This window comes from Carassius auratus, unplaced genomic scaffold (genome assembly GCF_003368295.1).
Source record: "Carassius auratus strain Wakin unplaced genomic scaffold, ASM336829v1 scaf_tig00214714_1_2670353, whole genome shotgun sequence".
NCBI classification, from domain to species: Eukaryota; Metazoa; Chordata; class Actinopteri; order Cypriniformes; family Cyprinidae; genus Carassius; species Carassius auratus.
Window position 1 is genome coordinate 943,991 of NW_020527778.1, and position 288,358 is coordinate 1,232,348.

General features: G+C 35.4%; 20 protein-coding genes and 1 long non-coding RNA gene across 38 annotated transcripts; 9 read left to right on the forward strand and 12 right to left on the reverse strand.

Annotated features, from left to right (window-relative positions):
* Positions 1-2,332: 2,332 nt before the first annotated feature.
* Positions 2,333-23,947, reverse strand: LOC113092809 (rhomboid-related protein 1). Of its 3 annotated transcripts, XM_026258558.1 has the most exons (11): positions 23,354-23,947; positions 22,324-22,377; positions 22,003-22,081; positions 19,054-19,682; positions 13,946-14,104; positions 9,925-10,149; positions 9,378-9,526; positions 8,904-9,016; positions 5,899-5,999; positions 5,075-5,135; positions 2,333-4,401 (listed from the first exon to the last, which is right to left on the reverse strand). In XM_026258558.1, the coding sequence occupies exons 4-11, from the start codon at positions 19,090-19,092 to the stop codon at positions 4,130-4,132; spliced, it is 1,119 nt and encodes a 372-aa protein (XP_026114343.1). In that variant the 5' UTR covers positions 19,093-19,682; positions 22,003-22,081; positions 22,324-22,377; positions 23,354-23,947; the 3' UTR covers positions 2,333-4,129. The 3 variants fall into 3 exon arrangements, with proteins under 3 accessions (XP_026114343.1, XP_026114344.1, XP_026114341.1); XM_026258559.1 differs by lacking the exons at positions 13,946-14,104; positions 23,354-23,947 and having other exon boundaries at positions 22,324-22,832; XM_026258556.1 differs by lacking the exons at positions 19,054-19,682; positions 22,003-22,081; positions 22,324-22,377; positions 23,354-23,947 and having other exon boundaries at positions 13,946-14,467.
* Positions 23,948-24,111: 164 nt separating this feature from the next.
* On the forward strand, positions 24,112-25,388 carry LOC113092810 (histone H1.0-like). Its single transcript, XM_026258560.1, has one exon. It carries the CDS (start codon positions 24,291-24,293, stop codon positions 24,891-24,893), a length of 603 nt encoding a protein of 200 aa, XP_026114345.1. The 5' UTR covers positions 24,112-24,290; the 3' UTR covers positions 24,894-25,388.
* Positions 25,389-30,096: 4,708 nt separating this feature from the next.
* On the reverse strand, positions 30,097-42,866 carry LOC113092822 (mitochondrial Rho GTPase 2-like). Of its 2 annotated transcripts, none has more exons than XM_026258583.1 (19): positions 42,723-42,866; positions 41,203-41,261; positions 41,039-41,120; positions 40,924-40,967; positions 40,479-40,532; positions 40,350-40,402; positions 40,156-40,264; positions 39,802-39,903; positions 39,301-39,399; positions 38,309-38,417; positions 38,085-38,205; positions 37,927-38,011; positions 37,709-37,854; positions 36,349-36,449; positions 35,882-36,012; positions 34,471-34,551; positions 34,274-34,396; positions 33,498-33,694; positions 30,097-32,077 (listed from the first exon to the last, which is right to left on the reverse strand). In XM_026258583.1, exons 1-19 carry the CDS (start codon positions 42,757-42,759, stop codon positions 31,960-31,962), a joined length of 1,851 nt encoding a protein of 616 aa, XP_026114368.1. In that variant the 5' UTR covers positions 42,760-42,866; the 3' UTR covers positions 30,097-31,959. The 2 variants fall into 2 exon arrangements, with proteins under 2 accessions (XP_026114368.1, XP_026114366.1); XM_026258581.1 differs by having other exon boundaries at positions 33,498-33,697.
* A 3,165-nt stretch (positions 42,867-46,031) lies between these two features.
* LOC113092821 (NLR family CARD domain-containing protein 3-like) lies at positions 46,032-55,059 on the reverse strand. 2 transcript variants are annotated; one of them, XM_026258580.1, is made up of 18 exons: positions 54,923-55,059; positions 53,886-54,146; positions 52,013-53,801; positions 51,831-51,917; positions 51,432-51,515; positions 51,169-51,252; positions 50,706-50,789; positions 50,529-50,612; positions 50,362-50,445; positions 50,190-50,273; positions 50,013-50,096; positions 49,031-49,114; positions 48,702-48,785; positions 47,761-47,844; positions 47,603-47,686; positions 46,975-47,058; positions 46,465-46,548; positions 46,032-46,216 (listed from the first exon to the last, which is right to left on the reverse strand). In XM_026258580.1, the coding sequence occupies exons 1-18, from the start codon at positions 55,017-55,019 to the stop codon at positions 46,126-46,128; spliced, it is 3,417 nt and encodes a 1,138-aa protein (XP_026114365.1). In that variant the 5' UTR covers positions 55,020-55,059; the 3' UTR covers positions 46,032-46,125. The 2 variants fall into 2 exon arrangements, with proteins under 2 accessions (XP_026114365.1, XP_026114364.1); XM_026258579.1 differs by having other exon boundaries at positions 54,917-55,054.
* A 6,549-nt stretch (positions 55,060-61,608) lies between these two features.
* On the reverse strand, positions 61,609-77,781 carry LOC113092648 (uncharacterized). The gene is made up of 13 exons (XM_026258322.1): positions 77,566-77,781; positions 72,646-73,511; positions 70,576-70,756; positions 70,354-70,493; positions 69,729-69,976; positions 68,845-69,147; positions 67,654-67,930; positions 66,412-66,592; positions 66,149-66,309; positions 64,054-64,128; positions 63,819-63,965; positions 63,638-63,734; positions 61,609-62,567 (listed from the first exon to the last, which is right to left on the reverse strand). Exons 2-13 carry the CDS (start codon positions 73,457-73,459, stop codon positions 62,504-62,506), a joined length of 2,688 nt encoding a protein of 895 aa, XP_026114107.1. The 5' UTR covers positions 73,460-73,511; positions 77,566-77,781; the 3' UTR covers positions 61,609-62,503.
* Positions 77,782-94,242: 16,461 nt separating this feature from the next.
* Positions 94,243-102,630, reverse strand: LOC113092769 (serine/threonine-protein kinase SBK1-like). Its single transcript, XM_026258502.1, has 5 exons — positions 101,276-102,630; positions 100,875-100,992; positions 98,277-98,449; positions 97,101-97,303; positions 94,243-95,856 (listed from the first exon to the last, which is right to left on the reverse strand). The coding sequence occupies exons 2-5, from the start codon at positions 100,913-100,915 to the stop codon at positions 95,083-95,085; spliced, it is 1,191 nt and encodes a 396-aa protein (XP_026114287.1). The 5' UTR covers positions 100,916-100,992; positions 101,276-102,630; the 3' UTR covers positions 94,243-95,082.
* Positions 102,631-105,456: 2,826 nt separating this feature from the next.
* gnptg (N-acetylglucosamine-1-phosphate transferase subunit gamma) lies at positions 105,457-109,228 on the reverse strand. Its single transcript, XM_026258513.1, has 10 exons — positions 109,063-109,228; positions 108,831-108,885; positions 108,612-108,734; positions 107,507-107,590; positions 107,326-107,419; positions 107,088-107,202; positions 106,928-107,010; positions 106,729-106,851; positions 105,824-105,905; positions 105,457-105,683 (listed from the first exon to the last, which is right to left on the reverse strand). Exons 1-10 carry the CDS (start codon positions 109,109-109,111, stop codon positions 105,601-105,603), a joined length of 891 nt encoding a protein of 296 aa, XP_026114298.1. The 5' UTR covers positions 109,112-109,228; the 3' UTR covers positions 105,457-105,600.
* A 435-nt stretch (positions 109,229-109,663) lies between these two features.
* On the forward strand, positions 109,664-112,878 carry tsr3 (TSR3 ribosome maturation factor). Its single transcript, XM_026258514.1, has 6 exons — positions 109,664-110,026; positions 110,238-110,445; positions 111,034-111,227; positions 112,025-112,192; positions 112,292-112,346; positions 112,444-112,878. Exons 1-6 carry the CDS (start codon positions 109,906-109,908, stop codon positions 112,547-112,549), a joined length of 852 nt encoding a protein of 283 aa, XP_026114299.1. The 5' UTR covers positions 109,664-109,905; the 3' UTR covers positions 112,550-112,878.
* A 2,468-nt stretch (positions 112,879-115,346) lies between these two features.
* Positions 115,347-128,373, forward strand: pdpk1b (3-phosphoinositide dependent protein kinase 1b). 2 transcript variants are annotated; one of them, XM_026258485.1, is made up of 14 exons: positions 115,347-115,491; positions 118,778-118,972; positions 119,065-119,107; positions 119,226-119,363; positions 120,095-120,239; positions 120,324-120,421; positions 120,537-120,612; positions 120,787-120,855; positions 125,170-125,266; positions 125,349-125,522; positions 125,598-125,827; positions 125,915-125,972; positions 126,660-126,812; positions 126,896-128,373. In XM_026258485.1, the coding sequence occupies exons 1-14, from the start codon at positions 115,468-115,470 to the stop codon at positions 127,007-127,009; spliced, it is 1,614 nt and encodes a 537-aa protein (XP_026114270.1). In that variant the 5' UTR covers positions 115,347-115,467; the 3' UTR covers positions 127,010-128,373. The 2 variants fall into 2 exon arrangements, with proteins under 2 accessions (XP_026114270.1, XP_026114271.1); XM_026258486.1 differs by lacking the exon at positions 115,347-115,491 and adding an exon at positions 115,625-115,911.
* Positions 128,374-129,692: 1,319 nt separating this feature from the next.
* Positions 129,693-137,809, forward strand: LOC113092773 (BTB/POZ domain-containing protein KCTD5-like). Of its 2 annotated transcripts, XM_026258509.1 has the most exons (7): positions 129,693-130,135; positions 132,744-132,852; positions 132,945-133,036; positions 134,136-134,231; positions 134,361-134,471; positions 135,832-135,957; positions 136,892-137,809. In XM_026258509.1, exons 1-7 carry the CDS (start codon positions 129,794-129,796, stop codon positions 136,919-136,921), a joined length of 906 nt encoding a protein of 301 aa, XP_026114294.1. In that variant the 5' UTR covers positions 129,693-129,793; the 3' UTR covers positions 136,922-137,809. The 2 variants fall into 2 exon arrangements, with proteins under 2 accessions (XP_026114294.1, XP_026114295.1); XM_026258510.1 differs by lacking the exon at positions 134,361-134,471 and having other exon boundaries at positions 129,696-130,135.
* Positions 137,810-138,882: 1,073 nt separating this feature from the next.
* Positions 138,883-148,800, forward strand: LOC113092781 (SUMO-conjugating enzyme UBC9-B-like). Of its 2 annotated transcripts, none has more exons than XM_026258521.1 (7): positions 138,883-139,034; positions 145,295-145,371; positions 145,557-145,640; positions 145,718-145,790; positions 145,865-145,974; positions 146,067-146,146; positions 148,054-148,800. In XM_026258521.1, exons 2-7 carry the CDS (start codon positions 145,306-145,308, stop codon positions 148,115-148,117), a joined length of 477 nt encoding a protein of 158 aa, XP_026114306.1. In that variant the 5' UTR covers positions 138,883-139,034; positions 145,295-145,305; the 3' UTR covers positions 148,118-148,800. The 2 variants fall into 2 exon arrangements, with proteins under 2 accessions (XP_026114306.1, XP_026114307.1); XM_026258522.1 differs by lacking the exon at positions 138,883-139,034 and adding an exon at positions 139,516-139,536.
* Positions 148,801-149,676: 876 nt separating this feature from the next.
* LOC113092770 (interleukin-9 receptor-like) lies at positions 149,677-154,606 on the reverse strand. Of its 2 annotated transcripts, none has more exons than XM_026258505.1 (10): positions 154,505-154,606; positions 153,507-153,799; positions 152,986-153,067; positions 152,672-152,792; positions 152,420-152,595; positions 152,198-152,337; positions 151,162-151,330; positions 150,977-151,067; positions 150,822-150,888; positions 149,677-150,131 (listed from the first exon to the last, which is right to left on the reverse strand). In XM_026258505.1, the coding sequence occupies exons 3-10, from the start codon at positions 153,053-153,055 to the stop codon at positions 149,841-149,843; spliced, it is 1,125 nt and encodes a 374-aa protein (XP_026114290.1). In that variant the 5' UTR covers positions 153,056-153,067; positions 153,507-153,799; positions 154,505-154,606; the 3' UTR covers positions 149,677-149,840. The 2 variants fall into 2 exon arrangements, with proteins under 2 accessions (XP_026114290.1, XP_026114288.1); XM_026258503.1 differs by having other exon boundaries at positions 150,977-151,070.
* Positions 154,607-157,296: 2,690 nt separating this feature from the next.
* On the forward strand, positions 157,297-167,619 carry LOC113092750 (conserved oligomeric Golgi complex subunit 7-like). 2 transcript variants are annotated; one of them, XM_026258468.1, is made up of 18 exons: positions 157,297-157,516; positions 157,618-157,802; positions 159,825-159,973; positions 160,084-160,200; positions 160,615-160,783; positions 161,340-161,422; positions 161,836-161,958; positions 162,046-162,244; positions 163,315-163,442; positions 163,857-164,011; positions 164,122-164,238; positions 164,339-164,404; positions 164,882-165,062; positions 165,142-165,282; positions 165,367-165,450; positions 165,625-165,739; positions 165,823-165,966; positions 166,962-167,619. In XM_026258468.1, the coding sequence occupies exons 2-18, from the start codon at positions 157,637-157,639 to the stop codon at positions 167,126-167,128; spliced, it is 2,304 nt and encodes a 767-aa protein (XP_026114253.1). In that variant the 5' UTR covers positions 157,297-157,516; positions 157,618-157,636; the 3' UTR covers positions 167,129-167,619. The 2 variants fall into 2 exon arrangements, with proteins under 2 accessions (XP_026114253.1, XP_026114254.1); XM_026258469.1 differs by lacking the exon at positions 157,297-157,516 and having other exon boundaries at positions 157,523-157,802.
* A 386-nt stretch (positions 167,620-168,005) lies between these two features.
* On the reverse strand, positions 168,006-219,795 carry kcnc3b (potassium voltage-gated channel, Shaw-related subfamily, member 3b). Of its 4 annotated transcripts, XM_026258476.1 has the most exons (6): positions 219,359-219,795; positions 208,283-208,951; positions 190,203-191,184; positions 188,370-188,558; positions 180,401-180,441; positions 168,006-172,534 (listed from the first exon to the last, which is right to left on the reverse strand). In XM_026258476.1, the coding sequence occupies exons 2-5, from the start codon at positions 208,898-208,900 to the stop codon at positions 180,407-180,409; spliced, it is 1,824 nt and encodes a 607-aa protein (XP_026114261.1). In that variant the 5' UTR covers positions 208,901-208,951; positions 219,359-219,795; the 3' UTR covers positions 168,006-172,534; positions 180,401-180,406. The 4 variants fall into 4 exon arrangements, with proteins under 4 accessions (XP_026114261.1, XP_026114262.1, XP_026114258.1 ...); XM_026258477.1 differs by lacking the exon at positions 180,401-180,441; XM_026258473.1 differs by lacking the exons at positions 168,006-172,534; positions 180,401-180,441 and adding an exon at positions 175,249-176,871.
* LOC113092785 (uncharacterized) lies at positions 210,286-219,862 on the forward strand. Its single transcript, XR_003287619.1, has 3 exons — positions 210,286-211,035; positions 213,101-213,227; positions 219,795-219,862. It is a non-coding gene; the product is annotated as an uncharacterized LOC113092785 (long non-coding RNA).
* A 5,669-nt stretch (positions 219,863-225,531) lies between these two features.
* LOC113092771 (matrix remodeling-associated protein 8-like) lies at positions 225,532-229,863 on the reverse strand. Its single transcript, XM_026258506.1, has 7 exons — positions 229,782-229,863; positions 228,427-228,505; positions 227,978-228,307; positions 227,249-227,578; positions 226,413-226,628; positions 226,160-226,247; positions 225,532-225,961 (listed from the first exon to the last, which is right to left on the reverse strand). Exons 2-7 carry the CDS (start codon positions 228,461-228,463, stop codon positions 225,919-225,921), a joined length of 1,044 nt encoding a protein of 347 aa, XP_026114291.1. The 5' UTR covers positions 228,464-228,505; positions 229,782-229,863; the 3' UTR covers positions 225,532-225,918.
* Positions 229,864-237,598: 7,735 nt separating this feature from the next.
* LOC113092762 (uncharacterized) lies at positions 237,599-242,967 on the reverse strand. Its single transcript, XM_026258493.1, has 9 exons — positions 242,874-242,967; positions 242,020-242,089; positions 241,571-241,900; positions 240,685-241,014; positions 240,141-240,299; positions 239,997-240,044; positions 239,628-239,723; positions 239,126-239,281; positions 237,599-238,822 (listed from the first exon to the last, which is right to left on the reverse strand). Exons 2-9 carry the CDS (start codon positions 242,054-242,056, stop codon positions 238,512-238,514), a joined length of 1,467 nt encoding a protein of 488 aa, XP_026114278.1. The 5' UTR covers positions 242,057-242,089; positions 242,874-242,967; the 3' UTR covers positions 237,599-238,511.
* Positions 242,968-243,015: 48 nt separating this feature from the next.
* Positions 243,016-248,393, reverse strand: LOC113092767 (butyrophilin-like protein 2). 3 transcript variants are annotated; one of them, XM_026258500.1, is made up of 9 exons: positions 248,254-248,393; positions 247,571-247,649; positions 247,112-247,441; positions 246,103-246,438; positions 245,762-245,881; positions 245,259-245,306; positions 244,599-244,649; positions 244,137-244,157; positions 243,016-243,970 (listed from the first exon to the last, which is right to left on the reverse strand). In XM_026258500.1, exons 2-9 carry the CDS (start codon positions 247,605-247,607, stop codon positions 243,681-243,683), a joined length of 1,233 nt encoding a protein of 410 aa, XP_026114285.1. In that variant the 5' UTR covers positions 247,608-247,649; positions 248,254-248,393; the 3' UTR covers positions 243,016-243,680. The 3 variants fall into 3 exon arrangements, with proteins under 3 accessions (XP_026114285.1, XP_026114284.1, XP_026114286.1); XM_026258499.1 differs by having other exon boundaries at positions 244,113-244,157; XM_026258501.1 differs by lacking the exon at positions 244,137-244,157.
* A 423-nt stretch (positions 248,394-248,816) lies between these two features.
* On the forward strand, positions 248,817-253,941 carry dnaaf3l (dynein axonemal assembly factor 3 like). Of its 2 annotated transcripts, none has more exons than XM_026258495.1 (12): positions 248,817-248,865; positions 249,154-249,236; positions 249,328-249,440; positions 249,515-249,608; positions 249,775-249,935; positions 250,031-250,207; positions 250,468-250,590; positions 250,680-250,802; positions 250,944-251,163; positions 251,323-251,437; positions 251,539-251,613; positions 251,712-253,941. In XM_026258495.1, the coding sequence occupies exons 2-12, from the start codon at positions 249,155-249,157 to the stop codon at positions 251,848-251,850; spliced, it is 1,422 nt and encodes a 473-aa protein (XP_026114280.1). In that variant the 5' UTR covers positions 248,817-248,865; position 249,154; the 3' UTR covers positions 251,851-253,941. The 2 variants fall into 2 exon arrangements, with proteins under 2 accessions (XP_026114280.1, XP_026114279.1); XM_026258494.1 differs by having other exon boundaries at positions 248,824-248,969.
* On the reverse strand, positions 251,913-269,962 carry LOC113092749 (carnitine O-palmitoyltransferase 1, liver isoform-like). Of its 3 annotated transcripts, none has more exons than XM_026258466.1 (20): positions 269,875-269,962; positions 269,712-269,773; positions 267,409-267,551; positions 266,095-266,234; positions 264,763-264,934; positions 263,982-264,083; positions 263,758-263,895; positions 262,571-262,648; positions 262,345-262,452; positions 261,634-261,721; positions 260,458-260,653; positions 259,751-259,939; positions 259,492-259,597; positions 258,533-258,649; positions 258,285-258,449; positions 256,723-256,851; positions 256,275-256,430; positions 255,890-256,003; positions 255,707-255,799; positions 254,699-254,827 (listed from the first exon to the last, which is right to left on the reverse strand). In XM_026258466.1, exons 3-20 carry the CDS (start codon positions 267,547-267,549, stop codon positions 254,699-254,701), a joined length of 2,361 nt encoding a protein of 786 aa, XP_026114251.1. In that variant the 5' UTR covers positions 267,550-267,551; positions 269,712-269,773; positions 269,875-269,962. The 3 variants fall into 3 exon arrangements, with proteins under 3 accessions (XP_026114250.1, XP_026114251.1, XP_026114252.1); XM_026258467.1 differs by having other exon boundaries at positions 269,712-269,770; positions 269,875-269,952; XM_026258465.1 differs by lacking the exon at positions 269,875-269,962 and having other exon boundaries at positions 251,913-254,827; positions 269,712-269,868.
* A 2,681-nt stretch (positions 269,963-272,643) lies between these two features.
* fam171a2b (family with sequence similarity 171 member A2b) lies at positions 272,644-278,698 on the forward strand. The gene is made up of 8 exons (XM_026258463.1): positions 272,644-272,857; positions 273,465-273,692; positions 274,622-274,714; positions 275,189-275,341; positions 275,473-275,652; positions 275,836-275,949; positions 276,055-276,181; positions 276,440-278,698. The coding sequence occupies exons 1-8, from the start codon at positions 272,761-272,763 to the stop codon at positions 278,004-278,006; spliced, it is 2,559 nt and encodes an 852-aa protein (XP_026114248.1). The 5' UTR covers positions 272,644-272,760; the 3' UTR covers positions 278,007-278,698.
* The last annotated feature ends 9,660 nt before the right edge of the window (positions 278,699-288,358 follow it).

The following is a 288,358-nucleotide window of genomic DNA, read 5'->3' on the forward strand; positions in this document are numbered from 1 at the left end:
GATTGGACAGCTACTGAACTTAAGCATGATATTCAAGAGCAGCTATTGGCTGGGAAGTAAAGTGGGCGGGATTAAGGGGGAACTACTTGTTTCCAGTTGAAAGAGGATTAGAGAGTATACTTCTGCACCCAGGGTGTGTTTGGAGTGGCATACTACTCGTACTAGTTTTGCAGTATACATACTGGCACATTATGCAAACGTTAAGTATAAATAGCATTTGGATGACAGCACATTATGCAAAAAATTTATCCCATGACGCAATGCACTCAACATTGCATTTTGAAACTGGTGTTATTTACTAAAACTATTAGCATTTTTAGTAAATTGAAATAAATCTAAAATATAAAAAATGCAAATATTAGACGAGAAACCTAAACTTGCTCAGCTGAACTGCTAAAACGAAGGAAAGAAACTGGGGAAAAAATTAAGCTATATAGAAATATTTATATGAAAAAGACCAACTTAATGTACGACTAGAACGAACTTAAAAGTAAATTAAAAAGGTGGCCTTGTCAACTAATTGAATAAAAGTGAGAATATAATAAAATAAGTTAAAAGAAATGATATATGCGGAAGTACTAAAATTACTAAAGCTAAAACTGAAATCGAAAAAATACAAAATAATAATAAAAATGACAAAAGAACATCGAAAAACTCAAACGTTGAAGTGCTAAGATGACTAGGGCTAAACTGAAATAAAAAATATTTATAACAAAAATTATATAGAAAAAATTTAAAGTTGAAGTACTAAAACTGTGGCTAGAACTGAAAGAAAAAACTAAATAAATATATATAAAAACAAATAAAATGACAAAGACTATAAATAACAAATAATTAAATAGAGCTTAAAATTAAAGCTGCAAATATAAAAATTAAAGCTATTTCAAAATATTAACAAATACTATATTTAAAATATATAACTAATATTAAAATAACAGTTCTGAAAATAAATTAACCACATGATTATCTTTTAACCTTTAGTTTGTCGTATTATTTGATCAGAATCCTAAAAGAATCAAAATTTGATAAAAATTGAATTAACCATTTCAAATATGCTAAATAGATGTCATTGGCTGAATTAATCAATGGTGTCACATGACCATCTTGTATACTATAGTTAGAAATGTATTCCACTCCGAACACAACCCAACAGTTTCAGAGCGAGGTCGAGTGTTTCTTAAACTCACGTACAGACGACAGTATGTGTGTTATAACAGTCTGAAACCAACAATGGTCTCAGAGCACGTTAAAGCATGTTTAACACACACACACACACACACACTTCCAGCATCCATTTGACGAGTGTTCAACAACATAAAAAAATGAATCCATCATTCTCTATTTTCCTTCATTTTATCAGCTATTTCCCCCGTCTTTCTCATCTCATTTTCTGCCATCACATATCCCAAAACAGCTTTTAGCTTTTTTTATACCATTTCCCTCCGTCTTTCTCGCTGTTTATATGCGTGTCTGATAAATATTCATCAGCGTTTCATTTTTCACCTGTCTAAAAGTGCCAGCCAGATGGATATTACAGGAACTCAATAAATTCAGCTTCTTTTAGATGCTGGATCAGAATATTTATTTCAAGTCAAGTTGGAGCCAAAATTGATGTTTTTTTTACTTTATTACTACTGAAATGTCTTCAGCAAGCCACTGTTTTTTGCCAGCTCTCCTCAAATATCCTTTTTACCTTCAAAATACATCACATTGTGGCAGAAAAACAGGCTGCGAGTGAATTTAAAATATTCAAATAGATCACATGTTCCTGGAAAGCATTAATGTGTTGTTACATAAGTGTGACCTTCGGGCACAGCTTAATTCATTCATTAAACATTTTGTATTGTTAATATTCTTCCGGTTTGTGTGGGTGTAAATGCATTTAATTTTGACTCTTGTGTCACCATCATCATCATCACATCCCTCAGTTTAAGACGATCTTTACAGAGACGCCACTCTGAATAAATATGAATAAAGGCATAAAAAATCCACAACATTAAACAGACACACGATCGAGCTTTCTGAAAATGAAATCAACTCAGACCAGCAATCTTGTACACATCTTTCCTGTAGCGATTTAATTAATTCCCTTTAATTATCCTTTAGCAGCTTAGCGAATGAAAACTTGGCACTACTGAATATTTTAATTATGCCCTCGGTCTTACAAGTTAAGGGTCGTAAAAGACTAAATTTTCTCATCTTTTGCAGTCTCGTCTTTTTTTTCATTAATCAAGTATATCTTCATAATCATAATCACCATTATCATTAACCCGACCTTCGCTGAAATTGTTTGCAGACACGATTGAGGTTGCAAAACATTCAGTATTAGTGGTTGATGTCGAAAGCATCTTTAATGATGTTAGTGCAGTTACCGTAATAACTGTAATCTGCACAGCAATACTGAAGATATCATTAGTGTACGGCACAGAGATATTGACTCTCTCACTAGCTTGTGTTATTAGATATATTATCAAAGGTCAAGGGTCAGACATTCACTCTGTTCCATACCAAGTGCGCTCTCTTGTTGTTCACCAGCAGAGTTTGGGTATAACACGTTACTGTACTCAAATTACACTTACATAACGCAGCAATATAATGCATTACATTTTGAATTGATGTAATTTGATTACAGTAGCTATTGTCAATAAAATGATGTTACTTAAATTACAAATGCAGTGTTAAGAAAGAAATATGAGTAAAATGCATTGAAATCATGCTTTGTGCATCATTATGCCCTTTATTAAATCAGCGGAGAATGAAAGATTGCCTGGTCTCTGGGGTATATTTGTAGCCAAAATTTCCAAAAATCATTAGGATATTAAGTGAAGATTATGTTCCATGAAGATATTTTAGAAATTTCCTACCGTAAATAAATATAAAAAAATTTTTTTTATTTGTAATATGCATAGCTGAGAATTTCATTTGGACACTTTAAAGGTGATTTTCTCAATATTTGCACTTTTTTGTTGTAACTTGACCAAATATTGTCTGATCCTAAAAAACCGTACATAAATGGGAAGTTTATTTATTTGTTTATGACACTTAAGACTGGTTTTGTGGTCCAATGCTGCACTTGATTTCAAATACTTTAGTCCGGCATTATAGGTAACTAGTAAAATGAAGTTAAATTAAAACTGCTCAGAAAAAATGCATTAGATTGATGAAAAATAATTGTAAAATAATTTAAAAAGTTGAATAAATGCGGTTTTCTATCCATGAAAAATCTTGATTAAAAAACTGTATGATGGTTTCCAGAGAAATAATAGGCTGCAAAAAGTGTTTACAACATTGCTAATAATCAGAAATGTTTCTTGAGCAGCAAATCATCATATTAGAATGAAAATTCAGCTGTGCATCAAGGGAATAAATTACATTTTAAAATATATTCAAATAGAAAATAGTTTTTTTAAATTGTAATAATATTTAATATTTTACTATATTTTTATCAAATAAGATGCAACCAAAACCTTTTGAACAGGGTGTATATTAATTTCTTTTTTAGATCTTTATGGATTTCTTTTTTTTTTTTTTTTTATGAAAATTCACATTTAGCAAAAAGTAGTTATCTTAGAAGGCAACATAACGCACGCCTATAACATGCTGCTTTCACAGAAAGCCCACTATGATTTGGAACAGAGCTAATGTTTCTGTGAACAAAATACAGCAAGAAACAGCTTCAGAAACATCCTTTTGAAACAAGTTTTACCTCATTTCACCAAATCCGTAATTATCCAAAAACAAACAGCTTCCAAAGCTATCTGTAATGAATAACAGGCGTAGATGAGGCTGCCAAGTCAAAACAATACAGAAAGGCATCATGAGCGAGCCTCGGGCTGAAATACACAACGAATCTGATGTACATGTGTGTATGTGTGTGTACATGTTTCTAGTTTCTAGGTGGTCTGTACACATAAGCACGCCTCCGAGCGTTTGTTAAAAACACCACGGTGTTTATGTTCGCTGCTTCTATATGGAATGTGAGTATGTGTTATCGTTTCCCACCGCTGAAATCCTTCCTTACGGTTTTTATGTCCGTTTCTCTGCTGCTGGTCGAGCAGAGACGATTGAGGTCGGACCTGTGTCGGACAGGGGGGCGTGGCTTCTTGGTGCCACCACAGGGGGCGTGTCATCAGGGAGGGGGCGGGATCTGTACCCCCAGCAGCTCGTAAGCGAAAATGTTCCAGAAGATGGCGAAGAGGAGGAAGGTGATGAAGGAGAAGATGAGGACCCACCAGGAGCACTGTTTATGCAGAGACTCCTCATAGCTCCGCAGGATCAGAAGCCCCATGCTGATGCCCACCACTGCGCCCGACAGATGAGCCATGAAACTGGGCTGCGGTCCGGAGGAGGGGAGGGGCGGGGAGAAGCGCAGCCATACGGCACGGCCCACCTCTGAACTCACTGCCAGACACAGAGATTGGTTTGGAACAGCATACTAGTCTACTACTGCAATGTGCCATTTGTATTTACTATATCTACAATTTTTTCCTATTTTTAATTAAACATTTAATACAAAAAAATTAATAAAATGTTTCAAATATTAACATTTTTAACATCTATTTTGATCAGGAAAAAGTAGTAAAAAAAAAAAAAAAAGTAAAAAAAAAAAAAAAAAATTTAAATGTTTTTTTTTTTTCAAATATTACAATTTTTAACATCTATTTTGATCAGGATAAAAAAAACGTAAAAAAAATAAATAAAATAAAATATATTTTTTAAAATACATTTTAAATAAAAATAATAAATCCAAAAAAAAAATTGTGTTAATTTTTCAAATATATATTTTTTTTTTACATCTATTTTAATCAGGAAAAAAAGTTTAAAAAAATGACAAAGACAAACACATTGAATTAAAAATTGGTAATACATGTAATGAGTTAGAGTAATAATGTAGCATGTAATCGATTCAAGTCATTGCATAATGCATTGCACATACAGTAGAACACATTTAAAATAGTATACAGTATCTAGTGTATACTACACAGTCTTATATTCTGAATATAGCAAATGAAAAATGTGTGCTATTGTAAATTCATTTACTAAAGTATGAGAACTATAATAACTATTTACTTACTGCAAACAAGTGCAAGAACCATACGTAACAATTTGTATGGACACTTCATACCGGCCCAGTTCTGAAACACAAACATATACATGTTAAACATATTATGAAGACTTTTACAAAGTCGGGAATAATGAAAATGTACTATTTTGTCTATTTTGTAAATGCATGATTTTACTGAGAACTACTCATCCATGCATACTATTTTTTTATATATATATTTTTTTGCCGTTAAATGTTTAATAAAAAGTAAACATAAAAAAAATTACTCTGACAGACTTCTTTCTGGAGATCAGTGCTGTTATTGTTCACAAAAACTCTAAATAAAATAATAAAATAAAATAGAATATTGAATGAAACTTAAACTTAGATTTGAAATTTCTAAAACTGAAATAAAGATGAATTAAAGCTATAGAAAAATATTAATAAAAAAAATAATAAAAAGGCATTTAAAATTACTAAACTTAAAATCCATCTCTTTAAAGGTGGATTTTTGCTTGAGGAACCAATCAAAATGATTTCCTGTGGTGATGTCACTGATGACATCATAGAATCCAGAACATTCCTTAAATTCCACTCACACAAAAGGCTGAAAGGCACTTATTTTCCCAGAACAACGTGCGTATGAGGGAAGAGACGCTGAGTTGAGACGCATCCATCAGCTGAAGAGACTTTCTGACTCTCCGAGGTCTGTGTGCGAGTGATTAGAAACTCTTTGATCTTTAGGGAAGCCGAAAGTATAAAGCATCCCGAGACATTGATCATTCTGCGTTTCTCTATTCTCTATTTCATTCATTCTGACAGAAGTCACCATGGCAGGAGTTAGTTTTGGTTACCATTACAACGTTGGCGAGATGTGCTGAGCAGAGCGCATAGACCCCGCCGGACCCGCCCACCACCGGAGCACGCATATCTGTGATGGACACCGTCAGAGAACCTGAGGAGACACGCAAAGACACGCGCTTAACACAGACAGTGGGACTGTTTGATATAGCTTGTCCTACTCAAATGATACTTACATAACGCAGCAATATAATGCATTACATTTTGAATTGATGTAATTTGATTACAGTAGCTATTGTCAATAAAATTATGTTACTTAAATTACAAATCCAGTGTTAAGAAAGAAATATGAGTAAAATGCATTGAAATCATGCTTTGTGCATCATTATGGCCTTTAATAAATCACCGGAGAATGAAAGATTGCCTGGTCTCTGGGGTATATTTGCCAACAATACATTCTCTTACATTTTCTGATTTCCAAAAATCATTAGGAAATTAAGTGAAGATCATGTTCCATGAAGATATTTTAGAAATTTCCTACCGTAAATAAATATAAACAAATATTTTTTTTTATTTGTAATATGCATGCCTAAGAATTTCATTTGGACACTTTAAAGGTGATTTTCTCAAAAAAAAATTTTGCACTTTTTTTTGTTGTTGTTGTAACTTGACCAAATATTGTCTGATCCTAAAAAACCGTACATAAATGGGAAGTTTATTTATATGTTTATGACACTTAAGACTGGTTTTATATCCACAAAAAATCTTGTTAAAAAAACGTATCATTGTTATATCAGCGATATAGCTTGTCCTGCAAAAGCCCCGCCCACAAATAGTGACTCCATGCAGAATTATGACATCATGTGAATCGATACATTTGAATTTCTAGCATGTGATACATTGTTTTCTGAAAATCTCATTCTGTGTAAAGACCTTTGTGTAAAATTAAAAAGCTTGCTTGTGTACTAACTGTATGTTTGTTGATTTCAGAAAGCCTCTTTTTTTATTGAGTAAAACTGCTCTCGATAGGCAAATTTAATCCTAATATAATTGGCTTATAATGACATGAGGGGGTCCCCAAATAGGGACCTGTACACCACTGATGCCTGCTTTTTTTTTTTCGGATTATTTGAAGTTTAATAGAGAGTGTCTAACCGTCTTACTTGCCTTAAAAAACAATTTAATAAAATCTCATTAATTAAATTTCAATTTTAATTTGAATGTATTATGTTTAATTTAATACATTATTTATTTTATTTAATGCAGGTGCCATAATAAGGAATAAATAACAAGGAATATAATAAAGGTAATTAATAGTTCATGTAATTACAGGATGCTGCAGTCTATGCATGTACTATAGAAATTGCTTCCGTTATGTCAGGGCACTCTGAGTGGTTAGTAGGACATTGCTATGTGGTTGCTAAAGTTTTCTTGGTGGTTGTCAGGTTGCTATCCCTAAGTGGAAATTAATTTATTGCAGTACATTCAAACCAACAGTGGCACAAAACACATCGAGTACAGTTCTTAACCAAAAGCTCATAGGAAAGCCAGCATGCATGCAGTCCAGCAGAAGCAGGTGAGATGACTAATTATTGGCAAATCCTCTGTGTGTGTGACAGATCGTATATACGGTGTGTTACACACTGAGATGTGCTGCGCTCAGCACTCTTACTCCACCACCATCTTCATCATTCTGCTCTTTTTTATGTTAGGTTTTATCAATAGCATGCCTCCACCCTCTCACTCTATTTCTCACGTTTTCCTTGTATTTCCATTTTTCTCACATATAGACTCATTTTCTCTTATCTGTTCTTGCATGCTCTATTCTCTCCTTCCTTTTCATTTCCATCTCACGTTCCGTCCTCAGCATGGATGCTTATAATATACCAAAACACTGACGTGGCAACATGTATGTAGTATGTTTTGAGTAAATATGAAGTGTTTTCATCATACTTCAATACATGTCATTTGCAACAGTTAAGCTGTTTGTACATCACGTCTATTTGATTCTGTTCTTGGACTGAAGGGCCACGTCCTGCAGGGTTTTGCATGAACTCTTATTAAACAGACCTGAATCAGCTAATCAAGGTCTTCAGGATTATTTAATAATTACAGGCAAGCGTGTTTGATTAAGCTCTGAATTATGCAAAATGTAGTTCAAATTTAACTGCACTGTATATCACCAGTATAACTCCTATTTTACACACACAGAAAATGTAATGTAGGGAAATGGCATGAAAATAATAAACTGATATAATATATATATATATACACACACACACACACACACACACACATATATATATATAAATATAAAACTTATTATAATACATTTTTATTTTAATATGTAATAAAATATGTAACAATTCTTATATACATTACAGATTTTACATTCAGGTCAGGATATTTAATTTATTTTTCTTGATTTTATTTTTAATAAAATTTCCACATAGTATAATATTTTTTTTATAAATGAAAATAATAAATAAATAAATGTATAATAATAAATTAATAAATAAACCATTAACAAAACCATTTTAACTGAATAAGAATTTAACTTATTGAATGTATATTTTATTCTATAACAAAATATGTAACATTATAATTTTTTTTAATTATTTAAGGAATTTACATTCAGGTCAGAATTATGTTTAGATTTGTATTTGTATTTGTATTTTTATTTATGTTTGTTATTGTGAATTATTTTTATGTTTATTTTAGATTTTTGTTAAATTAGTGAGAAATTAAAATTAAAGTTATTAAAAATGCATTTAATTTAATAAGGATTATATATATATATATATATATATATATATATATATATATATATATAATTCTATTAAACAATACACGGCACCACTTTGTGTTGTGTGTATGTGATGAGAGAGAAGGGGTGTGTGTGTGTGTGTGTGTGTTTGTGTGTGTGTGTGTTTGTGTGAATAATTCAGAGATTATTGATCAGGTCTTTGGCCTCTGGTGACATGTCCATCATAAATATGAGCACATTCTCCTGATGAACTAGTCCCAGTGCAAGGACGGCCAGACGTATCCAACTCACCAGCGATGACTCCTGCCATATACAGCAGACTGATCCTCAGGATCCCATGAACCATCTCCAGAGGAACTCCAATCATCAGCTGGAGAAGAGCGTTGAAACCCAACTGCTCTAACCTACACACACACACACACATTCACATTCAGTGTGTAAAACATCAGCTGTGGCTGCAGGTCTGTACGGCTAAAGTTAGACAGAGCAAAGTCATTTCAGAGGTGGAGTATTTTATTGCATTTTGATAAAAGTTGATGAAGACCAAATGTTCCTTTCAAATTTATGAATCATGCTCAATGAGGTCAGGAACATGCATCAAGAAATAAGTTCGCATTTGACATTAAAGCTTGTAAAACTCATTTCACTTTATTTGAAGAACAGTTGCTAGTTGCATATTTAACCAAGTGCACTACAGCTGATGCTCACTTATTTATAACAGCAGATCTAAACAAGAGTTTAGGAGGAGCTTGTTTAAGTTCTCACCCAACATGCATGAACATATAGCTGAAGAACCTCCAGATTTGTGCACGGTGTCCGGGATGATACACCAGCGGGCTCTTCATGAAATCCGGCTGGTAGGTTTGCAACACCCATTTATTGAGCATCACGCCGTAACACATAAACACTATGATCTGGGACACACACACAAACACAGTCTTAACCCTGTAAAGCCTGACATATCAAGCAACAGTCAGGAACATCTAATGGAAGTTTGGAAGTAAAAGTTATACTTGTTTACAGCAAAAAGACACGTGAACGTTTGTGCAGTTATTCTACAAGTTTTAGTTGTTAAGAAGTAGATTTTGTGCAACATGTTTTTTTTTAGCAACGTTTTGATTATATTGATCATTTAGAGGTCTTAGAAATGTGTGTATCTAATATATAGTAGACTTTATAGGGTTATATATAAACAACCAAACATTTTGCCAAAAAATGTTTGTTCTAGTTTCTGGTGTTTTAAGGATTATAGAACCAATAGAACTGATCTGAAGAACCCATAAAGCACCATACAGAGCTCGGTGAGCTGTACCTGTACAACGGTGAGGATGGCCATGAAGACGGGAGGAGGGCAGAGTTTGGTCTGATGGAAGTACCAGCGGCGGTCCGTCTCACATGGCAGGATCTCATAGGCCACGTAGCGCACGAAGCGCTTGTACACGCCCAGCCCCGTCTCATCCAATAGGATCTCTCGCTGCAGAGTGCGACGCCCATTTGCAATGGCTCGGCGGAAACTACTGGAACGTTTACTGTTCAGCTGAGAGAGAGAGAGAGAGAGAGAGAGAGAGATACATCTCATTAGCTGCTGATACACTGAGAAGTTGTTTAATTTAACATAAGAGAACCTGGACCACAAAACTAGTCTTAAAGGTACAGGTTGTAGGACCTGCCACTAGAGGGCGCACTACCAAAACAATCACGTGGCTTGATGACGCTAAGAAGGAGCGTGGGATTTGTTGTCTTCTACCCAACCGCTGATGGATTTAATCATGGATTTAACGCGAGTTCAACCATTTGAAGTAGAATACATACAAAGTCAATGCAAAGACGCGATTAGACTATGGATCAGACGTGTCTTTGCGCGGTTTCTGTAAAGATATGAATGAAAACAACTCAGCTGTCGAGTAAAACACAAGCGAGATCGGCATCTCTTTCTAGTTGAAGTTTGTCGCGAAGCTATTTTCGCATTTGTCCACGACACTGTTGTCATGTGGTTTCTACGTCAGTAAAGGAGGTAACAAAGGGTAACTAACGTCATTGACAGTCGACAGCACTGCCCCGTGTCACTGTTTAGAATGGGGATTTTCTCTTGATTTACAAGTAGTTGAAAACATTAGAGATATTGTTAGTAATCAGCTGGACAAAATATATAACACTAGCCTAGTGTTTTTTTTTATTTTTACTGCAAATATCTTACAAATTGTACCTTTAAGTGTCAATGTCAATATTTGTCTGAGATGCAACTATTTGAAAATCTGGAATCTGAGGGTGCAAAAAAATCTAAATATTGAGAAAATCACCTTTAAATTTGTCCAAATGAATTCTTTGCAATGCATATTACTAATCAAAAATTAAGTTTTGATATATTTACGGTAGGAAATTTGCTAAATATCTTCATGGAACATGATCTTTACTTAATATCCTAATGATTTTTGTCATAAAAGAAAAAACAATAATTTTGACCCATACAATGTATTTTTTGGCTGTTGCTACAAATATACTCCAGAGACTTCAGACTGTTTGTGTGCTCCAGGGTCATGTATGAACATCTGTGTTTCATGACCTTTTAACAGTTCATAACCATCCATGTATCATTAAATGATGATGATGTTAATACACCAACAAACTCTGATCCACAATAACCTGCTCAGTACAAAACTATTAACACAGTAGACCACACGCTGATTTACAGTTCATCAATGTGGCATTCCCAGCAAAAATCTAAGAATATAAGTGAAATTACCTGAAACGAGCTGCCACTTATGTTCCAGAGCGATATAATGCAATTAATGTCAAGCATGCAAAACATGCACAGTCTCACTTTAAATAAATTTGTTTAGACTTGGAGTTTATAATAGATGTTTGCTATGAAGGTTATGATTTAAGTTTGTTTTATACTTATATTTTTCATTCCTGTTGAAAAATGTGTGAAGTGAGAGGAATTACTGTATATGTACATTATTTTTACATTATTGATTATTGTAATAATAAGATGCGACTTTAAATCATTGCAATATTTCTTTTCAATAATGTGATTTCTGAGCCTTTTTTCCTGAAAAATATGGTAGATGTGCGCAGTGTTATACAAAGACAAAACAAAACACTAAAATAATGCAATGAACTATGTAGCATAAAATGTACTGGAATGCTCTGGGTGTGTGCTCACAGTGTGTGTGTGTGTGTGTGTGTGTTCACTGCTCTGTGTGTGTGCATTTCGGATGGGTTAAATGCAGAGCACAAATTCTGAGTATGGGTCACCATACTTGGCTGAATGTCACTTCACTTTCTTTCTTTCTTCACTTTAACAAAAAAAAAAGAAATGTTTTTTTTTAATAATACATCAATATAATAAATTGCACCTTTACATAAAGTATAAGGTGGCAAATCAAATATTTTCATATATTATATTTTATATATGAAAAATATAAAATATATTTTCAAATATAAATGCAATTAATTTAAATATAAAAATGAATATAATTAATAAATTTTATTTAAAATATAAAATACCATAATAATTTAAAACAAACATATACAATTTTTGATCATTTGAAATTATAATTTGTAATTGTTAATATTTAATTAATGAATTATTATTTAAATATTTTATTTTATAGCTAAAACATTGTTTCACCAATAACTGACTATGACATGTAATGTTTTTAAAATATATAATTTTCAACATAACTGAAACAATAACTCGCAGTTAATTATTTAACTTTAGTATTTTAAAATGAATTAACATTCTTTAGTGTATTTGCATGTGGTTTGTGTACAGTATATAGACTCTTTAACAGACCTCATAATATTCACACACACACACACACAATCATAGACAGAAACACACACAATCACACACACACACACACACACACACACACACACAAAATCCCAGACACAAACAAACACAATCACACACACACAATCACACACACACACACACATCCATACACACCCACACACACAATACCAGACACACACACACACACACACACACACACACACACAGGCCAGTTAAATACTGTGATTTTCTTACAGATTACTCAATGTATGCAGGATTTCTCACACTCCCTTCTTTCTTTTTCCCTGTTTCTTCCATCCTCCTCATGCCCCAGATTTACACTTCACCCAAATCCTTTTAAATTCATATCTTTCTCTCTGCCTTTGCCCGAGTCTCTCTTCCTGTAGAACATGGTTTTAAATCGTTGCGTGTCTTGAATTCCAGTCACATAAAGTGTACAGCATCTGTGTGTGTGCATCAGGGTTTGATTACATGAGGGTTTTATCACATCTCTGAATGAGTCCACACAGAGCGCCGCAGTCATGTGTGTGTGTGTGTGTGTGTGTGTGTATTAAAAGAGCCTGCGGCAAAATTGATTCAACTGTCTGTGCCAGAGTGAAAACACTTACGCTCCCTCGTATCAAGTGTGAGAGAGTGAAGAAGAGGAACACGGCTGGATTTGTAAAGAAAGCACATGGAGGTTTAGAAATGACAGAACTGAGTCTGGCAGCTTTTCATTCATGAACACACACACACAAACACACACACTACCAGCATTCATCTGCTCCAGGTCTCGCAGAAATAACATGACAATCCAGTGTCACACTCAGTATTTGTGCACCAAGGGATCGATACGGTTGCATGCACACAATCACACAAAATAACATTATAACATAAACACTACGTTTATTGTTATTTCCATTTTTAATAAATCCAGTTCTTTTGAACTTTCTATTAATCAAAGTATCCTGAAAAAACTGCATCACAATTTCCACAAAAATATGAAGCAGCATATTTTCAACATGGATAATAATCAGAAATGTTTCTCGAGCAGCAAATCAGCATATTATCATGATTTCTGAAGATCATGTGACACTGAAGACCGGAGGAATGATGCTGAAAATACAGCTGCGCATCACATTTGAAAATATTTAAATAGAAAACTTTTTAAATATTAAATTTTTAAATACATGCGGCCTTTGCGAAAATAAGAACCAAATCTTACTACTGAACCTTCACTTTTGAGTGCAGCTCAGACTCGAGTATATTTGGGACTATTGCATGACTCCAAATAAACGCAAACCATCTCAGATCTCATATTCATATAAATTCACATACATTTGGGCATTACCGGTTTCACACAGCTACACTCGGATGCAGTTTAAGCACATATTGACACATTTGTAACTAGCACTGAAGTCTTGTAACTAGTGAGTAGTCAGCACACACTTAACACATTGTTTAGAGGTAGATGTAAGTGACTAGTTTGTGCAATCTTCCTGAAAAGTGCCAATGTTTTCAGCATTGTAACTGGTGAATGCATGCAGCTCACCAGTTCTATGAGCTCCTGGTAGCAGACGTCTCCGTGTTCGTTGCTCTGGACCAGCGCCAGCAGCATCTCCAGTTTACTGGGGTCCAGCTGTAACTCATGGTGCTCCGCTAGACTGGTGAAGTTCTCCACTGCTATGAAACCAGTCTGCTCTGGGTCCAGCTGAACACCAACAGAAGGAGAGAACCAGCCAGTCTTCAGAGCAAATGATTCACGTACAGTAAACATTACGTAAAAACATGCATTTATTACACACACAGCACACTAAATAAATGCAACATGCTACATGTGCTTTGCATTTGCTTGTATATTTGTTCTACAAACACAAAACCTTTTCACTGTACATGGGTGAATCTGTTCTCGACAGAATAGCAGCAAGATATCTTTATCGTAAGCCTACATCAAGCTGTTTGAGCCAGAAAAAAAAACATTTTCCATGATATGACTCTATTAACATGGACACACACGTGGATAGTCATTCTGCACAATTCATCTGTCTGCCACACACACACACACACACACACACACACACACACACACACACACAAGGGAACGAGATAGGGAGGAAGGAAATTAAAAGAAAGAAAGCAATCTAGCAAATTAAATGAAAGGGAAGGAAGAAAAGGAAATTTAGAGGAAAGGAAAAGATACTGAAGGAAGGAAAAATGAAATAAGGGAAGGGAAATGAGCAGAAATTATAGGAAAGGGAAGGAAGAAAGAATAGTGTAAATGAGGAAAGAATGAAAGGAGAGGGTAAAGATGTGAGAAACAAATTGGGAAAGAAATGAGAGGAAAGGAATGGGGAGGAAGAAAAAACAGAAGGAAGGAAAAAAATGGAAATTAAATGAAGGGAAACAGAAGGAAGAAAAAGACAGAAAGGAAATGATGGAAGGAAGGAAGAGAGAGAGAGGGGAAATCAGAAGTAATAAAAGAAAGGAAAGTAAGAAGAACAGGAAAGGAGATGAAAGGATGGAAAGCATCTGTAATGATGCAGAAACAGACCTGAGGAAGAGGAAGAGGAACGGGTGAACGTGAGAGCTCTGTGTAATGAGCGGAGGATGAAGGATGGAGGGATGAGAACAGCACACACATGTGGAGAGAAGGATGGAAGTGAAAGAATCAGTCAGTGATGAAGATTCAACACAGAGGAGAGCTGCTGCTGTGTCACCATGATTACAAATGACCAGCGTGACACCCCGAGAAAGACTGACCCTGTGTGTGTGTGTGTGTGTGTGTGTGTGTGTTCTGTCACCTCGCACCACATGATCATGTACACAAATCACCAGACACAAAACAGATCTGTCGTGTGAACAGCACGGCGTTATCATCGAAGAGTTTCTCAGTCCAGCTGTGCTGAAACATCAGTCTAGTCTGTGTGTGTCAGTCTGAATGCAGCTGATGGGCTGTTCACTGAGTACACGAGCAGGAACAAAGCTGTTTCCCTGCGATGCTAAAGTGTGCTGAAAACAGAGCCTTACTGTTGCTATGTTCTCTGAAAATACACACCAGAAACATCTGAGCAATGATATGGTGTTAGTAGTCCAATATGTCACCTTTCAAACCATTCAAAGCAGCACTGGGGAAGTGCAGTGGTACAATGATGGTCTCAGAGTACTTTGATAAATATCAAGGTATTTGATTAGCATCCAATGATTCATACACACAACTTTGAAAGTTTAGGGCTGGTAAGATTTATTATTTATTTTCTTATTCTCATGAAAGCTGCATTTATTTGATCAAAAATACAGTAAAAAATACTGAAATATTATTCAAATTTAAAATAGATGCTTTCGATTTGAATTTATTTTAAAATATAATTTATTCCTGTGACGTAAAGCTGTATTTTCTGCAGTGTCACTCCAGTCTTCAATGTCACATGATCTTCAGAAATCATTCTGAAATCAGAAACATTTCTGTTTATCAATGTAATACGATTCTCTAGGAGAACAGTGATCATCTGAAACAGGAATCTTTTGTAATATTATATACGTCTTTTCTGTCACTTCTTATCAATTCAATGCATTCTTTCTTTGTGCAAAAGTTGTAGTCAAGATGATATAGTTTTGTGGGTTTTCGGTGATATGCTGCTGCTTATAATACTGCATTGTGTTTTTCACCTAGTTATTTTATTTAGTACTATTAATAAAAATAAAAAACTAATTAAATCACACATATTTCTGAAACTAATCCCAATTAACCATTATTAATTCCACCTAACATTTAACTTTTTAGAAAATACTTTTATATTGTGATCTTCAAATTAATGTAAAAGTTACATAAAGACAGTATAATTGTAATATTTTTATCATGTTAGCTAACAAGTGTGTAGTACAGGAACTATTTTCCATACAAACATGCACAGAAATACCAAAAGACACAAAGAAATATCATCTGATGTTATTCTGAAGCTAAATATGGCATTAATTACAATGCATTAATTATAATGATGGTCAATGTTTATTTGAAATGAAATTAAAACTGATTATGTTATGTAATTGTTTTCCATTAATAATAAACAACAAATAGAATTAAATATTTTTAAAAAGGGTGGCTTTCATATCTATATATATATATATATATATATATATATATATATATATATATATATATAAATGCTTTAATTGCTCATTTAATCCTCAGAAGAAAAAAAACATTGATATGATAGTTCTTGTTATCAGAAAGAAAAGAAAATATCTATTTTCTAGATATGGTTTAAATCCCAAGTCTTGGGGATTTTCAAAGTTTCTTACTTTAAATTAGTGATTCAAACCAGTGCTGTTTTGGCATTATTAATATACTTTTATAGTTTTGTTAATATTTGTAATTATATTTTATCTTTATATTTTCATTTTTTTCTTTTAACTTGGTTTAAAATGTATATTTATATTTTATTCTTTTTTTTTGTTGAACAATGAGCAATGTTGCTTTGCCAACTAGCTGACTTGAAATAAGTGTTTTTTTTTTATTCATTTAATGTTTATTTTATTTTCAAGTAATGAAAACTTTTTTCATATTTTTAGTTTATTATAATAACTATGAAAAACCTGAACAAACCTTTAACACTGACTATAAGAAATAGTGATCCTTACTTTCACCAATAAGTAAACTTAACAGCTGGTGAGAAGAGACACTGGATAATTCTGTCATTTAGACCTGTCTTCCATTAATTCAGTTTATCACACAGAGCATTGAACATGTGTGTGTGTGTGTGTGTGTGTGTGTGTGTGTTTGCACAGGTGAACTGTGTGCGTGTGCATTACAGCCAGAAATAGTCCGAGCTCAGCACTGCTTCCTACAGCAGAAAAAAAAATCATAATAAACTGAAAGGTTAAGCATCTTGCCTTTACACACTGCAGCACATTCACACCATACGTACACTAACACACACACACACACACCCACACACACAACAAAACCATCAGGCACCGCTTCCGTCTGACGACACACTTACTGTACAAGCAAACTCAGAAGCACAGCGCCTGGGAAAACATGAATCACACACACACACACACACACTCAACCGATGACTCAGATAAGTAATCAGTCTAAAACACTGAAGTATTAAATAACCAACACAAACCATCTATAAACCGAGTCCAGAAAGCGTGACCTTCATTAAAGCATTTTTTTTAATCTGAATTTTGTGTCTGCTTTTGCTTCAAGAATGAAACTAATTAGCATATAGTCATGCATATGTATTAAAACCAAGCAGTTGTAGAAGCAGAGCATCTCAATGTTAACACCTCCTTGAAATGATGCTGTTCAAACAGCACTGAAATAGTTCTCACTGACCTCCTTCTGTTTCTACTTCTGTACGTAGAGAACGAGTCAGACTGACGGTATAAATAAGTCACGCTTTTGCAGTGTTTGCACACAAACCTGCCAGCTGTAGAAGAAAAAACACAACACTGTGCTGTAAACATTTCATGACTAAACATATTTTGGTGTCTGTTGCTTTCACTGCATCTCTTGAAGCGCGCCGCTCATTTCTGACCAATGATGACTTCTTTCGAGTATTTTTGGGTGTCTCTTACCAATGTTTGGAGATTTTCCTGTTTCCAGTCATCCAGCGGTTTGACTGGAGCTTTGTGAATGAAGCAACTCAGAATCAAATGGTGTTGTTAAAACTACAATTGAAGCTGAACTGAAATATCCATATTAAAATTACTCATGAAGCTGAATTGAACTGAACAGAATTGAGCTTTAACTGAAATGAAATAACCATTTAATTTATCTATATATAGTCAACAGCATGTTTAACTGAACTGATCTTAATAGAATCCGATTGATCTGAACTGAACAGTCTTTACTGTTAAAAGTGGAAACAAGTCAACCTGACTTAAGTGAACTGAATTGAATTCATCTGATCTGAAACTGAATTGAAGCCACAAACACCCAAAGGGCTGCATTGATACTTTCTTGGATTTTACATCTACCATTCACTGTTAAAATAAGAAAATATATGATATTGAAATATAAACACATCTGTTGAAAAGTTTGAGGTCATTAAGATTTTTTTTGTATTTTTATCCTGCAAGGATGCAATAAATTTATCAAAAGCGACAGTAAACATATTTTAAATTACAAATAAATGATGTTCTTTTAACTTTCTATTAATCAAACCAAATTTACATGAATTTATTAAGCAGCAAAATAATCTGATAATAATCAGAAATGTTTCTTGAGCAGCGGATCATTATATTAACATAGAAAACCATTTAAATTGAAATAATATTTCACAATATTTCTAATTAATTTTTGATCAAATAAATGCAGCCTTGCTAAGCAAAAAAAATACTTGGTTCAAAAACAACCTTTTAAACATTACTGCCTGTTTAAATATGATGTATGGTAATAAAATGCATGTAAGTGTATATATCCACATATTTTCATATATTAGCATACACAACCAGGCATGTGTTGAGCATCAGTGCAGTGTACAACTACAGCCACTGACTGAACATCAGCACCTTTCAAACACACACACACACACCAGTACTCATTCACTCTGACTGTCCATCTTGCTCCATATCAGCCCTGACACACACACACACACGTCGATGCACAGGAGGATGCAGTAACGATAGCAACCTGCTGCTGCTGCTGCTTACCTGCTCTTGTATGAGCTGAAACAGAGAGCTTCTATCCATATACTGGGCCCTGGTGTGCACACAGCCACAAAAAGAAGGACATAGGGGGAAATGGCACGCAGAGACACGTACACACACACACGCCAGCGGTCCGTCCGTCCGTCTGCGTGGCACACCTCCCCAACGGGGAGAGGGACCCCTCGCAGGCGCGCTAGTGAAGGCCAGTAGTGTATCCGCAGGACGTCCTCCAGCGAGGGAAGACAGCAGAGCCGTCAGTCCAGGGTTTGGATGATTCCAGCTGGGTAAAAACCAAAAGTCCCACTCGCCGTCCAGAATCCACAGACCCTTATGGCACTTTCTCACCCGCTTCTATCCACCTCAAAATCACCATTAGCTTGCAGTCGGTCCACTTTTTGTCTCTTTTTCCCTCGCCCCGTCTGTCCCTCTCCGCTCGCCCGTCTTGTTAAGCTTGTATCGCCTTTACCACTGTAAATCTCTCCCTCTCGCCCTCTCTCGCCCCTCTGTCCTCCACAAAGACTGTACTACCTGAATACCAATGAAAGAGGGGAAGGAGGCAGCAGTCTGCAGCCAATCAGAGGCGAGGGGGGCGTGTCCAAAGAGCTGCAGCTCTCCATCTACCCTGCAGGAGTCTTAAAGAGAGAATAAACACACAACCACACATTCACTGCAGTGCACACACACACACACACACACACACACGGTACACAGGCGCACTTGGGTTTCCTAAATCAGACATTTATCACACGCAGTGGATACTACGGACCCTAAAACACATTCTCATGGTGTTTAATCACTGGTTGTGCTTGGAATATGCTGATAATCATTTATATACTGGAACTGACTAATAAATGGAGTCATTTGGCTTAGTTATTGTTTCTGAGGACTGGTTAACTGTGGCAATAAATGTGAAGACGAATCTCTGAAGTACAACATTTCTCTGTGTCATTCACGATATTAATAAAGTAAAGTAATATAGCTGATGTTAATGGAAGCAATGTTTTCTGGAACCTTTCGAGAATCATTTTTATGATAAAGGTGGTAAAAGTGAAAGTAAAAATCTCACCATATTTTCACCTGAGGCTAAACAGACTGTGCAGATGTTCTCAGACACAAGACTTTATGACAATTCATTCTAATTGTTGTTGCTTAGATTGATTTTGATTTCAGATATCATTCAATCCCACAGAAAAATAAATAAATAAAATAAAATAAAAATATACAAATACAAATAATAATCTACACTGTTACTATTATTTTTTTGAAGATTAACAAAGATTATAGTAGCATGTTTTTACAATAAAATACTACGTTTTCTTTTATTTATTCATTCATTTCTTTCTAATTGTTTGTGAAATTCACTAGCATTTTCTGAGTGAAAATTGTTTCAAAACCAATTTTTTTTTTTCAATATATTGTGAATAGATTCTTTAAACATATTTACATCTTATTTACATTTATTCATACATTTTGGCTTTTTTGTATATATGCAAATGACTTTATTTATAATGTTTGAAGGATATTTTTACAAATAATTTGCATTTACCATAAAATGTATTATACATTTGGAAATGTATTGCCTTGCACATTTAGCTAATTTAATTTCTTGCATGCTATATTTAATATTTTAAGGATAAAATGAACAATATTTTCCATTTTAAAAAATATATTTCCTTAAACCACACTGTGTACAACATACATTTAAAATGTTTTTTTATATATATATATATATATATATGCTGTATTATTTTCTGTATGTTTCTGTGTTTCACGGAGTAGGGATGTTTAATGCTTAGCTTCGGGGTTTCTTCAAATCTCTAACCCTAATTACGACCAATGCTGTGATGCAAGCCTCAGCAAACACCACTAACATTCGTGAAAGATGAAGATACATGGATTGTGCAGATTTTCTTTCTGGACGAAAGTGTTTATGATAACATGCTATAAGTGGTGATGAATTTACAGTTCACATCATGGATATAAAAACAATCCATCAATCCATCCTCACTGCCTCATGCTTATGAACTCCATGACCTTTCTACTCTGGTTAGCATAATATAAAATATTACTGATATTGATCAATGAGCTGAAAACCCAAGAAATCAGTTTTTCCCAGTCAGCAATCAATATCATTATTCAGTTATATGTGCAATCAGGAGTGGAATATACATCAGCAAAATAACCAGGTGTTACATTAATAATGTCATTATTTTGTAAGTACACTTATTAAAGAGAAAGAACACATTTATGATTTTATTAAATATCCTATATAATGACTACAGTCTAGTTTAAGCACAATAAAGTGCTGCCCTCTACTGGGCAAACATATGTAAGTCATTCTCTACACACTTACAGGGACACATACTGACTCTTAATCCACACTTGCATGCACACACATCTCTCATTTGACATTTTGAACACTTACAAGTATTAAGTTAATTATATAAAAACGTTTACATTTAAAATTAGGCTTAAAGAAACAGTGCACCCAAAAATAAAAATCTGCTGAAAATGTATTCACCCTCAGGCCATCCAAATTAGTTTTTTTAAAGTTAAAATGCCTTGATTTGTTTCTTAAAAACACACAGTTTTCTGCTTCACAAGATGTTAACTGATGGACTGGAGTGGTGTGGATTATTGAGATTTTTAACATCTGTTTAGACTCTCTCTGACGGCACCCATTCAGTGCAGAGGATCTATTGCTGAGACACTGATGCAATGCTACATATCTCTGTTCTGATAAAGAAACAAACCCACCTATATCCTGGATTCAATTTCAGCTCATTTTCATTTTGGGTAAACTATCCCTTTAACAAACCTATATAGATATTATTTTGTGCTTTATGTGCAGTAGCATTGCATATAATGCAAATGACAAAAGAAAGCACACAACCTTATATCTTTATAGAAAACATTTTTATGTTTAGTCAAGTAAATATGCATAACACATACCGTATTTAACAGGTAGCATGTAAGAGCGACTCCACCTTAAAGTCTGACGTCATGCATAGGTGTAAAAAAAAAAAGTATTCTAGACAGAAAAACCACAAACATGAGAAAAATGTTAATTCCTGCATATTAAATAGCAAAATAAATGATACTGACTTTATGTGGACGTTTTTACTGTTCAGTACACTGGATTAGTGCTGTTACATGAGTCATAAGCTTACTAATGATACACATGCATGTAATTATTTCCTTGAGCAGTTTACATTGTTATTTTCAGCCCTACTGCAATTATGACAATGTATGTGCAATATGGATGTTACTCACAACGTCCAGGACAATCAATCTGCTATTCTGTATTTTTCGCATCTCAGCAGCAGCCTAGAATGAAGTATGTTATAAAGTAAGTTATTTTCAGTTAAAAATACAAACCTTAGTTAACTTTCTTGGTCTCTACATTTGTAAAATTATTGCATTTAAATAATGCATTGCATCGTGTGCCCACAAACTACTTTCTATAGTGTTCAGAAATATTACCGAACCCCACTTTCAAAAAGAAAGGTACAAAACCTGTCACTAGGGCAGCACCTTTTCACCTTGTTTACCTCTAAAGGGTACATTTTATTACCTTAAAGTGCATGCTAATACCTAAAGTGTATACATTGGTATATATTCGTTCCTTATGAAAGGGTACTGCCCCAGTGACAGCTTTTGTACCTTTTTTTTTTTTTGTTGTTGAGTGCATGATGCCTGATTGGAATTGAAATAGAACTATGTATCTTATTAACATGAGCACTAGACACTTGCAGACACTTTACACTTCACAAAGAGGAGCTGTATGTACTAGATGCATGCAAACACACACACACAGTGTGAGACTGTCATCACAGAAAGAGTGTGAGATGTGCATTGTGCTTACATGCATTGCTAACTAAAATAAAAAAGGTTAATAATCTGCTTTATCAACTTCATTTTAATTGCAAATATCCAGTAGGCTAATTAAAAGTTCTGTAAAGGGAGCTTGCAGTGGATGTGAATAGTGAAGAGATTCAAGATGGCGTTCTGACTGAAACACCATCAAGCCTGAAAATGTGAAGAACAGAACAAGCCAGAGCGATAGAAATAACTGTGCACCAGCCCGATACCAGCCTGAACTAAACTGGTGAATTTATAAGTGCAAACGGTGCAAAAAATTAGGTGAAAATAATCCACCCTTATACGAGTTTCCCTGCCAACGGAGAGATAACAAAAGAACGCACGAGCGTTTAAAGCATCAGCCCAGACTTAATATCTCAAGCGCATTCATAACGCACAAACCACCGGGAATGCATGCACTGATCGATATGCTGAACCTCACCACGGTAGCGGTGGGTTCTGGTCGGTAAAACTGGACTTTGGGTCGTTGGCAACTTTCCTAACATCCGAGCTCTTCTCTCAGATCTCTCAGCATAGGAGCTGCTGGTTAATTACTCTAACGTTTTACTCGTTTAGATCTATAGCTCATGCATGACACCAACACGTCTTGAAATGTGTGAATATGACCCGCAATATAAAAGCCACTTTATTTCGTGCACATTTAGTTTATAGAAGGTTTAACAATAAATAATCGCAGAAACGTCACGCGGACTCGGTGGCCGGAGTGTGTTAGTTCGTCAGCTACTTCAGCTTATTAAAAACGAAAACTACGTTTTGCATGAATCAAACCAGTGGTGTCCTCGAGTGTGTTGATGGGGCTTTCATAAACATTCGGTGTTTTCCAGCTCGTTGTCGTTGTTTTGTGCTAATTTTAGGCGAATTCTGCAAAATACATCACCGCGCTCGTCGGTTTGGGATGATTTTCGGGGAAAAAAAGTTCATGGCGCAATGAATTCAGGATAAAACGACACACGCACGCCTAGCCCAAAGCCTCCCCTCTCGGACCGAGGCGTTGGGAGGATCGCTACCGAACGAGTCTAGCTAAATTCGGCCTCAGTTCGAGGAGGAAGAAACACAAACCAGCCCGCGCAGGTTTCATGGAAGCCCGCTTGATCAGCTGCTGGCAGTTGGTGTTCTCAATCACGTCCGCGTGGAGGCTTCATACAGTGTACAGGCGCACTTCGGCGAATAATAATACGCACTTTCCGCATCTCATTGCTTAATACATATTTTAATTGGAGCCTGAACAAAGACGAAGGTGCTAATAAAGACGAAGGTGTCGATCATTTTCAAGAGCGTTTAAAAAATTAATTTATTTTTCAAATAACGTTAACTTTTTTTCCGTGAGAGTTTTTGTTTGACATCCTTCAGGACCGAGCATGGCTGAGACTGCAGCTGCTCCCGCATCCAAGCCCAAGAAGACGAAAGGCTCAAAGAAAGCGACGTCTCATCCCAAATACTCCGAGATGATCAAAGCGGCGATCGCAGGCGACAGGAGCCGCGGCGGCGCGTCGCGTCAGTCCATCCAGAAGTACGTGAAGAACCACTACAAGGTGGGAGACAACGCCGACTCCCAGATCAAACTCGCCCTGAAGCGCCTGGTGGCCAGCGGGCTTCTGCGTCACACAAAGGGCATCGGAGCCTCGGGCTCCTTCAAACTGGCCAAAGCCGAGGACGCCAAGAAGCCAGAGAAACCCAAACCAGCACCCGTGAAAGCCAAGAAGCCAGCCAAAGCCGCAGCCAAGCCCAAGAAAGCCCCCAAGCCCAAGAAAGTGGCGAAATCTCCCGCGAAACCTAAGAAAGCCGCCGAGAAGAAAGTGAAGAAGGCTGCGGAGAAGAAGAAGAAATCGCCTGTCAAAGCCAAGAAAGTTGTGAAGAAGGCGAAGGCGACCAAACCTGCCAAGACGAGCAAAGCCAAGAAGGTGAAAACGGCGAAACCCAAACCCAAAACAGCAGCCAGGAGGACGGGCAAAAAGAAGTGAAATCAAATCGATCGAACTGATTCAGTGTAAATACACTTTTTTCGAAGCAGACGTTTTTGGTATATTGCTATTTTTGTATGTGCGCGGACTTTAATCCCACATTTCTACAAGCGTGTTTCTCCAGAAACTTTTTTTGTGTGCGCATTTGCGATTCTATAAAGAATATCCCATGCATTTATTTATATGATTTATTTCTGGACGTTTTTTTTCTTCACTTCTTTCTTTAAGGTGAACTGCATTGCACACTTTCATCATCATTCAGACACTCTAATTAATTTGCCAATGAGATATGTCTCTAGAAGATACATTCCTCCTGTAGGTCATTCTAGGAATGTGAAGAACAATAATAAAATGTAATTTTATGAAGAACGGTGTCCAGAATCATCTTGTGACGTGGATCGTTGTTGTCTAGTTCCACTGCTGTCCATTTAATACTGTCATTGCGCGTTATTCGCATTACTGTGCATCAATAAACTTTTCTAATTGCAAACATTACTTTGTCTAGTGGTTTACTGCAGCACAATGGAGAGCTCAGATAGATAACACGAGTTTAAACGGGAACCATAGCAGTGGTCCCGTGTGAGGTGGGGGTCTTTGAGAGCAAAAGGTGAAGCGCATCTTTGGATTTGAGGGGCGTTTTGACTCACTGCTGCCCCCGGTGTATGATCTGAGATCTGCAGCTGTCTCATTATGTTTTTGTTTTTTTTTTTTTGCACAGAATTACACAATCCATACAGTAACAATATCAATACAAAATAATAATAATAATTCTAGGGGGAGATGTAAATAAAATAATAGGAGTACATTAAAAAGTGTACATTCTTGCAAAATTAGATTAGCTTTTTTGTTTCTTCACTGGTAATATAGATTCAATATAGTATTTCACCTCATTTTTAAATGCTATAAAACGTGCTATTTTTACCTGCAAATTTACATTTATGGATATGAAATTTAGCCATTAAAATAAAAAAATATATAAAATAAATACAGGTCTGTTTATCTTTGGAGTTAAAAGAACATCTTTCCACTCTAAAATAAAATCTACATCAACATATCCAACAATAAAATCAAGTACATTTTACCAGAAGAAAGACACAAAAGGGCAGTGCCAAAATAAATGAACAGCTGTCTCTGGCTTCTGCTTGCAAAAGCTACAGTTAACATCAATATATTTTTTTAAATTTAATTAAATAATGTTTAGCAGGGTATATTCTGTGGAGAAGTTTAAAGGATACTTCTTTCACCTTATTTGTTAAAAGATATCGATTGGGCAGAAGCCAGACTTTTCTCCAGTCAACATCACTCACAAAATTACTCCAATATGCAATTCCACTTGGTTTAGAAACAACATCCTTCTGGAAAAGAGCTCTTATCGAGCTATTATAATTATTACAGGAGAAACATATTTTACCTATGTGGTTTGGTGAAAGGCATGGACGTTGCTCATAATTAAATCTTTTTGTTTATATAAGATGTCCTTATTATTTCAAATAATGTAATGGTGTGGTGAAAAGTTGTGATGCAAAGCTTAGTTCAGATGACGTGTCAGGCGGTGTGACGTCGAAAAATGAAAGCAATTTCAGAACCAAAACAATTAAGACTAAATAAAAACCCACATTACTTTTACCTTGATACACACCATTCAAAATGTGAAGCCCTTGCCTCCATTAAATAATATACAAAATAGTTTGTTACATTTGCCAGATACTTCTTTAAAAAAAAAAAAAACTACATCTACTAAAACCCAATCAAAACTATAACACCAATTTAATCATTTTTATTTTTGGTTTAGCAAACAAAAAGGGGTCAAAATGAAAACGAAACGGGCATAAAACAAAAACCTAAACTATAATCCTGCAAGATAGACTTACTTTAAAACTATTTCAAATATAAAATCTTCATAAAACATTAACTAAATAGTGAACTATGACTATTCAAGTGAGCAAAATGTGAAAATTTAATAGTGACTCATTTTAGCACCTAAAATACACACGACTTCATTAAACACCTGAGACTTTTTGGAAATAATTTAGAGACATAAAAATTGTATTACATGGAAATATTTTTAATCGAATGTGGCTCAAGATGCTCTTAAAGCTGCGGTAGGTAACTTTTGACGCTCTAGCGGTTAATAAACAGAACTGCTTGCGTCTTGCGGAAGAACATCGTTGCCGGAACTACTTCTCTCTGTTTATGTCTATGAAGAATCACAAAGGTACTGGGTTACTCCGCCGCGGTACCCCCGAGGCAATCTAAAATAGTCCGAATATAAACATTTATTATAGGTGCACCCTAGTGATTCAGGACAAGCTAAAAACACGGTTTGGAAAATGGATTAATGGTGTACTCGCTTATTATATACATTTTTCTACATTTTGAACACAAACAAAGTTACGGACCGCAGCTCCGTTTGGTTGTTTCTTACCGGGAGCCATGTATTTCTGCAAATGGCAATAGGACCACTGGGAGGAGCCAGAGGAGCTTGATTTTTTCACAGATTATCTGTCTCATTTTCTACTGTCAGGACATAATTACAGGTTTAACAAATATGTAAAAAAAATATATTTTTTACAAAAGTTACCTACTGCAGCTTTAAGAACATCAAATCATGCCTGGATCCGTGCCTGATGAATCTCGAGGTAACCACAACTATGTTGAAGGGGTTTTATATACAGCAGTCAGTGTTGGGTATAGTTACTTTGGAAAGTAGTTAGTTAAGTTACAACGTTACTATCAATTAAAAGTAATCAGTTATGATACAGCGTTACCCATTCATAAAAGTAACGCGTTAGAGTACTCATGCGTTACCAAAAATTAAAAGCCGTTTGCAGTGGCTCACACATGACAGACACAGCCCCCGGCCCCTTTAAATGCACCTAGAAGTCGTGAATCCCGACAATGAATAACGTCATTCATCCGACTAAATTAACACTGCAGGATAACAATAACAGGAAAGACAGTCAGCAATCGGCTATTCCACATGGCGTTTTATTTATTTATTATCACAGAACATATTATTAATCAAAATTCGCACCTAACGTTACCCAGCCCGGGTAGCCTAGGCTACTGTATATTATGAGCACCACAAGATAACTCCTGATTTTTCTTTAACTTTAAATATTGCAGTTATCAAAGTACAAGTATGCTTACTTGTAAACACAACATTAAACAGGCTTGCAGATTTAAATCCATTTAGAAATGATGAACAACCAGCCAGCCAATGATCTAACAGAAATTAACAGCTGCCTGTCAAACAAAAATGATAACAAACCGAATTAAATCCTTCACTGCCACACAGGCAAATGACAAATCGCTTAATAGGCGAACTAATTATTATTAAAATGTCACTCACAGTCACAAGCCTAAATTCGCTGTAACACAGTCCTCTTACATTTACTCTTCAAAGTAGTGATTAAAACGTAGCAGAAGCAGATTTTCGAAACGTTTGTCCGACAGTCGATTTCTTTTTCGTTGACAAATTGAAAATAATGTGCGTACTTGTACTTCCATAAACCAAACGCTGTCCTCTCTGCCATCTTTCCGGGAGTTCGAAAAAAAAAAAAAACACACACACACAGGGTCAGGCGCAGGGCACAGACGTATCACAGCCATTGACTTTACGATCACAGAGCTTCGGCTCCGCTGATACATCCGCAGGTGGCACAGTAGACCTAAGCATACTGTTTGACAAAAAGCAGGCTGCAGTCGGGATTTTCCTTTCCTTAAAATAACGGATTACTTTAAAAAAAAAATAACGAAGTTACTGATTACTTACGCACGAAACTAACGCGTTAAGTTACACATTTCAGGAAAAAAGTAATTAGAGTACTCTAACGCGTTACTTTGTAACGCTTACCCACAACACTGACAGCAGTCAACATATAAATCCTTTTATTCGTTTGTGGATTTGCTTGAGCAGAAAAGAACTACTGAACATAAATAAAATGTGCAAAAGCATTTTGAAAAAATACCCTTTAGAAAGAGCTACTGCATTACTTCGTTCAAACTTCCAAACTGACTCAAATGATTCGCGAACCCGCTACGAACTCCCGAACTGATTCAAATGATTCGCGAACACGCTACGAACTCCCGAACTGACTCAAATGATTCGCGAACCCGCTACGAACTCTCGAATTGATTCAAATGATCCGCAAAGCCGCTCCGAACTCCCAAACTGACTCAAATGATTTGCGATCCCCAAACTGTTTCAAATGATTCGCGAACCCGCTACGAACTCCCGAACTGACTCAAGTGATTCGCGAACCCGCTACGAACTCCCGAACTGACTCAAATGATTCGCGTTCCCCGAACTGACTCAAATGATTCGCGAACCCGCTACGAACTCCCGAACTGACTCAAATGATTCGCGTTCCCCGAACTGACTCAAATGATTCGCGAACCCGCTACGAACTCCCGAACTGACTCAAATGATTCGCGTTCCCCGAACTGACTCAAATGATTCGCGAACCCGCTACGAACTCCCGAACTGACTCAAATGATTCGCGAACCCGCTACGAACTCCCGAACTGATTCAAATGATTCGCATTCCCTGAACTGACTCAAATGATTCGCGAACCCGCTACGAACTCCCGAACTGACTCAAATGATTCGCGAACCCGCTACGAACTCTCGAATTGATTCAAATGATCCGCAAAGCCGCTCCAAACTCCCAAACTAACTCAAATGATTTGCGATCCCCAAACTGTTTCAAATGATTCGAGCTCCATACTCCGAACTAGAAAGAATTAGGAAGCGTGCATTGTGAAGGGCGCTCTGAAAAGCGGCAGCACAGGCAAAGGATTAAAACCTCTATTAAAACAGCTGTCCAAAGGAACATACCAGTACGCTAAAAGCACGTTCTGGGCGCACGGAGAGGTGGCAGTACGTTCAAGAGCTATATTTGGAAGTGCTGGTACTGAGTATGGTGCATACAGGCCCACTTAAAGCACTGAGTCTGCACAGTAATGGGATACATACAGGTTCACTGATACAAACCTCCAAGACACATTCAACAACTCTGTTTATATTACAGAAATATATGAATTGGCTGAATAATGTGATAATCTAACAGAATAACCATAAGCACAATGTGTATTGCATGATCTCTCAATAGATGATAAGCTGCTAAAGTCATGTGATCATACAAATTGCACTACTTTTTCAGCATGCTGATGTCATAGAGTAAACGAAATCACCAGAAAAATAAATAAAAATCGTTTATTGCAAATTATTTCTATTAGAACATACTGGCTTCATTCCAAGCATCTCATCTGATGTCGAAGCTGAAAGACCAATGCCGATGAGACACAAGTCTGGCGGATTTTTAGGTTAAGTTAATAATACTGAACTAAATATTTAAACTAGTAGAATTAAACCAATAAAGCAGGACTGCCACAGTTCTTTATTTGAAGAAATAACTTCACATGCAAATTCACAGAAGGACCTTCAGCTGACCCAATCTGGCTTTTGAGTTGCTGGGAGACTGTTTTTAGGCTGAATGAGACCCAAATAAATGGTAACAATGGTTTCAAGATAAATCCAGTTTGGACATCCTCACCATTTCCATCCATTATAATGGTTGAAGTAACTGCATTCACACTGGTTATCGGGTTTTTGTTCTACAAAGGATCAGAGCATTCAATCTTCCTAAAATATCTTCAACTTATTAACACCATGCATCCATACTGCAATTTTTTACATAATAAGAAATCATCCACCCCTACAATGGCAAACAGAAAAGCAAGGTTTTTCAGCCCAGTTTATATTCTCAAAATCATCATTGGATTTCGCCTCGGCTGTCTTAAAAAAATACTACATCCCCACATTTGTCAGTCATGGTCCATATATCCGAGGAATATGAAATGGAAACGAATGGGGACTGATGATTATTTCCCTTTAATTCGGCCAGTTTAGAAAATTACACTTAGATTAGTTAAATACAACTTTAAAAATCTGTAAATTAAAAGCTTAAAAGCTTATTCTCTGCTCACATCTGTAGCATTTAAATAAAGTTTAAAGGAATAGTTCACCCAAAATGCTGAAAATGTACTTAGCCTCATGCCACATATGGATAACTTTCTTATCAGAAACTAGATTTAGAGAAATGTAGCATTGCATCAGTGGCTCACCAACGCATGCTTTGCAGTGAATGGGTGCCGTCAGAATGAGAGTCCAAACATCTGATAAAAACATCACAATAATCCACAAGTGATGCAAGTAATCCACTAGCTGTATATCTATAATAAACTAATCTTTCAAACCACTTTTTTCAGCTAAAATAGGAGTCCTCTTTCCATAATATTGCTTCAATAAAAAAAAAAAAAGTAATCTGGTCTGAATCAGGGGTGAAATCTGCACAGATCAAGCATCGTTTACAAGCCAATTGACATTTTGACTTTTGTGTTATTATGAATTATTGACTCATATTTTAGCCAGAGGTGATGTTTAAACAATCATATGTTATTTGATGGACTGGAGTGCTGTGGATTATTGTGATTCTTTTATCAGCTGTTTGGACTCTCATTCCGACGGCACCCATTCACTGCAGAGGATCCATTGGTGAGACACTGATGATGCTAAATCTCTACTTAACCCAGAACCTCCTTCAGCTTCTCAAACATTATGAGAGGGTGAATTATGAATTAAGTGCATTTCCTGAACTGAATAACTGACCCCAACATTGAGATTTGTTTGAAACAACACTTCAGAAACACAATACGAATTCCCATGGAATATTTTCATGATCCATATTGATTTGCCAAGCTATTAAATACATTACAAACCCTGTACAATTCAACACATAACCTTTTCAATCATATCTTGATATCGTTCCTCTCAAAACAAGATGAAAAAACGTCTCTTGGGGCCGACCGGTGTCAGTCAAACAGTAAGATCGAGAACTTTTTGTAATAAAAGCAAAGTATGTGTACAATATTTTAGTCCAGCTGAAAAAACACAAACCTTTGTTTCATTGTGTTGTTGTCACAGTAAGGCCAAGACAGAGCGCAATATATGAGGGAGTGTGTGTTTCTCTGCATATATTGTGTGAGAACGATCAGTTTTTTCATCATTTGTGTCGGCTAACAGCTCTGTACAGAGCAAAGCCTAGCATGGCGGCTATTGTGGCGCCCAGAGTCACACGCAGCCAGAAAGACGTGCTGCTCATGTCTGATCCGTTCAGGTGCCTGCAGACAGGAAGTGACATAGATAGAGAGAGATTTAAATACACATGCATCCAGCCAACCAGGATCATTTTAATTTTAATCTTTGAAGTCATGAGGCAATGTTTGTAACCCCATTTATTCCACATAAATATGTATTCAATGAAAAAAAGTAGGCAATTTTATTAAACAAGAATTGACTGGATTGTGAAAAGTGAGTGTAAGAATAAAAGGGCTTGGCGACATCATCCCGAAAAACAAAGACGTTTGAAAGTCAGAGTGAGCGTTACTTTTAGATTTTCATGAAAATATATATATTTTTTTTAGTTCTTTAAAAGTGGTTTAATTTAAATTTAGCAGTTTAAAACTTAAACTTGTCTTGATCTAATTCTTAAATATACAGTTCAATATTTTTAGTTCTTTGAAGTGGTTTAATTTAAAAAAAAAAGCTTAAATATAATAGCAAAAAAAAAAAAATTATATTATTAAATATAAATTAAAATTGAATTAAAATTAAAAAAGCTTATTCTCTGCTCACATCTGCAGCATTTAAATAAAGTTTAAAGGAATAGTTCACCCAAAATGCTGAAAATGTACTTAGCCTCATGCCATATATGAATAACTTTCTTATCAGAAACTAGATTTAGAGAAATGTAGCTTTGCATCAGTTGCTCACCAACGCATGCTTTGCAGTGAATGGGTGCCGTCAGAATGAGAGTCCCAACATCTGATAAAAACATCACAATTATCCACAAGTGATGCAAGTAATCCACTAGTTGTAGATCTATAATAAACTAATCCTTCAAACCACTGTTTTCAGCTAAAATAGGAGTCCTCTTTCCATAACATTGCTTCAATAAAAAAAATGAGTCATCTGGTCTGAATCAGGGGTGAAATCTGCACAGATCAAGCATCGTTTACAAGCCAATTGACATTTTGACTTTTGTGTTATTATGAATTATTGACTCATATTTTAGCCAGAAGTGATGTTTAAACAATCATATGTTATTTGATGGACTGGAGTGGTGTGGATTATTGTGATTCTTTTATCAGCTGTTTGGACTCTCATTCCGACGGCACCCATTCACTGCAGAGGATCCATTGCTGAGACACTGATGATGCTAAATCTCGCCAAAATATTTCTTTAACCTCTACTTAACCCAGAACCTCCTTTAGCTTCTCAAACATTATGAGAGGGTGAATTATGAATTTAAGTGCATTTCCTGCATTTTTGCATTTTTTTATTATATACTATTTATATATATATATATATATTATTAAAATAATCTATTAATACAAAAATAATTTAATTAAGTATAAATTAAAATTATATATTAGAATTATATATCATATATTATTAAAATAATTTATTAATATTAAAATAATTTAATTAAGTATAAAAAAACTAAAAATAAATAAAAAACGAAGACATGTATGTACTTACGGGTACATGGCAGCCCAGGTGAGCTTGCTGTAAATGTGTGTGTGAGTGTGTGTGAGCAGCGTGGAGAAACGGAGAGGTGGAGGCAGCCGATGTTTGTAACAAAACTCAGACGGGCTCATCCCATGATGCTGTTTGACTTCTATCAGATCAGCTTTGGAGCCCACAACCACACACAGGATGCCACTGTCCATGTAGTGCTGCTAAATGCATAATATAATACACAAATATACTGCAAAAGCCAGTGAAACAGTATGTCTTGACAAATCTACTACTTTTGCTACTGAAGTGGCTGCGTTTATTTGATTAAAACATACAGTAACACTGTTAAATATGATTACAATTTAAATTACATAAATGTAATTTATCCCAATGATGGCAAAGCTGAATTCTCAGTAGCCATTACATCAGTGTGCAGTGTCACATGATCTTTCACAAATGTCATGTGTGATGCATTTGATTAATTTAATGCATCCTTGTTGAATAAAATCAGTAATATTATTAAAAAACTACTTGAACAGTAGTGCATGTCATTTGTTTACTAAATTAAGTAAAAGCACAATTGATATCAATTGATTTCCTTGAGTTGAATTAATAGTGTAAATAGAAGTGCATGTTAAAACATGCATGAGAAATAAATATCAGGTTGTGCAACATCATTATGGGTTATTAAATCATGTGGATGATGTGATTTTAATGTGGTTAATTAAAACGAGTGAGGCATGTGTCCCACATTACTCCAGAGCTAAAGCATCTCATGCATGTGAGGTCGTCTGTACCTTATAAATGCTAGCGCAGTAGTTAAACGAGTCCGGGTCGCTGACATCATACATGAGACACGCCACATCACACGCTGCGTCTGCTGCTTTTAGAAACTCTGTTTCCACATCCACCTCCTCCAGCTGTGAGAAATAACACACGCGTCAGCTACGTGCCAATAAACTACAGAGCGTGCACAGCATGAGACGGCACTTACGATGAGGTACTTGTCCTGATTGGCTACTGAGACGGTGTTGATGGCGTATACTGAGGGAGGACCGGGGTCACGCTCGTTTCTCTGAACATAGACCAAATATACCTTCATCATCAACTTCGCAAATATTTGGTAGATCTAACCAAGACTATTGGGAGTCACAAAAACCTTGAATATTTCCTAGACAGACTATAAACTGTGGTTAGATACCAGAAGTAAAGCATGAAAACCTCTTTCTAGATTAAACATATTTTGTAACCATCTATTAATGCTATTGTTTTAGTGTAAAAAAAACTTGATCGTAGCATGTATTTTCATTGTACAATGGGAAAAAATAAGCATCAAAAGAGAAACCATTTGCTTAATAAAAACATTTTTTTTGTTTAATCATAAAAAAAACATTTAATTATAAAAAAAAACGATCAACATTAAATATGTTCTGATTGGCTCTGTTTTAACTGCAGGTTTGATTTTTTAAATTTTTTTATTGTGTTTCTAAAAATCTAATCGGTGTATAAAATATGACTTTACAAAATAAATACAAAATAAAAATAAAAAAATATTTAACATTAAATATGTTCTGATTGACTGCAATTTTCATTTTTTTATTTATTGTGTTCATAAAAATTCACTGATTTATAATATACTAAATATGACTAAAGTTTAAATTTTTTTATTATGTTCATAAAAATCTCATTGGTATATAGAAATATATACTAAAAATATATAGAAATATATTTAAACCATTACACGTTTTGTTTGACTGCAGATTTAATTTTTTTATTTGTTATGTTCATAATCTCATTGGTATATAATATACTAAATATAATATAAATAAAGTTTTTATTTTTTTATTTATTGTGGTCATAAAAAATCCATTGGTATACAAAAATATGTACAAAAAATATATAGAAATATATTAAAAACATTAAATATGTTCTGAGTGACTGCAGTTTTTTTAAGTTCACAAAAATCTCGTTATATAGAATATTTTAATATTTTATTTATTTATTGTTGTTATAAAAATCTAATTTGAATATAAAAATATATATTAAAAAAATTAAATATGTTTTTTTTTATTATGTTCATTAAAATCTAATTGGTAAATAATATACTAAATATAATACAACTAACGTTTTTTATAAATAATCTAAAAATATAAAAATCTCATTGGTTTATAACAATATATATACTTAAAAATATATAGAAATATATTACACATTAAATATGTTCTGAACGGTTCTGTCTTGACTGCAGTTTAAAACAATTTCATTTATTGGGGTCACAGTAATCTCATGGGTATACATATATATCAAACATTTCATATGTTCTGATTGGCTCTTATTTGGCTTCATTCAGTATTTTGTAAAGTAAGATTACAAACAAAAGTTTTGCCTTCAAGTCATTCTCTGACCTCAGTGCTTCGCTGCAGAAAAGCTTGGAGGAAGTCAGTCTTTCCCGTTCCATGTGGACCGATCACTTTGCAGAGGAACACAGTGCGCTGGGTTTGTCTCTTCTCAAGGTCTAAGGCCTTTTCTCTTGTTACTAACACACACACACAGAAAAAGAAAGAAATACTCTTCAGTGTCCGTTAGATCAGGTTCGGTGTCTGTTTGATCAACACACTGAAGTAGAGAGGAGCGCACTACGAATTGTTCTTCACATGCACAGTAACTGAAGATATATTACACAACGTTTCTATGTGGAGCACTGCACACCGTGACTCTGCGTTGCTTCAAGTGCATCAGAAGTGCTGCTGTGTATTAGAGCCCTTCATAATATAATACTTTTGCACAGTGAAAGATTATTAATATCTTTTCTTGTTCTGTCCTATCTATCATATGTTGCTGGCTCATTAGGACGGTATTGGTGCATCCCCACCTGTGATAGCGGAGGTCTGGGACTCTTGCTCCATTAGAATTGGATAGCCGAGGTAACCAAAATGCTCCAAACACCGGTGGACGTCCAAATAAGCAGACAACCTGCAGTTTATTCAATAACTATCAATAATATTACAATTATCTTCTTAAAACCCCCAAATCCTTTACGCTATGCTAGTTTCCTGCACAAATAAATGACTCTCACGAACTGGTTCTTTTAAAGGAACAATATGTAAGATATTCGTAATAAAATATCCAAAAACCACTTGCACATTTTTATATATTTCATGCAGTTGTGCACTTACATAACATGTTTTTACAGTGTTGCAGGTTATAACCAATCTGAAACGAGTCTGTTGAGTTTATACTGCGCCTTTAAGTGAATCATAAACGTACAGCATAACACGTGTAGCATGATTCACAAATGAATCATATACTGTTTATTTTTTTAGTGAATCAGAATTATAAAGCTCAGATATATGTAGAATTTGCTTATGAGCTGTTTTTTTAGTGAACAATTAACATACGGCACAACAAGTGAAGTCTGATTCACGAAAAAATTACTCTTACGAATCAATACTTTTTAGTGAATCATAAATATTGTGCATTCACTGAATACAACCTGATTCACAAGCAAAAGTCTCTTTTGAACTGATTCTTTTTAGTGATTCATAAACATTCAGCACAGCCAGTGTAGTCTGATTCATGACAAAATGACTCTTATGATCCAGTGCTTTTTAGTGAATCAAAAACATACAGTACAACCACTGTAGCCTGAATCCCAAACAAATGACTCTTATGAACTGGTTCTTTTAAGCCAATCATAATCACAAACAGCATGGTCTGATTCACTCTTATTAACAGGTTTTAAGTGAATCATAAATTACATTGCAACCACTGTAGTCTGATTCCCAATAAGATGACTCTTTTTTTGAGTGTCTGATTCTCAAACAAATGACTCTTTCGGTCAGGTCCTTTAAATGAATCATTTTAAAATTCGATTAAAATTCGAGTTGGAGTATGATTTAATCTGATGATTTAATGAATTAATTGGCCAGAGCACTACTTCAAGTGATGTAATATTTTAAACAAATCAAATCAGAACTGAATCAAAAAAAGAAAATTTCTATTAAAACCACTAAAACTCTGTGGACCCGTATACGGGTCCAAAATCACGTTAAAAAGTTTATGCTTCATTTACATAGCCTTCCTTATATGGTATCAGCCCATATATAGGTTCATTTGAAAGCTTAGAGTCTCTTCTTTACAAAAGAACACCATAACTTTTGGTTTTATCATGCATAACCTACCAGAAAATAATCGATTTAAATGTGCAATGCACTTTTCAAACATTGACTCACATCCACTGGCAGAAGAACCCGTGCTGTGAGATGTAGTTGTTGTCTGATAAGGGGACGTTACTGTACACCTCTGGGCCCCAGGGCATGTAGGGTAAAATGCTAAACAGATTCTTCAGCTCTGCGGGAGAGAGCGCTGAATCCTTATCCTGCAAGAGGAGAGACGCAATCAACATCCCGACGAACCTCTAATCACGCAAAGATCAGATGTGAGAGCTCACCTCGTCGTACTTATCAAACAGCTTCTGGAGGAACTGATGACCCAGATGATTCAGCTCCGTCGTGCAACCCACAGATACTCGTAATCTATTAACACACAAAGTCACTCAGTACTGGTTTTTGTTCATGCAATCACAACTTCTCTCATGCACAGACGTACAGTGGGTAGAGGTAGTCATCGGTCAACTCGAGCGTGTCATCGTAGCCGAATTTACGCAGGATGGTCCAGGTGGTCTCATGACGTCCCCTCTGGATAAAGAGAGTGTTTAAAAACAAGAAACCTAGGGAAAACACACAAACACACATGTAACAGTGTGTAATTATAATTAATGTACTAATGAGAGTGGGTCTAAGGAATATAAATATATGTGTTTGGCGTGTTACCGTTGAGAGTGAGTGCGTTGTCCTGGACTCCATCACTGGTGTTCTTCCACACGACGGTCTTCAGGTCCTCTAGAGCCTGAGGAGCCAGTGGGTTCCCGAAACACAGTTTCTACACACACACACACACACACACACACACAAATTCCCATTCAAATCAACAGAGATTTTTTGGTATATTATTTCAAAAAATATTTTTAGTGTAAATGTTTAGTTAATATTCACTACTTACAAAGTAATTACGCCACACTACACAGGACAATTGGTTTGGAGAATGAATGAAATAAATTAACTACAATTTATGCATTTGGTAATTAAGGGTGGGGGGAGCAGATTTAAGTTGGTATTATGTATATATATATATATATATAAATATATATATAAACAATTTACATATACCTACATAAATACACACACACACACATTTATAAAAACAAATTACAAATGTTACCTTATCAATTAATTGAAATAAAATAAGTTTAGATTGAAACAATAAAACAAAAACATCTTAGCTAAATAGAAATATTACAAAAAAGCAATAAAAATGAAAAATAGAACTAAAAGTGTAAACTGTACTTAAAATGAATCTAAAAATAAAAGCTAATTCAAAATAATGATAACTACTAAAATTGTACATAAAACATAAATGTCACTTAAAGAAAAAAAAAATCATTTAACCCATTTAAAATCCTTAATAAAGGCATCAAAGCAACCACACATAATTGATCTAAATAAAAATATGGAATATTTATTAGAAATATAATTTTTAATAAACTTTAACCTAACTTTGACCTAAATATGTACCTTTTAAACATCTTCTCTTTGGCTGACAGATAGACGGCGAAAATATGTTGAATAAGCTTTAAATGGTTGATACGATCAAATTATGATGAAAATCTCTCCTTACATTATTTTTCTGCTGAATAATCCTTTTCACTCCCAAATCGGCCTCATTAAGGAAGTGAATTAAATAAGTAAAAAATTTCGTTTTTCACCTGAAAGCAGTTGAGTTCGTCGTCACTGAGGATGTGATCATTATCCTGATCAGAGATGCTGAAGATCCGACTCAGAGCTCGAACACACAGCAGTTTCAGCTTCACACACACAAACATTCAGAAGATGAAGCCGAGCAGAGATGTAGCAGTGTGTGTGTGTGTGTGTGTATCTGTGGGCATGTTTTTGTGACATATCAGGACACATCTCTGTATAATGACATGGGTATGACACAGGTATTAGAAGGAGAGGGTGACTAATGAGGACATAACCCATGTCCCCATTTTTCAAAACACTTATAAATCATACAGAATGAGTTTTTTTGAGAAAGTAAAAATGCACAAAGTTTCCTGTTAGGGTTAGGGTTAGGGGTGGTGTAAGGCCATAGAATATACAGTTTGTACAGTATAAAAACCATTACACCTATGGGATGAACACACTTTTCACAAAAACAAACGTGTGTGTGTGTGTGTGTGTGTGTGTGTGTGTGTGTGTGTGTGTACCTGTTTGTCTTCAGGGTCGTAGAGCGGAGCAGTCGGGTGAAGAACGGCCTTCTGGGCGTAATAAAAGAGCTCTGAAATATTCTTCAGATTCTTAGCGGAGCACTGCACACACAAATGCATCATCATATAATCATATATAATACATTCATAATCAACAGCCACCTTAAAAGGCTAAAAAGATGCCATCTAGGTAGAATGAAGCCATTACTAGGTTTTAAGAAAGATCAATTGCATTTTCAATATCCGGTACTTCATCAGTAATCAAAAACACTTTAAATTGTTAACAAAACAGCTCGAGTTTCAATATGCTGAAGATTCATTTGAGTGTGTGTGTGTGTGGTCAGCGGTTCGAACCTCTACACAGGTCTCAATCTCTGAAAACTGGTTCATGATTGGCAGGATGCTTTCCATGGAGCTGCCAGAGCGCAGGTCAGACTTGTTGCCCACGAGGATGATGGGAATCCTACGGCGACAAAGAGAGCCATTTTTCTATGGAACAACAAAAAAATGCTGATGCACTTACATGAGAACGGAATCCATAAACATACTTGCTTCCTTTTTCAGCTCCACCGTTCACCAGAGGAATCCATTTAGTCCTGATCTGAGTGAAAAACACGGATAAAATCAGTTCAGGGAAAAAAGAAGACAGAAATATTGTGATGATGCTTAATTGATACCTTGTCAATGGTTTCCTCTTGTGTGACATCATAAACCACACACACAACATTGGCCTACAAATAAGAAAACAATCATAGAAAATTTATATAATAAGCACATACATTTTTACACACACACACACACACACACACATTTCAAATAAATGCTGTTCTTTCCAACATTGATAATCAGAAATGTTTCTTGAGCAGCAAATCATCCTATCAGAATGATTTCTGAAGATCATGTGACACTGAAGACTGGAGGAATGATGCTGAAAATACAGCTGTGCATCACAGAAATAAATTACATTTTAAAATATATTCGAATAGAAAGCAGTGATTTTGAATTATACAAATATTTTACTTTTTTTTAACTGCATTTTATCAAATGAATGCAGTTGTGATTGCAGCAGATTAGGACAAAAACTAAACTTGATGCGATTTATGTGCTCAGGAAAATTCTCACCTTTACGATTTCCTCCCTCAACACTTCATCAGACTGTTCGCTTTCTGTAGAGACACACTAAATATCAATAAAACACTACAGGGTAAATATTATGTCATTAAACACACACACACACCTGAATAGTCGACTATATGTGTAGGCACTTTCTCTGGCGTGACGTCGGCTGGTATGGTGATCTCCTCCGCCCGCAGAGGAACCTGACGGCACAAACACATGAGCTTCCTCTTACTGCACCAGTCAAACACACACCACACCAGAGAGGCTCATGGGTAAACTCACCCGCTCGGGAAACTCCTCTCCGACCAGAGACATGATGAGAGAGGTCTTTCCCACTTTGGCTGCAGGAAAACAAAGGACGGAATAACACTGAATACCAATAAACACATTCCCACAGTTCATTTGATTTGTGAAAGGTCACATGATCAACGGTTGCACCGCAATCACAAACGCTTCTTCAGTGATTTCCTTTGCAAATCAGTGTGGCGTCAGTTTGATTTCCAGCGTTATTACAATGTTTCCACTCCTTCATCATCAGTGTTGAATCTTATATGTGGTGCATCACGGTAAAATTGTAGCTGTTCTTTTATAACTTTATATTTAAAAAAAGCACACTTCAAAAGAACTGGACACTCCTAACAGTTTATAAGGTCTGTGAAGAGAAAAAACTAGTACAACATGACTTGAGTTCAGTGTATATTGAATAAATTTAACACTAATGCAGAAATAAAACATGTGTGCTTACGAATTGACACTTCAGATATTTATGCGCTATATCTAATTCAAGACACTGATATGCTCACCATGGCTGTATTTATTGGATTAAAAATACATTAAAAACAGTAATATTGTGAAATATTATCACAATTTAAAATAACTATATTCTATGTCAATATATTTACAATTTTTATTTATTTCTGTGATGCAAAGCTGAATTTTCAGCATCATTACTCCAGTATTCATTGTAATGTGATCTTTTCTCTTTTTTTCTAAAGAAATCAGTACTTTTATTCAGCATGGTTGCATTAAATTGATCAAAAATGACATTAAAGAAATGTATAATATTGTAACAAAATATTTCTACATAATAAATATTGCTTAATTTTTCCTGAGAAAAAATAAATAAATCATAGTTTCCACAAAAACATGAAGCAGCACAACTATTTACAACAATAATAAGAAGAAAAGTTTCTTGAGCAGCAAATCAGCATATTAAAATGATTTCTTAAGAATATATCTACATCCACAGCATTATCAGAAAGGTTGACATTTCTCTATGAATACGTACAGTATAACAATAATTTTTTTTAATTAAAATTATAAATAAATACACACACACACACATATACATACATATATATATATATATATATATATATATATAAAACTGTCAGGATGAGCAAAACTACTCTCCTTAAAACCAGCATGCAAAACAAAAATCAAAGTGTCAAAACAAATCAAAATAAACAAACATATATTACTATCTAACAAATACAACACAGAAGAAAAAAATTTTATAAGTCAAAATGCCAAATCTGGATATCTATCATATACAAATCATATCTACTAAACAATGCAGGTTTTTAATAAACTGATATTGAATGAAAAAAAGTTCATTTTTGTGTGTTTAGAATTTGCATGATTGCACAAAAACTACTTAAACAAACTCAAGAATGCAGTGCGTTAACTGCAGATAATTTCTGAAGGAGCTCAAGGTTGAGGTTAGCGCTCTCTAATCAAGCTAACTTCCATCAAACTCTCACATTTAATCCCCTTGATATTTAAAAGAAATAATATCTTACGTTCCCCCAACAACAGTATCCGGACATCGCGTTTCATTTCACTCCGCTCTCTACAGATTGCTCCGACTAGCGGCTATCTTTCCAAAAACTTCAAATTCAATTCAAAGCACAGTGCTAGTTTCTGGTTTTCCCCATTCCATCCAAAGAAACTGTCACCGCTGCAGACTTCCGGTTGGAGCCCAAATGGAGCGCCCTCTACCGTGCATTTCCGTCGTTTTTATGTTCGTTTCACTATTTTATGTATTTGTTTGTTTGCTGTTTATGTGTATACTACTTGAATGTGTACTTTTTCTACTATAAGTACATTATACATGAATAATTATGCTAAAAAAGTTTTTTGCCTGAATTAATAAATAAATGGGGATTAAATAATATAATTACCTTGAGTTTATTGGACAGTACTTTTTCCAGTAATTTACAGAAAATACTTTACAATACAATTAAAAGCATTAAAACACGAATAATTAAAAATGATAATATATTTAAAGCATTGTAATACAAGTTTTATGTTTTTTAATAAAATTATTTAAAAAGATATATAGGTGATATTTAATTTGTATGAGCTAAAGGTTTTAGGCATTATATATAGCTTTTTAATTACATTACAAACAAACAATTACAAACAATTTCAGGGTATTATTTACTAGCAAAATATTTTTAAACAATGTGAAAAGTCCAAAGCTGAAAGCATTGTGTGTGTGTGTGTGTGGGGGGGGGGGGGCGTCAATTTCAAGCTGACGATGCGTCTGCCGTGAGATGTTTGGCATGACATTTAATGACACCATGTCAAAAAAAAAATATATAATACTGAAGGTGAGGTACAATTCATTTAATCTTTATTAAATAACTTACTAAGTAGTTTGAAAACTTTCTGTGAGATGCAATTTCACAAACAGTGTGAAATTTACAAACATACTCTCAAAATGTAGAAATTACTTCAAATCAACACATTCTGTCTGCACTGTAAGCGAGCTTCGTGCTTCACAGTTGACAGGAATTGTCACTTGCACAATCAAGACAGTGTCACATCGTCACTGAAGTTTAAAACTTGCATTTCCTTTTAAGTCTTGCCAGTGTTTAAAGCATAAACACATAAGCGCACACACATAAGGCCAAATCAGGCTTGTGCTGAAAGTAAGCTATTGTGCAACTATTGCCCCATTGTAAAAACAAAAATGCACGGCATGATCAAATATTTAAGTGCGATAATTGTGTTTTTGAAAAATGCTAGATTCAATTAAACCCCCCCCCCCCCCTCTCCACAAGTGTCACCTAAGAGGGGAATTCCTCCCATTTTTTTAAATTTAATTCAGGCCCTGAATTAATGTCTGTAAAAATCTTGATTGGAGCATCACTATAAATAATTCTACATTATAAAAACTAGGCTTCAAAAATATCTGCATCCTTCCTGTGATCGAAAATCAGTGATCTGCTCCAAAAATCCTGAGGGAGCACACTTCATTGTAATTTTATGAGAAAGGAATGTGTTTGAAGATGTTCATGTAGAGCTGATGGAGAGCTCAAGGCAGAACCAATCACTGCTGTATGTTGATTTTAGATACACCCCACTCTGCATGTGTGCTGTTATATAGTTAAATGCACTGAGATTAGAAAAATGTCAAAATAACTAAATAATAAATAGCAAAAAATAAATTTAAACTAAATTAAAAAGAAGATTAAATATTAAAACAGTGAGTAGGAAAAAAATTACATTTCATAAACATAAATAGACATAAAATATGTGAAATCGTGTACATTTTCACAAAAGTCCACAATAGTAATGCAAAGATAATTTTTGCTGTTGTTTTATTATGTCTCGTAAAAAAAAAAAAAGTTAAAAAAAAAAAAGAAAAAAAAAAGTTACATTCTAGATGTTGTTTGAATATTTTATCAATATTCTAGAAATATCTGGAATAAAAAAAAGTTACATTCGTACATTCCATTTGATAAATGTAGACATCATTGTTACTACTACTGAATAACTGGGCACTTTATAATAATGCCCTTGACTTTATAGGATTTTCTTAATTTCCATGACATTTCCAGGTCTAGAAATCACATTTTTTTTAAATCCCCTCTTAAATAAATACATTTTAAATAACCAGAATTATGCATTTATTTTATCCTTACTTATACTGCATTCAGGCCATTATTTTTTTCTTTTTCCATCTAACATGTGTTCCCTGGGAATCGAACCCACTACCTTTTGCACAATGCTCTACCACTGAGCCACAGGAACAATATATCAAGGTTGCCCAAGAACATGAAAATGCTGCTCCTTAAATACAAAAATCACAGTAGTTGAGGAAATGAATTACATAATAAATACAATGTCCGTTTATTATCTTGATGTGTATGTTTTCACTGATTTTAATGCTTTTGTTTTGTTGTATACATAACTCACCTTGAGGCCCCGTTAAACTGAAAGAACCGCCTCTTCTGAGAAATATCCTTAGGAAATTCAGCCCTAAATGCTGCAGAAATGTTCTTTATGAGAGTCTCTGGAGGGCTACAAGAACCTAAAGTTGCGTTCTGTTTCAGGTTAGCTCTGGAGAAGGATGACTTTAGTGCATTCAGCAAGGCAAGATTTTTAATTTTTGTTTTTGTATTTCAGCTTCATTTCAATTACAGTGAAATTCGTTTTAGAATTAGATCAACACGCTAACACATCAACATATTTTCTTAATTTCTTCAGAGATATTCTTCAGAGTTCTCATATTATTAAGCCAGTATTGGATTCCTAGGCTTCCTTTCTTCATGTTTTTCCTCCAGGACCGTGTCTAACTTTATCTACAGTGACTGTGCTTTCGTTTTCTTTTCTCAGTATATATGCTACCAGCTCTCATTTCTTTCACTCCATCTCTTTTTCTCTTGCTCTGCACTCGTTCTTCTCGAGGACTGGAGAGGTGTGGATTATTGTGATGTTTTTAATCAGCTGTTTGGACTCACATTCTGACGGCACCCATCCACTGCAGAGCATCCATTGATGAGCAAGTGATGCAATCCTACATTTCTCCAAATCTGATCGGATGAAGAAACAAACTCATCTACATCTTTGATAGCCAGAGGATGAGTACATTTTCATCTACGTTTCAATTTTGGGTGAACTATTCCTTTAAATATTCATGCATTTGCTTTCAAGAAAGGTTAATAGACTTCAGTTCACATGTAAATACTAAATACTTTCTCACATGTATTCAAGTGTAGAAGCCGGTTTAATTGCCTTTACAGTTATTTGAATTCATCTGAATGAAATTTCAGCAAAATTGTTGTATGATGTGTTTTATAAAGACGACATCTTTGTCAGTTCTGTTTTATAAAATAGTTTATTATTACACAACTTTATGAATATTTACATGGATAAGGCTCTAAATAGACGTGTTGTGGAGAGTTTGTGCGTGTGCTAGATATCCACCACACAATCTGGTGCACCAGCTTTGATGGCGTCGGAGACGACCTTTGCCCCCGACTCCCCGATGCCGTTACCCTGCAGACTGAAGCAGAAATAGGAAATCATAGCACACTTTGACACACATCGCACTGGACTAATCACGCCGAGGTGAAAAGTGACAGTGACTGCAAATTTAATATAATCAATGTTCAGAATCACACCCACAGCCAGTGCAAAAAAATTCACCACATGTGCCAAGCAACCGTGACACACTGTGATTGAACCTCTCACAGACAGACGGCGGTTCACACATAGACCCACACACACACACACACACACACACACACTGACTTGATGTAGGTGAGCTGATGGTTTCCTCTCAGCGCAGTAGCGATGAAGATCGCTCCGTCCATCCCCAGAGCATTCTCCTGTAAACTACACAAACACACTGTTTCAACATTCATGATCTGTTTTGAATACAGAAATGCTCTTAGTTCCAGAAACATATTAACAGCACGGCTGTTTTCAACATTGATATTAATCAGAAATGTTTCTTGAGAAGCAGATCAGCATATTATCATGATTTCTGAAGATCATGTGACACTGAAGACTGGAGGAATGGTGCTGAAAATACAGCGGAGCATCACAGAAATAAATTACAGTTTACAATTTAATATATTCACATAGAAAATTCCTTCTTTCTTTTTTTTTTACATTGTACATTTTGCAAATGTTCAAAACTGATTACTATTCTGGATCCCAGCTCATTTTGCGGTGAAAACTGCTTCAATAACATCTCTCAAATATGCTTTGATAGGTTACAGGAAGGTTTAGTGAAAATAATGTGGTCTGTAGACATACTTCAGACTTCTCAAGCTCCTGTTGTTCTTCAGAGCGCTGGAAAACGCCTTCGCTCCTTCCATCCCAATGGAGTTTCCACGCAGACTAAACAAAAATGATCAATATTGAGTTTTTAAAGAGAGTTTATCATACACTGTGTCAAGTTTTTTCTTATCTCTTTTGTTCTAGTTGTATGCAGAAATTATGTTTCTGTTTAAAGGTTTGGGGTCAGTAAGAAATTCGTTTTAAAAAAAAAAAACAAATTATTTAGAGAAGATGCATTAAATTGACTAAAAGTGACTTACAGAAGATTTCGATTTCAAATAAATGCTGTTCTTTTTAACATTTTATTAATCAAAGATTCATGGAAAATACTGTAGATGTATTATGGTTTGCATAACAATATGAAGCAGCTCAACTGTTTTCAACATTAATTATAATCCGAAATGTTTCTTGAATCATAAGAATGATTTCTGAAGATCATGTGACACTGAAGCCTTCTGAAAATTCAGCTGTGCATCACAGGAATAAATTACATTTTAAAACATATTACAAAAGAAAACAGGTATTTAACATTGTAAAAATATTTCAAGATTTTACTGTATTTTTGACCGTATAAATACAGCCTGGGTGAGCAGAAGAGACTTACTCGAGTGTATGAAGGCTTTCGTTGACCACCAGAGCATCCGCTAGTGCAACGGCCCCTGATTTCCCAGCTGATACACCCTGAAGACTTCACAACACACATGTGCAAGGTCAGACACAGACACAGTCATGAGATAATGAAGAAAACTGAGTGAGACTCACTAGAGCACGCTGAGAGAAGAGTTTGACCTCAGAGCACAGGCCAGAGCAATGACGCCGCTGTCACCGAGAGCGTTCTCCTGCAGACTGACAGAGAGACACTACACATATCACTATCCTACAATCAACCTGAGACATGCACTTTTTCAAACTAAATGTTCATTCCGATAAGAACCTGTCATTCGGGTGAAGTAGAGAGCCAAAATGTTACACCAAGAGCTTTTCATTCTCTAGTTCTTTAGTGAACCTTCTATGTTTTAGAGCTTTGAAGGACACATAAACCAAAAGGCAGATCTGAAGAACCTGTACATTCCTAAAAATAAAGGTTTGAATGTTTTCACGGCAATAATAACCATTTTAGGTTCCCCAAAGAATATTTCAGTGAGCAATTCCTAAAAGAAAAAAAGATCTTAGTGTGAAGAGTATTTTAAAAATGTAAAGACATTTTTTTTTTTACTTTAAAGAACCTTTTGTGGAATGGAAAGGTTCCATGGATGTAAAAAAATTCTTCATGTAACAATAGATTCCAATAAAACACACTCTTAAAAGAAAAGGTTCTTTACTGGCATCTATGGTTCCAGAAAGAACATTTAACATCCATGGAACCTTTCCAGTCCACAAAAGGTTTTTTATTGTGTAAAAAAAAAGTTATTTAGACTTAAAATAAAAAAATAAAAAAAATAAAAAAAAATAAATAAATAAAAAAAAAGTTCTTTGAAACTTTTAAATGGTTCTTTTAAGAACTGTTCGCTGTTACATTGTTAAAACCCCTTTTGGAACCTTTATTTTTAAGAGTGGAAGGAACGATCCAGAACCAGAAGTGCTTCAAAGCAGCTTTACAGAACAGCTTTAGTTTTTTTCAATATGGTGTCTGAGAAATCAACAACATGGCAGTGATCTGAGGAGAGTTTGATGCATGAGGATGGAGATGGAGATGTTCTTACTCCAGCAGCTGAACGCAGGTGTTGCTCATGAGAGACTGTGCTAAAGCTTTAGCGGCTCCGGTCTTTATGAAGTTCCACTGGAGACTGAAACAAACACAGAGGCGCATTTATGACTACATAAGTCATTTAAATGTCAAGCAGATTTCTAAAGTCAAATCCTGCATGACCTTGGATGACCTCAGTGATGTCATTACCTGACCAAGAGTCATCTCAATAGTACATCTCCTTTTATCTTAAATGTATTTGTAGGTTCATTTAAAAGTGTTTGTGTGTTTGATGTTTCTGATGGTTCCATGAGTGTGTGTGTGAGAATGTGTGTGTTCTCTCACTGTAAGGAGGTGATGGCTCGGTTGACCCTCATGGCTTCAGCGATGGCCGTCACTCCATCATCATGAAGAAGATTAGCGGTCAGACTTAAACACACACACACACACACACACACACACACAGATAAATGATTTGTAATACATTCAGGTTGTGAAGATATGCTACATACATTTTTACATGACTTTGTGAAAGAAAATGCTTTAGTTTTGTATATATCATATTTTAATTTGATCGTTGAACAGCACATAAACTTCTATTTTACTAAACTCTCAAAAATATAATAAATCTGATTATATCGCTTCAAAACTAAAAATGATTATATAATGAATATACATTTGTGAGTTAATAATAATAATAAATGTATTCAAAAAATTATTATAAAATTAGTATTATTTAATAAAAAAAAAAAAAAAAAAAAAATATATATATATATATATATATATATATATATATATATATATAATTGTTATAATTTTTTTTCTTTTTTATAGGAAATAAAAAAAATAAAGTATTATTTCTTGCATAAAATTTCAAATTTGTAGTCTGTTTAATAATTAGTTTTTTAGCTTTATTATATATACAAATAATATATATATATATATATATATATATATATATATATATATATATATATATATATATATATATATATATATATATATATATAAATATAAATAGCTTTATTTTATATATATATATATATATATATATATATATATATATATATTAAGAAAATATATATAATTAAGCTAATTATATTTACTAAAGATGGAAACATATTTTATTTTAACTAATAAATATTTATAATAATTTACAATATTTATAATAGTAAAATATTTATAGTATTTATAGTATATATTATATTATGTGAAAAAAAACATGTACATTATTTTAAGTTTTAAAGTAGCTTTATACCAAAAACAGTAAATGACAACGGTATGTGCTGATTTTGACTAAGTAAGCATGTATGTTGTGTGTACTTACTCGAGTTCTCTAAGACAAGTGTTGACTTTTAAGGCTTTGGCGATGTCTTTGGCTCCAGTGACTCCTATCGAATTCTCCCTTAGACTGCCATCAAATAGACATACAAAGTCAGTAATATTTTTTAGCCAGAACATATGTTTGAATAGTTTAATACTGTGGTGTTTGGCATTGACATACTTCAGACAGCTGAGACCGTGGTTTGACTGAAGAGCGTGTGAGAGAGCTTTAATGCCTCTGTCACTCACTGAGTTACTCTGAAGACTGAACAAGAGAGGGAGTCCGATCAGACGTTCGTTCACCTTCATCGACTGCATATTTGTAATTAAATCACTGATTCAGTATGTTTTACCTGAGCCTGCGGAGTATGTCGTTGACCATAAGAGCCTGAGCCAGAGCTACTGTTCCCAAATCACCCAAATGATTGCTGGAGACACTGCATTAACATTCATACGGACACAATTATTTTCAGTAGTGTTGAATGAGATTCGATTTGGTGCTGACGCTTCAGATTCTTACTTGAGATCTTGTAGAGTTTGATTCTTTTTAAGGGCTTCTCCGATTTTTTTCACTCCTTCTGGCCCGATGCCATTTTTCTGAATGCTGCAATGCATGGAGATTAGCGTTTATGATGCTTTGTTGAAACACACACACACACACACACACACACACACACACACACACACACAGACTCACTTCAGTGTGGTGAGTTTTCGGTTTGATTGAAGCACCTCTGCCAGTGCACGTGCTCCTTCATCTTCTATGTGGTTATTCTGCAGACTACATGAATAAACACACATATGCTCATTTATATGTGCACAAGCATGTATTGCTTTAATGTATTCAATTTGAAATATATAAAAAAACATTTCATTTTATAAGTAAATAAAATAAATACATAAATTTTATAAATTAAATATACAATATTTAAAATTTCAGATGTAACAATTTTATTATGTTATATTTATTATGATGCATTCACTTTATTATTATAAATAGTTTTACATTAGATAATTGGACAATTTAAATTCTATGTAAAAGTATTAATTGGAAAAAAATATATATATTTAATTTTAGAAATAAAATGTTATGCATTTTAAATATTATAGTATAAAAAATTTGTTAAGTGTAACAATTCTTAAATGGTTTATCAACCTACTTGACTGACACAAGGACCTGGTTCATTTTAAGGGCCTCACACAACGTCTTTGCTCCCTTGGCGCCAATGTTGTTGCCACGAAGACTAAGACGAAAAAGATCAATTTTATTTAACATCCTTAATTTCTCTCGGCAATTCAGATTATAAGGATCAAAGGCACAGAAACATATATCAGATTAGTTTGCATTATATTATTCAATGACCTTGTAACTGCAAGTGAAAATACAAAAAAGTTATTAAATTAATAAAAAAAAGTCACTGACTCCAGGGTTGTGAGAGTTCGGTTGACGAGTAGAGCCCGACTGAGCGGTTTAATGCCTTTACTGCTTATGGAGTTATCAGCCAGACTACAAAAGAGAAAGAAAGAGAGTTAAACAAGTTAAAGGCTCCAAAAGTGCAAAAGTGCAAAAGTGTAGTGTCTGCAAGTCTCTTCTGCTCACCGAGGCTGCTTTTACTTCACCAAAACTACAGTAAAAACTAAAACATTTTGAAATATTATTACAATTTAAAATAACTGTTATATATTTTAAATTGTAATTTATTCTTGTGATCAAAGCAGTATTTTCAGCATCATTCCCCCAGTCTTCAGTGTCCCATGATCCTTCAGAAATCATTCTAATATGCTGATTTTCAGCTCAACAAACATTAATGTGTGTCTCTACCTGAGCATCTGAATATGGCACTCTTTGGCACTCAGCAGACTTCCCAACAGTTCCATGGTGCCTTCCTTAAATTCATTGTTTTCCATTCTGCATTACACACATACATATGTAAGGATACACAAGAGATTAACAATGAAAAATAACTTTATTTTAACAAATCTGTATAAACATGCATGTTTTACCTCAGCTTACTGCAGTAGAGCAGCTGTGGGAGGAGCCTCTTCAAGGAGGAGGAGTCTAGGCAGTTGGACAGTTGCGTCTCTTCAGTACATGCGTCTGATACTTGCAACAAGTATGCGAGAACAGCACAAACTCCGCCCTTTAGCTTCCCCCGCAGGCTGCAGTTAATGAGATCGTCCTCTACGGATCGTAGCCACTCCCCTTGCTGCAGCTCCGCTAGACACGTTACCATCGTGACGCTGCGCATGCTAACGGCGTCGCCTGCTGTCCCGGTCACCGTGTTCTGAAGCAAAGTTGTCGCTGTTGTGCGCTGTGTCACCTGCTCTTCGTGCCCAACGCCCAATGAACTTCCTAGCAAAGTGCCAGCTGCCGGAGACATCAGCCCTGACAGGAAGCGCATGAAGAGGTCGAGGTTGCCTTGAGGCGCGGTGTCCGATTGGTTGGTTTTCTGCAGCGCAGCACGGTAGTGACTGTGGAATCCAATGCGAGGCCAGGAAACGGCACTTTCAGAGAACAGATCGAACATCCCGCGCCTCAACGAAACGTAGTAAAAGAGCGCCCCCATGAACTCCTGCACGGATGTGTGCGTGAACTGCCACGCAATGCTATCGGACAACCAGCTTTGCCTGCGTTGGAGGATGCGACAGGCGAGAGTCCCGCCTTGAGGTGGTACATCGACGCCGTAAGTTCGTAATTCAGCCTCGCTGAATGTATACCGTCGACGCAAGAGGCTATAAAAAGCAAGACGACCCAGAGTGCCAAGTGGCTTTCTGATGCCGCCACTGGGTGCTTCTGATCCTGAGAGGTGTGGCCAACAGTAGTGGGCGTAGACTTCTGTTAATATTCTAGGAAGGGGTGTGGCTTCTGACTCTAACTTTAGAAGGCGCGACAGCGTAGTTATGATAATGTGGCAAACCGCCGGCACAGAAGACAAAATAAGCAATGGTTTCTGGAAATTCAAGTAAGTCCAAACTTTGGATGAGATGTCCTCGGGTGTGTTCGTTTGACACGGTGAGCTCTCTTGCGATAACGAATACACATCTAGTTTGTTGGTAACACAGTGATTAATATAATTCTGTATTTGTGTTCTGGAAAGAGGCGGGGCTTCCGTCACGCGATCGACCAATCCCGCCGGAACTTTCGCCCCAGTGCCAGGCTTTGACAAAAGCCAGAGCGTCGCCCCTGGCAATAGGTTACCTCGGACAATGTTTGCAATAAGGTCCGACACAGGAATTTCGCGACGAGGGTCACTAGTGGGCGGGGCATCTGCGAAATCCAGCGACTGGCGAAATTCTTCCAATCCGTCCAAAATGAGCAACACTTTGCAGGATTCGTTAAATATAATTACGTCCACATTATCATACGGAACATACAATCGCAGTAAGCGCTCGACCGATAGCCGATCGAAATTGCTCAATTCCCAGCATGCAATGGGGATTGCGAGACTCAGCTCTGGATAGATCTGACTGGCGCTCCATTGCTGGATAAAACGACTGACAATTTGGCTCTTCCCACTGCCGGCCACACCAATTGTCAGTGTCACGCGAGGGGCGGTGCTAACTCTCGTCAAAGGAGTGATCAGCTGGTCCAATCCCAGCGCTCGACCATGAAGAGGCCCCGCCCCTCTGTTGACTGACACCTGTACAAGGTCGTGTTCTCGCTGCTGAAGGTCAGATACGCACTCTATGAGGAGTAAAGTGGAATTGGAGTTATCAGCAACTTGCAATGATGAATTTTCATGTTCTTTTAGTCGCTGAAGGAGAGCATCTTTATAAGGTCGAACCACAGAGTCTGGGGAGGGAAAGAGAGAAGTAATCAACTCTGGAAAAAAAAAAAAAAGCAGAAAATAATAATAAATTAATCACACACACTTACCATGTACAGTGATAAGATTGAACTCAGTCAGGTGTGAACTTTGAAGATAAGCCTGAAGGGAGGCGCCATGTGGATCAGTGACAGACAGACACTCAACCAATAATTGCACTTTATCCTTCAAAGACCCCGTTTCCTGGATAAGCCCCGCCTCCTGTGCACTAAGCAAGTCTGCCATTCTCATGTGACGGACCACATTTACCAAAATGGAGGAGGATAAGAACCGTTGCAATAATGTCTGGTGTCTGCATAACCACCCGGGATCTGAGGAACAAACACATACACAAACATATCATTCAGTGTAAGAAATGCATACGGTTTTAAAATAAGGGATACACAGATACTGAATTTCTGGCCCGTATTGATAAATATTTTTATTAATCATAATTATTTAAAATTATGAATATATATTTTTATATTTATGCATTTTCATATTTACAGTAATATTAATAGATGAAAACCGAGAAAAAAAGGACAGTATTATAAATATATAATACGATTTATATTTAAAAATGCAATAATTTTAAATACAAATATAAATAAAAAATTAAAACACTAAAAACTAAAGTACATGCTTTAATGGCATTTTTATGCACAAACACACATAGATTTGCTGAGGCTGCATGCATATTTTAACATTTAATATTAATAGTTGACAACCAAGAAATTATTAGTATTATAAATCAATATTTCTTTGTCATGTAAATATATTAAACACCACATATATTTATAAAAATAAAAAATTTTAAACAAACAAATTTTAAACATTAAACATTTGAGTTTATTTGTAATTTTTATGCACTGTCACAAGTATTTGTTGCATATATACTTTAATATTTAATATTAGTGACTGATATGGCTGATTACTGAGAAAATAATAATAAATACATATACATCATAATAAACAAAAATGTGTGTATTATTACAATAATAATGAATTATTACTAATTAATAATAATAAATCTATACTGCGTCACTATATAAAAAATATAAATTAAAATATAAATTAAATGTGATGTGTTTGGGCTTTGTACCTGTACCTTCCATCTTTTTGCTAGTCTCTTGTTTTTGAGTATTGGACTTCAGATCCAGGTAGCAGTACTCCTCCTGCCATGGGATATGGGAATGTCTATCCATCCCAGAGCACTAAGAAACCGTGTCCAGCTGTGTGTGTGTGTGTGTGTGTCAGACCCTCAGTGTCATTCAGTAGGATCCATATGCCTGTAACCGATAGACAACGCAAGCATCAGCAGCACACATCGATCAAACAGATCCGTTCACCATCATAACGCACAGACAAACATTGTTACTTTTTTCCTAGATGTATATTTTGCACTTTATGAAATGTGGACATGCTTTCTAACACTTATCACAGAGTGATTTAAGATATGTAGAGAAAGGGCCAGAGGAGCACATGTCAGTTCTCTGGAAACCAAGTCTGAACCTCATTACCCACATGCATCAATAAACACTGCGTTACCATCGTTACAGCATGACAGCCATCCCAAACAGATGTGAGGTACAGTTTACAAGCCTGTGGCAAACAAGACAAATATGAAAAAAAGCATATGCCACAATAACCCTTATTTCTATTGACAAAACAACCTGCATATCATTAAAGAGCTAGCAGTATATATGCATTCATATTCATAAGAATGTAATAATCAAATATAGCTTTCAGCTAATTTGAAAAGGAGGCTATAGTCATTGAATGAATTAATTCATGGAAAAGGTTTGTTTGTTTGTGTGTGTATATAAGAGATTATTATTCTAAATTATTAATAAATTACTTAAAAATATATATTTCGCTTTTGAAGGTCTCACCAAGGCTGCATTTATTCGATATATATACGATGAAAACAGTAATATTGTAAAATATTATTTCAATTTAAAATAACTGTTTTCGATGTGAATGTATTTTAAAATGTACATTCAAAAGCTGAATTTTAAGCATCTTTACTCAGTGTCACATGATCCTTCACAAATCATTCTGATTTCATATGCTGATTTGTTGCTCAAGAAACATTTCAGATTATTATCAATGTTGAAAACAGTGCTTCATATGTTTGTGGAAACTGTGATGCATTTTTTCAGGATTCTTTGATGAATAAAAAGTTCAAAATACGGCTTTACGGTAAATGCACTTTTGATCAATTTCATGCATCCTTCCTGAATAAAAAAAAAAAGTATATATATACATAAGTTTTTAAATCAAACTGTCCTAAAAAAATTAACGATCATAATCAGTGTAAGATGTAAATGTTCACATACTGCAAGATAAGAAAGTAACAGAGATGCAAAAAAAAAAAAACAAGAAAAGTAAAAAAAAAAAAAACTGCAGTGTCAATATCATGTTATATTTAAAACCTCATCTAACTACAGTGTGTCACTTCCTTCATGCTATTTTAATAACAAATATAAAAATATTTCCCATGGTTGGGTTAGAGTAGATATGATACAGTATGTCTCTATATAAAAGGATCTAAACTGATTTACTGCACCCTTAGAAATAGCTACCATGATAATTATAGACAATTTCAAAGAATCAGTTACTTTTAAATATAGAGAACCAGAATACACTAGCAACCATCCTCTATCGTAGTAGCCAATCAGATTACACTAGCAACCATTCTTTAACTTAGTAACCACTAAGAATACACTAGCAACCATTCTTTAACTTAGTAACCACTAAGAACACATTAGAAACCGTCCTCTATCCTAGTAACTACTCAGAATATACTAGCAACTGTCCTTTAACTTAGTAACCACTCAGAATACACTAGCAACTGTCCTTTAACTTAGTAACCACTCAGAATATACTAGCAACTGTCCTTTAATTTCGTTACCACTCAGAATACACTAGCAACCACCCTTTAACTTAGTAACCACTCAGAATACACTAGCAACCATCCTTTGACTTAGCAACCATTCAGAATACATTAGCAACCACCCTTTGACTTAGCAACCATTCAGAATACACTTGCAACCATCCTTTAACTTAGTAACCACTCAGAATACTCTAGCAACCGTCCTCTATCCTAGTAACCACTCAGAATACACTAACAACCATCCTTTAACTTAGTAACCACTCAGAATACACTAGCAACCACCCTTTAACTTAGTAACCACTCAGAATACACTAGCAACCATCCTTTGACTTAGCAACCATTCAGAATACACTTGCAACCATCCTTTAATTTAGTAACCACTCAGAATACACTAGCAACCACCCTTTAACTTAGTAACCACTCAGAATACACTAGCAACCATCCTTTGACTTAGCAACCATTCAGAATACATTAGCAACCACCCTTTAATTTAGTAACCACTCAGAATACACTAGCAACCACCCTTTAACTTAGTAACCACTCAGAATACACTAGCAACTGTCCTTTAACTTAGTAACCACTCAGAATACACTAGCAACCGTCCTTTAATTTCGTTACCACTCAGAATACACTAGCAACCGTCCTCTATCCTAGTAACCACTCAGAATACACTAGCAACCATCCTTTGACTTAGCAACCATTCAGAATACATTAGCAACCACCCTTTAATTTAGTAACCACTCAGAATACACTAGCAACCACCCTTTAACTTAGTAACCACTCAGAATACACTAGCAACCATCCTTTGACTTAGCAACCATTCAGAATACACTTGCAACCATCCTTTAACTTAGTAACCACTCAGAATACACTAGCAACCACCCTTTAATTTAGTAACCACTCAGAATACACTAGCAACCATCCTTTGACTTAGCAACCATTCAGAATACATTAGCAACCACCCTTTAATTTAGTAACCACTCAGAATACACTAGCAACCACCCTTTAACTTAGTAACCACTCAGAACACACTAGCAACCGTCCCCTATCCTAGTAACCACTCAGAATACACTAGCAACCGTCCTTTAACGTAGTAACCACTCAGAATACACTAGCAACCATCCTTTAACTTAGTAACAACTCAGAATACACTAGCAACCATCCTTTAACTTAGTAACCACTCAGAATACACTAGCAACCGTCCTCTATCCTAGTAACCACTCAGAATACACTAGCAACTGTCCTTTAACTTAGTAACCACTCAGAATACACTAGCAACCGTCCTCTATCCTAGTAACCACTCAGAATACACTAACAACCACCCTTTAACTTAGTAACCACTCAGAATACACTAGCAACCACCCTTTAACTTAGTAACCATTCAGAATACACTAGCAACCGTCCTCTATCCTAGTAACCACTCAGAATACACTAACAACCACCCTTTAACTTAGTAACCACTCAGAATACACTAACAACCACCCTTTAACTTAGTAACCACTCAGAATACACTAACAACCACCCTTTAACTTAGTAACCACTCAGAATACACCAACAACCATCCTCTATCCTAGTAACCACTCAGAATACACTAGCAACCACCCTTTAACTTAGTAACTACTCAGAATACACTAGCAACCGTCCCCTATCCTAGTAACCACTCAGAATACACTAGCAACCATCATTTAACTTAGTAACAACTCAGAATACACTAGCAACCATCATTTAACTTAGTAACAACTCAGAATACACTAGCAACCGTCCTTTAACTTAGTAACAACTCAGAATACACTAGCAACCATCCTTTAACTTAGTAACAACTCAGAATACACTAGCAAAAGTCCTTTAATTTAGTATCCACTCAGAATACACTAGCAACCATCCTTTAACTTAGTAACAACTCAGAATACACTAGCAACCATCCTTTAACTTAGTAACAACTCAGAATACACTAGCAAAAGTCCTTTAATTTAGTATCCACTCAGAATACACTAGCAACCGTCCTCTATCCTGGTAACCACTCAGAATACACTAGCAACCGTCCTTTAACTTAGTAACCACTCAGAATACACTAGCAACCGTCCTTTAACTTAGTAACCACTCAGAATACACTAGCAACCATCCTTTAACTTAGTAACCACTCAGAATACACTAGCAACCGTCCTTTAACTTAGTAACCACTCAGAATACACTAGCAACTGTCCTTTAACTTAGTAACCACTCAGAATACACTAGCAACCATCCTTTAACTTAGTAACCACTCAGAATACACTAGCAACCGTCCTTTAACTTAGTAACCACTCAGAATACACTAGCAACCATCCTTTAACTTAGTAACCACTCAGAATACACTAGCAACCATCCTTTAACTTAGTAACCACTCAGAATACACTAGCAACCGTCCTTTAACTTAGTAACCACTCAGAATACACTAGCAACCATCCTTTAACTTAGTAACCACTCAGAATACACTAGCAACCATCCTTTAACTTAGTAACCACTCAGAATACACTAGCAACCGTCCTTTAACTTAGTAACCACTCAGAATACACTAGCAACCGTCCTTTATCCTAGTAACCACTCAGAATACACTAGCAACCGTCCTCTATCCTAGTAACCACTCAGAATACACTAGCAACCATCCTTTAACTTAGTAACCACTCAGAATACACTAGCAACCGTCCTCTATCCTGGTAACCACTCAGAATACACTAGCAACCGTCCTCTATCCTAGTAACCACTCAGAATACACTAGCAACCGTCCTTTAACTTAGTAACAACTCAGAATACACTAGCAACCATCCTTTAACTTAGTAACCACTCAGAATACACTAGCAACCGTCCTTTAACTTAGTAACCACTCAGAATACACTAGCAACCGTCCTTTATCCTAGTAACCACTCAGAATACACTAGCAACCGTCCTCTATCCTAGTAACCACTCAGAATACACTAACAACCATCCTTTAACTTAGTAACCACTAAGAATACACTAACAACCACCCTTTAACTTAGTAACCACTCAGAATACTCTAGCAACCGTCCTCTATCCTAGTAACCACTCAGAATACACTAACAACCATCCTTTAACTTAGTAACCACTAAGAATACACTAGCAACCATCCTTTAACTTAGTAACCACTCAGAATACACTAGCAACCATCCTTTAATTTAGTAACCACTCAGAATACACTAGCAATCATCCTAAATACCATACCATAGTAACCACTCAGAACACCACAGAACAGAACACCGAGATATATGCAGCAGACGCAGCACATAAAAAAACTTCTTCAGAAACAATGCACAAATTATATTATGATTTTACAGCAGTAATATTATTAGTAAATGTAACAATGTTTACCATGGTAAAATGTTTGTAAGATTGTTTTTTCAAGAAAACAAGACTTTCTTCAGCAATGAACTCCATACGGCTAATGTTTAAAGACAAACACCTTATAATATATATATATATATAATATAAAAGTATAGCTAAACGTTTGATGATGAAAGCGATACTCACTGTTAACAGAGTCACGCTGATCTCATTGGTCTTCAGATTTGGAGTCTCCAAACACACAAACAAAGGAGCATCATGTGTGTTTCTGAGCACAGGAAGTCTCACTAGCATCTGTTCACCTTCGCTCTCACTACTCTACTTCTCTCAGACCTCATTGACATCCTCCATTCGGCGCTTTCTCTGTTTGAGTGTCTCTGTCACGCACGTCTGTCTTTTTCTTTCCCTCTCTTTCTATCCTTCCTGTCGCACCTCCTTCTCTTCCTGTGCAGCAGGCCACAGATGCACTTTTGACGTGTAGAATCGTCTGACATGCTGTCTTTCTGTGCACAAAACCACATCTATACACAAGCACACGCTTCCACACGCTCGCTTCACACAGAGCACTGGACTGTGCAAATATTCACAACACAAAAACACATATTTTCACACATGAGTACAGCTGTGTGAAATTAACAAAACAGACAGCTTAAAGTCACGCATGTGTACAAAAAAAAGTATATGCAATACAGGAAAAATAAAACAATAAAAGTCAATTTAGGTTGTTATATGTGTGCCTTTGCCTTAAGAAGATGCATCTGATACAGACAGGACAGGAAGTGCTGATTAAAAAACAGGAAGAGAAAAGAGAGAATCAGACTGACAAATGAGACACAATGATACAGACCTCTAAAAATAAATAAATACGTAAATATGGGGTTAGTTTGTGGCCAAGGATGCATTAAATTGAACAAAAGTGACGGTAAAGACATTTATAAGGTTACAAAAGATTTATATTTCAGATAAATGCTGTTCTTTGAACCTTCTATTCATCTAAGAATCCTGAAAAAACTAAATCTAAATTCATGAATTCCACAAAATTATGAAGAAGCTCAACAGTTTTCAACACCGATAATAATAAGAATAAAGATATTAGAATGATTTCTGAAGATCATGTGACCTTGAAGACTGGAGTAATGATGCTAAAAATTCAGCTTTGCATCATAGAAATAAATTACATTTTACAATACATTCAAATAGAAAACTGTTATTTTACATTGTAATAATATTTCATAATATTTATGTTTTTACTGTATTTTTGTTCAAATAAATGCATCCCTGGTGAGCAATAAAGACTTGCACAATCTTTAAAAAACCATTTAAACCCCAACATTTGAATGGTAATGCATATGTTATAAATAAATAAATACATAAATACATCAAATTAAATAAACACACATATTCAATATTAACAAAAAGAATCATTTATTGTGATTGAATTATTTGAGAAATTTTCCTCTGCAAAATGTACATAAGATCAACAAAATCAATGATGAAAGACTCAATCAATAACCAGAATTTGCAAAATTGCCAAATTGTATTTAAGTTTAGCAAACTCACAAAATATGAAAAAAAACAAAAACAAAAATTAAAAAGTCATCTTCTCAACCCTTTATTTCCTGTGAGGGTATTTCCAGCTCTACATCTTTAATAAGCCTAGAGGACTGTCTGACCGGTCCTTAAAATTTAGAGTCAAGAGCAATCCTAGGATAACAATTAAGTGTCAGAACACTAATATCTAATTAACAGGCTGTTAAGATCAATTACCAACTGAGAATGGAAATGAATTGCACGAACAGTGAACTTTAAGTAATGTGTTTTGCTCTGTATTACCATAAATGCACACTAGTTCCACACACAGAAAAGCTCTTTACTGCAGACAAACACTGATGCGATGACCCTGAGAACGACTCATAATACTGTGCAGACGCATAAAAGAAAATCTGTAAACACAACACCTGCAGAAAGACTCATGAAAGAGGAAAGATTCTCTACTGCTGATGAAGCTGCTATGCCAAGATTTTAAATCTCTTGAACTTTACTGCGAAATGAATCGTTATTTTGGAAAATTATGATTTGAAATGATTAAAACCAACAACAATTTTTACCTTGAGACTTGACATGATGTGATACATGTGATGCAATTGTAATATTCGTTGATTTCTATTATTGTGTTTATACAGTCTTTACTGCTCACTGATGGGTGTGTACATAAAAAGTCACATTATGAATCAAAAATACACTTGAATTCAATAAAACAATGGTTTTTGGAAAATTTGATACACACTAAAGAAATGAAACACAAAATAAAATCTTCGGACTATCAACATTGCATAATTAAAGAGGTTTTTGTAAAACTGTGAGCCTGCATTCATCTAAAGTAAAAACACATTCAGATTTATAATAAACTAACAAGTGAAATTCATCCACACACACATGCACGCTCATACAGACACACTAGATTTCGAGCGGCGTCTCGGCCTGTTCGCTCAGCTGCATGGAGAGGTAGTCAGAAGGACGCCTGCCAAAAGAGTACGTACACATAATGAGTCCAAACATGTTTTCATTTAATGAGTTTTGGGGGTTTTTCAAATGCTAAAGATGCACAAGGACACGTTCATCCTACAAATGGGCTGATCCCAAAACAGAGACTGTGAATGCATTATAAATTACTCTTAGAAAAGTGTAATAGCATGCCATTTGAGATGGTTCTTTATTTTATACCACGGTACAGAATGATGTCCATATTCATGGTAGCACAGTATTTACAATATTACTCCAAAGAATGATGTGGTTTTACTGCATTAATCATTTGAAAGACTACAGCTCTATTTTGTCTTAAAAGTGTAAAAAGTTCTCAAATGTGCAATTTTTCAAGTATTCTGTGTTAAGAGGAGAATGGTCAATTCGTGTAATTAACAAAGATTAGTTTAGTATATATATATATATATATATATATATATATATTTTTTTTTTTACATATAACTACTTTTAAACAGCATACTGATATTAATTAAATTAATTATTTCTTTATTGGCATGTATAAAACTGATTTAATATTTTAATATAAAATAAGTTAAACTATTACTAAATTATACTGATATTATTTTGCATTAATTGGAATAAACAAAATAAGATCATATTTTGATGTTAATTCAATTCATTAATTGGGATGAATACAAATTATTATTATTTTTAAGTTAAAAAACATTAACAGTATATTGATATCAATTCATCAGTTTGCATAAATGAACATTTTAATATTTACAAATAAAATAAGATATATATTTTTAATTTTATTATTTAGAATAAATTAAAATTAATTAATATTTTAAAATTAAATGTAATATTTTTATTTTCAAAATAAAATAAGGAAGCTGAAATGCTTTTAAACATTGATTAAATTTATTAAATGAAATGAAAACATTTGATACTTAAAAGTAAATCTGTATCTTGCTATTAAATTATTTATTAATTGCCACATAATTTAATTTATTGGATTTTTTTATGAATCTACAGACAGCCCAAACCTACAGGAATCACAACAGAGAGTTTATTGCAAAACACACGCACAAACTGATCTGTCCTCACCTTTTTTTGTACAAATAGACAAACAGTGCAGCACCCAGTGCAAACAGCAGGAGCGCTGCGAACACAAGCCCGACCTGCAGCGCGACCGATGACCCCGCTGCACACACAAACACACGCTTACTTCAGAACAAAATAAACCCTGAGCTTCCATAAGACCATTACATAAAGGTGTGTGCTGTACCTCCATGAACTTGTTGGCCGTGTTCAGCTGGACAGGAGAGCTTGTTGTGGTTCAGTATCTCAATGATTCGCTCCCTCTGTTGGTCAGAAACAGCAAGAACAGACCCCTGCGTGTACAACCGACCCGCCTCACAAGACGCATTCACACCTCAAACGGGGAAAAAGACCAGAAAAAAACTGTCATTACCAGACAATTTAATTTGATCACCATTAATGTGTGTTTTCAGGTGGCTTACCTTTAACATGCAAGCTTGAGATCCCACATTTACACAACTGCTCTAATAAAACAGCAAACTCCTCCTGGGTGCAATCTGAGGGGGAGAAATACTCTTATTTTAATGGATGCATTTTACATTAAGTGCTTTTTAAAAAGAGAAAAAGGCAGAACGTGAGATCATTTTAAAGCAGGTTACACGACTTCAAAACTGAGAGCTTCTATGCAATAAAAATAGTAATATTGTGAAATATGATTATATTTCCAAATAACTAAATTCTATTCTATATGTTTTTAAATGTAATTTATTCCTGTGATGCGCAGCTGTATTTTCAGCATCAATCCTCCAGTCTTCAGTTTAGCATGATTCTTAAGAAATCATTTTAATATACTGCTCAAGAAACATTTCTGATTATTATCGATGTTGAAAATCTTAATATTTTTGTGGAGACCATGCTACTTTTTTTTTCATGATTCTTGGATGAACGGAATGTTTGAAAGAGCAGGATTTATTTGAAATTTAAATCTTTTGTAACATCATAAATGTCTTTAGAGTCGCAATTTAATGCATCCTTGATTTAAGAAATAAAAGAAAAATCATACTGACCCAAAACCTTTGAATTCCAGCATATATTTCCACTTTTCTGACTTTATACGATTGTTTTGATTACTGTAATGGCATAAAAATCAAGATTCAGGACTGTGGGAACCCTGTCATCTCACACCCAGTGAAAAGTGTTAAAAACATGAATCATCTAAGCTCCATGAGTCATCTGTCATTCCAGCAGATTTCATTCTCCGGGTGTGTTCCTCATGTTTGTGCACGCATCATGGGTTTCCATAAACAGAATTCTTTAAACTTTCTTCATGAACTGTTATGCAAAAACTGAACTGGCCCCTCTGGGTTTTTTGTAGAATCCGTACTATATTTTCTAGATTATGATCTGGATTATATGCTCTGCACTTGAAGAAAAAAGCAGTCGCTCGGGAAGTAACCTTTTAAAAGACACTAATACGTTATTTAGGTATTAATAAGTACACTTAATAATATGCATGAATTACATTATTATATGACTTGTATTTAACCACTGACTATTCAGCATTACAGTATACTTGAGGGCTATTAATTTTAATATTTATTAGACTTCAACAAAAAAATCAACAAAACTCATTATAATAAATGTCATATTTACCTGTGCTCTTCAGCAAGTAGGAAATATACAGAAATCAAACACTAAATTCTAGATTAAATCTAGATGAATTCTTAATTCTTTATTTCATGTTCTTAAATCTGACTCATATTTGTGACCCTGGACCACAAAACTAAGTCTTAAGTGAATTAAGTTTTGATATAATTATGGTAAGAAATGTACTAAATATCTTCATGGAACATGATTTTTACTTAATATCCTAATGATTTTTGGCATAAAAGAAAAATCTATCATTTTGACCCATACAGTGTATTTTTGGCTGTTGATACAAATATACCCCAGAGACTCAAGACTGATTTTGTGCTCCAGGGTCACATATAACAAATACTTACATGCACAGCCTGAGTGCAGCTTTAAATCACTTTTTTGATAACTTTATGACATAATTACAACATTGCATACCCTTAGTTTCTTATGCGCTTTAATATGAAATTATATTCAATGCGTGCAACCACTTTTGTGTGTGCATTTTAAAAGCACACGCTACGAGCACAGTATAACAAATAAAAAAACATAATTGCATGCGTTAAACTGTTAATTATATATATATATATATATATATATATATATATATATATATATATAGGTGTGTATGTGTTGGTCAATGACGATTTCTCCGAGAGAGAGATCATTTTTAATAATCTTCAATCTTACTTTGTAAAGAAAAAATGTAATAAATTGTACATGTTGGAAAGTTTTCATTGACGCTTTTGAAATCAGCATCATCAAAATAAGTAGCAGTTCTCGTTTGGAAACCAGCATCATTTTTTCCTAACAAGCAGGACTGTGTTATATTTTCCGCTGTGCAAGGATTTTCCAAAATAATTTGTGTTAGATGGAAAGACATGAGACATAAGGGTGAATAAATGCCAATATTCATCAACCATCCCTTTAAAAAACACTTACTTCCTGATCCGCTCTGCCAGTTATTATTTTCCGGCTGCAGGCATAGATCCGCGGAGCTGGAAAAGGTGGGATTCGGGCAGAGGTTCGGCTTTCGTGGAGTCGGCGGGGATGAGATCCAGAGAACAGGTCCATCTGATGCACATCGAGATAAAGAATCCCCACTAACCACAGACAAACACAAGACAGTTACGTGCATGGTGTACTAAACTGCTGACACCAGCAACAACACACTGCATTCACATTCAGAAAGCTCCCCAACAAACCTGTTGAAGAGTTTGTTCACGAAGCGCGTCATGTTGTGCGGCAGAACTCGCTTTAACTTCGGGTCGTTGGAAAAAACTATCCAGTCCAAATGATGCGAGTCGCTCCCACACAATCCTGATCCTGACGGCTCAAAACACAACAGCACTGCACCCAAATGACCCAGAGCTGGCAAACCCTGATCTGCACAAACACAAAGATGAAAGAGCAAACTAATTCAGTTCTCTGCTAATTAACTGAAATCACTGATTGCCTTAGAGAACAACAGACTGAAGGAATAATCCAAGTCATAGAGAAATGTTACATATATGTATTACATGTTATTTGAGGTTGACAGTTTATGGGTTAATTTCATTTTAGAAAAATCATGGTTAATCAGTCAAATTTTTAGCAGTAAAAAAAAAAATTAAAATAAAATAAAATGAAAAATATATAATTTATCAAATACAAAAAGTAATAAAAATACTCAAAAAAATAAAAATAAATACATAAAACAATTAAAATAATTAAAATAAAATAAAAATACAAATAAAATGTCAACCTTGATAGAGTATCAACAATCCTCAAGAAAAAGAAACACTTTTATATTCCCAAACTACTATTTTGTATCTAATTGAATATTTACCAATACATTCAAATAGTAATATATATATATATATATATTTAAGACCAGCAATCAACATTATTTCATATGACATCAATAATATTTCATGTGAGAAGTAGTTTATTCACTAATAAAATTTAATTTTGCTTTAAATCAATGTATCAATTTAAATTGTGATTTTTCTCAAAGCCGGTTGGACTTCACTGAAGAATTTTCTACAAGTGTCTAAAGATGATCTGTATACCATATTTTCCGGACTATAAGTCGCACTTTTTTCATATTTTGGCTGGTCCTGCGATTTACAGTCAGGTGCGACTTATTTATCAAAATTAATTTGACATGAACCGAGAGAAATGAACCAAGAGAAAACATTACCGTCTCCAGCCTTGAGAGGGCGCTCTATGCTGCTCAGTTCTCCTGTAGTCTACACTGAAAACATAGAGCGCCCTCTCGCGGCTGGAGATGGTAATGTTTTCTCTTGGTGCTTGGTTCTAAATAAATGCGACTTATTTATGGACTGATGCGAGTTATACTCAGGTGCGACTTATAGTCCAAAAAATACGGTATCAAGACTCATCATCCTCTTTCTATCCGAACAAATCAAGCTGTGCCTCACAATTTCCAGATCAAACACACGAACCTGCGCGAGAATCATTGGCGATCAGATAAAACCCGTCACTTCCTGTGCTGCCAGTGATCGGGACGCTCAATTCTGTAGCGTTTTCCCCGAAAAACAGCAAAACAAGTCCATTCAGTGGAGTCAACGGGGGACCAGTCAGCTCCATAAATATACTCTTCTGTGATTGGTTTACCCCGGACATCTCACTCCATTCATTGATGATGAGACCCTCAGGAGGCGAGGGTAGAGTGGGTTTTGGGGGACAGTTATTTTTCTTCCCTGGTGTGGGAGAAGTGACCTGTGGACACATGGAGGGTTAATGTGACATGTGATGGACATTCAGTTCTAAGAAAGTAGGATTGCAAAATAAACCCTGTGACTGGTTTGAAATGTACTCTTTTTGCAGTAAGTGTACTCTGCACAGGAAGTTAATGTTACGCACGCATTAATTACACAGACGACCCACTTCCTTGGTCAAATGTGTGGTTTGTACCAGCACACAATGGGTGGAGGATTGTATACAATGCAATTTGCTCTACCTCTGTTACTGCTGATTTTGAACATCTTTAACTTGATTATTACATAATTAGACTGCCAAAAATTGTATTCTTTTTTTTTTACTCAACTGAAATACATTTTTTTAATTTCTTATAAAATTAGACTGCCAATTTTTTTCTCAATTAAATTATTAGAAAAAAAGAAATTCCTGGCAATTGTTTCGCTCTTGATTTTGACTATATGTTTACAATCATTCTGTAAAGTACTGTCATTTTTGTTTCTTATTTCTTTCTTTCTTTCTTTCTTTCTTTCATAAAACTTAATTTTAAATTTTTATAAAAAATAATAACAAAATTAATAATGTTTAATTATAATTTGCTGCAATAATGCTAGAAAAATGTATTCTGCATACAGTTAAAAAAAATTATAAAAATTATTTTAAATAAAACCGTAGTCATTATAAATAAATTATTTAAAATAAAATAAATTACACACACACACACACACAGATAAATGAATAAATAAAAACAAAGGAATTATGAATTCACAAATTCTACAAAAAAAAAAAAAAAAAAATTATATATATATATATATATATATATATATATATATATATATATATATATATATATATATATATAAATAAAAGGAATTATAAATTCTTCAATGAGGATTCTGTCTGAAGCTCCCATGAGCAGAAACTCTAGATCTCACCCTGAAAGCGTTGAGGTTGAGTCTCTCGGTTCCACAGCGACTGAGGGTCTCGTCGGCGGGTAACGCGTTGATGTCCTCCAGCAGAGGGAGCTGTCCTGGAGTCAGCACTTCTGTTAGCGCGGAAACCTTTTTATCAGACCCACGAGAGCGATAAACCACCGCGTCCAGCAAACCCTTTCTGGGGATATTTGGACCCTCTTCAGAGGGCGGAGACTTGCTGCGATATAACGCGATGGCATCCGGTCCGTTCTGAATAACGTTCATTGGGATTCTAATGTCAGGGCTGAACTTTGAACTACCAATCTGGAAGAACCGATTCAGAAAGATCATCAGATGTAACATTACGTTTATTCATTCAACCTTTTAGTTAAGAAATTAAAACTCTGATTAAGCAATGATGCATTACAAATAAAAAAAAAGCGCATTTATAATGTTGCAAAAGTGCTGTTTTTTACACTTTCTATTTATCAAAGAATCATTACACAGCATTGAAAAAGATAACAAACGCTTCTTAGAAGCAGATCAGCGTATTAGAATGATTTCTGAAGAATCATGTGACACTGAAGACCTGAGTAAAAAATACAGCTTTGCTCACAGGAATAAATTCCATTTTAAAATATATTCAAATAGAAAACGAATATTTGAAATAGGAATTATATTTCATAATATTCCTGTTTTTACTGTATTTTTAATAAAATAAATACAACCTTAGTAAACATAAAAGACTACTTTCAAAAATCATCCCAACCCCAAACTTTTAAACACTAGTGTACAGTACATAAAGTGTTAACAGCCTTTTCTTTTACAGCTGACACATACTTCTAATCGGAATTCAATCGTATGACTCATCTGTGCCACAAGTGTCCAAATACGCATAAGCTCACCAGGAAGTATCCGTCATCATCTGTGTAATATCCATTCAGCTCCAGCTCATAGTACACTATTCCAGATTGTCCATTGATCATCACCAGCCAGATGAAATCCAGCTGCATACGGAAGCCAGACGGATGCCACAACTCTATGAACTCCTCGTCCTCGAATGCTCCTGGCGAGTCAGTGTTGATCTCATTAAGCAGGAAATCAACATCTCTATGAATCGGGGGCTGGGTCCGTCCTGACTCCGTGAAAGAGGCTGAAACGACAAGTCGGATTAAATTAAAAGCATGAAAGGCCATCTAAAACGTGTCTTTAAAGGTATAGTACACATTTAATCACCCTCGAGTTGTTCCCAACCTGTTTGAAGAATGTTGGTAACCAAACACTTGCTGGTAGCCACTGACTTCCATGTATTGGAAAAAAATATTATGGAAGTCAATGGGTGCCGTCAACAATTTGGTTACTTACATTCTTTACAACGTCATCTTTTGTGTTCAACAGCTGCAGGAAACTCATACAGGATCGAAACAACATTACAATGAGCAAAAGATGACCGAATTTAAATTTAGGCATGAATTCTCGCTGTAACTTGGTAGAAAAAGTAGTATCTGCTACATGAATCGATAAACCTACTCATGTTAAGCGGGCAGGACTGAAACCAAATGCAGTCATTGGGTTTTCCGGGACTCTTGGGCCTTGCTACAAACAGTCCTGGATCTCTCGTCCATTCAGCAACACCACAGCGGCTGGCATGAAGACCTGCTGTGAGAAAACTGCAGCATGCAGACATGGATTATTACAGCACATACTATAATACACAAAGGCCACAATAAAGCATTCTGCACTGTATCGCACCTGTCTGTGAGGATGAAGGTTTTCCTCCCAGGTATGAGTGTCTCTGTGAGGTTGTCACTGGGAATGTGCGCAGAGTCGCCGTAAACAAAGGCATCGATTGGCTGTTCGTGCCTGAGGGGGCCGTCCTTAGGGAAGTCTGATGCCGGGCCTTTATACAACGCCAATGCTGCACTTAGTGGCACTGAAAGATCAAATATTACATTGAAAAACTGTTTTAGTTTGAAGTAAGTTTGTGTACAATTCGTATTTCACCACTAAACCAAAAGATAAAAAGTTAATTCTATTAAAAAAAAAAAAAACATATTTAAGACCACTTATATTATGACATTAGAGAAAAAAAAGCATATATATAAAAGACACTTCAAGCACATTTGAACCGTAAAGCACATTAATAATGTACAGTTGTAAATATAAATCAAAGTAGTATGTGCTGCACAACATTTAATTTCTGATTAATAAAAATAGTATTTAATCATGATAGGGTTGTTTTCATTAGCTTATCACAGTTTTTATTTCTTGGCATTATACTACTAAGACTTTAGGGAGGAATATCTGTCATGAAAATAACAGTTAAAAAAAATTTTTTTTACAAAATTAGTTTAAAATGGTATTAAAAATGAGCTTCATTCACTTTATGCAAAATATAATTAATATTTTTTTTTTTTCCTTTGATTTGGAAGTAATACATGACCTGGACATTTCTAAGATTTAACTCAACAACATAGGAGTTGAAAAAAAAACTAAATAGTTTGGAACAGTGTTGTTATTGTTTATTAAAACTAAAACTATAAAAAAGTTATTAATTGTAATAAAGCTGAAATAAAAGAAAAAATACATTTTAGATGAATATATATATATTAGGGGTGTAACGGTTCACAAAATTCACGGTTCGGTTCGATACGATACACTGATGTCACGGTTCGGTTCGGTTCGATACGTTTTAGATACAGCAAAATGCAAAAACATCTCAACTTTTCAGAATGCCGCAAGCGCACCGCAGGTCATGTGACAAGAACCAACCAATCAGCTTCATCCTTTCCCGTAACAAGGTTGAGAGCTCAGCCAAGATGAAGGAACAGCTGATCATAGTTGTATATGGATTGCAATTTTGAAATAAATTTAGTAGCAGAGCTACTGCAAGCGATTTTTAGAGCTGCAAATCCATTTATCCTTCGCTGAAATTTCCGTGTCTCATGGTGAGAGCACGTCATTGTTGCTTAGCAAAGACAGACGCCTCATGAGCGCTTCTGCCCGAGCGCTTTGGAAAGGAGGAGAAAGACGCGCTTAGCGTTTTCCATGCGTTTTTAGGCACGATATGTGAACCAGACCTGTTGGTTATTGGAGGATCTTCTCATTTCTAGTCTGTTCAACGCATTGGCTATTTTGCAACGAGCCTGCAGCGCGTACTGAGTGAGCGAGCGCCTGCTGAGTAGCCTAACATAAACATATAAGATGGTGTTTTTTTCTTCTTCGGGAGTGTCAGGGGCGTTGCCTGTTACGTTGTTTGGGTTATTGGGCTACCTTGTTGAATATATTATATTATATTTCTCTCTCTCTCTCTCTTTTTTTTTTTTCAAATATAATTAATTACTCCAACGAACCGTTCGGTATACATAATGCGTACCGCGTACCGAACCGAAAGCGTCGTACCGAACGGTTCAATACGAATACGCGTATCGTTACACCCCTAATATATATATATATATATATATATATATATATATATATATATATATATATATATATATATATATATATATATATATATATATATATATATTTATTATTATTATTACCCTAAAAACTTAGAAAAATTTAGAAATGTTAAATTACTAAAACTAATACAGAATTGAAGCTAAATTAAATAAATTAAACTTAATTAGAAAAGTATAAAATAACTAATATGATAAAACGGCTAAAACACATTTTCTCAAATTTAACAAAAATTACAATTAAAACTACATTTAAATATAAATTCAAAATATAAAAAAATACTATAAATAAATAATAATAAAAAATCGGAATTGTCTGCTTAAATGAGTTTATCAACAAGTATCCAATCAACACTACCTGACAAACTCGCAGTGTTCACTGGTACAGCTAATATTCCAGACTCTTTTGCAATGAACTCCACACTCATGCTAATCAGATCCGTAGTAACATCATAAAGCACCAAAGAATATGTTCCGGTCGCCATCCCAACACTGAGTTCCACATTGCCCCGTCGGTCCGGCCCACTGAGGTCGACTTCATTGATCCAAACCCCTGCAGGGGTTGGTGGCGGGCAGTGATTGACCCACGCAGGGGTCGGTGGACCGGTGTAGAACGACCACAGGTTTTCTGACTGCCAGCAGCGCTGAATGGACTCGTCCCCCTCCAGAGCCGCCTCATCCTCCACGTACGTGACCGAGCCGGGAGTCAGAACAGACGCAAGGCCGTCGGCGCCATCTACAGATTTACGTGAAGTGTACACAATGGCGTCCAGCAACCCCACTGCTGAAACAGGTCCCCTTTCGACAACTGGTGCCCAGTTGGAGCCGTAGAGCGCGATGGCATCGGGCCCGTTCTGAACAGAGTTGGGTGGAAGAGAGATGGCAGGACGGGGATTCAGTTCGGAAGAGCCAACCACGAAAAAACCTTGATGATCCGTGTGGTGTCCACTCAGATCAATGACCCGGTAGGCGGTGTCCACTTTGCCATTGTAGAACACAAGTGTGTATCCATCAAGAGAAGTAGGATTCGTACCTTCATAGTACAGCTCCACAAATTCCTTAGTGTCAAATTTGGGATTGTCACAGTTGACCTCGCTGATCATTAAACAGGATCTTGTCTGTTTGAAAACGCACATTAACACCACACACACTAAGCTCAGCTCCACACGCATGGCTAAAAACTCTGTGCATACAATAATAACCAAGGACTGATGGGAAAAGGACCTGTGGAAGGAAAACAGAAGGTTCATTCCAGATGAATGCAATCACTTTCAAAACATACTAAGTTTCATTTCCACAAAATCTAGACAATGCTTCTATAGCAGTTGAGATGTCGGGAATCTCAAAGACTATCTATGAACTGGAAGGTATCAAAACAACCAAAACGTCAAAACATTCATTTGACATTACCCTAGGGATCATGACAAAGTACATTCCACTCAAAACCAGGGCAAGCACTAGGAAAACAGCCCATGCAACAGTATAACACCATATACGAAAAACTGAACTCATATGTCATTCGCCTGGAACTGCTTCTGTTTACAACAGGGAGCGTAAGCTTGATTAAAGTGATTATTATGTTTTGAATATGGATATTTTTCTTACAGAAAAGCATCGATTCCCCACAGGACGCCTTTGTTCAGCCCCCGGACCCGTGCTTTTTATGGATGGGTGCTTTTTATTTAACTTCTTTTGGTCTGATGCATGTATATTTTTATATACATATATTTATACAATTATATATTTTGACTATAACTCCGACTGGATTCGTTCCCTTGTTTAAATTAAAATTTCCCCCTCGGCTCGGTTTTAAAAAGACTTCTGAAATCTGAAAATCTGAAAATTTTAATTAAAAACTGAAAAAAAAAGAAAAAAAAAATTCTTGGCAACTAACGGGAAAAAAAACAAATACTAAAATTACAAAATTACGAGAAAACACAATTAAATTAAAGCCAAATAGAAAGTAAAAAATATATATATATATAAAGACAAAAGCACATAACTATGGAAGTCCTTGGAGGCAACGGATTATAAATTTTTTGTCATTTTTTCATTATCGCGACTTAATTTTCTCATTATCTCGACATAATGAAAGTTGTTTTCTCATTATTGCAAATTAATTTTCTCATTATCTCGACATAACGATAGTTGTTTTCTTGTTATCGCAACTTAACTTTCTCATGATCTCGACATAATGAAAGTTGGTTTCTCATTATTGCAAAGTAATTTTCTCATGATCTCGACATAACGAAAGTTTTCTCGTTATCACAACTTAATTTTCTCATGATCTCGACATAACGTAAGATGTTTTCTCATTATCGTGACAACGATAGTTGTTTTCTTGTTATCGCAACTTAACTTTCTCATGATCTCGACATAATGAAAGTTGGTTTCTCGTTATTGCAAAGTAATTTTCTCATGATCTTGACATAACGAAAGTTTTCTCGTTATCACAACTTAATTTTCTCATGATCTCGACATAACGTAAGTTGTTTTCTCATTATCGTGACAACGATAGTTGTTTTCTTGTTATCGCAACTTAACTTTCTCATGATCTCGACGTAATGAAAATTGTTTTCTCGTTATTGCAAAGTAATTTTCTAATGCTCTCGACAAAATGAAAGTAGTTTTCTCATTATCGCGACTTAATTTTCTAATGCTCTCGACATAATGATAGTTGTTTCAGGATAGTTGTTACAGGCTTTACTGACGAGATGCGCGTGAAAAACGCATTCGATTTTTTGCCCAGCCCTATCTCAACATAACAAAAGTTACACAACTGCACCAGCAGGTGGCACTATAGACCTGAATATAACTGATGGGGTGTTGTATACTGTATATCCACTTTACTGTACACAATTGGGACAGAATAAGGACCTTCTTCGTGATTGCTATAATTTTTGCAGTATTGATTATTATTGACATTTAATCATTCATAAAGCAACACCACAAAACACAGGCCTTTCCGAAGGATGCAGAGAAATATTCTAAAATCTTTTAGAGCTGCTTGGATTCAACTCACTTTATTTTGCTTTTATTTTAAATAATATTATATATAATATGTCATTTTTAGTAATCATAAAGGACATGCTGTGACTGAAATCATGTGCGTTACAAGCTTGAAATGCTGTTTGAAAAGTGTATGTAGGAAAGATTACAACACAATACAACATTACTTGAATAAATTAGCCTAAAGGCTACACTTTACATATATTGATCACATTTCTTATCGATATACATTTAATGATTAACAGTAAAGATAAAATAAGGAAAAGATGCACATTACAAATACATTGTTGAATCACGTCCTAGATAAACACAACACCCTGCTTATTAACTAACAATCACGTAGGCCTACTTAAAAGATGCACAAATGAAGATATAGGTGCAAACAGAATTATAATATAATCAGATAATGAAATAATTAAGTTGTGATCAACAGAAAACAACTTTTATGTCGAGATCACAAGATAATTAAGTCATTATCACGACAAAACCAGGAAGAACATTTTTTTTTATTAATCCATGACCTCTTAGGACTTCCATACATAACTAGCCTAAACATGACTAAAACTTGAACAAAAAATGAGAAGATAAAAATAAAAGCTAATTCAAAATATTACTAAATACTATAATGCTATATAAATAATTCTAAAATAAAACTAGTTCGCAATAGTGTCCTTGATTGAGTCTGCAAGTGTAAGTATACAATTATCACTAGCTGGCATAAGATTTCAGCCATACAGAAGTTTATAAAAGATATACTTTTGTGGTGTAAACTATTAAGTATACCATATTCTTAGCAGCTATGAGGAAGTGTGGTTCTTCAGCATCAGCAAAGTGTGAACTATGGCACACAAAAACACACAAGCACTTACGCAACAGTAGCTATATGAGCCATCATCAGCTGACAACATACTCCATTAATCAGAAATGTGTATGGAGCTTATAATATGAAAAAAATTATTGAATTTAAATTGTGTAAATTTGAATTATTATTACTGATATTCCACTATTCTGAATATTAAACATTTGAAATTTAACACAACTGAATATTTTTTATTGAAGAGTTTTAAAGACATGTATTTTCAAACAGCAAATTTTTTGTTCTGAAATCTTAAGACTGCAAATATCCAGTTTTGAAAATTACAGATTCAAGTTTTCAAGATGAAGAGGAAATTTGGATCAAATTTAATATTCTAAAATTCAACATAAGTTAAAATTTGAGATCGTATAGAAAGTAGGTCAGAGGTAATCCAAAAAGCATTTTGATCAATTAAATTCCACTATTAAACATGATTATTTAAAAAAAATAAGTTGAAATAATGCTGGCAGATGGCTTTAACAACAGCATATTCCATCAATTAACAACCTCGCAACATACAGCAGATCTATCTTTAATAGTTCATAAGTTACTGTTAAAAATAAATTCCCCAATGGAGAAAATGAATGGGATTTCTACTTCCAGAAGCTGAATGTCACACTTTATAGTCTAAATTGGCAAATAACAGACTAGACCCTTCTCTTGTTGCTATGACAATGAAGAACTAGATCTTAAACATCTACTGGATTTTGAGAGGAAGACAATGTCTGTTTAGAAAAGCATGCTACTTTTAATATTTTTTGCAGCTATAATATATGTAAACTGCATGTGCACAGCATACATTTTTCTATAGACCAGTTCAAAAATCAGAACACATTTGCATGAGCAGTGCACAACAGATCGCAATGCAATGTGTTTGAGTTGATAAATGCATTTACTAATGAATATTTTGTTGAGATATATTTTAAATAAACTTGTATATGAACAACTACAAACCTACTATTTTCGAGTTGATAACACGAGTGGCTGAATTAAACATCCATGTTACTCAGGTGCATACTACATCTTCATATTTGCACACTGCATATTGTTTTTAAGCCAATGTAAACTGCACAGTATGTAGTAATATATACAAACAACAGTTTCGTCGTGACGTCACAAGATGTATTTAAATTATTTTTTAGAGGTTTTTTGGACATCTTTACGCAGTTCTATGCATCTAACCTCACAAGATCTACAGAAATCATAGTTTATTACTGAGAAAAAGCATTGCATTTAGCCTACTTAGAATGCACAGTGGATTTCGCAATAGTAAGAAGTTTAAACTCCAGCAGACTCGGTCTCTCTCAAAAACAATTTGGTGAGAAAACGAGAAAGAAGACGAGAGAGAGCGAGAAGAAGAACCGCAGCGAGATCTTCGCAGATTGTGCGGTTTAATGGAGAAGCGTTGCTTACCGTGACGCCCGACGCCCGGTTGAACGGGTTTAAAGTGTTCTGTGAAGTTTCAGTAACTTTTGGTGTGTGGAGGAACCGATCTGCTCCAGTCAGCCTCTTCCACGCGCGCGTGGGCGGTGAATCTGGATGAATACACGCACATTCCCGGAGACATAAACAGTGCTTCCCAGAAAGATGCCTCCGTCCTTTGTCTGCACTGCTACGCTGCGCACTTTTCCTACACTTTTTGCTTCACAGATGCGTCATAGCCTTAAGTCCCCAAATCTATTTTGACATTTCAGTAACATTTAAAAATGAATGTAATTGCTTAGGTACAAAATAACAAAAGTGTTTACTCATCTGATTAAAATAGATTTAATATTTGAATTCTATAAATATCACATTAAAAACCCTGTTTTGAAAACCCTGACCATGTTCTTCTTTTTTTTTTTTTTTTTTTTTTTTGAGGATCAATACCAGAGATGGGACCAAGTCACACATGTGCAAGTCTCAAGTAAGTCTCAAGTCTTAACCTTTAAGTCTCAAGTAAGTCCCAAGTATTTTTTTCTTGGGCAAGTCAAGTCAAGTCACAAGCTATGTCAAGTCAAGTCCAAGTCAAGTCACCTTAATATTGTTATTTGACCTGCAGAATATGATCTTAATAAAGTTAAAAGACAAGATATAAGTAACTGTCAGTAAATTAAAATAATTTGGATTTGCATTGTAAATACTCATGTTCAGTAAAATACATCATGGAATCAAACAAAATTGTAACTTCCTAAAATTATCAATTTTTCACTTCCGCCAACAGTGTTTGAAATGTTTTACATTTTCAACATTGAGTCCATAAAACTAAACATCCAACAGACTCCTCTCTGAACACCTCTCTCTCTCTCTCTCTCTCTCTCTCTCTCAAACACAGTTTACATACAACATTAAACTTTGTTACATTTCTCCTCTCTCTCTCTCTCTCTCTCTCTCTCACACACACACACACACACACACACTCTCTCTCTCTCTCTCTCTCTCTCTCTCAGAGTATAGAATATAAATATGACGTATTTTCAGTTGTTTCATACTTTTTTGTTATGTACAGTACAGACCAAAAGTTTGGACACACCTTCTCATTCAAAGAGTTTTCTTTATTTTCATGACTATGAAAATTGTAGATTCACACTGAAGACATCAAAACTATGAATTAACACATGTGGAATTATATATGGAATTATATACATAACAAAAAAGTGTGAAACAACCGAAAATATGTCATATGGCTTTGATTACTGCTTTGCACACTCTTGGCATTCTCTTGATGAGCTTCAAGAGGTAGTCACCTGAAATGGTCTTCCAACAGTCTTGAAGGAGTTCTCCGAGAGATGCTTAGCACTTGTTGGATCTTTTGCCTTCTGTCTGGGTCCAGCTCACCCCTAAACCATCTCGATTGGGTTCAGGTCCGGTGACTGTGGAGGACAGGTCACCTGGCGCAGCACCCCATCACTCTCCTTCTTGCTCAAATAGCCCTTGATGTCTTCAGTGTGACTCTACAATTTACATATGCACTTCTCATGATTGGGTAATCGCGGCAGCTACATTTGTTTTTCTGATTAATTGTTTTGCTCTATGAGAAGGACAAGGTAACAAAATATTCGGGCTTATGCCCCCTTAGCCCAGCCCTAGCGCCGCCCCTGGAATGCGTTTTTTGACGGCCTGCTAGCGGATCATTAGGGGCCGTTCACATCACGTCTTTTGCACGCGCAAGTTCTTTATTTCCAATGTAGGCGCATCGAGTTAAAAACATCTAAACTTTTCAGAATGCCGCAAGCGCACCGCAGGTCATGTGACAATAACTAACCAATCAGCTTCATTCTTTCCCGTATCAACGTTGAAAGCTCAGCTAACATGAAGGAACAGCTGTTCATAGCTGTATATGGATTGCCATTTTGAAATGAATTTAGTAGCAGAGCTACTGCGAGCGATTTTTAGTCCTGCAAATCCATTTATCCTTTGCTGAAATTTCCGCGTCTTCATTGAGAGAGAGCGTGTCATGGATGCTTAGCAACGACAGACGCCCCAGGAGCACTTCTGCCCGACCGCTTTGGAAAGAAGGAGAAAGCGGCGCGACTAGCGTCTTCCACGCGTTTTTAGGCGCGAACTATTGAAGACAAAAGCGATGACCCTCGGTACCTCTCAGGCTGACATGTTGATGTGATGTGATATCTGATTTAAGTGGGCGTGGTGTGTGTAAGGTAGAGAGGGCATGACTGATGATAGTGTCCTGATCCAGTCACGACGCTATTCTCAGCCTGCGCTCCAGCTGAGTAATCAACTTTATTTTTAAAAATAATTTATATATTTTATATTCAAACTTAAAACATGATGTGATTAACACTCAAGTCATTCAAGTCATCTTGTCTCAAGTCAAGTCAAGTCCTATTTTTCAAAATACTGTACAGTAGTTCCTCTATATACCCCGCCTCTATCAAACGCGTTGTTTCTAAAGAGTCCCTCCTTCTGACAAACGCAGTCTGCTCTGATTGGCCAACTGACCCACTGCACTGTGATTGGCCGAATACCACAAGCACTCGTTGAAAATGTAACGCCCCTTTCCATAATCTTTCAAAATAAATGTAAAGACAGTTAATAATGCCCTTAGTTTTACCACCATTTCAATCATTGATTGAATTAAAACTTACAAAATACTTTCAAAATTACAACTGCATAAATAATCTGTTATAAATAATCTTATTTTTGTTAATATACAAAAATAAAATGTTGAAAAAAAGCAAGCTATCTATAAACTGCCAGTAGGTGGCAGCAAGTCACTTCATTAATGAGTGATTCATTGAGTCATCAGCCCATTAGCAGACACTTCAATTTTTTTGCCTCAATCACTTCAAAGGGTCCACCCTCCAGAGTGAGAGCTTCGAAGAGATGAATGTTGTAGGGGTCAAAAATACAAATTATTTTTTGGTATGCATTTCTGCGTGACCTTAACGACCCCCAATATCTTTTAAGTTAAATAAAGTGGGTCAGTGGTGTTTTGATTGAGAGTTTGCTCGCAAATGCAAATTAAAAGGTAGCTGTAAAGTATTTTTGTTGAAGTACAATGTCGTTTTGACCATAATGATGTACCCAGTTTAACTTTAAATATTACAGTAGTATAGAAAAATACAATGCATACATTGATCGGTGAAGTCGAACTCTGTGACGCCAAACAACTTCCCTGTGCATAGTGTGCAAAGGATCATGGGGGACTGAAGTGTCCATCAGTTTTGTGGCCAGTTTTGAGTAAATAAATTCAATATGTGTTATGAGAAAATTAGAAAAGTCTTACAACAGTTTTTTCACTATTAAATTTGATAAAAAATGTAGCTGTTTAATAAGGACAAAACATAAGTGAAGAGGTGAAAAATGAAACGTCATGTGTGAAGAAAACCAAAGAAATAAAAAGGTCTATTCAAGTCAAATCTCATATATTCATCCATAAATTCTCACTTGCAACACCAGAGGTCGCTGTCTTCACAATATTAGATAACGTTGCATTGAGAATAGCATACTTCCATAGGCTATACACTTATTATATAGTATGTATATTGTCCACAGATTGTGAAGTTTCCAGGACGTATGCATATGCAACCAAACATGCAGACAGTAGGTTATATGACAAATTGTCGTCATATGTCTCATGTTGTGTTATTTTGTGTGTTTAATTGTGTTTAAAAATCATATTACTTCTGGTTCATTCATCACACTGAAAATGAAAGTGAAGATATAGTAGCAAATATAACAGCCAACCAGGTTTTCCTGCACTTTATATTATATAAATTATAGCTGCTAGTAGTTTAGTAACTAGCTTACTTATCTAACACTTCCTTTTCAGTAAACTGAAGTGTGTGCTAATGAGCTGATGAGTTGAATCATGTGTGCTGGATGAGAGCGACCCGCTCTGCATCTCTCTGTATCTGTATCACTTGCCTCTTCTATGTATAATTCCTGCACTCTTGCCAGTTCCTCATGTCCTCAAAGCTGTTTTTGGCAGACGCGTGCACCCAAAAAAGCCTACACATAGCCACAAGTAAATACTGCACATGTTTTTGTGGTACAGTCAATTGCACAGAGGTTTTTTAAGGTCTTGCATGACATGTGAGCTGTAATTATCGCTGCCGCTGGAACTGTTATTGTGAAGTGGAGTAGAGATGTTGAATCTGTTTATATCTTGTTGACCAAATTAAAGGAATAATCATTGAAGTGAAAACATTTGTTCACCCCAAAATGAACATTTGCTTACCCTCATGTCATCCAAGATGCTGAGGAGTTTGTTTCTTCATTGGAACAGATTTGGAGAAATGTAGCACTGCATCACGTGCCCACCAATGGATGCTCTAGTGAATGGGTGCCGTCAGAATGAGAGTCCAAACAGCTGATAAAAACACCATAATAATCCACACCTCTCCAGTCAATTAATATCTTGTGAAGCCCAAAGCTGTGTGTTTGTGTGAAACAAACCCAGACAAATCCATCATTAAATCTAATCTTTATTTGTTTTGGATGCATTTTAGTATCTTATTATTAGTTGCATTTCTATTGCATTTGCATTTTGCAGATATGAAGGCCAAAGAAATATAATTATATAAAAATATTACTAATAATACATTTTAAGCTAAATTACAAAAAGCTAACCCTAGCATACATTTATTTTAATATTAAATAATATATTTGAATATATATGACTGCATAGTAAATGTCATTTTGGCATTAATAATATTTGACAATTAAAGAGAAAAAGCTAACCTAAACTTAACTTAACTTAGAAAGCTATTGATTATTGATTATAAAAACAACCCACAGCATTCAATTATATTAATATTGAAACACACACACACACACACACACACACACACACACACATATATCAATATTCCTGCCTTTATAAAAGACTCTGCAATGTCATTTTCATGCCAGGCAAAATTATAACAAAGCATCTGCATTTTATAAGGACAAAACTGTTTGCAGCATGGCTCACAGTCATGAGGTGTTTTCAGAAGTGATGTAGAGAAAGAATAAGATGGTTTAGAGAGAATAAAGATGGCCCAATTTTTCCTCTTCATTCATCTCGCTGTGTTAAATCATCCTTGCCGGATTACAGATCATATCGGAATGGGTTTGAGCTCCATTTAACTCTTATTTGCTCTCTCTTTACCTCTAACACAGGTTTTGATGGCAGTTTGAGAGCTGAATGCAGGGCATCTGGACTCTTATGAGCTGTTGATCCACGTTTGAGGAATCAGACTCTCTCTCTCTGTGTTTCTCCATATGGTTTCTGCAGGTAAGCTGGGATCACCTGGGGAGTGTTTGACAGGCTGATTAAAAGAAAGTGTTGTCATGAATGGAGAGGCTTTGAGGCATCAGCAGGGTATTTCAGGATGTGTTTGGCTCATTCCTCAGCGTATGCGTATGCAAGCATCTGTTCATTTATTTGTGAATGAGATGTTGACTCACTCTGGCTGACAGGATGTTTGAATCATCGACTTGTAACACATTACAGACTCATGCAGTGATACATGCACACGCAACGCTCTGCAAACTGTAGTTGCACATGCATGCACATGAAATAATTGAAAAAACCTGCTTTAATTATATATTTATATATATATATACATGTTTAGTCATGGAAAACAATAAACAAAAACAACATAGAAAATCCTTATTTTTGACCAGTGATTAAACACTTCAAAATAAGTATTAAACTTGTTGATATTTGACCACTAAATATAATTATTGACCAGTCTGTAATTAAATCGCTGTGTGATCTTGTTTTGATTTTATTTGTAAAAGACCTTTCATGCTAATTCTGACGCTTCTGATCTGAAAAAAAACAAACCATGAATGACAATAAAACATAAAATGAATTCAAGAGAAAAGGAGGATGTGAGAACATAAAATGCAATAATATTTAAATTATTAAGATTCATGACAATGTAAACAAAAAACTTATTTAACTTAAAAATAATAAAAAGCTAGCATAAACACACACACACACACACACACACACACACACACACAAGCTAAAATAAAATATATTATAATATAAACAAAAAAAATTAAATTATATATTTTATAAAGTTAGCATTATATATTATATAAATACTACAAATATAATTGTAATATATATAATTTTGTATTTTAATTATTAAATTAATAATAAGCGAACTTAAAAGTATATTCATATATTACACAAAAAATTAATTATAGATAAAATATATCTATTTACGATAAATCTATCATAAAATGATTTTAATAATAAATGATATAATTTAAATATGTCATTTCACTATGAAAAATATTTGTAATTTTAAATAGGAAAGGCTGAGCTAAAATACATTATTATGAAAACCTAACCTATAGAATATTACATTTTATATTAAAATTATTAATGTATTATTAATTATAATATCATATATTACAAAAGCTAGCTTGTATAACAAACTAAAAGACTTTGTAATTAAACTCTAGATACTTTTTGAGATGTGTGGGTACTATAATAAAACCGAACAGTTGTACTCTTTGTGTAAAACACATGAAGCTGTGCTTTTGTGCCAGAATTGGCTCATGTCTGGGCAGACAGCTAAATTTAATGTGTTTGATGGGTCTATTTTTAGTCAGAACTAAGAATGCAAGACTGTATCAAACACACACATGTATGTATGTGTGTGTGTGTGTGTGTGTGTGTGTGTGCGTTTAGAAGATGCTCTTTGGGTGTTTGTATTCAAACTCAACATATGTAGGTCAGGTGCTGCATGGGCTGTTGTTACCGTGGAAACTAGGAGTCAACCATGACTGCAGTCTCATCACTGTGATGCTTTGGGATCATAAATACATGTAGGGGACTTTTTTGTCATGACTATTAATAAATCTGTATGAGTTGATAATATCTTCTTCTTTCTGCAGCTAGTGCAGATTTGTCAGGACACAGCTGGAGCGCTTCTCCACTTTACCTGCACTCCTCTTCCTCTTCTGGGCATCATGCCATCTAAAATAACCAGGCTTTTCTGCTCTATCCATCATTCAGATACCAGCTCGAGTAATAAATCTTCTGTCTGGCCCAGGAGGCTCATGGGAAGACTGTTCTATTTTACTAGAAATAAAAAGTAGAGCGGTGGAAATAAGGCTATGTCAGGTGTAGGTCTATCTATCTATCTATCTATCTATCTATCTATCTATCCATCTATCCATCTATCCATCTATCCATCTATCCATCCATCTATCCATCTATCCATCTATCCATCTATCCATCTATCCATCTATCCATCTATCCATCAATCTATCTATCTATCTATCTATCTATCTATCTATCTATCTATCTATCTATCTATCTATCTATCCATCCATCTATCTATCTATCTATCTATCTATCCACCTATCCACCTATCCACCTATCCATCTATCCATCTATCCATCTATCCATCTATCCATCTATCCATCTATCCATCCATCTATCCATCTATCCATCTATCCATCTATCCATCTATCCATCTATCCATCTATCCATCTATCCATCTATCCATCTAACTATCTATCCATCTATCCATCTATCCATCTATCCATCTATCCATCTAACTATCTATCTATCTATCTATCTATCTATCTATCTATCTATCTATCTATCTATCTATCTATCCATCTATCCATCTATCTATCTATCTATCAATCTATCTATCTATCTATCTATCTATCTATCTATCTGTCTATCTATCTATCTATCTATCTATGAATACAAACTAAAAATATATAAATATTAAATAAACTTAAAAAGTTATAGATAATAAATTGCTGACTATAACATACAAATTATTTATATTTAATAATGTATTTGTAATATTTATTATTTCATGGTAATATGCAATTTTCAATTTCAAAAATATATTTTTATATCAAATATAAAAAGCTAACTTCATAATCATATTTAAAGCTAACTTAAAATCATATAATAATATAACTTAAAATATATTAATATTAAATAAAAACTTATAAATAATACAAATATATCATTTATTATATTAATCATAAATTATATATTTTAAAGATATAATTTCAGTACTAAAAATGATTTTTATATTAAATAGAAAAGGCTAACCTAGAATATATTATTAGAAAAAAACAAGCATAAAAGCCCTAACATGAAAGTATATTCATTAAAAAGACTTTATAAAACTAACCCTAGCATAAAAGGATATTAGTGTTAAATAAAATTGTTTAATATATTTTATTTTAGAGTACTGTATATGCAATTTCAATTTTACAAATATTTTATTATTAAGAGAAAAGGCTTACTTAAAATAAAGTAAAAGACTACTTAAAATATAGTAATAATATTAAAATATATTAATATTAAATAAAAAATATATATTTATAGAATATAAAAAATATCATATAATTGTCTTAATAACACCCTTAAAATGATAAAATTAATATGAATTTTTTTACTTAATATTAATATCTTGTTACTGTAAGTTTACTTACAAATGAATAACATTTTTCAAACGTAATTTAAAGAAATATTTGACTTGAAATTACATTTCTGTCATCATTCACTCTCCCTCAACTTTTGAGCTCCGAAAATGATAAATAAATAAAAAAATCACCATAAATGTTCTGGATTCATGTCACTGATTCCCTAGGTTGATATCAGACTTGTGTGGCATATTTAAATGTGCACAAATGTGAATGTGGTTTGGAAGGTGGAGTGAATGGAGACCGAATGGTTATTTTAGTGTGAACTATTCTTTGAAGTAAACATTTTCCAGTGTGTCAGTCTAACAGAATCGATTTGGAACTGATGTACTTCTTTTGGTGTGGAAAATAAAGTGGAAACAATGATGAATTGATGATTTGTCACATCTTGAGAGCTAAGATATCGATTGCACTACACTATTACTAGCTCAGTGAACACCAAACACATTTACAGACTGACTACTTGAAAATCAGTATTAAATGCCAAGACCTGCATGCTGACATTATACTGAGATTCTATACATTATTGATTGTTACATATACAAAGAAATAAGCCAGATATTTCCTGGGAGCACAGGGACGTGTTTACAGATTGCATGTTAAAGTGACGTTCACACCTTCAGTGTGTGTGTAAAGAAGAACATACTGATGGGTTGGGGATCTAAAAACAGCCTGAATATCTGGAGTAACCCACTTTAGGGAAAATGCTAAATTTGTGCTTGTGTGATTACTAGATACTGTATAAGATGATCAAAAACGCTTCATAGGAAGCAAGAACATTTAGTACATTCAGTATTAAGTTGTAGAAATAAGTCTCTATTGCTTTTTAAGGCTGCATTTATTTGAGCAAATATACAGTAAAATTGTGGAATATTTTAACATTTTAATATGGCTGTTTTCAATGGGAATATATAATAAAATGTAATTTATTCCTGTGATTTAAAGCTGAATTTTCAGCATCAGTCCTCCAGTCTTCAGTGTAACACAATCCTTCAGAAATCAGTTTAATATGCAGATATACTTCACATTGATGATTTTTTTAGGATTGTTTGATGGATGGAAAGTTCAAAAAGTAGGCCTACAGCATTTGTTTAATATCTTTTGTAACATTATAAATGTCTCTACTGTCATTCAGTACTGAAAAAAAAATTCTTTCAAAAAATACAAACATTATCTGAAATTTCTCATTATTTTACATCTTAACGCTGATTTATTTAACATTTTTCAAACCCCAAGACTTTAATATTCCCATATTTTTTAGGTTGTATCTAGACTTTTGCCATTAAAGCACACAACGAACGCTCCAGCTTTGAAAAACACACTTACTCCCCTCCACCTGGTTATTTAGGAAACACAGATACGGAGCCATTTAAAATATCTGACATGTTCTTTTCCAAGAGTTTCCTGATAAAGTAAACGGTCTTTGATAACCGTATGCAATTTCAAATGAATTAAAGGGAATCTTGAAAAACGACAGTGAAAGGAAGCAGAACAAATGCGCTCAAAGTCTCTCTCTCTCTCTCTCTCATCCCCTGAGGTCTCACTAACTCTAGCCTTGCCTCAGTTTCTTAAAGGATGCAAAATAACAATGCTGAAGCTAAGTGAGAGAGAGATAAGAGGAAATAGAGAGAAAAGAAATGGGAAAAGGGAAGCAGAAGCATTCAGCACGCTGTGACGGAAGAGACTTTCTCACACAACGCTTTCACAGTCTTCAGCCGATCAAAACGTCAATGTTTTTGGTTTATGTTATTGCTCATCAGATGACAATTATAAATGTAATGGCTGGAAAACATTATAGCTGATCTCTTCTGATCAAACCTCAAGATTCGAGCTCTAGAGTGTGTTCGGTTTAACAGTGTGAGCTTCCAAAACACCTGAACTAAACGATGCAGAAATATTTCTCGGCTGAATGTGCCAGGGTGTTTGGATTTGTGATGTGCCATGTGTAAAGGTTCATTACGGTTCACTGTGACAGTAACAGGACTGCTCAGTCCAGCACCGGAGAAAACTGCAAGAGAATGAGAACGAATGGAGACGGGAAAGAGAGATTATTATTAAATAAAACCAAAACTGGTGAAAGTCTGCAGTGGTTGCCATGGAGTCACTCCATGAGTGTGTGCGTGTGTGTGTGTGTGAGTCTGTGTGTGTGTGTGTATGTTTGTGTGTGCGTGTGTGTGTTTGTGTGTGTGTGCGTGTGTGAGTGCGTGTGTGCGTGCGTGTGTGTGTGTCTGTGTGTGTGTGTTTGTGTGTGTGTGCGTGTGTGTGTTTGTGTGTGTGTGTGCGTGTGTGAGTGCGTGTGTGTGTGCGTGTGTCTGTGTGTGTGTGTATGTGTGTGCGTGTGTGTGTTTGTGTGTGCGTGTTTGTGTTTGTGTGTGCGTGTGTGTGTGTGTGTCTGTTTGTGTGTGTGTGTGTGTGTGTGTGTGTGTGTGCATGCGTGCGTGCGTGCGTGTGTGTGTGGTCGCCTGTATGTGTGTGTGTGTGTGGTCGCCTGTGTGTGTGTGTGTGTGTGTATGTGGTCGCCTGTATGTGTGTGTCTGTGTGTTCGTTTGTGTGTATGTGTGTGTGTGTCTGTGTGTGTGTGTTTGTGCGTGTGCATGTGTGTGTGTGTGTGTGTGTGTGCTTGCGTGCGTGCGAGCATGTGTGTGTGTGTATATGGTCGCCTGTATGTGTGTGTGTGTATGTGGTCGCCTGTGTGTGTGTGTGTATGTGTGTTTGTGTGTTCGTGTATCTGTATGTGTGTGTGTGTCTGTTTGTGTGTTCGTGTGTGTGTGTGTGTGTGTATGTGGTCGCCTGTATGTGTGTGTGCGTGTTTGTGTGTGTGTGGTCGCCTGTATGTGTGCACATTATATTAAATGCAACTTTATTGCATTAAAATAACCGTTTATAAACAAGCGTACACTTACAAATTTTGTTGGTGCTATTGTTCAGTGTACTATGGTATCAGCTGCTAAAACATTGTTTAGATATGTTCTTCTTGCCGAGAGATAATCCATGAACATTAGGCCTGTTTCTATATGTCTGTCAACAGTCGATTTGTGTGTGAAAGAGCAACTTGTGAGCATTAGCATCATCCTCTGTGTTAGCAAGCAAGCAGAGCACTGCAGGAGTTTGATTCAGTTTGAGTTTGATTCAGACTCTCGTTTAATAGACTTGCTGGTGAGGTAAAATACCACATTACTTGCCTGTTAAAGACACGAAAGTGAGATAAACAAAACCTTTTCCATGAGCAGACTCATGATTAGTGTATTTACGTGCATTTGTGTATCAGCTCCGGTCTCTAGCGGATCCAGCTTCAGCTGAAATCATCAGCAGAGTTTTAATTACTTTCATAAAGCTGCATGAATCTTTGTGTACGTCTGTGTTGGGCTGGAAAGTTAATTATGCACACAGATAGCTTTGAGTGATGGAGAGCAAAAGAAGTCATATTAAAACTTCAGAGGGGTCACACAAAGGTTGTATGATTGCTTATGTTTACGTGTAAGAACCAATAGAGAATTTGCAACCAATCAATATTTTCTCAAGTGGGTGAGAATGAAATTATGTCTTTGATTAACATTGATTAACCTGATTCATACAAACATTAAACTTTCATATTAAACAGTTTGATAAGTAGTTAAAATACAAAACTGTGGCTTCACAGTGTGAACAAAGAGACTTTCAGGATGTCTCAGCTAAAATATTGTCATAAACCCGATAGAATGTTTTTTCAAGTAAGAAAAATACTGTTTAACATTATATTTTAAATACAACTTTATATTTTAAAGTATAAATATTTTATATGCAATAATTACATATTTATTATAAATATATATAATACATATTTAAACTGATGTATTTAAGAATAATACATTTTTAAGCATTACAATGTATCTGTTTTTATTTTACTTGAACACATTTCCCACCAAATTTGTATTATCATCATGCAAAATGATTTAATTTCAATAATAATTGTACAGTAGATTTTTACTGTGAGAATGTGTTGTATAAAATAATATTCTTAATGCAGAAAACCGTGGCTTGATTGTCTTTATGTAATTACTCTTTGTAAATAATGGCAAATAGAGAGCAAAGAAAGACATTTCAGTTTACAATGGACATCATCAGGACAAAACAGTTTGAACGGACAGAACATACACTGTAAATTGTTCCCACTGCTTCAAGAAAACCCCCCAGAGAGATGAAAAACTCCCTGCTGCTTTATTCCTCATTTGCATGCGTTTCACTACTGAGGGATATTTGAAGGATTGTAAATGAGGTCCTTTGCCCTTGGAATCTGCATTTTGTGCTCTTTTTTTATTCACTTCCCTCTTTTTTCTTCATCCTTTTTTTCTCTTGAACTCCCTTGTGACTGAATCTGAACACCCCTTATCACCACAACTTAATGAGCTCCCAAGCATTAACGCCATCACACACACACACACACACACACACTTGGCTGTTAGTGTCTCTGTCTACTTAGTTTTATAGTTCACCACAGTTTAATTGTGCATTTATTCTTTTACTATTTGAAACAACTCATTAGTATTTTTTAACAGAGAGAGAGAGAGAGAGAGAGAGAGAGAGCGGGTGAGAGAGAGAGAGAGAGACAGAGATAGAGTGAGAGAGAGAGAGACCTAGTTTTAATGACCTTCAGATAAGCAGCAAAAGATGGTGCAAAGCAAAGTAGGATAAAGAGATGAATTAAGAAATGGGGAGAAAAGGCCAGAGAGTTTAATTCTATTTATGGCTACAGTATCCAGTGAACAATTGTGTCTTCATTAGTTTTGGCTTTGAGCCCTGCCATTGAGGCAATTTTTATCCAAAACAGACAGGAATGAAAAAAAGCCCTGAAGCATTGTAAATATTTGCATTACCTCACTGTAACGCTGTAAAGATTTACATTACCTCACTGTAACACTGTAAATATTTACATTACCTCAATGTAACGCTGTAAAGATTTACATTACCTCAATGTAACACTGTAAATATTTGCATTATCTCACTTTAACACTGTAAATATTTACATTACCTCACTGTAACACTGTAAAGTGTTACATTACCTCATTGTAACAGTGTAAAGATTTACATTACCTCACTGTAACAGTGTAAAGATTTACATTACCTCACTGTAACACTGTAAATATTTACATTACCTTAATGTAACGCTGTTAAGATTTACATTACCTCACTGTAACACTGTAAAGTGTTACATTACCTCATTGTAACGCTGTAAAGTGTTACATTACCTCACTGTAACACTGTAAATATTTACATTACCTCACTGTAACGCTGTAAAGTGTTACATTACCTAATTGTAACGCTTTAAAGTGTTACATTACCTCATTGTAACGCTGTAAAGTGTTACATTACCTCACTGTAACACTGTAAATATTTACATTACCTCACTGTAACGCTGTAAAGTGTTACATTACCTAATTGTAACGCTGTAAAGTGTTACATTACCTCACTGTAACACTGTAAATATTTACATTACCTCACTGTAACACTGTAAATATTTGCATTATCTCACTTTAACACTGTAAATATTTACATTGCCTCACTGTAACACTGTAAAGAAAATTACATTTTAAAATTAAAATTATAACAGAAAATGTAAGATAAAAGCTAATTCAAAATATTAATAAATACTGTATTCTGTAAATATTTATCTTATTCAATTCTAATGCTGTAAAATTTCACATTACCTCTCTGTAAAGGTGTATTATTTTTTATGATATCTAAATTCACATTATAATGTTTTTAATATTCCCATAATCTCATTAACAGTCTGCACTATAAATATGTTACATTCTCTGTAATATTCCATAATGTTGGCTCACAAAAAAAAGAAAAGAAAAAAGAATTGAGTTCACATCAATCTTTTTGAGTTATGACAACTTCTGATGAAATTATGTTCAAGCAACAAACCGCATTTAGTTAATAATTTGTGGCTAGGTGTTCATCTTCAGTTCTCTCTTCACAGCAGTTCAGTCAGATTACTGTTTGAACTCAGAGGGGGTGTCAGCCACATTAAAAAAGTTAACAGCTTAAGTCATTTGTGGATTAATGCGAATTGGAGATGCAAACCGTTTTAAATGATTCAGTTCGATTTGGTGAACTGGTTCAGAAAGATCCGGTTACATCGAATGATTCGTTCACGAACCGGATATCACAAACTGCTTTGTTTTGAACTCTCTCACAACAGACAAGCAAGAGAACACAATGCTGAATGAAGTCGTAGTTTTTGCTATTTTTGGACCAAAATGTATCTTCGATGCTTCAAAATATTCTAACTGACCCTCTAAAGTCACATGGATTACTTTGATGATGTTTTTCTTACCTTTCTGGACTTGGACAGTATACCGTACACACAGCTTCAATGGAGGGACTGAGAGCTCTCGGACTAAATCTAAAATATCTTAAACTGTGTTCCGAGGTCTCACGGGTTTGGAACGACATTAAGGTGAGACATCATTTTAATTTTTCGGTGAACTAACCCTTTAAGTTGTGGCTATAGGTCCTCTTGAATTTGTTAAAGTTTTAAATTGCAAATGAAAAATACAAAACAGATAACGGCAATTTGATGTGCATTTAATCTGTTTATCATTCAGAACAATCTACGACTGTATGACAATCCTTAAAGCAGCTAAATAACATCAAACCAACTACTGTAGATCAAATTTCCAAGATCATTTGAATAACCCATTAATGAACATGAAAAAGAGCTAAATGTATTGGTATTTATTTTTATCTGTACTTGAGTTTGTTTTTGAATAATTACTTGTGCTCATTTGCAACATACATACCTCAAACAGTAAGACTTGAACTGCTCTATACCACCTAAATCAATATCGAATGCATCCTATGGAAAGAAACACTTTAATCTAAGACTAAAAAGAGTTTCTGTAGAGGTTAGTTAATTGATTGTTTGTTCTCTGATACAAAAGAAGCTATGAATTAGCACTACCTGACGAAACACAGTCACAACGTACTAGAGAGCAGATGCTCTCATGTTTTTACCTAATTGACCCATTATACGAGAAAAATGATTGGCCTCAATTTCGCTGTTAAGATATCACTGTTTATCTAAAACCTCCTGATGCATCTCTTCAAAAGATCTGTTTGAATGCACACTTTGAATCCAAAGAGAAATAATAAAGTCCCAGTGATCTACGGAGACTGTTACTCAGGAGAGGAAGCTTTGAAGACTGATTAAAATGTCTTTTGGGAAGTCCATCCAGTCAGTCTCCAGGTCATCATGACATCCGGTCGTCTCGTAAAACTTAAAAAAAATCCAGTATAAAATCGTATATCTTATTCTTCGATTGGTGCACGTGTATGATTCTGTCATAGGCTGGTTTGAAAGTCACATGATGATCCACCAAGAAAAGGTAGCGTTCAATCTTCATATCTTCATATCTTAATAAGCTTAATAGTTCACTATAGGAAAATTAAGTGCTTATGAAAAAAAAGGAATCGACTAGGCCTGTGCGATTTGGGGGGAAAATAAAAAAATTATTATTTTTTTTTTCTGATTAAATTTGTGTTTTGGTCAAAAATTTTAATTGGGCCAGAGAATTCGTCCTAAAATTGTTGTGATATATATGAAAATAATTAGTATTTTTCTGGTATGATTATATTTATTACTAAATAAAAAAAACTAAAATTGTATAATATTATTAGATGTTATTTCACTGTAAAATTTTAAATATTTTAAAATAATAATTTATAATTTTACGTTTTAATTAAAAGTATTTATTTAAAAACAAAATAACAATTGTATTTTATTTTTGGTTCTATTTAATTTTATTTAAACTGTGTCCTTTAAAAGTTGATTATCGCACTAAGCCATATCACAATTATGAATTTATTTTGATTGATCGCGCAGCCCTAGAAGCCTCTTTATATTAAAGGTTTAGTTCACTCTACATTATTTACTCTGTCATGTCATTTAAAAATAAAACCATAAAAAATTCCTTAAATGAATATATATATAAACTTAAGCTTATTTTATTTCAGCTAGTTGTCAAAGTCATTTTCATTTACTTTAAGTTGAAGTACTTAAATAGCTAAAACTAATATAATATAGACACACACAGCAAAATTACTGAAAATATTAACTCAATTCAAAACCATAAAGAATCTAAAAATAAAATCCTATTCAAAATACCAACAAAAAACTATAATAGTATATCAATGATACTAAAATAGCACTTGCTTCAAGAAAGACAAAAAAGCACTATAAAAGTAGTTTATACGACTCATAAAATATATTCTAAGTCTTGTAAAACCACATGATGATCAGCTTTAAGTGAGAAACAGACCACAAAAAATAGTATCTCTCAAATATAATTCAATTCGAAATGAAAACATCGAGATACATTAGAACTGATGTCAATGACCAGACACAATGCAGGAAAAAAATGCACAAATTGTACCTTAGGTGAATAAATGCCACTAAATTTACCTACATTGGTGCATATTAATAAATTATAGTACACTATGGTACTGATATGCACCTTTTAGGGGTAAATAAGGTACAAATCTGTCTAAATTTAAGTTTACTTACCCAGCTGCTGTACTCCTACAAGTACAATTTTTGCCATTTTTGGTCAATAATGACTTAAATTTTGGACTTTTTCTCACATAAATCTATGATGGCTTTAGAGGACTCAGAATATGGTGCTTTTATGTCATTTCAGGATCCATTATGGAGCATCGTGCAGTATTTCTTTATTCATGATCACCGGAAGAAGAAAATCCTATGGGTTTGGAATGACATGAGGTAAACGATGACAAAATTTCCATTTCTTTTTGGAGTGAACTATTCCTTTAAAATGAAAGCAGTTTTAATGAATTCAGTATGTTTACCTAGTGAAACAGATTCGTTTCTAGTGCTAAAGTGACCTGTCTTTTACTCTAAATCAACCAGGTTTCATAGTTTTGCTAGACCTACATTTATGGCAGTTCTATTAACTTTCATAACTGTTCCTGTGTAGTTCTGAAGTAATATTGCTACCTTTTTTGCGGCTATATCTAGTTTGGGCTTCATACACAAATCTCAATGGGAGTGGTCATCATCACTTTGCTCTTGTCTTGACGGTTGGGAGACGGGCTTTTGGAGGACTCCTCCCTAGAAGAATGCGGTTCGGACAGGATGCTACGTTTGAGGGGGGTGGGGCGTAGACAGGAAGTGCCTGAAGGCGGAGAAGGCTCTGCGTGTCTGTGGGCGGAGCAATGTGTGGAACCGCCCCTAGGCGCCCTACAGGAAGCTCTGCGGCGGTGATGATTGAGCAGATCGTATTTAAGGAAGTAGAAGACCTCTTTAACCCCACAGCGCCGCTCCGGCTCCAACGCCAACAGCCGGCCAAACATGCGCAAAGCATCATCTGAAAACCGCCGCCATTGTGAGGGAACAACGCCGGGAGGAAACGCCCCCCGCTGCCATCGCTGAAATTCCGAAAAGAATGCGTCGTTAGGCAATGCAGCTTCCCAGGGAAAGTTTCCAGTCAGCATGCAGAACAGCAGAACTCCGAAAGCCCACACGTCCTGGGTCGTCGCCACCACGATTCCCTCCGATACCGAGGCCTGGCACACCTCGGCGGCGGTGTATGGGATGGTGCCACTGATCCTCTTGATCCGGCTGCCTGCCCGCCGTGTCATTCCCAAATCTGCCAATTTCACGCGTCGACACTCGCGGTCGAAAAGCAGAACATTTTCTGGCTTCACGTCCCGATGGACGAGACTCTTGCTGTGCATGAAGTCCAGAGCCAAACCCAGCTGCTGAACGCAGCGCTTGACCATCTCCTCCGGCAAACCGGCCTGGACAGAGACACAAACACAAATGCACAGTCGAGAGAGGACATAGAGAGAGAAATACAGTACAGGCTCTTAATCTGTGAGGGAAAAAGCAGTTGACCTTGATCCAACTAGTTTGCCATAATCAAAATCAGCAGGATCTCATGCAATTTGTGCCTGGTGAGCGCCACAGATGTCTGCAGAATCCAGATACCAAGCATTCATAAAGTTATGAAAATTCCCAGGGCTTTTTTATCACTTGGTGCAAAACTATGCATATTTTCATATCAAATGAAAAATGTGAGGAAAAAGTGCACAGATTCTGTGCAAGACTGGTTAAAGTTTGCAGCTGGGTTTCTACATTATGCAAAAAAGATTAAATGCATACTTATATATTCAGTTAAATAAATCAAAAAGATATAGATATGAGATGTTCTTATTATTCTACTTGTTTCTTATTACTGTAATTCAGCTCTTTAATGAAATCAGCATAAAGCAATTGTAAACTAATACTAGAACGATGTATAAATATTTAATATTTAATTAATTTAAATTTAAATTAAAGTTTTTCATTTCAATTGCTTTTATTTTTTCTTTATTTTCAATTAATTTAAATTGTATTTATTATTATTATTTATTAATTTATGTATAAATAATTGCATCAGTTGAATTTGTGGTTAGACAGGCTGTGTGTTAAACCTACAAATGCATGATTAAAGCTGCAGTAGGTATCTTTTGTAAAAATATATTTTTTTACATATTTGTTAAACCTGTCATTATGTCCTGACAGTAGAATATGAGACAGATAATCTGTGAAAAAAATCAAGCTCCTCTGGCTCCTCCCAGTGTCCTATTGCCATTTGCAGAAATACATCGCTCCCGTTAAGAAACAACCAATCAGAGCTGCGGTCCGTAACTTTGTTTGTGTTCAAAATGTAGAAAAATGTATATAATAAGCGAGTACACCATGAATCCATTTTCCAAACCGTGTTTTTAGCTTGTCCTGAATCACTAGGGTGCACCTATAATAAGTGTTTATATTCGGACTATTTTAGATTGCTTCGGGGATACCGCGGCGGAGTAACCCAGTACCTTTGTGATTCTTCATAGACATAAACAGAGAGAAGTAGTTCCGGCTACGATGTTCTTCCGCAACACGCAAGCAGTTCTGTTTATTAACCGCTAGAGCGTCAAAAGTTACCTACAGCAGCTTTAAGTGTGATTTGCAATGGTTCCCCTTCAGTGTTAATAATGAGGTGCTGTGGTACCTGAGGTGGGATGATGTCGAACAGATCCCCTGCAGGTGCGTACTCCTGTCCGAACACATAGCTGTCCTCCGTCTCAAACAGCGTGTTCAGGACCTTGATGATGAACGGGCTGCAGCCCAGCGCGGCCGTCAAACTGTACTCACGCAGAAAACTACGCAACTTTGTCTTGTTCTTACTCACGTACTTCAGAGCCAGTTTAGTACCTGCAAATACACGAAATAGTGGTGAATTAAATATGATGCATCAAGATATTTGAATGCACACAAATCTCAAAACTAATGGTTCCAAAAGTGGTTTTCAAAGTGATGCCACAGAAGTTTTAGGTTCCCCAAAAAAAACATTTTGGTGAATAGTTCTCAATCATAAGAACATTTTAATAATCTAAAGAAACTGTTTCTACTATAAAGAACCTTCTGTGGAATTAAAAAGGGTCTAAAGGTGTTAAATCTTCTTCATAGATTTTACTTTTGAGAGTGAATTGCTGTGTTGTTTTAGAATCATTGATATACTATTTTAAGTAAAAAATTATTAGCTTTTATTTTAATATTTTACATTTGTATTGAAATATGTCAAATTTGTATACATTTTTATTTCAGATTTAGTTACTAGTACTTCAAGTCCAAATTTCTTCAAAAAAAAATTCACATTTCACATCAAGTAAAGCTCAAAATATTTATGAATATTTTGAATTGTTTTTATTTTTATATTTTTCCATTTTTGTTTTCAGGCATTTCTTGTGTTTTAGTATTTTTTCTTATAATTTTATTTATTTATTGGTTTATTTATTTGTCAGTTATTTAGTTATTTAAGCACTTTAAGTTCAACTAAATAACAATTAATAATATTGCCTTCGCAAATATTTTTACTATTTTAATGTGTTTTTTTATTTAAATTTATTTCAAGTAAAACTTTTTTTTGTATGTATTTTAATTAACCCTGCACAAGGGTAAATGAGATTTAATAGCTACAGTTTAAAATGACTAATTACTAATAGTTACATTGAAATATGACATGCATTCTAGTTTCATGGTTCATTTTTGCCGCTCGACAGCTTCCATCTCCATTCACTTCCCTTGCATGGCGAGGAGCAGCCAGGACATTTATCAAAACATTTATTTTGGTTCCACAGGAGGAAATAAAAAAAGAAAATCAGGTCTTATTTTCATACAGACTCACCCTGTGTCCGATGCACTACCAAGTCGACTTTGCCGTAGGTGCCCTTTCCTAAAGGACTGATCAGCTCATACTGCTGTTCCAGCTCCGAGGTGGAGAGAGACGTGATTGACAGCGCCTGCATGTCCTCGACCGGAGCGCTGCCCCGACCCTCTGGGAGAACCCCCACCTGGGCACTGAGAAACACACACAAACATGAACACAAACTCATTTCAAGAAGAACTGCATTCTGGGAAATAACTCTCTCCTGGTATAATAGAGCTCCTTGATGGTGTCATTTGTCTTTCTCTGTTCATTTCTCTCTCCAATGTCTGCGTCCTCTTTTCTTTCCTCTTGTCAGCATCCTACCTACACTCCATTTCCCGAGCCGTGTACCTGACTTGATGCTCTCAGATGAAGCAGTCAAATCTTTCTGAATATTTCTACAACAGCAAAGGGCACTAACTGAGTCACGCTCCTCGCGGGAATAAAGCAGTGACCTAGAATGAAGTCTCAAATTATCAGCATCATGCATAGTGACAGCACGCCGAAACAAGACCCTCCACCGCGGATCAGCATCACACAAACACAACAACTGATGCAGACACCGGGGCGACCTTGAGATGACCTACCAGAACCCACTTAACCCCTGACTGAGAAAGTGATTCAGGATCATTCTGGTTTTGTCTAGAGGTCATTGCCAACCTTGGACCTGAGCAAATACCAGAATTTAGAAATGGTCTTAGTTTCAAGTTGCAATTTAAAATTGATTAGGCAGGAACATACTGGATATTGAATCGGGACGAAAGGAAAAGGAATACAAAGAATTTTACATTAATAAATTAATCCAACAAAACAAACAAAATGGGCAGAATTAGAATAGAAACTTTCTATCTTGTAGAACTGCTTAAAGGGTTAGTTCACCCAAAAATGAAATCGGCCTGTGTTTAACTCCGCCTCAAAGCATCGTGGGTGTATGTGACTTGCTTCTTTCACACGAATCCAGTCGAAAGTTGTTTGAAAACGGTGGATGACGTTGCATGGTTAGTGACGAATGCGGAAACGAAACAAAACACCAGTCACGAATAAGAAATATTAAATGAGGATTTGTACAGAAAAATGAAAGAGGAGACTGGTTTTCCTTTGCTAAAGTAAGGAAGGCACATGCGAGACATACGTCCTGCATCATCCATCTGCATGACTTTGTATGATGGAGGCGCACACTTTACTTCACGTCTTCTGAACAGTTGACATCAAACACCTGCTTACCCCCACTGAAAGGCTTCGAAGAGCAAGGACAGTTTTTATATAACTCCGACTGGATCACCTACACCTAAGATGCTTCGAGGATGAGTAAAACACAGACCAATTTACATTTTTGGATGAACAAATCCTTTAATGCCAGTTAGCTGCATTTTGATGACTTTGGGGTAAATTAGAGCATTCTGGGAAATAAAGTGTTTTGCAATTAAAATTATATATATATATATATATATATATATATATATATATATATATATATATATATATATATATATATCTTTACTATATACATATATATATATATATACAAAAAATATAATACATTTATTATTATATTATTTTTTTTATTTTTTTATTATTTATTAGTATTATATATTTTAATTTATTATTAATATTATATAGAAATTAATTTTCATTGTAGTGGAAAAACACTTAATTTATACAATAATATTATTTCAGTCTATTTGAATATATAATATACATATATATAATTTTTCATGGAAAAACACTTTATTTCCCAGAATGCTCTAATTTACCCCAAAGTCAACAAAATGCAAAATGTGTGGAATTTAAATGTAGGAAGTTAATTGCAACTTAAAATGCATTTTAAATTCAGTTCTGAATATAATGATGAAATAACAACACTACGGTCATTGGTTTGATTCTGTGGGAATGAGCAATAAAACTATTTGCTATATTAATAAATATGAATTTAAAATATACATTTAGTCTCACACTGAGGGTGAGTTTGCTTTCTCTATATAGATGTATCTTAAAAGCTCTCTATTATAGTAATCATAACAGCCTCCCTTAATACATAGAACACCTGAAGATGACCTTTGACCTGACCTCCCTAACGGATCACACACAGTGTTCAAACATTCAAACTCATGTTTACACTCGAACACCATGTATACAAACGCTAAATGCGTCAGCATGACATAAAAAACTGCTTTAAAATGATTCTAATTGTTAAATAAATTCTCATTACATTTTTATTATTTTTAATGCATACATTTAAATATTAACCATTTTTACCTCTCTTTCTCTATCCTTAATTTTTTTTCACCTAATTTTTTTTAGTCTCTTTCTGTACTTCATATGCTTTGGCGATATTATGAATGTTACCAATCATGCCTACAGTGTCCGACTCTGAAAACATCAACAACAACAACAAAAATGCATGAATACTTGATGTGCCTCCAGCAGCGCAAAACAAACAATACAGCACAGCAAGTGCCCTTTCCCTCAGCAGCAGGTACAAGCGAAGCATCTCCAAACAAAAGAAATCAATAGACAAGTCAGGCTTCAATTTCACACAGTGATGAGCTGGATGAATGAGAACTCTCTTGAACTCACCTGCTGGTGCCCTGCTGTCTCTCTTCCTCATGTTCCTGCATCCAAACGCCGCGTCCTGATCTCAACCCGGCTAGAAATTCATCCCTCGTCTGCTGAGCATCCAAAAATGCATGACGTTCTATCACAAAAAAAAGAGTTTCCTCAGCGCTTTGTTTAACAAAATGCACTGTAAGTTGCTCTACATCCTGCACTCATGTTGAAAAAGCACAGTCTGTTTGTGCTGCCCAGCTGACTGTTTTCTGCTTTCTTTGTGTGCTCCTGAAAGAAGCCGCTGGAGCGCGGGGAGCGAGGAGCTGGTGTGTGTGTTCAGTCATCAGTGATGTACAGTGTGTGTGCATGAGAGACAGAGAGAGATGGAGGGGAGGGGTGCATGCATGTGTATCTATGCATGAATGACCTACTTCATTGCGTTTCCGCTCTCAGAGGTTGGAGGAACAGCGCTGGTGCTCGGCGCGTCTGTGTCTCGCAGCATCCAGGGTCCCTTTAGGGATGTCAGATGTGCAAGCCAGTCTCTTGTTCCCATGTTCACATGATCACAGAGCCCCTCGAGCCAGCATTGTCCCGTCAATCAGGCTTCATTTTCACCCCCAATTTAATGCAGAACATGGAAGTTATTTTTAGATCTGCTTTGCATTCTGACATTCAAGCACATTTTTCATTCAAGTTCTCATTCCAGTGTTATTATGCATCCAGTGTTATAAGAATACCTGTATTAGTTTAATGTTAATTTAGTTGTTTTTGTCATCTTTTTTATATATGTCCATAGTTTTTATCATTTTTACTTTGGTTTTAGTCATTTTAGTAGTATGTCTAACTAAATGAAAATGAGAAATAATGTCTCGATCTCCTGCTGGAGTGCCTTTGAACTCCACCAGAGGGCACTCCACCTCTGACTCTTGACACTCTATCCCAGACTACATTTCCCATAATCCTTTGCCGGACTCATCAACTCTAAATGCATTCACTTGTGTCTTGATTCCTCATCAGTTTCACCCTGTTTATAGCCTGGTTTTACACTCACTCATTGCTAGTATTGTTAGCCTTTAGCATTCGGTTCCTGTGTTTTCTTGTTCTTTGTCTTGTTTTTTAACCCTGGACTGTTTTCTGGTTTTGTGATCATTTGCTGCCTGCCCTGACCATTGCTCCTTTATTGGATTACTCTTTTGTCTGCCCTGGATTATACATGTTTATTGCTGTTTTGACCACTCTTGCAATAAAGCCTGCATTTAGATCCTCAGCTCCACTGTCACACCTCCCGCGTTACAAATACTGTCTAGACAACAAGTCGAAATGAAAAAGTGTAAGTTTTTTTTTTTAATTATTAAAAAAAAAAAATAATAATAATAAGCAGCATTTCAAAAATATAACAAATGTTGCTGTAAAGTCTGTATTTTGGTTAAACTTTATATTTGTATATTTTCTGTATTGTTGTTGTGTTTTGACAGGCGTCTGAAAGCCCAAATACATAATAATCTCACCTCTGCATTGTGTTACGCCTCTGTTTCTCCTTTCATTACATTTTCTCTCATCCTCTGCCTCACACTTTTTGTCCTAGTTTAAGTTGCTGTCTCCTTACTTTATCCAGGTCGACATGTTTTTTTTTTTTTTTTTCAAGAAACATGAGGTCTTATAAAATATGGGCCTGAATGCACAGGTACAAAACTTCTACTAATATCTAACCAGTGAGCCCACATCTACTGCACATTAATTATTTAATTGTACCTAAACAACTTCATCATCCAATAATAATAATAGTAATTATTATTATTGTTATAAAGGTGGCACATGGTAACAATTAGTATAAAAATAAAAATTAAATAAATATCATTAATTATTTATTATTATATTATTAGAAATATAATTATAAAAAAATGTATGATGTTATTATTATTGTTATTATAGTGTTATTATTGTAAAGGTTGCACATAATAGTAAAAATAATAAATTATAATTAATGCAAATCATCAAAATTATTAAAAACATTATGTATTGTATTATTATAAATAAAATAGAATTAATAATAATTATTATAATTTTATTATTAAAAATGTAGTTAGTATTTAATAAAGCACATAATAATAATGATAAATATAACAATAAAGATAATAAATTATTATTCTTTTACAAATTAAAACAATACAAAATTATACATTTATTTTAATTATAATAAATATAATATTTATATCACTATTGCATTACTATTATTATAAAAGTAGCTCCTAATAATAATAACACAATCGATATTAATACAAAAATTATGTATTTGCAATATGATATAATGTATTATTATTGTCATTACTATTAATATTGTTATTATTTAAAATTTTTAAATACTAATTATTACGGTTGTTGTTTTTGTTATTATGTGCCATTAATAATAATAATATTAATCATTACTATTTTTAATCTGAAATCATTATTTAAAATTACAGTATATTATTTTTATTAAAGTGGAACTATTATTATTATATAGAAATAATCTTATGTAAATAAAATAATTTTTTTGTTCAAGGATTCAGGTTCCAGTCTGCTGAACTGTATGATGCACACAGCTTCTGTTTTGAATGCCATGCATGTGTGTTAGAGGACCGTAACATCACGTGAGGTTCTCCACAGAGGCCCGTTTGTCTCGCTCTAATGCTCTTCCTATCGTCCTTCCTTAAAATACATCTGAACATATGAAGGAAAGTGTCTGGTTTATAAGAACTGAGCAACATCTAAGACTCTCAGCTGTGCTCAGCAGGTCTTTGAGGATCTTCCCAGTCTTATAATCGCTGAATATCCGTGATCTGAAGCCCTTGACTGCCTTCCGAGTGTATTCAGCAGGTCGCGGGTCTCTGGAGAACAAAAAATGCCTCCAGCTCGTTTGTTGCCTTCTCCATCTCCTGTGTGAGAAGAGCTGTCATGAAATGAACAGAAGACAACTGAGAAGCTCAGGGATTTTATGCACAATGTTATAGTAGCATATTTTGCTGTTGTGATTTAATTCGATGAATGCCTTAATTCCCCTCCTAGGGTTTGATTGACAGGTGCTGAAGCTGCATCTGTCATGAAGGGAGCAGGGAAGTCAGCGCTGACCTTTCTGTGGTCCAGACCTACATGTATTTGTCAACTTTAAAGGTTTGTGTAGAAGGAAACGTGCATGTTTGATTGCTAAACACCCGTTCAGAGCAGTCCGATATTAACTAGGGAGTTTTATGAGTCATCTGCAATTCTGAGGAGACTGATGATCCACATAACCCTTAAATATCTCAGACTGCTTTCTTTCACCCTTTCAGTGCGTCATCGTGAGGCAACGGATGTCCTGCAGGCAGAAGTTACATCTTTGTAAAAAGGTCACTTGCTCGGTCTCTTCTGCAGTTTTGTAGATCAGGAATGACTCCAATTCATCTTCTTGATGGTAATTAAACAGATCTTAAATCCACCAGGCCATCAACATGTTTTATATGATGTTCCGGGTCAGTTTATCCCGCATTACATTTTTGAGTTGACAGCAATACTAGTTAAGCTAAGATGGTTTTCTTGAAATGTTGTATTTTTGGATCGTGAACGTGCCTGGAAAGTGTTGTGGAATGTGCATACAAAATTTAGATTACGTCTGTTATGTCCCATTTTGTAAATACACACTTCACAATGTTCTGAAAATAACATTATTACATATATATAAAAAATGTAACATTATTAAATCATTATAAATCCACAACATGTATCTTTTTGTCTCTGAACTACATTTTGACATATATTTTGGTATTTGAAGGTGGAAAACAAAAATCTTTTCAAAAATATATTTCACTGAGCTTGACTCATTACAACATACGTATATTCATCATATATTTACTATATATTTTTGCATTAAAAAATTAAATTGCTGCATGAGATTAGTGGGTAAATTTGATTTGATTTAATATATATAGAGCATATATGTATATATATAAAGTGTTATGTATTTTATGTCAGTTTCTCCACCCTCTGAGGGAATACAGATTTACATTTATGCATTTGACTGAAAGCTTTATTCAAGAAATATCCTTTTTATCAGCTCATGCATTTGAATTGTTTGGGGACGTGAATGATTTAATAATTTCTAGTGCTATGCTCTACTGTTTGAGCTTAAAAAAAAAAATAATAATAATAAATAAAAAATGAAATATAAAGATTTTCATTAAAAAAGGCCTATATTAAAAATACTATTTAGAATATGAATTTCTACGTATAACATATGTCCTAATTTTGCTCTTTTGTAATGTGTGAGAAGTATTAATGTTGAAGGTTTACCCGAATGTTACAACCAAAGAGAAACTGCAGGCCTGACACAGATGGGTTGAGGGTTTTGTCAGTGGATGTGGGCTGTTTGTTCTGCTAATACTGTCTTGTGATGGCCAGAGGAAAGAGAGAATTGGACAGGAGAAAATACAAGCCTGGAGTGTGAGAGAAGGGTATTTCTGTGTAAATGTCAGAGATGCTTGGATTGTACTCAAAGCAGAAAACTGGGCTGGAATGTGTACAAGACTAGAGATTTGGATGCTGCCATCTAGTGGTTCAAATCTCAAGTTACAGGCTTGTTTGATACAACGACGCATTTTTTCTTAATACATAAATGCTTTATTTTTCATAACACATTGTCAAGTCAAATCAAATTTAAAAAAAATCACTAAATACCATTATCTCACAGTAGCATTAATTTCCTGAATGATTAGCCGAGGGTTTTGTGATCCTGATGGCCATCTCAGTGTAGATCAGGGATAAAGCCGGTGTCACCGCGGAGGTGTTGGTCCTGGACGGGTGAGGGACCCTGATACCGTGTACTGCCTGAAAGACGGGGAAGAATTTAACTGCTGCACTTAACCTGTTTGAGCACCAGTAATGCATCTTAAAGGGATAGCTCACCCAAAACGATCACTTTAGGTCATCAATAAACTATGATGAGCTGAAGTGCACACGTGTCTCACCTGTTGTCGTCTGGTAGGAGATGTTATGTTGTGTTAGGAGCGATTGCAGCTGCTCTATCTCCGCTCTCTGCTTTTCAAAATCCTGTTAAAATAAACACACATGCTAAAAACATGTGCAAAAACTGAATCCCAGCACAGAGCACATGTCCTGCACGAAATAATTTAAGATTTATGCATTTTGCATTTGTATTACACTAATAAACATACTGTTCACACGTCAATGAAACAGGTACGATTTCAATATTAGTAATAGTATAAGCTGAATGCGTTTAAATAAGCAGTAAACAGGTTGTATATATTTATTATAATTAAATCCAATTGGTTTCAAACAACTCGTGCATTTTAACTGGATATCGCTTGTTCCACGGTTAGCCATAATTTAACCATGTTTATACTTTTAAGCTGAATATTTGTGACCCTGGAGCACAAAACCAGCCTTAAGTTCCTTGGTTATATTTATATTAGCAATAGCCAAAAAAAAAAAAAAAAATGGTATGGGTCGAAATTATTGATTTTTCTTTTATGCCGAAAATCATTAGGATATTAAGTAAAGATCATGTTCCATGAAGATATTTAGTAAATTTCCTACCTTAAATATATCAAAACTTAATTTTTGATTAGTAATATGCATTGCTAAGAATTCACTTGGACAACTTTAAAGACGATTTTCTCAATATTTCTCAAATTTTAAAAATAGTTTTATCTCGGCCAAATATTATTCGATCCTAATAAAACCATACATCAAAGGAAAGCTTATTAATTCAGTTTCCAGATGATGTATAAATCTCAATTTAAGACTGGGTTTTGTGGTCCAGGTTCACAAATTACATTCTTTTTACAAAGAACTGATTCTAAGCAATGTGAATAAATGCAATTTTATTATTAAAATAAATAACATGTGTGACCTGTGTGCACTGCTCCAGACTCTGATGTGTGAGAGACGTCGCGCTCTTCTCTGCTTTCGGCTGTTGAGCTTTTCTCAGGAGACCAGCTTCTTCAAACAGCTCCTTCAGCAGCTTATTATATCCCTAAACACACACAAACAACTGTTACTGTGATGTTCTCAAGATGCATGGAGACTGAAACACTGTGTCTGTTTGTCACCTGTTCTGTGATGAGATCTTCATATCGAGCTTGAGCAACTTCATCCCACTCCTTCTGCAACGCCTCGCTCAGAACCGGATACACTGAAACCCAAGCGAACAATCAGACATTGCTAGGTTTTAAACTAACTAGTGAAGAAGTCACATGACACTTAACTCACCTAAGAGGGAGTGTGAATGGCAAACAAGTGGCGTCTCAAACGTCAGAGAATAAACACACGTCTGTGGCTCTGAAACACTCACTAGTTTGCTGCTATTCCCACAGACCAGGAGAACCTTGAATATAGACATAACATCCGTCACACGTCACCATTTACTGGCTTCCAGATACATCTACATTCAAAGGTTTCCATAATCTCAAATTACAATGAACACATAGAGTGCACATGCAATAAAAACCTTGGTCTGTCTGTTCTTGTTTCCGCATGAATCTCCTTCTCGCATCCACATGCCAGTAAATGTGTTATTCTCAATCTCCCATTCCTGCCAGATACTACACACAGCACAGAGATTTCACATAATACAGCTTATATTTAGTCAGCTAAACTAACTAGAACAAAGTTTTTATAAAGATCCTTACCCCAGGATACCGCTGTATGCGTTCCATCTGAAACTCTGCTCATGCTGAGTCACGTTGTGAAATGGACAAAACACGTATTTGTACCTAAAAAGAAATAAATAAGAATTGATTAATTTTAATAGCACATAATTACTTACTTGTTTCCGCCATGGACTTAACAAAAAAAAGTTAACTGTCATTTTTTTTTTTTATGTTACTTACATCCCGCAATTATAGTTGCACTGTATTTTATGTCAAATCATTTTAAATAAGTAAAACAAATTTTTTACATTTTAAAAGTTTTTAAATTGCTTGTTTTATTCTTTTATGTAAAGCACTTTGAATTACCATTGTGTACGAAATTTGCTACATAAATAAACTTGCCTTGTCTTGCCTTATAAAATTGATATCTTGCCAATCAGAATTGTGAAATTAAGAAGTCACAATTATCTTTTTTTTTTTTTTTTGTGGAAGAAGTGTGTCATTTTAATGTGGGTTTATTGATTACACATGTTGGCCAGTGGATTAAGTGTTTATTTTTATTTTTTTTATATGAAAAAATAATATTTTATATTTAAATTTTAGTTAGAACAAATTTCACAAAAATTATAAGAATTTAAAAAATATATTTATATATTTTTTTTTTAACCAGGACTAGGTGTTTTTTTTTTATAAATCACGACTGGAAACAATTTGTAACATGAATTTGATGTACAGTTTTATGGTAATGCAATGTTTGAATTTAAAATGTGTTTCAAATGTTGAATTTTGAGATTTTATGTTTTCAAGTGATATATAATTTCTGAAGTGTGACAGAGAAAAAAGCACCAAAGAAGACTATTTTTAACAAAGGACGGAACTCCTGTTATGATGTAGGTTTTTGGGGTGAAGTTTTATAAATTAATAAATAATTAATAAAAATTTAATTTATTACTTTCCCTACATATTTTTTTAACAAAAATGAATGGTTAAATATCTATTAAGGAGTCTTAGACCTTTCCAATGATACATGATTAGATTAGTATTTAATTGTAATGTAGTGAAGTAAACATAGGCAGCCCACAGAGGGGCTCAGTGGCAGTTAATAGGTTAAATACAGCTTTACAATAGTGTTAATGTGACTGACGTGGCTTCAATGTAGTTGTAACATTTCCCTGCCAGTCTGTGCAGATGTGGAGGTCCAGATACTGGAGATGGGCTGATCTTCGCCTGCAGACGACTATACTGAGACACAAGCTGATTATTCAGCCTGAAAAATCAAAGTGAGGAGAATATGAAGAGTCTGTTGTATGAATGCATCTTATATTGCATCTGAAAATTGTACAGGGTTTGCTGGAAATCTCACCCAAATGTATTAGGTTCCTCCACTATCTTCATCTTTCCTCCTGATGTGACAGCCACTGAAAAAAAAACTGTATTATTATCAACTAAGCACTTTACAAAAACTGTATGTAAAGCAAATGAAGATGCTTTTGTGAATAAACACATTGTACAGTTTCAGTTCCGCGTTCAACAACAATGTTTTGATCAAATAATCCAATCATGCATTAAAACAAGACTCAATCTATAACACTCACCCAGTGCTGTCAGATACAACAGACGCAATTTTAAACATACAGACTCCATAACTCTTCAAATCGTGGGTTTCTGAGTATTTACATCTCTGTTTTTATCTCTCCTCTGTCTGTTCATGTGACAGAACTGGAGAGCTTACCGAAGGGAAGAGTTTAGCTGCAGAAGATGATGTTGTGTTTTATGAACATGTTACTTGTAAAACGCAGCGATTGTCGATAAAAGACATACTAATTAATAGTTTTAACAGATACGGTGATATACTTATATTTAACTGAAATAAATGCGTCCCTTTTGTTGCTTATATATGAAACACACATATAATATAAAATATATAAAAAAAACGTTCGTGATTGTAAAAATGTCGGGCGATGGCCGTCAACCAAAAAATTTTATTCGATATTTCCGGAATGAAATTCTGCTCAGATAAAAGTCCTCTTCGGTTTTTACTTAATCGATTATTATGTGTCTATTTTGTGTAACTCGTTTATAGTATTAAATTTTAAATTTGTATTTGTATTGTATAGCCGTAATTAAATCAATATATTGTATTTGTATTGGTGTCATTTCAATGAAGGTGCGTATTTTGTGCTTTGTTACAGTAACAGCCATGTTTCATTACGTCACCGTGTTATGGCCTCGAGAAACAGCCTGTCGGAATAAATTTTTGGGATTTGCTCTAAAACCTCGTAAATTTAAATGTATGCCATTCGTGCCATGGTTTAGCGTAAAGTAGATGATTTATTGGTTTGTTGTAGGCTGTAAGGTGGTTCAGTAGGTTATACCGTCAAACACGCGTGTGAAAGTTAAAGTTATTGCTAAAATCAAAAGTGAGGTGGATTTCAGGCATGGGACGTAAAAAACAGGGTAAATCTGATCGACCCGTTCACAAGGGCAAAGACACACGCCACAGGATGAAGGGGAAATCATTAGAAACTTTCACCGAGGAGATGCATGAGGCTCTGCAAGGTCTGTGATAGAACACACATGCACACATGTGATAGAACCATAGACTGTATGGATAGAACACATATGGATGGATGTTAACGAAGTGCAAGCAATTTTGACCTCTTTATGAAACATATGAACTTAGATTCATGTAATGAAGTGAATTACTCAGTTTAATTTTATGTAATAAAGCTTGACATACATGACATTTAATTATGTTTCTGTGTTTCAGCCAGTGAGGATGCGGATTCAGAGGCGGCAGGAGGTGTGAAGTTGCCCTGTCAGTTGGCCATGTGGGATCTGGGTCACTGTGACCCAAAACGGTGTACAGGACGAAAGCTGGCCAGGAAAGGTTTAGTGCGCTGCCTGCGACTCAACCAGCGCTTCAATGGACTAATACTCAGCCCAATGGGAATCAAATACGTTACACCTGCAGACAGGTGGGCCACGGGAAACATTTTCACAAAATCGTAGTTTGCCTAAGAAAAAAACCTTTTTTTAAGATTAAATTTTTATTCTTACTACTTTTAATCAGCAAAGATGTATTAAATTCACCATAAGTGACAGAAAAGTTACAATTTCAAGTTTTACATTGAAATTGTAAACATCAACATTTTAATGTAATAATGAAACCTGTTCTTTTAAACTTTCTATTCATCAAAGAATCGGATTACAACAGTAATAATAATCAGAAATGTTTCTTTAGCAGTAAATCAGCATATAAGAATGATTTCTGAAGATCATGTGACATTGAAGACTGGAGGAATGATGCTGAAAAATTAAGTTTCATCAAAGGAATAAATCACATTTTAAAATCTGTTCAAATAGAAAACAGTAATTTGAAATTGAAATAATATTTCGAAAATTTTTATAGCGTTTTTGATCAAATTAATACTGCCTGGTAAACATAAGAGACTTAAGAAATCTCATCGACCCTAAACTTTCTAATGGTAGTGTAGATAAAAAAATAAAAAAACAACAACAAACATTTATCTCAGTTTTTAACCTATAATATTCTTCATTTCCAGGGAGATTGTGGCACAGGGTGGTCTAGCTGTGATTGACTGTTCATGGGCACGACTCGAAGACACGCCTTTCAGCAAAATGATTGGTTCACATCCGAGGCTTTTGCCATTCTTGGTCGCAGCAAATCCTGTAAACTATGGAAAGCCATGCAAGCTGTCCTGTGTCGAGGCTTATGCTGCCACCTTCTGTATTGTGGGTAAGCAGATCTTAGCTATTGGTTTCTATGTTGCTGTTATTGTGTGTGGGCTTTGTATGTCTGTATGCTATATTTTAAACTATCTATTCATCAAAGAATCCTGAAAATCCAAAGAATTTTTGCACTGATAATAATACTAATAAATGTTTCTTGTACAGCAGATCAGTATAATAGAATGATTTCTGAAGGATCATGTAACACTGAAGTAATGATGCTGAAAATTCAGTTTTGCGTCACAAGATTAAATTACATTTTAAAATAGAAAATTTTAATTCTAATGGAATGGTTTTCTACAATATTACTGTTTTACTCTATTTTGGTTCCAATAAATACATTCTTGGGGAGCAGAAGACTTCTTTAAAAACATACAAAATCTTAAACTTTTGGACAAGTGAATATTGTTTTGCAACTACAGTATTCTGACAAAGTATCATTATGGTAATAAAACACTTGATACCTTTATAAACACCTCATACTTTGACAAAGGCTACTTTTTTTGCTGAAACTAATAAACAGTGTTTACATGAGTGTGCAGTTATATTTTTTATTTATTGAATTTATTGAATAAAACATTTTACAACATGGTTTAATTTGGTAATGTTACTGTTTTTTCTGTCTTTATGATCAAATAAATGCAGCCTTGGTGAGCATAAGAGGCTTCTTTTCAAAACATTCAAAAAATCATATTAATCCCAAATTTTTAAACAGGAGTACAGTTTAATAACAGCAGCTGAGATTAAATTGTGCACATTTGGTAGATGTTAACGTGTATGTGTGTCTATGTGATCATGCATCAGGATTTCGTGACCTTGCTGTGCTCCTGCTGAAGAAGTTTAAGTGGGGTTTGGGATTTTTGGAGCTGAATAAGACTCTTCTAGAGCGTTATGCATCCAGCCAGTCAGAAGAGGAACTACTGGCTGTGGAGAAAGAGTTTCTCAGTGCCGCCCCTCAAGAAGAGGATATAGGTACAGTTAATTCAATGATTTAATATAGTCACATTTACTGTAAATGTTTTACTAACTTTGATGTTTTTGTGTGTGTGTGTTTATTCAAAAATTTCCCAGATCCTTTTGATGTGGACTCAGGAAGAGACTTTGTAAATCTCAACAGACCAGTCCAGTGAGACCGTTTTCCTCATTCTTTTATAAACTTTTTTAAAATATTTAATTTCAAATTGAAGTAGGTTGAAGTGACCCATGTGGGTTTTTACACTCAGGGCTGAGGATGATGACAGTGATGAGACATCAGAGGAAGAAGATAATGGTGAAGAGGAAGAACAGAAGAGTAAAGAGGAAGATGATGAAAGTGATGTGGCGTCTTGAGTTGTGTAATCTTAAAATGAAACATTTGGGAAAGAAGGAGGTTCAGTGACTGATTTACTAACATTGACCTTCACTTGACATTAGCAAACTTATGTTTTCTCAGTGTTTGCAGATGGTTGCAGATATGGAACTAGTAAGTTAACAAAACCAGCGTTATCAGTTTTCAAGATTTCAGTAAGCAATTTCCCAAAATACTTTTTATAATGTGGAAAAATGTACTATTTGTTCACGAGAAGAATCTTCTCAAACTGTAATAATGTTTATTATTGCGAAAAATGTTGCCTTGTTTATAAGTAGACTGAAATGTTTAAATAAATATTTAAATGGTATTTGCTTTTTTAGTATAGGTTACTAGGTGTTTGACTGATTTTACACAGCCTGTGTAAAAAACAAAAAAACAAAAAAAAAACAGATTGATCCTGGAGAATTAGTAAATTACAGACCGATCTCAAATCTACCTATTCTGTCAGAGTTACTAGAAAATGTATACTACTCACAGTTGTTCTTTCTTAGAGAGAAATGGTAAATCAATTCATAACAATGAATGAAGAAGTATCAAATCATTCACAAATGCAGTATGGAGTACCACAAGGCTCGGTACTAGGACCATTGCGTTTCATGCTTAACATATCATCAGGAAACATGGTGTTAGTTTTATGCTGATGATACTCAGCTCTATATTAATTTGTGGCCTGATAAAACATAAAACTGCATATCTGATATAAAGAAAACAGGATGCCTAGTAATTTTCTACTGCTAAATTATGAAAAAATAGAGGTTTTATTTATCAGACCAAAATCCTTTGCATGTAATAATCTAAAATACTGTCTAACACTTGATGGCTGTGCTGTAAATTCTTCTTCATCAGTTAGAAACCTAGGTGTGCTATTTGATAGCAACCTTTCCTTTGAAAGTCATGTTTCTATCATTTGTAAAACAGCATTTTTCCATCTTAAAAATATATAAGAATTATGACCTATGCTCTCAATGTCAAATTCAGAAACATTAAATAATGCATTCATGACCTCAAGTTTAGATTATTGTAATGCTTTAATACACTGCAGTCTTAATAAACAAATTCCATTTAGTCAAAAATGCAGCAGCTAGATTCTTACTAGTACTAGGAAGTATGATCATATTAGCCCGGTTCTGTCAACACTGCACTAGCTCCCTATTAAACACTGGATACATTTTAAAATCTTACTAATTACTAAAGCTCTGAATGGTTTAGTTCCAAAGTACTTGATCAAGCTCAAATCGTATTATAGTCCTTGACGTCCGATCTCAAAACTCTGGCCATTTGATAATATCTAAAATATCAAAATCAACTATGGGCGACAGATCCTTTTCCTATTTAGCCCCAAACTCTACTTAGCATTGTTCGGGAGTCAGATCTCTTTAACCATAACACACAATCTCATCTCTGTAGTTCAAATCCATTAAAGGTTTGTTAGGCTGCATTAATTAGGTTAACGGGAAGCAGTACCACTTCCCATAACACCCAATGTACTTCTAACATCATAAGAAGAATGGCATCCACAGGGATCAGCTCCTCTGACTTCTACAGCCTTGAATGTCAGCGGAGACCATGTCAACTAGACAAACCCTAGAGACAGATCCCCTGTGAAAACCTCATCTGCCATCGGTACAAGACCATGAGAAGCAGACGTGTCCACACCAATGCTGATTTCATCTGGCCATAAAAGAACTGACCCCCGCAAATGAGCCTGGTTTCTCCCAGGGTTTTTTTCCCCTCCGTTACTGTCATAGATTAAGTTATGAAACCGTTTATTTGACTGCACAGACACTATTTAAAGGGAACTGAGCTGAGCTGGACGATGAAATCACTGAATCAACAATGAACTGACTTTAACTGAGAAACTATTTTCTCTTTGTTTTCTAATGTTGTTCTCTTGCATTATCAGAGCACATTTTTTCAGTTTAACACTTTAATGCTGCTTTGACACAATTTGTATTGTATATGAATAAAGGTGCCTTGTCTTGACATGACTTGTAATTTTATTAACTTACATGTAACTCTATTGGGGCCTATTACCACGTGCATGCATTATTGTATATACTACTTTAAAGCAAGGGTTTTCAGTATTTTAGATGCCACGGATCCTCAAGAATGACCCCATCCTAAAATATAAAAGACATGTAAACTATATATTGTTGTGTATAAAGGCCCAATTTATTCTGTGAAACTTTGTATTATACATAAAAACAGGTATTTGTATTAAATATTTAAATAGTTTTCTATTAACTATAGCTTATTATTTAAAGTTTAATTAATAATTGTTTTATAATATATATATTATAATTATATATATATATATATATATATATATATATATATATATATATATATATATATATATATATATATATATATATATATATATATGTATGTTTTCTACAAAATATAATTTAATTTGTAATACTAAGCTGTTCATGACTTTTTTATATAATGTCTTTCTTTTTTTTTTCTTTTTTAATTATGTATTGATTTATGTTTTTCTGTATATTTCCCCTTGACTTAAAAGAAAATAATGACATCATCATGGTTCATTTCCAAAGACCATGACATTAACATGAAACAATGATGATACTATGGTGTCCAAAAACAAGCTAAGCACGTTTTGTTATGGGGGATGTTATAGCAATTCAAATATGGGTGATATACACACCTGCTGAACCACAGTTGCAAAACCGCTTCCATAACACTTATCACATTGATCCATGGAATTATTTGGGGATTCGCCGTTTGGGGCGCACAATATTTTTTCCCCTCTCGACTGCAGTAATGTTGTTGTGGCGTGACGTCACAGCCGTGAAACGAAGACGCAGAGCGGGCGGCCATGACTCCAGTCTCCACAATTATTTAATCCCAAATAAATTACCCACGGAAAACTTCCATGGCAAGAGCCACGAGTCAGATCGTGAGTACCGCCAGCGTTTCGAGAGCGCGGGCTCGAAGCCGCCTCGCACCGCGTCGCGCGCGCTGCTTGTAACGGCGTTTTTTTGGGGGGTGGCGCGGGACGCTCGCGACCCTAGTGTTTAGCTTAGCATGTTAGCATCGTTAGCCCGCTAGTCCTCAAAACAAGCGCAAGTCTGTTAACCAGGAAGTGTCAACTTTTGTTTCTTATCGTAATTTACACAGGGATTTCTGAATGAATTATTAGTGTCGATGCTGATATTTTTAAGGGAACCGCGTGGGTAAATGCTCATTTTATTGTGTGTTAGCCCTGCGAGCTAATTCTGTCAACAAATGAAGTTGCTTGTTTTCTTAGCCGTTAGCCTGACCGCTAACTCACGACATAGGCTTTTGGTTGTGACCGTCTTAACCCTGCTCTAATAATGTACGTAAATCATCTAGTAAATGTTTATTTCTAATATTTATTTAAGTGAACATCCGGGGCTTTTCTTGGGTCTCTGATACACTACAACACCGCTTTTGAGTCAGTAGCGCTTCTAGCACAATCGCCTCAGGTTGTTTTGCCTCATTTGCGTGTCGTTTTCCAGGCAGTTTATCATTATATCCCGTAATCTAAGGAATATTAGCAGCATTATAAATCTGTAGCTGTCTATTAACTTGTCCGTGTTATCTTTGACTTGTTTAGGTGTGTTGTTTCTACTGAAATGAACCGACTCAGTTGCGGCCTATAAAAGTGGGTTAGAAATTTGAAAGGATTCACCTTCTCAGGTGTTTTTGACAGTTTATTATTACCCTGTATAACTTTATTTAGATCACTTGACTGAGGCATAACCCTTGTGGATATGATTTGTGAAGTATCAAGCTCATTTTGAGGCTCGTCTTCATATTAAACTAAGTTTGTAGCTGGTATATAGATGTATTAAGATGTAAACATGCGTTGATGAAGCAAAGTAACTCTGGTCTGTTATTTCTGTAATTATCATTATTACATGAGCTTCATTGAGAGCTGTGAATTAATATTGTGGAGCATAGGTTGCAAAAAGCAGGTAAGGGAAGTTAACATGATTATTGCTGGAGGTTGACGTGTGACTCATGTTTTATTGAGGTGTTTTTGAAGTTAGTTCCTGTAGGAATTCAGATTCTGAATAATGTGAGCTGTAGTAAAAGGAAACTATTGATTATTATATCCAGAAGTGTGAGAGAAAGATCTAACATATGGGTTTACAGTGCTAGTTTGTTACCTTTTTAAAAATTTCCAGTATAATTTAAGCAGAGACACAAATTTAAATTATATATTAGGAGGACTGTGATTGAATGCCGTTGAACTCTTAAAATCTGTTTTATACAATCAGGATGACACTGTTTTCAGTTATCAAAAGCTTTAATCATTATGCAGTCATATTTGTTCTAGGTGAGCCAAAATTAGTTAAAAATCAATATCTAAAGTGTTAATACATAAACCATATGCTCTTGCTTTAGTTAGGCGGTTTTCTGTCAACTTTAAGTGATGTACATGAATTTACAGTAATGATATCATACAAGCATTACATCAGAATTAATATTAAAAAAGCTCAATTTAAATAGTTGAAACTGTGTTTGTGAATATATATATATATATATATATATATATATATATATATTAGTTATTGAGAATTAATTTTTAATTTAATTTTTTAATATTTAAATAATTTATAAAATATATATATATATATTAGGGGTGTAACGGTTCACAAAATTCACAGTTTGGTTCGATACGATACACTGATGTCACGGTTCAGTTCGGTACGTTTTAGATACAGCAAAATTAAAAAAAATCTCAACTTTTCAGAATGCCGCAAGTGCACCGCGGGTCATGTGACAAGAACTAACCAATCAGCTTCATCCTTTCCTGTAACAACATTGAAAGCTCAGCCAAGATGAAGGAACAGCTGATCATAGTTTGTATATGGATTGCAATTTTGAAAAATTTTTTGTAGCAGAGCTACTGCAAGCGATTTTTAGAGCTGCAAATCCATTTATCCTTTGCTGAAATTTCCGCGTCTCATGGAGAGAGCACGTCATTGTTGCTTAGCAAAGACAGACGCCTCAGGAGCGCTTCTGCCCGAGCGCTTTGGAAAGGAGGAGAAAGCGGTGCGACTAGCATTTTCCACGCGTTTTTAGGCATGATATGTGAACGGCCCCTAAGGCGCTCGCTCACTCAGTACACGCTGAAGGCTCGTTGCAAAATGTCTAATGCATTTAACAGACCAGAAATAGAAAATCCTCCAATAACCAACAGGTCTGCTGTTGGGGTGCACTTTGGATTCCCTGTAAGCTATAATGGTGTACCGGTGTCTAAATGCTGTGGGGATAGTTGGTTGCGTATATGTTTCTCCTTTTTTTCGTCTTTTCCCAGATACTGACACAATAAGGTGATGTCGGCGTAAATGAGTTGACATGTTTCAAGTATTCCCGCTGGTGTTTTTTTTTTTTTTTTGTATTCCCGCTGGTGTAGCAGATGCGACATACTATTGTTTTGTTATCCACCACTCTCTTGCCATCACCATTATAGCTTAAAGTGAAATCCAAAGTGCACCCAAGGATCTTTTATTTCTTGTCTGTTAAACGCATTGGCCATTTTGCAACGAGCCTTCAGCGCGTACTGAGTGAGCGAGCTCCTGACTGAGTAGCCTAACATAAACATATAACTATAAGTTGGTGTTTTTTTCTTCTTCGGGAGTGTCAGGGGCGTTGCCTGTTACGTTGTTTTGGTTATAGGGCTACCTTGTTGAACGCATATCATTATATTTCTCTCTTTTTTTAATTTTTAAAAAAAATATAATTAATTAGTCCAACAAACCGTTCGGTATACATAGTGCGTACCAAACCGAAAGCCTCGTACCAAACGGTTCAATACGAATACGCGTATCGTTACACCCCTTTTATATATATATATATATATATCTATGTGTGTGTATATTTTACTATTTGACACACACATGTATACATGGTGTATTATATTAATTAAAAAAATTATATTTAGCATTTATTTATAATTTTCTATAATTTTTTTTTTACATTTTACATATTTTGTAAATTATTAACAATATATATTAGCTTTAGCATGTTGTAAAATTTAGTTTATTATATAAACTAATATATACAAAAAATAATCATTTAAAATGCTAAAACTTTGAACTGTGTGAAGTATGTATTAATTTAATCAAAGGCAGTAGATGAGTAATGTGTGAAATACACTGACTCTCTCTCTCTCTCTCTCTCTCTCTCTCTCTCTCTCTCTCTCTCTCCAGTATGATGTTGCACCCCTCCGCTCCTCTGTTCTCATCTCCTGTCCATCAATGGTAAGAGGCCAGCAGGACACGCCCCGTCTCCACGGCAACAGCATGGAGGGACAGGCTCCACCCCCCCAGCCCACCCAGCCTCGCAAGAAGAGACCCGAGGATTTCCGATTTGGAAAAATATTGGGAGAAGGCTCCTTCTCTACTGTATGACTTGCACACATCAATGCACATTTGATGTACCTTAGCTAGTTTTACTCATTTAAAATACCAACCTTTGCTGTTTTTGCTGCTTACAGGTTGTCTTAGCAAAGGAGCACTCGACGGGGAAAGAGTATGCAAGTAAGGCATTATACCATCAGACTGTGGTTCATATGCATTTGAAGTTATCACTATTACATTTGACATGGACTATCGGATGTGAGCCTGTACTGAAAAATGTTGGTGCATGTTTCAACAGTTAAGATCCTGGAAAAGCGCCACATAATGAAGGAGAACAAAGCACAATATGTCAAGAGAGAAAGAGACATCATGTCACACCTGGATCATCCGTTCTTTGTTAAGCTCTATTTCACCTTTCAAGACGAGGAGAAGCTGTGTATCCTTCACACATACATACACAACAAGTGATTGAGCAATAAAGATTGTCCAGTTTTAATATCTATAGAGCACAGCAGGATGGCTGTCATATTTACTTGAAAATTTGATAGAAATTGTAGAAACGGTTTATTTTTATTATTTAATATATTATATTATAATTCATAATCATGATTCCTGCTTCTCTTGATTTATTAAGCACAATCATCTGCAATATTTTCCCTCTGGTTATTTATCCTGAAAGCATTTTAATTTGGCATTATCTTTAATTGTTAACAAGCCTCAACAAGCTTTCATGGCTATGGTTGCCAGATTTGAAGACTTTAAATCCCCCAATCAGATCAAATCCATACATTTTCTGCCTAGTGGTTTATTTAATATTCCTTAGCTGGCAACCATGTGCACAAACTCTCTTTACATTACGGAAAAAGTGCAGATGAACTAAGTATATCATCATAGAAAATATTATTTATATAGCATTCTATACTACACTATTTTTGTGCAAAAAGGTGCCTTCTCTCACTATTTTGTGTAATATACAAAATATTTATATATGTAAATTAACCAGATGTGTACTTTTTGAACTGTCACAAATGGGCGCTACATTCAACGGCAATGATCTGAAGATGTTGACCAATTAATTAGAGTGGCTGATAGCAATAAATTACTGACCAAGACCTGTCTGATGTCAACACTGCAGTCATTCAAATGCTTTCCTGAATGCACTGTCAGATTTTGGATTGAGCTACGCTAAAAATGGCGAATTGTTGAAATATATTCGAAAAATAGGCTCGTTTGACGAGACCTGCACGCGTTTCTACTCTGCTGAGATAGTTTGTGCTCTTGAGTACTTGCATCAGAAGGGCATCATCCACAGGTCAGTAGGTTTGTCTTTAAGTTTTTTATTTTATTGCATGGCATGGATTTATTGAGATCTTGTATTATTGTGGTTTTCTTAAAGGGATCTGAAGCCGGAAAATATTCTGCTCAGTGAGGAGATGCACATTCAAATAACAGACTTTGGCACGGCCAAACAACTGTCCTCTGACAGCAAACAAGGTAAACACACATACACTGCATTACGATCGTCCTCTGACAGTGTAAACATTCATACAGAAGTATCCTCTAATGCTTTTACTAAGTGATACGGACATTCTGATGCTTCCTCCTGCAGCAAGAGCAAACTCATTTGTTGGTACGGCTCAGTATGTCTCTCCTGAATTACTGACTGAGAAATCTGCCTGCAAGAGGTAAACACGGATGATGAATATTTCAGTTGTAGTGCTTTCATGAGTAAAGATCCAGGCCTAATTCAGAGATGCTGATGTTTTTTGTTCTGAATGTAGGAGACAATGAGTGCAATAACTAAGCAAGAACAGTAGTTTATTTGTGCATTTGGCTGAAAATACTTTTATTTCTTGTAGTTCGGATCTCTGGGCATTAGGCTGCATCATCTACCAGCTTGTTGCTGGTTTGCCACCGTTCAGAGCTGGGTAAGTTGACTTTCAAATGTGTAAAACTACTTGTGAACTACTAGTCAGCTAATTGAGCCCTGTGTAATGAGACTGGTTTCAGATTTCAAAATAAATGTTTTTTATGGTGTTATTACATCAATGCATTCTTGCATTCATGACAGCTTGATGAGCAACACAGAATTAGAGTTTAAATTTGATTGTGCTACTAACACTTTTAATAAGATTTCCTGCAGAAATCATTGCAATATGCAGATTTGCTGAAGAAACATTTCAGATAATTATACGTGTAAAATAGAAATATTTTGTAACAAATGTTTTTACATTCACTTCTGATCAGTTTAATCAGTTTTTTGCAGGATAAAAGTTTTAATTTCTTTAAAAATAAATTGTTACACCTACTAAACTTTTACAGGAGTGTTCATTGAGGAAAATGGCAAAATATATAGTGTAATTAATAAAGAAACAGAATCCACACGTTGCAATACTTACTATGCAGTTTGTCAGCGCCCAAACATTTAAAGGTGCAATGTGTAATATTTACAACTATCTATTTAAAGAAATGCAATATATCTATGTGTTCAGATGTGTATAAAGACCTTACTTAATGAACCGTTATATTTTTATCACCTTAGATTGAACTGCTCTAAAGAGCGCGTTTCATCACTTAGTAGCTCTTATGAATAAAACACGGACACAGTGAATAACAATTACATTAACACGTGCAATAACATTGATTTATTGAAGTATAATATAATTCCTTAATTATCTTTTGTAAAGAAATCTCATTGTTCTCTGATGTATTTACCAACAAAATCTTGTGTTGACCACGGTAGCTTCTCTAAAGTGAGCGCGGGACCGAGCCTTTGGTTGCAATTTGCAACCTCACCACAGGGCTCCAGACTGCGACCAAATGGTCGCATTTTGCGACCAAATTTTGAGAGTGTGCGACTGAATTTTACATCCAGTCGCACATGTGCGACCAGTAGATTTGCACACGCACGCACACACACTTGCACACACACTTGCACACATACTAATGAGACGCGAGTGTGTGCTCGCGTCTCATTAGTCTGTGAGGCGGCAAATGCGTGTGAGAAGAATAGGGAATGGCCACTGCAAGTGGCTAAAATGTGTGGAGGGGGAGGGGCCTAGAGATAATTGAGCGCGCGTAAACATCTGTGGGAAGGAAACAGAGACAAATATCATCACAACCTGATATGTGCGTGCGTCTGAGCTATGAGCAAGCGAACTATTGATTCGTTCTTCCGACCTGCGGCTAGTGTACCAGTGCCAGAGTCTACAGTGTCACCGTCAGATGATGATTCAGAGTCAGAGGTTGGTGTGGCGAAAAAAAAGTCCGCACCAGGGCCGGCCCGCGGCATAGGCAAATGCTAAGGGCGCCACTCATCCATAGGGGCGCCAGAATGAGTGAACTTTTTTTTTTTTTTTTTTACCTATATTTTTTTATAATAGGATACTATTTAAAAACCAATAATTCGAAACACTTCCAAATAAAGCAAAAAAAAAAAAAAAAAGTCTGGCTCTTCAATCTTCCCCCACCCATCGAAGTGCTTGAAGTGCGTCAGAAACAGAGCGCGCGCACGATTAGTTGTTGGTAATTTGTTGTGTAGCGTGTAGAGGTGTGCGATACCGCTAGATTTGGTATCGATCCGATACCAAGTAAATACAGGGCCAGTATCGCCGATACCGATACCAATATCGATACTTTTTAATAATTAAGGTGGATGCGTCTTCAACCTAAATCTAAATGAATTTTCATGACTTTTAATTTGTTTTTGTGATTTGCATTTTGGGTTATTAATCAGTACTACGAAAGCTTTTGTTCAGAAACAACTTTTGGTTACTTCTGATTTATTTAAATAAACAAAGTTACAAAATGATTACTTCACAAATATAAAAAATGTAAAAACAAATTCTCTTTTCAAGTAGCATGTTAATAAAAAAATGTTTCTCCTCTTGTGCACTTCTTTTCAGGATTGTTTTCTTAAAGTCACAACGTTTTACTTCACAATTGTAAAACAAATTCTCCTTATACAAAATTCCTGAAGCCGACCTCTTCCACTATGGAAAGAGGCTGCAGGTCCTTCACAATCATTTCTGATAGGCGCCTTGTAATATCCACTGCTCTTGGAGAATCAGTTATTGATAAAATAATAACAAATAATTAATTCTGGTGCACATCTAGGTGAAGTTTAAATATAGAAACTAGTATCCCTTTCACAGCTAACACAAAAAGGGTAGATCGGCCTGAAAATACAGCCATACAACGCTCTTCTTTCTCTCCGCCTCTGACTGACTGCTGTTAGAAATGCGCGGCTGAGCGGTGCGCGCGCCTGACTGCTGGTGGTAGCGCTAGTGGTGAGTCACGTGACGGTACAACACAGGAGAGGGAGAGGAGAGCAGTGTCGAGCACGAGCAGCACTCTTAGAGCTTGCTCTGCTCTGTGACAGCAGCAGCATTTTGACAAACACGGCCAGGTGGCAAAACGAGAGAAACTGAAACTTAAGTATCGATATTTTCCCGTTGGTATCGATCAATACCGATACCAACGTTGGTATCGATATTATCGATATTAGTATCGATCTGCCCACCTCTAGTAGCGTGCCCGACGCCACATCCAATGTAGACAGCACTGTTTTTGTTAACACACAGCTCGTAGAAACGGGCCTGGCGGCTCGCGCCCGTTCTAGACACGGTGAAAGTTTCCTGATTGTGACGCAAGGCCGAATTTACATGACACATTATAAATGATCATAGTCTGCGATAGATACACTGCCAAAAAGAAGAGAAGAGGATAAAGACAGAGGTAAAGAGATGTAGTGAAAGAACAATTTATTGAATAGGAGTAAGATACTATAATTTCATGGCAGTTATTTTTACCTTAAACTTAATGTTAGCAGTTGTTCGGAGTTCTGAGTCCCCAGACTGTGATTTTGTACAATCTTGTCAGTTTTAAGACGCATTTTTTATTATCACTTTTTTTAAAATAATGTTTTACTCTACAGTTGTGCAGTTTTGGGGGGATACGGTACAGGCCAAAAGTTTTGAAACATTACTATTTTTTTTAAGTTTTTGAAAGAAGTTTCTTCTGCTCATCAAGCCTGCATTTATTTGATCAAAAATACAGAAAAAAATGTAATATTGTGATATATTATTACAATTTAAAATAATTTGTTTTCAATTTATTATACTTTAAATTATCATTTATTTCTGTGATGCAAAGCTGAATTTTCAGCATCATTACTCCATTCTTCAGTGTCACATGTGACATCCAGTCTATCACATGATCCTTTAGAAATCATTCTAATATGATGATTTATTATGAGTGTTGGAAACAGTTCTGCTGTAGTGTGTGTATGTGTGTGTATATATATATATATATATATATATATATATATATATATATATATATATATATACACATGTACATACATACATACACATGGGGCGCCAGGTAAAATCATGCCTAGGGCAGCAAATTGGTCAGGGCCGGCCCTGATCCACACTCACCATTTTCGAGAAGACTGGCTGTAAGAATTCAGATACTGAGGTACTATAAGCATTTAGAACTACCTTTCACCAAATACAAAAGCCAGCTCGACCTTCAAAGGAAGAATGGCTTAAAACTTAACGAAACATACAACAACGATACAGCATGCACACAAACTTTTTTACTATGCACATTTTTTATTCTGAGTGTATGGAATTTTGTTTACTATTTGTACTGTCTTGACAGCGATGGTGCTGTCAGTTTACCTTGTTGTTGCATCTTCAAAAGTGCAGAATAAAATGTGACACTGAATTTGAAACAGCACATTGTAATTTCTGCATCTATTATTAAAGTATTTATTAGTAATACAGTGGAAATTAGTAGATTTGGTTAGCATGTTGATTTACGGTGTGCGCCCCTAAATTTTCTGGTTGTGCCCCTAAAATTTTCAGTTGGGGGCCACTGTGCTCCTAGTGAAAAAAGTTAGTCTGGAGCCCTGCACCACTAGATGCCGCTAGAATTTACACACTGCATCTTTAACTAATTAACCTCACATTTATGCAATTAGCTGATGCTTTTATTTAAAGCGACTTACAGTGGATTCAGGCCATTCATTTTATTTCTATAACAGTATGTGTGTTAACTGGGAATTGAACTTATGACCTTTTGCGCTGCTAATGCAATGCTCGACCACTGAGCCGCAGGAACTCCCTAACCGACTAGTTGGTTATTGGGTGATCATGACCCATTCCTAACATCTGCTTTGTTCATGTGATGAAGTCTCCAGTCACTAATCATTGTTTTCTTTTAATCCATCACAGGAATGAGTATCTAATATTCCAGAAGATTATAAAGCTTGAGTACGAGTTTCCTGAGAAATTTTTCCCTAAAGCTAAAGACCTTGTGGAGCAGCTTCTGGTCAGCCTTATTAAATCATGAATCTTTGTTTATAGTGTAGGTGTGGATCAGCTGTGCACTCATTGGTGTCTTGTTTTCACAGTCACTAGATCCTTGCAAGCGGATTGGCTGTGAGGAGATGGGTGGCTACGGGCCGCTGAAGTCCCACCCTTTCTTTGAGACCGTTGGCTGGGATGATATCCATCTGCAAACTCCACCCAAACTAACGGCGTATCTGCCTGCCATGTCTGAGGATGATGAGGACTGCTATGGAAACGTGAGTTAACACAAATATCTCACACAGAGGTCTGAAATCTAGAGTATTGTTAATTGTTTTCTCGTTCATTTTCAGTATGATGATCTCCTCAGCCAGTTCAGTTGTATGCAGGTGGCACAGCCTGGCCACGCCCCTTCAGTTCCCTTCAAAGTAGAGACAAGTCAACCTACATATAACCCCTCCCCTAGTGTGGATCAGTTTATACATATTCATGAGCTGGACAGTAATAGCATGGAGCTCGACCTACAGTACAGCGACGAGGAGAAACGTGTCTTACTGGGCAAGCAGAGTGCTGCAAACCCATGGTACACAAATAAAACATCTTTGTATGTGACTTTCTATCCTTCTATACCTTCTGTAACCATTCTTTTCTTATGTTTATTTTTTAACAGGCACCAGTTTGTGGAGAATAACCTCATTTTAAAAATGGGCCCAGTGGACAAACGCAAAGTGAGTCACTGTTGGTAATATATATGTAATATGTAATCAGCTAGATTTAGATCCTATTCTTGAACAAATTATTTTTATGATGTGGTTGAAGTCAATCAAGACAGTGCAATCAGTCCATTCAACTCCTGAATCAATGATATAGTTATTTTAAGTGAATCAAACTTATACAGCAAAGCAGTGTAGTACATTCAATTCCTTATTCTTAAGATTTGGTTCCTTTTAGTCAATTAAAACCACTCAGGATGATCAAAGTGTTCTTTTCGGTTCCTGACTCTTATGAATTGTTTTGTTGTAGTGACTCAAAACTATACAGGACAATCAATATAGCTTCACCAGTTCCTAAAAGAACCACTCTGGTACTTTTTAGTAAATAAAAACTGGGGGACAGAAATACTCAATTCTTCTTTCTATTTGAATTAAAACCACACCAGCACGATCGTAGTATGCCACCCAGTTCCCCAATGAATGGCTCGTATGATTTGGTTATTTTTAGCAAATCAAATCAAACAGCACGACCAGTGTAGTCTGAATCTTATGAACTCATTCTTTTTAGTGAATCGAACTCTGTTGGAACGCTATATTGATCAATCAGCATCCAGCACCAGAACTTTCCATTTTTGTAATCATACTTGAGTATAAGAGTTGAAGTGTTTTTCTTTTTCATCGTGTTTTCTCCTTTGTGTGTAGGGTCTGTTTGCACGGAGGAGGCAGTTGCTACTGACTGAAGGTCCTCACTTGTACTATGTGGATCCGGTCAATAAAGTTTTGAAAGGGGAGATTCCTTGGTCACCTGAACTGAGGCCTGAAGCGAAGAACTTTAAAACCTTCTTTGTTCACACGGTATCTACAATCCCAATTATCTTCTCGTACCACTTCTGCGTGTTTTAAACCGGATGTTTAATGATCACGATTTGTTCCCATAGCCAAACCGGACATACTATCTAATGGATCCAAGTGGCAACGCTGACAAATGGTGCAAGAAAATCCAGGAAGTTTGGAGGAAGATCTACCACAAACACCAAAGCCCCAGCTTATAGGACTACAGCGCCCCCCCCTCCTTTGGCCACACCCCCCACAGCCCTCCAGCCAATCACAGGACAGGGACATGCCCCTGTAAAGACATCTCTCTCCAGCTATATTTTGTCTTTCTGTCTCTTCATATATCAGTCCTGTCACTCCCAGGCACTTTCTCTGTTCGGATTCAGTTGTTTCGCACGTCGAGGGTGGAGTCTTTACAACCAAAAGCAGCAAGGCCGTAGTCAGCATGTCTTGTCGTGCAAGCAAGCCATAGAAAATCACACGTTTAGACAATTACGCAAGTATTTCCAACGATTTCAACCGATGCAGATAACAAACACTCAGTCTCCACCTGTCTGTTGCGAAACAAGCACACACGTTGTACTTCTCTCGCTCGATGCTCACACACACTCAGCTACTTCAGATATCTAAATGGGATAAAAAGTGTGTTGCTTAAGTCTGCATTTAGAGTTAAGGCGGGTCCTTTTACCTTTATTGGCTACAGTAGCTGGTCTTGCTGATTCCGATTGGAGGATGTGGTGTCTGACGTCTCCTAAGCATGTTCACGTTACTTTCAAATTGCAGGAGACGGCACCACACCACCACAAAAGCCACATGGGTAATGTGGTTTGAGAGGATAATTTGTCGCCCCTTCGGCCCCCATGCTATAAGCACGACTGAGTTTAGTTGTTTTCCTTTAAAGTGCTTGCATTGTAACGGTATGCATTGCTGATTGGAGGCTTGTGACGGAGGAGCAATCTGATCGTGTGTGCGTGCGTGATTGGCTCCTATCATTTGGCCGTTTTTAACAGGAAGTCCATGGAGTGAGTGAGACGACAGACTGAGTGTGTGCGTGCATGCGTCTTCCTGATCGGTCTCAGATGACTGTGATGTACAGTTGATGTAATATTGCAAATGGGAGGTGAGTAAAGAGGTGACTCTCTAGGATCCAGGTTTTGTATTTTTATTCTTGTATAAGGTTATTGGGCCGCTCCGTTCTGGCCTGGCTTCTCTGTGTTATTTAAATTCTAATATATGAAAGCATATTTGGATTGAAGTCATGTTCCAGGGCCTTGCTGTGTATGTATTGAAAATGTAAAGCCTTTGAATGTGAAGAATTATTGTAAACTATGATATTTTACTGCTTTTGTTTTCTTACTATATCATATACATTTTCTATTTGCGCAGTGATTGGCTCATTTCTGATAATTTAATGCCTGTGTGCGCACGGCCCCGCTTGTCTGTGTGTGTGTGTGTGATACAGTGTGCGTGTGTGTGTGGGTGGGTGGGGCCCTTGTAGGCAAAGTGTGTATTCTTCTTGTCGGCATTTGCGCTCGACAAAACCTAGAACTGAAATAAAGCATGTAGGGTTTTAGGCCAACAACCACAGTCTCTTTGTGTTTCCTATGTATTTGAACAGTATTTATTTTTCCCGACAGCCAAAAGAAAATGTATTTATTGTATATATGTGTTGGTAAGTCAGTAAATCAATTAGACCCCCTCATTAAGATTAGTACACTAATACCTGTATGGAAATCTGAATCTTCCGCTCTATGGTAAATGCATGGAATTTCACATTTGTTCGTGGAGCCTTCCAGTCTCATATATGGGCTCTGTCTCAAAACCATTGGCCTTTTGAGAATCACAGGCATCATATGATGAACAAATAAAGGTTTAATTACAAGTATTGCACCCGTAATGCAGAGGGGGAAAACAGCTGTTTAGACATGTTTCTCACTATTTAAACACATCCACGTTTTAAATCCCATGGATTCAAATCTGGATCTGTAGCATTAAAGGAGTAATTCACTTCCAGAACGAAAATTTTGTCATCCACTTGTTCTAAACCTGGGTTTCTTTGTTCTGTTGAACACAAAATATATTTAGAAAATGTTGATGGGCACCATTGACTTCCATAGCAGGAAAAACACACACCATGGAAATCAACTGTTCGGATAAAAACATTTTGTTTTCAACAGAAAAAAGAAACTCGTACAGGGTTGGAACAAGTGGAAGGTGAGAAAATGGTGATATAATTTTCATTCTGGATGTGAACCGTTCCTTTAATAAATACGAATCTTGATGTCGAATCGGTTCTTTCGGACGATTCACTTCAACCTTTTAAGAACCGAGTTAAAAATTCACTAATATTGAAAATGTTAAACTAAAATCTGGTGTAGAAACAATTTTCATTTAGAATTTGCTAATTTTCACGATTAATTACCAATTAACGGCAAGTAACACATTGAATTAAATGTAAACATTTTTAGTAGAAAGACCGAAATAGAATTTTCTTGTAAAACATACTCCAATAATTTTGACTTGCATCTTTGAACAATTTTGGTTACAGCTAATTAAATGGTTTTATGTAAAAATAAAAAATAGCAGTATTATTTAATATGACTGAATCAGCCTGACTGTATACCTACTCAAAAAAAAAAAAAAAAAAAAAAAAAAAAATGCAGTGGTAAATCACGTTAAAACTTATGATTGCAAATTCATTGCACTTTACACAACCATTGTGAATCACAAAACTGATAAAAGTAAAATCTTATTTATTTATTATTATTTTGTAATATTACAAAAATAAAATAACCTTATTTTAATGTCGATAATTAATCCCAATATTATTTTTTATGATGTTACCGTCTAACAATTTTATTGTAAATTGTTTTGTTGAATTATTATTCAGATGAGTGATTCTCAAACACTTTGCTCAGCGGTTCACAAAAAAAAGTATCGGTTCAAAATCATTTCGAATCACTAGCAAAGCAATCGTAAAAGCTACAGTAGCATACATCTAGATGTCGCACATAACAACACAGCTCGTGCCTTTTCAGTGTCTCGAGTTACACACACACACACACAAAAGTGAGGGGTGTTTGTTCCTCTGCTCCGTGGGAGAGGCGCGCGGTCACCGTTACGCATTTCAGCAGAGCAGCGCGCGCAGGATGGCCGAGAGTCACGGCGAGATCAGCGGCCAGGACCGGTCACCGGTGCAAAACATCAACCACAGATCCTCCAAGTGGGTCCGTTTGAACGTCGGTGGCACGTATTTTCTGACCACCAGACAGACGCTGTGTCGGGACCCCAAATCATTCCTGTTCCGGCTGTGCCAAGCGGAACCGGACCTCGATTCTGATAAGGTAAGTAACTACAGTCTGATTTATTTCACTGAGAGATCATTTCGCCAGTGCAGCTAATATAATTAGTCTAGATGAATGCAAGCCAGACCATTTATTTATTTAGTTAATTTATAAGTAATTTATAAAGAATGGCTGTGAAAAGTAGGTTAGAGAGTGTAGAAGTCTTTGAAATCAGCCTGACATACAACCTCTTTAAAACCTATTTCATTTCAAGTTTATAATACTATTATATTGCTATCATTTATGCAATTAAATTGTAAAAAAATATACCATTTTATTTATGCAAACCTGTTATTATCCTATTGTAATAATTAATAAATTAACATTATTATAAAAGTGCATCTACAGATAGTGATTTAAAACCAAAAATATAAGCAATGTAAAAATGCTGTAATGTAAATAAAACCAAAGCTGAAAGCTGTACATTAATTGTTTTTTTTTTTAAAATGCTTACATAACCCAAAAGCTCTGTCTTCTCAATTCTGAGGAGTTTCTTTAAAATGGGTCATGAGTATGAAGCTGAATCTAGTTGTTATTTAATATCATTAGTTCATAATCGCTTATATTGTTGTATAGACTTATTTGTATTGTCTATGGTCATTTGGGGCTTGTCCAGATGGTTGTTTTTGTCTAGAGTTGTTTTCCTGTCGGATGGACACGAACAAGCCCACTTTTACTGTCTGCTCCACCCCTCCTCTCTCAGTCCCAGAACAAGGTCTCTTCTGTTGTTCTCTGTGAGTGTTCATGGCTGGGAAGATGTGCCATGTGGGTGGATTGTGGCACCTTGTTTGTTTGTGGCATTCTGGGGTGACCGTGCAATGACATCATCAGCACATCTGCTCCAGTTTTGCCTTGTAATCTGGACACAATCCTGCTTATGCACCTGAGATGTGTCAGAGATCAGGGTGGAGGGTTACACTGCATGGGTCAGATCAGGAAAAGATCAAGTGTAGGCTTGTGATACGTTTGTGCCTTTTAATTGTTTTCAAAAAAAAATATTAGAATCTGTTTTTTATCTTTTCTTTTTTTTTGCTTCCAAAAATGCACTGTGAATAAAATATTTTGTTCAACTAAAATGTGCCCTGTAAAAAATCTAGTGTAGAAACGATTTTCATTCAGAAATTGCTAATTGAAATACAAATTAATGGCAAGTAACACATTGAATTAAATGTAAAAATATTAAATAGAAAAACCGAAATAGTATTTTCCAATCATTTTTATTTACAACTTTGAAAAAATTTGGTTACGTCTAAATTAATTGGTTTAATGTAAAACATTTTTTACTATTATTTAAAATGACTGAATCAGTCTGACTACCTACTCCAAACTGGATTTTGTGTGTGTGTGTAAAATCACGTTAAAACTTTATGCAACCACTGTGAATCACAAAACTGATCAAATAAATACAATATATAAGTAAAATATATTTTTTTAAATAAATAAAAATTTAAAACTAAGTAGAAACTGCATTGTGGTGACACTTAATGGATGAAAATAAATATTTTGTAATATAAAGATGAAGTACTTGCTTGTATTATTAAATATCCCATATGAATCAGAAAACCGATAAAATATATAAAACTATTATTAAAAACTGAGTAGAAATACCATTATTGTGGCATGTTAAATGGGTGAAAATTATTTTCTACAGTCTATGAACTTATTGCACAGTGTTTGAATTTATTATAAATAAGCCAAAGTATTTTTTTTTGTTAAAATACTTTATCCTAGCAATAATCTTCTAATATGCTGAGATATTATAAAGTAAGTTATTTGTAGTTACCAGAACCTTACCCGGTTTATTACTCCACCAATAGTGTGTATTTGGGGGCGGATCTACATGTCTGTTCAACCAATCCCAGATTAGGGCGGGGCAGTTTTGGAAAACATGTTGGTAACAGTCATTATTTTTGTTATTTTGTTTGGAGGCGACAAACACACACTACTTCTTTAAATCTTATAACATAAAGATCAATTTAAGTGCATATTAAAGTGATATCATTGCACTACAACAAAAATAAAATAAATTTTTGCCATTTGCACAGCATGTGGCACATTGTTTTTGGGTTCGCGCAGCCCCGGCTGTCTCACCTCCTCTCATCTCTCAAATCTCAGGCGGTAATCTCAAAATAACCCTAATCCAGAATAATCCTGCTCTCTAGGGGCTTTAACCCTTTAAAGTCTCTGAGGCTCTGGGAAATCACTTCAGGCTGTTTGTGCCCCAGTTTTGATAAAAGAGTGATTTGAGCCTTACTCACTGTTTGAATCGTCCTGGTTGAAGGTTGTATGGGCTGTGATTTCTCGTGCATGTGCGTATACCATTATTTTTTAATGACTGTGGCCTGCGTGCCATTACAGACAGACACACACGCACAGAGCATTAATGTTTAAACTCACTTTCCTCTAATGCTTCTCCTCTCTCAGTGTTTGCAGACGCGCACGCTATATGCTAAAACAAAAACACACGGTTTTGAGAATGAGAACTTGATTTTCACCCTTTATGTAGCATTGTTTTTTTTTCAATAGTTGCTAAAGCATTAATTCCGTAGGCTATATATAATGATACATTAATAATGTTTCTTTCTTGGTCTATTGGTTTCTACTGTAGGATGAGTCCGGGGCGTATTTGATTGACAGGGATCCCATTTATTTCGGGCCTGTGCTGAATTACCTCAGACATGGGAAGCTGGTCCTCAACAAGAACCTGACGGAGGAGGGTACGGCGTTTTTCCCCAGTCAAACTGACATGATTGAGACTGTGATTGTAGCTTTCATTCTGTCTGTGTGTGTGTGTGTGTGTGTGTCTCAGGAGCTCTTGAAGAAGCCGAGTTTTACAACATCACATCATTAATAAAACTCATCAAAGAAAAGATCAATGAAAGAGAAGGCAAGAGGACACATGTAAGGGAACAGGAACACACACAATTCACTTGTCCTTTACCATTTATTTTTAGATCCTTTATTCAAAGCAGACTTTAAACAGAGATATGCTGTGTGGGCGATTCACGCTGTTATTTTTAATCTTATTTGTATACAGTTTTATTAGTCTAATGCTTTAGTTCAGTTTTTCGTTCTTTTTATTTTATTTTTCAGTGATTGTATTATGTGCTTTTGTCATTTTTATTTGTTTTTTCTTAATATTTCCATTTATGTTCAGTATATTTTTTGTTGTTTTTTTTTTTTAGGTTGAGTTTTAGTTTTTATTTCCTTTTAGCAGTTTTAGAGCTTCAGCTTAAACTTATTTCAATTTTTTTTTATCTAATAGTTTTTCATATAATATTAGTTTTGTATGTAATTTCAGCTTTATTTCAATGAACAATGTTTTTTTTTTAGTTTTAGTTAATGATTGCAACCCTGATGATTCATCATCACAATACAGTAATGTCATTGGCACAATAATTACATTAATGTCAAAAGATTTATTCTAGGTTCAGGGAAAGTTAAAGTTAAATTGCTTATGCTGCTGGAAACTTTGACTAATGTAAATTATATTTTTACTTCATGGAGCAAAATATTTCCCTTATTCTTAAAACATTAAAACTACTTGCAGTAATTTGCCAGAATAATAACTTGCCATAACTTAACTGCATGACATATAAAATTATATTTAACTCTAAATATTCAATATACAGTGGCCTCAGATAATATAAACACTTAAAAATGTATGATGGAATTAAAAATGTAAGCTATGAATGTTTTATGCACACAGACACACACACACACACACACACACACACACACACATATATATATATATATATATATATATATATATAGGGAAACTGAGAAAATAAGATGTATTGTTAAAAATGAAGGTAAAAACATATAGATAGTTAATGTGATGAACTAAATCTGTGGAAATATTTTTCAAGCATAAACAGGCAGTGAGCAAATCAACATATATTTAATTTATTTTAAATTACATTTCTTTATTTTATGATGTAGATGAAGGACAAATGTTTTACATACTGTATTTCACCATCCTTGTCTCTGTTTTCAGACACCGGTCAAGCATGTTTACAGAGTGTTACAGTGTCAAGAGGAAGAACTTACTCAGATGGTCTCGACCATGTCAGACGGATGGAAGTTCGAGCAGGTAAATCAAACCCACCTTTAGTTCATTTGTTTATTCACGCTCCACAACAATCAGAATCGCTCCCGCCGCTTCAGCTGAGCTGCCGTGTGTGATGCAGGCCCTGCCTTACGCTCTGATTGGTTGTTGCAGCTTGTCAGTGTAGGTTATGGGCGGGCCCAGAAGTCAGAGTTTTTCCTGATTGTGTCTCGAGAGGTGAAGGGGGAGGAGTCAAGCCAAACTCACCCCGCCCACAGTGGAGAGGTGTGTCCAATGATCCCCTGTCCTCCCACTAACCAATGCATGCTGTCACAAGTTTGATTTTGATTGCAATTGTCACAGTGAATGCTGTTTCCTACACAGATGTTGGTGATACACATGTGTTCTGCATGCTTAAAAGTGTTACCAGGTGTTTTAACAAGTCTGCATGCAAATGCATTCCTATGCATGTTGACAATTTAAATGTTTTTATTTTTGTGAAAGGGGTTGTTCACCTAAAGATGACCGGTTCAAAATCTGAACTTCATTATTACGATAATTTATGCACTTTTCATACTGTTCACACACAATGAAAGTGAATGGGAATCATTGCCATCAAGCTCCAAAAAATGACACACATAGCTTAATAAATGAATGAAATCACAATTAAATTACAGTCATAAATAGCTATTGAGTCACAGTTGTTTTTGTTCTTTTTAAAATATGCCAAATGCTATTTTTCTATGAGCAATCATCACTGATGTCAAACCTCCATTTGAATAAAGCAAACTCCAATGAGATTTAACAGTTACAGCAGATGAAATGTTTCCAGTGACTCATAATCATTGCCATTTTTGGTGGACTGTCACTTTAAAGGAGTAGTTCGCCTAAAAAGGAAAATGTCCTGAAAATGCATTTACCCTCTCCCATCCAAGATGTAGATGAGTTGTTTCTTCATCAGAACATTTGTATAAATGTAGTGTTATGTCTCTTGATCAGCAACGGATGCTCTGCAGTGAATGGGTGCCGTCAGAATGAGAGTCCAAACAGCTGATAAAAACATCACAATAATCAACAATTAATCCACATCACTACAATTCATATTAACGTCTTGTGAAATAAAAAGCTGTGTTTGTGTAAGAAACAAACCCATCATTTAACTTTAAAATTTGACTTTAACTTTTTCAGGCCAAAATATGAGTCCATAATCCATAACACTTCTTTCTATGAAAAAAGACCATCTGCTGTTGTCCTCTCAAAAAACCTCCTAATTTGTTCTTTAGAGCGGTTTTTGGACAGTTTTTCCTTATAAACAGTGTTTGCATATTTCCCTCCTAATTCAGACAAAACAACTTTTTCACTGGCGAAAGCAATATTATGTATAGAGGATTCTCTGGACTCTCATTCTGACGGCACCCATTCACTGCAGAGCATCCATTGGTGAGCAAGTGATGTAATGCGATATGCTCCAAATCTGTTCGGATGAAGAAACAAACATCCTGGATGGGCTGGGGGTGATCGGATATTCAGTGAATTTAGATTTTTGGGTGAACTATTTCTTTAACTATATCTATAGTCACTCAATGAGGACTGTTGCTGATCTCTGTCTGTTCCTCTCCATGCCTCTCATTTGTGTTTTGTGTAGTTGGTCAGTATCGGATCCTCCTATAACTATGGTAATGAAGATCAGTCGGAGTTCTTGTGTGTTGTTTCTAAGGAGCTGCACAACCAATCATACAGCAGCAACACTCAACCCAGTGAGAAAGCCAAGGTAAGCAGCATGTGTGTTTGGTTGTGTTCTAAATGCATTACTAACACACTACTTACAGTGTATTGCACAGTATATCTGGAATACTGACGAATACTTATACACTAATACAAGTATGTGAAACAGTATGGTTTTGACCTTATAGCATTGGTCACATGTCCTCCATTCAAGCATACAATCACATAATTGTATTGATTGCATGCATTCTTATGTATAAGTCAGTCAGTCATTCAAATCATAATGGATATCACTTTTGGTTTATTTCTGGAAACGTAGTAATTGTAGGATGTCCTTGGATTATGTGCATACAGAAAATCATATTATGCAGAGTATATACTACCGTTATTTTATTTAAATGATTACTTTTATTAGAAAGTATACATTAAATTGGTCAAAAGCAGCAGGAAAGACATTTATAACGTCACAAATATATATATATATATATATATATATATATATATATATATATATATATATATATATATATATATAAACAAAAATGCTGATCTTTTGAACTTTATATTCATCAAAGGATCTTGTATCCCCAGTTTTTACAAAAATATGAAGCAGCATAACTGTTTTCAATTGTGATAATAACCAGAAATGCTTCTTGAGCATCAGAATCAGAATATTCTCATGATTTCTGAAGATCATGTGACACTGAAGACTGAAGTAATGATGCTGGAAATTAAGCTGCGCATCACAGAAATAAATTACATTTTACAATATATTCACACAGAAAACAGTCATTTTTATCTGTAATAATATTTCACAATATTACTGATTTTACCGTATTTTTGAACAGTAGTGTACATACTAAAGTCTTCAGGAATATTGGGAATAGTATGTTATTCCAAACTGTTGTGTTTTAGGGTATTGGTGACAGATTAGTAATCTTTTGTCGTATTATCTAAATCCTCTGTCGTTTCCCCCTCAGATTCTACAGGAGCGCGGTTCTAGAATATGATGATCTAGAGCTGCCATGTTTAGAGATGCATCAGTTCTTTCTAGAACATTCCATGAGCTTGTTCTCTTCACGCCTCGAGAGCACTGGACACCTGACGCACGCAAGCAGCACAAGAAGAGCACATCCACTGTAATCCAGTCTTTATGGTGCCTGTTCATCTGAATTTAAACTGAGATGGATTCAGAGACTGATTTGGATTCTCTGGTCAGGATCTGGGAAACTGGACCCATGTCAATCTCAGGGATCGAAAGGAAATGGACAGGTCGCTTTGAATCACTACCCACCTGTTGCGAAAATAAAGATTTTGAACAGCAGTACAAGTTTTGCAGTAGCACCATGGTTGGGCACAAATTTTTATGCAAGATTGTAGAGCTTAGTAATATTTCCTAGTGTTGAGATTTTAGATTACTAGCATTCAAAAGTCCGGGGATGGGAAGATTTCTCAGTGTTTTTGTTAAGTAATGTCTACAATAATGTGATGGGAAAATACAGTAATAATGTTAATTATTATTACAACTTCAAATTTTTCTACTGTGATATTTTGTAATATGCAATTTATTCCTGTGACCAAAGCTGAATTTTCAGCATCACTACACCAGTCACATGATCCTTTTAATACACTGATTTGCTGCTCAAGCGAATAAAAGTATTATTTTCTTGCAAAATAAATAAATAAAAATAAAAAATCTTACTGAACCCAAACTTTTGAATGATAGTGTATATCACTACAACACATTTGACTGGAAACCTGTATGTTTTTTTTTTCTTACTCCTTTTAAAAAATTATCGCTTTTGCACTACTGCTATTATTAAGCAATATTTTATAGGTATCAGTTAAGAAATGTGTTAGTGTGTCTTAATACTGAAACCTTGGCTGGACCTTAAAGGGAAGGAGCTTTTCTGTCTGTCCACCAAGAGGAGAGACAGGTTATGTGAAGCATTTTAATGACACCTTGCCTTTCCTGATCATGCACATTTTGATATATATTATAAGGTAACAGTGCATTTGTATGTCATTTTGAAAATGCCTGTACTGCAAAATCATGTCACACTGAAGTAGCTGAATGTAGCAACATGCATCCGCACACTTTTAAGATACAAATGCATTTTTAACAAATAGTCATGTGTCTGTGTTTTTGCTGCCATTGTGGAAAAATTTCAATTTATAAAACAAAATTAAAGCTATATATTAAAAATCTTTTTTAATAAAAAAAAAAATACATCTTTTTTAAATAGTTAGCAATTTTGCTTTTTACTTAATTTTTTGCAAGCACAAAAATGACTAAAATTGAAATAAAAATAAAGCCAAATAGAAATATTAATGACTAATGAAAATGACAGAAGCACATAGCAAAATGACTAAAAATTAAAATGACAACAAAATAAAAGCTAATTCAAAATATTAACAAATACTATAATAGCATTTAAAATATATTGAAATATTAATTGGAAATTCATATATATATATATATATATATATATATATATATATATATATATATATATATATATATATATATATATATATATATATATATATATATATATATTAATTATAAGAATAAGAATTAATAAACAATATATATATATATATATATATATATATATATATATATATATATATATATATATAGGCTACCGGTATATGTTTGGCTAGAAAACCTGCCAGATTATCAACCATCAATGTTTTTTTTTAAACTGTATTCTGCATTTTGTTTATTAATTAGTTAATTAATATATTTGCATAGATAGATAGATAGATTTTATTCTTGCACTGTCCCTTTAAATATTAGCAGTCTAAAGGAATGCCTGCTCTGAATTGTTTCCAACAAAAAAAAGGGTAAAGACAATGTATAATTTTCCCAAACACATGGCACCTGTAAATCTAAGCTAAAATATCACCAATTCAATCGTTTGAACGGACAGCATTCGCGTTATTTCAACCGATCCCGATTTTCCCTGCAGGCGATCTGCGTGTCGTGCTGCCGGTCCTGATCAGACTGCTTCAGAACCGAATGTGTTTTCGGGAGGGAAACTTCACAGCTTCGGTTCCGAGTTAGACACGCTTCGAGTAAGCGGGCCCAGAAGTCGAATAACACTGGGATACACGAGGGTGGGTGGTTTTTGTGTTTGCTGGCCGGTAGACGCTCGCATCGGTTTTGTTTGGAACGGTTGCTGTGTGAACGCGCGCTCCCTCGCGTCAAAGGAAGTCGAGTCTCTTTGTCCCGCGCGCTCGTGAACCGCTTTCCAGCGCGCGACTCCGTATCTGTTTACATTTAATGATGTCACAATGTGAAGTTAAAACCTTCCTTGATTGTGGTTCCCTATCATAGGTCACTTCGATGCTGCGGTGACGTCACCACGTATGGGAACACCTCTGGTGTGACGAATGTCTGAAGCCCTATACCATCCCGCCAATCCTATTGGCCAAATGGCGCATAGCACCACCCTGCGCATGCGCACGCATGATATACCTGGGTGCAGCGCGCCATTTCGCTCAGATTTCATTCCTTCAGGAATAGCGAATCATCTGTGCCCTATCATCTCGCGTTCTCCAGCGATTTTCTTCGAGCAGTGTTAACTCCTCTTTCGCGGACGCGATGAGTCAACGAAAGGTAAGAGCCGTATATGGGTTTATCACAGGGAGGCACTCATGAGAGATTCGTTTGCAGCCTCTCTCATGTTCTCTCTGTGATAGCCTACGGCTATGGTAAAATAAGAAAGTAATCCGCGCTCTGGAGTCTATTTCTTCAGTCGCCTCGCGTCTAACCCCCACCGTTCGCTTCTGCGGTCGCCGAGGCCCCGCACGAGGTGTTGGTTAGGGGCGATATGTGCGGCTTGACTATGAGTACAGTGATGCACTGGATTTTCCACTTGCTCGCTCTCCCCTACTCGAGCGCGTTAATCAGAGCAGTTTTGCTTTATACTATGTTGTCTAAACCGCAGCTTCTACTCAGAGTAGGCTCTGACCGGCATAAGCGGTTCTCTCCCTCCGAGCGGACAGGAGAAACGCGCTTCCCCTTTCTCAGTGTGCTAATATGTGGCTATCCACGCGGTGGATAAACTACCCTTCTCACGGACCTCCACCAAGAGGTTCGAGGTCCTGGAAGCAGCCTTATCAGCGCATATCACGAACGGCGCGGGTTTTTGCCACGATTTAGTGACATGCTATTATATAGCGATGCCGTTTGACTACCTCTTTAGCCAAACGGATCGCGCCTAACTCCGCCGCGACCTAGTCTCGTCTAGACGTATCGAGTCGTGTCTATTTCGGGAAAAATTTCATTCTCTTATTACGGTTCTTTACGAGAAGCCTCTCGTTCTCCCCCACGCTCTAACATTGACTGTCTCGCAGCACAAGCACTTCGAGCGTCACTGAACTGAGCTGTTATTTGAGCGCCCCTCAGACACTGCACAATTCGTCTTCAGAGTTTGAGGGACGGCACAAGAGACTGGCGAATTTGGCCAGTTTATGACGGCTCATACAGCTGCCGCGTTCTCGCTAGCGGCGTGGCCCTATGTTTATCTTGTTGGTTTAAATCCTGCCGTGGACACGCTTCAGGATTATACACAACGAAACACAGCGAGTTGACGCATGCATTTCCTTCTATGTTTGCCGGGGTCTGTGCCCTCCACTGAAGAGTGCTGTTGGACTGCTATGCACATCCAACCCTCTCACTGCAGTCCCCACGCTCTAACATTGACTGTCTCGCAGCACAAGCACTTCGAGCGTCACTGAACTGAGCTGTTATTGGAGCGCCCCCTCAGACACTCTGCACTATTCAGCCTTCAGAGTCTGAGGGACGCCACAAGAGGCTGGTAAATATGGCCAGTTTATGACGGCTCACACAGCTGCCGCGTTCTCGCTAGCGGCGTGGCCTAATGTTTTCTTGTTGTATTAAATCCTGCCGTGAACACGCTTCAGGATTATACACAATGAAACGCAGCGAGTTTGACGCATGCGCCTTACTTCATGTTTGACAGGGTCTGTGCCCTCCACTAGAGAGTGCTGTTGGACTGCTAATGCACATCCAACCCTTTCACTGCAGTCCCCACGCTCTAACATTGACTGTCTCGCAGCAAAGGCACCTCGAGCATCATTGGATTGAGCTATCATTTGAGCGCCCCTCAGACACTCTGCACTATTCAGCCTTCAGAGTCTGAGGGACGCCACGAGAGACTGGCGAATATGGCCAGTTATGATGGCTCCCACAGCTGCCACGTTCTCGCTAGCGGCGTGGCCTACTGTCATCTTGTTGGATTAAATCCTGCCGTGAACACGCTTCAGGATTATACACAACGAAACGCGGCGAGTTTGACGCTTGCGCTTTCCTTCTATGTTTGCCAGGGTCTGTGCCCTCCACTAGAGAGTGCTGTTGGACCGCTAATGCACATCCAACCCTCTCACTGCAGTCCCCATGCTCTAACATTGACTGTCTCGCAGCAAAGGCACCTCGAGCATCATTGGATTGAGTTATTATTTGAGCGCCCCCTCAGACACTCTGCACAATCCAGCCTTCAGAGTTTGAGGGGCGGTACAAAAGGCTGGCAAAGATGGCCAGTTTATGACTGCTCATACAGCCGCCACGTTCTCGCAATGGCGACGTGGCCCGATTTTTATCTTGGTGAATTGAATCCTGCCGTGGATACGCTTCAGGATTATACACAACGAAACGCAGCGAGTTTACGCATGCGCTTTACTTCATGTTCGCCAGGGACTGTGCCCTCCACTATAGAGTGCTGTTGGACCGCTAATGCGCATCTAACACACTCACTGCAGTCCCTACGCTCTGACATTGACTGTCTCGCAGCAAACAGCGCTTCGAGCAGCATTGGATCGGGCTGTGACGCCAGGCATAAATAATAACTAATAATCCCTCAGACACTGCGCAATCCAGCTTTCAGATTTTGAGGGGTGATTCTAGGGTCTTACACAGACGACCCATTTATGACGGCTCGCACAGCCGCCGTTTTAGTTAGCGGCAGAGCGTGATGTTCAATTCGTTGGTCTAATTCCTGCCGTGGACACGTTCAGGATTATACACAACGGGACGCAATAGCTCTTATGCATACACTTCCCCTGTGCACGAATGCCGCAGGCTTTTCCGTGCACGGACATTGTGTATGACAACGTTGCAGAAAGCGGAAATTTGAGAAACTGCTAGTATCGTTTTGGGTCGCGTGTAACGCTTGCCCGGCATTTCTCAATGGGTGTTACGCACAATTGTCACGGATACACCAATTCGCTTTTTAGAGGCCCGCCTCTTTCCGCTGAATTCTTTCCACGGTGGTAGACTGATGGTAATAGCAGTGTTGTGACAGGAGATGTCAACTCTGCTGAGCAAAGGGGCTATAGAAGTCGTAGACCCCGTACTTCTCAGTGCATGGATGTAGCTCTGGCCCCGTTGCGGCTCCAGGGCCTCCATCTGTTAACCACTTGGACGATTGACAGCGGCATTCCCCGTAATTTGTCTGGGGTTACTTCACATGCGCCCCTTTTCAGTGGAAAAGTGGGCGGAAAGACGAAATATTTCACCCCGTTGTCTTCCGCATCCGACGATTTCGGTGACACGGAGTTGTGTGATGTCGTTAAAACTATGGATGCCAACCGAGTTTCTCCTACCGGGGTTCGGCTGGAGATTGAGCTTTCCCAGAGACCGTCACGACGGATGCGTCTTTGACCGGTTGGGGAGCTGTTTGTCAAGGGCTATCAGCCCATGGAGTGTGGACAGCTGCACAACGCAGTTGGTATATAAACCGGTTGGAATTACTGGCAGTTTTCTGGCTCTCCAGTAATTCGCGAATCTGCTGATTGGCCGTCTTGTGCTGCTCAGATCAGACAACACAGCGTTTGTCTCATACCTGAATCATTAGGAAGGATTACGCTCTCGCCCCCTGTGCAGGCTGGCGAGACATGTTCTTCTCTGGTCTCAGAGAAAATTTCTGTCGATCCGAGTTGTTCATGTCCCCGGACGTTTGAACTTCGGAGCGGATATGCTATCCAGACAGGCTCTGGAACAGGGAGAATGGAGATTACACCTCCAGACGGTGAATCTTTTATGGTGGGTATTCGGCAAAGCGAAAGTGGATTTATTCGCGTCTAACATGACTACGCATTGCCCGCTATGGTTCTCCCTATGCCCCCCATCGCCCCTGGGCGTGGATGCATTAGCTCACAGCTGGCCCAGGACCAGTCTGTATGCTTTCCTCCGATTCATTTGATCCCAGCGGTATTATGCAGAATACGGCGGGACAGAGTGGAACAGCTGCTGCTGGTGGCTCCGCGATGGCACACGCAGCCGTGGTTTGCGGATCTATCAGTCTGCTAGCGGGCTCTCCGTGGAGATTCCCCTCAGGCAAGATTTATTATCACAAGCACAGGGGCTGATTTGGCACCCGAGGCCGGATCTGTGGAAACTGTGGGCGTGGCCACTGAGCGGAGTGCATTAGTATGTCCCGGTCTTTCTGTTGGAACCGCTGAGACTATATTGAATTCTAGAGCAGCTTCTACGAGACGCTTATATGCTTTCAAGTGGAGACTGATTACAGCCTGGTGTGGCAATCGTAATGTGGATCCAGTTTACTGCCCAGTGGCTTCAGTGCTGGAGTTCCTCCAGGATTGTTTTTCGGATGGCGTAACACCAGCCACTTTTAAGGTTTACGTGGCAGCCATTTCAGCTTACCACGAATACTTAGGCGGTGCCTCTATGGGGCGTCATCCATTAGTTTCTCGTTGCATACAGCGTGCGCGACGGCTGAGGCCTTTCCGCCCTGTTCGAGTTCCTTCATGGGGTTTATCCTTTGTGTTGCTAGGTTTATCAGGGCATCCGTTTGAGCCCTTGGAGCCCGTATCGTATAAATTCTTGACACTAAGACATTTCTTCTCATGGCTTTATCCTCCCTCAAGAGAGTTGGGGATTTACAGGCTCTTTCTGTTTCACCCTCATGCATGGAATTTGCACCGGGCTCTGTGAAGGTGCTGCTGCGGCCCAGGCCTAACTATGTTCCTAGGTCGCATCTAACCTCTTTCGCTTTCAGTAAGTGTTCCTGGAAGCTTTTTCACCTGCTGAGGCTGGATCAAGAGATCTAAGTCTTTGCCCTGTGAGAGCTTAAAGACTTATGTGGATCGTACAGCCCCTTGGCATGAATCTGACCAGCTGTTTGTCTGTTTTGGACATAAAAGTAAGGGCCATGCGGTTACAAAGCAGCGCATGTCCCATTGGCTGGTGGAGGCAATTTCTCTGGCCTATGAGGCGCGCGGACTCGCTTCGCCCTTAGGAATTGAGGCTCATTCCACTTGAGCTGTGGCTTCTTCTCAAGCTTTTCTCAGTGGATCTTCTATGGATGATATCTGTGCTGCGGCAGGATGGTCCTCACCGAGCATTTTTATCAAGTCCTACAGTCTGGATGTGAGGATGGCTCCTGGCTCCCGGGTTCTCTCCGCTTGAGCAGATGCTTCCTCTGATCTCAGTTATCAGGTACGTCAGGCGTTTTGGTATATCGTTCCCATACGTGGTGACGTCACCGCAGCATCGAAGTGACCTATGATAGGGAACATCTCGGTTACGTATGTAACCTTGGTTCCCTGAATAGGGAACGAGATGCTGCGGTTCTGGCCGTTCCGTACCTTGATAACTCTTCATCTTCAGTCATGAAATCTGAGCGAAATGGCGCGCTGCACCCAGGTATATCATGCGTGCGCATGCGCAGGGTGGTGCTATGCGCCATTTGGCCAATAGGATTGGCGGGATGGTATAGGGCTTCAGACATTCGTCACACCAGAGGTGTTCCCATACGTGGTGACGTCACCGCAGCATCTCGTTCCCTATTCAGGGAACCAAGGTTACATACGTAACCGAGATGTTTCATAATGTGGAGTTACAATTCTATTTTGTCATAGTGTAGAACGAACATATGCTATGATGCTATTATGAGAACTTAAAAACCTTGTAAACAAAATCTTGTAAACAAAATGTTGTGAAAGAATCTACGGTACATCATAATTTATAGTTAAAACTTTTATTATATCGTTGTGATATATATCTTTGTGTGTGTGTAATATATAGTATATATAATTTATCTGACATAATTTTGCCTGTCTACTTAAAATAGCTTTGGCATGCAAAAAAAAAAAAAAAAAAGTTTTAGCATTAATGTCCTTATAACTTTTCTCATGTGTATCTGTCTCAGGCAGGTTTATATGTTGGCCACTATAAATATTCTAAATATGAATTATTCTATAAATGATCTAACGATATTCCATAATATAAATATTCCATAAAAACCATAAGTATTCTAGTTTCTAAATGTATTACAATTGTTTCTGCTTTATTTTTTCAGCATATACTCCTTTAAATATATATTTCTCCATAGGATCAGTGGTCATGTCTGGCATTGCTCTGAGTCGACTTGCACAAGAGCGCAAAGCGTGGCGGAAAGACCATCCATTCGTGAGTAACCCTTGTATTCTTCTAATAAATATACTTGCAATCCACACAACAATGAGTTTAATCCTGTGCACACTTAAAATTGCTCACTTCTGGATATATACTACGAAATACATTCTATTATGAACCCTATGCACTGAATCCTCTGGTTCTCAGTTAACACTTTTGTCTCGACAATATGTCCCCAGGGCTTTGTGGCTGTGCCTACGAAGAACCCTGATGGTACCATGAATCTTATGAACTGGGAATGTGCTATTCCAGGAAAGAAGGGGGTAAGATTGTCTGTTTAAGCTTTGATTTGATTAATCCGCTGAAGCATCATGTGAGATCTCTCTCTATCACTCTCTAGACTCCATGGGAAGGAGGTCTGTTTAAGTTAAGGATGCTGTTTAAAGATGACTACCCCTCATCACCCCCGAAATGTGAGCTTTGCACAAAGATATCCAGCGCTTGCTCTCTGAATCACTGTTCACGAGTGCTTGCTTCTCTTCTGTAGGTAAATTTGAGCCTCCGCTGTTCCATCCCAATGTTTATCCGTCAGGAACGGTGTGTCTTTCCATCCTAGAGGAGGATAAAGACTGGAGACCCGCCATTACTATTAAACAGGTCCATTGAAACTATATTTCGCTCTATAGTCAATTCGATTCTAGTGCGTTGTGTTCTAAAAAACTCTTGTCTCGCTGTTTTACTTCCTTCAGATCCTGTTAGGGATTCAGGAGCTCCTAAATGAACCGAACATACAGGATCCGGCTCAGGCGGAGGCGTACACCATATACTGGTACGATAAACGCATGCTAAGTGTTCAAACGCAGTGAACACGGTACTTTAAGTATTGTGCAGTTCCAAGATTTCGTCAGCATTTTAAAATAGAACCTCACAAGTGGTCAATTTGAGATGCTTCTCACGGGCACCAACAGAAATAGCGCTCTTAATGTTGTATGAGAAACACTCACAAGAAAGTGCAGGTTAGCCCATTTCCACTACTTGAGGTTAAATGAAACATATTATGTTGAATTAAATTAGAAAGGATAGCTAAGTGTCTGTGAACTGGTAAAAATACTAACATTTGTTTCCTGGGAAATTAATTTTACATGTGCAAATAACGGATAAATATGCCTATACGAGAAATATATTTTTACTTAAATAATAAATTACGAAAATGAACGAAAACCTGTGCAACAAGTAGCTTAGTATGCAGAGTTTCTGTTCATTTTTGTGCTGTGCGAAAAGAAACCAGACGGCAGGAAGCGGCATCAAATTTTTTATTTGTTGAATGTACACAAATAAAGACAAACCTTTTACTGTTCCGATTATCTTTATGACTTAAAATAGAAGGCTAGTTGCTTCCACTGTTAGAAGAACAAATTTCAAGTGATTGCGCTGGTTACCGGAAAAAAAGTTAATGCTCAGGATTATTATTTTACATTTTCTTTCTTTAACCCCTGTATTAGGCTCAGACTTCCCCCGAATTATGACTTTTCTTCTTGTAATTTCTACTTTTTGACATAATTTTTATTCTCATAATTTCTAATTGTCAATTATGACATAAAAAGTAGAAATTAGTAGAAAAAAGTTATCATGAGATTAAAGTCAAAATTATGAGACCAAGTCAAAAGTCAGATATGATAAAAGGTCATGTAGAGTTTTTTCTTATTACCTTGTGTATTAATTATGCTATTTATCTTAATTTTGACTTTTTGTGTCAGTTTTATGGTTTTGAATGTCAGTTTTGACATTTTGTGTCATAATTATGGATTAGTGTGACATCATTTAGTCTTTTCCTATCGTTTTTAGTTTTATCTCAATTATGAATATTTATCCCATAATCAAATCTAAATTTTGAGATTTTATCTCAGTTATGACTTTCATCATTTTGGTTATGTTAGAATTGCTAAGCAATGATAAAAAAAAGACAAAATTATGATATAGTTCTATCTGTTAATTATGACTTTATCGCACAATTTAGATTTTATTTGTGACCCTGGAGGACAAAAGCAGTCTGAAGTCTCTGGGGTTTATTTGTAGTGAAAGCCAAAAATACATTGTATGGGTCAAAATTATTGATTTCTCTCTTATACCAAAAATAATGAGGTTATTAACTAAAGATCATGTTCCATGAAGATATTTTGTAAATTTCCTACAATAAATATATACAAATTAATTTTTTTATTAGTAATATGCATTGCTAAGAATTCATTTGGACCGTTTAAAAGTGATTTTCTCAATATTTAGATTTTTTTTTGCACCCTCAGATTCCAGATTTTCAAATAGTTGCATCTCAGACAAATATTGTCTGATCATAACAAACCATGCATCAATAGAAAGCTTCTTTATTCAGATATGTATAAAAATGACAATTAAGACTGGTTTTGTGGTTCAAGGTCACGTGTAGACTTTAATTTAGATTTACCAAAGCGTGGAGGAAATAGACTTCTATATTTTTAAATAATACAACTGTTTTCTAAGAATACTTGACTCAGATACCATTGAATTGCATTCTGAGATTGCCTTCTACACACATGATGAGTGTACAGCTCTTTAAGATGTATAAAGAAGCATTATTTTGCTTAGTCTTTGGAACCCCTTTTACTTTGGGAGCACACTTATAATAATGTTCCCTAGGTAGGCAGCTCACTAGTTTCATTACAGCGAGAGTGAGATGTTTCTGCATGTTTGTGTTTACAGTCAGAATAGAGTGGAGTACGAGAAGAGAGTTCGTGCACAGGCCAAAAAATTCTCCCCGTCGTAATCGAGACAGAGGGCTGGAAGAATGGAAAGAAGGAATATGTGAATACCCCTGCGATCTTCTGACCGGGACTAAAAGGACTTAAAACATGATGTGTGTGCCATCGACCCCGAACCCATCCCCTCCACCACAAAACATCACACTCTTACTCGCTCCTCCTCTTCCTCCCTTTTAAGTTCATTTGCTCACCAATTCAGTATCCACAAGTCTTGTTTTGTCTCAAAGCGGCTTGTAAGAAATCACTTTCACGACTTCAGTCTTCGATCAGAAGCAGGCCGTTGGGATTTTAGCTCTTTTATTCGTTTGGCATGTTTGTCTGTGTGCGCTTACACTTGTCATTTTATTATGTTGGCGAATGAGTGAGTGTTTCCTGCGATGCTCTGGTTTAGGTTGGTTTATTACGTTACGTGTGTGGGACAGTGGCTCACGGTGAAGTTTCCCTCCAGAATGCTGATCTAGGACCAGTTTCCTCTCCATTGGACGTGTTTTGTATCTGACCAGCCACGTGGTCTATCGTCTAATGCGGATTCGTCGAATAACGTCCAGAATTATGTGAGCATCAGAAGCCGAGTCCAATCCTCTTAAACATGCTTTACGTGGTTTCTTGTTTGTTTGATGGGAACATGTGTCCTGTGTCCACACTGAATGTGTCTGTATGTTTAATAAAGCTCTTTCTATAAAATGCGTCTGCAGACTGCGTGCATGTGTGTCCTGATCAGATGTGTTTCTTATATATCAGATGTGTTCTTGAGTTCAAAAACAACTCGATGAAGGGGCGTTTAAACTTTGCACAGCACCTTAATGCTCACGGCTCACTAAAAGCAGAGACTTGACAGCCAAAGTAATTCTTGATGCTAAATGTTGATATGCCAGAAATGTTTCATGCATATTGCATTTTTATTTATAAAGCATTAATGACAATATAAACTTATTCATGATTACAAAAAGCTATAGCAGTGAACTAACAGCAGCATTGTAGAATAGCTTCAAAAATAAGAATATTACTCAAAGTACAGAATAAAAAAATATGGTAACTTAAAAAATGGAGATGAAAAGTGTGAAAAGTCATTTTGTCTTTTCAAATCTCATGTTATAGACTTATTGGACATGATTTGTGGCTATTTGCGTAGACTGTGGTTGAGCTATTCAAGTAGGATTTGCTTATTAAAGCAATTAGCAGATATATTTATGTTTTGTGCAAAGTGCAAAAGCACATGTTGTATATTTGCACATTATGCAATACGTGAAGAAGAAAATACATTCATTATTGTTCACATTTAGTCTCGCTTCCAAACTTATGCCACATATACACTAACATTCAAAAGGGAATCGGTAAGATTTTGAAACTTTTATGCTCACCAAGGCTGCATTTATGTGACGAAAAATATAGTAAATAAAAAACTGAAATATTGTGAGAGATTATTACAATTTGAAATAACTGTTTTCTATTTGAATATATTGTAATGTCATTTATTCCTGTGATCCAATCTGTATTTTCAGCATCATTCCTCCAGTCTTCAGTCTCACATGATCGTTCAGAAATCATTATAATATGATGATTTGCTGCTCAAGGATCATCAATGTTGAAAAAAATCTGTGATGCTTAATATTTTTTACATACATTTTTTTCAGGATTCAGCAAGTTTACTTGTAATTATGTTTCTTTGTAAAAAATAAAAAAATCATACCGACCCCTAACTTTTGAACAGCAGTGTGCATGCATATGTTAGACTGCACAAATGTGTGAATTGGAGAGTTTGCAGTAGTCCTCACTGTATGTGATGCTTCCTCTCTCAGTTGTGGCAAAATCACGAATCCAACATCCTGAGTCGACCTCTGAACCCACAGGAGACTGCGGCATGCTGGGAGACTCATGCTCGTCGATCTCTCCCATATCCTCGTAGTCTACGGCGGTGGGATGAGGGGGCGTGTCTGTGCTCTCTGTCAGAATGTCAATCTGGAGAGACTCCTCCCCCTGCATTACATCTCTCATCTTACCTGAGCGCGTTGAACGGATCTGAAAATACACACACCATTAACAGTCATGTCTTAGAACAACTGTTTCCACCCATGCAGATCTTCAGATCGCCTGAAACCTAGCTCTAGAAATCAACTAATCATCAAAAGTCATGCCGAATGGTGCACTGCGGTTATTTATTAACTTTAAAAGATGCAAGCTTTTTATTTACTTGTGCCGAAATAAACAAAAACGCCAACAGATCACACCCGAAGACTTGAATGTGGATGCCGAAAAAATGGCTTTACATTTCAGAAACGTATGTGAAATTCTTGAATTGCTTTCTAAATTAATTCTGTGGTCTTCAAATTCCAAAATGGGCTTGCAAAGTCACACCATGTTTGATATCTTATATCTGATAAGACACCACAAAACCATATTTAATATTCTTCTCATATCCGATTTTTCAGGTTTCATTTTAAATTAACGTTTTAGTAATTTTGCTCAGTTTTAGGCATTGTAGTACTTCGAGGTTTTGCATCTAATATTTAGATTATAGGATTCAGTGTTTTGAGTAATTAATGAGTCAAAAAGAGTAATTAATGAGTCATTTAAAAAAAAGATCCATTTGCATATTTAAACAAACTGCTTGAGTGAATGATTCAGTGACTCATTCCTAAACCGCATTCACACTTTCAAGGAACTGTAAGAGTGAACGATTACTTTTTATTTATTTTTGGGGGGAATTACCTGAACATCTACATCCCAGTCTCTGAAATAAGGGGCTGGTGAAGGTATATAACCATTCTTTCTCCATCTACAAAACAAACAAACATCATATAGTTATATAAAAACAGATAAGAGAAATCCCATCTCTTCAGGATGCTGCAGATGATGTTTCTAACCTGGAGTATGGGATACAGAACAGAAGAATCAGAGGCAATGGCACTAACAGAAGATACCATGCAACAGAGAAAGATCCTCCTGGAGTCTCTCCTTCTTAAACACACAAAATGAGATCAATCTTAATCACAGCATGAAATACAGTTGCATCTTAGCAGTTGTTTGAGTGTTATATAAACGGACTCACTGTGAATCTCCCCAGATCTCCAGTGTAACGCAGGAGCCCACAGACTCCACACGCCTTTATAATGCACTTGATCTGGCCGCGATCTCACACGCACGGTGTAATTTGTGTGAGGTTCAAATCTAGACTCTTCCACATACACCTTCTGCTCAACAGCTTCTACCTCATACAGCTGAAACACAAAGTGCAACCTCAGGAATTAGTGAGAAATGATTCAACCGGTGCAAAACGTGTAGCTTGACAATGATACTGGGTACTACTCATATACTGCCTAAAAGTCATACTCTTATGGTGTATAATAGACACTTGTTGTGGGAAAGGGGAGTTAATAGAAATTAACAGAAAATCTCATCATTGTTAAAGCCATGGTTTCATGTTGATTAGCCAGGAATTAAAAAAAAGTTAGATTCTTGACTTGTGTTTCTTTTCTTTTCTTTAGTTTTTTCATTCTTGGCTAAACTGTTTCTTTAAAATCAGCATGCAACCATGGCTTTAACAATGATGAGATGTTCTCCCCACACACATAAAAAATAAAGGCAAAAATGCCATAAAAATATTTAAAAAATAAATAAAAATAAAGTTGTTTGTGTTTTTCATTTATGGAAAATGCAACCTCAATTTTTTAAATATTATTTAATATTATTATTATTGTTATTATTATTATTTTTTAAACAAATTACATAAACACTTAATTTTTTTGATAAAAAAATATTTATTTCCATGTTTGAATTGCTAAAATAATAATTTATACCATCATTTTTATTGATTTATTGTCACTGCCTGACACTGGTTTGATAAAGGGTTCGAAAAAGTAATTTCAAAAAAAGAGCAAGCTATTACATTTTGATGCCTAAAGACTATAAATGTCTACTTAAAGTTGTATTCTTTATTATAACATGTACTTGTGAATCATGCACAATTAAACCCGGAACGTTTGATGAAATAGTCCACCCAAAATTAAGAAGAAAGAAAATTTAGAACAACGAAAATAACGTGGTGTTTTGAAGAATATGAAAACTTTCAAAGCGATTGCGTGCACCTTGTGTTGACTGTAAATGCTGAGCTGGTACTGAAGGTCGGGGATGGATGAAATTTCTGCGTTATATCCGCTCTGCCACTGGAAAAGAGCCCTGTGTTTCTCCCAGAGCAGTGACAGGTCAGATGGAGGGACCGGACGAACTATAACACACACACACACACATCGGTGAGCACAGCTGTGGTCTCGCTTGCCTCTGAATCGCATGAAGCTACTTGCTCTTACTGTGTTTTCTCGGCATGAAGCCAGCATCTAGTTCGATGGAGAAGTTGTTGCCATGGTAACCGGAATGCAGGGTGATCCTGTAGCTCTCTACATCGTTGAAAACCACATGCGGAGATAAATCCATCTCACACTGTAACGACTGCTCTCCCATCTTCAGTGTGCAGTCATAGCGTCCGCTGCACAAAAACAGAGTCATTTACAAACAAGCAAGCATGCACTGTTTTGTAGTTATATTTGTAGTTATATTCTCACTCAAATGTGCTGAACTGCAGCCAGTAAGACGACTCATTGCCCAGAGACTCAGCCGAGATGTTCAGAGAGCAGGTTATATTGGATAAATAATTACTGAGACACTCCAGACTATATTGGTCACCTGAATACATTTTTATAGGCGAGATGTAATCACAGTGCATATATATATTCATAACCTATATTATATAAATGCATGTATATATATATATAGTGCATTGAATATATAGTGCATATTTCACACACACACACACACACACACACACATATATAATGTAGCCTATAATTAAATAAAATAATGAGTAGAAAATTCTTACCCCAAGTTATATAATTCACCAAAATGTTCGAGAAACAAACCAATGTGAGGATTAAAGGAGAGCAATGCATGTTCTCTTTACCCTGTAATAAATAAATATCATTAAAAGTGACAGATCTTCTGTGTGTGTGTGTTGATTGTGTTTTTGTGAGGCTTAGACAGCATGAATGCAATAAAACTATGAATGCAATAAAAAGTTTTTTTTCTTTTGCAGCTAAAACACAGCATTACCTCACTGCCAATTTTCAATTATAATTAATTTAACAAAGCATTGAACATAGCAGCTGTGAATGCAATTAAACTGAGCCCATTGTCTGAGTCTGTGAACATAAACTTAATTTCCATGCTACTAAACTCTCACCTTCTGCTGAGAATTGTGGGGCTTCTTTTATTTTACCGCTATAAACTTAATTAATATGGAAAGTATTGCACGTCACAATTTGCTTAACGAAAACTACAAAACACCTGGCAGAAAAAAAGCATGTGACGTGCTATTCAAATGTAATAAAAGTGAAAATCTACCTGCAGTCGCTGACTGTTGTTGTTTCTGGTTTCACACGAACATGAAAGAAAGCTTGGGTTGTGCACCTCTCTCTCTCTCTCTTTCTCTCTTTCTCTCTCTCCAAGTCTCTGCACTGCCTGTTTTTTTGTCAGCCTTTTGATGAGACAGTCTACCAGGCATCCGATCGGTTATCAGATTTGATCTCTCTCATTATCTCCAATCTTTTCATACTTGGGCATTCAGATCAGCAAATTCTCTGCCACGTTTAGATATCATCGCACTTCTGCTGGATGCTTTGAACTGCTTTGAGAACCTAAAAAAAATAATTTATGATCATTTTAACGTTTTAGCAGCTTACTTACTTACTTTCTATTTAATTATGCACATCTGGCACGCGTGTAATGGATCGTATGGATGCATATGCATATAATATCTAATTGTATGCACATAGTGCACAGTTCCGTGAAGCGCGCGATACACAGCCTAACAACTGGCTGATGTTTTATTTTTATTTTTATTATTATTACAAAATGTAAAACTATTATCTTTTTTAAAAGTTTTATATTTAAGTATATACATTTTATACACAAACATACAGTACATGCTTGTATAGGGGTGATTCATGTCAATCAAAACGTAGGAAATCTCAACTGCTTCATTGTTTATATCGATTAATAAGAATAACACTATTATCTTTCATAAGAATAAGAATGATTCATAAGAATAACACATCAACATAGGCCTAAAAAATATGAAACATTACATTAAAATCATGATTTTAAGCCTGCTTTGATATAACAAGTACCTATTGTGAAAAGCACAGTGTATTTGACTTGATGTGTAGCCTTATGCTAAAACAAGTCATGCGGCAACAGATCTTTTTTTAAAGTAATTGTTGTGAGTCAATAGTTCAGTTTTAGACACAAGTACAAGTGTATGGTTTATATTATTATCATTGATGCGATAGTTAAAGTTGAGGTTAAATGTGAAACTACACACTTCTTAACCCCACGCCTACCTTGAAGAGAATCAGACGAGGCCTATATTTATTCATGTGGCTTTTGAAGGAGCTTTAATGATGGCTAGCTTTGTTTTGTCTGTTTTATGTCTTCTAACCCGACCATCTTGCAGAAGGTCACGCAAAACGAGTTTTTATTAAGAGCTGTTTTTTTTTTTCCATACTGAGTCAAGTGCTTTTCCGATTAACAGCAGTTTTGCAATGATGATATCAGATCAGTGTTTCTGAGGCCCTGAGGTGCTCAATCTGATTGGTTGTCCTAAATAACATCTATGGATGACAACATCTAATGCTGCTTTATGATAAGTGCTACCCAGATGTCCTACTTTCTAGCATGCCCTACAAAGTAACAGATGTCTTCACAAATGAGTCTTGCAGAGTAAGTAAACACATGGCAGACGGATGGTGCCAGTATTCAGTAAGCGCTGTGCCAGCGTGCCAACACTACAGTGAACTTACTATCACTTGATGCTTAGGCATTATGTGCCAAGCGAGCCATGTGCTTTGGTTTGTGGTTTTTATTGCAAAATCAGCCACTGAGACATGAAAATAACAACAAAACCTGGTTTGATTCAGACGGTTTACACTGGGTCTGCAGTGTTTGTGCAACAATAAACAAACTAAATATGGAATATAGTTCTTGTAAGATTGTGTATGTGTGATTGAATATTTGTAATTCGTTGCAGTATTCCAACACATTAACAACAAGTCATATTTTCATTTGTCAAACGTATCTTGAAGCCGAAAATAATCATGGATATTATTTACTCGTGTTGTTCTAAACCCGTATGAGTATCTTTCTTCAGTGGAACATGAAATAAGATATTTTATAGAATGTTGATTACCAAACCCATTGACATCCATTATATGTTTTGTCCTTCCAAGATGCAGATGAGTTTGTTTCTTCATCAGAACACATTTAAAGAAATTTAGAATTTTGCATCACTTGCTCACCAATGGATTTGAATGGGTGCCGTCAGAGTGAGAGTCCAAACAGCTGATAAAAACATCACAATAGTCCAGAAGTAATCCACACCGCTCCAGTCCAGCAATAAACATCTTCAGAAATGAAAAGCTGCATGTTTATTGGAAACAAATGGATCATTAAGATGTTTTTAACTTCAAACCACTGCTTTTGGCCAAAATAACGACTCTTCTATCCATAATATTGAAAAAGTTGTTTTGCCTGAATCAAGAGAGGAATCTGCACAGCACAGTTTACAAGAAAAACCGTCCAAAACAGATCTAAACAAATATATGGATGGATTTTGATGTGAGAGGACAATAGGGGATGGTCTTTTTCACTGGAGGAAGTGTTATTATGGATTATGAACTCATATTTTGCCCAGAAGTGACGGTTTGGAGTTAAAAACGTATAATTGTTTCTTACAGACACTGCTTTTTACTTCACAAGATGTTAATTGATGGACTGGAGTGGTGTGGATTACTTGTGGATTATTGGGATTTTTTATCAGCTGTTTGAACTCTCATTCTGACGGCACCCATTCACTGCAGAGCATCCATTCCTGAGCAAATGAAACAAATGAAACAAACTCATCTATATCTCGGTGGTCTAAGAGTGAGTAAATCGTAATTTTTGGATGAACATGAATGTATAATACAATATGTTCCACTGAACATTTATTCCTATGTGCAATTGTGGGTTAAAATTACCCAATCCAATATCGTCAACACTTATTATCTATTCAACAGAAAACGGTTGACTGATAAGTTTATTAACATCTCTGGGTTATCAGATGAGGTTCTGGGAGTGTTGCCTTACAGGAACTTTGGGGAAGATAAGGACAGGAAGTTTCAAAACATGCTGAAATGATCAAAAACAAGCTGAGAGGGTAAAAACAGCCTATATTTTATTTCAGCCAGTGCATACTTTGATCATTTTGAAAACATGGATCACAATAGGGCTTAAAATAACACTGCAAAGTAACTGAACTTCTAAATTTAAAAGGAAAGCAAAGCATGCTTGTCACAACAATGTTAAATAATTTCAATTGCATAAATAAATAAAACAAGGATATCAATAAAAGATTTTAAAAAATGATTAGGCTTACATGCATAGAGAATATAATATATACGTAAACACGGAGGAGTCCCAAATAAAGAAAATGTTTGTAAAGAAAACGCTTATATTCTTCAATGTCATTTGAAGGGAAGATATTGGAGCATTTGACCTCAAACGACAGTGTAATTCAACAGTTTGTCAGCAGGAGGCAGCAACGAGCTGAAAATTGGCAAGATAAAATCATCTTCGTGAATATTTTTACTGCAGCTTGAGTATGAGGCACCAAAAATCATTACATTTATAAAAAAAAAAAAAAAAAAAAAAAAAAATATATATATATATATATATATATATATATATATATATATATATATATATATATATATATAATCAGTTTTCAATTTCTATAGTGTCCTATTAAGATTAAACAGGAACTTTTGCGTTTGAAAGTGCGGAGCACGATACATGTTAATATATATATATATTCAGCAGGATGTACATTTCTAACGTATCATTTTATTTTATTTTATGTTTTGATTTTTTTTTTTTTTTTACGTCACCCACCCGAGCAACATGAGATGCAACACCGCCACGTCACTCAAATTTACATTTATTTGAAAAATCTCACCGTAATGCACGTGTTTATGTTCATTATCAATAATAATAGTCATAAGGGACGTCTATACACCGCTGTCCCATTTTAATAGGTTCTGTAAAACACGTTTTATCTGGTAAACGCTTCGAAAGCGGAACGTTTCTTCGCCGTTTTTTTTTCACCGCCGGTAAATATTATGACGAACGCAACCAGGAAGCAAACGCTGCAAACAAACTGTTTAACTATTTTATTCTACTAAATTAACGCTGGAGGAAGCGATCGCACTGCTTGAACTGTATCTCGTGGTCATGATTATCTCATTCTCATGGGCTGTTTATTTCATGTTCGTGTCTAAGGCTGGTGTGGGCAAGAATTACGGAATAGACTGGTGAAGGTATGCTGGAGATATCTAATTTGAGTAAACAGCAAAATATAGTCGTTTTTATTCTCTACATATGGTTTGGACTCTTTGAGATGCTAAATCTGGTTCTGTAGGGTTACGTAAGGTGTGAAAATGGACTTCTCCAAGTTCCTGGCAGATGATTTTGATGTGAAGGACTGGGTGAATGGAGCGTTTAAAGTGGTTCAGAAAGATGCACCTGGAAAAACAGACGCTCACGCTTCTACTCTGGTCATGAAGCTGCAGCTGTTCATTCAAGAGGTCAATAACTCTATAGAAGGTGAGTGAGGGACGCATTTAACACTTGTTGAGCATAGACGTAAAAATGACATTTCCAACTTTTATACATTTTGAATGCTTTGGTCCACAGGCTTAACCTGTTAACTGCCACTGTTCCCCTCGGTGGGCCGCCTACGTTTACTTCACTATAATACAATTAAATCGTAATCTAATTATGACAAACTATATATCGTTGGAAAGGTAAGACTACTAAATAGATAATTTACCAAAAATGGCAAGAGTGCATCCCAAAAACCTACATCATAACAGGAGTTCTGACCTTTGTCCAAAAAAGTTGCCTTTTTCTCTATCACACTTTAGAAATCCTCCGGAATTATATATCACTTAAACTTAAAATCTCACAATTAATCCCTTTGAAACTCATTTTTAAATCAAATATTGCATTGCCTTGAAAATGGTGCATCAAAATCATGTTACAAAATGTTTTCAGTCATAAATTATAAAACTGTAGGTTGTAATTTAATCTCGTTATTTAAAGCTGACGTTTCAGCATCATTGCTCCAGTCTTCAGTGTCACATGATCTTCAGAAATCATTCTAATATACTGATTCGCTGCTCAAGAATAATGTATTTGAATTATCAAGTTGTGCTGCATCATATTTTTGTATAAACATTTTCCAGTATTCTTTGACAAAAAGAAAGCTCAAATATCGTTAATGTTGTTTTTAAACACATTTATTGAAGTTTTGCTGAATAAAAGTATTAGCCTGTTAATTGTCAGTTCCACTTTTTGAGCATAGATGTGAAAATGACATTTCCAGCTTAAACTGTTATAAATTTTGAATTCTTTGGTCCACAGACTTTGTTCGTCTCTTTTTTAAGCAGACACTTAAAGTTGAAGTGAAAAAAGTTATAAAGATTATATATAAAAACAATTATGGAAGTTTAAGTTTATGAAAATATAAAATATAACAACTTAAATATTTATATTTTATATTAAATATTTATTTTACAAAACACGGTTTACTCTAAAACTGCTAGAAAATCAAAACCAAAATGCTGAAAAAGTTATGTTCCAAATTTGAAGTTGATGTCTCAAAAAAATTAGCTTTCAGTGAAATTTTGTTTGGGCGTAGTACCAAGCTTTTCCACTAGATGACCATCAAACCCCATTACTAACCATTTCAGGGCGACTTCATTTCCATAAACGGTTTGAGTGACCTGAAAACATGTTTTTCCATACTTCTCTCAATACTTATGACGTAGACATCACAATCAGAAGTATTGAGGGTCAGTATGGCAGTATTTGATTTCAATTCAACCTAAAAAAAAAAACATAAAAGATGAATGCTACGAGAACCCTGGAAAAAGGATAATCTGTTGATTTTTCTATATATTCAAAAAACTATTTTTCTAAAAAAATAGTATGTATGTTATCTATTGAACACTCTCCATGACAATGAATAAATATCTTTACTGATTTATCATAATTTCATTTATGCATCACTATTTCAAAGTAAAAGTCAGAACGCACTCTATGACTCTTATGAGTACTCTTCTTGCTTATTAATAAATTACAGCTGCTCTGTAAATTTTTAAAAAATCAGTCACCAAATATCAAGAATACAGTCTTTAACCTTTCCAATGATATATAGTTTGTCAAGATTACTTTAGGTTCAGACTGTTTAAAACATTTAATGGCAAGTGGGCCCAACAGGTTAAATCTCTTTCTAATGTCTGAATGTCACTGGATTCGCAATAATTCTGTGGCGGGTGAATGTTTGTCTCCTCTGCTCGCCAAAGCTGGTTGTATTGTCTTAAAAAATACAGTAATATAGTGAGATCTTTTTACAATTTAAAATAACTGTTTTCCATTTGAATATATTGTAAAATAAAATTTATTCCTGTGATGCAAAGCTGAATTTTCAGCATCATTACTCCAGTCTTCAGAAATCAATTTAATATGCATTCTTGCTGAATGAAAGTATTCAATTCTTAAAGCATATTCTGTTTGGTCTCTCTCTGATATATTGTGTGTGTGTGTGTGTGTGTGTGTGTGCAGAGAGCAGCAGTCAGGCCCTGCAGAACATGCCGCGTGTATTGAGGGATATCGAAGCTCTGAAACAAGAGGCGTCCTTCCTGAAGGATCAGATGATTCTGGTTAAAGAGGACATCAAGAAATTTGAGCAGGACACAGTGCAGTCTATGCAGGTATCAGTAAATACACACATTCAGATCACTTTGCTGATTTTTTCCTTTATGCAAAAGTTCACTTTATATGAGAGATAGAGTGTTTGTCCTTTTATGTTGATGTGTGACAGGTGTTGGTGGAGATCGATCAGGTGAAGTCTCGCATGCAGTTAGCAGCCGAAGCGCTACAGGAAGCTGATAAATGGAGCACTCTCAGTGCCGACATCGAGGAGACTTTTAAGACACAGGTGATGAGCAGTGTTTGGCAGTAATGCATTATTTAATAAAGAGTTACTGTAATTTAATTACTTTATTTAGTAACGGAGTAATCTAACATGTTATAATTTTCAAAGTAGTAATTAGAGTATAGTTACAAGTCGAGGTCTATAATGGGTTTGCAGCGTTGAGCAAATAATACAGTGCTGAATTTGCATGCTCACGTTTCCTCTCATTACAACACATTAATTGTAGACATTATGAAATATTAATAATGCATATATTTATTGTGTTATAACAGAGATTTGTGAGTTTGCGATGTCTTTTAGAGATTATAAATGCAGCGCTCTTTGCTTGCATTCTGCGAAAACATGCACGGAGCAGCCGCTTGGTTTAGTTAAAGAAATAACAGTGCTCTGTGAATTCTGATGCTTTAAAAACTGCAGGACGTGGCTGTGATCAGCGGTAAACTGACGGCCATGCAGGGTAGTTTGGCGATGCTGGTGGACACACCAGACTACAGTGAGAAGTGTGTTCAGCTGGAGGCTCTGAAGAACCGTCTGGAAGCGCTGACCAGCACACAGATCGTCTCCACCTTCAACTCGCTGGCTACAGGTGCTGTTAAACATCAGGTTTATGCGTAAAGAAACCGCATTATAAATTGTGTCACATTAATCCACACTACTTTTCCAACGCTTGTGGTTTCTTTTTTGAAAGAATCGAATTCTTGTGTTCTGCAAGTATGCATTAAATTGATCAAAAGTGTCTAAGTCTATAATGTTACAGAAGATTAAAAAAAAAATAATCCTGGAAAAAAAGTTCAGTGGCTTTCCCAAAAATAATAAGCGGCAAAATTAATTACAACATTGATAATAATCAGAATGATTTCTGAAGATAATGTGAGATTGTAGACTAGAGGAATGATGTTGAAAATACAGATTTGAACAAAGGAATAAATTACATTTTAAAATATATTCAAATAAAAAACAGTTATTTAAAATTGGTATAATATTTCACAATGTTATGGTTGTTTCTGCATTTTTGATCAAGTAAATGTAGCCTCTGTGAGCATGAGAAACTTTTCTTTATTTTTTTATATGAAAACATCCTACAGAGTATTATGCTTTAACATGTAAAGATGTTAATGTTATATTTATATGTTCTGTTTCAGATCAAGCAAAGCTTTTTGTACGAGTTTTTACAGAAATGGACCGAATGCCGCAGCTACTGGCTTACTACTATAAATGCCACAAGGTACAGTATTTTAATTTGAGACTTAAAAAAAAATATTACTTTAAAGTTATCATGGAATTACCTGTATTTAAACTATATTACTGTGCTGCACAGGTTTTATGGTGTTAGAAATATTTATATTACAAATATATTTAAGTGATGTTTTTGAAAAAGTATCACTTGAATGTATTTAAAATCTAATTGATCTTTAAGTACCTAAGAAAGTATGTTTATTGTCAGTAATTGTAATTACAATTATAAGTACATATTTTGTACATCCAGAACAGGATTGTCAAATAAAGTGCTAAAAAAAAAAATTTATCAGTTTTCTGACTTTTGTTACTCACTTTTTCATTCTGAAAAGAGCCTTGCTGCTGATATTGCATTATAAAAATCGATGTAATAAATGAATGAATAAACTTGTGTGTGATTAGGTACAACTGTTGAGCGTGTGGGAAAGCATCTGTCAGTCAGACGCTCCTCTCAAGCAGCAGCTGTCTGAGTTTTACGACACACTTCTGTCCACGTGGCACACACAGCTCCAGTGGAGCAGTCAGGTAAACACACTCTCACATACACCGCAGTGTAGTGTTCATGCTTTTACTGTCACACACACACTGAGACGTGTGTACATGTGTGTGCAGGTCTTTAAAAACCCCTGTGAAGTGCTCACAGTGCTGATGATCCAGACGTTGGGGGCGATGGTGCCGTCTATCCCAGACTGCATTGCTGTGGCGCTGAAGCATTGCTCAGGCGACAGTCGTCTGGACTTGCTGTTGGAGCTTCATCAGACGGCGGCGAACTTCAGTCGCAGCCTGGAGGCAGCAATGCAGCCGCAGCTCGGTGTGTGTGTGTGTGTGTGTGTGTGTGTATTCACCAAAAAATCCTGTCAGGCATATTTATAACAAGAATCATTAGATGGCATTAAAAGACACAGTGCAACACCCACAAACTATCTGTCCATTCAAATCTTTACCAACCTTTGCCACTAGGTTTTACCCATTTCTCAGCAATACATTTTAATCATTTAAAATGTATTAAAATATTTAGTATGATCACTTGTACACACATATATTTTGTTAAGTACAGGTCAGAATGAGTTTTTTTGGTTTCATTTCACATTTTATTTTCAAAAAAGGTGTTGGGAATATTAAAGTAGACCCCTTATTTGCATTTAATGTGCTTTTTATGTATACAAAATCACTTTTGTAAATGTAAATTGATGCAAATACTAAAATAGGACATCTTGTCTGTGACTCATTATTAATAATGGGTATATATATATATATATATATATGTATGCTAGGTAAAAATGTATAGCCTAAATGCACTGTAAGTCACTTTGGATAAAAGCATCTGCTAAATGCATTAATTTAATTTAATTTTAATTAAAATGCATACACAAATATAAATACATATACAATTATAAATATGCAATATGACTTTACTTTTAGGATAATTAAGCACATTCCTTCTATTGTCAGTAGCTTACTGCAATGCAAAAAATATTAAAAATAAATCTCATTACTCTAAGAAAAAAAAAAAAAGCCAAACATTTATAAGATTTCATTTGTAGAAAATAATTGTGAAAGTACATATTTACAGTAATCGGAGTTATTTTATTCACATACTGAAGAGATTTTTGGGATACATTTGCTTAATCATTATGTGAATTTTTATTGATGGTCATTTATTTTATAAAAAAAAAAATTAATACATTTTTCTTAAAAATATTAATAAGTAACTTGTGTATTTATAAAGAAATACAATATAGAATAATTTATAACAAATAAATACACATGATTTAAATAATAATAAAAAAGTTGAAACCGTGAAAAACATGTTAGTTTTTGTATGTGCTTGTATGTAAGTGAGATTTTTCTCATATTCTTGTCTTAATGTGTGTGTTTCAGGCGAGTGTAACCTCTTGAAGGTGGCAGAGCTGGTATCAAGTGTGTATTCACCTTATAAGACTTATCAGATGCAGTACGGAGAACTAGAGACGACGAACTTACTGATCCAGCTCAGTGCTGTTCCTCTGGTGAGTAAACACCAGTACACTAAATATAACCTTCGTTCTCCAAATACATCTTGGTTTTAGTTTGTGAAATTATTTTTTGTTCTAAACTAAATGAGATGAGACATAAAAAGGTAGGATACTGAGAAATGTGTTATTGCAATTATTGGCTGCATGTTGTCTGATTTGACTCTGATGAGCGATTCTTTTTAGTGAATCATTCTCATTTTAGTGAATCAGATGAGCGATTCTTTTTAGTGAATCATTCTCATTTTAGTGAATCAGTTGGACCTATTGCACACTGAATCTGTCTGTGCAGTTACTGAATAAACTACTTTAATAGATGCTGGTAAGAGTGTGTTATTAAAGATACAAAAGAGTTTTATTGTATAAATATATGTTTTCCCCCTACTGCATTATTGTGTGTGTGTGTGTTAGGAGCACGGAGAGGTTCTGGACTGTGTGTTAGAGCTCACACACTCGGTTCAGAAGGTGTTTGGTTTGGCGGCTGCTGCTGTTGATCGCTGTGTGAAGTTCACGGATGGACTCGGCGTGTGTGGGCTCATCAAAGCCCTGCGAGCGCTTTTCAGCAAGTATGAATCATACACACATTTACTACGCGCACACACACACACACACAGACAAACACAGCCCACAGGTCAGCTGCGCTCTCTAGCGGATTCTCTCTTGTTCTCTCTCTCAGGTACGTGTCAGACTTTTCTGTCACGCTTCAATCAATCAGGAAGAAGTATAAGCTCGAGGACACGCCCACATCTGAGGTGTTCACTGAGGATTGGACGGCTTTCCAGAACTCTATCAGGTGGGTGTGTGCTTGTTTTGTTGCTGTGAAGTTTTTTGTTAAAGGAAGTATGTACAGTTAAATAAAGGTATATAAATCCTCAGTTTGTTATTTCTTCTAGAATCATTGCAACTTGTGGAGAGCTCCTCAGACAGTGTGGAGCATTTGAACAGCAGCTTTCAAATAAGTAAGATGTGTTAGTACAAATATGCTTTATTTATTAAACTGTCTTTATTTAAATAATTAAATGTACCTTTTATTATGGCTGTTATACTATAATTCCAAAAATAATATAATATAAAATGTAAAAAAAAAAAAAAAAAAAAATATATATATATATATATATATATATTTTTTTTTAATTTTATTTATTATTTTGTGTGTGTGTATATTATAATTTGAAAATATAATAAAATTAATATCATTCATATATATATATATATATATATATATATATATATATATATATATATAAAAACTATAATATCAGTATGTGAATAATAACAAAATAACAATTGTTTATATGTGTGTCTGTGTGTGTGTATGTGTGTGTGTGAGTTTGCGTGTGTAAGTAAATAATTATACAGATTAAATAATCATTTAAATAATGTGTAATTATGAAGATTTTCCTCCCATATATCATGGTCTGCATTGTGATTGGCAGGATATTGGGGAGGGCGGGGCGTTTCCTGTGGGAGGGGTTTAACCCCAGAAGTCTGACTGGCTTACAAGAGGGCGGGGCTGAGAGGCGGAGCCAAAAGAACCCTTGGCAGGAATACAACTATCTTCAGCAGACCAACACGGCTGAGTATAATACTCTCCTGGAGACGCTGCACTCCCTCAAGGTTTCAGTTCATATATGTGTGCTTTCTAAGTGCTGCTGTCATGTTCTAGAAGTGTACAACTAAAGTTTTTTTTATGCAGGAGAAAGGAACTGGAAACTCAAGCTTATTGGCCGAGACTCGCGCCGCTCTGACGCGTCTGAACCAGCAGGCCAATCAGCTGGCGTTTGACTCGGTCTTCATGCAAATCAAGCAGCAGCTTTTCCTTCTCAACAAACCAGAGGTAAGCACAGCTTTTTTAGGTCACTATGTGAAATGTCAGAAATAGTGTTTCATGTTTGATTCGTTGTGTTTTTGACTTTTAAAGGGCCGCGGCTCTGCTAATCTAAGTGAAACCCTGACTGATGATCTACCAGCCTTCAGTTTGTCACCGCAGGAATACATCACTAATGTAAGATAATATAATACAAACACATCATCTGAGTCTTAGTCCGCGTCCTGATGATGTCAAATGATCACAAGACACTTAAAAAGACGAGGACAAACACAAGCCCCATGTTAACCCTGATCTTTATACATTCTGGTCATATAGTAGTGCACTCATTTAAGTGTGTTTTGTCCATAGATCGGTCAGTATATCATGTCTTTGCCTCTTCATTTGGAGCCGTTTGTGACTCAGGAGGATCCAGCGCTGGAGCTTGCGCTACACACTGGCAAACTGCCGTACCCTCCAGAACAAGGTGATCCCAAGCACACGAGCCAGGGTTATGTGAGAGAACGCTGCTTCATACACACACACGTCTGATGTCTGCTCTCTCTGTAGGAGATGACGTCCCTGAGCTGGAGAACACAGCAGATTATTGGCTGGGTTCTATCGCCAGGGCCACCATGCAGACCTATTGTGACTTCATCCTGCAGCTTCCTGAGCTCAGCCCGCATGCAGCCAAACAGCTGGCCACTGACATAGGTGACATCATCATCATTACATCATAGCACCATTATCATAAATACTCACAATAAAACTACAAACCTCTAGGTGCTTTGTTTTTATTATTATTATAAAACATCAAGATTTCTGTTAAAATTTATGTATTGAGGTAAGTTTTTTTGAGCCATGATTTGTTGTTGTTTTTTAATTTTTGCCTTTACTAGTTCATTAATTAGTCCTCCTGTGTGAAACAAATTTAATACACACACACACACACACATACACACACACATATATATATATATATATATATATATATATATATATATATATATATATATATATATATATGCACACAAATATAAAATTTTCTCTCTTTCTGTATTATTTTAAATTTGTGTATGTGTTCGTCTAATTATAGTTTTTGTTCATAATTTAAAAATAATTTGTATATTTTGTGTTTTCGTTTAAATTTAGTTCAGTTTTTGTATATATATATATTTTTTTATATATATACTTTTTAAAAACCTTTTACTCTGTTGTAGTTATTTTAGAACTTCAACGTATACTAAACAAATATGAAGAAATGTTGCTGACCAAAGTTAATTTTATTTTAGGTAATGTTAAGTATGGAATTATTTTTTTTTAATTGAGTTAATAATAACCAACAATTTTGTATAATTTGTTGTATCTTAATATAAAACAAATTATATGGTTTATTATTAACTCAAACAATAATAATAATAATAATAAAAAAAAAAAATCCATACTTAACAAAAATTTAATTAAATTTTGTCAGCAACATTTCTTCATATTTGTTCATTTGTTCATACTTAATTATTATTATTTTAATAATTATGTATAATTGATCAATGTGTGTATATATAGGATTATTTAAGACTAAACTTTTTTTTAAATAATTTTTACAAATAAGCCTATTGAAAAACAGGCCTTTTTGTTAAATTCTTAGAACTGGTTTGCCCATTTAATTCTTTAAAATCACTTATGTATGTGTTTTATCGTTATCATTCCAGATTACCTGAGTAATGTCATGGATGCGTTGGGGTTGCAGACCTCTAGAACCCTCCAGAATATCGTCACCCTTCTTCGTGCCAAACCGGACGAATACCGGCAGACGGCCAAACCCCTCCCACGCAGACAGGCCTCCGCCGTGGCCTCCATGAGGGGTCTGGAGTACTGACACCACCATTGGACATGGATGCATAAGAAGAGTTTTCAGTGTTTCCGAAATAAACACCAAAATGTGACACTAAACAGATCTAATATTTCTCAGCAAACACAAAGCTATAAATGGCACTCTGTTAATTGCTTTTAACAAATTTAAACAGAAGGTGATGGTTTGGGGAAAAAAATAGTCTGGGACTAAATTGTGCAGAAAATAAAATGTTACAGTGATTCAGTTTTGGTCTTTCTGGACTTTAGTTAAATTTAGTTAAAATGGCACAATGCCAGATGGTTTATGCATATTTATTCTCTTTGTTTTGCCATTATTTCTCTCGATCAGTAATAAACTTGAGTGCTCTTGTGTTTCTGGTTTATCAGGCTTCATGTAACTAATGCTTTTCACATCTGGTTTTCTGTGTATTTCTGTTTTCTTTGCTCAGATGGAGAGTTTCATACAATACTTTCTGATTAATTCTGTTCATTTGATAAATAAAACATCTGACCAGATTTAAGTGCCTTGTTTTACAGTACATCAGAATAACACAAGACAGATTTGATAAGTTTGCAGTGCAAAAATTTGGGAAAACATCTGCTCACCAAGACTGCATTTATTTGGTCAAAAATACAGTAAAAACTGTAATATAATTTAATAGAACTGTTTTCTATATACATTTTAAAACAATTTATTTCTGTGATGCACAGCTGCATTTTCAGCATCATAACTTTCTGAATAATAAAACAAAAATAAAATGACTTTTAATGACCCCAAACTTTTTCTTACTGACGTTTCATATTACCCAAAAAAAAAAAAAAAATAAGGAAAATATCTTCCTGAATGGATGCAAGTGCAATGTGCATTAATAAAAATATGAGGTCTCAAGAAGAAAAACACATTAAGGTTGTTAATCACTTTAATCATATTGATTATTCATCATGTTGATTGATCGGGATGATTGGCAGTGGTCAGAGAGTTGGTGATTGCATATCTGTAATTCAAGTACATCAAATAAAACGTAATACACAAGAAACAGGTGATCGAACTGACATTGTATACAAGAGCAGGCACAGTAAATCGAACAAGAAGAATTAGACGCAGACAGATCTACCATTCCAAATCATCTTAAGAGGGCAGTGTGCATCAATGTGTGTGAAAGATGGAGAGACAATCTCAACTTGTCCAGAAAACAAAACCAATATTGGAGAATAACACAAAATCAGACTGGCGTTTGCTTGTTTGGATATGCGTCGTCATGTTACAGCTTGAAGCATGCTCTAAAATATCTATTCAGTGTTACTTTGTGACCCTCGGACCAGAGTGTCATTAATACCTCCTAAAATAAAACCAAACACAGGCTCTTTTTCATATTCAAAGCTAACAACAAAATGGACATAAAAATATGAATACCTTCAAAATGGAAAAAAGTGATGAATTCAGAACATTAAAAAAACTCTGTATAAAATATAAATTATTAAATAATTGGATAATTATAAACAAAAGCATTTATAAAACTATAAATATGCACGACTTTGAAAAAACAAAAACAAAGACTTATTTGGGCTAAAAGGTTTCATTCTGGGCTGGGGACGGACCCAGTGACCCAGCACCGGTCGAGACATCTTGTTTTCGCTTGGCAAGTTATCGAAAATATAAGCTGTGTCATATTGTCTTTCTCCTAAAGGTCGCATATCCGCTTCCACCATACATCACAAGCTGATGATATCAGCACACCCGAAATATCACAAACTGTCCCTCACACCAGACACCGGACCGCTGCCTGCTCGAACCGTTGCCATCTCTCCACCTCACTTCATTCTGTCCTTTCTGTCATTTCATCTACAATATCTGTGACAAGGCAGTCTACTTTTAACAAGGGTAATTGGCTGCAAGCATCTATATTTTATCTTCTATCCTTTTTTTTTTTTTTTTTTTTGTGACAGGGCAGATAATACCAGCATATGTTGGTTAGGTATGTTTTGAAGCATGGCTGCTGGTTTAAGATGGTCCTTAGCTGGTCCTGACCAAGAGCTAATTGCTTAGGACCAGCACATGACCAGCTTAAACCAGCTCAAACCAGCTAAAGACCACCTTAAACCAGCAGCAAATTCTTCAAAACATACCTAACCAGTATATGCTGGTATTATCTGCCCTGTCACAAAAAAAAAAAAAAAAAAAAAAACTGATTCTGATTAAATTAAATTCGCCTGTCATGTAGCATTTAGCTAAAGCATGCCCTTGTGTTCAATGCTAAGAGATTAGCTGCAGTGCTAAAGATGCTACTTGAGTGAGGCGTATAGCTAAAGGTTTATCTTTAGTCTGGTGTCTTGAGAACTAAAAAAGCTTTTATGATAAATATGCTGTGTAAAACAACAGATAATCACAACGTGATGCTAAGGGTTGGCTTTAAACTGGTGTACTAATAAGCAAAAAACAACTTCTATTATAGACATATTGAGTAAAACGCAACATTTATAACACCAGATTACCATAAATTAGTGATTTTATTTCTTTAGCCATTTAACTCATCTGTAATTTTCATATTAACATAAAGCTAAATGCTAAAGGATTAGCTTTAGCCTGGTGTCCTGAGAACCGAAAACTAATTCTATGATAAACGTTGTATAATACTAAACATTTCAGGACACCAAATTAACATGATCAGAGCCGGACATTTTAATTCTAATTAATTTTAATTCTGCTGCCTGGGATGTTTCCCATTAGCCTATTGCTAATTGCTAAAGGTTTAGCTTCAGAGTTTTATGATAAACAAATTGTGTAAAACTTAAGATTTTAGGACACAAGATTGATTGGAGTTAATAATTTCAATTCTGTATCCAGTATTATAGAATAACAGATACACATTTTATTAAACTGTGATGATTTGCATTAGCCTGAAGCTAACTGCTAAAGGTTTAACTGAGATACTGAGATACTAAACTTCTATGATAATCAAATTGTGTAAAACTGCACCAAATTAGTATGATTACAGTGAGCAATTTTAATTATATAGCCTATATGTTACAGAATGAGAGATATAGTCTTAAGCTAAGGGCTAAAGACTATTGGCAAGGGACGAGCCCTGTGTCCTTAGTGTCCTAACTTCCTGTTTTAACAGGAAATACTTCAACAAATGACATGAAAGTGAAAAATAGCTGTACGTTCGAGCAGGCAGAGGTCTGGTGTGGAACTGAGCATTCACATTTTTCACCTGAGATTAGAGACACGAGGCCTCTACAAAAACACAGTTTTCCACACTGCATCCGTTCATAAGGAAGACACTGAGACTGATACGAGTCTCCACTTTGCCTTGCTACAATCTCCATCGAGCGGATCTCTGGATTATCATTCATATTATTGCCAACGAGAGCAGGTGAACTCAAAGTGAGAATGAAACGCTATCAGCCCCGATGCATGTTGGGAAAAGATGTCATATCCCGCTTACAGAGGATTCTAGCATCAGCACAGTTGTTATTATGGCTACAGAGGAAACTGTTGTGGTACACAAACAAGCATTAGCTGAACACTTCAGGTCTACAATAAAAGACGGGATAGACGACTCCTTCGGCAAACAGTCCAGAGTTACAGTCCAGGCGGCGTTTCGATTGAAGAAATGAAATTGAACGAGAATGTAACACGAGGCAGTATGCAGCAGAAAAGCTTTAGGTGGCATTGAGATTTTTTTTTTTTAATCTTAAACTAATAAAACAGTTCAGTGTGTAACTCGCAGTCAGAGTTTACTCACTTTTTTCCCATTTCAAAATAAAATATAGCTCTTTTAAATATATTTTTCTTAAATATCCGTTGCATATCATGTTTTTTTTATTCATTTATCTGTATTAATATCTTTTTTAAATATTATTTTAGCCCTCCCCACTTCAACTAAGGGCTAGCAGAAAATACAGTCATGCAAAGTTCTCATGCTGGTAAACAAAGTTACAAAAATGCATTTTTTTTTCTCTCCAAGTATTATATATTTTTTCACATAGTTTGACATCCATTTTCTCACAGTTCAGTCTATGAGGAAACAATCTCCAAAAGAGAGTGATAATATATTTTCTTTCCTCCTTTTTTGCTCTTTTTTGAATAAGTCAGCGGCTGTTCATAGCGTGGTGTTTAGAGATGTTTTTGCAACTACTTATAAAATATAAATTTGTTCTTTTTTTTTTTGTACATTTATTCTTCTTGATTCATTTGGTGTGACATCCTGCGTTCCCTCTGATTAGTTAAGAAGAAACCATGCTGTCAAGCCAATAGGAGAGAATACAAGACAGGGACATAGGGGAAAAAAATCTGAAAAGGCAGTTTTAGATACAGATGATTTTTAGAAAGGGAGATTTAAGAATGTCACTGCATTTCCCTGTCCTTTATAAAGAAAACAAGCTTCTGCTTGATATTGGTCCAAGCACTAGCATGTGCATGTATATATAATCAATGGCAGCATCAGCTCTACTAAATAAATAAAATAAACTTCTATATTCAGGAACGAGAGAGACCATCCCTGGGGAAAGTCCTCAATATAAGGATATTTTAGGGAGTTACAAACAGCACCCCTGGCAGAACAGCCAATCCGTTCATATTTAAAGGGACGAAAAGTTCAGATCTGACAGGGAACGTCTTAAGTTATTTTGTGCCATTTTGGCTTTCAGACATTATTTGGTCACAGTTGGGCTTTGGTCTGTCTGGACTGTTTTCAGTGTTGCCTCCCCCGAACGCTCGGGGGAAAAAAACTGGAAGACTGTTTAGGAATAGCATCTGTTACCAAAAGCAGAGTGCTGCGTTTCACTTTTCAGTATTCATTCACAAAGAAAAGCTACTCTAAGACTCGAGACAGGGAGTGGGAACTACCACACGGCAATGCACAAACAACATATTTTGCTGCTAATATGCTGAGACAGGGAAGAAAATAAGAAAAATTGTGCATGACTAAGCCATTTTTAGTCATACTGTGCAAACTGTAAAGTCTGTCGGAGAGTTATCCTAGCCAAGAAATGCTACAGGGTCTTAGCAGAGATGCTACATAATTATTCTAAGTTGGTCCTTCATTCTTACATACAGATTAATATACAGAAACTCAAGGCCCAGGTGAGTGCGGCAGTCGAAGCGCCTGGTGTTTTGATCTTAAAACGTTGGAATGTTTTCCGTTCGTTCCTTCAAGAGTCTTTTTTCTCTTTTAGGTGACAGTGCAATGTTCAGTTTTGTTGCTGTAAAGTCAGTCAGTCTGTAGAAAGAGGAGTGGTCCGGAATTTCGATGAGGTTGCTTTGGTTTCCTTAGTTTTTTTGTTTTGTTTCCAGTCACACCCTCTTGCCACTCCGAAATTCCTCACATGTCCCGTGTGGATGGTACAGCCCCATCGGCAAAATTTTCAGGATTGAGCGACTAACCGTGTCTCCTTAATAGAATTGCCAAATGCTAGAAACTTAACACTGTGGACAAAAACAGAGATAATGGTTTCGTTAGAAATTAACATTAATTAAGCAATGCGTTTAAAAGAAAGATCACAGACACATTTAAAAGGAATAGTGCTCCTAAAAACGTACAAAAAATGTACCAACCCGTAGGCCATCTAAGATGTAGATAAGTTCGTTTATTCATCATAACTTGTGGATCCTCAGCAGTGAATGGGTGCCGTCAGAATGACAGTCCAAACAGCTTTATAAGAAACAAATCCAACAAGATGTTTTAACTTTAGACAGTTGCTTCCAACTAAAATATGAGTACTTTATACATAATATTGCTTATTCCAGTGAAAAAGTAATCTCATCTGAATCACGTGAGAAATATGCACAGATCAAGCAATGTTTAAATGCCAAAACAGTCCTAAAAAAATGTGGGTGGATTTTAAATTTCAGAGGACAACACGGGATGGATGTTTTTGCTTGTGGATTATTGTGATGTTTTTATCAGCTGTTTGGACTCTCATTCTGACGGCACCCATTCACTACAGGGGATCCATTGGTGAGCAAGTGATGTAATGCTACATTTCTCCAAATCTGTTCCTATTAAGAAAAAAACTACATCTACATCCTGAATGACCTGGGGGTGAGTATAAACAAATTTTCATTCTTGGGTGAACTATTCCTTTAAGATGTAGAAATGCTTTTAAGAAAATCAGACAAATACAAAGCTACTGAAAAAAAAAAGAGAAAGAAAGAATCTGAGACGAACACAGTTAAAAGTCTTCTACACACACAGATCTCAAGATGAAGTTGCATGCACTGAACACCGGCTGTGCAATGTATCGTCTCAGGGGTGAAAAAGTCCAGTCCCGGAGAAAACACACTGATTACAGTTAATGAAAACACGGTGCATAACCTGAAATCCGAGGACACTGGAGATCACACTTGCATATTAATGCCAAATACGGCCAGTTAACTTTCTAGATCTAGCAGGAATGGAATAGTCCACCCCAGATACATTCTCAATCAATTACAAATATAATAAGCTACCACATTATTATTGATAAAGGAAACTTATTGATTAAAACTGAGAACAGTAGAAAGCTGGGGAAGGTTTACCTGTGCATGGCTGGTAAAAGTTAAGCATGTACTGTAAGAATTCAGTTAACACAGAACTCATTAAACTATAAAAAATATGCATAATCGTTTATTGTCATGTGGGGTCAATATATGAATAAATGAAACAGCTGAACCATTAACAATATCTATGTTTTTGTACATTTTAGTAAGAAGCAATAAATCCGTCAAAATAATGCATTATGCAAATTTACATAATGCATTATGCTGTTACACATATACAGCATTGTGATGTTATAAGAACGAGTGCATTTTAATTACAGTTTACAGTTGGTAATGAGCAAACACAAATTAAAAATGCACACCCGCACACATACATCTACACAAACACTCATTTACATACAGTTAATGTCAACATAACACATACCAGCATACACAAAGAGAAAGGCAGAGATGAGTTTAATTGGCATTCATTACAGATTTGCACAGATCATGTCGGCCAAGAAGTTTTGCATTAACAGATGAAGCTAGTTAAATCTAGCTAGCGGTGTACGAGTCTCTACAACAACACTGTAGCCTAAATTATCCTCATAGAGGGCTTTTTTTTTTTAAATTTAAGCATGTTCAATGTGTTTCAGTGAACTGACAGTGTTGTATAGGGTACAGCTACGTGAAATACACAAGAAAAAAATAAAATCAGTTTTTTTTTTAATCATTTTAAGCATCTGAATACTATAAGAACAGCACAATTTTAACTTTAACATCGACTCAGTGGAGGAAAGAGAATACTTTTTATCTAGAGAATGAATCTTCTCAACTAACTAATCACTAGAGATCCATAACTAATGGAGACTAATCAGTTTTAGTGGAAGAAAGTCTCTGGTTTCACAGTGTATAACAAGACCCGGCTTCTGGCTACACGTTTGTTAAAATACAATCGTTTTAACGGGACTCGATCCCACCGACCGCAGATGCATGTACAGTACAGTAATGTGAATATTGAAGTTTATTAAAATATATTTTATGTAGTTTGTGTGTAATTTGCATCGATTTTCTGGCACCAATTTTTTTTTCTCTCTCTCTCTCTTTTTTTTTTTTACATAATTATCGGTTCTGAATATTCAAACTTTAAATATCAAGATTTACTGTACTACTGATATAAACACTACCATTCAAAAGTTTGGGGTAAGATTTTTGAATGTTTTCGAGGTCTTTTATGCTCACTCAAGGCTGCATTTATTTGATCAAAAATACAGTAAAAATAGTAAATATTATTTCAATTTAAAATAGCTATTTTCTATAATATTTTAAGATATAATTTATTCCTGTGATGCGCAGCTGAATTTCAGCATCTTCAGTGTCACATGATCCTTCAGAAATTATTCTAATATGCTATTTTGGAGCTCAAGATATATACATATTTTTTTTATTATCATTATTAGCAATGTTGAAAATACATGTTTTTTGGAACCGTGATAGATTTTTTTTAAGGATTCTTTGATGAATAGAAAGTTCAAAAATACAGTATTTATTTGAAATAGAAAAATGTGGTAACATTATAAATGTATTTACTGTTACTTTTGATCAATTTAATGCATCCTTGCTTAACAAAAGTATTAATTTCTTTAAAAAAAAAAAAACGTTTAAATGGCAGTGTATGTTTTATTAACTTTATATACTTTAAAAAAATCTAATTTAATTGTTTTTTTCTTAACTGGGTCATTCCAAACTTTCTTTATCGTAGAAACTGTACCAATCCTGAATTACAAAGTAGAATAACTTTTTGGAGGATTGCATGTTGCACAATGCCGGGAACATAGTTGAATCCAGGTTTGCATGATATAGGAGCCATGTTTAAAACAAAATAAACGTCTTATCAGTCGATTGTTCTCCATTGAGAAACTAAATCACATTTAACGATTAAGAACTACATAACATACAGGTCCCTATAAACTACAACTTTGTAATTATTGCAACGTTATTTTCTTTCTTTCTTTCTTTTTTTATTTTTTATTTCTAATTCAGGAAAGTATTTTCTCAGAAATACCTTCTTTACTTAGTATCACCTTTTTTGTTAATGATTCTGGAAGCACTCGGTCACATCGACCTGAATACATATATATTTTTGTCTATTTCTGTTTATCCTAAAAGAAACACAGTGACATTTACGTACATATCATATACAAATGAAACAGTCGTGTAATGTTTTTGAAAACAAAAACAATTATTCTTTGAAAAACATTCAAAATAAAAACCACAGCAGGACACTAACATTGACAAGACAAACAGAAAATGCTTTCAACCTTTTCATTACATTTAATACACATGTGCGTATGTTTGCGCATTAGGATGGAATATTGCACATTTTGCATATATATATTTAGATTATTATTTTTTTTTCTGGAGCATCATCTTAAAATCTATCATAAACACATCACAAACACAGTGGCAAACAAAAGAAAATGATCCCATCAAATGTACTTCTCATGTACAGCTTTTAGATCGGAAGTCTTTGCTTAGAGGTGGTCGAAATTTGGCAACGTTATTATTATAATGAGCAAAAGACAATCTGCAATGCTTAAAGAAACACAATGTGCAAAATAAAATGAAATGATTAAATGTTCATGAAGTCTGCAATATCAAAGCTCAAACTATCCATTTATGGTTCACCCATCCAGTTTTGATTCAATATGTTTGTAGTTAAACTAACATTTTTCAGTCGGATGATAAATACAAAGCACAGAGGTATGTGTGATAGACTTCATTTCTACAGTAATGATTGCATATTTATGCATTACAAATTCTGGAGTTTTCTAAAGTCCTGAATAACATTTATTCACAGTATTATTAATCTTAGTTCAGAGTTTAAAGGGAAAGGAAGGGTTTTGAACACAAAATAAGGATAGTAAGCATATTTGAAATGAAAATCTGCGTTTCCTGAAAGCATGGGGTGGAAAAAACAAAGCACTTCCTTCTGTTCATAAACATATATACAGTCGTTGACCTGGTTAACCAGTTGGGACCCTTGTCACTCACAAAGTGTATCTTATTACTATAAATGTGAGCATGAGGCTGTCCTGCCTTTCTGTCCTCCTTTCCTGAGTCGTTCTGTCACTCTTTCCGCCTTTTCTGCTACAAAATTGAGGGAATGGGGGAGCGGCAGCGTCGCAGGGGTCCCGGGGCCTCGAAAGGGTCAAAGGGCGTGCTGGTGATGGGGGTCAAACGCAGGGAAGACCCCGCCATTCCTGATATGTTGTTCAGGCTGTGAGATTTCTCATAACCCGTGGCTGGCAGATCGTTTTAGCAAGTTTAATTGTTTGGGTTCATGTTAGTGACAGGTTAAATTAATTTCAAAATGCGTGTTTTTTTCCGATTAAACAGCATGGACGATGGGTTGGGTGTTACATATTCGGTTAATATAGTGATGTGTCACACGGGAAATTAGTTATGGGTACCGGAACAAAACAAATAGAAACATGAAAAATGTAAAAGTAGGTATGAAGCCACACAAATGTGAAATTAAAGGCGAAGAGAACCGTGAAAGACAGACAGACACACAGGACAAGACAGGACAAAACAGGAAAATGAGAGTTATGAGATTCATCATAAAATCCACAGCATAAAAACACAGAGACAAAGACATAGTAAGACTAGACAACAAATCAGACGCAAGCTGAAGACTGAAGGAGATTGTCCAGGAAACCACGGCAGTTTGTAAAGCATCTCAACAGATTTATAAACACAAAAAACATTATAAGGATTGTTAGTGGAAATTTAAATGATTTTTTCCTTTGTTCCAAAACCTAGTGAATTGCTAAGCTCATGACTTGAAAAAAATAATTTTAAATTAAATTAAATTAAATTAAATTAAATTAAATTAAATTAAATTAAATTAAATTAAATTAAATTAAATTAAATTAAATTAAATTAAATTAAATTAAATTTAGGACTTTTCCATGGCTCAAGATCTAAGACTTCAGCACATATCTTATATAAAAAAATATGTATTATAGATCAGATAGATAGATAGATAGATAGATAGATAGATAGATAGATAGATAGATAGATAGATAGATAGATAGATAGATAGATAGATAGATAGATAGATAGAAATATATTTAGATTTTATAAGTAAATATATAAATACATACATACAAATACTGAATTCATATAGTGCTTTACCAAAGCTAAAGGTAAAAAATATATCAATGCATTTTGGAACTAAACAAATAAATAATATAGTGTACTTTACATAGTGCCTTTTCAAAGCACAAAATGTGTGGTTTTAAACAAGCAATAAATAAATAATTTATAGTGCTGTTCCATAAGTAAAAATATATTTATACAGTTTAGTATTAAAAAAAACAAACAAACAAATAAACCTATATTTATTTTATTTGCATAGTACCAATCCAAAACTCACTGTATAAAATCATAAACAACAGAAGTCTAAATAAAAGGCGGCTCACTAGGTTTTTGGAAGAGACCGATGGTTGCTGTAATTATGGATTGGTTTTTATCCAAGTATTTCTGTACTATCTGATTTCACTCGATGATGCTGATTAATACTTTGCATTTGAGTTAGTGAACAGATTTGCACATATTGACTGCTGACTGGTTTCTCTGATAACCTGTTGAACATCCTATTCTACTTCACTTGACTGTGAGGTCATAAAGCCTGCATTAGCAAAACATAATCATGACAAAAACTGGTTCATACCACCTCTGCAGAACTCATGTTGTGTCAGAAATACCCTAATTACAAGAAATCACACATTTACATTTCCACACTTACTGCACCAAAATGCCTACATATATGGCTTTGCTGCTGATAGTAAAATATTTAAATATTACATTAATTGACCTCCATATTATCTTGCAAAATGTCAAACAACTCATAGCAATTTCTTAATTTATTTATCTTAGTTTATTAATATAACACCCAAAAAAATATTATGACCCAAATTTTGTCAGCTAAATTAAATTAGCCTAATAAAATATGCAAAACCGGATATATATCTATATGTAGCTTCCCAGAAACTCCGAATTATGGTAATTCTGATACAACAGAAAAAAAAAAAAAAAAATCTGAAAAAACAGAAAAGAAGGGGAAAAAAAGAGTCGGAAAGTTGGACAACAGCACACACAAAGAGAAGGAGATACATTCAGACAGAAATTTGCTGAGTCAGGTCTGATATAATATGCAACACACACACACACTTTGACTGCTCTATTTCTGTGCACACAATCACAAACACAACACATACACACACAAGAACTTTAAAGTCAATGATACACAACTCATTTCTGTGTAACTAAACAATGCAACGCAACAGATTACATTTTTTTTATAAATTAGTCAATGCTGAGAATGCATTTACACATGATTAGATGTAATTTTGCGAAAATAATTAAATTAATGTCAGTTTGCGTAAGAAATATTTCACAAACAATTAATTTCAACATTTTATGCAAGAATGCATTTACAAGTAATTTTCACAGAAATTCATCCTGCTCATGTTGCATGAATGCAAACACGTCTAGCTATTAATATTCTGTGGTTAGTTACACAACAATATGTTCCTAGCATTCACCCCAAGTTTCGAACTAGATAGTTGTAAATAACACATCCAGTTTAGTGGCACAGACATGTTTCTGCCCTAAAAGAGTCCACTTGCATTATATATATATATATATATATATATATATATATATGTTAATGCATGTGTTATGGTTGATCTTTGCAGACATTAGAGTACATAATGTATGAAGCATATTTTAAAATATTGCATGTTTATAATGCACTCGCCAATCATTCACATCCATATCTGCATAATTGTAGAAAAAATGCTTCTGGTCTAAAAGTGGAATTTGTTTACAAGAATCTAATTACATTAAAAACAAAACAGCAGCTTCCCGTTCAGTAAAACCAACAACCTGTGCATGCATATTAATGTACTTCACTCTAACATCCTAACCAAACACTACAGGTGTACTTCTGTAGCACACAACCTGTACTTTATCTGCCGCTTTGGACAACAGAGCAACAAAAACAACCCGTGTGGATTCCTTTACCTCTCTGCCTGGTCAAGAGCGCGGTTCAGACAGCCTCACGCCCTTTTTATTATGTTTGTCTAGTAAGAGCTTTTAAAACCATTCCCCAGGAGACAGAGAGCATTAGTGAGGGTGGAATAAGAGGAAGAGGGAATATATTTCAGGGGATTGATGGATCCTCGATGGAAGTAGGAGGGTGTGTGAAAGTATAGCGTCTCAAAACACTAAAACAATGGGACGTTTGGATGACAGTGTGGAAAAAAACTAACTGGCCAACCAATCAAACATGCAAATATCTTTATATATATTTCAAAATAATATTCTTTAACAGATGCCAGCATTCTTAATATTTATAAAGATATTTAACATAGATTAATAATTACTTTAGAATTAAATTATTAAATAAACACCTTTTCACTCTCACATTATCAAAGTAAATGTGTATTGAATGACATCTCATGTTGTCTTTAAGTGTGCATATCTACTAAAATATTGCTGTTAATCCAATGCATATTTGTTCCTATATATTACACTAAATGATGCAATACGCAACACATAATAGAATAAATGCTTCAATTGCAACACCGTGTTAAATGCACAAAATGCAACCAGCTCTAATGCTGAAGTATGTTCTATAGTTCATGTTAAAGGGTTAGGGTTAGGGTTAGATTTGCATCCCTATTGTGAACCAGGAAAACCTCATAAAGAAGTGTTTCCTGTTTGAACACGTGAAGAGCAAGTTAAAACAGTAGATATACCTACCCAGAGTCAGGCATTAGAAACGCTGGCGCTGCACTGGCGGCCTGGAGGCGAGTGAAGCATGAGATGAGATAAGATGAGTGTTAGTCACACAGTGGAGAGAGTTCAAGAGAGTGAATGACATGAAAGAACAAAAAGGGGGTGTGCAAATATCAAAACCACATTTAGATGCCCTGATGTGACGGATAACTAGCTGTAATGTTAAGCATCAGCCTCAGTATTCGGATATCCCTGCTCAATGTTCTCAGAATGTTCTGTCAAGGTTCTCTCAAAGTTATGAACAAACGTTCTTCCAGTAAAGTCGATGGAACTTTCGTGCAAAGTCATCTGCTCTTTAATAATCTGCTCAAATCTTTAGCACAAAAACATTATTTCTACATTATTCATGTAGTTTTTAAATGCGACAAAAAAAAAAAAACATCACATACGTTACATTACCTCAGAAAAGACATTTAAAAACCATTGCTTGACAGTTGACTTTACTCCAGATAGGAATATTTAGCTAAATGCTAATTATATTTTTTACTTAGCCTGTTCTTTAACACTTAATGTATGTTTCAATAAATTTGTCAAAAACAGGCAACTAAAAATACAGCTTGTACACGATAAAAGTAATACAACGTACGATACGTTTATCTCAGAAAAGCCATTCTGTGGATTGTTAGCTAGAAAAACGAGCTTTTTCCTAATAATATGCATTATCCATTCTTCAATATTTATTTTAGATTTTAATAAAATTGTTAAAAAGTTTACTTTTTTAAATAATTATACATGTCCCTGGAGCACAAAAGCAGTCTTAAGTCTCTGGGGTATATTTGTAGCGATAGCCAAAAATACATTGCATGGGTCAAAATGATCGATTTTTCTTTAGGACATTAGGATATTAAGTAAAGATCATGTTCTGTGAAGATATTTAGTACATTTCCTAATGCAAATATATCAAAACCTAATTTTTGATTGGTAATATGCATTTCTAAGAATTCATTTGGACGACTTTAAAGCTAATATTTAGATTTTGTTTTTTTTGCACCCTCAGATTCCAGATTTTTAAATAGTTGCATCTCGGCCAAATATTGTCCGATCCTAACTCCGAACTGAAGTATAACTGGAGCCCTAGTTTATGTCACATTACATTTAGTGATTTTGCAGATGCTTTTATCCAAACCGAAAGGAATCCATAAAGCGATTCTTCTTAAAGAAGCAAACAGACACAGGAAGTGCTTGTAATGCCAGGTTTTAGGCGTTGTTCATATATGTTGTTACAGAATGAGAAGTTATTCCAGCGTGGCCTGTTCCAGCAGTATGCCGGCACATCGACCGCTGGGCTGTTAGAGATAGAGAGGGCTCACATTACCCACAATTAAGCTTTATCGATCGGCTTTTGACCAGAAAACTGAACACCACATCTCACCGCTGGAATGTGCTGTAACAGGAGAACAGATCTACTGCGCTGATACTTGACTGTGTTATCAAACTAGTCCTTGAACTTAAACAGCACAACTTGTTAACCTTGAACAAGACGGCACTGTGCTCCAGAATAGAGACGCTGGTTTTTAGACACTAAATAGATGCCCTGTAATGCTGTATATCTCGAAATGGGTTTCTAAATGATGAGTTGTGATATTTGCCGAGAGGAAATGCACAGTTGCAGTAGAAACACACTCATGCAACATTAACAACTACACACACATACATACAAGGAGTGCGTGTGTGTGATATGAAATGAGTGATATAGTGAGAATGCCTCTGTCTTTGTAGTTTATGAATTATTTATTACTAGGCTTGTTTAATGCTATGTGAAATATAATTATTAACCGATTGTCATTCTGACATGAACGTGCACAATTGTCCTTCCAGTTACTTCGTGTCTACAGAATAATTTTGTAATTAAAAAACGAACTGTGCCAATTGAATCGAATCAAACTGAGACTAAAATTCAAAGTTCATGATGCATTGCGTCATTTAGAAAGGAACTGAATCAAACCATCAGAGCAAATATTTACACCTCTATTTGAAAAGCATAACCTGTTCACTATATATAGACTAAATATAGACCTTCATGCTGTTGTCTTGACAGAACTAGAACACACCTGTTTAGTTTTAAAAAATGTCCTGCTCTCAAGGCATCTCTCACACACACTCTTACTTTGACCTTATACTGCTAAATTTGGTTAAAATTTGTGTGTATAAAATAAAAATATCAATCAAATGAGAGAGTATTGTACCTGACAACAGTTTTAAGGTGCTCTATTAATATTAAAATATAAATAAACCAATAAAAGGGTCATGTGTTATGTATACGTTTTTTTTTTCTTGTTCTTTTTTTTTTTAGATAGAATATAAATGCATGGTGATCACTCCCTATCAAAGTTAAATAGCAATTTGCTAGATTTATTCAAATCAGTGTAAAAAAAGAATACTTTGAGTTAAAAAAAAAAGGTTACAATTAAATTGAAATGTTTTAAATAAAAAAATAAGGAATATGTAATTCATGATATTATATGCATAAATTATTTAAATCAATTAAAAAAAATAATTTTAAACAATAAAAATGTTGATTGTAACAATTTCTTGCTGGATTTATAAAAATTACAATATTTAAATAATACTGAAGTATACAAAATAAATGAACAGAAAATTAAGTCTTAATAAATATAATAATAATAATAATAATAATAATAATAAATACATTTAAAAACATTGAAAAATGCTTAAATATTGAATAATAAAGAAATAGTAAAAAAAACTGTCTTAAACTAAAACAAACAAACAAACAAACCCTTTTTGATTTATCACAAAAGATTTAAGATTATTTGATTCTTTTATTTGATATAATCTCCTTATAATCAATACTTATTATTATTATTAAAATAACTGAAATGAGTATAGTTGCTTTTCGGTGAAATTACTGATGTTTTCTTGTGAGCGTGGGCCAGAAAAAAGTGTACTGATGAAGCTCAACTAGTTGAACGCATGAAAATTGTCCTGTCTGAACACACACACAAGACCGTAAACACACAGGACAACCAAGAGGACACGGAGGAGGACAACAGGAGATAGAAAGAGAAAGAGAACTCACAATGGCTTACAGAGATCCTTCACAGAGACTTAAGAAGTCTGATACTGACTTTGACTCTGAGCAAATAGCCTCATGCAAACAGCATTAGAGCAGGGCAGGTCAGTGCGCACACACACACACACACACACACACTCCTCCAAGAACAGTGAATAGCTTTTAGGGATTATATTGCACAGGAAGAGATAGCTTTAACACCCAGAGTAATATGTGTATGTGTGCATGTGTGTGTGTGTGTGTGTTTGTGTGTGTCTGAAGGTTTTCACAGATGGCAAGTGAAAACAGAAGTACATTTAGATCTTAAATCGACTCCTGTTGGTACAGTGAGCATCACACACAGTGTACACTCGCTGCATCGTGCCCAATTAACAGTCTAATGTCCGCTCCACGAGGCACTACGGCTCTGTTCCAAACCCTAGTGCGCTGCCTCGCTGTCTACATAGGCTGCGAGCTTCTAAGGCAGCATCCTGGCTGAAATGGAACCTCATACTGTTAGTGACTGAGCTGAAATGCTCTCCATGGCCACTAACTTTGTTAATGGTTCCTCACACGGCACACAAACAGAAGATCAGCGGATGCTTGCAATGAAGACTGACATCAGCAGTTGCACAAATACTCAGCACATGAACAGATGAAATCATTTTCTGATCTTCTTGGAAGAAAATCACAATGCATTATGTGATTACATATGGTCCCACCTTCTTATAAAAGCAGCATAATTAGGATGATTGCTATTACTATTTCTATAGTCATTTTCTTTTCAATCATTTCTGTGCTTACTTAAGTATTTTATACCAAGAATAAGTGACTTTTAACAAACCAGCAACCCCAAATATTTAACTTCACTATTACTTTTTATGAATGATCAAATCAGTGCTGTTATTGTGAACTAAAACTATTCACTCTATTAAAACTAGTTTTCATTCATTAAAATAGAGCTTAATTGAAAACGATAAATATTAAATGAAAAACTTCAAATATAAACTAAAATAAGTTTAAGCTGAAGCACTAAATCTGTTAAAACTGAAATAAAAATATATATTTTTTTACAAATAAATATTTTCATTAAAATCAAAATCAAATCATTACAATATATATAATTGTAATATAAAAATTTACTGCGCTGATTATCAAGTTGAATAGACATTTTGCTTGATTTATTCAAATCAATATTAAAATGAATATAGAGCAATCAAAGGTTCAAGTTCAATAGAACTTTTTAAACTTTTTTAAAATTAAAACATGAAAAAAATTAATAAACAAATGTATAAATAAAAAATTTTAAACCTGAAATAAAAAATAAATGAAAGAAAAACAGATATTTAGAAAGTTAGTTGAAGTTTTAAAAAGTGTTTTTATCTTTGTAAATAAAAATATAATAATAAGAAAATCATAAAAATAAAAATTTCAAATGATTAGGCAAATGTATTTCCTCAAAAAATTACCTTACAATTAGAGAACATTATCCGTTTCATTTTAATTTCTAATGCCAGATAAAAATGTGAAACTGTCAAACTACTCTAGCTGTTTTATATGCTCTATACTACAGAATATCCAGATACTTGCTCGCTAGGTTTTGTAACAGAGTCCAGATGGTAGTTTAGCAAGAGACCGATAAGAAGCTGCTTTAGCCGTATAGCACAACTCACACATACACATATCTGCAACAGACACAGACACAAAAACAAGAGCTAACACACACAGACCGTCGCACACATGTGGAAGTTTCCGGCTACGCTAGGAGCTGAAGCAGGTTGAGATCGTATGAGCTGGTTCATATGAACTGTGCCACACTCTTTTTTAAAAATTTGTATAGTTTTAATTAACAAAAACAGATAACGATAATAACCTTAAATCAAATAGATGCAAAATAGAAAATAATAAGCTAAGTTGTGATTTTTTTGAGTGCAGAAATCTTACCTGTTTCATGCATCACATTAGAGCTATTATTTTGTTAATATCTAAACTGTGTAATTTAAATGGATAAACATTTGATGTGCAATACAAATACATAAACCTTAAACTTAGGCCTATATATATATATATATTTATATATATATATATATATATATATATACACACAGCATGGCACAGAACCAAGAACTCATGCTCATTTGAATTCACCTTGACCTCTATCGACCCCTGACCTTTAACCCTGGGGTGACTTGATTCAGCACAGTGAACACCTAAACAACCTCCGAGTCTGTTTTTCTATGTGTGTGCAGTTTTATGCGTTTCCTCGGTGCGCATGTGTGTGCGTCCTCCATCGTGCAAGGGTCAAAGGTCACCGGTGGAGTGAGGGAAACACACTGAAAACACAATAAGCGACGTCACGTCACGACAAACACAACGCACGCACGCACACACACACACAGCGAGGAGGAGGAGGACGGGGAGAGACAGTAGAACAGTGAGAGAATATACGAAGAAGAAGCCAACATACAAACGCGGGATATGACACAACCTGAAGAAAGAGACAATACAGAGCATGTGAGATCCCACTGAAAACACACACACACACACACACACACCGCAGCAGCTGCAGTTCCATTTGTTATTGCAGTGGATCTCATATGACATTAAAAACAGCTGTTGTTACACAAACTCAACTTTCTCCCGTATGCATGTTTTTCTCATGATAGTGTGTGAGGTTAGTGTAACAGAGTAAAGATTGGGTTTCTGCTTTCTTCATAAGACAGTACGTATATCCATTACTTCAAAAGATATTTCAAACTAATAATCTTGCCTTTTTTACAGTCATACAATTACATTAGAAGCCTAGCAGCTAACCCTAACCTAGCAACCTAACCTATAATAACTATCAACCAATATTAGAAATATTTTAACTGATTGTTACCAGTGCTCATTTAGAATATTTGTAAATTTAGATGACTTTTGCCTTATTTTATGAACTATAATTAACTATTGATTTAATAATACCTGTACAGTTAACTGTGATCTTTAGCTAATTTGAATAATATCTATTTTTCATATTATACATTATAAGTTGCATGATCAGACAGTGGACTTTCAGAGTGAAATTTGCGCCGTTTCACTGTATTTGTGCTGAGTTTCTACATGTCTAGGGTGATAAATTCTCCCCAGTGCACAGACATTTTTGTCATTGACTGTCCAGAGCAGGACGGTCAGCAGTTTAAGAAGTGCAAAAACATACAAAAGCAAATGCATCTGTCAGAGAAAGTGTGAAACCCAACCTTAAACTCATATTCAGCAGAATTATACAACATTAGATTAATTTCCTTTAACCAATGAAACTAATGACGGTTTGTTAAAACAACAACAACACAACATCAACACAAAATATTACACCCATTAACAACGAAACACCCATGCATGCATAATTGTGCATGGTTTCTGTCCTAAATGGATTGAAAAATATGACTTTATGTGAATGTATGTTTAGTATGTTTCTCTTTCTGTGGTTAGTTATTACCTCTGATTACTATGGTTTGATCCATGCTGAAGTGAAGTTTGCATTAAAGTCCATTCATCTGTAAGCAGAGTATCGCTGACTGAACTTCTGACTATAACAGAGCTTAATGGAGTCGGGTTGAGTTGTGCAAAGTGCAGCCGGGGATAAATTGTGTTCAGAGAATTGCATGTGCATGGATCAGACATTGTTTGCGTCATTTGTTGTGTATTTTTCACTGAAAACGAAAATGAACAGGATCAAGGAAAATGCATTGCAAAAAAATGGAAGGATGTTGAGGGTAAAAAGAAGATAGTGCATGTCAGAAAAGAAACAAAGGAAAAAATTGACATGCAAAGAACCATTAAACATAAAGAGATGAAAATAAAAAGGGTTAAAAGAAAGATTTGACACATATCAGTGTGTTTTTAAGGATGTTTTCACACTTGAACCCTAAACCCACCAAATGTATTGTTGATTACTTGAGGAGGACTAATAAATTATCCTGTTCACTTTGTATTCACATTGTTTCTGGCCTAAAAAGTGGGTTTGGATCTCATTTTGACCCCTTTAAGTGCTCATTGATATCTGTTTGCTGGTAAATATTTTTGTAATTTAATTTGGTGCTGCTGTTGGTTCAGAAGTTACACACTTCACAATTAAACTGTTTTTCCTTCAATTTGCATGAAAGTAAATGAAGATCTGAGATTATGTGTGCAATTTTAGATTATTAAATATTTTTATATTTTATATAATTCAATAAAAATCTACATTTAAATAGCATTAGCTGCTCATATCCTCGTGTCCTGAAAGTATGGAGCTAAAATAGTCTCAAAATGTATGTATTTAAGGTTAAGCTTATTCATATTCACAAAAAAGTATTTAATTTCAATTCATAGCTTCATAACTGCAAAAATAGTTTTAGTTCAGTTACAGAGGTCTAAAAAAATTTGTCGAACTTATTGCAGATGTCGAAAAATGTTTATTACTTATAATAGAAAAAGTATCAAACTTAAGTGAGTTTATGCTTAAAACAACAACAAATATACGTCAATCTTTCATATTCTTGTTTTCTCTTTTAATTTATTTAGATATCTTTTTACTAGTTTTAAGCATGAAAATACATTTTTATAAATCATTCTTTGTGGCAAAATGTCAACTATATTATCACACATTTTAACTATGAAGCATGTAGATATTCAGGTGTAAATGCTCTCAGCCCCCGAAGTGTGAAAACACCCTGAGATGTTTAATGCTTATGTCATCTGTGTTTTTGGAGAGATGGCGTGAGATCGACATGTTGAACTCAGGATGCTTGTGTGTGTGAACTATGTTAGTTAACTAGATTTTTAAGATCTAATACATCTTTCACAGACACTGGGACTGGGCAGAGACTGATGTTCCCTTCACTGCATGACTCTGTGAATGTGTGTGTGTAACCCGCGTGCAGAATCACTGAAATGTACCTTTCCGCACATTCCCATCAGTGGGTCGAAACTCTCGTGTGTTGAGGAGGAAGCAGGCTCTGTCCTGCTGGTAGCGTTCTTGTGTTAGACCCACTGGGCTGCGCTCATCTGGACTGAGAACCTGATCGATCGTTGGGCAGTCCTCGTTTGCTAGAGCGGCGCTGGCTGCGTCACCGTTCTGCTTCGAGTCTGAGGAGAGACAGGAATGAACAGAGGAGGAAGACACGTGATACTCGGCAGGAAACAGCTGTAATCAGGTCAAATGTTCCCGCAGAATTAGATGAAATAGTCAAAGTTTAAAGCAATAGAGCAACCCAAAATGAAAGTTGTGGAATCATTTAATCATGTCATTCTAAACATGTAGGAACTTCCTTCTTTGAGTCGGTGAGTTGAATTTGAATTTTACACCAGTTCTGATTCAAACTGAAAATTCACTGAAATGATCTTACTCAAAACAATGATTTGTTCATAAATCAACATAAAATAAAAAAAATTAAGAAAAATGTAAAATGTAAACATTTTTGTTAATTAAAATAAAATGTAAATAATAATAAAAAAATTACATTAGATTAAAAGACTAGGAATGCTGCCTTGGCAACTAACAGAAACTAAAAATAAATTAAACCTAACAAGTCATATAAAAAAAAAATGACAAAAGCATATAACAACATTAAATAAAATTGAATTAAATTGAAAACTAAAAGCTAATTTAAAACATTAGTAAAAACTATAATAATACATAAATCATTTTTTAATATATAAATAAATATACAAATGATACATTTGCTTGTAAAACCTAAGTCCGCCTAAGCTACTCTTTCTAAAAGAAAATAAAAAACACCTATCATGTCCTAAACAAATAAATTACAATGCACCTTATATTTCTGGAAATAATGTGATAGCAAAAAGATAAGTTGTTGATAAGTTGCAGATAGACTTGTTGAGAAAAATAAAACACAAGTCAAGGTTTGTGCATTGCAAGTTTTCTGTCCTGTAACTTATAGAATGTATGTAGGACTTATTTGCAACATGACCCTGTAGAACTATTAGAGACTTTATAAAACAATGAATAATTGATAATAGGCATAACATTAACAGGAAGAGCAGTGCACCTGCTGAAATGCACTCACTCACTCACACACTCACTCACACACACACACACACACACACACACACACACACACACACACACACACACACACACACACACATATACTGCTGTACAGCATTTTTAACAAAGTTTTAACAACACACCCAAAATGTTTTTTTCCACACAGCTCCAAAACATCTCTTGGTTATCTCCAGCCTATGGCTTCTTACATGTGTATTTACATTATTTTTTTATTAAATATAATTTTAATTGATTTGATGTTTCATGTTTAATTATTAAATTCATGGATTTGTCACCCATTATATATATATATATATATATATAGTAAATAATATATTTAATACATATATATACATATATATATAAATGTATGAAGAAAAATGTATATATAAAATATTATAAAAATAATAAAAAAAATTACAATTTAAGATATATAAAGTATAATATATAAAATATAAATTTTAGTTGGTCATAAACATATAAAAACAAGCTTGGAAATCAACAGAAATAATTATATATATATATATATATATATATATATATATATATATATATATATATATATATATATATATATATATATATATATATATATATATATATATATATATATATATATATATATATATATATATACATATATATATATGTATAAAACCAGTCAGTGAAAGAGTTTTTGGTGGTGCCTATGAAGATCTGTGTGTATACCTTAAGTCTCTCACCTCTGTTAATCTCTGTGATCTCCTCCTGAGCTAGAGGACAGTCCACCGTCATCCCGCTCGAGCCCAGCACGCCACCCAGCACATTACCCAGGATCCTCTGGGGCGAGGCCGTGGCCATGGCCAGGGCGTCCGGCTTGCAGTAATTGGGCGAGCCGGGTTGCGGGGCTCTCGGGATGTGTTTGTTCTTCTTTTTGGGCAGCTTCTGCTTGGCCATGGCCAGAGAGTAATACATGCCGAAGTTGTTCACAATGACGGGGACGGGCATGGCGATAGTCAGCACCCCTGCGAGGGCACACAGCGCCCCCACCAGCATCCCCGACCACGTCTTCGGATACATATCTCCATAGCCTAAAGTGGTCATGGTCACCACGGCCCACCAGAAACCTATAGGGATGTTCTTGAAGTTGGTGTGGTTGCTCGCCGTAGGGTCGTCCGGACTGGCTCCTATCCTCTCGGCGTAGTAGATCATGGTGGCGAAGATGAGGACGCCGAGAGCGAGGAAGATTATAAGCAAGAGGAACTCATTGATACTTGCGCGCAGTGTGTGTCCGAGAACCCGGAGACCCACGAAGTGACGAGTCAGCTTGAAGATACGCAGGATCCGGACGAAGCGCACCACTCGCAGGAAGCCCAGCACATCTTTCGCCGCTTGGGAGGGGAGTCCGCTCAGACTGACCTCTAGGTAGAAAGGCAGGATCGCCACGAAGTCGATGATGTTCAGCATGCTCTTGAAGAACTCGGCCTTGTCGGGACAGAAGACGACGCGTGTGAGCACCTCGATGGTGAACCAGACGACACACACTCCCTCCACGTACGTCAGCCATGTGTCCGTCACCACCTCGTACACGATCTCCTCTCTCGTCACGTTCCCCTTCGTAACATTCTCTATTTTCTTATTGATGGTATTGAACGCTTCATGTGTCTCCATGCAGAAGGTGGAAATGGAGATGAGGATGAACAGAAGGGATCCGCATGCCACATACTGAAGAACGAGAAAGAAAGAGAGAGTTTGGTGATGATGGATCAACAAACAAAACAAGCACAAGTTGTATCTCAGTATTTTTTTGGGTCTGCTTAAGTCAAGTACAAAGATTTTCTTTCTTTCTTTCTTTCTTTTTCATGCACTGGTCAGTTTGGAGATTTTGGGCTATTTGGCTTTTCACAATACTGTATGTTGTTTCAGACAAGTAGAAAGAAAACATAAAAATATGCTTTAAATCTTTATTTTATTGCACTACTGTTTCTATTTGCGCCTGTAGATTTAAAATACAATACTTATCTTTAAAAAAATAAATAAAAAATAATTAAATTAATTTAAAATTAAATTAAATCTTTAAAGGTTGTTTTCTGTAAAAAAGTTATTATCTCCATTTCTGTAGCACTTTAATACACCATTTTTTACAGTTTTGTTCCTGTTTATATTTTCTGCATGTTTTCTTTAGGGTTTTGTTTATTAATAATTCGCCTTTTTCAATGCAACACTTTATAAAACTTCTAAAAACAGTGAAAATGAATTTTTTTTTCTGGCTGTTGACGGTATTTTCTGATCCATGGAGAAATAATAACTATATGTGAACAAAATGAAACAAGACTTTTGAACCTGGCTTTGTCCAATGTTCAGATTTATTTCCTGGAAATGTATTCAAACAAGTGTATATTTAATTACATGATGCCTTCTGTTGCATATTCACTAGTTTTCTGTAAAGCTGATTTGAAACAAATATGTCTTGTGAAAGTGCTACGCAAACAAACTTGAACTGAATTAACAAACATGCATTGTTCCGGTAAGTGATGCTTTTATCCAATGAACTTATGCTTACACTTATTACCGACACAATCCCTGCGGAGTAACCTGAAGTTAAGTGCCCTGCTCAAGGACACTATACTAATAGCTAATGACCCAAACCAGCATCCGGTAGTTTCCAGCCGTAAGCTTTAACCACTACAACAAACCGGCGGAACGCAAACCCACAACCTTGCTTCATTTAGAGATATCAATTTGTAATGGAGCCACATTATGCATTATATATTATTATATAAAGTTGACATTTATGCATTAGGTAGACACCAGTGGTATTTTAGCATTAATTCATTTTTATTTTTTTAAATTTTGAATTATGAATTAGCTTGTATTTTTATATTTTGATTGTTTTGATTTTAAATTTAGTTTATATATTAGTAATTTTGTTATGTGCTTTTGGCATTCATGCACACACACACACACACACACACACGCACACACACATGCACGCATGCACGCACATATATATAGACAAAAGCACATAACAAAATTACCAAAACTAAAATTAAATAAATAATAAATAAAAAAATAAAAATAAAACACTGAAAAAGTAAAAATTCAAGTAAATTCAAAATATTAATGAATGCTATAGCAGTATTTAAATAATACTAAAATAAATACAACAACAACAACAACAACAATGATAATACTAATAAAATAAAACATGTATACATTCTAATATTTACAGTTATAATAATATAATAATAAAATATAATAATTATCTAGATAATAATAAAATATAGATAATATAAATATACATTTATGATTCATATTTGTGTAAAACTGGTCAAATAAAGATGACAATGACTAGTAGTAAGTAATAATAATAATAATAATCATCATCATCATCATCATCATCATCATCATCATCATCATCATCATCAATTTCCTCATTCCAGCAGGAAAACCCTCTCCTGGTCCCTGGATACTCATTCCTCTGTATTTGGTTCACTCAAAAGTGTACCAGAAGCTAAACTAGGTCCTGACATACACACCTGAATTCTCTTTTACACATATATTTACATTCAGTTGTAACCCACATATTAAAGCCCACTGAAGGCTCAGGGCTGGTGTGTGACGCCTGTCAGGAAATCACCCTGTTATGATCATTTTTATTTTGTGAAAAGTCGAAACCTGCGTAAAATGTCACATTCATAAAAGCATCTGATTGTGCAAGCAATTTCGCTCTCTAATTCACCAGCCTTTGTCTGTTGATTATAATAGAGAAAGATCAAACATGTATTTATATAGAGATCACACACACACACACACACACTCAGAGCCACTCATGTGCATGAACTGTTCCAGGCAGTGAGGACACACAGGGTTGAAAGCTTCTCCTCCACTCCACCCCTCTATCTGCTCACTCCATTTATCCCTCCATCCAAGACTGCTTTGTTTCACAGGCTGCCCAGGATTTGTACTGAACCATCTCTCTCCCTCTATAACACACACACACACACACACACTTGTTTTTCTATCATGGTGGAGACTTTTCGTGTGCTAAAGATATTTTTCAACCTATTTCTATAACGACATTTGTGAACTTTAGCATTCATGAAGATACTTAGTGAGTCACTGTAAACAAAGATGTTTAAGTTGTAAAAGATCACTGGAGTATGGAGTATGTTTCTTACAATTTCACATTTAATTCAACAGGTTAACTACAGTGTCTTTGTAATTAGCCTAGGTGAGCACACATTTATTTCTTTTTCACATAAATAAAGCCGACTTGACTTGATTTGCTACACATAAAACCACTCCGAACCATCTTTAAAAAGGAAATGTGAACAGGAATATGGGACACAAACAAATAAAACATAAAAAAGATAGGAGTAAGGAGTAAGAGCACAGTGAACAACAGATCTGAAGTGGACAGCTGCTGATCTCAGGTGAACATGAATGCTCAACTCTTTTTTTATGTAAAGTACCTGCCTCATCCCCTAATCTCTCTCTCTCTCTCTCTCTCTCTCTCTCTCTTCAGTCTTAACCTGACCTAGTTACAGACTGCTGCAGTAACCAGCTTCCTTTGCCCAGGTCCATCTCTCTCCATCTCTCACAATATGGATATCGCTGCTTAAATGAGAGAACTAGTTAGTCAACAAACCAGTTGCATGTTTAAGTCACAATCTCTAGTAGTTTATAGTCTTTGCAACATTTATACACATTTGCATGAAATGCACGATACACCAGCATACTGCATACTGTAAACTCCCTATTATTTTAAATAACAAGCCCACTTTATTATACACAGGCACACATTTTCGTGAATATTCATGCATCCATTTTTTAAACTTAGCGCGTCTTTCATGAATGCATTGTGTAAAGGTATGCAGTATCCAAAGATTAAAGCAAGCATGCTAACAACTTACAACCCAGCCATTATCACAGAAATAAAGATAATTACTCAGCATTTTTCAAAATTCAATTTTGTGTAAATGTTGTAACTTCTCTGCAACATCACTGAAGTGTTAAATCTTAGTTAAAAGGGCCGGTTATTATTGATTAACCAACTGAAGTATGTCCAAAAACACAGTATTAGCATAGTTCAATGTCCAAAAATATGATATTACCATGACACCTTATTGAAAAACATGGTATCACCATGCTTCCCTGCCAAAAGCATGGTTTAGCACATTATGGTGGTCCTCTGTGTAAGTGTGTGAGTATTTGCTGCAGGCGTCTGCACTGGAGCGATGCTTGCTTTCGTTCTGTCTTTGCTGCAGGAAGAGGAGACGAGCACAGCGGTTGTCATGGAGACAGTGATGAAGCTGAGCCGCTGTAAACACACGTCATTAGAGCCACGTTAACACTCGTGTGCACACACACTTTCACACACAGGAGTGAGCGAGACGTTCAAATAAACACAAACACTCACAGTATGTATGAAAGTCACTCGTCACTGTTCTTTACTGTTTCCGGCCTGCTTTCCCCCCAATATTTATTTCATTCTTTATTTCACTGGCCAGCTGTGTTAATCTCCACAATAAAGCAGCAAACGGATGTAAAAGGAAAATGAAATGAACATTCAGTCACCGTCAATCAATCAGTCGGTGTCAAGCTCCGAAAAAGACACAAGAGGAACATAAAAGTAGTACATACAACACGCACACTATTTAGCAAAAGACAGACAGAAGTTTGGGGTGAGCAAGATATTTGAAAGTTTCTGAATAAAGTCTCTTACCAAGGCTGCAATTATTTGATCAAAAGTACAGTAAAAATTATTAAACCTAATGGGATCCCATTAAAGCTAAAAAGTTACATGATGACGTGCCTTTTTAGTAAGTATTTCATTTTGATTTAAAATAATTATATAATCATATATATATATATTTATAAAACATTTCTGCATGAACTCTAGTTAACGTAACAGTCATGATTTCTAAAATCTCTTGACTCATTATTTCATCACACTGCCAAATGAAAGTGATTTTTAAAAATGCACTGGAAACTGCTTGCCTCTTGTTAAATGAAATACATATGCACATAAATCAGCACTGAATATTGTTTACACTGTGCAGTGCGCAGCACACACTCCCCGCTGAACATGAGCACGCTGTAACAGAACCTGCAGGGATTATTATTATTATTATCCAAACACGCTCCCTCAAGACTTCTGGGTCAGATCATTCCTGCCATCACATTTGACACATTTTAAAGGGCTCTTTCCTGTTCGGTTCAAAGTATTAGTGTGACGTCAGGTTCAGTTCTGTACATCTGTCCACTAATTGAGGTGCGGGAGCCTGAAAACATCAGGATGCTTATATGCATGCAATATAAAGTCAGGAGAGGACCACAGCTGACATTAGGGAGAGTTATGTTACAAAATGCACAGTTCAAACTCTCAAGATAATATGAGCCACATTAAAAGATGGTAAATGCTGATAAACGAATAATCGAAATTAAAGCTATAGTTGCTACTTTGCTCTTCAGCTGTAACACTTTTTATTAACACTTAAAAATAATTAATTTTTATATGTTTTAATATTCCAGAATTATTATTATTCATGACAAAGCTTACAGTTTAATTAACATCAGTGTCTTTTATCATATTGCTGTTGAATGTTTCATAAAAGCCAAAAATAGGCAATAGGAAATGTTAAATTACCAAATGTATAGATCAGACTCTAAATTATGATTGGATGACACACATTCAAGAGATGCTAAAGTCAATTAATCTGTTACCTAGCATTTAATATTCATATTCATATTTTTGTATGTAAATAAAATATTATTTTTTTGTTTATATTCTTTAAGATTTTTTAAATCCATTTTTTGGAACATAATAAAGATTTTTTTAAAAATTCAATATTATATATAGAACATTCACGTTTTCCAAAATATATTGTTTTGTGTTCAACAGACTTATATATACATAAATGCAAACTTATACTGTTGAAACAAGTCTAGGGTGAGATCTTCATTTTTAATTAACTGCTCTGACTGAATAATGATTAGGACAATCTGAAATTTAAATGTAATTTAAATTAAAAAAAAAAAAAAAAAATATATATATATATATATATATATATATATATATATATATATATATATATATATATATATATATATATATATACAGATGCATATAGACACTGAATAGATGCTGTAGAATTGCACACATATACACACTCATGCATCAGCATAGGAGGAAATATATCAAGCTGCCTGTCACATGGTAACAGCCCAAAACATTAGAAGAGACACCTGAGAGAGATGGAGAGAGAGAGAGAGAGAGAGAGTGATCGGTCATTTGATGTAACACAGAACACTGCGGGATACAGAAGGTCATGGGGGACAGCATGTGTGTGTGTGTGTGTGAGATGGCGTGCATGTTGGTAGTGACACACATGCAACATGCAACACTGGTTTACACATGCATTGGTGCATTAGAAGTTACTTCACGTTCATATGCACAGCTGTAGGCAAACAAATGCACTTTTTTGTGTAGTGCTTCAGCTATTCTGAGAGCATTTCATTAGTTACCGCCTTGTCTAAAACATGATGCACAAAAGCGTGCAAGCAAGAGAGCTCATGCAGCGTTGCATGCTCACAGGTGTTGTGTGTGGGGCCGTTGAAGTGTTCTGCCTGTTTTGTATTCTCTCTAGAACACTGCAGTGTTGCCGTGTACGTTTGTCCTTGCGACACAGCGCCCACCCCTTTTTCACTGCTCCCGTCTCATTCACTCTCCTCTTTTACTTGCAGTCTCTCGATTGTGCTCTCTTTCTCTCCTCTCCACTCTCATCTCACTCTGTCTTTGTCCTTATTCTAACTGAGAGCTTTTGTGACCAAACATTGCTTTGTAAGAGAAATAGCAAAGTCACGGCACGCAAAAGCGCATGACAACACGGGAAATCTTTCAATCTTGCCATTAAAATGTGCATTACATGTGTGCACTGAGCTGAAGTACAGTAAAACAGTACTTTTGTTAAAAAAAATACAGTATAACATATCTATCTATCTATCTATCTATCTATCTATCTATCTATCTATCTATCTATCTATCTATCTATCTATCTATCTATCTGCTTGACTGCCTGTTCAAGTTCAGGCCTAAATTATATTTGGAGGTTCAGTAAGAGAACAAGTGTGTGTGTGCGTGTGTGTGTGTGTGTGTGTATGTTTGCCCTTGTCCTGTCTCACAGGAACAGACACTTTGGGACAGTTCTCCTGAGTCAGCAAAAATAAATAGAAAAATAAATAAATAAGCAAATCCAAAAATGAGGGCAAAGAGAAGACAGATTATGTCAAAACTGAAGATGTGGGTCACTAAACTAGCGATTATCAAACAGACAGAATGTATTTTATCAACCACTGAGACTCTCACAAAAGCTTTTGTGGTCTGTCAAGGACAGTATGAAATGAAACGAAACATAAAACAAAAAGTACAGTAGTAAGTTTTTTTTTTCTGCATCCAATCCACACAAGCTTCCTGTTAGACCTCCCCAATATTCCACATGGCACCACCGATCGAACGTCCTCACAGATAGAGACGAAGCATCTGTATGCGAGTGTTTGAGTCTGACACCAGGATGTGATGCTGCTGCTCTGATGTGGCTCAGCAGGATATGATCTCATCTCCACAGGAAGTTCCAATTATCAGACTGAGATGAAATTACCCAGCAGGTCTGAGCTCAGGCTCCCTGTGGAACAGACATGAAGCTGAAGCGATCGACTCATCGACACAAACACCTATGTCAGGGAAAACCAAAACGCCTTCTGTCCAATCTTTCGAGGTCCTGGCGCCAATCACAGTCTCGTGCATGTGAGCGAATCAATCTCCACTACACCATCAGTCAAAAGTTTGGAATAATTAAGCTTTTTAATGTTCTTGGAAGAATTCTCTCATGCTCACCAAGGGTGCATTTATGACCTCGAAAATACAGTCAAAACAGTAATGCAATATATTATAGAATTAACATTTTTATTCATTCATGTGATGCAAAGCTGAATTTTCAGCGCCATTACTCCAGTACAATGATTTCTGAAGATCATGTTACACTGAAGACTGGAGGAATGATGCTGAAAATTCAGCTGTGCATCACAGAAATAAATTCCATTTTCAAAAATATTTAAATAGTAAACAGATATTTTAAATTGTAATAATATATATATATATATATATATATATATATATATATATATATATATATATATATATAAATATGCAGCTTTAATGAGCATCTTCTTTGAAAAACATTTTTTTATTTTTTTATTATGATTACTCCAAACTTTTGATCAGTAGTGTATATGATGACACATAAAATGAGAGGTTATGAACCCGCAGACCAGGACTCATCACGGAGGTGCCTTTCAAGGACATCAAGAGGAATGTGGTGGGACAGCTGTGTAATTCGGCTGAGGGACATGACCGTATACTTGTCTTTGTCAATTAAGCAACCAGGAGCCAGAATGCAGGGCCCCTGGGAGACGCCAGATCCAAGTCAGTCACATAAGAGCTGTTCATCAGCTCATCCTTTCGAGCCATGTTAAGACTGCAACTAAAATATTGATGGATCAGGGCGCCAGTGTCTCTGAGCTCATGATGCTGTGAGCTGTTACAGGTGAAGCTCAATGGAGAACACTGAGATCCCTGCGGACATTCACCATAAGATCAGCTCATTCACAGGAGAAGAGGAATTTACTGAAGTGCAACGGAGCAAAATCAAAACAGGTAATGCATCAAATGTTTTTCCACTATGATGCACAAAAGTTAAATATGATGAAATCTCCACTAAGCCTATCCATACTACTACAGTTCAAAAGTTTGGGTTCAGTAAGGTAAAGTTAAAGTTAAAGTTAATAATAATAATAATAAGAAATGCTTTATACGCAGCAAATCAGAATATACTGGAATGATCTCAAATGAACATGTGACACTGAAGCCTGGAGTTATGATGCTGAAAATAAAGATTTCATCACAGGAATAAAAATTTCAGTTTTTACTTTTAATTTAAAAAATGCAGTATTGGTGAGCAAAAGAGACTTAATATTGCCCTTTTGAATTTTTTAAGAATTTATTTAAGTTTTATCTGCAATTTACACAGATACAAAAATGTAATTATTTTACCAAATTTATTTGACTCAAAATTAATTTAATAAAAAAGAAGAAAAAATAAATAAAATATATGCAAGGCAATAAACAATATTTTATACTTATTTTGTTTTTCATGAATTTATTAATACATGAAAGTCTGCATTTATTGGATCAAAAAATAATGGTTTTCTATTTTATTATATATTCAAATGTAATTTATTCCTGTGATGCAAAGCTGAATTTTCAGCAGCCATTAAGTATTGAATGCAACCGTTTTTTTACTCAGAAATTAGTTCTGCTTGTGCTTAATAAACAAGAACAAATTACTTTTAAATTAAATCTTGAAACTTTAAAACTGCAAGCAAATTATTTTTTTCTAACTTTTCATACAAGGCGTTGTCAAGCCAGCATTCAAAAATGTGGAAATTACATTAAATGTGGTTTGTCTTGCAATTCTGCATTCTGTCTTTTTGTTCAGCTCACATTCCCATAGACGACCAGCCTCCCTTTGCTACCTGGTTTGTTCATGCATGGCACCTTCAGCATCAGCAGAACACGGTCGCCATAAACCCTCAACAAAAATATGGACACTTCTGTCCTCTGTGTTTGTGTTCATTACATGCATTAAACCTACAGTACTGTAACTGGCTCGAAAGATATTTCTTTGTTTCTGGGAAATGCACTGCTCTGTGAATCTATGCATTATGTCAAAATTGAGTTATGACTGAAAATGGGTCTTTTAAACTAGGATCTGTCCTGTGACAGTTAAGTGTGGCTCAACTATATGGAGATTCAGGGAAAATGGAGTGTGAAAATCAATCAAAATGAACTTTGAAGGCACTTTTCTCTGTTAAAGTGTTTCTCTGTTATGGCATTTGGCCTTTGTGGAGCAGTGGAGTCACCATGACAGATGTAACACGGCAAAATTGAGTGAACAGCGCTGATGTACGTGTTTGAGTGTAAGCATTCACATTTGATGAATATTTGAGTGTTTATGGTCTGTAAAACTGGTGTAAAACTCTGACAGACAGACCAGAATTAGAGCAGTCCTGAGATTAGGATAAGAAAGCACAATGGACACTTACATTTACATTAGACATGGATATTTGTTAAAAAAGCAAGTTTTCCATTCATTTTGGAATTATAGGGTTGTATTTTTATTTACAATAAAAAAATCATGCATCATTTTAAATGATTAACTCCCATTAAAATGTTTCCCTGTTCACGTACCCAAGCTTATTTCTATTCATCTCAATTATGATTAGGGATGCAAAGGGGTGGAACATATCTGGTAAACTTCCAGAAACTTTCCAAATATCCCATATATATATATATATATATAAAATCCTGGGAAGTTAAAAAATAATCTCTGTAATATTTCCAGAATATTTCCACCTTTTTGCAACATTATGATTTATTTTTAATTAACACAACTTAATGAATAAATAAATGCATAAATTCAATTACTAAAACTAAAACAAATAAGTAAAAATAAGTAAAACAAACGTGAAATAAAAAGTAAACTGAAGTTATACAGAAATACTTAACACTTAAATGAAAACAATATTTTTGACTTATTACAAACTTATTAACTTATTACAACTGAAAAAAAATTAAACTTATAAATAAAAAAAAATACAAATGAAAGGTAATTTTTTTTTTTACATATAATATAATAGGATATAAATAATATTAAATGATGCTGTTGTTTTTATTTTGTTTTCATGCATTTCAGGCTTAACAGTACTTTACGTTTTATATTCTAAATAAATATGAACAATTAAATGTTCCAATGCTGAAACAAGTATCCTTACATAAGTCAACTATGTGCTGAATAATATTCACAAGAATATGCAAGAATGCAGTGTTTGTGTGAAACGTGTACAAGTGTCAGCAGAGCTCTGATGTCCCTTCATTCTCTAGCCTAAAACACACTGTCCCGAACTAAAGTGCAAATGTCATGAAAAGCTGCCCAAATCACTTTGTTTAACAGGACTGCTATGCATGGGACTAAGGCACCAAATGTCCAGTATGTGTAAAAAACAAAATAAAAAACAAGCAAACAATCAACAACACTGACAAAATGACAAAAGCACATAAATGCACATGATAAGTTTAAACTAAAGTTAAAATGAAAACTGAAAACACAAATAAAGGCCCATTCAAAATATGAATAAATACTATATACATATTATTTACTGTATATCAATCTATACATCATCTATATATTTATAATATGTTCAATCATTAAACACTGCATTTATAAGTGAGCCAGAAATGTCTTCTATATATGGAAGACAGATGACAAACAGGTGCCCAGTAAGACTTTGCGAATCTCTGCTATTTCCCAAGCAATATCTCACTTGAAATCAAGCCACAACTATCATGTGATTTTTCTCACACGCTGTCTGCGATCTGCATTCACGGTGCTGTGTGAAAGTTCCTCGTTACTTTACTCTAAAAACAACCAGTTCTTCCTCACTAAATTACAGCTGAAACAAAAAAGCATTTGGACGTTTAAGTCACAATGTCAATGCATGAGATAATAAAATAACGGCGCAAATGGGATCTGCTGCACAAGCTTTCTTTTTCTTTACTAAAGCCAATTTCCTTTATCCATCGGTGTTTTATATAATGCAAATGCATTCACATAATTGTGTCTTAAAGGGATAGTTCACCCAAAAGTGAAAATTCATTTTCTGTACAATACAAAATAATAATTTTTTTTCCATACAAGTGAAATAACACTAGGCTTTACCAACAATTATCAAAAAATGTAGAAAGTCATATAGGTTTGAAATAACATGAGACTGAGATTATTATTATTATTTTATTTATTTTTTTGTTAACTATAGCTTTATTAAGTGTCCAAAAATGTATTGTGATCAATACATTTAACCTATCCACTGTGCTTTCTGGAAGCCCAATACCACCTTTAAATAAAAATAAAAAGGTAATTGTGACAATTTAACTCACAATTCAGTTTTTTTCTGGCAATTCTGAGTTTGTTTCACAAACTCAAGAAATAAAAACTCAATTGCAAGATATAAACTAAAAAATCTGAGAAAAAAGTCTCAATTGTGAGATATAAGCTTGCAGTTGTGAGAAAAATATCAGATGTGTAATTTTGTGTTTGTATTTCGCAATTCTGACTTTTTCTTGAGAATTGCGTGGGAAAAAAAGTCTGAATTAAAAAGTCACAATTACTATTTAATTACTGAACATGCTTTCATAGCTTTCAATAAAACAAAGTCCTTCCAAAAAGAAATAAAAATGACCACAGAACTAGTCACAAAATAGTACAACTCCTACCAAAATTTGTTGAGTAGTTACTAGTTACATATAATGGCATATTAATACATATATTAATAACGTAAGTGTAATCTGTGATCAAACTGTAATCTGTTACAGTTACTGAGAAAAAAAGGTGTAGTTAATATACAGTTAATTACAGATCATTACAGAGTACAAAAGGTATTAATATTTACTATTTCTTAATATTATTTAAAATCTGTATTTAACCTCAGAATGATCTCAAATTAAAAACAGGTGCTAAAGTCTGATGGTGACTGTGCTTTAAAATTAAATTATTATAATGTTATGTCAAGAAGTGACATATTTCGAAAGACTGACAGTAATAGTACAAATTTAGAAAAGTTATCAAAAGTAACATTAGTAAAGTAATTGAAATAGTTATACTACTTAGGGTAACTTGTAATCTGTAACCTATTACATTCCCAGTGTAACCTTCACAACCCTGGATACAGATAAAGAGAAAATGACTGAAATTACTCGTAAGCATCAACGTAAATGTTTCTGGGATAAGTATTGATCTCTGTGTGGTCATTTATGATGCATACATTAGAGGATTCGTTCTTAATAACCTTCAGAAGAGTCATGTGCCTGTATCACAGTGCAGTCAGCTGAATGTGTGTGTGTGTGTGTGTGTGTGTGCAGATCGCATGCCTTCAGAGAGACAAAGATCCAAGCGATCCATAAACGATCAATCAGTAGACTACAGAAGTGAGGGAGGAATGCATCCGGTGCCTTTAGTCATAACTGAAGATGTTAAAATGAATCCATAAAGCATTCCTCAACCCCCATCCTCTCATTTCCAAACACTCCCCCTCTCAAATGTCCATCTCCTTCAATCTCTCACGGCTCTGCTTCCTCCAGCTCACTTTTTTCCCTTCATATTCCTTACAGCTGACCCTCTCTCGCTCATCTCCTGCTCTAGTGCACAGCTCGGGCTGCTGGAGAGCAATATTACAGCAGTGTTGCTTGCAAGTGTGTGTGTTCAAGCCCAAAGTGTGTTGGACTGCTGTTGGTGTGAATAACATGCAGATTATCGCTCGGCTCATAAATGTTTCACACTTCACCTACGCCATGAATCTATAGAGAGTGGCTTTAAATCATGCCACCAATATCCTTGCATTCACCTCTGCCTGCTTTTTTTTCTACAAGCATGTCTCTTTGTCTTGTCTAGTATGAGTGTAGGTTACAGAAAGAGAAACAGAGGGGAAAAAACGGAGAGAGACAGAGCACAGACACACTGCTGAAATGAGAAACCGTGTTTGCACTTGGCAGAGCATTATCTTTATTTTCATTTTTTTTAGAGAGAGTTTTGCATGAATAAGGTAAAACAAATAAGCATTATTTGTGAAACATGAGCAGGATGAATTTCTGTGCACATTACATTATGTAAATTGGTGCATTTATTTAAATGTAAACAGCATAGATTATGCAGAAATGGTTTTATCAGTAATTTACAGAAAGTTTTTTTTTTTATGAATGAGTTTGAAAAAGTGTAAACTAGCATTTGTTTAAATTCACCATCTTATCTGAAACTGAAATTGAGTTTTGAGTAAATATTGAGTAAATTGTTGCATTCAGTTAAATTCAATGGAATTCGATTTATGCATGAATAAATTGAAGAAAGATTTACTCAGAAATTTGTTACATTGTTTTCATAAGCATGGGCAATTAATAACAAAAAGTTAAGTTTAATAAATAAAATTACAAAAAAAGTTGTATAAATGAATTTTGAATCAAATAAATTTGGTAAAATATTCCTGAAACATGAGCAAAAGTAATGTGTCAGTTGTACAAAAAACTGTTAAACCGAAATTGTTACACTGAAAATTTTGATTCAATTTAAATTACTGTGTAAAACATTTTTAATTTTTAATTTGAACACTTTCAAGATTTTTTATGTTCTCGAAAGAAGTCTAAAGATAGAAATATTGAAAATAACTGTGATGCACAGCTGTATTTTCATCATCATTCCTCCAGTCTTCAGTGTCACATGATCTTCAGAAATCATTTTTATTTTGATGATTTAAACAATTCAGATTTTTATCAGTTTTGATCATTTGTCATGCTGCTTAATATTTGTGTGGAAACTGTGATTCACTTTTTCAGCATTACTTGATGAACTGAACTTTACAAAGAACAGCATTTATTTTAAATTAAAATCTTTTGTAACATTATACGTCTTTACTCAATTTTTAGATAAATTTAATGCATTTATACTTATGTAGTATAAGTATAAATCTATTTCAGAAAAAAATGAAAGAAAACAACTTTTAAACAGTATGTATGAATGGATTTAGAAATAATTTACTAAGAAATTTGTTGTCCTTATTTTTTTTTATAAAGCCCAATATATTTTATAATTCAACTGCATTGCATACAGTATATCTGCATCGGCCGCCCTGCTCTCTCAGCACTGGCCATTAAAAAAACCATCATTCAACCACTAATTGATTGTGTTTACTTTATGTGACTACATGCATGTTAATGCTTGCATGCACAAACCAACAACTATACAGTAAACATCGACTGACAACACAGTGAATGAACTGTGGCAAATATTGACCTGCCAGTGAATGCCATTCCTCAGGTATAAGCTATGTCTAAATCCAGCTGCAAGTGCACTAGCACACAGCAGACAACGTATGGGCATATGTGCATATGTCTCGTCTATGTATATGTATATACAGATGTTGCTTTAAAGCTCTGTCCAAATAAATTCACAAAGTAAGGACATTATATCTGGTTTTAACTAGGAAGATGAGAACTCCTCCTCTATGACATAAGATGTTAAATTTGACAGCCATGCATCTCAATTTCATCTAAAATACATGAAAGACAAAATCTACAGCATGCAATAATCAGCAAATATGCTGATACACTGACTTGTATGTGAGTCAACGTGGACAAATGGACATAGATTTTCTATATACGCATAAAAGAAAATTCCTGTAACAACCTCAAGTCACTCCCTCAGCAGAATCTGATACATCCGCACAGTGTATGAACACACCAGGGCATTTGTTTTCAAATATTTGACTATGTCTCAAGGCAAAAATATGAGTGATAGTCTATCATATTCGTGCAGTATCAATCAAATGCACGCTGTCTCTGCAGCAGCTCCGATATTAGTGGTTATAATCACATCACACTGAACGCAAGCATCCGTTATTAGCTCAAAAAAACACAAGCCTGCATTTAAATGAAAATTACCAAGGACATGATTAAGAAACAAGCGTCTGTGTTTGCTGTGTCGGGCATCAGAAGCATTAAAGATTCATAAGAGCAGCGGGTTTATGGGCTATAAATGCAGTAATGGTTTTGTGGTTGCTACTGTGAGGTGCAACACTTTAAAACAGCTGAAACAAAGAGCGTGCAGATGGATCTAAGAGGGGGCTCGCATGCATAAATATGAGGCAGGTGTTTGTTTGATGGTGGTGCAATGTGTGATTCTGGGGGAATATCCACTGGCAGTGTTGAGTTCACTTTGACAGGCTGATAACTGCAATCGTGCAACTTTATCTTCTCATTGCAACAGTCTGAGGATGAAGGATGAACATGACAAGCAAACATCCGTTACTCCACTAATTACTCATCTAATGTGACCTGTAACCTCAGGTTAAATGTCTTGATCAAGGACAATTCACAATCTCACTTTTCAATTATTAGCTCAGATCTTTAAGTACTCCCAAACACAATTACTTACTCATTAGTCATTTATCTGACACTTTCATCCAAAGCCATTTACTGTGCATCTGTTAAATGAAACATCTTTTCTCAAGGGAGGCAATAATGGTTCGACGCTCATGGCATTTGAACCTACACACTTTCAATTACCAACCCAGGTTTTAACCATTAGGATGAATCACGTTACAGTGGGTTAAACTACGAAGTTACACACTCACCAATGCATATTCTGATGAATAGAGCATCTGGATTTACTAATTAAGTAAAAACTATCTGAAATGCATAACAGAACAACCCTTCTGAGATTTCAACCAACTAACTTTCATTGTCTATAATATTAACTAGGAGCAATTTGAGATAATTGAGGTATAAACCAATCAGGAATATTTTCACCACACCTTGTAAAGGAACAAGGCTGTACAGATTTACTTATTACTCATTTAGTTGATGCTCCCATCCAAAGTTACTTGCAGTACACTAATTGCCTGAGGTCGGATGTTTTAAGGACAAAATTATTTTTGATCAATGTTTGTAAAGTTTGCAACTGATATTTCAGTTTCAGCTTTTCCAAATAAGACATTTATGAATGTCCTTTGAACATTCAAAAATTCCCTTTTAAGTTTTTTTCTTAAGCAAAAACATTAAGCAAATGATACTTTGTATCATAGTGCAAACATTATGGGAAAGTTACTTTTGAATGTTCTCTGAATGTTCTGAAACAAGTAATGTTTAAAAAGAATGTTAGATGAACATCCAAAAAAAAAAAAGCAATTTCAGAATTTTTTTTTTCTTTGAATGATGCATACATTTTTGTGCTAATGTTTTGAGAAAGTCATAAAAAACAGATTACTTTGAATGAACATTGTATGTTAACATTACTGAAAGAATGGTCATTCATAACTTTAAAAGAACGTTATAGGAACGTTCGCTGTTAGCTGGAAAACTGGGAAATGTAAGTTAGTTCAGTGGGTTAACAGTAGTACATACTACAGATTTGTACATTTGAAAAAGTCTAGGTTTTCTAAATCAGTACTTTCAAACTCAAGAGCACAATCTGGGATTTAAACCCCAAACCTTTCAGATTCCAAGATATTTTACTAGGAGGCTACATCACCTCATGTTCACCCCGATAAAAGTATTTTCTGTTTTTATAACGTTCACATTAGCTTTTTTGTTGTTGTTGTTTTTAAGATTTTTGGACATTCAAAATGTCCAGGTTTTAAAACGCTTTTTAAAACTTTTTTTCTCTTTTTTTATGCAAACGTAAGTTTCATAATCGTTTTGCAAAGAATGCTACTTTTGATTATTCTTTGTATGTTTTGAAACAAGTCGTTAAGTAGTAACGTAAAAAAATTTATGAACATCCAAGTACTTTTAAGAAAAAAAAAGTTGAGTGATATTTTGATGTTTTGAGAATTATACTGAACCTATAATCGTATATCGAACGTTCATAATTTGAGAGAACCTTGATGAGAACGTTCCGTTAGTAAAGTGCGTAACAAAAAATAAATAAAAAAATAAAAAAATAATAAATAATATATATATAAGCTCAAACTCAAGGGCATGTGGGGTTTGAACCTAAAACCTTTCAGCCAAACTAGTCAATGCATACAGTACTTTAAAGAATAAGGTTCTAAGTTAATGGTTTCAGCGACATAACAGCCCACCACCACAGGTTCAAGTAAGTTACCGAAGCTCTAGACTGAGGAGCTGTCCATGCGTAAAGAGGTGCTGAACACTCACCCGCGCGTATTTGGACGAATAGGGGTCCTCTAAGAGCGCCCAGATCCGGGGTTGCCACACGCGCCACCAGCCCACTTTCCTGCCCTCCTCCTGCAGACAGAGCCGCTTCAGGTCTCCGTCCCCCGCGAGCGCCGGGTCGTCGTCCGGAACCTCCGGCTCGGGCGTCTCGAAGCTGTCCAGCGCCTCCTCCGCGTCCCGGTGCTGCCGGTAGTTCATCCAGCAGCACGCCTCCACGTCGGACTCGTCGATGCCCCAGAAGGCGAGCTCTTCCTCGAACAGCGGGCCGCACACGTCGTTGGGGCAGTGCAACTTGCCCGTCCGGTAGTAGTTGAGGATGAATGAGAAGACGGACGGGTGCCTGTCAAAGAAGAACTCGTCGGACTTCGGGTCGTAGTCGAAGTTGTTGAAGGCGTCCGGCTCAGTGAGCCACGACAGACGCGTCCCGGGCAGCGTCTTCAGGGTGCTCCGGTACGTCTCGTGCCTCACGCCGCCGCAGTTGATGACGATTTTCTCGCTTTCCGACGGACAAGTCATGTCGGCGCTGTAACATGCTTTGTTGGACGACTGGTTCCCACCCTTGCGCCCTTTGTATGAGGAGACACACACCGAACTGAGCATAGGGGAGGGAGGGGAGGAGAAAAAACGGAGAGGGGAGGAGAGAGGAGCAGTCTGCGGGAGGTAGGAGGGAGGGGGAGAGAAAGAGGGGAGATGTTTAGTAAAGGTAAAAATGGAGGGGATCTTGCACATCATACAGGGGTCCCGCTACTGGTATGCCAAAAATACTTCAAATGACATGAAGCTTGCCATGTGACCTTGTGTGTTTTTAGTTAAAAGTTTCTTCATGTGTGAGGGTGATTGACGCAGGTTAAGCATCAGTTTGACATCAGCATTAAAGATTTCAGTGCATGCATGTGTCATACACTCTTCAAGACAAATCTTCCAAAAGGAGATTTATTTATTTAATATTATTATTATTTTTTTTTTGCAGTTATGCTACAGAAGAATCATTTTAGGTTCCCAGAAATAATCTTTCAGTGAACAGTTCTTAAAACTATTTTTTCTTAATGTGGAGAACATTTTAAACATTTAAAGAACCTTCTTTCACTATAAAGAATCTTAGATGAAGGTTATTCACTGAACCATCAATGCCAGTAAAGAAGCTTAATTTTTACAGTATTTAATCACTTTTTCCCTTTAAATATGACTATTTCATGCAGTCCCTGAATTAATATGAGGATATACAGACTTCATATGAATAATACTTATAAAATACAACTGCTTAAAATAGTTTTAGAGGTGGGATCTAAAACTGCAGGACCTCCCAAGAGTATTTTTTGTCAGCTAGTCATCTCTATGATCAAAGCGTATCACAAATCACTGTTATGGAACCGTTTGGTGGTTAAAATAGGGTTTTGAAATAATTTTGGGACACACAGGATACAGCAAACAACAGGATCATAAGATCAATAGTCCCTTAACACAAGTTCTCCGAAATGAGATTTACATTTATTCGTCTAGACGATGCTTTTATCTAATGCAGCTTGTAAACGACAATAATTCAAGGATGTGAGCAAAAGTAGAGCTACCACAAAAAAAAAGAATGCAAGCATTTGAGCATTTTATAATGGGCAATCAAACAATTATGCATTATTTCGTCTCAGCACGTCAAAAATCACAAAGCATCATTTAAACCACAAAAAAAATGATTTTAACATTTTGAAAGTCAATGCATGAAAATTAAATGTATTTAATATATATTTGGATGTTACAGCATCACTAGCCCGTGCAAGTTAACTACAGATACTATCTATCAATCTCAGTCCTTTGAGTCCGCAAATCATGAAGCAATGCCACTGCAAGATGCAACTAAATGTGAGAGACTATTGCAAGTGATTAAAATTCTATCCGTGTCTCTTTCCCTCCATCTCTCTATCTCTTTAAATGAAGCAGCTAATAAGTCAAGAGCTTCACTGCAGCTTCGTAGCATGGTGGACAGAGGCGAGAGAAAGAGAGACAGAGAGAGATAGAAAGGTGCTCATTATGCACACACAGCAGTACAGCACTGTAGCCCGGCGTCACTGAGCAGGAGGGGTGAAGGAAGAGAGAGAGAGAGAGAGAGAGAGAGAAAGAGAGGGCGAGAGAGGTTTGGAGAGAACAGTGCAGTTTGCTGCAGTAAAAACCTGATTTTGTGCATCCGCTCACTTCTTCTCTCCCTTTCCTCTGTGTTACTGTAGAAAAGAGACATGTTTGAAATGCTTCTGATTTAGTTGCTTTTAAAGTATTAGGCTATTTCAATCCATTTTGCTCTCTTTCTGATCCTATCCCATCTCTGTTTGCCCCCCTCCCTTACCTTTTCTCCGTCTCTCTTCCAGCAACAACCCCCCCATCCCTTGCTCTCCAATTCCGCATTAAGGAATCGCAACTCACTGAGAACGACTCTAGAGTCCAGCACCAGTATCACTTACTTTTCTCTTTTCCACTACTGTACATCACCTCCTTTAAGCCTATTCCCTCTTCATTTCATTTCACAAGCACTTTATTCCTCTTCCATCAGTCTTTTTTTCCTGTTTTATTATTTTTGCCAGCTAGAAGCTAATTTCCTCCATTTTCTGCCACTTTAATTTCTATTCTATTCTATTTTTTTCTAGGCAGTCTGGAGAATGAGTTAGTCAACTCTCACAGAACTGCCTTTAGACGGCTTGAGCAAGAGGGAGATAGAAAGAAAGTCAAGAAAGAGGATGGACATTTTAAAGGTAAGACTTTATTCACTTATAGCAACTGTATACAATTAATGCAATGGAAAAACTCTCTCAGTCTAGCTGTGGTGTTGATATTTTCAATACACTGTTTTGGAATAGCATGCTCAATATAGTAAAGTAGTATAAGAATGAAGTTATGCACACTACACTGAAAATAAATTGGTATAGAAACTTAGAATTTGATAGTAACGTTCACAATTACAAACAACTTTAAAGTATCAGAAGAAAAATATATAATCTTTGTTTTATGTACAACTTTGCGTGGTTAACTTGTTTTTAAACTTTTAGACAGAAGATCTGTTTGAACCTCTGACTAGTTATATTGTTTTCATGCTTAAAACTTTCTGTGCTCCAAAAAGCTTTAGAGAGTCTGAAGTTAAAATATTGTACTTGTCCTTATAAAAACTAGGGAGAATGAAACAGAATAAAAGTGATTTTGTTGCATAGCTTCAGAGCTTTCAGATTAATGCATGTAATGCACTATAAAAAATAGTGAGTTTAAGGCTCTCCAGGTGCATAAATATGAGTGCATGTTAATGAAATAATTTGATACTTCACTAATCCCAGAGGAGGGAAACAATTAAAGGAAACAATTAAAATAGTGAGATAACTAGATAATAGCGAACGTGCATGATGGAGGAAATGTGAGAAAAGATGCCACAGAGGTCGAGGGGAAAGATCTTCGAGCAGATTTTTGAAGAAAAATAAATGCAGACTCAGAAGTTTGAAGTGAGCTGATATCAGCAGCAGTACTGCAGCGCTCAGAGGAGAAAGGGTTACTGAAACTTGGCAAACAAAAAGAAAATATGGTATTAAATTAGTTAAGGGTAGAGAAAACAACAATTGGGTACAGTAAAGTATTTTCAAACTATGCATAAAAAATGGCTTTGATCTTAATCAGATTTTGCTGAATTATGCACAGCAAAAAAATATATTTTACAAAGTTGTAAATGCAACAAAAGATCATTGAAGTATGTTTTACACTATTTAAGTCTTTCTACTTAAACACCCCGGGCCCTATTTTAAAGATCTGAAACGCACGTGTCAAAGCGCGAAGCGCAAGTAAGTTTGTGGGCGGGTCTCGGCGCTGTTGCTATTTTCCCGGCGGGATAAATGGCTCTTGCGCCCGGCCCAAATCTAAAATGGGTTGGTCTGAAGTAGCTTCATTATTCATAGGTGTGGTTTGGGCGTAACGTGAAATAAACCAATCAGAGCGTCATCCAACATTCCCTTTAAAAGCAGGTGCGCAAGTTCCATTATGGATTGCTATTATTATGGCGTATTTACCAGGCGCACGCCAGGAGCGGTTCACAGCCGAGGAGACTGATGTTCTTGTAAGAGCAGTGAAAGACAGAGAAGTTATCCCGCCGGGAAAATAGCAACAGCGCCAAGACTCGCCCACAAAGTTACTTGCGCTTCGCGCTTTGACACGTGCGTTTCAGATCGTTAAAATAGGGCCCTTCTGGTCAGTGGCCCAATTGTTTAATGGAACAGCAAAATAGCAGCAGGGATTGTTTGCGCCGGAACATGCCTCCTTTTTTTGCGCTGAACCGCCCAGGGAGCGCAAGTTCATTCACTAGTTTAGCGACGTGCTTCTGTGGAGGGAAAAGCGCGCTTTGCGCGCGTGCAAAATAGGAATGACACATGCGTCGGCGTACAAAGTCAATTGCGCTGGGTGCAAGATAGGGCCCCCCATGTTTAATTCAATGTGGTACTTGCTGATTGTTTGTAATTTGTTGTGTAATTTAGAGCGAAGATTGTTTATACATCAACTTTGCATTTTGACTTTTTAAAGAATAATGTGAGGAAAATATAAAAAATAAAGAAAATATTGATTAAATGATAAGGAATATAAATGTACATGACTATATTTAAAATAAAAATGCACAAGTTAAAAGATAAGGCGCTGAAGAAATGATCTTGAGGGTCAATGTTTTACATTGCCATGTATGTGTGTGTGTGTGTGTGTGTGTGCGTGTGTGTGTGTGTGTGAAGCAGGCACCAGAATTTCTCTGCAGCAGTGGTGACGTTTTACTGCATTTATTTATTTCTATTTTAGTAAGGGGGCTCACAAAGAGAAGGTGAGAAAGACAACCAGAAAAAGAGCAGAAAGGCAAGAAAAAACAGGGTTCAGAGATCATGTGAACAGCATGAGAAATCCTGACTCACAGCGTGAGGGAGACAAGGTATAATTACCCGTGCATGTGCGTATATGTGTGTGTGTGTGTGTGTGTGTGAAGGCATGTCACACAAAACCTGCACAACATAAGACAACACACTGAGAAGTCAAAATGCTATTAGCACTGAACAGGAAGTAGAAACTGAAGCATAGAACGAAAGAGATGAGCAATGGAGGACTGCAGTGATGCTAATATACATTAGCAGTAACACTGCAGCAAGAGGAGGAGAGAGAGCAGAACAGATCAGAAGAGACCAGCAGAAGAGAGGGGGGGGGGATGAGAGAGAGAGAGAGAGAGGGAGGGAGGGAGGGAGAGAGAGAGAGAAACAGAGAGAGAGAGAGAGAGAGGGAGAAAGAGAGAGAATTTAAAAGACTGGTGAGAATGAGTGACTTACGTTCCTGTACTTGTCAAAAAAAGAAAAGAAAAGCCTATTCATTAAAGAGCGCGAGAGATGGTAAAGAATGCTGGAAAAGAGGAACACAAGCAAATGAAATGAGTAAAGGAGGAGATCAAGCCAGAAGTCATGCGTTACAGTGATTTCATCATAAGAAATAGGTGTTCTTACAGGTAATGTTAATGTTAAAACATCTGTCTCTCCAGCCTAATATGCAAAAACAACTAAGGAGTCATATTTAGGTTAATTTTCCTTAATCAAAAAAAATAAAAAACATTGTGAATTAGTGCTGTGTTTATTTGAGGGCGGAGTTACTGGATTCTGACCAATGGCAGAGAGAGGGCGTGTCAGATGTTGTTTGAAATTGAATTTTTTTTTTTTTTTTAGAAAATATTATGTGAATTAGCATCACTTAAAAATATTTCAGAAATGGTGTTTTGGTTTGGACTAGTTATGGGTATCCAAACTCGGTCCTGGAGGTCAATGTCCTGCCGAGTTAAACTCCAACTTCTCCTCAACACACCTGCTTGGAAGTGTCCAGTATGCCTAAAAAGACCTTGATTAGCTGGTTCAAGTGTGTTTGCTTAGGGTCGGAGCTAAACTCTGCAGGACGCCTGCCCTCCAGGACCGAGTTTGGACAGCCATAACTAGTCCACACCAAAACACCCTGTCTACAATATTTTTAGTAAAAAAAAAAAAAAGTGAATGTAGCAGGGTAAGGTATAGTGATTGGTTAACATGGTTTAAATCCTATGAACCTATCTGTGTTGGGATTGATACTATAAAATGGAAGGGTTTGATTAGTCGGGATATTTTGTGGAAGCACATCATAATGAACAAAGTACAGGGCTTGGTGCATCTTCCTGTTGCGTTTTAGTGTTTTGCATTTTTCAGCATGCTACTGAACGTGGTCTTGCGTGGTGGACGACCATGGATTTTGCTACATGGAAAATCTCTGCACATCCAGGGGTTTCCAGTAACTTGGTTGCAGTTTTTTTACAGTTTTTTTTTGTGTGTGGTCATTTTCATTTTTCAATATTTTTTTTTGGTTTAATTAGGTTTTAGTTTTATTTGTTTTTTTTAGGGAAATGAGAAATGTTGCCTTTGCAACAAGCTCAAATAAAATAAGTTTAAGATTGTTTTTAATGTTTATAAGTAAAACAGTTATGTAGCACAACTGTTGGATGTTTACTCTTCTGAAGCAGCAAAGCAAAACTTGGTGCATTAATATAGTCACAGACAGATATGTGTAGGGTCTGTATTGTTTTAATCACAGGTCATCCAATCAAAATATAACGTCAGAGTTATTCAATTTAAAACAGAAAATGAAAATGTGAAAGTGAAGTGAAATTAAAACCAGCCTTTAGAAACACAAAAAAAGGCAGAATTCAGGGGGCAAAGATTTAAAATCACCCGGGCTGAAAAATGAATTGCATGAATGGATAGTACACCCAAAAATGAACATTAATTTTGTAAAAAAAAAAAAAAAAACTTTATGACTTTCTTTCATATGTGGGACATGATAGAACATATTTTTGTAACTTAACAGTTTTGGTATGTATAATATATATATTATACATGGACCACAAAACCAGTCATAAGGGTCAATTTTTCGAAATTGCTGAGTAAACAAGCTTTCCATTGATGCATGGTTTATTAAGATCGGACAATATTCGGCTGAGATACAACTATCTGAAAATCTGAGTATAATACTGAGAAAATCACCTTTAAAGTTGAATGTTAAGCAATGCATATTACTAATAAAAAATTAAGTTCTGATATGCTTCATGAAACATGATCTTTACCTTATATTCTGATGATCCTTTGATTCTTTTGATAAAAGAAAAATCGGTAATATTGACCCACACAATGTCTTTTTTAGCTGTTGCTAAAATATACCCCAATAACTTAAGACTATATATATACAGTATATATATATTGCATGATATGTATCCCATCACCACAGTAGTTCCTGATCTCTTTCCCATCTCTAAAATGGCCTGGCAGCACTTGTCATGTCTCTGTTTGGTGCAGTGGAGCCCCATCAGGACATAATGGGAAGCGCAGAGATGCAGAATGCTGCAGTCGCCTCCCATTTGCAGCCACACACACACACACACACACTGTCCAGCACCTCACACTGCACGCGTCCATCTCCAAACACATCTGATCTGTATGCCAACAATTTCAACCATTCTTTCGAGACATTCATCAAAAACACACACCCTCCCACATCTCCCTCTCTCCCTCCTTCAAAGGTCAAAACATCAGATCCACTGATGCAGAAAGAAATATAGCATGAATGGGCAGATAGAGAAAGAGAGAGAGAAATAAAAGGGTTTTTTTCCTCCCAGCTAGAGGTCTTATCTCTTACATGCATGGGGTATTTATTGAAACTTCATCTTACTTCAGAGATAAAACCAAAAAAGAAACACATTCACACATCACAGAAATCCTCTCAGATAGACAGAAGCGTCAGTCACGTGATGCACTGGTGCTGTGTCTATTTCTGCAGCTGTGAACACATCTCAGACTCTGATTGTGTGTGTGTGTATGTGTGTGTGTGTGTGTCTCACATTTTCATTCAGCGCTACAGACTGCAGTGGAAAGACTCCACATTGTCTGCTTCAGCAGCTGTGTAGAAAAGTGTTTCCTTCCTTAAGGGCAAACTATCATTCTGAGCTACCTGTGAGCACAAATAGCAGCCCATTATACTCCAAACAAAAGAGTGCGCTACTCTGCCATTGGGTGCCAGCTGAGAGCCTTCCTTCTTTTTTGGAAACGTGTGCTGCACACTAACCGGTGTATGAGATATTAGAGATACTGGACTAGAAGTAATGCTTTTACAATACAGGACTAACAAATTAGAAAGCCTCTGGTCAGAAAAGGGTCAAATGGAAAGCAACAAAATGCAGGGAAATACAGTATATAAAATGGAATAATAATGGAAAATCAAAGAAGGAACAGGATTACATGTTTAATTACAAGGAAACCAAAACAATTCTATTCTGAAATGCAAGAGTTTTTGTAAGATTCAAACTTTATAAAATTATAAAATAATACATTTTAAAATAATCAAAAAAACAGGGGAAAATCTAAATATAATAAGCATAAAAACTTAATTAAATTTTTGTGTGGTTGAAAGAATAGAAATCCTTAAAAATAAAAAACAAACAAATAAATAAATAATAATACAAATTATGTAAAATAATTTTAAAAAGGAAAGAAAATGCTTTGGTATATCACCCTTAGTTGATATATAATCATAAGAATACAAAGTAACAAAAATTAAAATGGAAAATAATCAAAAAGATCTAATTATGCTCTGATAATTACAAACATGTAATTAAATATTTTATGTTATTAGGAAAATAATAAATACATAATAACAAAAATAATTTAGAGTTAAAATTTCTGCAACCAATTTAAATGTAAAATGTTTTAAATTAAAAAACTAAATCCTAGTTGCAAAATAATTTACAAAAGTTGCTGCAACTTCAACTGGAGTATTTGAAGTGTCATACCTCTGTCAAACTGACGCTCTGTACAAAACAGAAATCTAAGCCTGCATAACCAGAGACATATGAGATATGACGAGAAATATGAATCGAGTGAGAGGTCAAAGCTGCTAAATGAGGGAAGTGTTTCATCTTACAGCGAGCGTAACCCTTTCCTCACCTCTGCATCTGAGAGCTCAGCTCTTTCTCAAGTTTAACAGCAATTACAGCGAAGAGAGAGACAGAGAAACTATTAGCGGTTAGAGCACAGAGATGAGCACAATGACATCATCACGTGACTGTCAACAGAGCCTTCACAACTTCACACGGACGGTCCTGACTGAAATATTGCAGCTACAGCTGTTTAACTCTTTAACTACTGGAAACATGCTATAATAGAAACTGAGGAGATCATAAAAAACATTCAATAAAGTTTTAATGTGGATTAAATGCTTCTAAATAATAATAATAATAATAATAAAAGCTAAAAAAATACCCTTACTACTTAATTTAAGCATTACAACAAGTATTTCACTGCCATCTACAGTACATAAACTTCACACTGTCTAGGGATCAATCTGCCTTAAAATCAGGATAATATCAGCAATATTTTACAGATACAAGTGAGAAATATGGAGCTAATACTTCAAAAGGTATATAGATCTGATATAAAAACATTCAAAATATAACTACAGAAAAAGACTGAGGGGAAACGAAACAGAAAAAGAGTCTTGTGGTAATATGAGAAGAAAAAACAGGGAGAAAAAAGATAAGGACTGAACTGTGTCTCATAATATAAAAGTTAGGTGTCAGTAAGATAAAAATAAAAAAATAAAAAAACATAATAATAAATGAGCAAGGATGCACTAAATTGATCAAAAGGTCAGTTAAGACATTCGTGTTTCAAATAAATGCTGACTTTTTTGGCTAAATTTTTTCTTTGTTCATCAAAGATTCTTGAAAAACATTGAGCTGCAAATCAGCATATTAGAATGATTTATGAAGGATCATGTGACACTGAAGATTAATTCAGCTACGCATTACTGAATTAAATTTTTTTTTCTATAAATTCAAATAGAAAACAGTTATCTGAAATTGTAATAGTATTACCCAATTTCTTTGTATAATTGATTAAATAAAGCCGACCATCATAGCAATTCAATCTCACTTGTGACATTCAGAACAGACTACCACCTGAAAGCCTAATCATTTTGTGTCCTTTTGACTGTTTGTTTACAGAAGAACATATAAAAGTCAGAGAAAATAGGGAGTAATATTAAAATACTTAAGCTACATCAACCACAATTTAATTCAGTCAAGGGTATTCCTAACATTTGTAACCGTACCAATCCTTAAACAAGCACATCATCTTGTATTATTCTTTTGTATTGTATTAATAAAAAATAGCAGACATTCTAATAACATCTTCCTATTAGCTAGTGTGTAATTTTATTTTAGAGCAAGTGCTGCTTGGGTCTTTGAGTTACAAGGATGTATTTTGCATATCTATGAATTGAAATCAGTAGCAAGTGTCAGATCTTTCAATTAGTAACCGGCTTTTCGGTTTCTACAGCAATCATACCAGATCACTGCTCACCGAGTTCAACATCCATGGACGGCTTCTTAATTATTTACACCGTATATAAATAAAACCTGTCTCCCATTTCAGCCTTCTTTCATGCTTTTATTTCACGAGTTCACACAAGCTCTGCTCTGTTGTCTGTTTCTCTCCATCTCTCCCTGATTACTCATCCCTGCAGGAAAGAGATGACACTAGTTATGGTGACTGCCTTACACTAGGGCCAATAGGTGAAAATTATCCCGAGCAATCATATTCCACCTTTGAATCCGCATTAATCTGGCAGTGTGTGGATGTACACTCAAACAGACCGTGCAAAACATGTGGACACGTGTGTAATGTGTTCTGCATCTCACATGTCACACCTGACATCCTGCACGAACGCTGCTCGTGTTATTCCACATGACCGCTGGTGTAAGAAGCAATGCATGTCACCGTGAACGCACCAGCATTAAAGCAGCACAAAGCAATACTTGTTGAATGTTGTGAAAGAAATGCTTGTCCTAGTTTACCAGAACTCAACCATTAAACACGGGAAACATATGATACATAGACAGAAATAGAGTTTATTTATTTCCAATAACAGAAAATTGCATGCAACAAACATCACACAATATAAAGACATCCAGTGCACCACAGACACATCTATACTAAGCAGGGTACTCACTTGACCTGGGTTGAATTCAGATCATATGCTAATCCATAAGAATAACCCGATGCTTTTCTCAGATCATGACATGTATGTTCCAGTTTTCCGAGGCTGATAATTAAGAGAGTAGTAAATAAGAACATTAACACTGATGCAAACCCCAACACACACTCTGTGGTGTGTGTCACTGCTTCTTCCCCTTCATTGGCAGCTCGCACATATAATTTCACCACCCTGATTTAATTTGGCTGGCGCGCGCGCAGGTTTTCAGAAGGATGATGAAGATGATGAGGATGGTGATTGGTGCTGATATTTCCCCCGTTTTGAATCGCCCTCCTGATGTCTAACGCAAGCGGTTCATGCTTCAGACAGACGCCACACACACATACACTCGCGGCTTCTGGCGGAACTGCACCTTGCTTATTTATATAATTATTTCATTTTTTATTTTCAGATGTCACGCGTGGGCGGGGGGAGGACTCACGCGAGTGCGGTAGGTGATTGTGACGTGGCGCGGTCGGCGCTTCAAACAAAAAGGTGTAAAGAAAGCAACTGGCGGTAACATACTATAATAATATGCAATATTTTAATGTGTATCAAAACTATATGAGACTATAGTCTTGTTCTGGAAAAATGTAGCCTACTCTACTGCATTTAAAAAAATATACTTATTAATAATTTATCAAGATCTACTTAAAAATAGACTAACAATAATATCTACATCAAACTTAAATCAGATCTGAATTTTGAAGCAACTATATTTTTAAAGTCATCATGAAATCATGGTATCTTTTCGTCTCCCACTATGCTCAAGATCCTGAGCTCAACAATATTTTTCTTCTGTGCAGTTATTATTTTAGTTTTGGTGTGGACTCTGATATTCTTTTAAATTTGGAACAGTTTTTAAAACTATGTCTTTATTGATACAGTATTGTCCTTGGTTTGATTGGTCCTTCATATTGGTTTCTGGATACTAAAATTATTTTTGGATTACAGTAATTGGTTGTGGATGTTTGTTTTTGGAGGCCAGGGTTTTGGAGTGAGAGTGTCTGGTTCTGGGGATTTCACAAAAAATTGTGATTGATTCCAGTCTACTCCAACATGACACATTCATTAAATTAGATTAAGATTCTTCTATAAACGTTTAACTCAAATATACCTGCATATCTCCTACTTTCTGTTTAACTATTACATAATCTGACAGTTTTTATGTTGGTGACTTTGTCGAGTCCTTTGCCTCCCGTCTTCTGGCCTCTCTGATGTTTGTGTTGATTCTCCTGCTGGTGTCATGACTGATTCTGATGATCTTTCTCTTTCTTGTACCTGTGATGAGCATGCCCGGATTGGCTAATCGGGAGCACCAGGAAAATTCAAAATATGTTTTTTTTGGCTGCGAGGGCCGTTGTTGTCATGGCACTGGGTATATATTAGAGGTGGGCATAGATTATTTTTTTAAATCTAGATTAATATCACTGTGATCTTGAAATTAATCTAGATTAATCTAGATTAAAATGGCTCATTCGAATTCTGCCGAAGGCGTTCAGAATATGTGTGTTACCCAAATAAAATTTACAAACAGTAAGTCTTTGAGAAGGGGTTTATCAAGCTAGGTGGTGCATTAGAAAAGGGGCTCATCTCCTGTTTCCAAAATGCATCACAAAGTGCTTGAAAAAGCTGTAAACTAATTCTACATTGCACAAGGTGCAAACAACATTACGCCTGTTTCACACCAATGTTTAAGTTTTTTTCAAGTTTGTATGTGTCAAGGTACAGAAACCAAATAATTAAATGTAAAATAGCACTGGATAGTCTTCAATGTAAAAATGAAATATACAATCAAACCAGGGGGCACAAGAGGGGCCACGATTAATACAGAGGGGCCAATCTTGTGTTGTTTGAACTGTATATCCAAATCATTTCAAGAGTTCAGTAACCTTTAAAATCAGTAATAAACAGTGATACCCTATTATATTTTAATAGCAGTTATTCACTGCTCTAAATAAAAAAAAAAATCAAATACAATTTGTATTAACTTTTCACTTTACAAAAGTGAAAGAAAAACTGTAATAAATAAAATAATCCAATGTATGAATAGTGTACAACTCACAAATAATAATAATATAATTTATTTATAATAGCCTTATATAATATATATATATAATAGCCTTATTTATATAAATGCAGAATAACATTAATAATTCATAGAAATAAATACACAATTAATTAATACAACTAATATAAATTTAATATAATTTCATAATATGTTTTTGTTTATTATCCACATCCCATTCAATTTGCATAGCAGCAGTTGCAGTAAATTTGCATTGATGAATAAACAAAATCTACTTATGTCAAGGCTAATTAATCTTGAGCATATTGATTTAAAAGTATCATATATCCATACTTTGTTAGAAAGCTACTTGTTCAAAAAGGTAGCTTTAGTTTAACATGTAAAATATGTGGATCCTATAAAACAGTTTAGAATAGCTTAATTAGTCCAGTGTTATTTTAGTATTAGTTATTTGTTTTGCTATTTAATCATGCATTAAATAATTATGTATGATTTTTTTGAGAATGTTTCTGGGTGTCATCAAATGACGTTTTGTCAATAACTTCTGTGAAGGGGGTTAGAGAGAGCTTTCCAGGCTGCAGACAGCAATCGCGGAGCACCATGGTGATTTTAGAACAGCAACTGAATTTATTAGGAATCTACAGACGCAAATAGACTAAAGGTGTAGAAAAATAAAGACCTATATGTGTATTTTGGACTTTTTTTTTCACCACAAGTCTGAAAGAAGACATGTTACTGAAGACAAACAGCCCCAAATCTCAAAATTGACCAGTAAAAAAACGATGTTTTTGCATGTGTCTTACCCATATAAACTTAAAAAAAAAAGTCTCAAGTGTGGAGCGTCAGATAAACATTACACGATTTGTTTCGTCACCTCACTTGAGTGAAAAAAGTCACTAATCGACTGCATGATTCAATAATGACTTTATTAGAATTACTATTATAGTTTTTTTTTAAACCATTGCTTTAAATTGCGTTGTTGCCTATATCGGCTCGTTCGGCCGAAAAATAAGTAAATCATAACGCAGTAAACCCCTTTTACATTCAGTATCAGAGGAGCATAGTAAATATAATGATTAGCATCTTGGTCTGCTCTAGGAGATAACATCGTCATCGAAACCTGGTCTGTCTAACACCGAAAGACGTTAACGTTAGTACCAAACACTTCTTGCACTACAACAACTCACTAATTGAAAAACATAAGCTATTTAAAATAGGTGCTTTTTTCGTTGGAAAACAGCAGCTCGATATTCTTGGTCCTCCTATAGAAGCATCGCGACTCAATCATGAGTTATTTACTAAACTGAAAGATTATAATTTGAATTTGTGAGTGACAGACAAGTAGAAATGTGGGGGCACACTGGGGGGACAATCAGTTTTCAGGAGGGGCCAGTGCCCCCATGGCCCCTCCCCTGGCTACGTCACTGAATCAAACCTACATTTATTCAGACACCTTCAACATTTCTCACATTATTACAGTTTTGCTATATATAAAAAATTATATCTGGTGTCTGAATAATTTTTGGTTTGACTGTTAAAACTACAAAGTAATTCAATCAAGAGCGGTGAGTGATTTTCATTTTCATTTTCTTGGATTAACATTACAGCAGCCAGTAGCTAAATTAGGCGCGGTCACTTTAAGAGACGACGAACTGAACGCATCCAATATAATACTCAACTGTTTACTTTCACTTAAGAAATAACAGACAGTTTTTTTGAGCATGATTTCCAAGGTGGATATTTTGACATATTTTGTATGTATTTGTCGGCACCAGAGAAAAATAAGCAAATTCTATGTTCAAGTGTTTTGAGAAGCCTTTCTCTTCGCAGAAGAGAGCTTGGTTCAGTGTTGTTTTCCGTGATATGCGTCTCTCTCTCTCTCTGCGCCGAAAGTGCACGAGTAACCAGCTACTCCGTTCAGCTTTTCCATGTCTTGTTTTTTGATGCTTTAATGTTTAAATCAACAAGCGGTAAGGCGTAAAAACATGTGAAAAAGATCAGCTTTCGTGACGATGCACAGCAGTGGCCCGTCAACTCTCCTGAGCATCTTTTTTGGCTGGCCTCAGCCAGTCGGTTATATAAAATATCAAGGTGAAAGTCATCATAGCTTGCTTGGTATAGACCCAGCTCCCAACCCAACTTTGAGAATAGATTAACGGCGATATTTTTTTTATCGCCCGATAAGAGTCTCGCGTTAACGCTGCACGTAAAAGCCGATAACGGCCCACATATATATATATATAATTCTTATTATTTTACCGCAGCCCCACTCTTTTTATACAACCGTCCCACTATTTTGTATTTAATATTTTTTCGCAGAGTGCAGCCAGGCAGCAAGGATGTCGACCGAAAGTTGAAGTCGGCTGCGTGCTGCCATCTTGTAGCAGAACTTCACTTGCGTTAGCATTCCCATTGACTCCCATTCATTTTGGCGTCACTTTGACAGCGAATAACTTTACATCTGAGGCGTTTAAAGACTCAGTTTGTCCATTATTTATTTCTAAAGAAACACGACAATGTTTAAAGGGCTCCATTACCTTCTACGTTACATTATGGCCCCGTAGAAACAGTTTTTGTAAAAAATAGGCTAACGATTGCGTCATAACCACTCGACTCTCTGTCGCATTACCGTACAGACAGGAGGAGAAGCTCGCAAGCAATTAACTTAATATGGCGTACTGGCGTTACATTTTAAAATACTATACAAAATAATTAATCAGAATACTTACTCCTGCTCACTCACGACAAAGAACTCCCTGCTCAAGCTCGCCGTCTCTGCAAGATTAACGATGGCAGTTTGCACGCACAGCTACTAGAACATTTACATCTGCCAGACAGGTTGCTGACGTCGTCAAGCTTAGTTTGAGTCTGCGCTTCAGAAAGGAAGTGCTAAAAAACGCTAAAAATGGGCTTCAATTCAAGGGGCAAGGAACTCGACCGGAAGTTGAAGCCGGGTGGGGGCTGCCATCTTTTAGCAGAACTTCACTTGCGTTAGCATTCCCATTGACTCCCATTCATTTTGGCGTCACTTTGACAGCGAATAACTTTACATCTGAGGCGTTTAAAGACTCTGTTTGTCCATTATTTATTTCTAAAGATACACGACAATGTATAAAGGGCTCCATTACCTTCTATGTTACATTATGGCCCCGTATAAACAGTTTTTGTAAAAAATAGGCTAACGATTGCGTCATAACCACTCGGCTCTCTGTCGCATTACCGTACAGACAGGAGGAGAAGCTCGCAGGCAATTAACTTAATATGGCGTACTGGCGTTACATTTTAAAATACTATACCAAATAATTAATCAGAATACTTACTCCTGCTCACTCACGACAAAGAACTCTCCGCTCAAGCTCGCCGTCTCTGCAAGATTAACGATGGCAGTTTGCACACACAGCTACTAGAAGATTTACGTCTGTCAGACAGGTTGCTGACGTCGTCAAGCTTCGTTTGAGTCTGCGCGTCAGAAACGGAAGTGCTAAAAAACGCTAAAACTGGGCTTCATTTGTCTCAATTGAGTTCCAATGGGGTCGCTGTGTCCATTTCTTTTACTGTCTATGCTTCAATTGTCTCAGTTGAGTTCCAATGGGGTCGCTGTGTCCATTTCTTTTACTGTCTATGAGTGCAGCCTGCAAGATAATGATGACGTGATTATCTGTTGACTCCCTGGCCCCGCCCCAACACGTCACCTTGCAAGTTGCTCAAAATAAAATAAAAATGGATAACAAAGCGCAAATGCGGCACTGAAAAGTCCAGAATAAATAAATAAATTGGAAACTGACGCTACCAAATGTTCTAAGCTGAGCATATTCTTCCACAAAAAAAAAAAAAAAACGAGAAGACGAGGCCGGTAAGCTAACGTTAAGGTAGTTAGGAGCAGTTGAAGATGCTAGCGACATTGCAAAACAACGTTGTTTGCAAACCACCGCTCACGTATCAAACTTTTTCCTGTAGCTCTTCAGCAGCAGCCGCCTCCGGTTTGCTGCTAACAGTGAAGAGCAAGGCCCAGTAACGTTACCAAGCTCCAGTCATGAGCCCAACACAGCAATAGAAAGTGCAATACATTTTATTTTAATCTTTATTTTTTATTTTGTTTTATATAACGTTATTTGTTTTTATTAGATTTATTTTCTTTATTTCAATGTTTGGATATTTATGAATACTAAATCTTAAAGAAAAGAGATTTTTACAAGTTTTTAAAAATACAATGAATTACAAGGCTGTAGGGAATAATATTCTGAGGTTTTAATTACATTATTTTAATATAGTCAGTTGTGAACTAAAGTGGGCCAGTCTAAGGCATCAAACTCCAGGGCTGAAAAGGAGTCCCAATTCGATGAGGATGTCTCTTGATCTTTGGAAGTACCGATGTTCCAGGGTTCTTCTGTGCATATGTCCTAGCACTTGTATAGGGAAAATGGTCGATTCTTCTGTTATATATCTTAGCGGATCCTGTTTTTGTGTCATTAGCTGTAACAACACTTGCTGAATGGCGGTATTCCCTTCACTTGTTTGTCTTCTGTTTTGACCACCATCCTGTCCAGCCACTGCAATATTGACACACAAGCAAAAAAACACAACATGCATAATATAACAACATCACAAAACAAATGCAGCTGCAATGCACTGATTAGAATAAAAATCATTTTCATGTAAAGTTCAAAAAGCCATAAAATAAGTCTAGAGTTAAACAGCAACTGCATACATCATATATACCACTTATATATACAACTTATGACACTTACTGTGCACTTGAACGTTTCCCAAATAAATTTCGCTTAAACACATGTCTCTTCTTGATTGTGTGTCTGGTGTACATGTCCTCCTCTTTCACTGCAAAGAATCACAAGATATCAGTACAATTTATTTAAATAAGATATTAATTTAAAGTTTATTATATTTAATATTTAAATATTTAAATAGTCATAGAAATATTGTAGTACAATCTGATAATCTGCAAACTAACACACACATGCATGTTTACAAGTGAGATCTTACTGAGGGGACGAATTCCTTCCATACTATTTGAACGTCCAAGAATAGGACCTGAGAGACCAAAGTCTTTATCTCTCATTTTATCTTGAATAAATGTATCTTGAAGCAAATGTGATGTTTCCTGTAATAGCTGTCCTTTCTGTTGCAGAATATCTTTCTGTACTGTTCTTAGCACACTGTGGAGATGTACCACTCTAGGATCATCACTCGTCTGAATCTCTGAAATGAAGCAAATATCAAGGTGATTTTTAAATATGTTGCAGCACAGAAGTTGTGGCCACAAAACGCATTTGTATACCAAAGCCACAATTTAAAATGTATAGATTTCTTTGCATTATATATCAAAGTATGAAGTAGCAATTGTTTTAAAAAAACACAGCATAAACACATTTTTTAAATCAAAACATTTCACAAAATAATATTTTAAATGGCTCTAAAATATTCTTCAATTTGAAATAATTAAAATTAATTTGAGAGGAATATCATACATTTATGAAACATGACCATGCTGCTTAAAAATAATTGGAAAAGTGGCTCAGAAAAGTGAAGCTGGATCTGAGAAACGTTTTTGAAACATGTTTGCAGATGCCACATGCTTTAATATTCAGGCATTTTCCACTGTATGTTTTCAGTAAAATCTTTACGTTTATTTATTTATATATATGTGTGTATGTTTACTAGAACAAGATGTCAGCAATGTTAACTTGCGATTCATTAAATATACTACAACATACATTAAATATATCTTAGAAGTTCAGATATGTTTTCCATGAACAAACTACATTACAGAATTGAGCTACTAAAAAGAAATGGCAGCTGCAGTTTTTATAATATCTTACCTCTCACTTGCAGATGAACTATTCCTGTCTGCAGACATCCATCATGAAAGACTTTGCATGTATAGTCTCCTGAATCTGCTGGCTGAAAGTTTCTCAAAGTCAGAGCAAGATTTCCTCTCTCCAGCTCCTGAATGGACAGATTCACTCGGTTCTCATAGTTTGTTTTCTCCTCTCTGTTCTTATACTGATAAATGAGCTCTGTCCCTCTAAACCATCTAATGTCTAGAGACACAGCACTGGTTTCAGGAGAGAGATGAACAGGTAAGATGACGTCTGATCCAGGATCAGCAGATACAGTTCCAACAGGAGTGACAAGTCCAAAGTCTTCAGCTGGAGGGAGAGAAACAGATATATTGTGAAAAGCATTAATTACAGTACAGTTCTTATAACTTTGACACCTTAGAGTGTTTATGAACATTTTAATGTCTGATTTATAAGACTGGAACTTGTTGTCAAAAGGCAGACTTTGAAATATAACACAATTTTATACTTGACTGCCATTTCTCCTCTTATTTAACTTGTTTCCTCAAAACAAAGTTTACAATGTTATTACTGAAGTCTTTTCCTATAAAGATAATCTGAAGCAATGTCCATTGTGGAAAACTATTAAAAAAAAAATTGACCTGACTGTGCATTTTATAAGTACTTGAGCAACTATTTCAAACATTAAACTGAAGACGTTTTGACTAATATGGATTATCTGTGAAACTTGTTCAGTTGAATACTTACAGCTGATATGGAGAAAAACAGTATCTTGTATTGACTGACTTTCATGGGTGACTTCACAAATATAGAGACCCTTCTGTGAACTCCTGACGTCTCTGAGAGTCAAAGACACATTTCCATTTTGGAGATCTTGCAGTGGGAGACTCACTCGACCCTCAAAGTCTATGTTCACTGTCATCTTTCCATTCTTATAATGGAAAACTAGATCTTCCTTATGCCACCACTGAATCTCCATTGAAGCAGCACTGACAGCCGGATTAAGATGACACGACAGAACGACATCATCTCCAGGATGGGAAAATACAATATCAGACTGGCAGACAACAGACAACCCTGAAGAGAAGATAAAAAAATTATAATAATAAAGAAAAAATATATACATGTCACTTGTGTAATAAAGATATATGTACAGTGAGACTCAGCCGAAGCGGTACAATTTTCATTTAACTTGCCTTGACTAGTTTTTGACACTTCTTTAGTTTCAGCCATTTTCAATATTTCTGCACATCTGAGACACCGATGGAAAATCCACTGTAACAGAAAACAAACTATGACAACATGAATGTGTCCATGAATATGTCTTTATATCACAACTTAGGTTGTTGAGCAGTAAATCAATTGCAATTCATTTGAAAAGCATTCATACCTCGAAACTTATATATATAAATATAATGTAAATATTAAAATCAATAAAAACATTAAAACTTTAATAATAACTAGTTTAGCACTGATAAAACATATACATATGGTCCTATTATCTGGAGATATAAAAAATGCTGAATCATAAATTCACATACATTGTTTCATAAAAAAATATATGAATCTGTTACAAATGGTTTTTGTCGCTGTCTAAAACCAACTTTAAATCTATCAAAATATTATTGTTGTTGGTGCTGTTGGCACACACACACACACACACACACACACACACACACACACACACACACACACATATATATATATATATATATATATATATACAGGTCCTTCTAAAAAAAATAAGCATATTGTGATAAAAGTTCATTATTTTCCATAATGTAATTATAAAAATTAAACTTTCATATATTTTAGATTCATTGCACACCAACTTAAATATTTCAGGTCTTTTATTGTTTTAATACTGATGATTTTGGCATACAGCTCATGAAAACCCAAAATTCCTATCTCAAGACATTAGAAAAATATATGAAAGTTAAATTTTTATCATTACATTATGGAAAATAACGAACTTTTATCACAATATGCAAGTTTTTTTAGAAGGACCTGTATATATACAGGAAATTTGTAAACTCTTACAAATAAAACTAAATTAGGCATTTTGCTGCTCCCTACCGGCGGGACAGACAATTCAAACTCTGAGGTATAGAAAAAGTCAATCAAACAATATCAATAAAATATAGATTACGTCCTTTTTAAATAATAATAATCATCATCATCATCATAATAAATTACCGGTGCAATTTACTAGTTAACGAAGCTGCGGTATTAAATATTTACAAGGCGAAGAAAATAGCCTTTTTATGAACGACTTGAAACAAAAACTAGCTTCCCTTATTATATTCATGAACGAGGTCTAATGTTATGTATAACGTTTTTTAAAAAACAAAAAACAAAAACAACAGTAAAACAAACAAACAATAGTTATAGTTTCAGATGCCGGTCCACTTAAAGAGATATTTAAACTTCGGTTCATAGGAGCAAAATTCAGAGACACATTAGTATTGTGGTTATAATACAAAGTATGCCAACATAAACGATTGAATCTTACAAAATGTATTAAACGTATTAAATACATAAACAGACTCACAGTAGCCTACTTCTGTTAGCAGCGACGAAGGTTTTTCCAGACTGGTCAGGTGAGTTTTTTTCTTTTCTTTTCTTTTTGGAACGGGGCAGTTCTTTTTGACTGATAGTGGCATTCCTTAAATGATTTTACCCAGGGGCGTAGCCTACTGTAGATTATGCGGGGAACGCGGGGGACGTGTCCCCCCCACTTTTCATATAATGGAAATTCGTCCCCCGCACTTTTTCAGTCAAATGTGTTCGCATAGAGGTTTTCAAGAGCTGGTGTGAATAAATAAAAATGTAAACTCTAAGAGACAGGATAGTCTGCGCATGACCTGACATTTTACATTTTACTGACATAGGACCCAGAAGAAGATGAACTTAACATAGCGCTAAACACTCCTGCAGTGTGTGTTTCATTCACTCGAAGCCGGAGCGCGCTCTCGCGCAGAAAGTCATAACAGGAAACTCCTAATATGGGCAACAGCGTCCAGCTATCGCTGTATGAAAACAGTTGTTTTGACAGAAGAACTGAAACTTATGGAAACACAAAGACATTAAAATACGATTGCGACAATATATGGTTTTTCAAGTCATCTCCAGCAGGTGATAAATACACACTGTTAAAAATTTATTGTAATTTTACAGGAAATTCCTGGCAACTAATTGCCGTGAATTTACAGCAAGTAATATACAGGTAATATATTGTTTTTTAATACAATAGAGTCCTGTATTTTTACAGCAGTGCTACTGTGATTAAAGTAGCATTATTACAGTAAAATGCTGTAATTTATTTAAACTTACTGTATATTTACTGCAACTCAGTTGCCAGGAATTTCCTGTAATTTTACAGGAGACAATTACAATATTGTAATTTCTAAATATAATAAAATACTGCAATTTTCCATCTTCCAAAATTAAAACCAAAACAATGGCAACTTTTTATTATTTTTTATTATTAACACACTATGCAACATCACATATTACAAATGTATTTTATCTTTTTTTTTCATACAAACAAAATTACAGTTTCACTGAAGAATCTAGCTCACTTCCAGACAGTCTATCATCAGGGGGAACATGGTAATAAATAACAAAAGGTCCCAACCAGTCTTGAACTGGGGAAGCTGTGGGGTGTGGGTGGGCATCAATACTAGCCCATCAACTCAAAACCCAGGAGTCTTCTTAATAGGGTGCAGACAGGTGCGTTGATCCTCCGTCTCTTCTCTGCTTTGCTGACATCTTGGAATTGATTCCACAAAAAGCTCTGAAAACAGAGAGAGTAAAAACAAGTTTTCATATCAGGTAATGATAAATACTGTGTAAAAAAAAAAAACATAAAAAGTAAACTTGCTTGTAGAAAAAAAATGACGTTGATGTATTTATTTAACATCAACACATTTAACAACATAACATTTAGAATTACATTGGCTTTTACATTGTTTTTCTTAAATATATAATGTCACTGTATGCACTGTAAATTGAATGTCGCTTTGGACAAAAGTGTCTGCAAAATGGGTCATATGACGTTGCTAAAAAGAACATTATTTTGTGTATTTGGTGTAATGAAATGTTTAAGCGGTTTAAGGTTAAAAAAACACATTATTGTTTCTCCTCTACAGGTACTCCTCTCCTCGCCTTCTGAAACGTGTTGATTTTTACAAAGTTCATCGTTCTGAAAAGCAAAGTGTGCTCTGATTGACCAGCTATCCAATCTATCTATCATGTGACTGAAATGTTATGCCACTTAACATACTGTGCCCTGTCCGGCCGAAGCAACGAGACAAACATTTAATTATAATGTTTATTTCATTATAATGTCAAACCCATTATAAATGTGATATAAACATGATTTCTAGTCGTGTTCTCTTTTGGAAGGCCAAACAAAGTAGTTTCCCTTTTTAAAGAAACAGCGTTTAAGAGTGACGCTTCAATTTAAACGAACGAACAAACACATGAGAGCAATTTCAAAAGCTTAAGGAGCTGTCTGTTCTGCTCTCTTTAGCTCTCGATCGACCTGGATGTTTTAGGCAATCTTAAAATCCTGGCGGGGACGTGTCCCGTATGAACGGCGCATATGGCCACCCTATACAGATCTTCTTCATTCACCAAGAGCTTGTAACACTCCAAAGAGAAAGGAAAAAGTAAAATCACATCTAATGACTTTAACCCCCAAAATTGACTTAATGAAAATTGTAATGTTAAACTGCTGTCTGTCAGACTTCTCTGTGTTTACATAAATGTCTTGCAGGGCAATACCAACTCTATGTTAGACACTTAATAGCAATAGCTTTGTCTCCATCCAGCTTTTTAATGCACATTTTAACATTTTGAAAACAAACAAAAAAATCCTGAATGGAAACGGTTCAAATTCACAAAATATTCTAATGTGAATAAAACTTTTTATGTGGATTGACTTGCTAATAAATGCAACATAAATGCACATTTGTTGCAACTCTATCGGCTGTTTTAAGTTGCCCCTTAAGTTTTGATCCCACAGCGTTTCATGACTACTCTCCTGTCCATTTCTAATTTACATAACAGAGCTGATGGAAATGCTCTCCAGTTATAGGGTTTCTTTGCCAAATTTCTACGAATGCGCTTAAAAGGTGCAAAGGAATTGGATGGAAACCTGTCTTTTGACATCAATGCATAGAGTATATCGTAGAGTCTATTTTCTTTATAAGTGTGCAAACAGTTTAAACATACCTTTAGTGTTTGAGGCCTCTTTAGGATACTGTTAGTTAAACATGTAGACAGTGAAGGTCGCTGCACTCCATTCAGAAGGTTGTTGTGGGGCCCCATCACAGTTGTCCCTTCCAAAGACATCATCCATTTGTCTGCACTTAGTGCCTCTCCTGAAATGCATACACAATATGATAACTAAAAGAGCACTAGAACCCTTCACTACACACGCATGAGTGGCAGTATTGGCAGGATGGGCAAAAGTACCAATTTTATCAGGTGGGAGAATAAGTTATGGTATGGTTTTTCCTAATTTAGACTAGGCATTTTAAGGATGCAATAGGATTATGTTGAATTACAGCCTTTCCTTTCTTCTTTGACATATAACCATATGACAATTATTAACAGGGCTTAAAGCAAGCAAACATATGTTCCATCTAGCAGCCAGTGTGCAGCTGATCCTGCGGACGGTCTACAGCTGTTCCCGCTCAGTCTTTTCCTTCTGCCTTGACCGTTCATGACCGTGGTACAGTTATGACGCGTTTCCACCGACCCCCCCTCATTTCAATAAGACGAAATATGATATCAAACACCACTGCCTCCTTTCGTTCTCATTTTCATTCGTTAAACATATTAATAGCCGCAGAAATAAACTTCAGGGAAATGTGTAACGTTAGGCCTTCATTATATAAAACAAAATATTATACCAAACAGTAGCCTATTGTCTCCTATTTTCATTTTAACATATTAAAAGATTAACTGAATAAAGACCAATGATTACCTGTTCTGTTCACCCAAAACGAATTATATTTTATGCTTTACCACTAAAGAGACATCACAGCCAGCGGCAAATGTCAGATGTCTACCCGAGTTGAGAGTGCTCCCGACGGATTAATGATCCCTGAGCTCCCGCTGATCGCGTGGAGTTGACCGTCTCCGACATCAGCGAAACACATTTTTTAATAGACGCAGTCTTTATAAATAAACCGCATATTTGAGTTTTAAACAACTACATTCTCGCCTGAAATAGTTAAAACACTAACGTTATACCTTTCATGACACGATGTCAGTAATATTTTAAAAATTATCAAAAGAAATGGTGGTTGAAACTACAATGCTGCATTGCCACTCCCGAAAGTTCAGTAACGTTACCTTTGAACAAGTACCTCGCGAGCAGGGACTTTCTGAGGGGCATTTTTTTTACCCAGAACTTTATTTAGATCATGGTAGCTGCGGTGGAAGCACACCGAGTTCCAGCTCAAAGTCCATAGTTTCTGGGTAAAGTTCTTGCGATGTAAATCTGGATCGAGTATGAAGACGCGATTTTAACTAACTTCACCCTATTCCACTGAATTATACCAAATGAAACAATCAGCACTCACTCAGATCACCAGTATTAATATATAAAGACTTATAAAACAAATTTTATGTTACATACCTGAGACATGTTCTTTCTTCCAAAAAGTACCGTCCGTTGGCCGCGTAATTTCAAAATTCAAACAGCAGCGATCCCACAATGCTATGCGGTTGCTGTAAAAAAATGCTTCTACAGTGTAGTTACAATAATTTTACAGGACTGTCCGTTAATTTCCCATAATGCACTTGCATTTACAACAAAAACATGAATACAGTGCGTTGTTGTAAAATTTATTGTAAAAATTACATCAATTGCTAACAGTGCAGTATATGAACAAAACAGTGCTAATTGACATAGATTTATTACACTATGCAAACTATAAGGCAGTTATTATGTGATAAATACGTTTGTTTGTAGTCTATTAAATAAATCCTTATTATTTTTTATTGTCCAGCAGTTATTGATTAAGCCAATTAAAAGCTAGAAATTAGAGAATAATTAAAGTTGCCTATAATATCTACTACAAGTCAAGTCTCTTCTGTTTACAAAGCCTGCATTTATTTGATCCAAAGTACAGCAAAACAGTGAACATAAATATTTTTACTAGACTATTTAAAATAACTGTTTTATATCTGAATATTTTAAAAATGTAATTTGAGATTTTAAAGCTTGCTGAATAAAAATATTAATTTCTATAATTTATTTTCCAGAATTTTTTTTTTTTTTAAATGATAAACTGTATAATGTTACAAAGGACATACATGCTGATCATTGGATCCTTCTATTCATCAAAGAATGCTGAAAAAAAATTACTCGTTCTAAATATTGATAATCAGCAAATCAGCATATTAGAATGATTTGATTTCTTAAGGATGTTACACTAAAGGCTGGAGTAATGATACTGAAAATTCAACTTTGATCACAGGAATAAATTACATTTTAAAATATATTCAAATAGAAAATAGTTATTTTAACTTAAAATTCACAATATTACTGCTTTTGCTGTACTTTGGATCAAATAAATGGAGGCTTGGCGAGCAGAAGAGACTTCTTTAAAAACATTACAAATCTTACTGTTCAAAAACTGTTGACTGGTAGGCTATAGATTACAGAAATCTTCTATTGTAATGTATATATATAATTTCTGTCCCCCTCACTTCTGAAAAGATGGCTACGCCCCTGATTTTACCTTTAGTAGGCTACTTTCTAATCTGTAAAATGTTCATTGGCAGGTAAAGGGTAGAATAAACACTACTCACAAAAAGTTAGGGATCTTCGACTTTCGGGTGAAGTTTATGGAAAATGTAAAAACTTGCTACAGTGATATTACAGCATCAAGGTGGTTGCCAGACAATTATTATTTGACCCCTGAGAACTATATGTTTGGAAGGTAAAGGAATATGTAGAAAATAATGCTATTTTTTCCTTACATTTTTAGTCTGGCAGATTACTTTTTTCAGTGTTCTCTTATAAATCACACTGCAATAAAATAAAAATAAAAGGAAACTAGAGATATTGCATAAATTAACAGGTGTTCATGTTTTAATCTCTTAAAATTTAAAAGAATCTAAAAAGTATCTCATGAATTTTGAAGATACAATGTTTAAAAAAAAACATGAAAAAGAATTTGGAAAAAATCCAGGTCCAGGCACTCAGTAGGATGCAAAAGTTAAAAAGCCTTTATTATTTAAAAGAGCTAAAGCATAACATATTGGTGTTTTATGCTTTAGCTATTTTAAATAATAAAGGAATTTAACTTTTGCCTGGGCCTGGATTTCTTCCAAATTCTTTTTCATGAACAGTTTACCCTTCCATGAGCACCAAAAGATACAAGGGATACAGCAGCACTCCAGTTCCCTTTTGTTTAGTAAAAAAAAAGAAGAAAACACTTGGCAATTTATTTAAAAATAAAATTTGTTTTAAAAATGCATTTTTGTTTTAGAAAAGTAATGCAGGTTTAGAATAACACAATGAACCACAGTGAGTGAATTATATATTTTTTATTTTATTTTTGGATGAACTAAATAGCTAACAATGTCCTGTATGAAGACTACAGTGGTTTTCTGAATCAGTGCATGTAAATTCACATACTTAAGCTAAAAATATAGTTCTTACTCAGGATATGTAGTGAGAAAAGTATACATTTATACTAGTGCTGTCAAAATTAGCGCGTTAACGCATTCGATTAATTTGAAATATTTAACGCGTTAAAATAAAATAACGCAATTAACGCGGTTGCAGTTTTTTTTATTTCCAGTTGTGGCCTATGTGTGTTCAACGTGCAAAGAAATATGGATAAGACCAAGGAAGGACTTTTAGGCGGAAAGTTTCAGTATAAAACTCTGCCCGGATTACTCTTCAGTCTGCCACAAGAAACATTATGACTGTATGACTGTAACAGTGCGTAAATCAGACCTTTCTGTAACGCTAACGTTAATAAGCTTAAACGAAAATAAAGAAATAATTGTGTAGCGGAGTATTTTTTGTACACAGTGCCGCGAACTGTCAATCACTCCTGTACGCGTGCATCACTGTCCTCCTCAGCTGCAGCAACTTGCGCTCTCTCTCTTCATCAAGCTTTAAAACAAAAAGGGGACAAAAAGATCATATTGTCTTTGTGCATAGGCTATAGATTAATTAGATAAATGAATATCTAAATTTGTGCCTTGCCGTCTACGGTATTTTTTTAGAACTTAGAAAAAAGATGCTGCAGCCAATGAACAGCCAGCGGGGGCTGCAGGACGACTCAACCTCCGCAGACAGTTTTTAATGTTTATCAGACAATAAATACTCAAGATTTTGCTTTAGTATAACTCACAACGAGTTTCACACACCTTCTCCGGCCACGTTGAGTTGTTGACACTTAACAGTGGGAAAAGCGACGAATGCGCTATTCACTTGTATAACTTAAGGGTGAATGGGTAATGTAGTTTCTGCTCTGGGTGGGATGAATTAGGAAGCTTGCATTGTGAAGGGCGCTCTGAAAATCGGCAGTGCAGGTAAAAGATTAAAACCTCTATTAAAACAGATGTCCAAATGAGCGTACCGGTACGCTACAAGCACGTTCTGGGCGCACGGAGAGGTGGCGGTACGCTCAATAGCTATATTTGGAAGTGGCGGTACTGAGTACTGGTGCATACCGCCCACTTAAAGCACTGGCAATGACTATACTTTGGAATTTTTTTGCAGTCCACTTAGAATTCAACATGGAAATCATTTTTGTTTTTTATTGGCATTGATTGTTTTGAAATTCAAATGGCACTTACATGCCTGTGTTTTTATTTCTGTAATAAATATGGCTTTCAAGCCAACAGTTAATTTGGAGGATATTGATGGTTTATTGCAGGTATGTTGTTTACATGAGAAAATCTGTGTTACAAGTTAAACAAAAATTCCAATAAACAATCATATTTTGAATTTAAATAGTTTCTTTGTCTTGAGTTTACATTAATTATTTACATTTTACATTTACATATCCAAAAAGTTTCAGTCTTTTAATTGCGATTAATCGCGATTAATCGCGATTAATTTAAAAAAATTGTGCGATTAATTAGTTAATTTTTTTTAATCGATTGACAGCACTAATTTATACACATGTACTGTTGTGTATAGTCTGAGCAACACAAATTCTTTACAAATCAAAATCAGAAAACATAATTAATTGGAAACACAGTATTATCTGTAAAGGCACATGATTTAAGTTAGCCACATGGCTAAAATCACTTACAGCTACTTTATTTTGGATTTCACAAATACGAGAATGGTTCCAGATCACTCCATAACACATCTGAAATGTAGGAACTGTGACAAAATATGGCCATTTAGTCGAGCTCTATTCTATACAAATGTTTAATCACAATAGGGATGGCACAGACTAATCGACTAGTCGACTTCAATGCTCTGCCACGCTTTAAGCTTGATGTCGACTAATCGCTGGTCCTATGGAGAGCACAACAGGATAATAAATATTTGAAAGACTTCCATATTTACGCTCCGTTTCCAAACAGAAATGACAGCTTGTCTAAGTTAGTGACTAATGCAAATTATAACACACACTCTGTAGTCACCCTCCTGATGTCTAATGCAAGCGGTTCATGTTTCAGACAGACACCACACACACATACACATGCGCACACATGAAAACCCCTGTGCTATTTTTTTTTCTGACATCACAAAATCGCTCTTAGAGTTTTATGATGGATATAAGATAACTATATCAATAACTACATTAGCATCCACACCAACATGATAAGTGTTGAAATCCTCAAGCTCTGTAAAGTCAGGTGCTTGATTGCCTGTATATGTGTTTATGGTTCATCAGTTTGAAAAATAGTTATGAAAGGGATTTTAACAATATTATTCCTGTGTGCATTTATCATTTTATTTTTGGAATGGATTTTGATATTCTTTTAAATTTGAACAAATTAAAACTATACCTTTATTGATACAGTTATTGTCATTGGTGTGATCTCTCCTTCATATGGTATACTGAAATTGCTTTTGGATGTCAGAAATTGGTTTTGGATATTTGTTTTTGGAGAGTAGGGTTTGGAGTTAGAGTGTGTGGTTTTGGGGATTACACAAAAATTGGGATTGATTTCAGTCTACTCCAACATGACACATTCATTAAATAAGATATTAAGATTGTTGTATTAACATGATTAACCTCAATAGATAATATTTGTATATCTCCTACTTTTTGTTGAAATATTACATAATCTGACAGTTTTCCTCTCTATTTTCGTGACCTTGTTGATTCCTTTGCCTTCCATCTTCTGGCCTCTCTGGTGTTGGTGTTGATTCTCCTGCTGGTGTCATGACTGATTCTGATGGTCTTTCTCTTTCTCGTAGTTGTGATTGTAGATCCGAGGAGGATGTCTCTTGCTCTGTGGCAGTACTTTGTACTGATGTTTCAGGGTTCTCCTGTGCATGTGTCCTAGCTCTTGTAGGGACAATGGTTGATTCTTCTATTATATCTCTTAGCTGTGACAACACTTGCTGACCACCATCGTGTCCAGCCACTGCAATATTGTCACACAAGCAAAGAAACAGGTCATGCATAACATAACAACATCACAAAACAAATGCAGCTGCAATGTTTCTGTAAGTCAGTCCTCCATTTCCAATGGACCACAAGAGACTAAGACTAACAATGTTGTTTCATTTTAAACAACTTTCTGTTTAAAATTAATATCATTTTAATGTCAAGTTTAAAAAGCAAAAATAAATATATAAATAATAATAATAAAAAATTAAATGAAGTCAGAATTTTTTTTATTTTTTATTTTATGTAGAGCATTTTTTTCATTGCTTCTGAGACTTACCAAAGGCCATATTTCTAATTTCATCTTGATCTAATGTTTCTTCAAGCATATGTAAGGTTTCCTGTAATAGTCCTTTCGGTTGCAGAATATCATTCTGTACTTTTCTTAGCACATTGTAGAGATTTTCCACTCTAGGATCATCACTCGTCTGAATCTCTGAAATGGACCAAATATCAAGGTGATTTTTAAATGTGTCGCAGCACAGAAGTTGTGGCCCCAAAACGCATTTGTATACCAAAGCCACAATTCAAAATGTATACGTCTTTGCATTATATATCAATGTACGAAGTAGCAATTGTTTTAAAAGGCATACAGAACAAACATACTTTTTCCAATCAAAACATTTCACAAAAGAATATTTTGAAATTTTGATCACATTCTTTAATTTGAAAGAATTAAAATAAAAAATAAAAAATTTAATGTAAAGTTTAAAAAGCAACAAAATAAATCTAGAGTTAAACAGCAATTGCATACATCTTATATACCAACATGTGACACTTACTGACTGGTACACTTGAAGAACGTTTCTTAAAGATATTTGGCTTAAACAATTGTTTCTCCATGATTGTGTGTCTGTGGTGCATGTCCTCCTCTTTCACTGCAAACAATCACAATATGTCAATACAATTAATTTAAACAATACATCAATTAAAAGTTAAATATATTTAATATTTAAATATTAAAATAACCTGTCATTTGTTTTTTAATGGATTGCAAATTTACATACAACACAAATTAAATGAACACCAATAGCTATTCCTACTAAAGTAACTATCATTTCATTAGTCATAATAATATTGTAGAATAATCTGATAATCTGCAAACTCACACACACACACACACACACACATGTTTACAAGTGAGATCTTACTGTGGGGAGGAATTCCTTCTATACTAGTTGAACGTCTAAGAGTAGGGTCTGAAAAAAAAAAAAAACCCTGTATCAATCAAATTCAGAAAAAGATGCTATTTATTTTATGTATAGCATTTTTTTCTCATTGATTCTCAGACTTACCAAAGGCTATTTTTCTAATTTCATCTTGAATAAATGTTTCTTGAAGAACATTGGAAGTTTCCTGTAATAGTTGTTCTTTGTGTTGCAGAATATATTTCTGTACTTTTCTTAGCACACTGTGGAGATGTACCACTCTAGGATCATCACTCGTCTGAATCTCTGAAATGAATATATATATAATATCAAGGTGATTTTTAAATGTGTCGCAGCACAGAAGTTGTGGCCACAAAACACAATTGTATACCAAAGCCATAATTTAAAATGTATACGTCTTTGCTTTATATAATCAAAGTACGAAGTAGTATTTGTTTGAAATAAATATAGCACAAACACAGCAAAAAATATTTTATATATATGTAAACTATAACAAAATAACCCAAGTTTCAATTGTCAGCAATGTAAACTTGCTATTTATTAAATATACTACAACATACAGTACATTAAATATATCTTAGAAGTTCAGATATATTTTCCATGAACAAACTACAGTTCAGAATTGAGATACTAAAGAGAAATGGCAGCTGCAGTTTTTATAATATCTTACCTCTCACTTGCAGATGAACTGTTCCTGTCTGCAGACATCCATCATGAAAGACTTTGCATGTATAGTCTCCTGAATCTGCTGGCTGAAAGTTTCTCAAAGTCAGAGCAAGATTTCCTTTCTCCAGCTCCTGGATGGACAGACTGACTCGGTTCTCATGGTTTGTTTTCTCCTGCCTGTTCTTACACTGATAAATGAGCTCTGTCCCTCTAAACCATCTAATGTCTAGAGACACAGCACTGGTTTCAGGAGAGAGATGAACAGGTAAGATGACTTCTGATCCAGGGTCAGCAGATACAGTTCCAACAGGAGTGACAAGTCTAAAGTCTTCAGCTGGAGGGAGAGAAACAGATATATTGTGTAAAGCATTAATAAAAGTAACATTCATAATAACTGTACCACTGTAGAGTGTTTATTATCATTTTCATTTCTGATTTACTAGTGATTTACAAGGTTGGAACTTGGACTCAAAAGACAGACTTTGAAATATTGCACAATTTTAAATAATACTGCCATTTCTCCTAATCTTTAGCTTGCTTTCTCATTTAGTGGTCTAATAAACTTGGCATTTTATATAACACATCAATGGCCTTTTTACAAATAGTTTTGTTCCTCATTTGTAAATTGCTTTAGATAAAAGCATCTGCTAAATGCACAAACGGACCTTAACAGAGTTTAAGATATTATTACTGTAATATTTTTTGGTAAAGATGCTTTGAAAACTTTAAATAAAATAAACTACAAACAAAGTTTGTCCTACTGTGCATCAAAAAAGTGACTTTGGCATTACTAGGATAATGCTCTACAAGTTGAGACAGAGGGACATTTCAGTTTTCTACAGCTTCAGACTGAAGTAGATTTGAAGTTTTGTTTTTAGTTGAATACTTACAGCTGATATTGAGGAAAACAGTATCTTGTATTTTTTGACATTCATAGATGACCTCACAAATATAGAGACCCATCTGTGAACTCCTGACGTCTCTGAGAGTCAAAGACAAATTTCCATTGTGTAGATCTTCCAGTGAGAGGTTCACTCGACCCTCATAGTCTCTGTTCACTGTCACCTGTCCATTCTTATAATGACAGACCAGATCAGCCTTTTTCCACCACTTGATCTCCATTGAAGCAGCACTGATTGCTGGCTCAAAATGACATGATAGAACAGCATCATCTCCAGCATCAAAATATACAATTTCAGATGGAAATACAAGTGAGAGCTCTGAAAAGAGAGAGAATAATATTACTATTATGAAAATACCAGATGTGCCAGTTTTGTAATAGTGTTAAATGTACAGTCAGCATTAGAGTAATACACATCATTTTTTTTTTTGGACTTGCCTTGACTAGTTTTTGAGACTTCTTTAGCTTCAGCCATTTTTTATATTTCTGCACACCGATGGAAAATCCACTGTAACAGAAGACAAACTATGACAGGGTCTCAACTGCGTTAAAACCATCTAAACTTATAAATAAAATATATCAAAATTGAACTTTAATATTAATTAAATAGATTAGCATGGATAAAACAGATGTAAATATGATGCTACTATCTGAAGATATTGAAAAATCTCCATCATAAATCACATAAGTGATTTGTAAATTAGGTAAAATCAAACAATGAATGAATCTGTTACAAATATTGTCACTTTGTCTAAAACTTAAAAACACAAAACGTAAGATCTAATAATAAGTAATTATCATACTTAAAATATTAAAAAAAGGAAAATACATTTGTAAACTGTATTAGGCTCATTGCTGTCCCCTACAGGCAGAAGAGACAACATGCAAATTAGAAATAAAAAATCAAAAACTAAAGGAGCTAGCTCGTTTACGTTAAACTACGTCCTTTATAAATTATATAAGAAGAAGAAGAAGAAAGAAAGAAAGAAAGAAATTGCCTTGTTATTTGCTTTTTAGTGATAACGAAACTGATATTAGATATGAAGAACAAACACGGAGAAAAATAGTCTATTTATGTAATGTAATGTAATGTTGTTCTACAACATTTTAAACACAGTACGGTTGTTTGTAGGCTACTTCAAATATTTTCATAGTTTCAAATCTCTGACTTCGGCTCAAACGAGCGACAATCAGAGGCACTAGTCTTGTAGTTTGAATATAATTCACCTTATATACGATCAGGTTGAATCTTACAGCATGTATCAAACTTGTAAGAAAATAAATCTGCTTACCTTCCTTCTGTTAACAGTGGCAAAGGTGTTTTCCAGACTGGTCAGGTGAGATTTGTACGGTTCAGTTCATTCTGAAGCGTCCTTTCACTTTTACTTTCTTAATCTATCACCAAATGTTACATAACTACCCAGATTACACACATATTATGAGAACATTTTAGGTCGAAAGTCATTTATTAAACAACATGTGTCATTTACAACACAGAAAACAAAAATACTTTATTTTAGATTGGAGCTAACATTATTTTACTAAATCCTAATTTAAGTATAAATCCAGATATTGAATTTCCAGTGAGGTCAATGAAATATCTAAATACATTTGCTTTATATTTGTTTTTTTTCTTTTTTAATATTTTATAAACTATACAGACAGTGAGGCCTCATGGAGAGTATTTTGCCGGTGGTCAGTGCAGATCCCAGACACATCCTGAAGACCATCATGATACAAGGGTGAGTAAATGTTGACCAGTTATTTTGAGTTGAACTAAACAGTTAAAGTGACAAATATGAGGACTACAGAGATTTATTGAATCAATGCATGTAATCTCACGTACTTGAGGTAGCAGTATACCCTAAAATGTAATCAAACCCCAAATCAGAAAACATGATTATTCAGAAACACTACTTTATGTAAAAGCACATAGTTTAAGTTAGCAGCATGGTTAAAATCACTTACCAAAACATTATTTTGGATTTCACAAATATGAGAATGATTCCAGATCACTCAGAACAGTTTAATGTAGGAAAAACTGTGACTCTGTGACAAATGTTTAATCACAAACCTGTAGTAAATAACAGTATATTTAATTACAAAATGTGGCATTTTCTCTCTCTTTTTTCTTGACTCCTTTGCCTCCTGTCTTCTGGCCTCGGTGGTGTTTGTGCTGCATCTGATTGTGATGTTCCTGGTCTCTCTTGTATCTGTGGTGGTACAGCTGATGAAGATCTCTCTTGGTCTGTAGCCACAGTCTCGTGTCTCGTTTCTTGATTTGGGCTCTGTTGGGCTCGTGTAGCTCTCTCTGATGATAACTCTTGCTCAGTAGCTTTACCCTCTTCTCTAGTTTGTATTGTTCTTTGACTGCTACGCTCTTCTTCCACTGCAGTTATTGACAGACAAGCAAAGAAACAGGGCATGCATAACTTAAACTTGAACTAAATAAATCACATATATATGCAGAAGTAAATCACAAACACACATGCAAGTACAGTGTCTACTAAGGAGGTAAAGTGGTATCTTACTGAATGGGGGAAATTCTTCCATACTTTTAGTGGTACATGTAGAATCTGAAAATTAAAAATTTAAACAAAGCCAATCAGAGAATATCTCTAAACTTTGTTCTGTAATTTTATATCCTACCAGTGTACTTTTTTTTGTTTATGGGCTAGTAATAATCTGGGGTGCTTTTCCCAAAACCATAGTTGCTAACTAAGTTAACAACTTTGTTGGTTGCAATGCAATTTCTCATTGCCAACCAACTAAGTTGCTAACAGGTTAGCAACCATGCTATTGGGAAACGCACCCCTGGCTGGAGCTAGAAGCCATCATTTCGAGTCTTTTTGACAAATGTCTTTTCATTTTTGTGGAGGAATCAGTACAGTGTCAGTAGAAAACCTATCTTTGTATGAAAAGCTTTAAAATGTAAAAGTAAATAAACTACTTTTGGCACTTCAAGACACTGTATGATATAAAATCTTCCCCACCAGAAGCATAAAGGAAGCATCTACCTGCTCTCCTGTTTTCCATGTCCAATCCTTCGAGTTTGCTCTGATCTTGCACTGCAGGAAACCACAAGATATTGTGAAAATAAGGTAATTTAGTATGTCAATGTCAACCCCATATAAAAACATGGCACGAATATTACATGATCAGTTAAACCTCAATGGCTCTTCCAATCAAAGATTACAGTGACATGATCATTTCTGCTGGGTTGTGCAAAATTAGACTTGAATGAAATACTCTCTTTAAATCGAGTTGGAATTTAATTGGTCATAGTAAATTGCAATAAAACGAATGGCAAGATTACACATTTACTGAATTGCATTTAAAATGAAAGAAATTCAACATTTTGAATTGTACAAATCAATCTTAAATTGAGCTGTCATCGAGTTCGGAACTTCTTCAAAACTTTCAAACAAGGCTTTGTCAATCCAAAATGTAAAGTTTGTCTTGATAAACTCTGCTTTTTAATTAATTATAAGAATTTCTTATTCTTACAAAATTAATACTCATTTTGTTTCGTTTCAACCAAATTCTATAGCCATCCTGTCTGCCTTAGCTCAAATTGAGAAACTGAATTTGTAATTAAAAAGCCATTCTCAATGGAGCACAACCCTTATCAATTACACACACATGAGCATTTAAAAACATTTAAAGTGGTGTCTTACTGAATGGGGGAATCCCTTCCATACTATTTAAATGGCTAGATGACCGATCTAAAATTGAAAACATGTAAACAAAATTAATCAAAATCATCATAATACGTCACAATCAAAAATGTATAAATTCCAGTGAAAAAACTTGGTCATTGTCACACACAGGTTAAGAGGAAGAAGATGAAAAAATGTTCAAACAGGTTTCCACAAACAAAGGGATATTTAATAAAACAAACTCAGGTGATCCAAATCCGAGAAGGAAATGTAACAGCGCGTCTACACATGAACAACACCAGACAACAACTGAATGAAAGGAGGAACTCAAATAATGAACAGGTGATGACTCATTAATCAGAAACCATAACGTAAAAAACAGGCCATAGATAAAAACAGATGAAGACGAACCAAAACCGGCAGTTTGTGACAGTAATGCAATAGTTTTCATGTAAAATCTCTTTATTTTCTTTTTTATAATTTAAAGATCAATTTTGTTTCTCACCGTCTCTCAGACTTACCAACAATATTGAGTGTTTCTTCAAGCAACTTTATGGTTTCATTAAGTTTTACTCTTTGTTGCATAATGTCTTCATGCGCTTGCTTTATGACACTGCAGAGATGTTTCACTCTCTCAATCTCTAAAATAAACCAAATAAAGTACTTTATCAGTCTTCAGCTTACCAGCATATGTATTTCATCATGCATGTTAACTAAAACATAAAAACGACTTAATGCAAACCTGCTAGTCACCATAATGTTTTAGTCCAGTTTTAGTCTTAGGCCACTAAGTTAAATATGCATATACAAGTGTATGAACTACAGAAGAGAATCAGCAGACACCATTTGAACAATTTCTTACCTTTAACTTGCAAGTGAACTACTCCTCTCTTCTGACATCCATCATGAAAGACTGTGCATGTATAGTCTCCTGAATCTGATGACTGAACATTTCTCAAAATCAGAGCAAGATTTCCTCTCCTCAGCTCCTGGATGGACAGACTGACTCGGTTCTCAAAGTCATTATTTGTCATCTCCTGTCCTTTCATATACTGATAAATGAGCTCTGTCTCTTTGAACCATCTGATTTCCATGAACACAGCACTGGTTTCAGGTAAGAGATGAACAGGTAAGATGACATCTTCCCCAGGGGCCACACACAGAGGGTCAGATGAAAACACAAGACTAAAGTCTACAGCTGGAGAGAGAACTACATTTATTATCAAAAACATGAAAAGTAGTACCATTCATAATGATTTTAAAACTGTAGAGTGTTTATTAACAATGTCATTTCTGATTTATTAGCAGAGGTTGGAACTTTTGGTGTCAAAAGTAATGTTCCTGTAGCTCAATTGGTAGAGCATTGCGCTATCAAGCATAAGGTTGGGGGTTTGATTCCCTTGGGGAACATATGATAGGTAAAAATTGATAGCCTGAATCCACTGTAAGTCGCTTTGGATAAAAGCGTCTGCTAAATTTATACATTTTAATTTAATTTTAAATTTTAATTAAAATTTTAAATTTAATTTTAAATGTAAAAGGCAGACTTTGATATATGGCATTAATTTGACAGGCATTTCTCCTTTTCTAGCTTGCTTCCTAATCTAGTTGTCTAATAAAGATATTATTAAGGCAATATTTTTCTGTAAAGATGCTTTGAAGCAATGTCCATTGTGGAAAACTATAAATAAAAGTGACTTGACTGAGCATTTTATCAGTACTTGTGCTCCAAGAGAATCAAACCTGTGACTATTTTGCACAGAACTCTACCAGCGGAGGTAGAGGATCTATTTCAACTTTCTACAATTTTAAACTGAAGATGTTTTACCTAATATGGATTATCTTTGAAACTTGTTCAGTTGAATACTTACAGCTGATATGGAGAAAAACAGTATCTTGTATTGACTGACTTTCATGGGTGACTTCACAAATATAGAGACCCTTCTGTGAACTCCTGACGTCTCTGAGAGTCAAAGACAAATTTCCGTTTTGTAGATCTTGCAGTGGGAGACTCACTCGACCCTCAAAGTCTATGTTCACTGTCATCTTTCCATTCTTATAATGGAAAACTAGATCTTCCTTATGCCACCACTGAATCTCCATTGAAGCAGCACTGACAGCCGGATTAAGATGACATGACAGAACGACATCATCTCCAGGATGGGAAAATACAATATCAGACTGGCAGACAACAGACAACCCTGAAGAAAAGAGAGAAAAATAACATAGTAAAAATAATACCTGGTTATATGTGCCATTTCTGTAATAGTGTTTTATGTACAGTGAGACTCAGCCGAAGCGTGTTACACATTATTTTTCATTTAACTTGCCTTGACTAGTTTTTGACACTTCTTTAGTTTCAGCCATTTTCAATATTTCTGCACATCTGAGACACCGATGGAAAATCCACTGTAACAGAAAACAAACTATGACAACATGAATGTGTCCATGAATATGTCCTCACATGATGTTTAACACTCCTTATGAGATATCTTAAGTTGATGAGCAGTAAATCAATTTAATTCAAACCTCTAAAAGCATATACTGTAAATATAACTATATTGCTCAGCATGGATAAAATAGACTGTTTTAGAAATTATACATATTAAAATGAAAGGCACTTGCTCCTTTACTGGTAATATATGGCCTTTGTAAATAATAATAATACTAATAATAAAGAAATAAAGATATTGTGCTACATTAAACAAAATTATTTAAATCAATAAATACAATTACATGCAGTTCATACATCCAAAAAACTATTTTCCAATGCTATGTAGAACTTTAAAAAAATTAAAAAATAAAAAAATAACCAAGGTGTTTTAAAGATTTTAGTTTAAGATGCCTTAGAGGTGTAAACTCTGACTTCAGATGAGACAAGCAACCTATGAATTATAACCACACTAATGTTTGAGACACATTCATAGTGTGGTTATAATTCAACTTACATACGATCAGATTTTTATATTAAACATGTATAATGTAAATTGCTTAAATAAGTAAACGTGCTTACCTTCCTTGTCGCAGCGACAAATGTTTTTCCCCGAACACTTCGTCATCTGGTCAGGTGAGATTTCTCTAAGTTTCAGTAAGAACTGAACAAGTGAGATTCATTTCCTTGAACGCTGTTTCACCTTCAGTCACCAAAGATTTCTGTAAAAATATCATTAGATTGAATATCCAATGTTAATTAATTAATGTTGTTTATTTTTTATTATAATTTTTACTTACATCCCGTTGACACACAAACCAATAAATATGATAATACATTTTTAGATTTAGTTAACTATGCATTAAACTGCATAATATAAATAAAATGCATAAAAGCGTCTTTAGATTGGAGCTGACCTTAGTTTTTACTGAATACTTCACAACAGTCACCTTAGAAACGAGTTATGCTAAATAAAATAATAATATTTTTTGGTAATAATTATACATTTTAAATTACTCTGGCACGTTTGTTTGTAAGGAAAAAAAAGTTAAATCTAAAATATATCTAGATGTCGCGCGCATAGATACTTTATAGTCTATGACGTATACTCAACACATCTATCGCACGCTCCTTGTTGCTAAGCAACCGCTTTCCAAACTTTAGCTTCTGCAAACGTCACGAGAAGCGAGTGGTGTGAGTTTCACAGAAGATTATTTTCACTTTGCTACGTATCTGTTATATATACGGCTACAAATACTTGTGCGCATCAATATACTTCATACTTTGTAACGTTACACGTAAGAACGTTTTTTCCTCTTGTCGTTACCTAAATATTGCTACGATATACAAGCTAAGCCTGCTGCTAGCTAACCAAACTGCAAAACTCCCCTGAAAACGGGATAGGAAGAGTGTGATGTTATTTTATAGCGCTAGTCGAACTCAGACACCATCCTAATTTACAATTTCTATCTGTTAATGAAGAATGAGCGCGGGTCGGACTGTTGAGGGAGCGGGATGTGTGACCTGGTGGGGATTCGGACCAGCACGAGACCTCCTGAGCTCAGGTAACCTTCAAAACAGACTAACAGCTTCTCACTAAACACAGTGAATATCTATGAAAGTTTTTGGATTCTCATTATTATGTAACACTTACAGACACACACAGAGAGAGGCCTCATGGAGAGCTGAATATTTTGCTGGTGGGCAGCGCAGATCCCAGACACATCCTGAAGACCATCACTGGACTGACAGACTCGGACACACTACATGTGAGGGATTCTGTCACACAGAGCATCTGTCTGAAATCAGACGTGTTAATGATGAAGTGTGTGGTTGGTTGCAGGTTTGGGTGATTGAGAACAGCATGGAGGTTGTTGCCAGACAGCTAGTACTACTTTATGTATCACTTCTGACCCCTGAGAACATGAGTTTACACAGTATGTACCTTAAAATATACATAATGAAAAGTACTTTTAAAATTATTAATTGTTAATAAATATAAATGATATAAATCAAATATATAAATTATAAATTAGATATTTCAAAGGTGCAGAAATATAAATGCTTGTACTGTTGTACAACGCTTCGTGATGTATTTTTCAGAGAAGACAGAAGTGTTTCTGGAGGTGTTTGGAAACTCTGAGATTCGCAAAGAGACGGAAGAAACGTTGAAACACGCCGCATCTCAGCTCTCTCTGTCTATCACAAACACTTTGTTTTCTGACTCGGATACCCATCCTTGCCTTGATACAAGCCTTCTAAAGGTCCAGAATACATTCATCAGTTTTATCTGCATGTATAGCTGTATGTCTTAACCAAACTCAGCTCAGTAATATCGACTCATCTGTTGTTTCATCAGTTTAAGGAGAGAGATGAGTTGGTACGGATCTTTAAATTGTGGGAACGGCCGCCTTCAGTTCCAGCAAGTGTCCGTAAGGTCTGGGATGCCCGTGTTCGGCAGCACCTGGGGACACGTTATGACTCACGCCAGGGCTGTTTCGACTGGGATCTCACTATGAAACTGCACCAGAGCGGCGTATGTACCAGTACCAGATGAGACACTATTATACACCTGTACTCCTGACAACCAATCAGAGCAGTGTATAATAAACTCTTGTTACAATTTTACACAGACATCTTGCAAATAGACATATTTCAGGCAATATTTTACGTTTTTAAAATTAAATTTTGAATTACTAGCACCTAAATTGCAAATAATTATTCATAGCATTTCCATCTATAAAGTGACACCAATCTCATTGCAGTATTATTTTAGTATTGATTTTTCTGTCTCAGTGTGGTGTCATTAGCAAACATCAGTATGTGAAATGGAGAGAAAGCGGTGTAGCTTTTGAGATGAGGGAGGGGCTCTACCAAACAGCCAATCAGAGTCTGCTCTCCACACGAGTGTTCAATCATGTGAGTAGATTGACTTTTTGCTATAATATTGTTTTTGTGTGGCCCATGATAGATGGTCATGCAACTGTAAATCTCTGTGTTTGTACCAGAGAGGAGATCGGGTCGCTGTTAGAGGCTATTGGGGCGACATCGTCTCCAGTCCATATCTGTCCTTCGGCATAGAGACAGAAAACAAAGATCTGCTGAAGAAACAGAACAACCAGCATGTGAAGGTGAAAGAACTAGTGCATTACCTCCCAGTCAAAGTCACAGATGAAAACCTCATAAAAAGTAGAAAAAATTAATTTATATCGAATTGCAGTAATATTTGCATCATGATTTCCCCTTTCTCTGGCAACCTTTCTCTCTCTCAGACAGCTCAGGATATTTCAGAAGTGAACGTCCTGGCGTTATTTGAATCTCTTTCCACTAGAGGGAGCTCTTTACTGAATGAAAATGAACCAAACCTTTCAAGTTCCTGTTGTCAATCCACAAACAGTCTCCTAACAGAAGAGAAGACACAGAAAGATCCATGTGCCTCTCAAACTCACACAAAACCTGAGCAACATCCAGAACAACAGACACAAGTGCTTGGTAACATTGTCTTGTGTCAAATATTTAATATACTAAAAGCCACAAAACAGTTTGCAGTTGTTATAACACACACACACACACACACACACATATATATATATATATATATATATATATATATATATATATATATATATTTGTTTCTGTGTGTTTTTGCAGATTTGCTCAATGTGAATGGAGTGAAAGTGAAATTTCTGTCTCCAGACTCACTCAGCAAACTTCCTCTCAAAAATAAATACAGGAACCTGTTTAACACCATCTACTGTTCAGCCAGGTGAAGCCGGTTTATATGCATCTTAAAGAAACAGTGTCTGGGTTTGTGTCAAAAATATCTGCAGACATACAGAATAACACGATCTCTGTGTGTTTTCTCAGTATGGTTCATCAGCTGGATTCTTTTCTGAGGGAGATCACAGCGCCTGATGCATCTCTAATAATAGAGTTAGCAAAGTGAGTCCATCATCATTTGTTCTCTTGTCAACATTTTTACACACACTTAATAAGCAAATCTCCATTAAATGTTCACAATCTCTGTTTTTCTTGTTCAGCTTCCTGTTGGACCTTTCAAAAGAGCAAGTGTCAGGTTTTGCTGACAAAGTGAAGGAGATCGCTGAAGAATCGGGATTCACAGAAACGCATTACCAGAGCAGTGATGTATATGCAGTTTTCACACAGAAACAAAACTGAAGGACTCTGACACTGAGATATTATACCAACAAACATCATTATAATAAAACCACCAACACGTCTGTGCTTGAACAGTTTTAATAAAAAAAACCTTTTCATTCTCATACAAAATGTCAAGGAATGACAGATTTCCAGGGTAAGAGAGAAAGTGTAAAGCAGTGTACAGATAGTCTGAAACCGAAGAAAGTCAGAGAAACAGAATGCAGTACTGTCCCGGGAGGAAAGAGAGATCGATCGCTGGATGATTCAACATTCATCAGAAAGATGAGGTACTGTAAAACACTGCTGCTCCAGACTAATATCAGCACTACACAAACGCTTGCATTGCTACTGTTCTCAGTTTCAAGTTAATCATTGGAATACTGACAATAATAATAATAATATAACAACAACAGTACAATTCTTCAGTAAGGTTAAAACTCAAACAGTGTAAGCAGTGTTATGCATTACAGAAAAAAGACAAGAACTTTTTGATATAGACACATATATATAATATTTCCACAATGACATATCTAGTTGTGCAAATGGGTCTTGTGCACTTGAAAGGCAACTTTATATTGTTTTAAATGGCTAATATGAGGGCGTACAGACACAATAAAGAGTAGAGCTGCCAACAGATTGCAAGGACAAAACAGAAAAACTTCAAGGATGTCTAGAAGCCCTTGCTCTCAGTCCGGCCAAGTGACATCCTGGTGAAAAACAGCTTTAATGCAGACTGTACAGTGATTGTACATTTCTGATGTTGATGAGCGTCTCATTAATTCACCTTCTTGTCCTATGCAAAGTGTAATAGTTTTGATGTTGTGTCTAATGCAGCAATTGTTCAATCAAAGTGGTTATAGTAGTATAGTTAGTTACAGGAATATATCCTGCCTCTCAACTCTAATCGGTCTATTTTATTCATATTATAATACCTCTTGTTTTCTTTTCATTATTCTGTCAGTAATTTAAATGAATAGTTTACCCAAAAATGAAAATTTACTGAAATACCAACCAAAATGTAGATTAAGTTCGTTTCTTCATCAGAAATTAACTGTACATCTCTTGTTCCCCAATGGATCCTGTGCAGTAAATGGGTGCCGTCAAAATGAGAGTCCACACAGTAATCCACACCAATCCAGTCAATCAGTTAAGGTCTTGTGAAGCTAAAGGATGTGTGTTTGTAAGAAGCAAATCTATCATTCAGGCAGTTTAACTTTAAACTGTCACTTCTGGCCAAAATACGAGTCCATAATCCATAACAACATATTTATTTAGAACTGTTTTTGTCTTGTAAACAGTGCTTTGATTTGTGCATATTTCTCTCCTGATTTAGACAACATTTTCACTGGATAAAGCAAATATTATGGATTATGAACTCCAGTTTTAAGTGAAAAACATCTTAATGATGAGTTTGTTCATTACAAACACAGTTTTTACAGTCAAGTTGATTACTTCAGGATTATTTTGATGTTAATCAGCTGTTTGGACTTTTTTTCTGACGGCACCCATTCAGTGCAGAGCATCCCTTGCTGAGCAAGAGATGTAATGCTACATTTCTTCAAATCTGATGAAGAAACAAACTCTTGAACGACAAGTAAATTTTTTTAGCAAATCTTCATTTTGGGGTGAAATATTCCTTTAAATAAAGCTTAACACTTCTCTACTTTTTTGAAAATAGAATTTACGTGGAATATTTATTAAAGGGTTTAGTATTATTATTATTGAATATATAAAAATCATGACCACATTTAGCTTTGAAAGCATTCTGGCCGTCTAATTAGTTCATTAGAAGGTTAACCAAATGATTTAATTCCAAGTACACCTTTTAAAATCAAAACCATATCAGATTTTGTATCACATACCTAGCTTTGTTAAGGAAACATGTCTTTGTAAAGTAAACAGGAACTATTTGCAATTAACTGGCCTTGATTTTTCTTTGAAGTTAAACTGTGCATTTGAAATATTGAGATATTAACAAATGTGTTCCTTCTCAGACATCACTTTCTTTAGACCTATTACACATTCTTAAATTTGCTAAATTAATTGTAAATTGTTATTAAGTTATTTTATCTTAACTCTTCCTTGTGTAAAAAAAAAAAAAAAAAAAAGGACTTTTACTAAAAAAAAAAAACTTAAAATTAGACTTAATAGTGAGATCAACACATCAATGTATCTGGATAATCACATAAAAACTGCAGTCACATGTAATATTCTGAGTCATTAGTCACTGAAATCTTATACTTCTGCTCTGGGATTCAAGTAAACTGACACTGGATTTTAGTCCAAGCTCCAGTTATTATTACACCTTAAACTGAGCAGTTCAGATGGGGAGTTTCTATGTGAATGTGATGTACTGTGCTGTAAGAGCAGTGAAGTGCCTTCATCAGAAGGTACAGAGGTGATGCATTACTTCGATCCTCGGTCAAGCTTAAGTGCAATGAACCTACAACCATTACTGGTCAGATCATTAACCATTAGACTCCCATCACCCTGCTGGTGATGTATGCTAATAATTTTGATTCTTCATTATTAAAAAATGAGGACCAAACTAAATATAAATGGACTGGTCCTACTGGAAAACACACAAGGTTTTCCCCTATCAAACTATCTCTTGCTCTTAATCCTCTTATACATTTTTACTAACTAATGCATTTTAAGACGAAGCAGCTTCCACCATTTTTACATTATATGTTGTTCATGGCTTCATGGCATCGTTTTTTTTACAACAAGCATGGAATGTATCAATGCAGATTTGCATATAATAACAAACGTGCATTCAACCGAACACACATACACACAAACACGCTATTTCCTTGTTATATTCAACCTCATGTCTTCTGACCGTCATGGGTGATCTGTTCAACCTCTACAGGTCTTTTTTTCTGTTCTTCGTGTGGTTCTGCTCAGCTTTGGACGGGTCTGGTTTCTCTGGTGACATCAGCTCCAGGAGATCCATCAAAGCCTTCTTGATATCAGCTCCAAACTTGTGAGAGTCCTACAATCCAGAAAGAAAATAGACAAATTAGCATCATTTTCATCAAACACTTTCGTAACCAGGTGTAGCACGATAAAGAAAGCCAAAATTTTATATTTGTCTTAAAGGGATCTTTCACCGAAAAATGGAAATTTACTCCTCATTTAGACACCCTCATGTTGTTCAAAGCCTGTATGTACTGAATGAATGTTGGTAACCAAGCAGATGCTGGTAGCCATTGACTTTAACAGTATGGAAAAAAAATACTATGAAAGTCAGTGGCTACTGGCAACTGTTTGGTTACCAAATATCTTTTTTTGTGTGTGTTTTCAACAGAAGAATGAAATTCATACTGGTTTGGAAGAACTTGAGGGTAAGTAAATGATGACAGGATTTTCATTTTAGGGGCAGTCATGGCCTAATGGTTAGAGAGTCGGACTTGTGTATATATATAAGCTATATATAAGCTATTTTTATTGCAGTTTTAGTTTTGAGTTAGTAATTTAAAATGTTCTTTGTTAAATACACTTTGCATTTAAACTTTTTCTTGCTTCTATCAGTAGACTTATGCTATTATTTATATTTGTCAATATTTTAAATTAGATTTTATTTTTATATTTTCAGATTTCATTTTTATTTTTGTTTAAGGTTTAGTAATTTTGTTGTTATATGTTATACAATTTTAATACCAGTTTCAGTTAGCTGCCAAGAAAATATTTCATCTTTTTCATTTAAGTTTAAGTTTATCATATAAAATTCTTAATTTATTTCAGCTTAATTTCAATTTACAAAAATAGTTTAGGGTAGATCCTAACTTCAGAAAGACATTTTATAAATTCATTTGCAAGTCAATTTTTTTATGGTTTCAGAAAATTGCTAATGAAAGCACAGTGTACTAACAGTCTGAGGACAAGAATGTTTGCAGGAAATGTGCAAGTTGATCATGTTTTCTCCGATGATGATGTAAGACACACCATAACCGTCATCTGCAACCTGCCAAGAGCACACAAATGATTTAATGAATTTAATGCACACACACACAGACAAAGAGTAAATTTGTGAATATGCATGAATATTTCTGACCGGGCCAAATCCTCCACCGCAGGTGGTGTAGTCAGGGTGGTTAACGAAATCAAACAGCTCCACCTGCTGAAGAGGAGTCTGACTGGTGGAGAGGCGCCATGTTTCTGAAAGCACCTGAAGAAAACACACACATTTAATATTACATCATGACATTTTTTATAATTATATTATTATTTAACCATTATTTCAGTAACAAGAATGATATTTTGCCTTATGGTAATGAGAACTGAAAGGAATGCAGAATCACAATGCATAAAATTGTTCTAAATGTGGGAAAGAATGAGGAAATTTTCTTTGCACAATTGTTTCATTCACTTATGACACGAATGCAAAATACAGTTAAACTTCCTTGTTCTGCTTCTGAGCCCTTCCCTGAGTTACACACCTCTTTAAGGAAAGGCGACTCCTCTCCCAGGTATTTGGACACAATGTAGAGGCAGAACAGGTGTCTGTCTATTCCTCCTCCTGTCATTGCCATCCTGTACATTTGCTGGTGTTTCTCAGCCGCAGTACGGAAGAGATGCTGACACACCTCTTTACTCTACAGACAGAGAGAGATGCTTACATATGCACTTTTCTTTAATTTGTGAATTTACTTTTCTTAAATGAGTCACAGTGTAGCAACACAGTGAGAAATAAAGTAATCAAACGCAAAATAAAAGTACTTAAATTATTCTATTAGTTCATAATAAAAAAAAAAACTGAATTTAAATGCATTTTTATGACTATCATCATAACCTGCATCACTCATGGTGATTAAATTGAACATTAAATGCATGTGTGTACTGGAACTGTTCTTCATCAGTAAGTTTATATATTAGTGTATGTGTTACCTCTCCGTCCTCCAGAGCTCTGACGAAGGTGCAGCTCTCACTGGTGCAGGAACGCACCGTCTCAGTCCGGCCCTCGCGAAACAGACGCGTCATAGACGCTTCATAGGTCAGAGTGAACGAGCCTCGATTCTGGAGGTGAGTTAGGAATGAGAGCAGAAGAATGTTACCGTTTAATTATTCAGTCAAGTTTATATTTTAATACAATATAACTACATAAAATTGTTAGAGTGTTCTGGGTGGTTGCTATGTAGTTGCTAGGTTGCTTCTTGGGGTTTGTATATTTGTTAGAGTAATGCTAAGCAATTGCTAACCTATTTTATGTTGTTAATTTCTCTAAGCATGTTGCTGGCATGTTTCTAGCTTCTAACACATTGCTAGCACATTTTATCACATTGCTTACATTCTTTACATATTAATACCATATTTTAACATGTAACTAACATGTTTTAAATGCTGCCAACATGTTTCGGTGTTCTAAGATGTTTTAACATTAACATATGCTTCTAACATGTTTAGCAATGAATCTAGCATGTTTTAACACACTATTTAACATGTTTCTAACCAGTTTATTGAGCTTCTAACATGTTTTAACATATTGTTAGCATGTTGCTAACAAGTTTGACATGTTTCTAACATGATTAGTATGTTTTTATAACATGACATGTTTTATAATCATTAGCATGTTGTTAACTTTGTAGCATGCTTCTAACATGCTTAACATTTTACTAGCATGTTAAGTATTTTCCTAACATGTCTTAATATATTGTTGGCCTGGTGCTAACATGTTTAGTGTGTTTCTGACATGTTTCAAAGCATTGCTAACATGTTTTAAAATGCTTCTTACATGTTTAAAATGTTGCTACCAACTGTTTTAGAACTGTTTTAACATGTTTAGTATGTTTCCAAAAAGTTTTATTATTGCTAACATGTTGTTAACTTTTTTTTAATATCCTTCTAACATGTTTCTAACATGATTCAACATGCAATTAAGTTTGGAAAATGCAGCATGTTTGGATCATGAATACGGTGTTTGCCACTAACTGAATGGAAAGGGCTCAGGCCTTAGTTTATTTATATGAAGATATTTATTTGTGTTATCTATTAATTTAATTTGGAGCTTGATTTAAAATTAATTATTTAAATTTTACAAAATACATTTTCAGAATTTTGTGCAAACAGTAATGAAAAGGACTTAAAAGGTCTTAAATCTCATTTTGTAAAAAAAAATAATAAAAAACTACAACAACAACAACAACAACAAAATGTTTCTAACATGTTTCAATCTTATTATATGTAACTTCATTTTAATATATCATAATATAATACAGATATAAAAGTCATACGTGTAAGTAATATACAGTAAAAACGAAGTCAAGATAACTACATTAAACTATAAAACAATTCATCTAGTAATGAAAAAATACAAACAAAACATATTGTGCCACAGTGTTTGTGAAGCAAAACAGTTTGTGAAGTATATTCATAGATGCTATGAGTCTATATTTTCTGCTAGTGTGAATTGGAGGTACACGACTTGTGGTTTTGTGTGGGTGAAGTCTTACCCTATAATAGGCCAACTGTAGAGCAATCTGAATGAAGGCATCCGGGCTGATTTTACACTTTTTGATGGCACCTTTGCCAAAGTCTTGAATTGGCAACACATGAAAGTCGACATCATCGGCTAGTGTCTGTGCCACAGCGAGAGAGCGTTCGATACGCTCCTGACACTAAATACACAAACAGGAAGATGTATTATTCAATGTATACGTCCTGTCTGTAAACATGAGAAGGTGTGACGGTGTGTTTGTACCGCTACAGGTATGTCCCAGCTTAATCTAGTAGGTGGAGGAAGGGAGGAGGCCACGTCTCCTTTACAGTGACCTTCTTCATTATAACCCAGCTGGAAACAATCGGTCGTCATCACATACTGAGAAAGACAAAGCGACAGTGGCATAAGAGAACATAATAGTGACAACTAGATGGCATTAACTGAATAACAATGCAAGTCAGCAAACGAATAGTGAACGTTTTAAGTAAGCGTAAATGGGTAGCTTAGCAAAACAGATGTTAACTAAAACAGCTAAAATATTTAACTGAACTTAAGATGAAATAAAATCAAATATAAAAATGAAAACACACTTTTAAAAAATGTAAACAAGAGTGTTGCCTTAGCAAATAAAGTAAATGACTAAAATTAAAACAAACATAAATAACCTAAAGAGAAAAAAAAAGACAAAAGCACATAAAATTACTCAAAAATAAAAAGAATCTGAACATATAAAAATAAAAGCTAATTCAAAATATTTTTTATATTGTTTATTTATTTAAAAAATGGGTTGATAGTGCATTGTTTCCTTTATTTTTACATTTAGATAACATTTACCATCATCTAAAACATAAATATGTTTATAATGCAGTTAAATGTAATCTTTAGCCAAATTCTAAATTAATATACATTTTCATACTGCACATTATAAAGTTGTGATGCCTGAATTCACTTACAGGATTTAAAATGATCAATTAATTTTTTATGTTTTTTTTTTTTTTTGTCAAAATAGAACAGAATTTTTATATCAGCCATAACATTAACAACATAACTACCTGATTATTGTTTTCACTGCAATCCGTATTACATAAGAATGACTGAATTAAAACTAGATTATGGCATCTTATGCTTAATACATTGAATGAATCCTGTGTGATCCATTATTTAGTTTATCTGATAGTATACTTCATTATTATCTAAACACATTCTCTTCAGTGTCTCACCTCCCACACGTGAGCCATTATAGGTGCGTCTGCCCAGGAGTGTTCAGCATTGAGGCCGTTCTTCCCATTCTTATACACCACCACAGTGAACGACTTATCAAACCACCTGCAACACAAACACAGCGTAAAACAGTGCCATAGTAAAGACAGAGACGATCATGTCTCACTGTGTAAGACACAATTTATTCTATTTACAGTTCAGATTACATTTAGTATCTTTGTAACATAACTGATGGATGAAACTGGACGAACATCTCACCTGTCGTAGCACTTGCCGTGCAGGAGGGACTTGGCGTAGCGATCCAAATTGCCGGCAGGATCATCTCCCATCATGCCTTGTTCGTCATCATCCAGGGCAACGAAGAATGCTGCTTTCTCAATGCAGTCCAGAGATCTCTTATTCACTCCTGAGCTGAAGAACTCCTTCCTGGCCTGGGCCCAAGGGATTCTGGGAAATGAAGTTCAAAACATCTGAGCATTCATAGCAAGAATATAAAGAAAGAATCAAAACTCAATTGTAAAAAATTGGATTTTATAATGTTTTATGTTTTATATCAGTGGAAAACTGTATGTGAAAAACCAAAATAAGGGGTTGTTATATTTAATATTTTTTGTCTTTTATATCATAAAAAGACAAAAACACAACTTAATTACTAAAGCTTTAAAATTACAAGATTTAAAAAAACAAGGATACTCTCAAGGATACTAAAATACATAACATTTTTGTTTTTAACATATTTGCACACACATATATAAGGACTGTATATATATGATTGACAGATAAATAAACTGTTATGAATAATTACGTTATTAATAAATACAACCTGCAAAGATTAACAGATTAACTTTGGTTAAGGTTGTGTAAATCACTAAATAATGCTAAATATGAGCAATAATAATACAGATGCTGCTTTGAAAAACAAATGATAAATTCGAGTGAATTTAAAGAGCGTCGGCAGACACTACCTGTCCCCTGCGGTCAGGGCTGCCAGTTTGGCCTCTCCGGGCACAGGGGGCGACGGGTCGTCCAGGATATGCTGAATCTGGTGCTCGATCTCTCTGGGAGACAGCAAGCGACCGGCGTGATACAGCCACAGGCGGAAATAACGTCCTCGGTGGAACACCGCCACATACTCGCTGTCCTGCCAGTGGATCAGCGAGTCTAAATACACACAGAAGACTAGTAAATACAAGCAGGTTCTCACGGTTTGCCCACATGCGTCATGTATTATGTGCTTTTCAAGCATCAGCAAATGGACCAAAAAGTAGATCAGAAGATTCTCATAGACAAGGACACATCCCAGTGTGTATCTGGGTCAGTATGTGTGTACGGTACACACAAGACCTGTCCGGGGTGGGTTTGTTTGTCTGTGTGAGTTTATACAGAAAGACGTGTTTGTACTTTTGACCCTTACAGGAAATAGACTAATGTCAAATATCTTTACATCCTAGAAAGTATGAGGAAATGTGGTAGATGAAAAGCTGAAAAATGAAACCGTTTAAAGAGAAGAACAAATAGATGTTAAAATATATATATATGTGTGTGTGTGTGTGTGTGTTTATTTATTTATAAGATGCCTTTTTTATGTATATTTGTTACAAACACACTCACACACACAAACACACACACACACACACACACACATACATATATATATATAAATAATTCTAGTTGTCTTTAGTAATTATAAATAGCTATATATCTATATCTAAGTAATCATATTTTTATTGATCAACAATGCATTAAATTGATTAGTGACAGTAAAGACATTCATAATTTTAAACAAGGTTTCTATTTAAAAAAAAAAGCTGTTCTTTTAATCTTGCTATTAATCAACAAATGAAACACTGATTAATTAACATTATTAACACTGAAAAAAATAAGAAATTTTTCCTATCAGCATATTAAAATGAATTCTGAAGGATCATGTGACACTGAAGACTGGAGGAATGATGCTGAAAATTCAGCTTTTCATCATAAGAATGAATTGCATTTTATCATACATTCAAATAAACAATAGTTATTTAAAACTTACAAAATTCCATGACATTGCTGTTCTTACTGTATTTTTAAACAAACAAATGTAGCCTGGGTGAACATAAGAGACTGATTTCAAAACCATTAAAAAAATCTAGCCTTACCAGTCTCTTCTCCTGGAATGCGTGTGGTGTTGAAGATCCTCTCACATTGAGCAGCACACAAAGGCACATTTAAAACCGGCACACGACTCTAAAAGACAGAGGTATACTGTTAGTCAATGTAACTTGAACCAAAAATTAGTTTTCCTAAGTATTTTAAAACCTCCTTCACCCACAATTAAAGGAACAGTGCATTAAAAAATAATATTCATTCTTACTACAAATTTTATTTGGACTACCGGTTTAATCTGTTATTGCTACTGTACCTTTGAGAGCATTAATGAATACCTAAACTCCACATGGCATAGTTCAAAAGCTCAATCATCAAAACAGGCCAAGCTGCAAACATGATTATATATAAATCTGGATATATAAATATGCTAATCTGCTTAGTATGCAAATAGTTTAGTTGCCATGAAAAACCAGATTGAACTCATGATGACGTTTTATGATGTATAATATTAGATTGACCAATGCACACTAAACTTTCAAAATACAAAACGTTTTTCCATTATATGTTCTCTTGCAAAACTATGCAAAACACTGCAGGTCTACCCTATACACAATCACAGTGTCCTTTACCCATCCATAGCCTAATAAAGTTCAATGCACAGCTAAAAACAGCTCTGTGATCAATCTCTGTCATCGCTCGGGGCAATGAGAGGTTTCACCCATCGCACAATCACATCTGTCAGCACTGCAATGTGGACTCACAGGTTTGATTTCCTCTCTGTTGAGTTTCCTGCGGTACAAGAGACACGCGTGCAGTGTGTTTCCTGCTCTAGCAGCTTGAATCGGTGTAGGTGTCACGTACAGGAAGTCCTGAGGAAGAAAGAGAAGCACTCAAGAGGCTTGATTAAAAAAAAAAAAAAAATGAAGCACTTAACCACTATAACTTTCTGCTTAATGCTTTTGAAAAAGTTTTTACTGTGAGCCGTACCATTCCATAGTAGTTGCTATTGACCATGAGTGGGCCACGCCCCCTCAGGTAGACATACTCCTCCCACCAATCACTGACCTTGAAGATGCAGACATAAGAAAAAAAGAATTCTCAAATTAAACCTTAATTAAACCTAAATCTTTGTACCATCCTACAGTTCAAACACACTACCAAAATATGATTTTCAGGTCAAAATGAAATTAAAACCATCCGTATTTGCGGTCTTATTAAATTAATATTAAATGTAATAATCATTTTAATAATAAATTAAAATCAATACAAATTTAAACATAATATTAAATAAATATTAAATTTAATATTAAATTCAACTTATGAGCACACTATTTATTCTAAAAATAAAAATAAAAAAATTATTAAGATTTTTAATGTTATGTAAAGCCCATATTAAACACCCACTTTTTTGCTATGCAACAGCCATGTTAAATTGAACATTTAATAAATATTAAATTCCTTGTCTCTGCTTATTAAGACTCTTTTAACAAAATGTAACGGCATCTTCTCCTCAAATCACCTTTAATTTGGCATGTGACACCCATTTTAAACTTAATATTTTATAAATATTAATTTAAATACTAAATTCCTCATTTATGCTAATTAACTATTTATTCAAAATTAAATATAACTGTTTGTTAGTGTAATCTTTGATTAAAATGTAATTAAAATTCAGCTGTTTTGTGCACGACTTCTGGTATATTTGGTATGTAACGCACATATTAGACTTAATATTTAATAATGGTACTGTTATGTAATGTTCAAACTGAATTTAACATTTAATAATGGTAATGTTATGTAAAGCCCATATTCAAACTAATATGTAATACATAATACATTTTAAATTCCACATCTCCGCTTATGAGCACACACTTTGTTCTAAATAAAATATTAATGTTCATAAACTTTCATCAAAATAAAATAATAATGCAATTATTTCTACTCATCACATCACAAATCCTTCTTACTTTCACCTTTATTTTCTATTTTTTACAATACAATCAATTCCTGTTGCATAAAATCAAATTCCATCCTATATTTTCCTTATATGTCAGATCCAACCTGAATGTTTAATGTGAGATTACAGAAGAAAAAGAGAGCATTTTTAAGGTTGCATTAGAAGACCGACAGGTATTGTGTGAAGGTAAGGTGTATGGTTTGCTGCTTGCTCTCACATAGTTGGATGCCCACAAGGCTTTCAGTTTGAGGTACCACTGCAGGCGGTTTCCCAGACTGCTCTCAAACTCCTTGGCCAGAGTCTTCATCCTCTCGTATTCAGAATCGCTCATCAACAGACGCGCAGATTCCAGGTACTACATATGAGAGAGACAGCTTGGAATGTGTTTTTTTTTTTTAGTAATATATTTTGGTGAAAATGATGACATAATGATGATCTCACCCTCTTAACAGTGTCTTTGACTGCAGGAACAGGCAGGTTGGGCAAAGACCCCTGGTAGCTGTACAACAGAGGCTGTCTGCCTGAGAAGATCCGGACCATGCCCTGAAAACAAGGTAAAGTGTGATTCAGATGTTAAAATACTCTCTTATCCAGTTTAATTAACTGTCACTCACGTTTTTGAACATAGACTTTATAGTGGACTATCCAAACTTAAATTTTTATAATTCATGAATGAAAACATTGTGTAACATGATGTTGATGTTCCATTTACATGGTAATGCAATGTCTGATTTAAAAATGGGTTTTAAAGGATGAATTTTGAGATTTTAAGTTGTCAGTTGATATATAATTTCTGCGATAGAGAAAAAGGCAACGAAGAAGTCTTTTTTTTTTTTTTTAAACAAAGATCAAAACTAAAAAAAATAAAAGATTTTTGAGGGTGCACTCTTGTCATATATTAATCTATTACTTTTCCTACATCATTTTTTAACAAAAAACATAGGTAAAACATATATTTGGGAGTCTTAGACCTTTGCAATTATATATAGTTTGTCAAGATTAGATTAGATTTAATTGTAATATAGTGAAATACATGTAGGCGTCCCATATAGTTAAAGGGTTAATATGCATTGACAATTAGGTACAATTAAAATAATTATAGCATGCTTCCATCGAACCCTGACAAAAGAGCACTGGCTCCACCAATGCTGTAAATATGTGCCTTCATTAACCGTTTGGGTGGTTGTAGGTTAGGTGTGTCTGACAGTATGACTGTACTAACCGCCCAGATTTTGGTGGTGTTGGACACTTTCCCATGCTGTTCAAACATCCAGCCGTGATACGACAGTAACTGCTTCAGACAAAGCCTCATGGTGAAGATCAGCGAGAACCAGAGCAGAGTACTGAACAAGACGGCAGAAACCACCGTCCGGCACTGAATGCTCAGAGAATCACTACAGAGAAACAGACACAATATTAAAGCTGCTATATGCAATACTTTAATAAATGTTTTATTAGTTCTTAGGACACTCAATAGATATGTTTCCATCACCCTCTTTTTATGCGCATTTTGACGTATCGTATCAGAAACGAGTGATGGAAAAGAATTTGAAATAGTCTATCAGTGAACTTTTTTAATGATTGTTTAATATGCAAAATCAGGTTATAGATTTTATTATGGTCTCCAACTTAAAAAACAAAATGTGCCTAAGTTATCATCTTTAAAGTATGATATTGTCAGTGAAAGTTTTTTTTATATATATATATATATATCATGGAGTGAATCATTATTTTAAAAATGGGAAAAATATTTGTTGACAAACTGGAGATATAACTTAAATCATTTTTATGAAAATCTTTTTTTTACATTAAACATACATATTAATATATATATCTAATATATTATATATATCTTCTATTCAATTTAAAAACATGTACATTAACATTCAAAAGTCTGGGATTAATATTTTAATATTTTCAAAAAAGATTCTTCTGCTCACCAAGGCTACATTTTTTTGACCAAAACCAGTAAGATCTGTAATATTCTAAGATATTATTACCATTTAAATGAACTCTTTCTATTTGAATATAATGTAATTTATTCCTGTGATGCACAGCTGTATTTCCAGCATCATTCCTCCAGTCTTCATTGTCACATGATCTTCAGAAATATTCTGACTTGCTGCTCAACAAACATTTCTTGTTATCACTGCTGAAAAACCTGCTTTCTGATGACTAGTAATTTGAAATATAAATCTTTTCTGTCACCTTTCATCAATTTAATGCATCCTTGTATATATATATAATTTTTAATATAAGTTGCACACAGTTAGCATCATCTATTCTAAACATTATTTAATGTATTAATTATTACACACACGAGGGACACAAAACTGCATCTCTTCTGCTTTTTCCTGAAATAAGGTGTGTGGAAGTACACACCCTCCTCAGGCATTTTCATGAGTTCACTTTTAATATGTTTCGAGGTGAGTTACATAAGAGGATGACAATCATATTTGAAGCACTAACATGGTTCACACTTGCAGATAATTCATTTGTTTTGCTAGTTCTGAGCAAGGGTCAGATTTCCCTGTGGTTATGTGACCTCTATTACCTGACCGGCAGATGTTCTTGGATCTTAGCGATGAGGCCCATGGAAGGGTCCGAGCGTGTGTACATGGTGGCCAAGATCGCAATGACAACAAACAGCCATGAGGACGGGCTGGCGGGATACACACCAGTGATCACGTTGTTCTGTACAGGAGAAAGATGGACAGAATAAATAAAAGACACAGGAATCTGTGAGAATAACTGACATAAAAAAAAGAATAAACATTAAACAGATCGAGTAGGTGACACAATATCAAAATGAGCTATTTGCTTCTGTAATAGATATTATATCATGCATTTTAATGTTTTTCATTTCACTTGTGCATTTTATTCTAAAATAAATAAATGTTTGTTTTTATATCGAATTAAAAAAAATCTATTTTTGACATTAACCACACTTACATACATATATATATAAAAAAAGATATTTGCTTTTGTAATAAAGATTTTACTGTGAATATTTTTGTCATTTGTGAATTTTGCTGTAAAATAAATGTTTTTTTTTAAACAAACAAAAAAGAAATGCATTATCAACATCAATAATTACAAAAAAAAAACTAAACAGGCAGATTTATTAGTCGACAAATTATCAAAATGATATATTCAATTTTATTGTTCGTTAGTGCATTTTAGTCTAGAATAAATAAATGTTTGTTTTCATTACAAAATATAAAAATGCATTATCGAAAAATAAATGTCCAAAAACAAAACAGGCAGATTAAAATAAAAATGAGCCAATAAAAAGATTTGATTGTGCATTTTATTGTTTATTTGTGCATTTTATGATATAATGAATAAATGCTTGCTTTCAAAATCAAACATAAAATTGCACTACCAAAGTTAAGCACAATATTACATTAACAAATAAATAAATAAACATAAATCGGACAGATTTGGTGGACGACAATATAAAATCAAAAAGAGAAATTAGGTTTTATAATAACTATATTTTTGTTTATTTTATTGTTAATTTGTGCATTTTATCCTAAAATAAATACTTTTTTTATTAATCAACTTTACAGATCCATTATCAACATTAAACGCACTAGTATTACAGAAACAAAAATAAGTATAAAATAAAAATTAGATTTGCTTTTGTAATGAAGACTTTATTGTGCATTTTATTGTTCAGTTGTGCATTTGATCCTAAAATAAAAAATGAAATAAAATACTACAATACAAAATCTTCAATACAGGCTCTTTTAAACCAAGTCCCAGATTTATCATATAAAATACACCACATAAAGGAATTTAAATGCATTGCAAATAGCCCTTCATGTAACCTATAAAGCCGTTAGTGTGTGTAATGCATGTTTACCTTCAGCCGTGTGACGCGTTTCTTCCAGGAGCGGACACCTGACAGATAGACCTGTCTCAGGGCCTGATGGGACAGCTGCAGGTCGATCCCCTCTGGAGTGATCGTGAACTGAAACGCCACGGCCTGATGGGCTTCTGCCATTTCTAAAGAAAGTGTGAAACAAACACAGAGGCTTTTAAAAACGGCAGCTCAAATTTCACTGCAGCAAAAGCACAGTAATTTGTGCATACGAGTGCATGATTCCAGCTCTTTATCTCCCTTACACTTAACTGAACATCATCCACCAACCATTACAAGTTCAACATGCAGAGCTATGATCCATTAAGGCAAGAGCAGTGAGTTCTGATACAGACGTTTCTGTTAAGGGTTCATTTTATGCGATTGACAGCTACCAGAGAGTCAGTTTCCAGCTTGTGTAACTGAAGGGAAACTTCCTTCCAAACTCTTCTTCTTTCTGCTTTTATCCAGCCTGGTCATGCTTTCATTTCTCATTCAGACAGAAAAGACACTTAGACTTTATATATAGTGTTCCTGTGGCTCAGTGGTAGAGCATTGTGTTAGTAGCACATGGTTGCGGATTCAATTCCCAGGGAACACATGTTAGGTAAAATTTTTAGTCTGAATGCACTGTAAGTCACTTTGGATAAAAGCTTCTGCTAAATGCATAAAATAATAAATAAAATCACATCTACATCCAGACAAGATGTATCTATGGCAACTGTGTTGTTATGGCAACCAGGAGCAAAGTGTTTTCTTGTGACTACCAGTCTGCTCAACCAAAACACTGTTACTGTATTCTTCAAGATTCATCTTCATATGTACAGTGACGTTCACTGGCTTGGTAAAAGAAGCGTTACACTGTCCAAGAATTATTAAAATAATGCATATGAACAAACGACACATAGCATTGTTAATGTCAAATGAATCTAAAAACGTTAAAAAGGAAAGGAACAGAAAGAAAAGGACATGTGGTAAATTATGGTGACCTATACTCGTAATTTGTGCTCTGCATTTCACCCATCAAAGTGCACACACACACACACGCAGCAGTAAGTAGTGAACAAACACACACATCATGAACACACACACAGAGCATTGAAAATAACACTAAAAATAAGTATGTTGTAATAAAAACAAGTAATTTTTTTTACACCATTTGGATTTAATGAATGTATTTTTTTAATATCATGAGTTTGAGTCAAGAACATCAAGACATGCTTTTTCATAAGTTAAATTTTTTTCATTCAGATATTAATTAATATAAATACTTATTTTAACTCCCACCTGCGAAAATGTTTTTTAAAGGCTACTAATTTATTTAATAAATTATAAAATATTTAAATAAATTAGTAGCCTTTTAAAACATTTTCGCAGTTGGGAGTTAAAATATGTATTTTTATTAATTAACATCTGAATTAAAAAAATGAAACTGATGAAAAAACATGTCTTTTATATATGTATATACTGTATATGTATGTGTGTGTGTGGTTTGTGTAAGTGTGTGTGTAATTAGTGCAAAATACTTTAATCATTAATCAAAGTTCTGAAAAGAAAGAACGTTCAAAACACTATCCGAGTTTGCAAAAGCAATCCCACGTCATCCTGTCTATGGTCATCCCACGGGACACCGCTTAAACATGCAAATGAGGCGCTTTCACCAGTGACCAGAAGAGGGCGCTCCAGAGAAATGAATGGAATGAACTTTAACCCAATTAAAAAAAAAACTACTTACATTAATTTACATATATTGAACTGAAGCGCTGGAATATGTCCATTTGAAATAAAGAAGCAAAATAATACTCAATAATAATAAATAATTAATAAAATGCAATAAAAAAATAAAGGGCTTAACACGACATATAAATCCGTAAAGAACAGGTGCTAGGTTTATCGATTAAATTATAATTTAATCCTCCAACAAAGCCACCGACCTTGATCAATAGGGTTTATTGCATAACAAAATAGTTAATAATTAATTACCTTCAGAAATCTAAAAAAAAAAAAAAAAAAAAAGCCTAGCGGGTGAAACAAACATAGAGGCAAAAAAAAAAAAAAAACAGCATGATCAGCATGTGAGGAGATTTTTAAGATCGTGATGACAGCGTGCAGCTAAACTAGGAGTCCAATGTCATTAAAATAGAGATGGAAACGTATTTAAAGTATGATAAAGGCCAATAACGGATGATGCTTTCCACACAAGTTCTAAAAAAACCGTATCCTGTATAAAACATCCCACATACTTCCATCATCCATCAATCATCACGCCTCATATTAGCATTAGTATCAGAAATAAACATCCCTACCTGCTATTTACTGATGTTACTGATGACGGGAACAAAGTGACGGACTCCTTTCGCCCCTACTGCTTTTGAGGAACAAAAACATAAACAAATAATTACTAATAAGCGCGTAATAACCCCAATATAGATGCTGAGTGCTCACTGGTGTGAAGCGTAACTGAAATACCTCTGATACAAACTGAGAAACAATGTAACAGATACAGCGAAGAGGGCGGGAAACAAGAGGCTCGGAGTCGGAAGTGCGCTGCGATTGGTCAGGAGGCAATGACATTTCTGTGGAGCGAGCTGGCCAATGAGCGGATAGAATGCCGCGCAAAGCGTTGGAGGCTTCGCTGTGATTGGACATCAGAGCTGTCAATCAAGGATCACGGCCAAACAAGCAGCATTGATGGTTTACTGAGCATATACAGGTTTGTACTATATATATATATATATATATATATATATATATATATATATATATATGTATATATATATGTATATGTATATGTATATGTATATGTATATGTATATGTATGTATATGTATATGTATATGTATATGTATATGTATATGTATGTATGCTTTTACAATTAAATAAGGATGCCTGAGATGCTGAGATGATACAATGGAGAATCTTCAATCTTTTTTAAATGTGTTAACATTCTGAAGTATTGATGTTTCCAAAAATGTTGAAAACAATTATAAACAATTTCACAAATATTTAAAAAATAATGACTCTAAAAATGCCAAGTGATGTAAACATCTATAAGAAAAGGAGAAAAATACTTTCCTTGCACTTCAAATTCACGTGGGTGTACACAACATTAGAAAAAAAAAATGTTTCGGTGTTTTCAATGTTAAAAATCTATACAAAAATACTTACATAAAATATTATTAATTATATTACACATTTTAAATATTTTAATAAAATAATTCAAATTATTGAATGATTCATGAATAATTCAATAATATTTTTTATACAAATAAAGTTACTACATCAGACATAGCACAGGTTGGTTGTGTTTTCATTTCCTTTCTTAGAAGTGGGGAAAGACCACCAAGGCCCTCGACCCCCATTCTTGTTTTACATAAGCTGTTCGTCTGACCTATTTCACAACAGGGAGTACCTGTGTGACAGCACGGAACACGTTTCACCTTTCACACAATCACTGAAGTCAAGATGTACATCACTGAGACTGTTGTATTAATCTGGACCTAGTGTTTTTTGTATGTAATAGCGCCCTCTAGGTATTTTGTGGACTTCCATGAAGAGCTTTTATGGAGTATTTCCCTTTGGCACAATTCAAACACACACAGTTCTGAAGAAAAGATTCGGTCTTGTTTAATTTATTCTGATAAACTGCACGTTGCATCCGTTTTAAAATGCTAGTGTAATATCAGATATCACAGATAGATGATTGTCATGATGAAAACTGCCATTAAATAAAACTGAATTCAAAACAAAACAATTGTGAAACTGTCAAATAATTCTAAAACAATAAAAATGACAATACATGTAGCCTACATATCACAACTTGTCCCAACCAGACATTTATAAATAATAATAATAATAATAATAATAATAATAATAATAATAATAATAATAATAATAATAAAAAGTTTGGTTTTATTGTGTTCACATGTTCATTTAGTTGCTGATATTGCACACAATATTTCTTGTGAATTCTGACATTCAGTCTAAAATTACTCTAAAATGGGTTGTTCAACCCAAATTTAGGTCAAATATGGACTAACCCAACTATTTGGTCAAATTTTCAAATAAAAATTTGGTTTAGACAATATTTAAAGTTGGGTTGAAACAACCCATTTTAGAGTAATTTTAGACTGAATGTCAGAATTCACAAGAAACATTGTAGCCTATAAGGAATAGTTTAACTCAAAATAAAAAAATTGCTAAAAATGTACTCACCCTCAGCCATCCAGGATGTAGGCAAGTTTGTTTCTTCATCCGAACAGATCTGGAGAAATTCAGCATTACACCACTTGCTCAGCAATGGATACTCTGCAGTGAATGGGTGCCATCAGAATGAGAGTCCAAACAGTTGATAAAATCACAGTAATCCACACCACTCCAGTCCATCAATTAACATCTTGTGAAGTGAAAAGCTGTGTGTTTGTAAGAAACAAACCCCTCATTAATACTTTTTAACTTCAAACCATCACTTCTGGCTAAAATATGAGTTCATAATCCATAATAACACTTCCTCCAGTGAAAAAGTCCATAAACTCTCACATCAAAATCCACCAGCATATTTGTTCAGACTGTTTGGGACTTCTTTTGCTTATTAAAACTGCTTGATCTGTGCATATTTCTCTCCTGATTCAGACATATTAATTGGAGAAAGCAATATAATGGATAGAGGAAGAAGCTACGATTTGAAGTGAAAACGTCTCATAATAGATATGTTTCTTAAAAACATTCAGCTTTTCACTTCACAACAAAATTAATTGATGAATTGGAGTGGTGTAGATTACTTGTGGATTATTGCGATGTTTTTATCAGATGTTTGGACTCTCGTTCTGACGGCACCCATTCACTGCAGAGGATCCATTGCTGAGCAAGTTATGCAGTGTTGAATTTCTCCAAATTTGTTCTGAAGAGGAAACAAACTTATCAATATCTTAGATGGCCCGAGGGTGAGGAAATTCTAAACAAGTTAAAAATTTCAGATAAACTATTCGTTTAAGAATTTTTTTTACATTTTGAAACGTTTAACACCAAAAAAAGATCAACTTTTTGTTATTGGATTTTGACTCAGACCCTTATAGTTACTGACACGAAGTCCAACTTCCCGCGGTCTTCTCTATATGTAATCAGAACAGATTCCCTCAACAAACAGTAGATACTACAGATTTGCTGTAGGTTTATTTGAATGTATCGCCCAGTTTGTCCACGCGAGGTCGCTGTTTTTCCTTTTCCTCAGACAATGAAAGGCGGCAGCAGCGCAGCATCCCGCATCACACTGAAGGATGCTGGCAACCATGTCTGAAAAAACACACACACATTTACATATGGCCGACGAGGTGAAAACAGCGATGTAGCTTTGAAGATGCCATCCTTTTTCGTCACTCGTTTTCTCTTCTTTATATTTTTGTCCGGTTTTAAAGGGACAGCTGGTAAATCGATCCCTGAAAGTGAAGCTCTCGGTGAGTAGAGAATAAAGGGACGCAGCGGGTCTGGATGAGGGAGTGGTGGGCTATTTTATGCCCAAAACATCGAGCAAGCGAGCCAGATGCTACAGCAAAAACGTATTATTTGAATGCATCGGCCAATGATTGCTGAATGCAAATTCAGAAATGCAGATTTTGACTAAAAATACATTGCATGGCTTTATATACAGAAAACAATGAGTGCATATTATTGGACTATCGGCCTTTATAAATTAATTAACAGTGTGACATTCTCAAGCTATTGGCTGTATATTAAAAAGCACATTTAAACGCTTTCTAAAAAGCTTTTGTGTGTCTATCAACTATACAAATCTGACAGCTGATTATGAAAATGCTAATTTATTATTTTAGCTCTCTATATTGTTTCAGAATGAGTTGTGAATGCTAAATGAAAGCTACCTCACATTATTTTTTATGTGTTAAAATCTAATATAATTCTATATGCATTTGGTCTTTTAGTGTGCCATATATCTAGCTATAATTGAAGTTTCTTATTATTGACTTCTTGTTTCTAAATCTGAATGTGTCAGAAGATGTTTTTTGCTATGCATCTGATCATATGAGCTTGTTTTATCTCTCTCAGAGGTGCAGGTGAGGGTCCAGGTGTTTGACAGTGGTGATCTTTCACCCCTGCCCAACGCTGCTATTGCTGTTCGTGGTAACCAGACTCTGCTGGCACAAAGCAAAGCAGGCAGTGATGGTGTGCAGGTCGTCAGCTTCCTGTACCGCACGGGAACATGGGTAATCATTACAGCATCTCAGAGAGATTACCTCACCAGCTCAGTGCCATGGCACGCCAGCCGTTTACCCTGTGAGTAAACACTAATGTGAACTCTATAAATGGTGCATTATGCATCTTGTTCAGAATCTGACATTTTTCTTCATTTTGTTTTCACTTCTTCTTTTTTTTTCAATGTTTCAAAATAGTGTTTTAGTATTAGATGTTACATTTTATAAACTTATATACATTTTTTAGCGTGTTTAACTCTTTCTGTGCTGTATACCCTTTACCTAATGTGGTGTTTCCTGTCAAAAAAATCTGCATTAAAAAAAAAATTGCTTGTAAATCTCTCATTATTATATTTTATCACCAATTCTTGGATTTAAACTTGATTTCTTTGTTAGCTCAGGTTTTGTTTTTCTTGTAGGCCTCAATTATATGAGCTTATGCATCTGATGCATGAAAAAAGCATTATTTGTGGATAATTTTGGCAATGTTAACTCAATAACTGAGGTGTATAAGATGAGATCGATGATCAGTTAGTTCCAAAAAGAAATGCAAAGCCTGTACTAGTTGGTAAAAAGAAAGTTGATAAAAAGACTGAATCCAACATCTGATAATAATATAGGTTAACAAGAAATTTATAAGCATTTATTTGTAGGCCAGTCATTTTTGGCCGGGAACACCAACTGTAACAAGATTGAAAAATGTAAAAAAAAAAAAAAAAACACTCTGTGAGCAAAGACAATTTTAGTCCAATCCGATAACATTATCTAGCATTTTCAGGAAAAAGAATATCCTCTCCGGACCAAAATGAACACATGAGGGTTAAACATTAGTAAAACAAAAGGCAGACTTTCTCAGAAATGTATACCGCATTGTCATTGTCACATCTTCTATTTCTTATATTTGTTCATAATGTTATAAAGTTCATAATGGCATGCTGTTCTCTATGGCATAACAGACATGTTTGCCTCTTTTAATTTACTACCTTTTAAACACATCTCTGTCTGGTTTAGTATATGCCTCTGTCAGTCTTTACCTGATGGCCCAGAAGCCCGGCACACTGATCCTATATGATGATGTCATCCAGGTGTTTCATGGCTCCCCAAGTAAGAAAACATCAATTACCTTTAAAAAACGATATACATACACACACATAGATGTAAAGGCATCTGAGGCACACACATAGATGTAAAGGCAATCAGTGATGTGCCTCAGAGAGGCTGATATTTCACAAAATAATAATAATAAAAAAAGTGTATTACCTAAGTGGGAGCCTAGCTACATTTAGACATTTAACATACGTTTTTATCCAAAGCAAAGATGCCCTACACACACATTGGAAACTGGCATAAAGACATTTCTTTACCAGAATGCATTCATTGGTTCCCAAGCTTAAGAATTAAATCTATTAATCAATCAGAATAATGTTGGTTTCCACAAAATGTTACATATCCATAAATAAAAAATTCCACCACAACCACCTTTGAGTTTTCAAGAAATAAATTTGGCATATTTAATTAACTGAATTTAATTGTGAAGCACATCTTGCACGCAATTTAGTTTCTTGTTTTAACCTTCAGGTGGGCGGAGCCAGCCGTGGCTGCAGGTTCCAAGGCGGAGCCTACAGTTTAACTCCTCCTACACAGAACTGACTGCAGTTTTAACAACAGCCAGAGAGCAGAATGAAATCAACTCATTCCCTTACCCTCTCGCTCTGGAACCGAACAACACAGGTCCAAAAAACATTTGAATCTTTCAGTATAAAGATAATTAAATATTTGATATGTAGAGACTTGTATACAAGAGAGTCTTGCTATGTGAAATAGAGCTATAGATAATATAGTGTATCTATAATGGTTTTAAGGAGGAGAAAATGGCTGGACGGACCTGACAACAATAGCAGCAGTCAGTGCACAGCTGTTTGACCGTGAGGGTCGAGCGGTTGAGGTCAGCGAGCCAGTTCACATCTCCGTGCCTCTGCCTTCTGATACTCACATACGATCTGCCACCAGCATACCCGTATGGATGTACGACACCAAGACAGGTACTCACAATGCTTGAAGGAATGCTTTTATTTAGCAAAAGTAACTATACAAATAAAAATGATAATGTATTGTCCCACCTGTGACAACTGAAGTGCCAAGAAAACCCTGCATGATCCCAGACAGTACTACTGTAGCTCTTCACTTTGGAAATGCGGTAGGAATGCTATGTATCTGTTTTCTAGGATTATGGGTACGAAACGGAACAGGATTTATCACTCGAGAGGGATCACAGCTTACGTGGGACTTCACTGCCTTCCAGCTTGGCTACTGGATTGCAGCTTTCCGTTCTTCAACAGGTAACATACTTAATTCAATTGCACCGGTACATGCCACAATATACACTCTTGTACCAACATGGAAACGTGCACAAACGCTGATCGTGCTTTGTATTTAAACACTAGGCTCAGGTTTGTCTCACCCGGGCCTGAGGGACATCACAGCCTACCACACCTTCTTCCTGCTGTCCATCTTGGGATCTCTTGCTCTCTTGGTACTAGTCTTGCTCTGTGTCCTACTCTATTATTGCAGGTGTGTACTAGTTTGTCTAAATTATGTGTAACTAGAATCAACATAGGCTCATTGGAAAGACATGCGTTTATTTTGAATGTGGTTTTGGTGCGACTCACTGGACATTTCACATCAAAAGTTGTTTGAAATGTGCAATAAACGACATAATACCATTTTTTCCGTCTGAGCTTGGGTTGGTTATAAGATATATTTCACAAGGTTACAGTAAATGACTGTTTCTAAGAGTGCTTTCCCTAAATATCAACATCTGTTTTCTAGACGAAGATGTCTGAAGCCCCGACGGCTGCAGAAACAGGTTCAAGCTCCATCTGCTTTGAACGGATCCAAGCGGGACCAAGGCACCTCCATGTCTCATTTGAACCTCATCAGTGGTGGCCATGTTGAATCCGCTGCCTCCAGTGGCACCTTAGATGCCAACAAATCCGAAGCATCCCCATCCCATGCCTTCAAGGGTGCTCGGGATGAGTTTACCAGGCACATTCCTGCCCACAAGCTTCGGCACTCCTCTAAGACCAAGCAGTCGAAAGGAGCACAAAAGAATGCAGAGAGTTTCCCCATGAAGGTACATCGATCCACGGAGACCAGCAATCTGGATAGCAATCTTCTACATGATGAATATGGACGCAACTATAGCCCTGATAACAAGGATCACGACTATCGCCGGAGGCACGTTGTCAATGATAACCGGGGCTACACATCCGACCCACCTTCTCCACCAATTGTTGACAAGCCACCGGAGTACTCGCAGGTTCTGCAGGGGCCAGATCACCTCGCTCGCCCAACATCGCTTAACACACAACCAGGTCAGATTATATTCTGCAGCTCACTGGATCAGATGAAGGAGAACATGTATCGATCTATGGTACCCACTCTTGTGATCCCGGCCCACTACATGAGGTTTTCGTCCGAGTTTGGTGCCACAGATCAGGGTAAAGACGGGTCGAACCAGGCCGACCGAGATGGACAGAGTTTGCAAGGAACAAGCGGTGGGAATCAAGGCCAAAACCATCAAGGCCAGACCCCCGGGTCAGGCCATACAGAAGCCCAACAAGGTGAATCTCCAGCAGGCTCCGATGAGAGTGTTTGGCCCAACGGTGGAACACCAGCACCGGTTCACATCCCCGTTTTGTTCAATGACTCCACCATCTCCCAGATGAACGGGGAGCTGCAAGCACTTACAGAGAAGAAGCTCCTGGAACTGGGGGTGAAGCAACACCCTCGAGCTTGGTTTATATCACTCGACGGACAAGCCAACGCTCATGTGCGCCACTCCTACATAGATGTAGGTTCCGATCTCAGCCACAGTGGAACACATAGAGGTAACCACAGTGCCCAAAGCACGTTGAGTGCCCCTGCTGGGAGTAGCAAAGACCGAAACGTCGATACAAGTCTCCAAGACTCCCAACATGAGCGCAAGTCCACATCCAGTCGGAAGAACAAAGAGGAACACCACGGAAGCGGACGCAAGGGCCATGGAGGAAGCAGCTCCAGCAGTACAAGTGGTGGGAAACACTACTCCAAACCAACCTACCATGACCCTCTGGACCTAAGTGGAGGAGTGAGCCGCATGGGTGCCAGTTCACCACTGGAAAACCCTTTGACCCCTCTTTTGGATGATGGTCCTGAAGAACCCAGAGGGTCTTCAATGCCAAAAAGGGGTCGAAGCCGGGGGAACAGCTCACGTAGTAGCAACAGTGAAACACAGCTTGACTCCGTCACCAGCCCAGAAGATGACAATGACCTCGATGACAAGGATGGGAACAAGAAGAGTCCCTGGCAGCGCATTGAAGAGCGCCCCCTCATGGTGTTTCATCCCAAGAAGTAGAGCAAGAAATCAATCCCAGCAGCTGCCTTGAACAACTGGACAAACTAGAGATGTGTTCAAATTGATAATGACTGTTTTACAAATGGCACCCAGTGATATTTTCACGGGCCGGCTATTTGTGTTCTTATAATTTGATAGACATTTCCAAAATTGTTTTTATGCTATTGGATGTTTTTGTCTTTCTGTGACAACACATTTTCACTGATCAATTTGAATGCATCTCAGGGGTCAAAGAACTCAAATTCGGTGGCATCATCCCTTTCTGTGTTTTGCACACCAAGAATCTCATTAAATTCAAGAAGTAGTTATAGTGAAAAGAACGTCCATTGCAGATGGAGGAATACACGATACCAAACAACAGGGTGAGTGCATTAATATAAAGCACAACTCAACAACACAATATGCTTGTCTACAAGAGAAAGACTTTGTCTTATTGTCTTTCTATTTCCAAGCCATTAAAAGTCTTACAAACAGTTGCATCCAAAAGTACCCGAGTACCTTTTCACTTTCAATGGCTTTGACTTTTTGAATGGATGGATTTCGCTAAAGCTTGAGTCTTCACAATGTTGTATCAAGGACTTGATGTTTTCAGAAACTTTACTTTAAACTTTTAGAGACCCATTTTCTTATGTTCCAATGCAGTATATTCCTTGGTGGTATCTCTTCCTAACTTGCTCGTTCTTCTACCTTCAGTATTCATTATTTTGATGTAATTTCCTCAATCTTTCATACCAACTTTATATGTTATGTGCATTGCTTATCTGACATTTTCAGTTCAGATTTCAAACATTCCAGACTTTTTTACCGTTAGTCCTTAAGTAGATTAGTTAAAATTAAATTAACAAGGTTTAATGTTCACATTTATTGTTGATGTGGTGTTCAGTACACAATGCATTTTCAATTTATTGTATTATATGTTATGCCATAGCACCTGTAAAGTGCAGATTTGTATAGGAAAGCTGATTCCAAATTAAGTTACTCTTCAACTTGACCCCAATTTCACTTACAATGAAAAAGCGTTGACTGTAATACAGTAGATATGAATGTACGTTAGCATTTTCAGTCCGCTTTTCATTTGTTTAAAGAGAGCCATTAGCATTTTGTGTATATGTATGATAGCCTATATGTGCATGAGATAACTAGTATAGGACAACAGATTTTTTTATCCCTACAAATTAAAATAGACACTATCAAAGCATGAAGATGGATATTACATGCATCGGATACTGATACCTGATGGGAAGAAATTTGCCAAAATTTCAAATGAAATATTATATACGAGTTTACAGGCCAGTGTTCGGCCAATGTATTTCCGTCCAAACTTTTCCAACACTGTTAATATTCACATTGTCTGCATTGCACTGACTGTGACAGAAGTCTGACATTCTGGATCATTTTAATAAGCCATTCAATTTTTAACTAGTTATTATTGTTTTTCTCATGTTTACTATTATCAAAACAAGCACAAGACATGTCATTTTTAAAGCAACATGAAGACCATCAAGCATAATATAAAGAGACTTTTACTAAAATAGCTCTGCTCATGCTGATCTGGAGCCAATCAGCAGTGATTTACGCTGTCTCTTGTGATGATTGTCAACTAACTATAAATGTTAGCATGGTTGCAACATGTCTCATGTGTCATTTGTTTTGCAACCCTTCATAACTTCCTGATAATAACTGACACAAATATAGCTGGAGCTGAGATTAAGTACTGGATTGTCTTTTGTCAGACTTACTAGAACTGAAATTAAAGGCAATCTCTTGCTCTGTCTGTTTGTTTTATTCACAGCCCGTGGGTAATTTACACAGTTTGCATTTGTCAATGTATATTTATCATGTGATGTGGTGCTCTGAAACACATTTCCCTCTGTTCTGTGTAAATATTTCTCTCTTTGAGTATGAACATGACTCCGATGATATTATGATGTTGTTTCCATTGTGCACAGTTTGTTCGAAAATCATGTCAGATGGAACTTTTGCAATTTTATAATTTGTTCATGATATCATAGAAAAAATAAAGAAAATAAAATCACTTGTGAAATCACTTCTGACGTGCCCAAAAGTCATGTGATGTACAATAAAGAAATGACATATCTTGTGGGGTTTTCCTTAACTTCTGTTTTTATTAAAAACAAAACTCAAAATAGGAATCCTGAATCTTATTAACCCATGGAATATTGTAAAATTACATCCTCATGTAAACATAATTTTCAATCTTTTTTAAGTATTAATATTTTAGAATTTTTAGTAGGCATTTTTAAAACTTGCATTGCAAGTTATTTGGCAAGGAAAAATTACTAATTGCGTTCAAAGTGCACAAGTCAATGTTATGTACACAAATAATGGCATTATATTTATCTAGTATTATTATATTTTATATACTATATTATTGTCGAGCTATAAACAAGACAGCAATCATAATGTAGTTTGTTGTTTTTATATTTAAAATTTTATATTTAAAAACTTTAATTACACATTTATAAGCCCAAATTTGAAATGAAATTCCAGCGGAGGCCGCTAGAGGGCGCCAATGATCAATATTCCTCAGCCACGTACTGTCTAATTATGTTTGTGATTAAATGACCATGATTTGTGTTTTTCAGCATGTTTCTGGTGGGTTTGACTGGTTTGTTTGTAAAGAAACCCACATGTAGGTTTTTGTTTTGAAAATTTGTATTTAAAGAAAAAGGTAGGCACCATTTAGAAAACTAATTTGCAGCATTAAACATAAAACAATCATTAAATGGGTCATGACTTTGGGTCCTAACTTTTATAAATTATTTTAATTCTGTACAGTTCTCTGAGGTCCGTTTATTATCAAGATGTTTTACATCAAAAAACTTCATAATTCATAAGTAGTGGGCTATTTACTGTCCTGTTTTCACTCAGTTTGACTAAGCGTGGTGATTGTAGACTCAGAAGTAAACACCCACTGCTGTGATTGGCCAACAGTTGTGTGTGTTTGACAGATACATCCTTCATAGATGGGCACAGATGTGATTTAGGTAAAAAAAAAAAAAAACATAAATACTGAGTACATATCAAATGGTCTTCAATAACAGACAAAGCAATAGTGAGAACGTAATAAAAACACTAACTCACACTGGTGTGGTGTGGCATTACCAACAGACTCCAATAAAGTCGCACAACATCTTCTTTTAGTTCCAATCTTTCGGAAAATCCTGTGTCGAAATTGTGCCTTGTTTTTAAACAAATCTGTGGTGAAATGAAGTGAACAAGGAGAACCAAGAACCAAGTTCTTACTGCCGTGGTCTGGATCTTCATTAAAAACAAAGTTCATCCCATGGGATCAGAAGGAAGGCAATGCAAAGACTGTTTTTGTCTTCGAAGCACCTTTATCATTCAGTTTCTGAGTAGACATTTGTTTGACTCTCTCTTTATTTACACTACATGCGTGAATCGGTGGGCGGGGCTTAACAGGTAGCATGTAGAATCGGTGGGCGGGGCTAAACAGGCAGCGATGTAGAAGCATCAAATAAATAAAAACAATATAGACATTAAAAAAGTAATAAACAACAAAAACGCACAACAAAATGATTTAAACTAAACAAAAACAGATAATATAAAAAGTAATTCAAAATGTAAAATTATAAACTATAAAATAAACAAATTATATCCCAATGACAGCACTGATAAAAAGTGGGGTAAAGCGCAGGTGTTACCGAATGCAACACAAAAATATTTTTTGCAAGTATAAGTTGGTATTTAGGTTGGTTCAGTGATGTTGAATAATATTTTTGACTTTAATAAAACCAATTAATTTACATGTTACCATTTTTTCAGTGTATATGTGATTTTATTGAATTTCTCTTAAGCAACAGGTTTTGTTGCTGTAGCTCCATTTGTAAGAGTGTTTATGTTCGTCTCACAATATAAAAATGTTATGAGTTTTCTCTCTTTCTCTGTCTTCTTCGTGCAGTCCTTCATCTTCAGGCTTGACCTATGGTGATGTTCTCTGTCTTTAATAAGCTGTTCTTATGCTAACACAGAGTGACGCAGGCTAGCGGCCCTGCACAGTAAGACCTCTCTCTCTCTGTGTGTGTGTGTGTGTGTGTGAGAGAGAGAGAGATGGTCAAGGTTCTAAGATTGTGCATCTGTCTTTATGCAGTGGATGAATATTGTGTGTATGTGTGTGTGTGTGTGTGCACTTACTTATATCACTTTTGGGTACATTCACCAGAATACACACCAGTAAACTGAGGACCACCCAAAAAATTGAGGACATTTTGTATGTCCTCATTTGTTTGACTATACAGTGGCATTCAGCATGCTCTAAAATGGTTTCCAGGCTTAAAATCTCACTTGTCCCAAAAAATCACTTTTAATTGATTTGTGTACCTGAAGTGTGTATGCCCCCCACTAAAGTGTGTATAACACAGCGCCCTCTAGGAGTACTGCACTTCCGGAAAAGATACACACTTTGGGGATTCTGGCCAATCAGAGCGCAGGAAGCCGCTATGGGAGCGGGACTTGGTAATCTGACCAATCAGAGGCCAATACGTCATCAATAAAGATGGCGGAGGCAAAAAACATGTTGATTGTGAATGAATTGACAGATAATCCACATTAAATTACAGATAAATTCCCAATAATTAGTATTAAATAAGATTAGACCAATATGCATTGAGCAGCAGGAGCTCTCGCGATTCATATTAGCATGTTTTACAACTTTTAATCCTCGCGTTTTTCTCTCGCATCAGAGTCTGCTCCGTGTGTGTGTAAAGATCGCGCTGCCCCGCGTCACCATGACTACAGCACTTACATCGGATATTAATGCTGTAGGAACAAGTTTGACGCAGGAAGGGACAGACACAATACATCATGTGAATTTGAAAAGTAACATATTTCCTTCCAAAAGCGGAGGGGCAACTGTTTAAATCTGTTATTGTGGGTGTGGTGATATACATCTGAGTTTATTCAATAAAAATATACAAGCAATTAAAATATGTGAAAACAGGCAGATTCGCTTGCTTTTATAAGTGATGTTATTTGTTTTAAGTGTTTTCTCCAACTTTGCGTCCTGCCATTTCCCTGACAGCGCAGCCAGGCCCCTCCCCCACCCAGAGCACGCGCGTCTGTAACCAGAGCAACACATTCACTTACAGCAAACAAGCAAACATTCTCTTTATGTTATATAATATTATATTATTTTATATTACATTATATATTATATTAATTATATTACATTACATTATATTCCTTCATTTATTATATAATTATATTATATGACATTACATTGCATTATATTACTTTATATTATATTATATTTTTATATAGAGGAAAGAAGGTACAGCAAACATCTTTTTATTTTATATTCTATTAATTATATTTGAAGTTTTTCTTAGTCGCTTTGGGGCATTTCTCAGATCACGACTAAAATTCTTATTCAACCTCCACGTTATCTACTTACTTGTGCACCTCAAAAGCAATTGCTCATCATTTGAACAAATTACAAATGCAACTGATTATGTACACGTTTTATCTGTTTCTTACATTATCAAATGCCATGTTGATCAAAATGTATGGTTCTCTGCTGAATTCTCCCAAGTCTTACTCCCCAAAACATTTAGGTATTAATTCATTAAGTCATTAAATGCAGAATAGTAGTTGTCATAAACTGTCAAGCAAATTTTCTATACACTTCTCTTAGACATTTTTTTCCTGAATTGTTGAATTGCAGAGGTGAATTCTGATTTTCACTAATGAAGGGGAATGTAAAGCATTCGATCATCCAATAATCCACCAGTTCCTTAAAATAGCTCAGAGTGCATCTCATTAAGCTTCATCTGAGAAGCATACAGACAGAGCACAACACAACACAGTGTTACACACTCTGGTAATGTAAGAACAACAAGGTACAAACAGGGTGAACAGCATGGAAGAAGTAAGGATGTGTGGTGGAAGAATACAGAGGTAAAACAGAGGAAGAGGTAGAAGAGGACAAGATTCTGAAGAAATAAGGGCCACTATCATGTTCTCAATATCATGACCTTATGGCCGAAGCGGGTCAAAAGGTGAGCTGAATGTTGGGAGAACAACCGTGTGTGTCCTCAGTCATTAAAACATTTGAACAGGTGTGCTTCTTCTTCTTTTATTGGCGGTTGGCATACCAATTTGGTGCATTACCGCCACCAACTGTTTGGGGTGTGGAGCTTCAATGCGGATTTCTACTAATATGTATTGAAAAAAAATATATAATAATAATAATAATGATATATATATATATATATATATATATATATATATATATATATATATATATATATATATGTATATATATTCTTGGTTATTCTTAAATTCGATTAAATAAGTCTGTTTCTTTAAGGTATCTCATGCTGGCCATGCTGATGATTTTGATGCAGAAAAGGAAAGTAAACCCTCTACTGATAAATGTGTGTAACCTAATTCTTTAACTTGTTCTAACAGCATGATTCGTTCTGTTCTGTATGCTTCACATTCTATTAATATATGCTCTACCGTTTCTCTCCCCCCACAATTAATGCATAGTCCTTGAACAGGTGTGCAATCACACAGTGTTCACTATACTGTAGTCGTGCAATACAGCATATTTACATTATATATTACAGCAGTCTACTTGCATTTTACATTGGCAACTCCGGTCCTGGAGGGCCACTGTCCTGCAGAGTTTAGCTCCAGCCCAGATAAAAACTCACCTGCCTGTATATATCTAGTAATCCTGAAAACATTGATTGCCTTGTTCATGTGTGTTTAATTAGGAATGGAGCTCAACTCTGCAGGACAATGGCCCTCCAGGACCGAAGTTGCCTATCCCAGAGGCATAATGTAAAAAACACTTATACAAAGTATACAGGTGCTGGTCATATGATTAGAATATCATCAAAAAGTTGATTTATTTCACTAATTCCATTCAAAAAGTGAAACTTCTATATTATATTCATTCATTACACACAGACTGATATATTTCAAATGTTTATTTCTTTTAATTTTGATGATAATAACTGACAACTAAGGAAAATCCCAAATTAGAATTTTGTGAAAAGGTTCAATATTGAAGACACCTGGTGCCACACTCTAATCAGTTAATTAACTCAAAACATTTAAATCGTCTCTCAATAGTTCTGTAGGCTACACAATCTTGGGGAAGACTGCTGACTTGACAGTTGTCCAAAAGATGACCACACCTTGCACAAGGAGGGCAAGACACAAAAGGTCATAGCTAAATAGGCTGGCTGTTCACAGAGCTCTGTGTCCCGGCACATTAATAAAAAGGCGAAGGGAAGGAAAAGATGTGGTAGAAAAAAAGTGTACAAGCAATAGAGCTGGTAAGTCCCGCCCCTTCCGTAAAACCCAGCTGGACCTTAAAGTTGAAAAACCGTCAATGCAAGTGAATGGGAGAAAATAATTATTTTCTGGTCCCGTTTGAATTGTGCCATGAATGTGAACAGTGACAGTATATGGTATGATTTATCGGCTAGCAGTTGTGGAAAGGACATAACGAGAAAGACTACATGTCGCCTATGTGACGTCACCCCATAAAGTTGACTTACCTGTGGTTTTCGCCAACCTCAAAGATTTTGTCCTCTCCCTGAAAGAAGGTGGTGAAGTGCACCAAAGACACAGCCATGTTTAGCGGGATCCGTGAGCTAGAGCCATGTGCTAGTGTTGTTGACGTTTCAAACATGTCGAAAGCAGCAAAGAGTTGTAGTCCACAAAGTGCTGTCACAAAAAGTCTACCCCTATCAAACTTCTACCTGCTAAATTGTAACATTCTTCACACGAAAGATTATATAAAAAATTCACAGACAACATATGTTCACATTCATGTCACAATTCAAACGGGACCAGAAAATAATTATTTTCTCCCATTAATGAAATTAATCCCATTTGCATTGACAGTTTTTCAACTTTGAGGTCCAGTGGGGTTTTACGGAGGGGGCGGGACTTACCAGCTCTATAGGGATAACCACATCCTGGAGAGGATAGTGAAAAAAAACCCATTCAAAACTGTGGGGGAGATAAACAAAGAGTGGACTGCAGCTGGAGTCAGTGCTTCAAGAACCACCACGCACAGACATATGCAAGACATGGGTTTCAGCTGTCGCATTCCTGGTGTCAAGCCACTCTTGAACACTCAGAAGCGTCTCACCTGGGCTAAAGACAAAAAGGACTGGACTGCTGCTGAGTGGTCCAAAGTTATGTTCTCTAATGAAAGTAACTTTTGCATTTCCTTTGGAAACCAAGGTCCCAGAGTCTGGAGGAAGAATGGAGAGGCACACAATCCACGTTGCTTGAGGTCCAGTGTAAAGTTTCCACAGTCAGTGATGGTTTGTGGGGCCATGTCATCTGCTGGTGTTGGTCCATTGTGTTTTCTGAGGTCCAAGGTCAACGCAGCCGTATACCAGGAAGTTTTAGAGCACTTCATGCTTCCTGCTGCTGATCAACTTTATGGAGATGCAGATTTCATTTTCCAACAGGATGTGGCACCAGCACACACTGCCAAAGCAGTACCTGATTTAAGGGCCATTGTATCCCTGTTCTTAATTGGCCAGCAAACTTGTCTTCTATGGGGTATTGTGAAGAGGAAGATGTGACATGTCAGACCCAGGAATGCAGAAGAGCTGAAGGCCACTATCAGAGTAACCTGGTCTCTCATAACACCTGAGCAGTGCCACAGACTGACTGACTCCATGCCACGCCGCATTGCTGCAGTCATTCAGACAAAAGAGACACAACTAAGTATTGAGTGCTGTACATGCTCATACTTTTCATGCTCATACCTTTCAGTTGGCCAAGATTTCTAAAAATCCTTTCTTTGTATTGGTCTTAAGTAATATTCAAATTTTCTGAGATACTGAATTTGGGATTTTACGTAGTTGTCAGTTATAATCATCAAAATTAAAAGAAACATATTTGAAATATATCAGTCTGTGTGTAATGAATGAATATAATATACAAGTTTCACTTTTTGAATGATAGTTCACTGTTATATTGACAAAATGACAAAGCATTTTGACTATCATGTTTGTAAACAATGACACAAGGACTTGTCATTCTGATGGCACTGATGTTCATTGATATTGTATTAAGGATATTGAGCAAGTTACAGGCTTTGTTTTTGTCTGGGTTTGTACCAATTGTTTTGAAAAATGCACTCACTGGTTTGCAAATCTTAAGAATTATTCAAGAAATGATATATATATATATAGAGAGAGAGAGAGAGAGAGAGAGAGAGAGAGCAGTTATTGTCATACAAAATAACAAAAAGTGTTTAAAAGAATCATGAATTAAGCTGGCACGTTTAAATGTTTGTTAACATATTTATTTGTTCTTACTTTGATTTTATAGCCCTAGCCCTATCCCTAGCCCTAGCTGAGATCTGCTTCTGCTGCTCATACTGTGATCAGCCGCCCTTCCCCCACAGCACTCTCTGATCGCGCGCGCGCCCTTCCCCCACAGCACTGTCTCTGACTGACTCACTGCAGATGAGATGCTTGCATATCAGCCCTGCTGTGGGTTTGCAGACTTCAATTGACTGTTTTGATTAATAAATGCTATTACAGTTTTTTTTCAATCGCTTACAAGCGCTTACCCATACTTTAGATACTTTTTCTAAACTCTTAACACAGACTCACACCTACAAAACACAATTGGCCAAATGGATAATTTTCTTCTCGAAAACACATTTTGTTAAATTTATACTAAATCTTAATTTCAAAATAGAACACATCTTTCTGTCAACACACCAACTTTACCAAAACACTGGAAATCTGACTCAAAATTAAATTATTCTGTCAAAGAATAACACTTGTTTTCACCTCAAAAGGTACATGCAGTCAATCAAAGTACACCAGGTTTCAAAATACTGGCTATTGTTGACATTACAAAAACTGCATAGACTTTTCAGTCTCAGTTTTACAGGTATTTGCATGCAAAACATGCAATTCACTGTTTTACACTAAATTTCTTGGTTAGGAACTGTATGTCCAAATGTACAGTAATGTTCACATTCAAAAGCATTCCAGTAAAAAGCTATTTTTTTCCTTTACTGTTTACTGCAGGAGGTACAGTAGAAACACGGTATGATAGAACAGAAAAGCTTTGAGAGTATTGCTTACAGTGAACAAAATATCCATCTCACTGCTCCTGCTCTTCTCCCTGGCCCCCTTGCTCTTACTCTTCCTCGTCCATACATTACAGTGTTTGTCTTTTTCTGTTTCCAAAAATATTACTCTTCAAAGTCCTCCTTTTACTGTATTGTATAAGTGTCAATGTAATAGAAAAAAAATAACCCCTGCAATTGAGTCTAAGCCAGATTGGAATCAGCTGTGGTTGGCCCAATTTACACA

What these genes read in the sequence shown, in the direction of transcription:
- LOC113092809 (XM_026258556.1), bottom strand. Translation starts at nt 14,170, where the DNA reads ATGTTTACTGTACGTGAATCATTTGCTCTGAAGACTGGCTGGTTCTCT. An exon ending in CCATCCTCACCGTTGTACAG is followed by an intron (nt 9,527 to 9,924) that starts GTACAGCTCACC and finishes TGTGTGTCCCAG; the next exon opens with ATCATAGTGTTTATGTGTTA. An exon ending in GGTTCTTGCACTTGTTTGCA is followed by an intron (nt 4,402 to 5,074) that starts GTAAGTAAATAG and finishes TGTGTCTGGCAG; the next exon opens with TGAGTTCAGAGGTGGGCCGT.
- LOC113092810 (XM_026258560.1), top strand. Translation starts at nt 24,291, where the DNA reads ATGGCTGAGACTGCAGCTGCTCCCGCATCCAAGCCCAAGAAGACGAAA.
- LOC113092822 (XM_026258581.1), bottom strand. Translation starts at nt 42,759, where the DNA reads ATGAAACGCGATGTCCGGATACTGTTGTTGGGGGAAC. An exon ending in GATACTGTTGTTGGGGGAAC is followed by an intron (nt 41,262 to 42,722) that starts GTAAGATATTAT and finishes GTTTTCCTGCAG; the next exon opens with CCAAAGTGGGAAAGACCTCT. An exon ending in AGATTGAGACCTGTGTAGAG is followed by an intron (nt 39,904 to 40,155) that starts GTTCGAACCGCT and finishes TTGTGTGTGCAG; the next exon opens with TGCTCCGCTAAGAATCTGAA.
- LOC113092821 (XM_026258579.1), bottom strand. Translation starts at nt 55,019, where the DNA reads ATGGATAGACATTCCCATATCCCATGGCAGGAGGAGTACTGCTACCTG. An exon ending in CAAAAAGATGGAAGGTACAG is followed by an intron (nt 54,147 to 54,916) that starts GTACAAAGCCCA and finishes TTTGTTCCTCAG; the next exon opens with ATCCCGGGTGGTTATGCAGA. An exon ending in CACGGTCTCAGCTGTCTGAA is followed by an intron (nt 50,097 to 50,189) that starts GTATGTCAATGC and finishes ATTTGATGGCAG; the next exon opens with TCTAAGGGAGAATTCGATAG.
- LOC113092648 (XM_026258322.1), bottom strand. Translation starts at nt 73,459, where the DNA reads ATGCGTGTGGAGCTGAGCTTAGTGTGTGTGGTGTTAATGTGCGTTTTC. An exon ending in GAACACTGCGAGTTTGTCAG is followed by an intron (nt 70,757 to 72,645) that starts GTAGTGTTGATT and finishes TTGATCTTTCAG; the next exon opens with TGCCACTAAGTGCAGCATTG. An exon ending in TCAACCTCAACGCTTTCAGG is followed by an intron (nt 67,931 to 68,844) that starts GTGAGATCTAGA and finishes ATGTGTCCACAG; the next exon opens with GTCACTTCTCCCACACCAGG.
- LOC113092769 (XM_026258502.1), bottom strand. Translation starts at nt 100,915, where the DNA reads ATGCAGGAACATGAGGAAGAGAGACAGCAGGGCACCAGCAG. An exon ending in AGACAGCAGGGCACCAGCAG is followed by an intron (nt 98,450 to 100,874) that starts GTGAGTTCAAGA and finishes TGTGTTTCTCAG; the next exon opens with TGCCCAGGTGGGGGTTCTCC. An exon ending in TCGACATCATCCCACCTCAG is followed by an intron (nt 95,857 to 97,100) that starts GTACCACAGCAC and finishes GTCTCTGTCCAG; the next exon opens with GCCGGTTTGCCGGAGGAGAT.
- gnptg (XM_026258513.1), bottom strand. Translation starts at nt 109,111, where the DNA reads ATGGAGTCTGTATGTTTAAAATTGCGTCTGTTGTATCTGACAGCACTG. An exon ending in CCATTCACACTCCCTCTTAG is followed by an intron (nt 107,011 to 107,087) that starts GTGAGTTAAGTG and finishes CTTGGGTTTCAG; the next exon opens with TGTATCCGGTTCTGAGCGAG. An exon ending in AAGATCTCATCACAGAACAG is followed by an intron (nt 106,852 to 106,927) that starts GTGACAAACAGA and finishes GTGTGTGTTTAG; the next exon opens with GGATATAATAAGCTGCTGAA.
- tsr3 (XM_026258514.1), top strand. Translation starts at nt 109,906, where the DNA reads ATGGGACGTAAAAAACAGGGTAAATCTGATCGACCCGTTCACAAGGGC. An exon ending in TACGTTACACCTGCAGACAG is followed by an intron (nt 110,446 to 111,033) that starts GTGGGCCACGGG and finishes CTTCATTTCCAG; the next exon opens with GGAGATTGTGGCACAGGGTG. An exon ending in TGCCACCTTCTGTATTGTGG is followed by an intron (nt 111,228 to 112,024) that starts GTAAGCAGATCT and finishes ATCATGCATCAG; the next exon opens with GATTTCGTGACCTTGCTGTG.
- pdpk1b (XM_026258485.1), top strand. Translation starts at nt 115,468, where the DNA reads ATGGCAAGAGCCACGAGTCAGATC. An exon ending in CAAGAGCCACGAGTCAGATC is followed by an intron (nt 115,492 to 118,777) that starts GTGAGTACCGCC and finishes CTCTCTCTCCAG; the next exon opens with TATGATGTTGCACCCCTCCG. An exon ending in GAGAAGGCTCCTTCTCTACT is followed by an intron (nt 118,973 to 119,064) that starts GTATGACTTGCA and finishes TGCTGCTTACAG; the next exon opens with GTTGTCTTAGCAAAGGAGCA.
- LOC113092773 (XM_026258509.1), top strand. Translation starts at nt 129,794, where the DNA reads ATGTCGCACATAACAACACAGCTCGTGCCTTTTCAGTGTCTCGAGTTA. An exon ending in CGGACCTCGATTCTGATAAG is followed by an intron (nt 130,136 to 132,743) that starts GTAAGTAACTAC and finishes TTTCTACTGTAG; the next exon opens with GATGAGTCCGGGGCGTATTT. An exon ending in ACCCCGCCCACAGTGGAGAG is followed by an intron (nt 134,472 to 135,831) that starts GTGTGTCCAATG and finishes TGTTTTGTGTAG; the next exon opens with TTGGTCAGTATCGGATCCTC.
- LOC113092781 (XM_026258521.1), top strand. Translation starts at nt 145,306, where the DNA reads ATGTCTGGCATTGCTCTGAGTCGACTTGCACAAGAGCGCAAAGCGTGG. An exon ending in CTATTCCAGGAAAGAAGGGG is followed by an intron (nt 145,641 to 145,717) that starts GTAAGATTGTCT and finishes ATCACTCTCTAG; the next exon opens with ACTCCATGGGAAGGAGGTCT. An exon ending in GAGGCGTACACCATATACTG is followed by an intron (nt 146,147 to 148,053) that starts GTACGATAAACG and finishes TTGTGTTTACAG; the next exon opens with TCAGAATAGAGTGGAGTACG.
- LOC113092770 (XM_026258503.1), bottom strand. Translation starts at nt 153,055, where the DNA reads ATGCATTGCTCTCCTTTAATCCTCACATTGGTTTGTTTCTCGAACATT. An exon ending in GGTGAATTATATAACTTGGG is followed by an intron (nt 152,793 to 152,985) that starts GTAAGAATTTTC and finishes AAATGTATTCAG; the next exon opens with GTGACCAATATAGTCTGGAG. An exon ending in ACTGGGATGTAGATGTTCAG is followed by an intron (nt 150,132 to 150,821) that starts GTAATTCCCCCC and finishes GTGTATTTTCAG; the next exon opens with ATCCGTTCAACGCGCTCAGG.
- LOC113092750 (XM_026258468.1), top strand. Translation starts at nt 157,637, where the DNA reads ATGGACTTCTCCAAGTTCCTGGCAGATGATTTTGATGTGAAGGACTGG. An exon ending in GGTCAATAACTCTATAGAAG is followed by an intron (nt 157,803 to 159,824) that starts GTGAGTGAGGGA and finishes GTGTGTGTGCAG; the next exon opens with AGAGCAGCAGTCAGGCCCTG. An exon ending in AGGAGACTTTTAAGACACAG is followed by an intron (nt 160,201 to 160,614) that starts GTGATGAGCAGT and finishes TAAAAACTGCAG; the next exon opens with GACGTGGCTGTGATCAGCGG.
- kcnc3b (XM_026258473.1), bottom strand. Translation starts at nt 208,900, where the DNA reads ATGCTCAGTTCGGTGTGTGTCTCCTCATACAAAGGGCGCAAGGGTGGG. An exon ending in ATTCGTCCAAATACGCGCGG is followed by an intron (nt 191,185 to 208,282) that starts GTGAGTGTTCAG and finishes CTCGTTCTTCAG; the next exon opens with TATGTGGCATGCGGATCCCT. An exon ending in GATCACAGAGATTAACAGAG is followed by an intron (nt 188,559 to 190,202) that starts GTGAGAGACTTA and finishes GTCTCTCCTCAG; the next exon opens with ACTCGAAGCAGAACGGTGAC.
- LOC113092771 (XM_026258506.1), bottom strand. Translation starts at nt 228,463, where the DNA reads ATGGCTGAAACTAAAGAAGTGTCAAAAACTAGTCAAG. An exon ending in GGAAGGAATTCGTCCCCTCA is followed by an intron (nt 226,248 to 226,412) that starts GTAAGATCTCAC and finishes GATTCTTTGCAG; the next exon opens with TGAAAGAGGAGGACATGTAC. An exon ending in GGGAAACGTTCAAGTGCACA is followed by an intron (nt 225,962 to 226,159) that starts GTAAGTGTCATA and finishes TCAATATTGCAG; the next exon opens with TGGCTGGACAGGATGGTGGT.
- LOC113092762 (XM_026258493.1), bottom strand. Translation starts at nt 242,056, where the DNA reads ATGGCTGAAGCTAAAGAAGTCTCAAAAACTAGTCAAG. An exon ending in AGTTCATCTGCAAGTGAGAG is followed by an intron (nt 240,300 to 240,684) that starts GTAAGATATTAT and finishes TATTCATTTCAG; the next exon opens with AGATTCAGACGAGTGATGAT. An exon ending in TTCTTCAAGTGTACCAGTCA is followed by an intron (nt 239,282 to 239,627) that starts GTAAGTGTCACA and finishes GGTCCATTTCAG; the next exon opens with AGATTCAGACGAGTGATGAT.
- LOC113092767 (XM_026258499.1), bottom strand. Translation starts at nt 247,607, where the DNA reads ATGGCTGAAACTAAAGAAGTGTCAAAAACTAGTCAAG. An exon ending in TGTTTTTCTCCATATCAGCT is followed by an intron (nt 246,439 to 247,111) that starts GTAAGTATTCAA and finishes TTCTCTCTCCAG; the next exon opens with CTGTAGACTTTAGTCTTGTG. An exon ending in CATGGAAAACAGGAGAGCAG is followed by an intron (nt 244,158 to 244,598) that starts GTAGATGCTTCC and finishes TTTAATTTTCAG; the next exon opens with ATTCTACATGTACCACTAAA.
- dnaaf3l (XM_026258495.1), top strand. Translation starts at nt 249,155, where the DNA reads ATGAGCGCGGGTCGGACTGTTGAGGGAGCGGGATGTGTGACCTGGTGG. An exon ending in ACGAGACCTCCTGAGCTCAG is followed by an intron (nt 249,237 to 249,327) that starts GTAACCTTCAAA and finishes TAACACTTACAG; the next exon opens with ACACACACAGAGAGAGGCCT. An exon ending in CAGACTCGGACACACTACAT is followed by an intron (nt 249,441 to 249,514) that starts GTGAGGGATTCT and finishes GGTTGGTTGCAG; the next exon opens with GTTTGGGTGATTGAGAACAG.
- LOC113092749 (XM_026258465.1), bottom strand. Translation starts at nt 267,549, where the DNA reads ATGGCAGAAGCCCATCAGGCCGTGGCGTTTCAGTTCACGATCACTCCA. An exon ending in CATTCCAGGAGAAGAGACTG is followed by an intron (nt 260,654 to 261,633) that starts GTAAGGCTAGAT and finishes GTGTGTATTTAG; the next exon opens with ACTCGCTGATCCACTGGCAG. An exon ending in CACGGCAAGTGCTACGACAG is followed by an intron (nt 259,598 to 259,750) that starts GTGAGATGTTCG and finishes TTTGTGTTGCAG; the next exon opens with GTGGTTTGATAAGTCGTTCA.
- fam171a2b (XM_026258463.1), top strand. Translation starts at nt 272,761, where the DNA reads ATGCCATCCTTTTTCGTCACTCGTTTTCTCTTCTTTATATTTTTGTCC. An exon ending in AGCTTTCCGTTCTTCAACAG is followed by an intron (nt 275,950 to 276,054) that starts GTAACATACTTA and finishes TTTAAACACTAG; the next exon opens with GCTCAGGTTTGTCTCACCCG. An exon ending in GTCCTACTCTATTATTGCAG is followed by an intron (nt 276,182 to 276,439) that starts GTGTGTACTAGT and finishes TCTGTTTTCTAG; the next exon opens with ACGAAGATGTCTGAAGCCCC.